The 272,029-nt window shown below is 54.6% G+C and overlaps 17 protein-coding genes, 1 long non-coding RNA gene and 1 other non-coding gene across 38 annotated transcripts in view; 13 read left to right on the top strand and 6 right to left on the bottom strand.

Annotated features, from left to right (window-relative positions):
• Positions 1-17,614, top strand: part of LOC102449036 (ficolin-2-like) — a 17,851-nt gene extending 237 nt beyond the window's left edge. The window contains exons 2-10 of one of the 2 annotated variants that reach the window (XM_075905803.1): positions 597-710; positions 1,376-1,429; positions 1,660-1,695; positions 3,670-3,714; positions 4,575-4,610; positions 6,479-6,606; positions 7,956-8,085; positions 8,634-8,768; positions 16,945-17,614. In XM_075905803.1, the coding sequence (XP_075761918.1) occupies positions 597-710; positions 1,376-1,429; positions 1,660-1,695; positions 3,670-3,714; positions 4,575-4,610; positions 6,479-6,606; positions 7,956-8,085; positions 8,634-8,768; positions 16,945-17,189 (923 nt within the window). In that variant the 3' untranslated portion in view covers positions 17,190-17,614. The remainder of the gene's footprint in view (positions 1-596; positions 711-1,375; positions 1,430-1,659; positions 1,696-3,669; positions 3,715-4,574; positions 4,611-6,478; positions 6,607-7,955; positions 8,086-8,633; positions 8,769-16,944) is intronic. The other variant, XM_075905804.1, reaches the window with a different exon arrangement.
• Positions 17,615-28,886: 11,272 nt separating this feature from the next.
• LOC142819318 (uncharacterized) lies at positions 28,887-30,746 on the top strand. The gene is made up of 4 exons (XR_012897171.1): positions 28,887-29,003; positions 29,407-29,460; positions 29,724-29,759; positions 30,701-30,746. It is a non-coding gene; the product is annotated as an uncharacterized LOC142819318 (long non-coding RNA).
• A 3,133-nt stretch (positions 30,747-33,879) lies between these two features.
• On the top strand, positions 33,880-39,685 carry LOC102448793 (ficolin-1-like). The gene is made up of 4 exons (XM_075905355.1): positions 33,880-34,003; positions 36,041-36,170; positions 36,461-36,595; positions 39,116-39,685. Exons 1-4 carry the CDS (start codon positions 33,917-33,919, stop codon positions 39,361-39,363), a joined length of 600 nt encoding a protein of 199 aa, XP_075761470.1. The 5' UTR covers positions 33,880-33,916; the 3' UTR covers positions 39,364-39,685.
• Positions 39,686-42,113: 2,428 nt separating this feature from the next.
• On the top strand, positions 42,114-53,269 carry ALAD (aminolevulinate dehydratase). Of its 4 annotated transcripts, none has more exons than XM_075905128.1 (12): positions 42,115-42,360; positions 44,397-44,533; positions 45,682-45,732; positions 46,610-46,706; positions 47,256-47,391; positions 47,974-48,057; positions 48,342-48,430; positions 48,753-48,808; positions 49,600-49,687; positions 49,782-49,868; positions 50,350-50,479; positions 51,487-53,269. In XM_075905128.1, the coding sequence occupies exons 2-12, from the start codon at positions 44,421-44,423 to the stop codon at positions 51,552-51,554; spliced, it is 999 nt and encodes a 332-aa protein (XP_075761243.1). In that variant the 5' UTR covers positions 42,115-42,360; positions 44,397-44,420; the 3' UTR covers positions 51,555-53,269. The 4 variants fall into 4 exon arrangements, with proteins under 4 accessions (XP_075761246.1, XP_075761243.1, XP_075761244.1 ...); XM_075905129.1 differs by having other exon boundaries at positions 42,115-42,364; XM_075905131.1 differs by lacking the exon at positions 50,350-50,479 and having other exon boundaries at positions 42,114-42,360.
• Positions 53,270-54,349: 1,080 nt separating this feature from the next.
• Positions 54,350-58,225, top strand: HDHD3 (haloacid dehalogenase like hydrolase domain containing 3). 5 transcript variants are annotated; one of them, XM_075905135.1, is made up of 2 exons: positions 54,350-54,487; positions 57,231-58,225. In XM_075905135.1, the coding sequence occupies exon 2, from the start codon at positions 57,259-57,261 to the stop codon at positions 57,979-57,981; it is 723 nt and encodes a 240-aa protein (XP_075761250.1). In that variant the 5' UTR covers positions 54,350-54,487; positions 57,231-57,258; the 3' UTR covers positions 57,982-58,225. The 5 variants fall into 5 exon arrangements, with proteins under 5 accessions (XP_075761250.1, XP_075761249.1, XP_075761247.1 ...); XM_075905134.1 differs by lacking the exon at positions 54,350-54,487 and adding an exon at positions 54,612-54,787 and having other exon boundaries at positions 56,541-58,225; XM_075905132.1 differs by lacking the exon at positions 54,350-54,487 and adding an exon at positions 54,612-54,787 and having other exon boundaries at positions 56,406-58,225.
• A 4,335-nt stretch (positions 58,226-62,560) lies between these two features.
• BSPRY (B-box and SPRY domain containing) lies at positions 62,561-69,767 on the bottom strand. 2 transcript variants are annotated; one of them, XM_075905223.1, is made up of 7 exons: positions 69,432-69,767; positions 68,994-69,399; positions 67,872-67,970; positions 66,905-67,135; positions 65,726-65,751; positions 64,665-64,789; positions 62,561-63,339 (listed from the first exon to the last, which is right to left on the bottom strand). In XM_075905223.1, the coding sequence occupies exons 2-7, from the start codon at positions 69,225-69,227 to the stop codon at positions 62,813-62,815; spliced, it is 1,242 nt and encodes a 413-aa protein (XP_075761338.1). In that variant the 5' UTR covers positions 69,228-69,399; positions 69,432-69,767; the 3' UTR covers positions 62,561-62,812. The 2 variants fall into 2 exon arrangements, with proteins under 2 accessions (XP_075761338.1, XP_075761339.1); XM_075905224.1 differs by having other exon boundaries at positions 68,994-69,367.
• Positions 69,768-71,259: 1,492 nt separating this feature from the next.
• WDR31 (WD repeat domain 31) lies at positions 71,260-89,723 on the top strand. The gene is made up of 10 exons (XM_075905225.1): positions 71,260-71,340; positions 77,234-77,359; positions 79,026-79,152; positions 80,988-81,062; positions 82,551-82,695; positions 82,770-82,870; positions 83,640-83,707; positions 84,345-84,486; positions 85,396-85,558; positions 86,421-89,723. The coding sequence occupies exons 2-10, from the start codon at positions 77,313-77,315 to the stop codon at positions 86,579-86,581; spliced, it is 1,029 nt and encodes a 342-aa protein (XP_075761340.1). The 5' UTR covers positions 71,260-71,340; positions 77,234-77,312; the 3' UTR covers positions 86,582-89,723.
• A 1,487-nt stretch (positions 89,724-91,210) lies between these two features.
• On the bottom strand, positions 91,211-92,472 carry LOC102447814 (uncharacterized). The gene has a single exon (XM_006117378.3). The coding sequence runs from the start codon at positions 92,356-92,358 to the stop codon at positions 91,693-91,695; it is 666 nt and encodes a 221-aa protein (XP_006117440.2). The 5' UTR covers positions 92,359-92,472; the 3' UTR covers positions 91,211-91,692.
• Positions 91,781-98,290, top strand: RNF183 (ring finger protein 183). 2 transcript variants are annotated; one of them, XM_075905229.1, is made up of 2 exons: positions 91,781-91,917; positions 97,401-98,290. In XM_075905229.1, the coding sequence occupies exon 2, from the start codon at positions 97,493-97,495 to the stop codon at positions 98,054-98,056; it is 564 nt and encodes a 187-aa protein (XP_075761344.1). In that variant the 5' UTR covers positions 91,781-91,917; positions 97,401-97,492; the 3' UTR covers positions 98,057-98,290. The 2 variants fall into 2 exon arrangements, with proteins under 2 accessions (XP_075761344.1, XP_075761343.1); XM_075905228.1 differs by lacking the exon at positions 91,781-91,917 and adding an exon at positions 96,258-96,586.
• Positions 98,291-102,039: 3,749 nt separating this feature from the next.
• PRPF4 (pre-mRNA splicing tri-snRNP complex factor PRPF4) lies at positions 102,040-117,894 on the bottom strand. 2 transcript variants are annotated; one of them, XM_075905222.1, is made up of 14 exons: positions 117,763-117,894; positions 114,845-115,022; positions 113,794-113,980; positions 113,498-113,585; positions 110,158-110,237; positions 109,781-109,874; positions 108,087-108,181; positions 106,737-106,795; positions 105,920-106,043; positions 104,673-104,762; positions 102,977-103,099; positions 102,753-102,860; positions 102,545-102,663; positions 102,040-102,318 (listed from the first exon to the last, which is right to left on the bottom strand). In XM_075905222.1, the coding sequence occupies exons 1-14, from the start codon at positions 117,847-117,849 to the stop codon at positions 102,125-102,127; spliced, it is 1,626 nt and encodes a 541-aa protein (XP_075761337.1). In that variant the 5' UTR covers positions 117,850-117,894; the 3' UTR covers positions 102,040-102,124. The 2 variants fall into 2 exon arrangements, with proteins under 2 accessions (XP_075761337.1, XP_006117421.2); XM_006117359.4 differs by lacking the exon at positions 117,763-117,894 and adding an exon at positions 117,297-117,565.
• A 104-nt stretch (positions 117,895-117,998) lies between these two features.
• CDC26 (cell division cycle 26) lies at positions 117,999-120,580 on the top strand. The gene is made up of 2 exons (XM_075905230.1): positions 117,999-118,143; positions 120,128-120,580. The coding sequence occupies exons 1-2, from the start codon at positions 118,063-118,065 to the stop codon at positions 120,302-120,304; spliced, it is 258 nt and encodes an 85-aa protein (XP_075761345.1). The 5' UTR covers positions 117,999-118,062; the 3' UTR covers positions 120,305-120,580.
• A 5,134-nt stretch (positions 120,581-125,714) lies between these two features.
• Positions 125,715-149,486, bottom strand: SLC31A1 (solute carrier family 31 member 1). 4 transcript variants are annotated; one of them, XM_075905227.1, is made up of 5 exons: positions 149,351-149,486; positions 131,803-131,982; positions 127,600-127,672; positions 127,060-127,228; positions 125,715-126,326 (listed from the first exon to the last, which is right to left on the bottom strand). In XM_075905227.1, the coding sequence occupies exons 2-5, from the start codon at positions 131,935-131,937 to the stop codon at positions 126,125-126,127; spliced, it is 579 nt and encodes a 192-aa protein (XP_075761342.1). In that variant the 5' UTR covers positions 131,938-131,982; positions 149,351-149,486; the 3' UTR covers positions 125,715-126,124. The 4 variants fall into 4 exon arrangements, with proteins under 4 accessions (XP_075761342.1, XP_006117420.1, XP_014426101.1 ...); XM_006117358.4 differs by lacking the exon at positions 149,351-149,486 and adding an exon at positions 144,965-145,118; XM_014570615.3 differs by lacking the exon at positions 149,351-149,486 and adding an exon at positions 142,850-142,906.
• An 86-nt stretch (positions 149,487-149,572) lies between these two features.
• Positions 149,573-198,010, top strand: FKBP15 (FKBP prolyl isomerase family member 15). Of its 4 annotated transcripts, none has more exons than XM_075905219.1 (30): positions 149,573-149,731; positions 155,723-155,832; positions 158,342-158,429; positions 159,057-159,126; positions 161,741-161,815; positions 163,190-163,288; positions 164,540-164,689; positions 166,268-166,336; positions 167,903-168,046; positions 168,470-168,612; positions 169,933-169,981; positions 174,256-174,375; positions 174,896-174,998; positions 175,762-175,865; positions 178,497-178,587; positions 180,197-180,306; positions 180,827-180,937; positions 181,128-181,222; positions 183,061-183,163; positions 184,446-184,478; positions 184,952-185,123; positions 186,502-186,638; positions 186,869-187,024; positions 188,077-188,229; positions 190,356-190,448; positions 190,841-190,948; positions 191,380-191,487; positions 192,934-193,607; positions 194,616-194,697; positions 195,969-198,010. In XM_075905219.1, the coding sequence occupies exons 1-30, from the start codon at positions 149,682-149,684 to the stop codon at positions 196,041-196,043; spliced, it is 3,675 nt and encodes a 1,224-aa protein (XP_075761334.1). In that variant the 5' UTR covers positions 149,573-149,681; the 3' UTR covers positions 196,044-198,010. The 4 variants fall into 4 exon arrangements, with proteins under 4 accessions (XP_075761334.1, XP_075761336.1, XP_075761333.1 ...); XM_075905221.1 differs by having other exon boundaries at positions 158,339-158,429; positions 188,077-188,175; XM_075905218.1 differs by having other exon boundaries at positions 158,339-158,429.
• Positions 198,011-198,738: 728 nt separating this feature from the next.
• Positions 198,739-200,685, top strand: LOC142819307 (uncharacterized). The gene has a single exon (XM_075905226.1). The coding sequence runs from the start codon at positions 199,423-199,425 to the stop codon at positions 200,092-200,094; it is 672 nt and encodes a 223-aa protein (XP_075761341.1). The 5' UTR covers positions 198,739-199,422; the 3' UTR covers positions 200,095-200,685.
• Positions 200,686-207,169: 6,484 nt separating this feature from the next.
• On the bottom strand, positions 207,170-241,236 carry LRSAM1 (leucine rich repeat and sterile alpha motif containing 1). The gene is made up of 25 exons (XM_075906009.1): positions 240,858-241,236; positions 237,081-237,265; positions 236,730-236,786; positions 235,479-235,523; positions 233,684-233,761; positions 232,964-233,032; positions 230,101-230,185; positions 227,977-228,098; positions 227,567-227,657; positions 226,940-227,070; positions 225,127-225,156; positions 223,815-223,937; positions 223,322-223,461; positions 222,391-222,435; positions 221,504-221,574; positions 217,142-217,241; positions 216,128-216,215; positions 215,578-215,652; positions 214,051-214,131; positions 211,863-211,958; positions 211,277-211,375; positions 210,471-210,602; positions 210,036-210,117; positions 209,721-209,857; positions 207,170-209,205 (listed from the first exon to the last, which is right to left on the bottom strand). Exons 2-25 carry the CDS (start codon positions 237,150-237,152, stop codon positions 209,080-209,082), a joined length of 2,175 nt encoding a protein of 724 aa, XP_075762124.1. The 5' UTR covers positions 237,153-237,265; positions 240,858-241,236; the 3' UTR covers positions 207,170-209,079.
• A 345-nt stretch (positions 241,237-241,581) lies between these two features.
• On the top strand, positions 241,582-246,179 carry RPL12 (ribosomal protein L12). The gene is made up of 7 exons (XM_075906015.1): positions 241,582-241,735; positions 242,002-242,075; positions 242,954-243,052; positions 243,889-243,970; positions 244,656-244,742; positions 245,891-246,003; positions 246,085-246,179. Exons 1-7 carry the CDS (start codon positions 241,699-241,701, stop codon positions 246,088-246,090), a joined length of 498 nt encoding a protein of 165 aa, XP_075762130.1. The 5' UTR covers positions 241,582-241,698; the 3' UTR covers positions 246,091-246,179.
• LOC112544841 (small nucleolar RNA SNORA65) lies at positions 244,421-244,548 on the top strand. Its single transcript, XR_003088166.1, has one exon. It is a non-coding gene; the product is annotated as a small nucleolar RNA SNORA65 (small nucleolar RNA).
• Positions 246,180-247,321: 1,142 nt separating the features above from the next.
• Positions 247,322-258,047, bottom strand: STPG3 (sperm-tail PG-rich repeat containing 3). Of its 2 annotated transcripts, none has more exons than XM_075906014.1 (7): positions 257,651-258,044; positions 256,622-256,686; positions 253,435-253,578; positions 252,654-252,742; positions 251,882-251,999; positions 251,224-251,346; positions 247,322-247,429 (listed from the first exon to the last, which is right to left on the bottom strand). In XM_075906014.1, exons 1-7 carry the CDS (start codon positions 257,764-257,766, stop codon positions 247,410-247,412), a joined length of 675 nt encoding a protein of 224 aa, XP_075762129.1. In that variant the 5' UTR covers positions 257,767-258,044; the 3' UTR covers positions 247,322-247,409. The 2 variants fall into 2 exon arrangements, with proteins under 2 accessions (XP_075762129.1, XP_025037598.2); XM_025181813.2 differs by lacking the exon at positions 247,322-247,429 and adding an exon at positions 247,581-247,716 and having other exon boundaries at positions 257,651-258,047.
• A 5,541-nt stretch (positions 258,048-263,588) lies between these two features.
• Positions 263,589-272,029, top strand: part of ZMYND19 (zinc finger MYND-type containing 19) — a 10,126-nt gene continuing 1,685 nt past the window's right edge. Inside the window, exons 1-5 of one of the 2 annotated variants that reach the window (XM_075905418.1) lie at positions 263,612-263,806; positions 264,013-264,072; positions 265,210-265,316; positions 269,472-269,612; positions 271,750-271,930. In XM_075905418.1, the coding sequence (XP_075761533.1) occupies positions 263,756-263,806; positions 264,013-264,072; positions 265,210-265,316; positions 269,472-269,612; positions 271,750-271,930 (540 nt within the window). In that variant the 5' untranslated portion in view covers positions 263,612-263,755. Of the gene's footprint in view, positions 263,807-264,012; positions 264,073-265,209; positions 265,317-269,471; positions 269,613-271,749; positions 271,931-272,029 lie in introns of both variants that reach the window. The other variant, XM_075905417.1, reaches the window with a different exon arrangement.

Here is a 272,029-nt window from a genome sequence, read left to right as displayed (position 1 = left end):
ACAATCCCTGTTCACAGCTGCATTTCAGCCTCTGCTCCCTGCCCAGCTGGGCCCTGCAGAACTGGGAACTGGGCAGCAGTTCTGTGGTGCTTTGCCTGCTCGCGGTGCCATGTAACAGCTTCTTTGTACAAAACTACTTGGTACAGTCTTTTTTAACTTTGTACATTTTCTTCCCTGAACAGCAGCTCTTTGTTTTTCTCTTTGTCTCATTCTGCTTTTGTGACTCTGCAGTTAATTTCTCATGAACTAGTCCAATGCCGCATCGGCTGGGTTGCAAACACTGCCCAGGCTTGTGGACATCAAAATTAACTCTGAAGTGATTTCTTTCAAACACAAGTTCTGAATAACTGCTTTTGAACTTTGGCTTTTACTGTAACGTAAAACCAAGATTAGCAGGAATGAGCCAACATGCGGTATCAGAGCATTGTCACAAATGCGTAACTGGCGGGAATGGTGGGTTTATTGCTCATGGAGGAAAGAAAAGGCAGCAACTATCCAGGCTTTTGTTTGCTGGGTTTCTCCCGTGGGTTTCTGCAGAACGTTTCTGATCCGGAGAACCGAACGACCACTGATTACGGGTTCGTTTCTTTCCCCAGAGGTGAGCTTAGTGGGCCTCAATGGTAGCGATCAAGTCTCCTTTCTCCAAGGCTGCCCTGGAACTCCGGGTGCGGTGGGGCCCAGAGGAGACCCAGGAGCTCCAGGAGTAAAAGGTGTGTTCCCGGCACTGAAGGGAGTAAGTCATGGATGGTGCTGATGTAAATGGGAATTATTGTTGCGTTGTGTACAGACATGGCAAGGCGCCCACATGCTGTGGTGGGCGATCGGCGTTTCAGAATAACCAGGTTCTGAAAGATTCTCCATTCCCTTCAGAGGGTCTGACTGGCAACCAAGCCCTCTGGTTCTTTCCTCATCTCTGTCACTGCTTTGCTGTATGACCTTAGTCCAGTCATTTCCTTTGAGCCTCATTTTTCTCATCTGTACAATGGGAATAATGATCCTTTACTTCCCAGTGGTTTTGAGAGGCTCGTTTCAATGCTCTGAGAACTTTGCATGAAGGACTAGAGAAGAGTACAACGTGATTAGTATCACGAGCCATGGCACGTTGAATGGGTGCATGTAAGCATGATTGTTTACCAGCTTTGATTCTCACACTACAGCAAGATGTGCTTGTCCCACTGACTTCAATGGCCTTCCATGCAAACATCCCTGCTAGGGGATCCTGACGTGAGAGCAGGTGCCAGGGGGCCGGATGCAGATACGTTGTTTGAATTTCGACATGGATGGGTCATTGCAATTTGAGCCCAGGGGGAGGGGGATTCACATACTCAGTAATCAGGATAACTTGAAAAAGATTCAGTCAGTTTTCTGTTTGCAGGAAAACAGGGAGATGAAGGGAACCCCGGAATGGAGGGACCAGATGGCCCAAAAGGTAAAGTAGCTAAAGACAAGAGAGCTTTGTTTTCCCATTAGGTGACCTCCTATTACAGCTCTTTATCAAACACCAGTTCCTACAGTATCTGAGATCCACAGTCAGCCTGGCTTCCCTTCACTCCATATGTGGCAAGAAAGGGTCTATTCCAACACGACTGCAGTTGTGCTCCACAGGAAGGTCTGGGTATTTCTGACCAGTCTTTACTATTTTGTGTTTTGTTCAATCAGGACAAAGCGGTGCTGCTGGCCCCCCTGGACTGAAAGGTGAGAGATGATCACAGTTGAAGAGGTCTGGATTAGATCAATGGACAGTCAGGTGGATAGAGAGCTGGCTGGACCGTCAGGCTCAATGGGCAGTGATCAATGGCTCAATGTCTGGTTGGCAGTTGGTATCAAGCAGAGGGCCCCAAGGTTCGGTTCCAGGCCGGTTTTGTTCAACATCTTTATTAATGAGCTGGCTGAGGGGATGGATTGCTCCCTCAGCAAGTTTGCGGATGACACTAAGCTGGGGGAGGGGTAGATACGCTGGAGGGCAAGGACAGGGTCCAGAATAACCTGGACACATTGGAGGATTGGGCCAAAAAAATCTGATGAGCTTCAATAAGGACTAGTGTGGAGTCCTGCACTTGGGACAGAAGAATCCCAGGCATTGGTACAGGCTGGGAACCAACTGGCTAAGCAGCAATTCGGCAGAAAAGGCCCTGGGGGTTCCAGCGGATGAGAAGCTGGAGATGAGTCAACAGGGCGCCCTTGTAGCCAAGGAGGCTAATGGCATATTAGGCTGCATTTGGAGGAACATTGCCAGCAGATCTAGAGAAGTGATTATTCCCCTTTATTCAGCACTGGAGTATTGCATCCAGGTCTGGGCCCCCTATTATAGTAAGGATGAGTACACATTGGAAAAAGACCAATGGAGGTTAACAAAAAATAATTAGGGGGCTAAACCACATGACCTACAAAGAGAGGCTCAGGGATTTGGGCTTGTTTAGTCTGCAGAAGAGAAGAGTGAGGGGGGATTTGATAGCAGCCTTCGATTACCTCACGGGGAGTACCAAAGAGGATGGAGAGAGGCTGTTCTCAGCAGTAACAGATGGCAGAACAAGGAGCAATGGTCTCAAGTTTCAGTGGGGGAGGTCTAGGCTGGATATTAAGAAAAACTCTTTCCCTGGTGATGCGCTAGGATGGGTTCCCTAGGGAAGGGGTGGAATCTCCATCCCTAAAGGTTTGTATGTCCCAGCTCAACGAAGTCCTGGCTGGAATGATTTAGTTGGGACTGGTCCTGTTTGTAGCAGGGGGCTGGACTTGATGACCTCCTGAGGTCTCATTCAGCCTTTTGATTCTATGATTCCATTTCTTCTGACTTTATGCTTCTGTTCACAGTGATAGAGGAATTGGAATCAGCAATTCTTTATTATTGCATTATTTATTGTACAATTTTTCCTTGCAGCTTCTTGTCAAACAAAAGTGCTGAAATGAAATTGGTGCAAATTGAACAAGAAGTGTCCCTGTATTTTTGTTTAATAGCCAAATGACCAAAAAAATGGAAGTGAACAGTTGGAACATTTCAAAATTGTGTAGAAATTATTAGCTGGAAAATGTTCACCCAGCTCCAATTATACTGTCTGATACTCTATGTCACAAGGTCCTATGCCACCACAGGAAATAGGTCCCAACTGCAGTGTAGACAAAGCCTAAGCCTATTTTAGTTCAGCCACTGCAGAAGACGAGATAAACACAGTACTGCCAATCCCAGCTGGCTGAATATCTTGTGTCAGGTTCACAAAAAAGCAGGAGACGGGTTTTAGAATCAGGACATTATGGACAAATAATAGATTTGGTTTTATTGGTTTTCTCCTTTTTCAGTGTTTAGTATGTATTGGGGTCACATTTTTAAACTTTCTCCACAGCCTCAAAGGCTAGAAACTCCTTTTTCTTTAGGAATGAAGAGTGAAATTATCTCATATCCATTTGACCCCAGAATCTTGGGCTTTAAGGAAAACAGTAGTTACCATGAAACTCATAACAAAACTGTGAGAGTCGGCAACACAGTAAATGCATCACCGGAGTCCCACAAAATGCCAACATTAACAGATTTGCTCAGAGTATAAGGGGTGCATAGCTTTCTTCTAGCCCCGCCCCTGTGCACAATTACACCCACGTGATTGCTGTGGTGAGAGGTTGAATTATGCAGGTGGCATCTAGGCAAAACACGGATTTTACACTGAGTTCTATTTTTAGGAAGTCAAGGAGCCCCGGGGGACCCTGGACCCGCTGGAATACCCGGTGAGACCCTCTGCACTCTCCCTTGTACTGTGCGCATCATTGCAGTTTCATTTCTTCAGCACTAACGTCAAGTGGCTTGAGGAGCTCTCGTTTTGGCTAGTTACCACGTCCACAGCATCAAGCTCACTGATTGTTCTGTAAGATTTGGGCTTTATAAAAGGAGAAATAGCCCTGCCTGCAGAAACAGGTGGCCACCTGTGACATCCAAACAATGTTTTGTAACATCCGAAACAACGCTAGGCAGAGCATCCTCAGTGTTAAAGAGAACAGCTGAAATGTAGGTGAAATCTTTAGATCTGGATGTGTATCCTGGAGAAGGTTACTGTCTCCTACCTCCCTTCTATCCCCAATGTACTAAGAGTAGAAATCACAAGAAATGGATTTGATCTAAATGCCCAGTTAAAGGAACGACCCTTTTTCTACCAGTACTTTATTTAGCTTATATTCTCCTACAATCACTTGGATTTTTCTAAATATATTGAATCAAATTCACAGCTAGTGTAAACATATGCTACTCCTCTGTCTTTGTGGGCATTGCTTCTATGAACTGCATATCATTTAGTTTATTAAGGACCAAATTCTTAACCATGCAACAATGAGCCTCATGAGAAGGTTACAAAATAGTGTTGGCTACATAATGAGACCTGTCTTGATAGTTCAAGCTAGAAAGCTCAGATCCCAGATTTGTATGATTCCATTAGCACTTAGTTTTCACAAATAAAAAGTTCCTTAGGGCCTTTTCCACATAACTACTGCTTTGCTATCCCAGCTGTCGCTGCTGGCCACGTACATAGTTTAAGAGGCAATTGAATATTTTCTGGATATATTTAACATTCTATTGTGTTTATTTTCATGAGCAGCAGAGGAAGACCTGTATGAAAGGCAATGTCAGAAAGGTGAGAATTTCTTATGATTTCATTCCATTCAGAAAAACAAGCATGAAACTCCATTGGCACCAGACAAACTGAAAACCCCCCATCTCTGCTTCACCCATTTTTTGTTCTCAAACTGTCAGCAAACAGACTTTGGTCTGTTCAAATGTGTGTGGTCGCACTTAACAACTGGTGCATGAATTTTCTGTGCAAATACTTTTCAGATGATGGGTGCGCTGGCAAACTGTTCCTTGAGTATTCCTGGGAGTATCTGACATTCTTTTGGGAAAAACGGTTTCCCGAGTAACATGATAACTAGAAGCCCTTCTGGCTCAAACATCAATTTCAAATTGATACCTGGACTTTAGTAAGGCATTTGATATGGTCTCGCATGATATTCTTATTGATAAACTAGGCAAATATAACTTAGATAGGGCCACGATAAGGTGGGTGCATAATTGGCTGGATAACTGTAGTCAGAGAGTTGTTGTTAACAGTTCTAAATCCTGCTGGAAAGGGATAACAAGTGGAGTTCCGCAAGGGTCTGTTTTGGGACCCGTACTGTTCAATATCTTCATCAATGATGTAGATATTGGGATAGAGAGTACGCTTATTAAGTTTGCAGATGATACCAAACTGGGTGGGGTTGCATCTTCTTTGGAGGATAGGGACATAATTCAAAATGACCTTAGCAAGTTAGAGAAATGGTCAGAGGTAAACAGGATGAGGTTTAATAAAGAGAAATGCAAAGTGCTCCACTTAGGAAGGAACAATCAGTTCCATACATACAAGATGGGAAGCGACTGTCTAGGAAGGAGCATGGCGGAAAGGGATCTAGGGGCTATAGTGGACCACAAGTTGAATACGAGTCAACAGTGTGATGCTGTTGCAAAAAAAGCAAATATGATTCTAGGTTGTATCAACAGGTGTGTTGTAAGCAAAACTCGTGAAGTCATTCTGCCGCTCTATTCTGCACTAGTTAGGCCTCAGCTGGAGTACTGTGTCCAGTTCTGGGCGCCACATTTCAAGAAAGATGTGGAGAAATTGGAAAGGGTACAGAGAAGAGCGACAAGAATGATTAAAGGTCTAGAGAACATGACCTATGAAGCCAGGCTTCATGAACTGGGCTTGTTTACTTTGGAAAAAAGAAGATTAAGGGGGGACATGATAGCGGTTTTCAAATATCTAAAAGGGTGTCACAAGGAGGAAGGAGAAAATTTGTTCCTCTTGGTTTCTGAGGACAGGACAAGGAGTAATGGGCTTAAAGTGCAGCAGGGGAGGTTTAGATTGGACATTAGGAAAAAATTCCTAACTGTCAGGGTGGTCAAATATTGGAATAAATTGCCAAGGGAGGTGGTGGAATCTCCCTCTCTGGAGATATTTAAGAACAGGTTGGATAGACATCTGTCAGGGATGGTGTAGATGGAGCTTGGTCCTGCCTTGAGCGCGGGGGGCTGGACTCGATGACCTCTCGAGGTCCCTTCCAGTCCTATTATTCTATGATTCTATGAAATGGTGGTACGGGAACTTGCAGTTCAACTCTTTGTGCACATTTCAATTCCCATGAACTTTCAAGGTGTTGTCACAGGGAACAGATCGGGTTGGGCACATGGTGTGTCTACAGAGAGCAAGAACAATTTAGCTATGTACATACGCTGCTGCTCTTCTGGTTCTCCAAAGCTGGAACACAGAGAGACCACAATCTACTTAACAAGACATTACCCCGTTCCCATACACTGCTCTGTGAGAAGAGAAGGTGCCTCAAAGATTCTTTTCCAGTTACATGATTCTCTAGTTGATTCAGCCGTCAGTGCACCACAAAGCAGCCTATGAATCCTGCTCCGAGCAGAGTCACACAACCAGTTTACAAATTGCAATTCCTTTTCACCCAGGAGCAAAGAGCTGCCAGGAGCTGTTAGCCAGAGGGAACCACATGAGCGGCTGGTACACCATCTACCCCCGCGACTGTCACGCCATGACCGTGCTGTGTGACATGCACACGGATGGTGGAGGATGGATTGTAAGAGCACCGCATAATGAAACTCACTGGATATTTTTTCTTGAACAATTAATTTCCTGGCCCGGGAATGGGAGGTGCCCTTAGCCAGTGGGCTCTGGCTCAGAGACAAGCATGAGGACACAACCTCTGAAGGTGTGGTGACATGAGAAGAGATGGAGGGGGAGCACCAGCCATGCCTCTCCCGCCTCCTTGATCCACTCCCACTCTGCCCCTGCCCAGCCCCCTTCACTCAGCACTCTCCACAGCGGCACATTTGCGGAGCAGCGCTGCACTGGCTGGAACCACTCAGCCCGCACCTTCCCTGCCACTGCTGCCAGTTAGTGAAGCAAGGAGGCAGCCAGGCTAGGATATAGGGCATGGACCGCCAGCACTGGCCAGCCCCTGCCACCTGGCGGGGTGGCAGGCGCCCCACACGCACCCTCCCGCGTCGTCTGTTAAACACAGAGGCTGTGTCTAGACTGGCCAGTTTTTCCAGAAAATCAGCCGCTTTTCCAGAAAAACTTGCCAGCTGTCTACACTGGCCACTTGAATTTCCGCAAAAGCGCTGACTTCCTACTGTAAGAAATCAGTGCTTCTTGCGGAAATACTATGCTGCTCCCGTTCAGGCAAAAGTCCTTTTGCACAAAAGGGCCAGTGTAGACAGCCCAGATTTGTTTTCTGCAAAAAAGCCCCTATGGCGAAAATGGCGATTGGGGCTTTTTTGCGCAAAAGCGCGTCTAGATTGGCATGGACGCTTTTCCGCAAAAAGTGCTTTTGCGCAAAAGTGTCCGTGCCAATCTAGACGCTCTGTTCTGAAAATGCTTTTAACGGAAAAGTTTTCCGTTAAAAGCATTTCCGGAAAATCCTGCCAGTCTAGACGTAGCCAGACACTTTCCAGCCCTGCTAACCCTCCTGACCCTCACCGAAGGCTTCTTGACACCTGGGCAGTGGGCACGAGGGGTTTCATGGAGGGAGCCTGGAGCCTTAGAACCAAAAGACCCCGTCTGAGGGGACATTTGTCACTGGTACGACACAGGTCCCCGGATTCCCCCTTCTGGCTGTTCTCTGCCCGGCTCCCGGACCCTCCTCAATAGGGGCTGGAACCAGAATTCCTGCTTCCTTCCACTTGGATCACAGAGCTGATTGCCAGGCCAGGGCTGTACACTTTGGAGCACGTGACCCTTTTTTGCTGCCAAGCTACACTGTGATCCTCCGGACAAGCCCTCTGCGCTAGTCCCCTCAGGCTGAACTGGAGCTGACACTGTCCGTCTCCCCAGCGCTTTGCTGCCTCGGGATTTCCAGTCTCACGCTCTGTGTGGGAGGGTGACAAAGTGGGGTTTCCCAGCTACGAGTCTCCCGTTCCCCTGCAGGTGTTCCAGAGACGGGCGGACGGCTCCGTGGAATTTTACCGGGATTGGAAGTCGTACAAAAGAGGTTTCGGGAGCCTGCTCTCAGAATTCTGGCTGGGGAACGACAACATCCACCTGCTGACGTCCCAAGGTAAAGACATCCCTGGTGCTTCCCTTTCCTCACAGCCACCCACGCAGTCGTACTGTCGGTAGAGGCAGCCTGGCTGCCCCAGACCCTGCTTCCTATTCATCACTGCACAGCCCTGCCACGCAAAGCTATCGAGCCCAATAATTCCACGATTACTGGGCTGACTCCAGTCATGATTCATGGGGCAGAATTTTGTCTTTGGGGGGTTCACCCATGGCTGCAGATGGCAATGAGGGGGCCATGGACTGGACGAGGTCATGGATTCTGAACTCCCTTAGCAAGGCCCAACCTGGAGCAGGTTATTAATAGGGATCTCAGGACAGGGCATGGAAATTGAATTGATGAAGGTTGATATGAATATATTGGCTTAATGCAAGAATACATGGGTGAAATTATGTGACGTGTGTGATGCAGGCAATCAAACTAGATGATCATAATAATCCCGACATAATGAGGCCTGATTTGTGTTTAGAGCTTCTGCAATTAAAAAAAAGCAACAATAGTAATGAGCACTAATGTTGAAAATGTTACTGTCAAATTATTTTCTAAAGGAGCCACTGAGCTTCGCATCGATCTCAGAGATTTTGACAACAGCTATCAATTTGCCACATATGCGTCATTCCAAATTGCAGGAGAGACTGACCAGTACAGGTTGACTCTTGGTCCCTTTGTAGAAGGTACAGCAGGTAGGTACCAAGCTCCTAAATTAGATCTTAATGCCCCATAGAAATATCTGAATTAAAGTGAGTAGTCGCGCCAGGATTGGTACAAGTCACTGAGTGTGTGCATAGGTCCCATTTCATGCAAACTGCATCCGGATTCCTTCATACCCAAGCCAGAGAGAGTCAGTAGCATACAGAGCCTGCTGCGCATCGCTGCGGGATTGCTTGAGCCCAGCCACTCGCCAACTAGGAAGAAGGGCTTTTAATTAGGAAGATAACAAAAGCCAACAGTAAGCAAAAGGGCCAAGTTAACACAGGACTAAATAGTGGGGGCAGGAGTATGGAGCATCAGAGAAGGACCAAGTGGGAAATCAGTAGAGAAATCTGCTCAAATCTCAGATACCCCTACATCAGTGGTCCCCGGGCATCCGGGGGCGGGGCCACTCATGTGCCGCGAGCCCAGGGCAGGGGCTACCCATGCGCCATGTGCCCAGGACTGGCACCACGCATGTGCTGCGCACCTGGGGTAGGGGCCATCCATGTGCTATGAGCCCGGGGCCAGCACCGCGCATGTACCACGTGCCTGGGGCAGGGGCTGCCCATGCGCTGTGCACCCAGGGCTGGCGCTGTGCATGTGCCACGCACCCGGGGGCGGGGGCGGGGGCGGGGGCGGGGCCGGCCCAGATCATTCCGCGGGTGCACATAAATGCCCCAGCGAGCGCCATGGTGCCTGCAGGCACTGCGTTGGGGACCACTGCTCTACATAAATGCAAGGTGGGTGGGGAATAAACAGGAAGAGCTGGCAGGATTAGTGTAGAATAACTACTTAAGTGACATAGAAATGGAGTGGGATAAGTCACGTTACTGGAACAGTTTGTTTAGGTGGGACAGGCAGGGTAGAAAGGGAGAAGGCGTAGAATATACTTGTTCTCTGCTCCAGGAGGAGGTGAGAGGCTGACCAATTGACAAGCTCTAGGTACAGGGGGGAAAAAGGTAAAAAGTAGAAGTGACTTCTTGGTGCGGGTGTACGATAGTCCCAAAGGACTATAAGTACTCGCACTTTCGTTGGAAAAAAACACATTTCTAACAAGTCCTTGGATTGTGCTGAGGACACCATTTTGTAGAGGAAACAACCAGGGAACCAGCTATTTAAGACTTACTTGTGACCAGCAGGGGGATTAGCAGTGAGTCGGAAAGGGGAAGACACTTTGGGTGAAACTGATAATGAAATCCCAGGTTTCTTTCTGCTAAGGAAAGGAAAGAGTAAAACCAGTCAGAGAAGGACATTGGTCTTCAAACCAGCAGATTTAACAAACGCGGAGGGCTGATTGGGCCTATGGGTAAAACTCTAGGGGGAAATGGAGCTTGGGAGAGCTGGTCGTTTCTCAAGGGGTATGTCCAAACTACAGGGTTTTTTCGAAAAAAGTGGGCTGCGTCTAGACTGCTGGGCTGTGTCTACACTGGCACCCTTTTCCGGAAAAGGGATGCTAATGAGACACTTCGGAATTGCAAATGCTGCAGGGATTTAAATTTTCCCTGCGACATTTGCATGAACATGGCTGCCGCTTTTTTCCGGCTTGGGGCTTTGCCAGAAAAAAGCGCCAGTCTAGACGGGATCTTTCGGAAAATAAAGCCTTTTCCGGAAGATCCCTTATTCCTCTTAAAATCAGGCCGTTTTTTTGACCACAGAAAACCTCGTTTTACAAGGAAGAACGCCTTGTTTCAAAGTGCTCTTTCGGAAAAGGGCGCTATGGAATGCAAACTGTGCTTTTAGAAAGAGAGCGTCCAGACTGCCTGGGTGCTCTCTCTTGAAAAAGCGGCCTGCTGTTTTGAAAGTACTGGTTGTAGTCTAGACGCTCTTTTTCAAATGAGGCTTTTTCGAAAGCAAGGGAAACAAGGGGGAAGGAGAGTAAGCCCAAACATGTGTGGTGTGGGGAGGAGTTAAAGAATGATCCCCAAAATTAGATCTAATTAATTCAGCAGGAACTGGAGAAACTCATGGTAACGCGTGTAAAGAGCTAGCTGAACCAATCTTAGAATGTCATATCTTTTGATTTTAGTGGGACTTTTGACATGACTTTTGACATGACATGACATTCTGAATAAGCAAACTGGGAAAATGCAATCTGTATAAAATTCCTATAAGGTGAGTGCAGAACTGGTTAAAGACTGCACTGAAAGTTTAGTTGTCAAGATTTGTTGTCACACTAGGAAGGTCTATCTAATGAGACTCTGCAAGGGTCATTCCTGGGTCTTATAGCAGATAATATATTCCTTCCTGAATTGGATAATTGAGTGAAGATTATGGGATATAGAGCACATGCTTATGAAGTTTGCAAGCTGGGAGGGGTTGCGCATGCTTTGGAGGACAGAATTATAACTCAAAATGATCTAGACAACCTGAAGATATAGCCTGAGGTAAACAGAATGAACTTCAATAGGGACAAATGCACTCGAGGCCAGGTAGGAAGGAACAATTGGTTGCACATATACACATGGGAAATGTCTCCCTAGGAAGGATACTGCAGAAAGGGATCCGGGGCTCAGGGTGGACCACAAGCTAGCCAGGAACGAACAGTGTGACATTGCTGCAAAAAGAGCAAACCTCATTCTGGGAGATCCTAACAGCAGTGTTGTGAGCAGGACAGTCATTCTGCGCTACACCCCTATGATTGGGCCTCGGGAATGTTGTGTCCAGCTCTGGGCGCCACATCCAGGAAACGTGAACAAATGGGAAAAAAGCCAGAGACGAGCCAGAAGAATGACTGAAGATCTGGAAGACAGGCGCTAGCACACAGTTGTCCCATCCACAGAATGGTTCGGGGCGGCCCAGAGACAGCCATCTCAACCATCCTATGGACACGTCCCAGGGTGGCCCAAGGAGAAGTGGGGTGCAGCAGGCGGGGAGAGGGCAGCGCAGTGGGGCAGGTTACTGAGCCACTCCAGCTCCTGCCACCAAAGTAAGTGTGGGGGCGGGGCGATCGCTGCTGCCCGGCTGGTCATTCCCAGCCCACATTTGGCACAGGGATGGGAAGAGTGAAATGGGAGTGGGGAGGTGGAGCAGAGGCAGGATGAGGGTGGGCTCTGGGGCCAATGCCTGGGACAAAGGGGGGTGGTTACGCCACGTCCCTCACCCACAGAGACAGCCTTGCCTATGAGGGAACAATGAAAGAATTAGGGTTCTTCTGGAAAAGAGAAGAGAGAGGGGAAACAGCAGCTTTCAAGTATCTAAAAGGTTGTTACAAGGAGGAGGGAGAAAGATTGTTCTCCTTGGCCTCTGATGCTAGCACAAGCAGCAATGGGCTTAAACTGCAGCAAGGGAGGTTCAGGTTGGGCACTAGGAAAAAGTTCCCAACTGTCAGGGCGGTCAAACACTGGAATAAATTGCCCAGGGAGGTTGTGGAATCTCCGTCTCTGGTGATTTTTAAAAGCAGGTTGGATAAAACCCTCCGGATGGTGCTTGGTCCTGCCATGAGGGCCGGGGACTGGACTCAGTGGCCTCTCGAGGTCCCTTCCAGCCCTAGGGTTCTAGGAGTCCATGCAGATGGTTTTCAATCACTGAACAGGCCAATCTGAGATTTGCCGGGTCTTTGGCTGTTGTTGCAAATGCCTGTATCCTGGTGGGAAGCTGCTTGCTGCCTATGGGCTCTTCTCCCTTCGGGCTGCAGGAGCCAGCTCATCATGGGACCACACGTCACAACCGCTTCCCAAGATTTCCTGTTGGGCAGGGTCAATTCCAGATTCCTTCCCAGCTCGCTTGCCCGCGTCTCTGCAGTGACGCGTGGGATGCCCTGTTGTTTTGGCTCCCTGTGATAGCTGCCCATGTCTTCGTTTGGGCCGCTGTCACTGGGCGCTCGGGTCATTTCCCCTTCATTAGGGCTGAGGAAAGTGCCCTCTGAAGAGCTTCTGTGTGGGTGACTTTACCCTGACATTGGTGGAGTCAGTGTAGGTGGGAAATGTTTAACCCTTTCTCCTGAGGAGCACAAATTCTCCATGGCTCCCCCCAGCCCTTGCGAGTACTAGGAACGCAGTCTTGGCACACCAGCATTTTGGCCTTGATGGCAGCTTTGAGCTGTTCCATGCTCTTTTAATTAGTCTGCTAATATAGCCACAATTCGCAACATTTAATTGTTCATCCAGGCTATGACTGCAGGCTTCTTTTGGAAGAAGCTTTTCCGGAAGAGATCTTCTGAAAAAACTTCTTCCGAAAGAGAGTGTCTACACAGCAAAAGCACATTGAAAAACGATCTGCTTTTTCAAAAAATAGTGTCCACACTGAATGGACGCTCTCTCGCATTCAAGTTGTGATTACCAGGGCTTGACAAACGACAGTGAAAACTGCTCGCCAGCCCCGTACTGCGCATGCGCAAGAGCCGCATTGCGCATACACTCACCGCGAATGAACGGGGCGTGCAGCTGAAATCTACTCGCCACAGGCGGGTAGATTGTATAGTTTGTCGAGCCCTGGTGATTACTATGGACCGAGTGGCCACCAGGGCACCTGTGTTTTTTCCTCTTTCCTCTTCTTTCGAAAGAACTCCCTCTTCCCCGTCCACATACTCCATTTTCTGAATGAGCTCTTTCAGAAAAAGGCCTCTTCCTCATAGAAAGAGGGTTACGGAAAACCCCTCTGTTCTTTCGATTTTTTTTTTTTCAAAAGAATGCAATTGCAGTATTGATGTAAGTGAAGTTTTTCCGGAAAAATAGCCGTTTTTCAAAAAAAACCTTTGCAGTGTAGCCATACCCCCAGTGAGGAATTGGTGATCACTGGGTAACCTAAATAGCTGAACTTTTAAAGTGCTTCTAGCTGGTTTGCATTTAAGATAATTGAAGGATCTTTTGGAAACCCCTCATAGAATCATACAGTTGGAAGAGTCCTCAGAAGTCATCAAGTCCAACAACCTGCCCACACCAGGAGCAACCCAATTAAATCATCCCAGCCAGGGCTTTGTCAAGCCAGGATTCCACCCCTTCCCTAGGAAACCCATCCCAGTGTTTCCCCACTCTCCTAGGGAATTCGTTTTTTCTAATATCCACCATAGACCGCCCCCACTGCAACTTGAGACCATTGCTCTTTGTTCTTCCATCTGTCCCCATTGAGAACAACCTCTCTCCAGCCTCTTTGGACCCTCCTTCAGGAAGCTGAAGGCTGCTCTCAAATCCCCCCTCACTCTTCTCTTCTGCAGACTAAACAAGCCCAAATCCCTCAGCCTCTCCTCCAAAGTCATGTGCTCCAGCCCCCAAATATTTTTGTTGCCCCCCCCCCAACTGGACTTTCTCCAATGTGTCCACATCCTTTCTGTGGTGGGGGGGGTCCAACATTGGAAGCAATACTCCAAATGTGGCCCCACCAGTGTCAAATAAAAGGGAATAATCAGTTCTCTAGATCTGCTCGCAATGCTCCTCCTAATGGGCCCCAATAAGCCGTTAGCCTTTGTGGCTACAAGGGCACACTGTTGACTCATATCCAGTTTTTCATTCACTGTAAACCCCAGGTCCTTTTCTACAGAACTGCTACTTAGCCAGCTGGTCCCCAGCCTGTAAGAGTGCTTGGGATTCTTCTGTCCCAGGTGCTGGATTCTGCACTTAACTTGTCGAATCTCATCAGATTTCTTTTGGTCCAGTCCTCCAATTTGTCTCGGTCATTCTGGACCCTATCCCTCCTCTCCAACGTATCTACCTCTCCCCCTAGCTTAGTGTCATCTGCAAAGTTGCTGAAGGTGCAATCCATCCCCTCATCCATGTCATTAATACATCTGGGCTACGTCTACACTGGCATGATTTTGCACAAATACTTTTAACGGAAGAGTTTTTCCGTTAAAAGTAGTTGCGCAAGAGAGCGTCTACACTGGCATGTGCTTTTGCGCAAAAGCATCCGTGCCAGTGTAGACACTCTCTTGCGCAAGAAAGCTCTGATGGCCATTTTAGTCATCGGGCTTTCTTGCGCAAGAAATTAACGTTGCCTGTCTACATTGGCCTCTTGTGCAAGAATAATTGCGCAAGAGGGCTTATCCCTGAGCAGGAGCGTCAGAATATTTGAGCAAGAAGCACTGATTTCATACATTAGAACGTCAGTGTTCTTGAGAAAATACTCGCAGCCAGTGCGCAAAATCTTGCCAATGTAGACACAGCCCTGTTGAACAAAACCAGCCCTAGAAGTGACCTTTGGGGCACTCCACTTGATATCGACTGCCAGCCAGACATCGAGCCATTGATCACTGCCCTTTGAACCAGACAATCCAGCCAGCTTTCTATCCACCTTACAGTCCATGTGTGTAATCCATACTTCATTAACTTCTTGGCAAGAATTCTGTGGGAGACCGTCTTAAAAGCTCTGCTAAAGTCAAGCTCCCAATACAACTGTTTTCTCAATACTGATGCTGAGAGCAAACGCCTGACAAACACATGCAAGGTGGCCCAGGAGTACTTGTCATAGACTCGTAGAATACTAGAACTGGAAGGGATCTCGAGAGGACATCAAGTCCAGTCCCCTGCCCTTATGGCAGGACCCAGTACCATCTAAACCATCCCTGATAGATGTCTATCTAACCTGCTCTTAAATATCTCCAGAGAGGGAGATTCCACAACCTCCTAGGCAATTTATTCCAGTGTTTAACCACCCTGACAGTTAGGAACTTTTTCCTAATGTCCAACCTAAACCTCCCTTGCTACAGTTTAAGCCCATTGCTTCTTGTCCTGTTCTCAGACGCCAAGGAGAACAATTTTTCTCCCTTCTCTTTGTGACACCAATTTGGACACCTAAAAACTGCTATCATGTCCCCTCTCAGAGTACGTCTAAACTACATGCCTCCGTCGACGGAGGCATGTAGATTAGTTTATTCGAAAAAGGGAAATGAAGCCACGATTTAAATAATCGTGGCTTCATTTAAATTTAAATGGCTACCCCGCTCTGCCGATCAGCTGTTTGTCAGCAGATCGGGGCAGTCTGGACATGCCGCGGTCGACAATGAAGCCTTTGTTGATCGGCGCAGGTAAACCTAGTTTCACGAGGCATACCTGCGCTGACCGACAAAGGCTTCCTTGTCGACCACGGCGCGTCCAGACTGCCCCGATCTGCCGACAAACAGCTGATCGGCAGAGCGGGGCAGCCATTTAAATTTAAATGAAGGCTTCATTAAATCTCCGAACAAACATTAATTGCTTTAAATCGCGGCTTCATTTCCTTCTGCCGCTCTGTCTAATCTACATGCCTCCGTCGACGGAGGCATGTAGTCTAGACACACCCTCAGTCTTCTCCTTTCCAAACTAAATAAGCCCAATTCTTTCAGTCTTCCCTCATAGCTCATGTTTTCTAGACTGGTAATCATTCTTGTTGCTCTACTCTGGACCTTCTCCAATTTCTCCACGTTTCTTGAAATGTGGTGCCCAGAACTGGACACAATAGTCCAATTGAGGCCTAATCAGTGCAGAGTAGAGCGGAAGAATGACTTCTTGTGTCTTGCTCACAATACTCCTGTTAATACATCCCAGAATCATGTTTGCTTTTTTTGCAACAGCATCACACCTGTTGACTCATATTTAGCTTGCGGTCCACTCTGATCCCTAGATCTCTTTCTGCAGGACTCCTTCCTAGACAGTCACTTCCCTGTATGTGTGATTGTTCCTTCCTAAGTAGAGCACTTTGCATTTGTCCTTAATAAACTTCATCCTGTTTACCTCAGACCATTTCTCCAGTTTGTCCAGATCATTTTGAATTATGACCCTAATCCTCCAAAGCACTTGAAACCCCTCCAAGCTTGGTATCATCTGCAAACGTAATAAGCTCACCCTCTATGCCAATATCTAAATCGTTGATGAAGATATTGAACAGAGTCTACTGTCATCGATCTTCACTGCGGGCTACGAGCGGCAGCATCAGCAGGGAATGCAGGTTCCACAATTAGCACCTCTTTGGCTTTGGTCTATGACATAAGTTGTGACAAGTTGAAGAGTTTCCCGTCCGATCCTGTGTGGAGATGCTCTCAGGACGTGGCCTGGTGAAAAATATTCCCCACGGGAAGTAGAACTGCAGTCTCACTCCTGACCCCAGAGAGATTTCTGCTGCCTGGTACCATGGGAAATTTAGCAACCACCTGCAAGATTGCCAGACTGGCTGTGGCAACTCAACTGTAAATGTGATTCTCTGGCCTAGCTTGTCTCTGTACAAACCTATAATAGAGAAATCCAATTGTTTTCACAGGGGATTCCTTCTCCGAACAAAATGGCATGATGTTTTCAACCTATGACCATGACAATGACATTACCGAGAAACAATGCGCTATATCCTTTCAGGGGGCCTGGTGGTACAGGGATTGTCATCGCTCTACCCTGAATGGGTTATACCTGAAAGAAGACCGAGGTTACGCTGATGGGGTGAACTGGCCTTCTGGCAAAGGGCGCAATTACTCCTACAAGATGTCTGAGATGAAAATTAGACCTGTGTAGTCAATTGGGGAGTTAGTTACCATGATTATACTTAGCTCTTATATAGCAGTTATAGTTTTGTCATAATGACCATTTATCTGGGGATGACACTAAAGACCTTTTCTTCATGCAGATGCACTAGGCGCATCCATCACACACACTAATCCAGTGGAGTTCAAAAGGGCTAGAGCTGATACAAAACTATGAAAATATTGAATTTCTAAGTTGTTTTCATTTGAAAGGCTTCTATATTAAGTCTTTTTCGCTTTTGTAGATTTTTTTAATGTTTGGAGATTATTTTAACAATTCCTCTCCTTGCTACACAGTAACAGAAAATGCAAATTCATTTTCTCATTTCCCAAAAATGTAGCTTTCTATAAAGAAAAAGAATTGTCATTATCACGTCAATATTTTCAGCGATTGCTCAATAAAATATTTTATGATTTATTCCCTGCCAAGCAATACATGGCGATGTCAGTGATATTTCACGGAAATGTCCCGGTGCTTTTAAAACTCTGTTTACCACAGAAAATCTCTCAGTTTGCAAACTGCCGGCCAGGGCTGTTTCGGCCCTGTCTCCTTTCCCAGCCGGCTCTCTGCTGTCTGGTGATTCCATTCCTGGCAGCTCCTAGCACTGCCACGCCCTTCTTCCCGGGCTGCGCCACTCGGTACCCGCAGATGCTGCATCTGCCCCTGGGAACCTTCCCCTGGGTGGATAAAGCAAAGGCGGCTGGAGGGTTGCCCCATTTCACATTGGTTTGTGCCCACAAGACTGGTCTGCAGCGCTCACGCCCGAGGGCCCGGCCCTGCATTGTTACATGGGGGGCAGAGGCCCCCGGGTTGGAGGGGACGTTCGTTGTCTGGCTCCCGGGGGCGCACGAGGGGGCGCGACCTCGGCCAGCAGTGTCCTGGCTGGGGAAGGAGCCAGTCTGACCATGTGGTGCCAAGGAGCGCGCAGAGCAATCTCAGGCCAGGCCGAGACTAGAAAGTCCCAGGGCCGAGCCAGAGCCCGTGGGGCCTTATGGGGCAGGACTGGCCGCTCCTCCCTCGCCCGGGGGTCTGGTGCCCGGGGAAGGTCGAACGGTCACAAGGCCCACGCCCAAATCCCTCCCACTCCACGTGCCCGTAGCCGGGGAACAAGCCCAGGGGCCCGAAGAAGCTTTTAATTCGTCCTTGCTGCTGCGCCGCCTGCTCAGCTCCCGTCTCTCCCCACGGCCCCGGCCGAGCCCAGGCCCTGCCCTCTGCTCCCGCCGGCCCAGGCCCCGCACCAGCCACAGTCTGCACCCGCTGTGGCAGCAGAGCCGGCGTCCGCGCCGCGGGCAGGCACCGGGGGGGGGGCCCTCTGGCCGAATGGAGGCCCTGCCATTGGTGGCCCCTCACTGGAGCCCCCTCTTGGGAGCCCCCCTCTCTGGGCCAGTTCAAATGTGGGCAGTGGGGCTCGGAGCACGGCTCTCCCTGGGGAGACAGCAGGACCCGAGCCAGGGCCTGAGCCTGCCCCAGCTACAGCCCTGCCACGGCCATCTCCCCCTCCGGCTCGGCACCTGGGCACCTTCGCTACGGCCCCTCGGTCCCTGGCAAGGGGCCGTCTCAGGGCGGAAGCGCTTGCCTGGGTCTAACACCATCCTGGGCTGACAGCCTCATATTTATCGGGCTCTCAGGCCGGGAGCCTCCGCAGCACTTCTTCTTCAAAATCGTTTTCCTGAAGGTGGAGGCAGCAGGTTTGCAGACATGTTGGTGATGCCCAGAGCCCGCACCCCTCCCCCACTCAAACTCCCACCTCTGTGCCAGCCAGAGTCTCTGGGAGGGAGTTTGGGTGCTGGGTGCAGCCTGTCACATCCTGTCCCTGGCAGGTCCCAGGCCTCCCCCTCCAACCCTGGCTGCTGCAGCTCAGATGCTGGCTCCAGGTGGCAGGACCCTACTCCCCAGCGTCAGCCCCTCCGCTGCCTGCCCTGCCAAGCCTCTTGTCCGGAGAGTCGCCCCGGGCTGGGCCTCTGCCCTGGTTCCCCCTGCTCTCCTCTGCTGCTCCCTGCACCCGCCTCCAGTCCCAGCTCCGCTGCCTCCTGCTCCCGGGCTGCTTCCCTGGCCCCTCCAGCTGCAGCCCCACCCCTGGGCCATGTCTCTGGCTGCAGCCCCGCTCCTAGCCAGGCCCCACTGCTGGGCCGTGTCTCCAGCTGAATTGGCCCCTCCAAGCTCAACCCCCTCAGACTGACCCAACTCACACAAAAGGAAAAACTATGCAGCTCTTTAAAGACTAACAAGATGGTTTATTAGAGGATGAGCTTTCGTGGGCCAGACCCACTTCCTCAGATCATATTCTAGAAGAGAATTGGCATGGCCATATACACCAAGGCTACGTCTACACTGGCATGATTTTCCGAAAATGCTTTTAACGGAAAAGTTTTCCGTTAAAAGCATTTTCGGAAAAGCGCATCTAGATTGGCAGGATGCTTTTCCGCAAAAGCACTTTTTGCGGAAAAGTGTCTGTGGCTAATCTAGACGCGCTTTTCCGCAAAAAAGCCCTGATCGCCATTTTCGCGATAGGGGCTTTTTTGCGGAAAACAGTACTATGCTGTCTACACTATCCCTTTTGCACAAAAGTCTTTCGGAAAAAGACTTTTGCCCGAACGGGAGCAGCATAGTATTTCCGGAAAAGCACTGATGATTTTACATGAGATCGTCAGTGCTTTTCCGGAAATTCAAGCGGCCAGTGTAGACAGCTGGCAAGTTTTTCCGCAAAAGCAGATGATTTTGCGGAAAAACTTGCCAGTCTAGACACAGCCCAAAGGACTACAAGGAAAAAAGTGAACATATTATTAAACTGACAAATCAGATTTAGAACAGAAGGTGGGGCGAGGGAGAGGGAGGGAAGGAATAGCTGTTTATAAGTTGATGAATGGCTAATCAGGGGTGAAAAGTAGGGAAGCTGTCTTTATAATGTGTAAGGTAATTAGCATCTTTGTTAAGGCCCATTGGTAAAGTGTCTAATTTAAGCATGAATGACAGTTCTGAATCTTCCCTCTGTAAACTGGTGTTAAAGTCTCTTTGAAGTAAAATGCATGTAGTAAGGTCGTTAAGACTATGTCCAGGTAGGTTGAAATGCAAACTGATAGGTTTTTCCTTGTGAAGATGTCTGATTTGTGGGCGTTAATTCTTTGGCAAAGTGTCTTGGAAGTCTGTCCAATATACATAGCAGAAGGACACTGTTGGCACATGATAGCATAAATTATATTTCTGGACGAACAGGAATCTGTGTTCTTGATCGTATAACTGACATGGTTAGGCCCAGTGATGGTGTCACCGGAATAAATATATGGACAAAGTTGGCAACGGGGTTTCTTGCAAGGGAAAGTTCCAGGGTTGGTGGTAATGTAGTATGTCCTGTGGTTGTTGGTAAGAATCTTCCTGAGGTTAGGTGGTTGTCTATAGGGGTATGTCTACACTAAAGCACTAATTCGAACTAACTTAGTTCGAATTAGTTAATTCGAACTAAGCTAATTCGATCTAGTGCATCTAGACTTAAAAATTAGTTCGAATTAGCGTTTTGCTAATTCGAACTAGCATGTCCACATTGAGTGGACCCTGAACCGAGGTTAAGGCTGGCCGGAAGCAGTGCCGGCAGGGCATCAGAGGAGGACTTAGAGCGTGGAGCTGCTGTCTCAGGCTAGCCGAGGGCTGTGCTTAAAGGGACCCGACCCCCACCCTGGACAGACAGTTCTCAGGGGTTCCCCGCTTGCAAAGCAGTCCTGGCTTGGAGTGCCCTGAGTGCCCACGCTCAGCACATCACAGCACTCGGCCATCAGCCTGGCTGCACTCGCCGCAGGCTGCCATCCGGGGGGGGCCAATTGGGGGGCTGCAGGAGAGCTTCCACCCCGAGGAGCCCGCAGAGCCACCCCAGTCCTCCCCATCGGGGGCTCGTACCCCATTCCTCCCTCACCTCCTTCCACTTACCCCTCCCTACCCCCCCTTCCTGATGTACAAAATAAAGGACACGTGTGTTCAAAAATAGAAACTCTCTTTATTGAACAAAACTTGGGGAGATTGGGAAAAGGAGGTGGGAGAGGGGAAGAGAGAGGGTGGGAGGGGGAGGGCAACTAAAATGATCAGGGGTTTGGAACAGGTCTCATATGAAGAGAGGCTAAAGAGACTGGGACTTTTCAGCTTAGAAAAGAGGAGACTGAGGGGGGATATGATAGAGGTCTATAAAATCATGAGTGGTGTGGAGAGGGTACAAAAAGAAAAGTTCTTCATTAGTTCCCATAATAGAAGGACTAGAGGACACCAAATGAAATGAATGGGTAGCAGGCTTCAAACTAATAACAGAAAGTTCTTCTTCACAAAGCAAATAGTCAGCCTGTGGAACTCCTTGCTGCAGGAGGCTGTGAAGGCTAGAACTAGAACAGAGTTTAAAGAGAAGTGAGATAAAGTCATGCAGGTTGGGTCCATGGAGTGGTATTAGCCAGGGGGTAGAAATGGTGTCCCTGGCCTCTGTTTGTGGAAGGCTGGAGATGGATGGCATGAGACAAATGGCTTGGTCATTGTTTCGGTCCATCCCCTCCAGGGTCCCTAGTGTTGGCCACTGTCGGCAGACAGGCTATTGGGCTAGATGGACCTTTGGTCTGACCCAGTACGGCCATTCTAAGCTCAGGGTCGGGGGTCTCACTGGACCACCCTGATTTTCATGCACACCTGCTCCTGGGTGGCCAGGCTGGCAGCTCTCCTGCCCTAGACGGCCACTTTCCTGTGCCTACTGCAGAGGTTGTGGATGAGGTCCACGATGTCCGCTCTAGACCAGGTGGGCTCCCGCCTCTTGTGGACCTGGGCAGGCTCCCGGGAGCCGCCAGCCTGGTCCCGGGAAGAGGCGGAGGGCTGGGTGGCAGCGGGTGGCTGGCTCGAGCCGTGCCAGGTGCAGGGTCTGCTGGCTGGGTGCTGGCAGGCTTGCACCTGGCACGGGCACTGTAGCCAGACCGTGCCCCTTTAAGGGCTCCGGGGCCGGGAGGGGGGGCAGAAGAGTTTCCCTGGTGGTGCCCAGAGTGGCCACCAGGGAAAGCTGGGGAGGGCTAGCCTCCCACTAGTTCGAATTAAGTGGCCACACAGCCCTTAATTCAAACTAGTTAATTCGAACTAGGCGTTAGTCCTCGTAGAATGAGGTTTACCTAGTTCGAATTAAGCGCACCGCTCGTTCGAATTAAGTTCGAACTAGCCGTTTGCCTGTGTAGCACCTATCAAAGTTAATTCAAACTAACGTCTGTTAGTTCGAATTAACTTTGTAGTGTAGACATACCCTAGGAGAGTATGGGTCTGTCCCCCAGAGCCTCTTGGAGTGTAGTATCCTGTTCTAGTATAGGTTGTAGGTTATTGATAATGCATTGGAGGGGTTTAAGTTGGGGGCTATAAGTGATGACAAGTGATGGTTTTCTTGGGCCTATCTTGAAGTAGATGGTTTCTGGGTATTCGTCTGGCTCTTTAAATTTGTTTTTCTTATTTTTCCTGGTGGGTAATTGAGATTTACAAATGTTTGGTAGAGATCTTGAAGTTTCTGGTCTCTGTCAGTGGGATTAGAGCAGATGCGGTTGTACCTAGGGGCCTGACTATAGATGATGGATCGTATGGTGTGTCCTGAATGGAAGCTGGAGGCATGTAGGTAAGTGTAGCTGTCAGTGGGTTTTCTGTAGAGAGTGGTATTTAATTTTCCATTAGTGATTTGTACTGTGGTGTCCAGGAAATGGATCTCTCGTGTAGAATGGTCCAGGCTGAGATTGTAGGTTGGTAAAGTCTCTGTGGAATGCATTCAGTGTTTCTTGGCCATGGGTCCAGATCATGATGTCATCGATGTAGTGTAAGTTGAGGAGGGATAAAAGGGGTTGAGAACTGAGGAAACGTTGTTCTAAGTCAGCCATAAAGATGTTAGCGTACTGTGGGGCCATGCGGGTACCCATGGCTGTGCCGCTGAACTGGAGGTATGTTGTCCCCAAATTGGAAATAATTGTGGGTGAGAACAAAGTTACACAGATCTGCTACCAGATGGGCTGTGGTATCATCTGGGATAGTGCTTCTAATCACTTGTAATCCATCTTTGTGTGAAATATTGGTGTAGCGAGCTTCTACATTCATGGTGGCAAGGATGGTGTTATCAGGGAGGTTATCGATGTTTTGTAGTTTTCTCAGGAAGTCAGTGGTATCTCGGAGATAGCTGGGAGTGTTGGTACATAGGGTTTGAGGAGAGAGTCCAACAGTGAGTGTGCCAATACCTGAAATGACGGGATGTCCGGGGTATCCAGGTTTATGGATTTTGGGAAGCAAATAGAACAATCCTGGTTGGGGTTCAGAAAGTGTTTCTGTGTGTTTTTGGGCCCGAGTAGAGGTAGAGAGTTCCTTACGGAGACAGTGTAGTTTCTTTTGGTATTGTGAAGTGGGATCAGATGAGAGGTCTGTAAAATGTGGTGTTGGAGAGTTGTCTAGCCGTCTCCTGTTCATAGTCTGACTTATTCTTAATGACCACAGCGCCCCCTTTGTCAGCTGGTTTGATTATAGTGTTGGGGTTGTTTTTGAGACTCTGGATAGCATAGCGTTCAGTGCGGCTGAGATTGTATGTGTGATGTAGTGGGGGTACCTGGCTGGTTTCTATGCTGCTGGCTCTGGGGTAACCCCCACTGCTGCCGTGGGTACCAGGACCCAGCAAAACAGGATGAGTCACTATGCAAACCAGTGGCCAGACACCCCCCATGGAGAGGAACAAAGGAAGGTGGATGCTGCCCTGGCTGGGGGGCAGGGCTGGAAGAGAGTTAGTGAGTTGCGGTCTGGGAGCATGGAGGAGACAGCCTAGGGAAAGGGGCTGGAGTTTAGGGGCCCAGTCTCCCCCATCTCAAGGGGGCCTGAGGCATCCTAGCCCAGCTCTGGGACCAGATTCCATCTGTTCTGTGCTGTATCCTGGAGAGGCAATAAACTTCCTCTATTCCACCAGCTGGTGCAGTCTGTTTGTGCCATTTCGGGGTGCAGGAGACGGGGGACCCCCAACGTGCCGTAACAGTATGTCCCTTGTTGTTGTTTGTGTATAATGTCAGTCTGTGCATTGTTGTGGAAATCCAGATTGTAATTGCGACTGCCAGGGGGAGTCCACAGGACAAATCACTAATGGAAAATTAAATACCACTCTCTACAGAAAACCCTCTGACAGCTACACTAACCTACACGCCTCCAGCGTCCATCCAGGACACCCCACACGATCCATCGTCTATCATCAGGCCCTAGGTACAACCGCATCTGCTCTAATCCCACTGACAGAGACCAGAAACTTCAAGATCTCTACCAAACATTTGTAAATCTCAGTGCCCCAGATTTGTGTCCAATATGGTCGCTCTGGCACTGTAGTTCTATTTCTCCAGAAACAAACACCTTCATTTAGTCTTGTGGGCCTGTCAGCTTCTTACATCTATTTCTCCAAACAGCAGCCACCAAAGCCAGATGGTTCTGCTTCCAACGGTAAATAGGGACACGGTGCGTAATGTCCTGACCGCTCTGTGCTAACAGCCTTCATTACTCTCGGTAAAGTCTCCTCGTTAGCTCTGACCTCTGCAAATTCTTTCCCCTCCCTGAGGCTGGACGATACTTTTTTTTAAATCAGTGGGGCATGCACTACGCCCGAATCCGCCCCTGCTCCTACTGCAGTTGTATCAAACGTCCTGGACAATGTGCCCTTTCCCCCGCCCACCTGCACTCTCTGTACCACCCTGGGGCTTGGCATCTTTTAAATCCAAGATCGGTGCTTCATTCCCTGACAGATCAACAGTTCTCTTTGATCTTTTACCGTCACACCAGTACACATGTTCCAACAGTGGCAGCAAATTCCCCCCTTTAGAAACATTTAGTTTGACCTTCTTATTCTCCATGGTCCCTCCGGTTTTTTTCCATCTTGTTAACACTAATACAGAAACAACATTGGCCCGAGCACCAGTCTGCAGCTTGTCGGTTGTGACAGTCCCACTAATGTCTAAGGAATCGTCATTCACCTGCCCCTTCCTCCTCAGGGACAGCTGCCAGAGAGCGTCCGGCTCCCTTCTTGCATTACTGCACAAGCAAAGGGTTTGCTTCCGCTTGCGGAGTCGCTGACCCTGGGTGTGGACGGGGGCGCAACGATTGTCTTTCCCACTGACACTGCAGTGCTCTCCGAACGCTGGGCACCCTCCAGGCCACGTTCCCACCACATCTTGAGCAGTCCCCAACGTTTTCCCGACAAACTCTTGAGCTTTGCTTCTCCGTGCATCTTTCCTCCTTTGTCTGCTGTTCCCCTGACTGGCTGCTTGCCAGGTTTGTGCCACCGCCCAGTGTGGCAGGATCCCCTTTGCTTCCACCGTTTCCACGGGGTTGTGTGATTTCTGCTGCCAGGCCCAGTCTCACGGCGGTAGCCAGACTGAGAGCCATGTCTTCCCATAGCCCCTGGGCGGCTTTGGAGCGCTGGTGCCACGTACAAACCACAACAGCCCAGTGGGAAGTGTCCTCGCGCTTCCCCAGCACAAAGAGAGGGACCATCAGACCAGCAGCTGCCTCCCGCTGCGCAGACTGGAATCCCGCAGACACGCCTGCACCGAAGCAAAGGCACCACGGCAGTGATCTGCCGTCTGGAGCCTCCGCCAGGCTGCAGTCCCTGAATGCCCCACGTGCATATGGAAAAAGCAGCTGTGCTATATCGGCAGATACAGCCTGGGCATGCGCCATTGGCCTTGACTGTTTCTCTGACACGGGCACACGTAGCACTGCCGGCACTGGGACACCAGCTCCTTCCTCCCCTCCCCTCTCCATTTCTCGTGGCCGGCCAGGCTGTAAGGGCTGGGGGCAGCGAGGGCTGGAGGCTGGAGCCAGACCCATGCGGATGGGAAATCAGGCGCACGTTGTGAACGGTGAGCGGGGTCAGCCCCGGAGCCATTGGCCAAGGGAGGGGCCGACTCCCCGCCACCGACTGTGGTACCGCGACGACTGGCTGCTCCTCGGCAAGATCTGCTCTGGGGTCATTCTGGGGCGCGCTGGGGCCTGAGAGGCACAGGGGGGCAAACCAGAGGTGCACAGTGGTCCCTTGGTCTTGGAGCCCATCCACCCGCTGCTGTCGGCGCCTGGGGGCGAGCACCGCACGGAGCACAGCGGGGCCCGTGTGACACGAGGCCTCCCGTGGCTACTGCCCCACCACTAAGAATCGAGCAGGTGGCTAGTCAATGCGCCCAACCCTGCTCCCCGGGAGGTCAGCGGGGGGCTTGGGCGGGGCGCAGTGGGTCAGACCGGGCTCCTTCCTGGGCGCCCTCTTTCAGTCTGTCAGCAGACACAGTCCCCTGCACCAACACTGGGAGCAACGATTCCGCCCGGCTCCGTCCTTTAACGTCCCTGGGGCAGCAGTGGCTGCTGCTCCCGTCCCGGCCACGTCCTGCCAGGCCACGGCGTCAGCTGCCGCTGTGACCGCTGGAGCTGCAAGCGCTCAGTGGGACCGGCTGGAATGTGGGGCGTGGGAAGGAGGCGCTGGGATGGGCCAGGCAGCTCTTCCCTGGCCCCAGGCTCCCTCCTCCCTGCACATAAAAGGCTCCTGGCTAGCAGGGAGAGGAGAAGGTGGGAAGAAGGCGAGTGCAGCGGCCACTGCAGAGACCAGCCCCAGCCATGGGGAGAGCTGCCCGGAAATGGCTCGTCCCGCTGCTCTGTCTAGCAGTAACGGTCTGTCAGGCTCAGGACACCTGCCCAGGTGAGGGACAGACAATCCCTGTTCACAGCTGCATTTCAGCCTCTGCTCCCTGCCCAGCTGGGCCCTGCAGAACTGGGAACTGGGCAGCAGTTCTGTGGTGCTTTGCCTGCTCGCGGTGCCATGTAACAGCTTCTTTGTAGAAAATTACCCACACAGCTAATGACTCAACTTATGCCTTATAAAATCTTACTCTTCAAAGCTCATTGGGATCCTATGATTTCAGATTTCTCTGCTTTTTAAAGTTAATGTTTAATAATTTAAGATGATTAGAGCCCTGCAAATCTATGGCTATCTGCTTTATATCTGCAGGTATCCACAGCCACAGTTCATTTTTGTGAATTTTGATACAAATTTTGTATCTAGAACCCTGCAAATGTGTGGATATCTGTTTCATATCTGTGGGTATCTGCATTCATGGATTCATATCTGCAGTTCATTTGTGCAGCTACAGTTACTAGAGCGGATATAAAAATTTGTATTTGTGCAAAGCTCTAAAGATGATTATTTTTAAAATCACATCTTGTTCTGTATCTATCATTACAAGTCCACAATATAACTCATTCAATGTCAAGACATTTGTTTCTACACTTTGGGTTGAGAATTCAGCAGCATTGGCAGGTTTATTTTAGTTCACCCTGAAATCCTGTGATTGTTAGGCAAAAGTTAGTCACGTTTGTGCAGAGCTCATTCAGGCGAACTCCCTTTAGAGGAAATGGGATGCTTCCTAAATAAGGATTGAATAGAGGCATTGCTATCTTAGAAAGAAATCAATGTATTACTTCAAGGATAGTGATAGAAATGTAGCTGTGTTAGTCTGGTGTAGCTGAAACAAAATACAGGACTATGTAGCACTTTAAAGACTAACAAGATGGTTTATTAGGTGATGAGCTTTCGTGGGCCAGACCCACTTCCTCAGATCAAATAGTGGAAGAAAATAGTCACAACCATATATACCAAAGAGATACAATTAAAAAGATGAACACATGTGAAACACTTTTCATATGTGTTCTTTTTTTTAATTGTACCCTTTGGTATATATGGTTGCGACAATTTTCTTCCACTATTTGATCCGAGGAAGTGGGTCTGGCCCACGAAAGCTCATCACCTAATAAACCATCTTGTTAGTCTTTAAAGTGCTACATAGTCCTGTGTTGTACTTCAAGGAGGTAATGCTTTCGCACTTCATTTCCTTCAGTTCGTGATCATTCTGAAAACTATTTTCTATGTACAATCTATGCCAGAGAGCTCCAAGTTGCAGGGGGGAGGTATTCCTGTATCATGGGATATATCAACCATGTCCATATTTTGTTTGCCTAAAAAATGTCCACAATAATAGAGCTCAACGGACTTGGCAGGTGTAACCCTAATTTGTCTCCACTGACGTCCCTATACATCATTGTATGTGTATAATAGAGGTTAAAACATAGTTAATTCTTACAAATGGATTGCCTGGGCTTGTCAGGGCAACTGGTTTTTAAAGTAATTTACTTTTGGACACTTTTCTGTACTGAACAGCAGCTCTTGGTTTTTCCTCTGCATTTTGTTGAACCTCTCTAGTCTAGCACTCTCTGGTCCAGCGTGATTTTACTTAGGCAGATGTCCACTTACCATGGGTGAGGCCAAGATTCCCGCAGTCTCGTAAAGTTTGTTACAACCCCCAGTCCTGGCGCTCTGTGTTCTGTGCATTTATTTAGCTCTAACTTACCCTAAACGTCTTCTAAGAGCCCAGTGAGCAAGGGGAGTGGTGACTGGTCAGGTCCTGAGGGTGCCAGACTAGAAAGGTTCAACATGTAGCACTAACCTCCGACCATTAACATTAGGGCATTGTCTCTCAAATGCAAAAAGCTGAAGGAGATGTTGGATATTAATCAGCTAATAGAGAAAAGAAAAGGCAAGAACTTTCTAGACTCTTCTTTGCTGAGTTTATCCTTCTGGGTTTCTGAACAGTGTTTCTGATCTGGAGAACCTAACAGTCATTGATTTGGGTTCATTTCTTTCCCCAGAGGTGACGGTAGTAGGTCTCAACAATACCAAGAAACTGACCATTGTCCAAGGCTGCCCAGGAATTCCAGGTGCTATAGGATCCAGAGGAAACCCAGGAATTGCAGGAAATATAGGTACAGAATGAGAATCAGCCATGGTGATTCCTATTTATGGTGCTCACATAAATAGGAATCAATTTTGTAATATGCTCAAGCTTTGGAGATTCCACTCAACCTTGATATGGAGGAAATTCTGCCCAGCTTACATGGCATATCTCCCATGTCCTCTGGTGAGAGGTTAGACCTTCTAGCTCCTAAATATCGTCCGTTCCCTTTGGGGCACAAGACTGACAAACAAGTCGTCTGGTTCTCTCTCCATCTGGATCACTGGGTGACCCTAAATATCAGGGACTCGGGAAGCCAGATGCAGATATTTGAATTCTGACAGAGATTAATTATTCCAATACTGGGTTGGGTGGGTGTCAAATACTCAGTAATTACAATACCTTGAAAAATATTGAGTTTTCTCTGTTTGCAGGAGAACGGGGAAGTCAGGGGATCCCTGGAAAGGCAGGACCAGTTGGCCCAAAAGGTAAAGTAACAAAGGGCAAAAGAGCTTTGTTTTCCTATTGGGTGACTTAAAAAGAGGAAATTTGTTTTGAATCAAATGTTTAATTAGCGCTCTTTATCTAACACCAGTTCCTATCATATCTGGGCTCCAAAGCCACCCTGGCTTCCCTTCACTCTATTTGACATCAAAGGGTTTATTATTCCAACACAACTTCTGTTCTGCTCCACAGCCGAGATCGGGGAATCTCTGACCAGCCTTTCCTGTTTTATCTTTTGTTCAACCAGGAGTAAAAGGTGCTGCTGGCCCCCCTGGACTGACAGGTGAGAGTCCTGCGATGGTTCTTCTCACTGCAGAGCCGGGCACCTTGTGGTGCTGTTCACGGTGACAGAGGACTTGGGAGCTACAACTCTCCCACCACGTTTCATTGTTCGGTTTTCCTTCCAGCATCTTGCTGGAATGAGAAGTGTCCCCTCTGTGTCTCCTTTGAACAGCCCAATGACAATGAAAATGATGTTCTGAAATGGACAGTTGGAAACATTCTTCTGCTTTGCTGAAAGTATTTGACAAATATGATCCCAACTGTTTGAAAGCCAAAACTGCATTTTTTTTGGTGAATAAAATATTAGAGCTGGAAAATTTACACCCAGCTCTAATTATAATGTCTGATGCTCTATGTCACAAGGTCCTATGCAGTAACGGGAAACAGACCCCAACTGCAGTGTAGACATAGCCTAAGCCTATTTCAGTTCAGCCAGTGCAGAGACAAGACAAGATAAATGCGGTGCTGCCAACCCCAGATGACTGAATATCTTGAGTCAGGTTCACCAAAAATCAGGAGGCTGATTTTAGAATCATGAGACTATGGACAAATAATAGTCTTGGTGTTCTTTTTATTTGCTTTCTCCTTTTTGTGTGTTTAGGGTGCACTAGGGTCACATTTTAAGCTTTCTCCAGAGCTTTTCCTTTAAGAACGAAGGCTGTAATGATCTCAGACCCATATGGTCCCAGCATGTCGGGCTTTCAGGAAAACAATAATTATCATGAAACTCGTGACAAAACCGTATGAGTCGGCAACACTGTAAATGTGTCACCTGAGCCCCACAAAACACCAACATTAACAGATTGCTCAGAGTGTAAGGGGTGCATGGCTTTCTCCTAGCCCCGTGCACAATTACACCCACGTGATTGCTGTGGTGAGAGGTTGAATTATGCAGGTGGCATCTAGGCAAAACACGGATTTTACACTGAGTTCTATTTTTAGGAAGTCAAGGAGCCCCGGGGGACCCTGGACCTGCTGGAATACCCGGTGAGACCCTCTGCACTCTCCCTTGTACTGTGCGCATCATTGCAGTTTCATTTCTTCAGCACTAACATCAAGTGGCCTGAGGAGCTCGCTTCTTGGCTAGTTACCACGTCCACAGTATCAAGCTCACTGATTGTTCTGTAAGATTTGGGCTTTATAAAGGGAGAAATAGCCCTGCCTGCAGAAACAGGTGCCATCCATGTTTTGTAACATCCAAACCAACGCTAGGCAGAGCACCCTCAGTGTTAAAGAGAACAGCTGAAATGTAGGTGAAATCCACAAATCTGGATGTGTATCTAGAGAACGTTGCTTTCTCCTACATCCCTCCTGTCTCCAATGTACTGAGAGTATGAATCACAAGAAATGGATTTTATTTAGATGTCCAGTTAAAGGAATGGCCCTTCGTCTACCAGTATTTTATTTAACTGATATTCTCCCATTGTCACTTTTTTTTTTAATATATTGAGTCAAATTCACAGCTAATGTAAGCATATGCAGTTCCCCTGGGTTTGTGGGCATTGATCCTATGAACTGACCAGACATTAATTTAGCTTGTTAAGGACCAATTCTTACCCATGCAAGTAGGAGCCTCATAAGAGGGTTACAAAATAGTGTTGGCTACATATTGAGACCCGTCTTGATAGTTTAGTGTAGAAGGCTCACATTCGAGACGAGTGTGATTCCATTCGCACTTGGTTTTTCATAGTTAAAAAGCTGCCTAGGGCCTTTTCAGCATAACTACAGGCAGTCCCCGAGTTACGCGGATCTGACTTACGTCGGATCCGCAGTTACGAACGGGGCCGTCTCCCTGGTCTCCAGCAGACCAGGGAGAGGAAGCAAAGCGGCGGAGCACGCGGGCAGCGGACAGCCCAGACGCGTCTGGGCAGTCCGCTGCCCGCATGCTCTGCGGCTTTGCTCTGCTTTGCTCCCCGTCTCCCTGGTCTGCAGACCAGGGGGACGGGGAGCAAAGTGGCGGAACACGCGGGCAGCAGACAGCCCAGACGCATCTGGGCTGTCCGCTGCCCGTGTGTTCCGTGGCTTTGCTCTGCTTTGCTCTCCGTCTCCCTGGTCTGCAGACCAGGGAGACGGGGAGCAAAGCCACGGAACACGCAGGCAGCGGACAGCCCAGATGCGTCTGGGCTGTCCGCTGCCTGCGTGTTCCGCAGCTTTGCTCCCCGTCCCCCTGGTCTGCAGACCAGGGAGACGGGGAGCAAAGCAGAGCAAAGCCGCGGAGCCCGAGGGCAGCAGGACAGCCACGGTGCGTCTGGGCTGTCCCGCTGCCCCTGTGCTCCGCGGCTTTGCTCCGGACGCCTGTGGTACAGCAGGTGGGGTGCTGCCGGTTGGTCCTGTAGCGCTGCTCTGGGCGCTACTGGACCAACCCAGCAGCACCCCAGCTGCTCTGCCCCAGGCGTCCCCAAGTCAGCCGCTGCTGAAACTGACCAGTGGCTGACTACAGGAAGCCCCTGCCCCAGGCTTCCTGGAATCAGCCGCTGATCAGTTTCAGCAGCAGCTGACTTGGGGATGCCTGGGGTTCTTAAGTTGAATCTGTATGTAAGTCAGAACTGGCGTCCAGATTCAGCCGCTGTTGAAACTGATCAGTTTCAGCAGCGGCTGAATCTGGACGCCAGTTCCGACTTACATACAGATTCAACTTAAGAACAAACCTACAGTCCCTATCTTGTACGTAACCCGGGGACTGCCTGTACTGCTTTATGATCCCAGCTGCCACTGTTAGCCAATTACATAGTGTAAAAGATTGTGGAACATTTTCTGGTTTCATTTCAATTTCTATTGTTTTTCTTTTAATGACTAGGACTGACACAGCTGATTAAAATGAAGTATCAGAAAGGTGAGAGTTTCTTATAACCACTGAATGTCATGTGGTTGTGGCCAAGGAACCCAAATATAAAAACCTATTGGAGGTAGAAAAATGGAAAAAAAAATCTGTGTTTTGCCTCATTTCCTATTCTCAAACTATCCACAGAGACTTTCATCTTTTAAAATGAATGTGGTTATATTAGCAATTGGCCAGTATCTTTTGTGGAAATACTTTTCAGCCACTGGGTACATTTGCAAACTGTGTGATGTGAGTATTCCTGTGAGCAGCTGATATCCTTTTAAGGAGAAGGGTCACTCTAGTCACACAATAACTGAAAGCCCTTCAGGCTCACAGAGGGATTTCAAAATGGTTGCATGGTCACTTCCAGGAGAGGTTGTTGTGCATATTTTAATTTTGATGAGTTTTCAAGATGCTTTGGGCCTTTCCTTTGCTCAGACTGAGCTGTAATCACAGGGTATGTCTACACAGCAAAGTTATTTCAGGATACCAGACGTCTTTTGAACGCATCCACTACAGCCTCTCCCCGAGTGACAAATGAGTTACGGACCAAACACTTGGCCGTAATTCGATCCGTTCGAAACTCGGACCCCATGGAGTTACACAGTGACCGCGCTGTTCGTAAGCATGGGTCGCGTTCATAACTCGGGGACCGCCTTTATGGCCGCTCCATGGGAGCTTTGGTCATAAGTGCGAATGGTCGTAACTCGACCGATCGCAACTCGGGGAGAGGCTGTATTTCAAAATATAGCGGACACGTTATTTTGCCATCCCTGTAAGCCTCATTGGACAAGGAGTAATGGATGGCTCAAAATAGCACTGTTTTCAAAATTTGGGGCTGTGTAATAAGCTATTTCAGAATAGACTCGTATCTTATTTCGAGTTTTGAGTACTGTGTAGATGCAGCTACACAGAACACATGGGTTTGGACTGGAGTTGCATCTTTTCCTCTTTCAGACAGACTTAATATGAACCACACTGGCACACTAGTCTAAATAATTAGGATTGCTAATTATAGAGACAATGAAAAGTCTCCATCTGCTTCTGCTCCAGTAGGTTTCCAAAGACAGAACACATAGGGAATCCATACACAGACCACAGTCTATTGAGAGGGACACTACTCAATTCACATATGCTACAGTGTGGAGAAAAGGAGAAGGTGACTCAAAGATTATTTTCCAATTATCTGAGTACGTAATTGATTTGGCCTCCAGTGCAACATAAAAGAGCCTATGAATCCTGCAGCAAGCAAAGTTACACCACCAATTTACAAATGTCAATTCCTCTTTCAACCAGGACCAAAAAACTGCAAGGAGCTGTTAGCCAGAGGGAACCACATGAGCGGCTGGTACACCATCTACCCCCAAAATTGTCACGCCATGAAAGTGCTGTGTGACATGGACACGGATGGTGGAGGATGGATTGTAAGAACACCGCATAATGAAGCTCACTGGATATTTTTTCTTGAACAACCACCAATTTCCGGGCCCGGGATGGGAGGTGCCCTTAGCCAGGGGGCTGTAGCTCGGAGAAAAGCACAAGGACACAGGCTCTGATGCTGTGAGCTCACCCCGCTTAGCTGAACAAAACCACGGACACTCTGCGGGCCCTGCTAACCCCCCAACCCTCCCCAGAGTCTCCAGACACCTGGGCAGTGGGCACAAGGGGTTTCATGGAGGGAGCCTGGACCTTAGAATCAAAAGACCCCATCTGAGGGGACATTTGTCACTGGTACGACACAGGTCCCCGGATTCCCCCTTCTGGCTGTTCTCTGCCCGGCTCCCGGAGCCTCCTCAATAGGGGCTGGAACCAGGATTCCTGCTTCCTTCCACAGGCCTGCTGCATCAGCTGCTGTATTGAGAACACAGAGAATGTTCTAGGGAGCTGAGGCGACAAAGGGTTTGAACCCAATATATACATCCCATTGCAACTCTATTTACTATGCCCATATCCCATGAGAGCCTCAAGAACCCGATGAAGATCAGGGCCCCATGGTGCTGGGGGCTGGGCAAAGACGGACCGAGAGACAGTCCCTGTCCTCAAGAGCTCACAGGGTATGTCTACACTACCCTCCTAGTTCGAACTAGGAGGGTAATGTATGCATACCGCACTTGCTAATGAAGCCCGGGATTTGAATTTCCCGGGCTTCATTAGCATAAGCGGGGAGCCGCCATTTTTAAATCCCCGCTGCTTCGAACCCCGTGTAGCGCGGCTACACGGGGCTCGAACTAGGTAGTTCGGACTAGGGTGCCTATTCCGAACTACCGGTACACCTCGTTTCACGAGGAGTACCGGTAGTTCGGAATAGGACCCTAGTCCGAACTACCTAGTTCGAGCCCCGTGTAGCCGCGCTACACGGGGTTCGAAGCAGCGGGGATTTAAAAATGGCGGCTCCCCGCTTATGCTAATGAAGCCCGGGAAATTCAAATCCCGGGCTTCATTAGCAAGTGCGGTATGCATACATTACCCCGCTAGTTCGAACTAGGAGGGTAGTGTAGACATACCCCCCGTCTCTGCAGACAGGGCAGGCAGAGGGGCGACAGAGGGCCGAGGCCGTGGGAGTTATCCAAATAAGAACATAAGAACGGTCGTACTGGGTCAGACCAAAGGTCCATCTAGCCCAGTATCCTGTCTGCCGACAGTGGCCAGCACCAGGTGCCCCAGAGAGGGTGGACTGAAGACAATGATCAAGCGATTTGTCTCCTGCCATCCCTCTCCAGCCTCTGACAAACAGAGGCCAAGGACACCATTTTATCCCCTGGCTAATAGCCTTTTATGGACCTAACCTCCATGAAATTATCTAGTTTCTCTTTAAACTCTATTATAGTCCTAGCCTTCACAGCCTCCTCTGGCAAGGAGTTCCACAGGTTGACTACACACTGTGTGAAGAAGAACTTTCTTTTATTAGTTTTAAACCTGCTCCCCATTAATTTCATTTGGTGTCCTCTAGTTCTTCTATTTAGGGAACTAATAAATAACTTTTATTTATCGGCCCTCTCCACACCACTCATGATTTTATAGACCTCTATCATATCCCTCCTCAATCTCCTCTTTTCTAAACTGAAAAGTCTCAGTTGCTTTAACCTCTCCTCATATGGGACCCGTTCCAAACCCCTAATCATTTTAGTTGCCCTTTTCTGAACCCGTTCTAAGGCCACAATATCTTTTTTGAGGTGAGGAGACCACATCTGTACACAGTATTCAAGATGTGGGCATACCATAGTTTTATACAGGGGCAGTAAATGGCAGAACTGGGTGCAGAACCGAGTGGCCCTTTGTTGCTGCCAAGCTACACTGTGATCGTCCGGACAAGCCCTCTGCGCTAGTCCCCTCAGGCTGAACTAGAGCTGACACTGTCCGTCTCCCCAGCGCTTTGCTGCCTCGGGGTTTCCAGTCTCACGCTCTGTGTGGGAGGGTGACAAAGTGGGGTTTCCAGCTAAGAGTCTCCCGTTCCCCTGCAGGTGTTCCAGAAACGGGCGGACGGCTCCGTGGATTTTTTCTGTGACTGGAAGTCGTACAAAAATGGTTTTGGCAGCCTGCTTTCAGATTTCTGGCTGGGGAATGACAACATCCACCTGTTGACGTCCCTTGGTAAAGACATCAGTGATTCATTCTTTTCCTAGCTGCGATCTAACCCCCCGAGTTTTGTAACCACACTTTAGCCATGGCCAGAGGGTAGAGAGTGGTACCATCAGTAGAGAAAACTCTGCTGCTGCAGACACCCCTTCCTCTGCCTGTTCCTTACAGCCCAGCGCTGCCACACAAAGCTACTGCAACCAATAGTGCTCTAGTAGCTGTGCTGTCCCACAGTACAGCAAGGAGGGATGCTACAGGCTGGATGCGAGGTGCTGAACATTTTGCTTTCAAATTGTTTTCTAAAGGAACCAATGAGCTTCGCATTGATCTATGTGATTTTGACGGCCACTATGAATATGCCAAATACTCGTCATTCAAAATTGCAGGAGAGGCTGACAACTATCAGCTGAACCTTGGAGCCTTTGTTAATGGCACGGCAGGTAGGTTCTGAGCTCATCCTTTACTCTTTGTGGCACATGGAAAAATGGAAAGCCAAAGAGATGCAGAATATTCTATGGCACAAGCAGAAGGAGACATAAACCGTGGGAAAGCTCTCTATCAGAAAACACCAGTTATTCTGCAACTGAGCTATTATGGGAAGAATACAATCCCTAGTGACAACAAAGCATATAGCATAGCATGGATACCCTGCCTAGTGCTGATTGCTTTCCTATATTAGACCATTATGCCCATAGAAATATCTGAATTATACTAAGTAGTGGCACTAGAGGTGGTACAAATCGTTGAGTGGGCGGAGAGGTTCCATTTTATGCCCACTGCATCCAGAGAGAGTCCATAGCATACAGGGATTGCTGAGGCCCACCCACTCCCCAGCTAGGGAGGAGGGTGGTTTAGGTTTAAAAGAGGCAGGTGACAAAGGCCCTCGGGAAGCGAAAAGGGCCACTTAACAGAGGCTAGATGTTGGGGGCAGAGATGTAGCATCAGAGGAGGAAAAAGGGGGAAACTAGTAGAGGAATCTGCTCAGATCTCAGATACCTCAACAGAGATGCAAGGTGGCTGGGAAATAAACAGGAAGAACTGGCAGGATTCGGGTAACAGTAGAATTGCTATTTCACTGGCATCACGGAAATGGGATGGGATAAGTCTCATTACTGGAATATTGCAAGAGTGAGGTACAGTTTGTTTAGGAGGTACCAGCAGGGTGGAAAGGGAGGAGGTGTTGAGTCCTACAGCAAGAGTACATACATTTGTTCTCTGCTCCAGGAGATGAGCAGACCTAGTGCCAGGCTCTCGGTAAAGAAAAAAAGGGTGAAAATAGGAAGTGACCTCTTGGTGTGGGCGTACAATAGGCCTGGGGGACTTTAAGTACTCAAGCATTTTTTGGAAAAGTACTACATTTCTGTAAGTCCCTTGAATGTGTTGTGGACACCATTTTGTAGAGGAAGTAACCAGGGAGACCAGCCATTTTAAGTCTTAATTGTGACCAACAGAGAGGAATTGGTAGCAAATCTGAAGCTGGAAGACAATTTGGGTGAATGTGATAATGAAATCACAGATTTCTCTATGCAGGAGTAAAAGCTGTAGATGAAGGACAATGATTATAGGTAATTTTCCTGCTCTGATCAACACTCATGAGGCCTCAACCAGAGAACTGTGTCAAATTCTGGGCACAATGCTTTAGGAAAGATATGGACAAACTGAAGAGAGTTCAAACGATGATTCCTAGTCTTGAGAAAGGAGGACGAGGGGGAGCGACCTGGTAACAGTTTCAAATATGTTAATGCCTGTGAACTGTGGTCAACAGTTCTCCATGTCCACTAACAGAAGGAGAAGTGATGAGCTTAATCTGCTGATAAAAAGATCAAGGTTAGAATTAGAAATACATTTCTAAGTAGAAGGGTGGGTAAACTCTGGAATTGGCTTCCCACAGAGGTTCTGAAATGTACACCACTGGAAGTTATTAAGAACAGTTGGGCAAACACCTGTCAGGGATAGTAATAGAAACAAAATACAGGACTATGCAGCACTTTAAAGACTAATAAGATGGTTTATTAGGTGATGAGCTTTCGTGGGCCAGACCCACTTCCTCAGATCAAATAGTGGAAGAAAATTGTCACAACCACATATACCAAAGGATTCAATTAAAAAGATGAAAACATATGAAAAGGACAAATCAAATTTCAGAACAGAAGGGGGATGAGGGGGAGAGGTAAGTGTCTGTGAGCTAATGTCAGGAATGGTTTAGATTTACTTGGTGCTGCCTCAGTTTAGGGGACTGGACTTAGTGACTTCTCAAAGACCCTTTGCGCCCAACATTTCTATGATCCTGAATCCTTGGCAGGCTCCCTGCAAAGCTGTTAGTGCTAGGAGTGCCCTGGGCTCACATGACACCATCACAATGGTGCAAAGTGACTTCAGGACACCCAAGAGCTCAGCCCACTGATTGTACTGAGTGACTGTGGGTGTCAAGGGGTGTAACTGAGGCTATGTCCACACTGCTGGGGGGTTTTCGGAAAAAGGTACGCAATTTGCGAACTTCAATTTGTGTACCTTTTTCCAATTCTTTTTTCCGAAGAGGCCCATCTATGTAGGAAAAACCTCCTCTTTCGGAAGAGCCCTTATGCCTCATAAAATGAGGAATACAGGGCTTCCGAAAGAGCGCAACTGCTCTTTGGAAACATTTTTGGAAGAGCAGACGCATTCCCTGGACCCTTTTCCAGTATTCCAGAAAAAAAAACTCCATAGTGTAGACAGAGCCTGAGATCAGAACATGGGCTGGTGAAAAACATTCCTTACTGGAAGTAAAACTGCAGCCTCTCTCCTGGGCCCAAGGGAAATTTCTGCTGCCTAATGGAAATAAAACTGTAGTAACTGAACAGCAGGAAAGCCAGGCTCAGCTGTAGGAACTGAACTGTAAAAATGTAAAAAAAATAAAATATTACTTCACACATCTTGTCTCAGCAAAAACATGTAATAAATAAACCCAATTGTTTCCACAGGGGATTCCTTAACCGAACACAACGGCATGATGTTTACAACCAAAGACCATGACAACGACTTGTCCATCACTAACTGTGCTACATTGTCTAAAGGGGCCTGGTGGTACAAGGATTGTCATAAATCCAATCTGAATGGATTATACCTGAAAGGAGTCCATGAAAGTTATGTTGATGGGGTGAACTGGTCTTCAGGGAAAGGGCATAAGTACTCCTACAGGCTGTCCGAGATGAAAATTAGGCCTGTGTAGCCAGTTGAGGGGGGCAGTTACTATAATTATACTAAACTCTTATACAGCAGTTGTAGGCTTGTCACAATGAATGTTTATCTGGAGAGGAGATTAAAGATCTTTTTTCTCCATCAGCCACTAGGGGGCAGACATTATCACACACACTTATCCAGCACTGTGCCATAGGAATAGAGCTGATTTTAAAAAGATAAAAATAGTTTTGTGAGGAGAAAAAATGGATTTTCTAAGCTGTTTTCATTTCAAAGGTTCTAAATTAACCCGTTTTTGCTTTTGTGTTTTTAAATTTCTGCAGATTTTTTTAGAACCCTCTCCCTAATATGTAGCCTCACAACATGTTGTTTTATTTGCTCATTTTTTTAAAAAACTGTGGTCGTTATCACAAGAATATCTTCAACGATTATTGCGAAAAAATAAAAAATACATGATTTATTCCCTGCCAAGCAAAACATGGCGATGTCAGTGATATTTCATGGAAATGCCCCTGTGCTTTTAAAACTGTTTGCCCACAGAAAATCTCTCAGTTTGCAAACTGCCGGCCAGGGCTGTCTTGGTCCTGTCTCCTTTCCCGGCCAGCTCTCTGCTGTCTGGTGAGTCCATTCCTGGCTGCTCCTAGAATATAAGAACGGCCACACTGGGTCAGACCAAAGGTCCATCCAGCCCAGTATCCTGTCTGCCCACAGTGGCCAATGCCAGGTGTCCCAGAGGGAGTGAACTGAACAGGTACTGATCAAGCGATCTCTCTCCTGCCATCCATCTCCACCCGCTGACAAACAGAGGCTGGGGACATCATTCCTTACCCATCCTAGCTAATAGCCATTAATGGACTTAACCTCCATGAATTTATCTAGTTCTCTTTCAAACCCTGTTCTAGTCCTAGCCTTCACAACCTCTTTAGGCAAGGAGTTCCACAGATTGACTATGCGCTGTGTGAAAAATAATTTCCTTTTCTCTGTTTTAAACCTGCTGCCCATTCGTTTCATTTGGTGGCCCCTAGTTCTCATATTATGGGAACAAGTCAATAGCTTTTCCTTATTCACTTTCTCCGTACCAGCCCTTCTTCCCCGGCTGCCAGCCACTCGGTACCTGCAGATGCTGCCTCCGCCTCTGGGATCCTTCCCCTGGGCAGATCAAGCAAAGGTGGCTGGAGGATCCCCCGGCTCACGCCTGAGGGCTGGGCCCTGCATTGTTACATGGAGGGCGGGGGCAGAGGCCCCGGGCTGGGGGGGCGGTCCTTGTCTGGTTCCCTGGGGCGCACAAGGGGCACGACCTCGGCCAGCAGTGCCATAAGAACATAAGAACGGCCGTACTGGGTCAGACCAAAGGTCCATCTAGCCCAGTATCCTGTCTGCCGACAGTGGCCAGCACCAGGTGCCCCAGAGAAGATGGACCGAAGGCAATGATCAAGCGATTTGTCTCCTGCCAGCCTCTGACAAACAGAGGCCAGGGACACCATTTTATCCCCTGGCTAATAGCCTTTTATGGACCTAACCTCCATGAAATTATCTAGCTTCTCTTTAAACTCTGTTATAGTCCTAGCCTTCACAGCCTCCTCTGGCAAGGAGTTCCACAGGTTGACTACACGCTGTGTGAAGAAGAACTTTCTTTAATTAGTTTTAAACCTGCTACCCATTAATTTCATTTGGTGTCCTCTAGTTCTTCTATTATGGGATCTAATAAATAACTTTTCTTTATTCGCCCTCTCCACACCACTCATGATTTTATAGACCTCTATCATATCCCCCCTCAGTCTCCTCTTTTTTAAACTGAAAAGTCCCAGTCGCTTTACCCACTTTTCATAGGGGACGCGTTCCAACCCCCTAATCATTTTAGTTGCTCTTTTCTGAACCCTTTTCAAGGCCACAATATCTTTTTTGAGGTGAGGAGACCACATCTGTACACAGTATTCAAGATGTGGGCGTACCATAGTTTTATACAAGGGCAGTAAGATATTCTGTGTCTTATTTTCTATCCCTTTCTTAATAATTCCTAGCATCCTATTTGCCTTTTTGACCGCCGCTGCACACTGCGTGGAAGTTTTCAGAGAACTGTCCACGATAACTCCAAGATCTCTTTCCTGATTTGTCGTAGCCAAATTAGCCCCCATCATACTGTACGTATAGTTGGGGTTATTTTTCCTGATGTGCATTACTTTACACTTATCCACATGAAATTTCATTTGCCATTTTGTTGCCCAATCACTCAGTTTGGTGAGATCTTCTTGGAGTCCCTCACAGTCTGCTTCTGTCTTGACTATCCTAAACAGTTTTGTATCATCTGCAAACTTTCCCACCTCCCTGCTTGCCCCTTTCTCCAGATCATTTATGAGCAAGTTGAACAGGACTGGCCCCAGGACTGGCCCTCGGGGGACCCCACTAGTGACCCCTCTGCATTCTGACAATTCTCCATTTATTCCCACCCTTTGTGTCCGGTCTCTTAACCAGTTCTCAGTCCCAGGACCCCTCCCCCCCTTATCCCGTGCCCGGCTGGGGAAGGGGCCAGTCTGGCCACGTGGTGCCCACAGGCCGCCCACTGCCCGGGGAAGGTGGCGCAGGCGCGGGGCTGCAGGAGCCGGCTACGGGCGCGCGGGCCGGCCCTGCGGGAGTGGGGCGCGGGGGTGTCCCGCGCAGGGCGCTGCGATCCCGCCGGCGGCCGCATGGGGGCGCCTGGCTCGGGCGGGGCGGGGCCAGGCCCAGCTGGTGGCCGGGGGCGGGGCCAGGCCCAGGCGGCGCGGAGGCAGGAGAGCGCGCGGTTCTGCGCTGCCCAGGTGGGTGGGTGGGGGGGGGGGTGTTCGCCGCCTTCCCCGGAGCGAGCCCCTGCGGGACCGAGCAGCGTGAGGCTGGGCCCCCCCAGCGAGCAGCCGCCGGCAGCAGAGCGAGCTGCGGAGTCAGGGCCCGGGGCGGGAGCCGCGTCTCCCCTGCGGCCCTTGGAGGCGGGCGCAGCCCCGGTCCGTAGCCCCGGTATCAGGAGCCTTCCTGGGCCACCCCCGCTTCCTCGCAGGTAGGTGCGTAAGAACGGGGAGCCGGGGCGGCCTGGGGCGATCGGGGGGAGGCCCCGCTTGCTCGGGTGCATGCGACCAGCAGTGACTGTTCGCCGGAGCGTGGGTGAGCAGCAGAAGTTGTTCAGCAAAGGGGCTGCCGGGCAAGGGAGGCAGGGGGCTGGGAGCGAGTTGCATGAGCCGGGTGGGGTGCTGGGCTGGAAAAGCAGCACGTCTTCCTTGCAAGTACGGGTACCCTCCAGCGCTGCAAGGCCTGCGCCTGGGCTGGGCTGGGCTGCCCTCCCGCCTGGCCTGGCTGTCCCTTTACCCTGGGGGGTTAGCACGCTGCGGAGGAGCTGCTGGTTCTGCACTTGTAGGGCCTTGCCCGAGTATCTGGGAACAGACTGTTCTCCCTGCAGGGACATGGCGCCCTGCGCTGTGCTGGGAGCTTAGTGGGCACAGGGGCTAACTCGCGTGTCCGCCCAGCAGTAAGGCGCTTGCTACATTCCAGCAGTTAACCCTATTCTTCCAGGGCACCGGCAGCTGCCTCGTGGCCCTGGGGAATTGGTTGCTGCTTGACTAAGGGGCTGTCTGGGCAGCTGGTATCTCTCCTGCAGATAAAGACATCTGTTCTTGTCATGACTGCCTGGGGCCCTCCTGTCTTCTCGCCCCAGTGTGCAGGGTGGGGGGTGGTGACGTGTTTGCACTGTCACCAGACCCCTTCGCACAGCTGGCCCTAGGGCCAGATCTGGCGGGTCCCTCTGGAACAGATGTCTCATGCTGTTTTAGCTGGCCCACCCAGGCTAACTCTCCAATAGGAGCCCAAAGGTCATAACCTTGGGGTGACTTGAAAGAACAGGCCCATTCCTAGTCCTTATAGCGGGTTCAGTAGCAACAGCTCCCCCATGATGGTCTGAAAGGCGCTTCCAGGTGCCTTCAAACTGCTGTAGACAGCAAACGTTTAAGCAGAATACGCCGCCCGTTGGGGTACGTCCTCCGGCCTTGGCTGAAGCCAGCAGCACGGATGGGGGCTGTTGTAATGGCCACACTGGGGCAGATCTGAGGTCCCCTTGGCCGCCCTCACATGGTGGAACTACTGGCCTGCCTTCAGGAGGCTCAGTGCACAGCAAATGTCTGGGGCTTGGATTCTCGGGTCCTTAGCTGGAGCCGTTCGCTGCTGGGACGCTCCAGCAAAGGAGAGAAACCTGCTCCTGTATTTGAATCCTAGAACTGGAAGGGACCAGCTCTTCGAATCCAGCCTCCTGCGCCCCTTCCACACACTGACCCCCTCGTTTGAGCCTCGGGGGCCCACAAAATCTACCAGCCTGGCCCTGCAGGGATCGCGAAGCTGGCATAGACTGCAGCTCTAGAACGCAGGTCTTAGCAGAGAGGGGCGAGTCGGGTCCTGCCAGGGCTGACGCCGAGCCTGGGGAGAGATCTGCAGGTCCCATCTCGAAGAAGGGCTCAGGGCTGCTCTGCTGGAATGGAGGCAACGCGGGATGCAGGGCCTGGTCTATGGCTGTGCTGGCTGGGCCAGACTTTTCTAACTCTTATTTCAGAAGCCAGATCTCTCCCCAGCAGAGTTTCAGCCCAGGCAATGAAAGCCTGGCGGGCCAGAGCGACCGCAGAGTCGCTGGTCATCTTATCGGGAAGCTCTCGGAGACTCATGAGAGGTGGCGGGGGAAGAGATTTCAACGTCCGTGCCAGGCTTTCTGGTTCCACACCTGCCTCTCTCTGTTACTGGCTGGGCTCCTGCTCCTCCAACGGGCTCCGTGGCTCTGTCCTAGCGCTTGGCCCAGGGTTTGTTCTGTCCTGGGTGCTGGAGGCAGCGTGAGCTCTACAGCCAACAGGTCCCTGGGGCTGGCAGCAGGAGGCCCTTGTGCGCAGCTGCCCTGGGACTGTGCAGCTGGAGGGGCTCCACGTAGCAAATCCCAGGGAAGGGCCGGTTGTGTGAGTTGCAGGTGACTGACGCAGCACAAGCCCCAGGGAGCACAGCCTGCTGGGGGCTGCCTGGAGCACATGCAGCCTCCCCACTGCTGTTTCTGCGTGTGTGTTTCAGGCTCTCCTTTCCAGAGTTGCCAGGATGCAGGCCCAGGCTGTGCTCCACAGCGGCTACTTCCACCCTGTGCTGCGCGCCTGGCAGACTTCGGCCACGGTCTTCGATGCCTCGAACCTCATCTACCCCATCTTTGTCACGTGAGTGGGGGCTGGAGCGCTGGGCTGGGTCTGTGCTGCCGGCAGGCAAGGGGACTGTGGATCTTGCAGGCAGTGTGCAGACAGGTGCACGGAGCAGCTCCTACGCCTGGGGCAGCGGCTCCCAGCTGCTGTGCAGCCCAGGGGCATGGGGGCTGGCGACCTGTCAGACAGGTGCTTTTCAGGAGTGGGCAGTGCTCTCCTAGCTGGGTGGGGAGGGAATGCCCTTTCCTGCCTCCCTGCCCTGAATTCCCTTTGCTGCAGGAATGGCCACAGGCGTGTCACGCTGTGGTCACCTCTGCACCTCAACCAGCTGGCCACCTGGCGCCCCCCACCCCCACCCTCCGGGTCATATCACCCTCCCACATCTGCCGGGCTGCTGAGCTGAGGTGCTATCCTGAGTGGCGGGGCCGGGCTGTGTGCGCTTCCCAGCTGGGGCTGCCTCTGATGTGGCCTGCGGGAGGCTGGCAGGCTTGGAGCTGTACTCCTCCCCTGCCCCCGAGCATGTTTGAACGAGGCCATGAGCCCCGTGGAGTCTGGTCTCGTGGACGGTTCTTTGGGCTCTGGACTGCTTCGTTCGGAGCCACCCTGCGTGGCTCATGGGGTAGCCCTGGCCTCATTGCTCTGGGCGGCAGTGTTCTGTGCCTGGGGTGGCAGGAGCCCCTGCAGATGGTCCTGTGTAGCTAGCATGGCAGGCAGGGCCCAGACGGGCCACCCTGGTCTCTGCCCACTGCGCTGAGGCTCAGGGTGGCACGTGGAGGAAGCTTGGTCTCCCCCCTAGAGCAGCAGGACACCTGAGGAGCTCCCCAGGTAACCTGCCTGGGCCCCGCCACTGCATGTGGCTTGTTCCGCTCTCTGCTGGGCTCTGCAGCGCCCAGGTCTCCGAGGCTTTGGCTCACTGCAGAGCCCTGGCCTTGGGCTCCTGAGCGGCAGGGAGGTGGATGCCTGCTCCTGCTGCTCTGTGTCTCCCGGGACCATGGGAGGAGGAGGCTGCCTGGCAGTGGGCCCCCCACGCTGTGTCACGGGGCACTGAGCAGAGGGACAGGGAACGGCCGTGCCCGATGTCTGGCGGGGCTAGCGGGCTGCAAGCGCAGCCGTGTGGCCAGGCCAGGGGCTCTGTGTGGAGCAGACTTTCCCTGTTTGACTCGCAGGGACATGCCCGATGCAGTGGAGCCGATTGCCAGCCTCCCTGGACAGGCCAGGTAGGAGCGAGCGGAGGCGGCCGTGCTCTCTGCCGTGTGCCTCATCTCGAGGGGCAGGCGCTCCCCCTCCAGGCACCTGGCCATTGTGTCCTTCGTCTTGTTCTAGCCCAGGACGCGCGGCCCCTCTGCCTGCGTGGGGGGAACGGCCCGGCGCCCGGCAGCAGGAGGGATGCTGGGAGCTGCACTGGGACATGGGGGGGGCGAACGGAGACTGCGCCTCCAACGGCGCGCTCCCGCTGAGGCATTGGGGGCAGCTGCCAGCAATTCCCAGAATGCACCAGTGAATTCCAGGAGCAGCAAGTGTCCCGTTCTAGGGCTGCTCTTCCAGATCCCCGGGCTGTCGGCTGCCGCTATTGTTGGCAGCGCTCTGGTCTGGCTCCCTGGCCCCTGGGGAGGGCGATGTGCCTGAGACGCGGGAAGAGGAGGCAGGGTTCTGGAATAAAATCCATGGGCCGAGGGGCCCGGCCAGGAGCTGGGTCTGAATAAGGGCAGGGCCTTGCCAGCAGTGAGGCTGCTCTGCCTGCCGTGGGGCTCAGGGAATTGTCAGGGCAGAGGGTGAGCCTCTGTGTCCCCCCTCCATGGAGCGGTGGCTCCCGCAGGCCCCTCCGTTTGTTTCCTGGCCCCGCCCAGCCGTGCGGAGCTGAGCCGCAAGCTGCAGCAGGGCCTTGTGACGCGCTGGGATAACGGTGTCCCAGGGCAGAGCCTGCCGAGGGCCCGGGCTGGTCCCCGGCAGATAGAACCCCACCCAGCCTTGCCCATGGCCCCTGGAGACCCCAGATAAGGCTCTAGGAGGCTCCTCCCCCGCTGCTCCCAGGAGCTCAGCTCCCTGCAAAGCTCTTCACTGAGGGACTGAAACCTGCCCTGCCTGCTCTTCTAGGTACGGAGTCAGCAAGCTGGAGGGGATGCTCCGCCCCCTGGTGGCCGAGGGGCTGAAGTGCGTGCTCATCTTCGGGGTCCCCACTGCACTCCCCAAGGTTGGTGGGGCAAAGGGCCATGGGGCGTCTGATGCAGAGGCACAGCTAGAGCTGAGGGGCTGGGGGCCGACCAGCTGGGAGGTTGCTGGTCACTGGCCGTGTCCTTCAGCTGCATTTTCACTTGCTCTGAGCCCTTGGGCCTGGCTGGTCAGGCCAGGCAGAGGGCAGCCCGTGGCCAGGGGACAGCGCTGGGGCTGTGGCGCGCTCCGTCCTTCGCCAGTGCTGCCCCGGTTGCTGGCCGCGCTGCAGGTGACTTGCTGCTTGCCTCGGTCACGCTGACCCGGCGTGGCACCAGGAGGTGCCCCGTCCCGTGGGAGGGCGGGGGACGGCTCCGTTGGGAGCCTGCTCCCTGTCAGTCACTGCTGGCCCTGACGGGGCTGGGGATGTGCTGTCCTTGGCGTGGGCTAGCCCTTCCCAGGCTCTGGGATGTGGGGCCCCCCGGCTACGCCTGGGCTGTGCCAAGTGGCCTCGTGACTGTCCGTTGGTGCTGAGCTAGGGGCCTCTCCAGCCACGCTGTGGCTTTACAAGGGAGCGGCTCTCCCCCTGCAGGATGAAAGGGGCTCGGCTGCCGACTCCGAGGACACCCCGGCCATCCAGGCCATAAAGAAGATCCGCTCCTCCTTCCCAGAGCTGCTGATTGCCTGTGACGTCTGCCTGTGTCCCTACACCTCTCACGGGCACTGCGGTGAGCACCACGCGGCAGCCGCGCACCACGCGGCAGCCGCGCACCCGCTCCTCTGTGTCCGGCGATGGCCACGCGGGCTGCTGGTCGGGGAGGCTTCGCTGGCGTGCGCTCAGCTAGCGGGCTCGTGGCTGGGGATGCGCCCGGCCGGCCCTCCGCCCGTGACTCATGCAACGTGCCGGGGCAGTGAGCATGGAGACCAGCCTGCATGTGGCCCGGGGGGGGCGGGGGGCGGGGGTAGAGTTAAGCAAAGGCAGCAGTGACAGAGCAGTGCACAGCCGGCTGCTCCCTGCGCCTCACGTGCCTGCTCTGGGTGAGAGTTCTGCCAGGACCCGTCCTCCCCTGCCCAGCCGGTGCAGCTCCCCCTCCTTTCTCCTGGCTCTGCTCCCGCAGTGGCTGGCACACGCTGCGCCGCCAACCAGCCAGGCCTTGGGCTTGTAGCTGGCTTCCCTGCCCCTCACCCGCCCGCCCGCCGGATTTCAGGCGTCCCCGGGAACCTGCTCCCCGGCAGAGCTCGGGGTGCCGTGCTGGCTGCCTGCGGAGAGGGGCTCTGTGCTGCCCGTCTAACCTGGACTTGCCTCGCAGGGATCCTGCGGAAGGACGGCACCATCCAGAACGAGGCCAGCTGCCAGCGGCTGGCAGAAGTGTCGCTAGCCTATGCCAAAGCAGGTGAGGGGGGCGTCTCGCTGGCTGCCCGGCTTTGCCCTGCGTGGAGGCGCCACGGGGAATGCATCTTTGCAGTGCTGCGGGGGGCTGGCAGCCCGTCCCATCTCCCTGGCTCTGCCTGCAGCTCGGGGGGCAGTAGCTCTCCTCCAGCAGGGTCTGGCCTGCTGTCCCCAGCCTGGCTGAGCAGCGGCTCAGTGGCTCTCCCGGCTGCTGGGCTGCCGGTATTGAGGGTCTCCAGGCAGGGTCTGCTCCGTGCAGTCCCTCAGCACCTGTGCACTCTCCTGCAGGATGCCACATTGTGGCCCCCTCGGACATGATGGACGGCCGCGTGGCAGCCATGAAAGAGGCTCTGATCTCCCATGGCATGGGCAACAAGGTGGGTCGGGATGGGCTGTGTCCGGAGTGTGTGGTGGAGGGGAGCCGGCGTGGAACAGGGCCAGCGGGGAAGCCTGTTCCCCACTTTCCACAGTGGCAGGCCGGGGGGGGGGGGTTCGTGGTAGCTTCCGTGGGACCATGGTGCGGTGAGAGGGTTCCAGGCCCAGCAGGGGTGGGCGGGCAGGGCATGCCCGTGGCTGGGGTGGAGTGGTGATGCCAAGGTGCCTGACCTGTGTAATACAAGCCGACTGCAGCAGAGAATTTCTCCCCCACTTCCACGCTGGGCCAGGGTGCGACTGTGACCTCCTGCCATCTCCCTGCAGGTCTCCGTGATGAGCTACAGTGCCAAGTTTGCTTCCTGTTTCTATGGCCCTTTCAGGTGAGTGTCTTCCGGGGGCAGGGGAGTTGTGTGTTGTCCAGGCTCCGTGTCTGACAAAGGGTTCATACTTGGCCTGCAGAGCTGAGCAATTCAAAAGTGGGCTCTAGGCCTCAGTTTCCCCATCTGTGAAGTGGGGACAGTATCTCCTCCTGGGGAGGGCTGGGAGGGGCAGGCTCCCACACAAGGAGTTTCATCTCTGTTCTCCTGTGGCTCTGTGGGTGGGATTTTCACCCGCGGTGTCGCCCAGTCCTCAAACAGCACCGCCGCAGCAGGCGGTTTAGCAGTCAGCGGGAGCACAGCACAGGCACCCCTAGGTGGGCAGAGGGAAGGGAGGTTAAAGCACAGACCAGCTGGGGAGCCCAGAGCCCTGCTGCGTTGACCCCCACTGCTCGAGCTCTGTCTGTCGTCAGCAGCCTCCTTGCTCCGTTCCCAGGCGAGAGCCCTGAGCCCTTCCAGCAGCCAGCTCCAAGCCCCCCACCTCTCCCCTCCCAGTCCTTGGCCTCCAGCAGCGGAGAGCTGCTCAGCTCCCTGCTGAGAGGTGGGGAAATCCACACACAAGCACCATACAAATACTACAAAATTCCCGGGCTGCCAGGCCTCTGGAGGCTGCTGTGGCGCCCCGGGGTGGCTAAGCGAGCGGCCGCTCCTGGCGTAAGCGAAGGATGGGATATCTCCTTCCTGCAGCCCTTTGCAGGGTGCCTGGGCTCTGCTGGGAGGGGGCACGGGGTCCTGGGACTTCTCTGAAGCCAGACGGCTGTTTGACTGCCCTGCGTCTCCCTTGTGCTTCCCAGAGATGCTGCGCTGTCCAAACCTGCGTTCGGAGACCGACGATGTTACCAGCTTCCCCCGGGCGCCCGGGGCCTGGCCCTGCGAGCTGTGGTGAGTCGGCAGCCGTGGGGCTGACTCGCCGGTTGCCCCTGCCCCTAGTCCCTGGGCTGTTCTCACAGGCGCCTGCCCTGTTCTCTCCTTGCAGGACCGGGACGTGCAGGAGGGAGCAGACATGCTGATGGTGAAGCCGGGGATGCCCTACCTTGACCTCGTGAGAGACGTCAAGGCCAAAGTGAGCCCTGGTCGGCGGGGACGGTCTGTGGGGAGTGGGCAGAGAACAGGCAAGGCCCTGAGCCAGGAGCGCGACAGTGTGGAAAAGATGCGTCAGTCCCAGCCCCCAGAGCGCCGTCCGGCTGACTCAGGCTGCACCCATCAGCGCGGTGCCTTGGGGGAGGTGGAGCGTCTCGCTGTGGCCGGGACAATGGGGCCTGATGAGACCCCTGTGAGTGTTACCATGCAGGAGCCTTGCTGCTTGGAACCTGGGCCCTGACTCCCCCAGCCCCTGGGGCTGACGAGAAGCCAACGCTGACGTGTGGCCCCTGCCGTCCCCCCGCAGGTCCTGGCCTTGTGGGTGGGCATGCTGCAGACACGGCGCGCTCGACCCCCCGCGGCCAGAGCAAGCTGCGGAGAGCCCTGCTTTGCGCCCGCACGGCCGGGGCCAGGCAGCTCCAGGGTCAGGGGTGTCTTGCTGACCTTCCTGCTGCTCTCTTCAGCATCCCACCCACCCGCTGGCGGTTTACCACGTCTCGGGGGAGTTTGCCATGCTGTGGCACGGAGCACAGGCAGGGGCCTTCAACCTAAAGGCTGCCGTCATGGAGGTGATGACGGGGTTCAGGCGAGCAGGTGAGTGAGGTGGGGCAGGGGCAGCAGAATGACTAGCAAGTCCCAAGCTCTTCCCCTTGGCCCCCCTGCAGTGTGGTGGCAGCCACCCAGGACTCCCGGACCCGCGGCCATTCCTGTGCTGCCGGCTGTGCCCGTAACCAGCCCAGGCCCGGTGGCACTGCAGACACCGGGAGCCTTGACACAAGCCTGTTTCTAAAGCACAGTAACGCTGTCCCTCAGGGCCTGTGCTTTTCCAGCCAGCTCAGCAGCAGAGTCTCTGGCTCTTCGGAAGCTTGAAGTGCAGTTCCAGGACCTGAGAGCCTGGGCTCTGGGTTCCCAGCACTTCCTGGCTGACCTGGCGAGCTGCTGCTCTTCCTGGCTTCTCCCTGAGCTGAGGGGTCTCCCTTCCCAGGCTGCAGTGAGGGATGAAGCGCACAGTAAAAGGGCTTGTACAAGAATCTATTCACTGGGGCTTATTTCTGAATGTGTCTTCCCGGGAAAACAGCCCGGGCTGGCTCCTGTTTTACAGCCCAGGCTCCAGCTCCAGTGCCGCCGGGCCTGTGCGATCCCCGGTCCTCCCAGCTGCATTCCTGTGGCCTGGTCACAAGACCAGGCTCTCCCCTTGGAGCCGGCTCCCCCGGCTGCTGGTGCTTGTTAGGGAATATGCTGGAGCAGTTTCTAACTCGCTCAGAGTGGGGCAAGTTCTCAGCCGGAATGATGGTCCCTGGGTGTACACCGAGAACTGTAGGCTGCCCGCAGTGCCGTGGGAGTCCTGCCGCACGGGAGTCGCTGTTCCAGGCTGCCTGCAGGGGCCGGCAGATATCCCTGCTCTGGTCACTCCCAGGGCATGTGCGCAAGGATCTCTCAGCAGCCGAGAGGGAGAGGGAGAGAGCGCACGCTGCTGAGCTTCTGGAAGTCCCGTGGGCCACACCAACCGTACTGTGGTCCGACCTGGCCTGCAGGCTGGGAACACTGACGGGCTCCTGTGTCTAGCAGCTCCTCACGCTTCCCTTGCTGCTGCATTTCAGGAGCTGACATCATCATCACCTACTACGTGCCCCAGCTCCTGAAGTGGCTGAAGGAGGAACAGGCATGAAGGAAACCTGTGGGAACGCGCAAGGACTCAAATGCAAAATGAGGATTTTTATGGGGCCTTAGAGGAACAGGGCTGAATCCAGCCCCAGTGTAGGCAGGTCCAGCACCGCTGCCTGCAGAGGTGCTGCACCTGCCCCCTAGAGCCGGCTTGAGCCCGAAGAAGACACAGAAAAGCTGCTTTTAGAAAGTGTTTTTAGAATTGGACTTAATGCTGAGAGCCTCCCCTAGCAGCAAAACACTGTAGGACCAACCCTGATCTCTCCAGCAACCTGCCTTGGAGAGGCGCCTTCTCACTGCCATGGTTTATTTTAATGTCGCTGTGTAATAGCGGTGGGTGGGTTTTGAGATCATTTGTAAAGGGAGCCCCCCTTCCCAGCCACTCCGGCACCCCGATGTCTGTCTGTCTAGCCTGGTGTTGGTGACGCCTGCCCATGGGTCACAGGAGGGCCGGCTCATGGGGGTGTCCCAAGCGGTCACCGCGCTGGTCTCCTTGCCAGCACTAATGAAAAGCTACAGCCCACAGCAGAGCTTTGCTCTCTCCTCTGGCTTTCCGCACGCAAATGTAGCAGCAGCAGCGGGTGGCCGGAGGCAGGCAGGACGTCCCTCGCTGCGCGGACAAATACTTCCCCTTGTCGACACCTGGCTGGCTCACACTGTAATGTGGGGGCGCTGCCCTCCACGAGCTTTTGTGCCTTAAATCTTGTTAGTGTCATTGGTTCTGAATGTGGCCCCACTGTCTCCAGATCAGTGATTCTCAACCCCTTCATCAACGTGGGCCGCCTGTCTGCCCAACTGTGTTAACTGGGCTACGGGGGGAGAACCACACCACCCGCCAACCCCCTCCCACCCTTCTGTCCAGTAGCCATAACCCAGAGCCCCCTCCGCTGAGCCACAGGGATCCCCGCCCCTGTTGTGTGGGGCTAGGCACCTGCCCCCTGCCATGGAGGGCCTTCTGGCAACCCTGACCCCAGATTGGGCCTGCTGCCCCAGGGCCCAGTGACTCAAATGGGCCCTTTAAATCCCACCAGAGTCCCTTGCTGTGTGCTTCTGGCAGTACTTAGGGCTGCCTGGGGTCGGCTAGCCCTCCCTGCCCCTTTCCAGGGCACAGCTGGCCCTCCCCTGCCTGGCACAGCTGGCCCTCCCCTGCCTGGCACAGCTGGCCCAGCAACTCTGTTTGCCCCAATGCCGGTGCACAGAGCCTGGACCCCGCTGCTGTTTAGCACACAGCTGTGCCCCACCTGGGTCCTGACTGGGCCACGACCCACTGCTCTAGGGCGACAGGACATGGGCTAGGCAGTGACCTGGAGTGCTTCCATAGGATCGCGTCCTGCTTGCTAATGGGCCAGTGCACGTTCTAACACGCCTGGGGCGAGCACCCAGCAACCCAGCTGCGTGCACTCGCACTGGCTCTGTCAGCTCGCGGTTCCTTTCCCGTTCTCTAAAAACCACGAGCACTGAAACGTTTCCCGTGTTCAGAGTTCCAAAGAAACAAATGTTTTAACCCCACTGCTTGTTCCTGGGCCGTGTTTCAAACAGCATCACAGTCAGCAGAACCAGGCAGCGAAAGCTGCCGTACTAGCTCTGGTATCCAGCGAACACTTTAAAACGACTTCACCCTAACAGGCTAACGTGGTGTTAGTAACGGAGCGGGGTCCTGTCATGTGAAATGTGGTTCTTAAAGTTGGTGGTACTATTAAATGATGTCCAGATGCTTGAGATCACTTGCTGGAGCTACTTTTCCTTGCTAGTATTAGCTGCAGTATCTGATACTCTGTTGAGATCTGGAGCGTGAGGAACGGATTTAGTTTTACTCTGCATTGCCCTAATTTTGAGGGTGAGGAAGAGCTGAACTTTACCTTGAATCATTGGTAGAAGGAGCTGTGCTGTGACCTTCCCTGGAGGTACAACCACACCAACTGCATTTCCGGTCCTTTCACTCTTGACACACACCTGTCAGCCCTCATCCTCCTAGCTTGGCAGTTCTCCAACGAAAAGGCAGGCCTGATCTCTGCTAAGCTTACAGACTTCAAAGACACCAGGGCTGTGTCTACACTCGGAGGCTTCTTGTGCAAGAATCCGCAGAGCGTCTACACTGCCCACCCGCTCTTGCGCAAGGAAATTTACAGTACGGCATGGAAAGAGAGGACTTTTTACACAAGAGCTCTGCTCTTTTCTAACAGGTGTAAGCCCTCTTGCACAAGAGGGCAGTGTGGACACTTGGCAGGGATTTCTTGTGCAAGAAAGCCCTATGGCTAAAATGGCCGTCGGAGCTTTCTTGCACAAGAGAGCGCCCACACTGCCGTGGGAGCTCTTGTGCAAAAGCACAGTGTGCACATGGCAGTGTGGACGTTCTTGCGCAAGAAGCCACGAGTGTAGACATAGCCCAGGCGTGGGTGGCGGATTTGGAGTAGTTTGTCTTAGGAACCCTGCTTCCCCGGGATGGTTGCAGCACTGAGCTACTAGCGGACAGGGCGGATGCTATCCATAGTGCTAGGAAGGAGGCCAAAGGCCGATAGCAGAGCAGTGATGCATATTCAAGGCAGGCTTAAAGTTCAAAGAAAGGGAGGCGCCACCCCTGTTCCAGAGGTTGCCCCAGTGTTGGTCTAGGGGGGAGCCTACAATACATCAGTGGTCATACAGCTTGGGGGGAGGGGGAGGGCTCTACCTCATGGGGGGAGGCGCGTACCCCATGGTTTGCAGCTGTTGGAAATGGTCACAGGCCTGAATTGGAGGGGTCTGTTCTGTTGAACAGACAGGGGCAGGAGCGTGCGCAGTGTAAGCCTGGGGGGCACCACTGCTACCCTGCAGTGCGGGGGGGCGCTGGCCCGGCCCGGGGGGGGGGGGACAGAAAGTGACGGTGCATTCGTGACGGAGGCTGCGGCTGCGCTATTGCCTCTGCGGGAGGGGCCGCTTGCAGGCAGCAGATCGCGGGGGGTGAGCCCGGGGCTGGGGCGGTGCCTGTCGGGGGGGGCTGCACCCCACAGCTCGTGCGGGGTCTCCCCACGGCAGGAGGGTGGGGGGGGTCGGAGGGGTTTGGGTTGTGCCCGGCTGAGGGGGCGGGGCGAGGGGCGGGGCCCCACGAGCTCTGCGCCGGGCGGGGCTGTGGCCTCGGTTGCGCGTTACACGCAGGCGGCTCCGTGCGCGCTCCCGCGGCCGCTGTCGGTTCCCTGCGCGCTCCCGCGGCCGCCCCGCGCCTCGCCAGGGGCCCCGCCTGCCCGAGGGCCGGCGCAGGAGGTGCGTGGGGGGAGGGGAGAGGCGCGGGAGGGGCTGGAGGAGCGGGAGCAGGGGGAAGAGGCGCGGGAGGGGCTGGAGGGGGGGGGAGGGGCTGTTCACTCCTCACCCAGAGCTAAGACCCCAAATGCAGTTAAGGGGCAGCAGGTTTAAAGCCACACAAGGAAATATTTTTGTGTCTCCGTCAACCTGTGGAACTCCTTGCTTGAGGATGTTGTAAAGGGGCAGGAAACTGGGCTAGATGGACTTTTGTTCTGAGCCGGTTTGGCTGCTGTTAGGACACAGCCATAGGGTCAGGAACTGGGGGTACCGGGACGCTGTTGCACCTTCAGATCTGAAGTTGTTTCCATTCTATACAGGATTTACAGTTTGGTTCTATAGCTCTGAATCCCCACAGTACAAACCATCCCAGAACCTGTGGGCACTGCCCTTGGGCACTAGCGGGGACAATGGCCCCCTCTGCCTCCCCCCTCTCTGCACGACTGCTTACTTCTTACAGCAGAAGGAGATGGACTCTTCTGCCAGGTGTGTGTCACTCTGCCCTTAAATTGTAGGCAGATGTCAGTGCAGAGCCTGACTGCAAATCTCTCTCTGCAGCTGCTGTGTGGCTGTGCATTTGGTCTGAGGCTGAGAGAATTCCTAGCTACAAACTTTGAGTTCAGTTTCCTGCTAAACTGGTCTGGCTATTTCTCCCAGAGTATATTTAGCTGTTGAATAATCCTGCCACCTCACTACAGACTAATTGCACCAAAGTTCATGTTGCTATGGAGAAACCCATTGTTTCCTTACACTGCTCTATTATACTGCAGATTTACAGACTTTGCTCTCAGGGTAAATCTGTGCCGTGGTGTACGTGCAGAATTCACATCCCCCGCAGATTTCTGGGCTTCCCACAGAAAAATATCATGCCTCCCTCTTTGCCAGCATGAGCACCTGGATTTAGGTGGGTGGAGACGTAAATTGCTAGGGGGCTGGACATGCAGGAGGGAGGGTTGCTGTCCCTCTTGCTTGCTATTGCAGCCCACCCGTTGTGGAGGGGCAGGCCTTCAAGGTGTGTCTGAGGAGGTAGGCATGGGGCTCTGTCCCCTCAGCAGAGGAGAACGAAGCAGCCTCCTGTGTAATGAATTGTTCCTATTGTCGTGAATGAATTCCCCCAGGAATATACGACAGATGTAACCGTTTCAAGGACAGTAGGTCTTACAAGTGCTTATGGTGCTTACGTGATTAAAACTAGTCTACATTTTTGGACTGATAGATCACTATGTGCTTAGGAACTTGGTAGTTCTGCCCTTCCTGGGGATGGTCAGTAGCCAGTAGGAATTGTGAGTTTGAATTCCCAGCCCTCTGCAGTTGCTTGTGATGTAACACTGGGCATGTGGCTGCATAGACTTGTTCACTAAAAGCTAGAAGTAAAGGGTCGATACTTTACTATGTGACCTGGGTTTGGGGATTTTCCCCAATGCTTCTCAATCCCATTCTCTACCCACTGTATTGCAGCTTAAATAAATTACAAAAATAATTGAAACTAGCATGATTACATGCAGATTGTTGCAGAATTTTAAAATATCTTGCACAGGATTGTTAATTTTTTGGTGAAGGAGTTTTTTTTTTTTTTACACAGAATTCCCCCAGGAGTAAAACTGAATTGTAACCTATTTAAGAGGAGGAGAATTCTAATTCATTACAGAAGGCTGGCAGTCTTAAATAGGTTCTCTTGCTCCCCATTTATTTCTTTTTCATTAACTTCCCTACCCAGGGTCTGTCAATATGGAGCTGCCTTGTCATTTTATGTTAAGAAATACTAGTTGAAGTCCAATGCAAATGGTACAAGATCAGCTGCCTGAGTCTCTCCTGCAAACAGCGGTGCAAAGTCCTGCTTTCTCGCTTCCACGGGGGCTTCTCTGACCCCTGCGATCTAACCTGGCAACGTAATGAAGTCAGTCGTTTTAGAAGTGAGGCCCAGGGCTTGACAGGTTTTGAGTGACTAGAGTACGGATGCCGGCGGCAAGAGCCTCTCCATATCTGCAGCAATGAGGACACGCTCTCGTGCTCTGCCATCGTGCTGCTACTGACACCTGAGGGAGGCACCTCAGTGGCTTAGAGGGGAGTTCAGTCTCTATGGGGCCAGGCCTCTGAGCAGAGGGCCAGTCAGTGCTAATGGCGGGTTTGCGCCAGGGGTACACATCTGACAGGAGGTGGCCTGAGACCAGCAGTTCATTTCAAACAAGCTACGGAACTGCCATCCGATAGAAACCATTTTCCTTCACTGCAGGCCAGGAGGAATTTGAACCCATGAGCCATGGCTGCTGTGAGGCAAAGCTCCAGTGCCACTAACAATCGCTGGGGCCACTCTCTGCCACACCCTAAGTGTCTGTCGGCACTGGGCACCTACGAGAGGGCAGGTCTACCGCGTGGCTGATCCTTATCCTTGTATTTGGCATCGTAGGTCCTTGCTCCTCAGCCTCTACGAAACAATGCTCCGGCTCCGGCTCCTGACGTGGGACGTGAAGGACACGCTGCTCCGGCTCCGGCACCCAATAGGGGAGAATTACTCTGCTCTGGCCCAGGTTCACGGAGTCCAGGTGCGGCCGGAGGCTCTCACTAAGTCTTTCCATCAGGCTTACAAAGCCCAGAGCAAGCACTTCCCCAACTATGGCCTGAGCAAGGGGCTCAGCTCCAAGCAGTGGTGGGCAGACGTGGTCAAACAGACCTTCAGACTCGCTGGCGTCCATGAGGACAGGCTCCTCACCTCCATTGCGGAAAGTCTCTATCGGGAGTACTGCAGTGCCCAGACCTGGGAGCTGCTACCAGGTGCCAGGGAGACTCTGGGGCAGTGCCGCCAGCTGGGCATCCGCATGGCCGTAATCTCCAACTTCGACATGCGGCTGGAGAAGATTCTGTCTCACTGCAACCTCAGGCATCATTTTGACTTTGTCTTGACCTCGGAGGAGGCTGGCTTCGCCAAGCCAGACCTGCGGATTTTTCAGAGGGCTCTACACATTTCTGGGGTCGCCCCCCAGCAGGCGGCTCATGTGGGGGACAGTTATGTGAAGGACTATAGGGCAGCCCGAGATGCGGGCATGCACAGCTTCCTGCTCACAGCGGCGGGGTGTGCAAACAGGTGGGAGCGAGAGGTACCAAAGGAGCATGTGCTGCCTTCGCTTACCCACCTGCTGTCTGTTATCGGGAAGGGTTAATGGCGAATTCCCTCGCCTCCCCACAGGGACGACGTGGATTCCAGGCATTACAAAGAGGGATGGGTTGTGCTGCAGGGGGAGGAGAGGGGATTTGGTTCTCCACCTGGTGAATCAGGTTCTAAAGAATCTGCTATAGAGAGGGGGCAAAGGAAAGCCCTCTGACCCCAGGGAGACGTACGTGCTGGCATCACCCACAACAGAACATTTGTGATCCAATGCAATAAACCACTACAGCTCCTTGGCACTTCTCTGCCCCTTTCCTCCAGAGCTCTCAGCACCGACCGGAGGGGGCTCAGTGCTGTTGTCATTTCGGGGGGGGGGGCTACAGGAATGACGGCAAAGGTCACCCAGCACGTCGGCACAAGGACCAGAGTGTCAAGCGAGTGTCCTGTCCCTGGCAGCTCTGAGCCCAGCCGTGAACCCTCCGCGAGGAAGGGAAGAGCCTTTCTTCCATGCTTCAATGAGCAAAGCCGCCCTCTAAACACCCTATACGCTGACCCACCACAGCCGCCCTCTAAACACCCTATACGCTGACCCACCACAGCCGCCCTCTAAACACCCTATACGCTGACCCACCACAGCCGCCCTCTAAACACCCTATACGCTGACCCACCACAGCCGCCCTCTAAACACCCTATACGCTGACCCACCACAGCCGCCCTCTAAACACCCTATACGCTGACCCACCACAGCCGCCCTCTAAACACCCTATACGCTGACCCACCACAGCCGCCCTCTAAACACCCTATACGCTGACCCACCACAGCCGCCCTCTAAACACCCTATACGCTGACCCACCACAGCCGCCCTCTAAACACCCTATACGCTGACCCACCACAGCCGCCCTCTAAACACCCTATACGCTGACCCACCATGCGGGCTGGTGGTGAGGATCCCATGGGATTCCCCCTGGCCATGGGGCAAAGACTGGGTCTGGGGGTGCTGACAACTGCTCCAAGTCAGAAACTGGCCAGCAGCCCAGGCTGAGCAGGTACTTGCTGCCATGCCCCAGCCAAGTGCCATGAAAGCCGCCTAAGGACAAGCAGCTAGTGAGCAGTAAGCTGTGCTGCAGGCCCCTGCACTGCCTGGCCACGCAGACCTGGCTGCTGAGCCACTTTGAAACAGAAGCAGCTGGAAGGGCACGTCCGTATCTGGCAGACTAAAGGTGCAGCCCAGCGTGCTGCAGACAGTGGGGCTGTGTGTAGACTGACCAGTTTTTCCGGAAAATCAGCCGCTTTTCCGGAAAAACTTGCCAGCTGTCTACACTGCCGCTTGAATTTCCGCAAAAGCACTGACGATCTCATGTAAGATTGTTAGTGCTTTTTGCGGAAATACTGTGCTGCTCCCATTCGGGCAAAAGTCCTTTTGCGCCAAAGGGCCAGTGTAGACAGCTCAGATTTGTTTTCCACAAAAAAGCCCCGATCGCAAAAATGACGATCGGGGCTTTTTTGCACAAAAGCACGTCTAGATTGGCCACGGACGCTTTTCCACAAAAAGTGCTTTTGTGGAAAAGTGTCCATGCCAATCTAGATGCTCTGTTCCGAAAATGCTTTTAACAGAAAACTTTTCCGTTAAAAGCATTTCCGGAAAATCATGCCAGTCTAGACAAGCCCATGTCAAGGAGTTAAAAACCAAGATACTTGTATTTAAAAAGGGGAGAAGCTGGCCCAAGCCAGGGTCCCTAAGTCTAACCACACGAGGCTGTGCCTCGTTTCTAAGCCACTTGTCCCTGAACCCACCCAACATGGATCAGATTTTAGGAGCCCTGCACAGACACAGAGCTGCAGCTCTGTCTGCAGAAATGAGCAGTGGAGAGCGGCGCTGACATCTGCGGCTGTGGGTACCCGCGGGTAGAAAGGGATAGCCACGGATTAGCAGGGATCTATCGGTTTTATGCCATATTTATCAACAGGCTTTTCTGTGGCACTCAGCTTGGTAGGATCTCAGTGCTTCTCGCACAGCCATGAATTTAGTCTCCGCTGCCCCTCTGAAGTCTGGTGGGGCGAGCCCCTGTTCTGTGGGGGGGGACTCAGGCATAAAGCTGTTCCAGGACAGGTGGATAGGATAGGCTGACAGATTAAAATGTATTGTTCGAACCACAGCTACAAGGTATAGGGTGGTAGTGACCAGATCAGAGGGGCAATATGTAACTTGTCTGTAGCACGGAATTAGAGGGGTTGCAGGAAGTGTGTTTTATCTGGCCTGCAGGGAGCAGAAGTGTCCCACTTTTTGCGGAAAAGCGTCTGTGCCAATCTAGACGTGGTTTTGCACAAGAAAGCCCCGATCGCCATCGGGGCTTTTTTGCACAAAAGTTTTCAGCTGTCTACACTGGCCCTTTTGCGCAAAAGCATTTCCGGAAAAGGGCTTTTGCCCGAACGGGAGCAGCATAGCATTTCGGCAAGAACACTGACAATCTTACAGGAGATCGTCAGTGTTCTTGCGGAAATTCAAGCGGCCAGTGTAGACAGCTGGCAAGTTTTTCCTTGGGCCAGTCTAGATGCAGCCCAAGATGGGCCAATGAGCCAACCCTGCAGGGCAAGTCCAGTGTAACTAGACTGCCTGGAAAGAGTTCTAGGGGGCTGCTGCTGTTACAAAAGAAGCTCCCAGCAGGCACTTGGGCGGTAGCCAGAGCCTATTTCGGTCCAAGACACTGATCTAGAAAGGGTTAAGCACTAGCAGGCTCACTAATCCAGATTCCACCTTTTGCGACATTTTAAGAGAGAATGCTTGTGGGTTTACATTTGGGGTTAGAGGCTGAAAAATGTAGCCAAACAGTCCAGCTACGTCTAGACTGGCAGGATTTTCCACAAATGCTTTTAACGGAAAACTTTTCCGTTAAAAGCATTTGCGGAAAAGAGCGTTTCTAGATTGGCACGGATGCTTTTCTGCAAAAGCACTTTTTGTGGAAAAGCGTCCGTGGCCAATCTAGACGAGCTTTTGTGCAAAAAAGCCCCGATCGCCATTTTCGTGATCGAGGTTTTTTTGGGCAAAACAAATCTGAGCTGTCTACACTGGCCCTTTTGTGCAAAAGCTTTGCGCAAAAGGAACTTTTGCCTGAACAGGAGCAGCATAGTATTTCCGCAAGAAGCACTGATTTCAGACAGTAGGAAGTCAGTGTCTTGCGGAAATTCAAGCAGCCAGTGTAGACAGCTGGCAAGTTTTTCCGCAAAAGCAGCTGCTTTTGTGGAAAAACTTGCCAGTCTAGACACAGCCTCCTTGTCTATCTCTGCAGTCAGTTAATTCAGAGACCAAACAGAGATGTTAACATCGAGATGAACTATGAAGCTTTGTCTACACTGCAGAGTTTTATGCAAGAAGCTTTTTGTGGAAGAGATCTTCCGCAAAAACTTCTTGCGCAAAAGCGCGTCCACACCTCAAAAGAGCATCACAAAAGCCATGCGCTTTTGCGCAAGAGAGCATCCATGCTGCATGGACACTCTTGCACAAGAAAGCTCTGAGTGCCATTAACAGAATGGCCATCAGAGCACCTGTGTTTTTTCTGATAGGCTCTTTTTGCACAAGAAACCCCTGCAGAGTGTCCATACTTGCCTTTTTGCACAAGAGCTGTAGCAAAAAAAGGAGTTATTCCTCATGGGGAGAGGAATAACTCTACCCATAAAAGCCCTCTATCCTGTTGATTTACTGTATTTTTTTTTTTTTGTTGCTGTTGTTGTTTTTTTTTGTGCAAAAATGATCTTGAGGTGTGGAAGCTCTGCCGGTTTTTGCGCAAAAACAGTCACATTTGTGCAAACACCTTGTAGTGTAGACATAGCCTGAGTGTAGTAATAGGCTGTGTCTACATTGGCACACTTTTCTGTAAAAGGGATGCTAATGAGACACTTCGGAATTGCAAATGCCACGGAGGATTTAAATATCCCACGCGGTATTTGCATGAACATGGCTGCTGCTTTTTTCCAGCTCGGGGTTTTGCCAGAGAAAAGCGCCAGTCTAGACGGGATCTTGCGGAAAATAAACCCTTTTCCGGAAGAGCCCTTATTCCTACTTGAAAGTAGGACTGGCGCTTTTCTCCGGCAAAACCCCGAGCCGGAAAAAAGCGGCAGCCATGTTCATGCAAATGCCGTGGGGGAAATTTAAATCCCCCGCGGCATTTGCAATTCCGAAGTGTCTCATTAGCATCCCTTTTACAGAAAAGGGTGCCAATGTAGACACAGCCATAGTGTCTCCAGCTCATCGGGCTCACCCTGCATTGGACATTGTACTAGAACCTATGGAACTAATGCGGAACGAACTCAGGTGGCTCTAGAGCTCACTAGCTGTCCTATGAACCTGACACAAGCCTTTTGTTCGTGATTGTCTGTGTGATCTTCCAACTGCTGCTCTTCTTTTTTAACAAAGCTTAGTTTTGGTAACAAGAATTGGCTGTATGTGGGTGTTTGGGTAAGGTCTGAGGTACTCCTTGGCCAGGTAATGGGTCTGAGCCTTTGGGACTGGTGGAATTGTGTGTAGGGTGAATAGGGTTTTCCATCACCCCCTCGTACTTGACTTGCCTCTCGGGGGAAGCCCAAGGTTGGATTATGTTAAGGCAATTGTGTTTCTGACTTCTGGGTAACAAGTAAGGTATCGCCAAAGCTGTTTTATTGCTGGATTAGTGACTCTAGAAACGATCTCCAGTTTGTGGATTGTCTGCCCCATTCTTTGTGATTTGCCTGTATTGGGCACGTCCCGTGTGGCCCCTGGCAGCCTCGTCACGCGGTGCCAGGAGTGACAGAAGAGGCAGCGGGTGATGTGCCCAGTTGGGGGTCTCTGCTGAAGGCTCCCGCTTCTCCCCACAGAGCTGGCAGGTGAGCTGCTGCCCCGTGCCAGGAGTCACTCACTGAACAAGTGAGATGCTCTGGTGGGCCACAGCAAAGGCGGGGTAGATGGGCTCAGTGAAGACCTCCCGGTGCGAGTGGAGGATGACGCAGGCAGTGGGGTCGTAGAACAGCACTTCTCCCCCGTCCAAGTCGACCACCACCCCCACCTGCGTGGGGCACTTGACTAGCTCCACCACCTGATGGTGGCTGTTGTGTGAGAAGCGGAACTCCTTATCGTAGCGGGAGAACACCCAGGAGAAGGGATTATAGCCCAGCCGGGCCGCGTTGCCAGGCCCTTTGCGCTGCAGGGAGCTGGAAGAAATGCCCAGCTTGTATGCACAGCTCTTGTCCACGCTGACCCTCCAGGCGTGGGTCCCTCTGTGGAAGGCCTTCGCGCCCACGGCGTTGGGCCAGTGGTCGAAGCGCTCTGGGCAGTCTGGACAGGGCTTCGCCCTCTTGGGGCTGAAGGCCAAGGTTCGCTTGTCTTCGGACAGGGCCAGCAGGGGGCTGACGGTTCTTTCATCTATGTGAACCTCTTCCAAACCTGCGAGGGAAGCCAAACAAGCAGTCAGGCTGAGCCACGGGCCCTGGGCCAGGATCTAGCTTGTGGCCATACTTCCCCGAGGAAGCGGCTCTGGGCCGAGGCCACCATGGCTTCCTCTGGCGCTTGTCAGCACCTACCTGGGCCTGCAGGCCAGGGGCCAGGCAGGGCTGCTGCTGAGGGGATGAAACCTCCAGGAACGGCCATCAGCCGGCTTGTGGGCCACAGGATCCTGGGTCCCGTCTGCCTCACCACGGCTGAGGATGGGGGTGCAGGAACCGGAGGGGAGGGCCTTTCCCAAAGTGGACAGGCCTGGCTAGGCCACATTTGCCAGCACAAAGCCCCCCCCCCCTTTCTTCCCTGAAGCCCCACTCCCCACAAGCTGGGGAGCCCAGGCGAGCTGCGCAAGCCTCACTTGCCCCAGGCGGGCAGCCCGGGGGGACGGGATACAAGCTGGGGGCTGCCCTGGGCAAGTGGAGGGTCCACTGCGGCTCCCACAGCCAGGCTGCAGCTGCAAGGCCCTGCCCAGAGCTGGGGGGGGGTAAGAGCTGCACGGGCAGCTGTGGTGCATGTGTTCAGGGCAGCCGGGGGGCAGGGACACAGGCAGGGGCCGGCTTTCAACCCCACCCCACTCAGGGCAGGAGGGAGAGAAGGCTCCCTGGCCCCTCTCTGGGGGAAGAGAGGTAGAGTGAGCCGGTGGGAAACACTCCAGAATCAGCCTCCCAATCAGATTAGCTTCACAAAACTAACGTGGTCCCTCCAGATACTCTAATGCAGGCGCTTTGTGTTGACTTCCGAGCGTGTCAGGACGTTCAGGTCCCATTTTAAGCTTCTCTCTGCGACCATTAGGGCTAGAAACGTCTCCACGCGCTGGGTTTTTTCAGTAAAACTGCTGCTCTCCACAGGCCTTGCAATGAAGCGGTGAGGTCTGGCAACACTGCTCTGAACATGCAGCCTTTCTAACGCCACGGCCAGTGCTGCGCCGCGGTGCTGGCTCCCCTTTGTACTCTGGGCCACGTCTCTGCAGCATGGCACTGCTGAAGCAAAGAAGCATCAGCCCTGTTCTCGTTAGCGCCGGCTGCTGCTGAGCGAATTGTGAGCGGCGGAGGAGGAATTCCCACTAACAAGCCGCTCTCTGCGGACGCGCCCTGGTGCATGCGGAGACTCTGACGCGCGCTTTGAAGTTGCTCTCAGCTCCCACTTGCTTTCGCACACACAGGCCTGGGGAGCGGGCGCACCAGGCAACCCGGGTGTTTGCTTAGGCACAGGAGGACTCCGCTTGCAGGGGGGTCCCTGGAGGAATGTGCAGCTGGGAGCAAGACACTGACCTGTGGCACAGCTGAGAACAGCAGAGGCCCACAGCTGGTGCAGTAATGGACTCTGAACACATTTCTGATTAAAGTTTAACTTCTCCGACTCCTGAGGCTCCAGGATTCCATCAGCTGCCTCTGTCCTAGGAAGGGAAACAGAGGAACCATTTCAACACCACTGAGCCAGGCTGCTCCCCGAGGGACGATGGAATGCAGCAAAACTACACCCAGGACGAGGCGTCTTCCTCTAGGCTCCCCCAGGCTGGTTTCAGGAGCGTTTGACTCCAGGCAGTTAGACAGACACTCATGATTTACAGTGAAACCCCAACACCCAGGAGTTGTTCCGCTTCCCACAGCGCCTGTTGAGATAGCGCAAACCGGTGGGAGGCAGCTCTGCTGTGTGAGCGTGCTAGGGTGGACCAATCTGATTTCCTGTAAAGCCCTCTACAGACTTAGCCTCATGCTGCGGGTAGGGACAGCCCAGCTGCCTGGCGGGTCTGACATGGCCTGGAAAGGAGACTGATCCCTGCAGGACCTGGCTCACTCATGGAGTTTCCTGGGCTGGTAAGGAAGGGCTGAGGCCCTGAGGTTTGCTCCTAATCAGAGCTAGGCACGAGGCAGAAATGTGCCACCATCAGGAATGCAGGCAGTGCTAAGGAGGGTGATAATTACAGCTTCCTGCAGGGGGCGCTCACAGCACCAGAGGAAAGGCAGCCTCCTTCCAGCCCAAATTGAAAAGTCATCCCGTTAGGCCACCAGGCAATTCCCGCCAGGTTCCCCTTCTCAGGGGCTGTGAAAGGCCCAGGGTGCTGGGGGCCAGTGGCAGCACTGCCGGGCTCTCTGCACCTCACGGGTCTGGTTAATAAGGAGGCTGCGCGAATGCAGAGCCCGCCCTCCAGGAGGAAGTGCAAAGACAACATGAACTTGCTCCCGCTCTGTGCAGTTCTGCGCTGGGCCTGCCCGCAGGCTTGGAGCCCTGCAGGCCCTGGCACACACAGTCCCACAAGGGACTCGATAAAGTAAGTCTGCCCGAGAACGGGGAGGGAGCCAGGAAGGGCCCTGAACATTCGGTTACTCACCTCTCGAAGATCTCCTGCTCTGCGAGCTGGGGACAAGGGGAGAGACAATCACAAAGGGTGAAATTCTCATCTTCCTATCTATTTTAGAAATGTCTGTCTGTCCGTCCGTGAGACCATTTGTTCAAGAACTGCTAAGTGGTAAGAGCTAAGACCACCAAGTGTGGCATGCAGCAACCATTCGTTTGCTTGCCTTCTGGTTTCTGGGCTTGTAAGGAGCGTTCTGGTCCCATCTTCTCAGCAGCCAGTAGGGCTAGGCACAAACTTTGTTTCAATGAAAACCAAGATTGTGACATAATCAATAGGCCTCTTACAATTTTTGCTGCTCTTCTCTGAAACTGATCCGATTGCAATATACTTGTTTGAGATGGGGCGAACAGGACAGCATGCTGGAGATTTCTGTGTACCATGGATTTACACAGAGGCATGTGATACGTTTTGTCTTATTATCTATCCCTTTCCTAATGGTTTTAACACAGTTTGCATTTTTGACTGCCACTGCACATCGAGCAGATGTTTTCAGAGAACTATCCACAGTGACGCCAAGGTCTCTTTGGAGCGGTAACAGCTCATTTCAATCACATTGCTTTGTACGTATAGTTGGGATTATGTTTTCAAATGTGCATTACATTTGCACTGATCAACACTGAATTTCCAACACTGGTGCAAGAGGCCTGACGTCAGGCTCTCCCTGGTGTTTCAAAGCGGCAGCACCGCATGGAGCCCAGGGTCAGCAGCAGTCCCCAGCTGACTCTGGGCTCCATGCAGCACTATTACCTTTGAAGTGCAGCAACAGCCGTAGGGCTCTTGCTACACTTCAAAAGTGGAGGTGCCCTAACGACTAATCGAATAGTCAATGCACAATTCATCGACTATTCAATTAGTCCATTACTCGATATTTAACATCCTTAGTAAGGGGAGACCAGCGGGAACATTTCAGAAGTTCCCGCACCTGTTCCTAGCTCTTAGGGGGCAGCCACATTTCTCTGCCCATTCCAGCCAGGTGACTCCCTGGGTAGCCACAGCAGCTTCCCATGACCAGTGAAGGGACATGGCTGATCTGGGATGCAAACGTGAGTCGGTCCTGAACTGCCAAATGCCGCCCTCCAGAGCCAACAGCAACAGCAGGAGAAGCATGGCTGCAGGCTAGACCGGTCCTCAGCACAGGACTGTGGTACTTACCACCAGGCCATGGTCATTGAGGTTGGTGATCATGTCTACTAGGTAGGTCCGGAGAGCAGTGAGTTTCTGCAGGGACTCGGTCCAGTGAGCTCGCTGGGTCAGGATGCTCTGGTGAGCCCTCTCCTCCTCCACGTGCACCTTCTCCAGCAGTCGCTGCTCTTCATTCTCACACATGCTTCTCACAAGGATCAGTCTCTGGACCACCACTTCCCGGGCCCCGCTGGCCGCACTCTGCCGCAGCAAAGACAAGGGAGGGAGAGAGGTCGGGTGACCCTGCCTGGGTGCAGCAGCCGTCCCACTGGCACGCTGGAAAGCTACCACCAGAGCTGGCTTTCAGGGCACCCCAACGCTGAATTAACCTCCCTGAAGTCACTGGGCTCACAGTGGTGTAAGCCAGTGTGAGGTGGGAACCGGGCATCTCCAGCTCCCATTGCCATGTTTCTAAGGTACCAGCTGGTGTTGCCATGGATACTAAGTGCCAGCTTGACACTCAGCAAGGACCAAAATTTCAGCTTTGTATAAAAACCAAGTTTTAGCCCATGTCATATTGAGGAAAGGAGCCCTTGCTGATGAAGCAGCAGCGCGGGGAGGGGAAGGTGGGCAGGCAGGAACAGATACATGCAGGGAGCTGGCTTAAAAAACAGCTCCACATGTGTACCATCTCTGGGGAGCCGACTGCTGCCCTGCATGTAACCGTGCAAGCACCGAAATGTTCAGCAATTGCACGATTACTTCATGAAAGGCATTTTAACATCCCTAGTTAATACCGTGGGAGACCCAGGAAAACTGCCTGTTCGTTCCGGGGGATGGTCAGCGAGGGTGCCTACACATAGCCGGGCCCAAAGAGTAAAGCCGCACGGGGCAGCCGCGGTGCTTGTGCTGAGTGGGGGTTTGTCCCCTGTGAGATGCAGGCTGTACGTGTCAGCTCTGCCCGCGCTACCCTAGCTCGGACAGGGCGGAGAGTTACCAGAGCACTTTGGTTCTTCCCGGGCAGCACCTCGGCCATGTATTTGGTGATGGCAGCACTCTGCAGCTGGAGCTTCTCACACCGATCCACGAGCTGATTCTAAAACAGAGAACCAGAGCTCTGTACTTGGCCCCTCTGCCCAGCCAGCACCGCGGCGCTCAGCTTTCAGGGACGTTGTCATTCAACCTCCCTTTGCACCAGCTCCCTGGGCGCTGCCGGCTCTCAGCCCCACTGCAATCAGCTGCAAACACACCCCAGCTTTGCACCAAGAAATAAACCCCTGGCTTGTGATAAAGTCTGGTGCTTGGTGGAAGAAGTACCGCATGGGACTACAATCTCCCTGAAAGCCCGTGTGTTTCCTGATCCCCACTGGTAGAATCTGCATGTGGGCGCCTGATTCTCTGACACGTCCGGGCTCCTTTACGCCGCTCTGGCATCGGGAGGAGACAGAATCTCAGTGGAAATAGCTTCTAGGACTATCCCCAGCATAAGGGCTTTTATACCTCCCTCCCTAGCCACTGGCATGGAGCATGCAAAGGGGGGAGGGGAGGGTGCCGCCATGGCTAGATCAAAATAGCTCCTGCTAGTCTCACCTGGAATGGCTGGGGGGGCTGTTGCAGCCAAACATAGCTTGGGGCAGGCCTGAGGCTGCTCTGGGGATGCCACGAATGGGCAGCCCAAGCCACGGAGCCCAAGCAGCCTTTGATCTCGCATTACTGAACTGACCAGGGTGCCCAGGCCTCCCTCCGAATCATGGCCCACAGGGCAACCCCCATCCCTGCCCATCTGTAACATGGGACAGGATCGGCTCCGCCAGGGGGCGCTCACAGCCTGCCCTCATGTCTGTAGTCACTCGTGCCGATGTATGATTGGCCACCTAAGTCACAGCGCATCGCTGCTGCTCGCTGATTGGATGGCTGGGACTTTTTAAGCGGGGGACTGTGGCCGAAGGCGCTTTCCAGGCTCAGTCCCTGGAGGGGGCGGGTTGCGCCTGGAAGGCTGCGCAGTCCCCGGCGCTCGCCCCGCAAGGGCTCCCGGCGCGCTTGGGTGGGCTCCCCGCGGGGGGAGGGACACGCAGCAATAGCCCGGCCCGCGGCAGCCCCCTCCCCCGGCCCCGCTCACCCGCAGCTCCGCAGCCTTCTCCTCCAGCGCCGTGAGCCGGTGGCCGCGGCAGCCGCCCAGCTGGGCGCACTGGGCGCAGACGGGCTGGCGGTGGGCGGCGCAGAACCAGCCCCGCTCCAGCCCGTGCTCCGGGCAGCGCCCCCCGGGCTCCGCCCGCCCGCCGCCAGCTGCCCCCGCCGGGCTCCGGCCCACCGGCTCCGCGCCCAGGGGCGGCCCCGTCCCCTCCTGCGCCATGGGCCGCGCTGCCGGCGGGACGGACTCGGGCGCTGCTGGGAGCGGGCGGCACCTGCTCAGGTGCGAGCGACCGGCGGGCGGGGCCGGGGGAAAGTGAAGTTCGAGCGCGCGCGCCCCGCCCGAGCGCTGCGCGCACACAGCTACAGCCTGCCCTGCGCGCACACACACACACCTACAGCCTGCCCTGCGCGCACACACACACACCTACAGCCTGCCCTGCACACACACTGTCCTGCGTGCACACACCTACAGCCTGACCTGTACACACACACCTACACACTGCCCTGCACACACACAGCTACACCCTGCCCTGCACGCACATACCTACAGCCTGACCTGTACACACACTGCCCTGCACACACACACACCTACACCCTGCCCTGTGCACGCACACACCTACACCCTGCCCTGCACACACACACACCTACAGCCTGCCCTGCACACACACTGTCCTGCGTGCACACACCTACAGCCTGACCTGTACACACACACCTACAGCCTGCCTGACCTGTACACACACACCTACAGCCTGCCTTGTACACACACACTGCCCTGCGTGCACACACACCTACACCCTGCCCTGCACGCACACACCTACAGCCTGACCTGTACACACACACCTACACCCTGCCCGACCTGTACACACACACCTACACCCTGCCCTGTACACACACACCTACACCCTGCCCTGTACACACACACTGCCCTGCGTGCACACACACCTACACACTGCCCTGCACGCACACACACTACCCTGCATGCACGCACACACCTACACACTGCCCTGCACACACACACACACCTACACACTGCCCTGCACAAACACACCTATACCCTGTCCTGTACACACACGCTGCCCTGCGCACACACACACCTACAGCCTGCCCTGCACACACACTGTCCTGCATGCGCACACCTACAGCCTGACCTGTACACACACACACACACACCTACAGCCTGCCCTGCACACACACTGTCCTGCGTGCGCACACCTACAGCCTGACCTGTACACACACACGTACACACTGCCCTGCGCGCACACAGCTACACCCTGCGCTGCACACACACATACACACACCCCTACAGCCTGCCCTGCACACACACTGTCCTGCGTGCGCACACCTACAGCCTGACCTGTACACACACACACACACCTACAGCCTGCCCTGCACACACACTGTCCTGCGTGCGCACACCTACAGCCTGACCTGTACACACACACCTACACACTGCCCTGCGCGCACACAGCTACACCCTGCGCTGCACACACACGTACACACACCCCTACAGCCTGCCCTGCACACACACTGTCCTGCGTGCACACACCTACAGCCTGACCTGTACACACACACATACACACTGCCCTGCGCGCACACAGCTACACCCTGCCCTGCACACACACACCTACAGCCTGACCTGTACACACACTGCCCTGCACACACACACACCTACACCCTGCCCTGTGCACGCACACACCTACACCCTGCCCTGTACACACACACTGCCCTGCGCATGCACACACCTACACCCTGCTCTACCCACACACACACCTACACCCTGCCCTGTACACACACACTGCCCTGCGCATGCACACACCTACACCCTGCTCTACCCACACACACACCTACACCCTGCCCTGCACGTACACACTGCCCTGCGCACGCACACACCTACACCCTGCCCTGTACACATACACTGCCGTGCACGCACACACACCTACGCCCTGCCCACACACACACCTAAACCCTGCCCTGCACACACATACTGCCCTGCGCGCGCACACACCTACACCCTGCCCTGCACACACACACATTGCCTTGTGCACACACACACCTACCACCTGCCTTGCGCGCACACACCTACACCCTGCCCTGCACGCACACACTGCCCTGCACACACAGTCTTGCTCTACAGACACACACACACACGCTGCTGTTGCAACTATTCCGTGGTTGCTGGCGAGTGTGAAACCACGTGGGGGCCGGGACAGGCCCGGGGGGCGATACCGGGGCGGGGCCGCGAGAAAGGGGCGGGGCCGGGGCGGCGCTGCCCAATGGGGGCGGGGCTGCGGCGGGCGCTGAGGATCGATCGGGACGCGCCCGGCTCGGGCAGGTGAGTGGGGGCTGGGCCGGGCTCGGCGCTTATCGCCCGACCCCCCCCCCCCCCCCCCGCGGAGCGCTCCGACCCCCCCCCCCCCCCCCGGCGGCAGCTCTGCGCGGGGAGAAACCGGCCGCCTCCTCCCCCCTCCCCCCCGCGCTGGGAATAGCGACCAGCGCCTGCTCCCGCAGCCCCCCGCCGGGCCGGGCCGGGAATAGCGCCCAGCTTTGCCCCCTCCCCCGCTGGGAATAGTGCCCGGCTGCCTCCTCCCCTCCACCCCCAGCAGGGCCATGCCAGGAATAGCACCCGGCTTCGCCCCTCTCCATCCGGAATAGCACCTGGCTGTCTCCTCTCCCCCCCCCCCCATAGTGCCCAGATGCCTTTACCCCCCCACACACCCCCGGGCTGTGCTGGGAATTGCACCTGGCTTTGCCCCCTCTCCATCCAGAATAGCATCCAGCTTCGCCCCTCTCCATCCGGAATAGCACCTGGCTGTCTCCCCCCCCCCCCCCATAGTGCCCAGATGCCTTTACCCCCCCACACCCCCCGGGCTGTGCTGGGAATAGCGCCTGGCTCTCCTGCCCCACAGGATGATGCTGGGAAAGGGGTGATGCCTGGCTCCCTGCCCCTCTTCCCACAGGCTGAAGGTGGGAGTAGGGCCTGGCTCTCCCCCTTGGATGGACAGGCCCTGCGGGGCAATCCGAGGGCTCAGCAGTTGTGGCCCTGCAGACTCGTGAGCCCAGGCTGAGGGGAAGCAGGTGCCTTGTGTCAATGTCCATCGCTGGACTCCGGTCCAGAGCGAGCCGCGGCCCCTGGCCTCCATGTCCTGCCACGTCCTCCCGGACAGGTATTGGCCAGTGCTCCGAGAGGTGCTGCCCTTGCCTAGCGGTGTCACTGTGGATGCTGGGTCTGCACTGCAGGTGTGGCTGTAACTGGGGCGAAACATGACACGGACCCATCTCCGGGTGTAGACCACAAGGCATCTCCCGTGGACGCAGCTACCGCCTCGTGGCACTGTGGATTTCCCACACGGAGCCCTGCCTGCTGCCTTGTATGTCGTGGGGTCATTGGCACTGGTGCAAAGAGGTGCCATTCTGCCAGGCACCTCACATGGGCTCTGAGTCAATCCCAGGAAGTACTTGGGAACGGTGAAATGTGGCCCTGTATTTAGTAGTGTTGCTAGCAGGTAAAGGTTATTGAGATGGAGCATTTGGCGTGGAGGCTAGCGGGGCCTATTATCCACGTCCCCAGGAAACAGCATGTATTTGAGCAGATGTAACGTTCCCTTTAACAAAAAGGCCTATTCACTAAGAAATCTACTATACACTTGAGAATGTCTGTCTGTTAAAAATGCCTCCTCAGTGGTAAGAGCTAGGACCACGAAATTCAGGATCTGGCTTCCTCTTATCAGAACTGAAAGCAAGGGCAGGGTGTGGTTGTGCCAGGGCAGTGGACATGCCTGGAATGGGGTTGCTTCTCATACAGCCGTACAGAAAAGAGATGGAATCAGCAGGCAGGGAGGAGGGGCTGAAGCTCTCCCCCCCCCCCCCCCCCCCTGTGCCTGCTGGAGCTGAGTGGCCATGCAGAGGTGGGTCTCTCCCCAGGGCAGCTTGCACACTGAACCAGCCCCTCCCCAGAGCACTGACTCAAATGAACAACCAGAGCGAGACCAGGTGAACCTTCTAGCGGCTAACTTGTAGGTAGCACCATTCTCCATCAGTCCCCTCCGTGCTCTCCCAGGGGCTCGTGGGAAGATCATTACCATACAGCACTGAAAAGGACAGAAAAGCTGGAATCAAATTTCTAGGCTTTGTCCTCCCCTCCCAACCCCTGTGTGTTTTAGCCTGGGATAAGGAATGTGTGGCAGGATCTCCTGACTGTTTGTTGTGAGGTAGCTAGGGGAGATCCAACCGGCCCTCTCCTGGGGCTGAGCTCACCGATGTATCCGCAGTGAAAGCGACACTGCCTTGTGTCTACAAGGATCTTGCTGTGCAATAGCTTAAACGCCACTTGTGTTGCAGTGGAGACTTGGCCCAAGCTGCACAGAGGAAATGCCAACCCGGTGTGGCCTTGACCTAACCCTTTTATTTTTGCAGGAATTTTCCAAGCACTTAGAGAAAGTTCAGAGCCTGATTTCAGTGGCCTTTGGAACCCCCGCTCGAGTGTGTGAATAATGAATGATGCCACTTGTAATGTCTCTGGAGTGAATGGCTAGTTGTCCTAAAATACTGCGCTATGTGCATGAGGCTTTAATACGGCTGGGACATAGAGAAATCCAGGATTCTGCTGACCAGCAACACTAAAATGAATGAAAGGAGCCCTAGGAGAGCCCCAAAGAACTGAGTTGGGGTTTCACCAAATCTTCAGATGATGTTGTTGGTTTGTAGATGGTGTTATGCCTCTGCTGAGAGCAGTGGTGGCCTGTCAATACAGGCGAACTAGGCGGTCACCTAGGGCGCCAAGATAAATGGCCATTGAGGGCTTTGGAGGTGGGGGCGCTGATTGCGCGCCAATCGCGCGTTTCGCCTAGGGCACCAGTTGCCGGCAGCTCGTCTAGGGCTGCTCTTGGCCGAGAGGGAGGGACACAAAGCAGTACGGATTAGCTTTCGCTTAATCGGCGTGGGTTTCTTTCAACCCACACACAGTAGTCTCTTCCTTTCTGGGCGAATTCTCCCCTTCATAATCATGTGCAAGTCCCATTAATGGTGTTTGGAAATAAACCTGAAAGAAATGTGGCTGGCCAAGCACCTTCTCTCTCATGGCCCATTCCAATCAGTGTGCACGTGTATTTAATGCACGCACACACACACACACAAAACCCATCAAAACGCTTGCTGTGCGTAGTGCTCTCCTTGGGGAGAAGGTGAGAGAAAGGACAAGCCACCAGTCAGCCGTTAGCCAGGGGCCTGACTGGAGGGCGTGGGGACGCTGCCCCAGGCCAGCAGGATAAGACCCCGGATAATCAAATTTTGGGATTTGATCTCGTTTTAGTTTCACACTAGTGTTTTAGGCAATGACCATTCGCTGCCTATTGGGGTGTTGCTGTTGCTTCCCAAAGCCAGCATGTGGCTCGCACTGCGGCATCGCTATTGGCTGAGGAGCTTAAAACTCGGTTAAATGCAAATTCTTTCTGCAGGTAGGTGAAAAGCAGCGCACGTTTCCCTACAGGGAATTGCACTTGCCCTAAAGCATAACGAGGTGTCATTCAATTGGCATGGGTGATAAGCCGGGTCCCAGGGGAGCCAGCTGAGGTCACACAATTAGGGTGCACTACAAAAAATGGGGCAGCCAGTCCCCAACCTTGTTCATATTCACCAAGCCAGCAGAGACCAGCTTCTGTATTGTGTACTCACAAGTCCAGCTAGTGCAGTTCCCTCCGGCTTCCCCCCAGACACCCACGTCAAATGAAGTTCCACCAGTCCCAACAGGATCAGACGCATTATCTCCCAGGTCAAGACATATTTCAGACCTTATCCTAAAACAGGCTGATAGCCAACTAGCAGATTTACCCAGAGATGCTCAGGTCCTTCAGGGCCAGGGGCTGGCAGCGTGGGGGTGCAGGAGTCAGGGCAGGGCCTTCGGGAGGTGGGGGGCTCAAGGCAGGAGGCTGGCAGTGTGGGGGTGCAGGAGTCAGGGCAGGGCCTTCGGGAGGTGGGGGGCTCAAGGCAGGAGGCTGGGAGTGGGGGGTGCAGGAGTCAGGGTGGCAGGTTGAGGAAGGGCTCAGGGCAGGGGGCTAGGGATGTGGGGGTGCGAGTGAGGGTTGGCATGTGAGGAGGGGCTCAGAGCAGGAGGTGGGGGTTACAGGAGTTGGAGAAGGGGGGCTCAGGGCAGCGGGTGGGGGTGGCCACTTGTGGGCAGACCAGGGTACCAGCTGGCTTGTCCCCAGGACCGAGGGGGCTTTCTCCCTCTCCTTTCCCCTGGCCTGGGAGGAGTGGCGGACGGGGCTCCCTCCCTTCTTCCCACCTGGCCCCTCCTGGGCTGGTGGCAGACAGGTGCTTCCTTCGACCCTTGTCTCATCCCAGGGCGAGGGGCGGTGGGAGCTTTCTCCCTCCGCATTGCCCCCTCCAAGGCCAGCAGAGGCTATCTCCTGGGCACTTTCCTGGGCTGGTGGCAGGCATGACGGGGGAGCCTCAGCCCTGCTGGCCACGGGCCACTCTGCAGGATAGCTCTCCCCCGCCTTCTCGCTGCCCCCAGTGGCCACTGTGGTTCCTCCAAACAGTCCCTCCCTTCCCATGTTATGGAAAACAGTCCCATTCCCAGAACTTCCATTGTCCTGGCGCAGCCAAACCCTGACCTTGCTTTAAGTTAGGAGAGGTCGCTGCCTCCCGAATTTAGGAGCCCTCACTCTTACTGTTTAGGAGAAGTTGTTGAGTAGGCAGAAAGAGGGGCAGATGCACATTTCTACAAGGTATCGATTGGTTGTTACTAAATAGAGTAAAATTAATTAAAAAAGAGAATGAGGGTTAAAAGCTCAATCTACATCCAGACACGAGTTCGATTCCCGAGCTGGAGATGATGCTCTTCTAGCTGCAAAGAGTCCTTTTGGGAATAGTCCAGAGGTTATGGGTCAGTGTCCATCTTCAGGTGATTTCAGCCAGAGCCTGGGATCTCAACCCTGCAGGACACTTCCAGCTTCTTCCTGTTGCCAAAAAAAACCCCACTCTGTTCCTAGGGCACTGAAATAGTCTGCAGCCGTGTTGTGACTGAAAGAAAGTCCGTTATCCAATTAATACACTCCCTGACCCAGGAGATTGGTTACCTTTTCACCCTTTTAGCTGGTATAAACATCTGGATTGAACAAGCAGAGTTTAACTAGATCCCACTAGCTGCTACTTGCAAAGGGCAGCAGGGTAAAATTGGAATGGAAGGGTCTGCCAGAAAACCAGTCCACGCTCTGAGCTCGCAATTCCGGCATCTGTGCTCAGGCTGCGGGGATCAGCCGTGAGGTTATCTGATTTGTTTGCTCGGGCACACGGGTCAGTGCTGCTGGGGACTTTGCAGCAGGCGCCTGCTGGCCCAGAAGGCAGGAGCTTTAGAGAACAGCTAAGTCAGACCGAAATCAATCCAGTTAGAGCCTTTCCAGCTAAGAGGAATGCGATTACTGCCCTGGTAATTCGCTGCCATCGAAACCATCCCGTGGCGTGGGCAGCTGCCGCTCCTTTGTGTGTCGATTGACTGCCGTTGGGGCAGTGGAGTGATGGGGGCCTTTACCCCGAAGGGTGGGAACATGCTCAATGCTGCTCGCTTCCCCTTCATGGCTTTGCCACCACCACGGAGGTGACTGGCCCCGCCAGTTTGCTGTTTGCTGCTAGAATGGTGCCTTCCCGGTGGGCCCCGCGTTACCCACGCCGCTCGGACAGCAGCCTGCTGGGATCTTCTGGGCACGTTCCTTGGCCTCTTCCGCAGGTTCGCGGGACGGGTCACAGAAACGTGCAGTTCTAGGTCTCTGGCTCATGACCAAGGTCACCCTCAATGCAGGCAGCAGCTGGAGAGCCTCAGAGCAGGGAGCTGGTAGATGCCCACGTCCAGGACCTGCCAGAAACGTGCACGGTGGAGGTGATGCTGCCTGGGAGTGCTGAGGTCGTTCAGTAGGGGCTGAGCCGCACACGTGGCCAGCGGGAATGGATCCGCCAGCACAACATTCAGTTCTTTACCACAGTCACCCCCCACCAAATGCAGCCGCAGGGGCGCAGACACCCCCTCCCCTCGTACAGCGGCAGGCTTGCTAATGCGGTGCATCCGCTGGCTACCCCTCCCACCGGCCCCATGCAGAGAGGGAGAGGAGTAAGGCAACACAGGGCAGCCAATGGCTGGAGAAAGTGCTGCGTTACCAGCCCTGGATCCAATGGGTGGAATGAGCAGAAGTGGTTCATCAATTCCCCATAACGTGGCCTCTTCTACCCCCAGGCCCCCGCCGGGAGAGCCTGAGGTGCGGAGGGTTCCCGGCTGTGTGGACGCAGCGGCTCACCTTGGCTCGTGTGCAGTAGCATGGGAAAACTGCAGAGCAAAATCAACTTCAGCACCTCCAAATACAGGTGAGCACGTTCCTGGGAAGCGGCTCGCCCCAGTGGCAGAGGGAGGTTAGTGGCCACGTGTGATCACCCGGGTTGTGAGCTGTGACGGGTCCTTTGCCGGCTGCTGAGAGGCCTGGCTCTGCCTGCCCACGTGTTGGAGCGGGGTCTGGAGCCCGGCACGCCCTGGCTCTGCGGCTAAAATGGCTGCCACCCCCCGCTGGGATTTCCTTGGGGCACTGAGCATGGGGAGTTGCCTTAGCGGGGGTCTCCAGCCTTTCTAAGCACAAGGTCCCTGTTTGAATTTCAGTGCAAGCCGCTTTCACCGCCTGGGGCAGGCTCTGGTCTTGGGCCCAGGGCTTCTGCGGGCCGAACCTGGGGCAGGAGGTTGAGTGCAGGAGGGGGGCTCTGGCAGTGGTGCGGGGGGGCTGCGGCAGCTCTCTCCTGCCCTGGTCCTGCGCCTTTCCCGAAAGCGGCATGGCCAGCAGCGGCTCCTGGGGGGGGGCACTTGGCAGCCTCCCCGCGAAACCGGTCGGGATCCCCCGCCAGAGGCTCCGGGAGCTCCCGATGCGCTGGCTGGAGGTGCTGGCAGGACACAGCTGGATCTCCCCTCTCCCCGGCCACTCGCTGGCGCTCTGACGCCCGGCCGGGCAGTTCCTAGCGAGGGGCAGAGGACCTGGCTGCACTGGCTCTCGGTGGAAAGTGGCTCCACTTGCCGGGGGACGCAGACAGCCCTTAGCCCTGCAGGACAGTGGCTCCCAGGACAGCCGGGTGCCGTAGCTGCCGTCACACCCGTGATTTTCCTTCCATGGGTATGGGGAGCAGAGGGGAGCCCCAGGGAGCCCCAGGGAGCCCCTCACCACCTGGCTTAAGGCAGGGCGACCGCACGTCCTGATCTATAGGGACAGGTCCCACGTTTGGGGTTTGTCTTTGTAAAGGCACCTCCCCCCCCCCCCAACTTTTCACACCTGCTTTCTAGCCATGCCACTGCCACCTCCCCCTCCCCCCACAGCGGGCAGCCTGGGCCAGGCCCGGTTAAAGGGTGCCCTTCCCCCTTTGGCTGACGGCAAGGGGGTCTCTGGGTTGGGAGACCTGCAGTGATGCATTCAGCTTTGTCTGGTGCTCGCAGTGAGCCAGCCTGCCTCCGAGTGGTGCCTGGGCAGGGCTGGCACCTGTTGAGTGGGGGGGCAGGAGGGGTTGCCCAGCGCTTGGGAGAAGCCGTGAGCCGCCCAGCCCCCGAGAGTGGGAGCCAGGCAGTGGCCTGAGCGAGTTAAACTCTCCCTTTCTCGGGGAGTGGGGAGATGGGATACGGCCCATGAGCGCACCCGCCAAGGGCACAGGGCCGCAGGAGGGAGGTCAGGGCTATCACGAGGCAAAACCCGTGGGAACTGTTGGTCCAGTGGCCGAGTCGAACGTCATCGCCAACTGCAGCTGGGACACTGGTGAAGTGGCGAGAAGCTGCTCGCGGGTTAGGAATTAGGGTTGGAAAAGACCAATTCTGCCCCGTCTAGGAGCCTTGTTTCCATTGCCCAGAGCCTGCGGGTTGGCTTGCTTTTCTCCAGCATCTCGGCGTGCAGCATTCCTTCCCCAGGCGGGCGCTGCTCCCCTCCCGTGCGCTTTGAGAAGTGGGGCGAGGATGGCTCGGTCGCGCACCCTGACCTCCCTGCTGCTGTCTCTCTCCCTTCGGCAGGCCTGAGCAGGTGGAAGAGGCCAGCCCTGCGCCCGCCGTGCGGCGGTACAGCCCCGCTCACACGGACGCCGTCACCTCTGTGGCCGCGCTCACGCCGGAGCTCTGTGTGTCGGGAGGGAAGGACAAGGTAAGGTTAAATGCACGGGACTGGAAGGAAAATGGTTCCACGGAAATCGAGGGTCTCTAGAGCTCCCTGCCAGGGAGAGCAGGGCAGATGAGTTGGCGAGATTCAAACAAGGCACCAGACTGCCAGCTGGCTGAAATAAAAATGCACAAGCCACCAGTTCTCCAGGGCATGGCCTGTCCAGCGGCTGGGGGGGCTACATGCTCCGCCCCTTCCCGGGTGCTTGTGATGGGGAGGCGCATGGCAGCATGGGCCGTTGTTGGTGCCACCCTAGGCAGATAGCTCTTGTGGGGCAAGTCCTTTCTCCGAAGCATTGTGCACCAGGAACCGCGCCCTAGGCGGAGGGAGGAACTCGGATGTAACCGTCATGGCTCCCTGGAAGCCCAGTAAAACTCCTTCCCGCCATGAGCACTTTGTCTCACGTGGGCTGCCGGGGCCTGGGCTGCTGGCCTGGCGCATGCAGGGGGACCCCAGCAGGCTGTGACGTCAGGCGGAGGTTAAGATGTGGCAGTCGTCTCCAGACAGCGCGATTAGTGTTAAATCTCTGCACCCTCCCCACGCAGCACAGCGGCCAGTCCTCCGGCTCGGAGAACCGCAGGATTAGAAGGGTCACGTCATCGACCCCCTGCCAAGCCGCGGGATTTGTTGTGTCTGAACCACCCGAGGCTCCAGGCGCCTCCTGAAATCCTCCGGGAAGGAGCTCCCCTCCCCCCCCCGGTGTCTGTTCCATTATCCAGCCATCAGTCTAAATCTGCCCTGCTGCTTGAAGCCCTTTTCCCTTCATCTCTTTCCCAGCAGGACTGTCACCTCCCGCCACTCGGCTGTGCCGGGGGCTCGACCTTTCGGCTTTCCATTGCTTTTTCTGCGGCAGCCTCCCATTGCTGGCGCAAGCTGCTCTTTAGCTCATGCCCATCACTGCGGTAGCTGCCTGCTCCTATGGTAGGGGAGCCGCGCTCACTTTCAAAAGCCGCAGGCCCTGGTGCGGAGACAGACACGAAGCTGGTCCTTTGACTCGGTCGTAACTGGCTGTTTGTTAAGTATTTCTGTGTTGCCGGGAGATATTTTATTTCTTTAAAAAATCATTTTCAAATCTGCCTGCATCAGGCCAGACTCATTTAGGCTCCACAGCTGAAATCTTGGCCACTGCAAATCACCCACTGACTCCCATGGGGCTAGGCTGTCAGCCCTGGATCCTTACGCTAAGGTGCCTGGGCTTGAACAATTTGGTCCAGGTACGTAAAAGCAAGGCCCCGTCCTGTGTTTCAAACTGCTCTAGGCTGCTTGGACTGGAGCATGCGAGGGGAGCTGGGCTCGGCACAGGCGTAACTGGGCGCAGATCTCGGAACTGGGACGTACAAGGGGTGAGAGTAGCTGATCCAGTTGCCTCCACGAGAGCCAGCCTGTGATGCGATGCTCCAGGTGGAGAGCTGCAAATGCACCAAGGCGCCCAGGACTAGAAGAGCTGCCGACGTGGCGGACGTGTGGTGGCGCCCGCGTGGCACACGCTTGGATGGCCAGGGTGCACGTTTCACTGAGCAATGGTTTTATTCCCCGGTGCTGACTCCAGCCTGCGCTCACTTCATTGAGGAGGCGTTGTCCAGCCTGGCAGGAGTGTAGGGCAGGTGGCTTTTTGCTCCAGAAAATGTTTCTTCTATTTCGGTGACGTAGGTTCACATAACGCAGGTTTTCACCCAGGGCACACTCGGACTCTTGCTGTGAGCGTGTTCTCGGAGCTCTTTGGGAAGAAGTAGACTGTGCTCCCCCAGACAGGTCTGTGCAAGGGCAGTGGAGACGCCGGGTCGCGCAGGCTGGATTCCCACACTCGTTTCTCTCTCTAGACTGTTGCCGTGTATAACTGGAGGTCGGGCGTGATGCTGGAGAAGTTCATGGGACACCAGCGGGAAGTGACTAAGGTAAATATCAGACTGGACAAAGGGCAGGGTGAGTCTAGTGTGGATCCCCGACTTCTGTCAAAGACAAGGGTGGGTGACCGGTCACCCTCACCAACGTCAGCTGCGTGACTCTCAGTCGGCAAGGAAGGCAGGGAACCGGCCGGGTACCCTGGAAGCTGCCTTAGGCCAGGTCTACACTAAAGGGGAAGGTTGAATGAAGATGCACAACTCCAGCCATGTTAATTACGTAGCTGGAGTCGACGTACCTTCATTCCAGGTTCTGTGCGGTCTCCACAGCCATAGGTCGACGGGAGGAAATGCTCCCATTGGCTTCCCTTACTCCTTGCAAGGAGCAGGAGTATTGGGACCAACAGGGTCACCCTGCGTTTGATTTAGCGGGTCTTTACTAGACCTGCTAAATCACACTCCAGAAGATCAATCACAGCCTTGTCTTCACTACTGGGAGGAGCGAGAGTGTACTGAGAGCTGGAGGAGAGGTCAGACGGGGAGAATGGGGAACAGGGGACTGGGAGCCAATTGGTAGGAGAGGAGGGGAACACAGATTACAGGGAGCTAGTTCAGGGCTACTCAACTGTGGAAGCCCCGGGGGCCACAATGATACTCACAGCACATGCTGAGGGCTGCACCTTAAGTACGGTTGCATATACATGCAAATATATGCAAATAGCTTCTTTCACAATGACGGGCATGAATACAAAGATTAAGGCCAGACGACACAACACGCAGGCCCCACTGAAGTCAGTTCTGCTGATATCTCTAAAATGCAGCATTCACCCTATTCCCGCCCATGTGACAGCGCTAGTAACGAGCAACGACAGTCCAGGAACTGATCTGCTAAAACACAGCTCAGCCCAAACCGCACTGCGGGCCGCGTGCTGGGTCGTCCCGAGCTTAGATTTCACATGGGACCTGGAGGGGTTTCCTCATTCTCTGGTCCCTTGGGATCAGGTTTGCAGAATGGGGGCAATCCCAGCGGGACCGGCGTGCCTGGGGCTGTGCTGCGGACGCAGGCGGTGCTATTGACTGCCGTGGCCGCTGCAACCCAGGTCCGCAGTGTCTCCGATTGGGCACCTGGAACGGGAATGTTTTGTCCTCAGTATTTCTCGGGCCTGGTGCCCATCTGTCCATTGGGGATAGTCTCGGGCCCTCTCCTTCCGGGGGCGCTGTGGGGATTAGTGCTGGTGGCGAGCGCCGGGGAAAGCCCGGGAAAGCCAGGAATGATTCTCGTGCCAGGGTGGGGGGTGGCCACCCTGGAACGCAGAAGGCAAACCCTTCGTCAGTGGCTCATTCCGTGAGCACGTGACTCGGCTCCCTTGCCTCCCAGGGCACTGTGGCACGCGAGCACACGCTGGCCCCCTCTCGGAGGCGAGTGGTCCTCGGCCCGGCAGGGGCCCGTGGCGCAGCCGGGAGCAGAGCTCTGAGGAGACCACAGACCTGCTGCGCTTCTGGGGCTGAGGACTGGCTCTCGCGTCTCTCTGTGCTGGGCAGGTGGCCTGTGCCTTGCAGTCGAGCCGGATTTTCAGTGCCTCCCGGGACAAGACCGTCATGATGTGGGAGCGGCACAGGAGTCCGGGGCCGAGCCAGCGCTTCCCAGGACACGACTTGGTTGTCACTGGCCTGGCAGCGAGCCCAGGTGAGGCCCGGCTGACGCCGGCTGCAGTCGAGCTGGCTTCTCGGCCCGCTCTGACCGAGCCCTTGTGTCTGCAGACGCCTCTCAGCTGTGCACGGGCTCCCGGGACAACTCCCTGTGCATGTGGGACGTAGAGACGGGGGCGTGCGTGCGCAGAGCGGCCATCTCCAGGAATCTGGTAAGCGCACGTCTCCGGGGGCCGGGCTGTGGCCGAGCAGGGTGCGCGGGGTCACTCGGTGCTCAGTAGCACCGCCCGCATGCGGTGCGCAGCACGGGGAGGCGCCGGCGGGAGGGTGTGAAGTAAAGCAGGGCTCAGCAGCGTCCCGCCAGCGCCACGCTGGTGCCAGCGGCCTGCAGCACACGCACGCCCCCCGGCCGTAGGAGACCCCGCGCTGTCCGAGAGGTGCACTAGTGCGACACCTGTTGTACGTGGAGCCCGGCACATGAGCGGAGCCGCACGGCTCCTCGTGCGAGGGGGGCACCTCCTCTGCCCCCTGGAACAGCCAGAAGGGTGGGGCCTTCCCTTAGCCCAAAGGCAGAGGGCGCTTTCAGTGCTGAAGTCCCCAGACTGGGCGGGTCCAGCCGGCCCGTCTCCTGGCTCTGAAGGGGCAGCGTGGAGTCACCTGACCCCTTCACAGTCTGCTCAGGCCCTGAGCCGGGGGGTTCTCCCCTGCTGGGTAGCCCAGTGGCACCAGGCACCGGTCGGTTACCCATAGAAAGGTCCTGTTGGCTCTTTACTTTGGGCGGTTTCACCCTACAAAGCTGTGGCCTCCGAGGTACCCCACTGACCAAGTCCCCCTCCATGGCCCCTCGGGTCACACCCCAGCCTGGTGGGCTCCAGAGGCGGCTCCACCCCTCTGCTGGCTCCGGCGATGGCGGCTGGGCCCGCGGGCGGCGTGTGGGTTGTGTGCGTGGGCAGGTTTCTGGTGTTTCTTTCCCTCCGACAGGTCACACACCTGTGCTGGGTGCCTGCCGAGCCGTACGTCCTCCAGAGCTCGGAGGACAAAACGCTCAGGTACTCGCCGGGGACTCAGCGCGTCGGTTGTGGGCGAAGGCTCCCGGCGCTTTGTGAAACCATCCCTTGGGCCGCGCCGGGGGCCGGGGGCCGCTGCGCCTGTGGGTTCTCCAGACCCGCGCGCTCGGGCTGTCTGGCGCCTTTCTCCTCCACTGGGTGGGCAGCAGCAGCACCTGCCCCGGGGTGCCCCGTCAAGTGCCCGGTTATTCTGGCTTGGCCACGTGTTCTGGGCCCACAGGGGGGCTGACTGTCCGGAGCCTGCCTCGCCCGCCAAGGGCCGCAGCCGGGAGCGGCTTGCTGTGCCGCGAGCTCGTCCCCCTGCTGCTGCTAGAAGCGAACCTGGAGCCAGCCGGGTCTCGCAGGCATGAGGCTGCGTCTCTAGGGGGCCGACTCTGCCTGGGGCGGACGGAAGGAGACCCGCAGCTCCCATGTGTGGAGCCCCAGCAGGGCCGGGGGGCGGCAGGCCTGGGCTGAGTCCCGGAGCTCACTCAGCGGGGAGGTGGAGGAGCAGGGGCCTGGCTGGGGTGTGCGAATTGCCATGGGCCGGCTCCAGGCCCTCTGCTGTCGGTTCTGCGCCGGCCCGAGGGCCCGGGGGCAAGGCCTGGCTCACTCTGCTTTGCTTTCTCCTCCGTGCCAGGCTGTGGGACAGCCGGGAGCTGCGGGTGGCCCACACGTTCCCGGGGAAGCAGCATGTCCAGACCTACTGTGACGTGAGCCAGGACGGGCGCTACGGCCTCAGCAGCAGCAGCGGCTTTGGCGGGGAGGGCTGTGAAGCCACAGTGAGTTTCCCGGCTGGGCAGCAAATGGCTGCTTGTTCCAGTCCCTGCCGACGTTCCCCACGGGCCTGGCTCGTGCTCCGAGAGTCCCCTGCAGCCTGCGCGCTGGGCTGGCGTTAGCCCGCTGGGGCTCGCTCCCTGCACCTCTGAGGGACGTCTACACTGCAGGCCCGTTTCGGGTACCACGGGTACCCCGCGTCCCAGGGGCGCGCCCCTTACTTTGAATATTTCTCGAAATAACGGACGCGCTATTTCGCCATCCCGTAAACCTTGCAGCAGGGGGACTGAGGGAGGGCTCGGAGCTGCACTATATCGAAAGCAGAGACGCGAGTAGCGCAGACTTGGGAGTGCCGCGTAGACGTACCCCGAGAGGCAGCGAGGGCTCTGGCACGGGCGCCCAGGCGCGCTCTCCGCCCCGGGGCGTGTGCGATGTAACTTCCGGCCACGGTGACTGCGCGCGTCGCCCAGGGCCGTACGGGGCTCGCAGGGCTGAGGCCAGCCGGGGGCACTGCTCGAACGCCCTGCCTGCTCCGGGGAGCTCTAGGCCCAAGCGCCGAGCCCTGCCTCAGCCAGCAGCCACGTGCCTGTGGCGTTCAGTCTGCTCGGCTTTGACTCTGCATTTAAATACAACCCGCCCCCCCGGGCATTGCTTGGCGATACCCCTGCGGCTCTGGAGGGTGGGATGTGCCCGCCCCCGCTAGGGGAGCAAAGCCAGGGCAGTGGGAGGGAAGCCAGGCGGAGGCGACGGGCGTCCTGGAGCAGAGCAGCGGGAGACGAGCCCCCGTCTGGCTCTGGCCCAGGGCCGTGGCTGCAGGGCGGCGGCGGCGGGAGGCTCCAGGGGTCTCTTTGGGAGCAGCCGGACGGGGGGCGGCAGGAAAGCAATTGGCAGAGCGCTGTGTCCGCCCCTCGCAGCTGTGGGACCTCCGGCAGACGAGGAGCCGCATGCGGGAGTACAAGGGGCATTTCCAAACCGCTGCCTCCTGCATCTTCCTTCCCAAGGGCCTGGGCCTGGCCCCAGCCATCGCCACGTCCTCGCACGACTGCATGGTGAAGCTCTGGAGCCAGGACAGCGGAGGTAGGGCCAGGAACACAGCGCAGGGAGGGTGAAACGCCCCTCTGCTCCCCTCTCCGATGGCTGCGCGTGGCGCCTGAGCAGACAGTCCTGAGCCCCGCTCCTGCGGGGTGGGGCGCCCCATTTAGCGATGGAAAGGGGGTGCTGCCCGAGTCGCCTGTGGGGGTACAGACCCTCGCAACCCTCGTGAGCCGGGCCGCCAATGTGCCTCAAGCTCCGCCCGCCCCGCCCCGGCCAGGGCGCCGTGGCGCGTATCCCGCCCGGGCGTGCAGGGCAGGCGTCTCTGGGCCGGCCTGGGCTTTGGCTCCGCACTTGGCGGGAGCCGGGTGCAGGCCCTGCAGGAGCCCGTCCCGAGAGCAGCCCTCGCGGGACAAGGAGTCCCAGCTCGCAGTTGGGCGACCTGCTGTCTCTGGACTCGGGGCGCCGAGGCTGCAGCCGCTTGTCATGTCACCTCTCCCTCCTCCCTCCCCTGCCCCCACTGCGGAGGGAGCGCAGGGCAAAGGGATGGCGTCACCTCTGGGGGCCAGCGGTCCCTGTAAGTCGAGCACCCCACGAGAGTCACATGCCACCCACAGCCAGCAGCACGTGTGTCTATTGGTGGTGCACATCCACACGTGCCTCGGCGCACACAACAAAATGTATTCCGCACATGGATGGAGACATTTGCGGGAACACTGCTGGGCTGGGGACATGTCTGTCATGGGGCCACGGAGCCACAGAAACTCTTCTTGGGGTTGAGAGAGGGGCAAGGCAGACCCTTAACCACGTCCCCTTGTAATTCTACAAGGGCCCATTGCTGACGCCTGGCTTCCAGAGGGGCCATGGCAGGCTCCCCTGGCTGAGCCTTTCTCTGGTCTCTCCACAGCCTGTCTGGCCACCTTGTGCCTTGACGGAGCCGGGCCCCTGGCTGCCCTGGCTGCGTGTGACAGCGCCACGCTGCTCTGCGCCAGCTTCAGCACCGGGATTCACGTGCTCCGCGTGAGCCGCGGGAAGGGGCTGGAGCTGCAGGAGGTGGCGATGTTCTGATTTGCCATGTCCCTCGGCCCAGGCCACGGTGGGAAGTGCCTCTGGGCCAGGCGGCTCCCGGTGCCACGTGGCGAGGGTTCGTGGCCCGCACCTGTAACGCCCCTCGCCCGATGCAGCAGGGTCGCCAGGCTCCGGCTTGGAAGGGCTAGACCCGTCTGTGAAGCCAAGCCCTGGGTGCCTGGGAGCCAGGAGGAGCCGGGCACGTTTGGCGCACGGAGCCCCGAGCCAGCGACGCCTGGCGTGCGGTGCGTGAGAGCGAGGCCAGCCAGGACGTGTGTGGGAGCCGCCTGTCGCGCCCCGGTGTCTCCGCCCGGCTCCGCCGCAGGCTTGTCCCTTCACAGAGCGCCGGACGGCCTGGGCGCTTGTCAGCAGAAACCCAGGCGGCCCTGTCCCTCTCCAGAGAGCCAAGTCCACAGCTGCGTTTGGCTCTGGGGAGGGGAGCCGTGGTGCTCTCAGTGCCGGCACCGGGGCTGCCAACGGCTCCTGCTGGCTGAGGCGCCGTGAGGGAGCAGACGCGAGCAGCAGCTGGTTCCTCCCCTCGGAGAGCTGGAGGCCGAGGAGGATGCTTGGTCCAGGTGCTGCTTCCCAGGGAGAGCTCGCCAGAGCTCCAGGCTGCCCTGGGCGGTGGCAGGGGCTAGCCCCCCGGTGACTGGCAGCCTGGCAGGAGCCGGCCATTGGGGCGACAGGCCGGATCACATGGCACGGATGCCTTGTGCCATGTCGGGGTGCTGGTCCTCGGGGGTCCCCCAGTGCCAAGGGGGACGCTGTGCTGGCACAGAGCCGAGAGCAGCTGCTCCCTCCCCCCACACTGGGCTGTCCAGTGTCACCCCTGGGCTTTGCCCTCTGCCTTGCACCGTCTGGCAGCTTCCAGCAGGGCCCTTCCTGCATGGACCTCGGGGCCGCGGTGGTGCCAGACGAGGCAGGAGTCCCTCCCTGCTGCCCTAGCAGGGGAAGACAGGCAGCCCTCTGCCCCACTGGCTCTCCAGCAGGGCTGTGGCTGGGCGGAGGTGGGGAGAGGGATGGAGAGTCCCACCCCCACCACTCTCCGGCCTGCCTAAGGCCCAGTGGCCTCTGCCGCGCCTGTATTCTGCTGTGACACGCACCCGGTACCCCAGCCCCCCCCCCCGTTCCTCCCGCTGCTCAGCAGGGCAGACCAGCGACTGGGGAGAAATGTCCCAGGTGGAGGGGCACACACTTGGCAACCGGGCCCCTCCGTGGGTGTGGGGGTGAGGTGGGGGGCTCCCTGGGTGTGGGGGTGAGGCGGGGGGCTCCCTGGGTGTGGGGGTGAGGTGGGGGGCTCCCTGGGTGTGGCTGTCCTTGTTAGTGGCATTGGAAGGGAACACCCCCCCCCCCCGACCGCTAGTCCCTGTTGTGTCCTCGGAGGACAGTTTGCTCCTCTCTGCCCCCTCCCCAAGGGGTCCCTTTCCCCCTGCTCCATGTCCCCTGGCCCCCGTGTGCGTCCTGCCCAGAGGCCCAGCTCTGGGGGTGCTGCAGTGAAGTGCTGGGGAGGGTGCATGGAGGGCCTTGAGGATCTGCAGGGCCCGCTGCCCAGGGGCTGTGCTCTGAAAACACGGCTGGGAAATGGCGCCTGCCCACAGCCTTCTCCCCGGGCCGGAGCTGAGCGCGTGGCCCGCAGCCGGCACGAGACGTCTCCGCGCTCCCAGCCTCGCCTCGCACCGGGCCGAGGCGCGAGCTGCTCAGAGGAAGGTCACAGGAACCTCCTGCTGGGCCCGGAAACCCAGGGCTGCTGGCAGCTCCCCTCTGGGAACCCAGCGGTGGCCCCAGACGTGCGCTCGTGGGCGATGCCCCCGGTGGAGCGCGGCGCCTGCACCCCGCCGTCTAGGCAGCTGAACCCGTGGGGGGGGGGCAGGTCCTGCTTGAATTCTGGGCACTTTTCTTGCACGACTGCTCCATGCCCCCTGGCCCCGTGTGCGACCTGAGCCAACCAACCGTTTTCATTATCTACATTTCCAGCAGTTAAAATGGCAGCTCCTGGGTGTTACCTGTTCTCGTTTGGTGTTGCGTGTCTGAGCTCAGTAGCCTGCCCCTGGCCCTGCCCCTGGTCTCCTGCAGGGAGCTGGTAGATACCAGCCTCTGGCTCTCTCTGCAGGACTTCGGCACCTTCTCACGTCCAGCACATCAAACGATCTTCTAAATCCCATCTCCGATTCATGCCGGCCTGGCCCCCTCCCCCAGGCCACATCGGGACTGGCATGATCTTGCTGCCTGTCTACACTGGCTGCGAGTATTTGCGCAAGAACACTGACTTTGTGCTGTACAAAATCAGTGGTTCTTGCGCAAATAATCCGACGCTCCCACTCAGGGATAAGCCCTCTTGGGCAAGAGGCCAGTGTAGACAGACAGGTTAATTTCTTGCGCAAGAGAGCGTCTACACTGGCACGGATGCTTTTGCGCAAAGGCACATGCCAGTGTAGACGCAGCCCCACTGTGGCCAGACCGTGCGTGGAGCTCACGGCCCGTTTCAGGCTGCACCATGGCTGCCGAGGCTGGGAACTGACCATCCAGGACATCAGAATCAGGCCCCTGCCCCGGTAATGAGTTACTGTTCCTCCTGGTCTCGGACCATCTGCAAACTTCACCAGTGATGGGTTCATGGCTCCTTCTAGGCCATTGCTAAAGCGTTGATAGCGCAGGGCCAGGAAGTGACCCCGCAAGTCCCTGCTGGACCTGGCCCTGCGCCCCACACACACTTGCGTTTGGCCAGGTTTTAATCTACGTAGCGTGAGCAAGGCTAATTGTCCGTCGTTCTCGGGTTTTTAATCAAGATGTCCAGTACTGAGTCACTGCCTTGGAGACAGCTCGGTATTTCAGCAGGTCTATTCCCATCAACCCACGTTCTGTGTTAATGGAGTCCTGGATCAGCTGCGCCTGGGATCAGTGTCATGGAGCGGCCTATAATGACCATTTACCCTTAACACTTGTTTCCTAAAACCAGCTTTTCAAGACTTAAAGGGCTTTCCCCAAACTGTAGGATGCTGGATCTGCTGAAAATGTTTCACTTTAGTAGCTGCTGTGCACTAGCCTCTAGAAATACCAGTGGAATGGAGCAATGTCAGCAGCACAGGCCATGGCTGTACCGTCCATCCGTCCCCCCCCCCCCCCAATACAGAACAGAAATATCGATTGCCTACTTCTGCCTCCTCATTGATAATTCTGCCATTTCCAGCTAATGGCAGACTGAGACCATTGCGCCATTAACAAGCCCTCGCATCCTGCAGGTGTAATTAGCTCTTCTTACAGATGGAGAAACTGAGGCAGGCAGCCTGAGCGACTGCCCCAGTTCACACAGTCCACCTGTGGCAGAGCTAGAACAGGAGCCTGACTCCCAGTTCTCTGCCTTAGCCATGCACGTGCCGTTTGCCGTCTGCTTTCTACTCAGCCCTTTCCCATCAGCTCCCACCTCCTGCCCCTCAGTCTAGCTCAGGGTTGGGTAAAATACGGGCTCGGAGTCAGAGCCGGCCCACGGACCACCCTGCCGGGACCCTCAGGCACCATGTGGCTCTGCTCTGCAGTCAGGGGGAGGCTTTGTGTGATCCCCCCCAGTCTAATTCTCAGCTCCTATTGGCTGGAAACAACCAACCAATAGGAGCTGAGAGATTGGCTGGGGGGGGTGGGGGCAATGCAAGCCTCGTCCCCCTCCCGGAGCTGAGAGCCACGTGGAGGGAGCTGCCTGCAGTTTCCAGTGATCCGGGGCTGCAGCAGGCAGGGAGCCCGGCCTGCCTTGGGGTGCTGCAGGGCTGCTGGCCGGGAGACACTTAGGTAAGTGCCTTCCAGCCAGATCCTGCCTCTGACACCCCTGCCCCTCCTGCCCCCCAACTCCCTCCCCCAGGTCACCATCCAAACCCTCTGCACTCCCCTGCCCAAGGTCACAACACCCTCCCAGATCCTGTACCCCCGCCTACACCCCTCCCCTAGGCCAGAATCCTCTCCTGCACCCAAACACCATCCCAGACCCTGCACCCCAATCCCCTGATCCACAACCCCCTCTCTCCTTCACCCAACTGCCCTCTCAGACCTCACACCATCTCCGGCACCCTAGTCCTTTACCCTGTGCGCCCTTCTGCCCCCAACCTCCGCCCTAGACCCTGCATCCCCTCCACAGAACAGTGCAGCCGCTGACCGATTACCAAAACCCTGGGCTATGTCTACACTGGTGGCTTCTTGCGCAAGAAAACGTCCACACTGCCAGGTGCGCGCTGTGTTTTTGCGCAAGAGCTCCCACGGCAGTGTGGACGCTCTCTTGCGCAAGAAAGCTCCGACGGCCATTTTAGCCAGAGGGGTTTCTTGCGCAAGCAACCCCTGCCGAGCGTCCACACTGCCCTCCTGCGCAAGAGGGCTCACACCTGTTAGAAAAGAGCAGAGCTCTTGCGCAAGACGCCCTCTCGTACCACGTCGCAGTGTGGACGCTCCGCGGAGTCTTGCGCAAGAACCCGCCAGTGTAGACACAGCCTGGGAGTGGCCCCCACCAAAATGATTCCCCTCCCCCAGTCTAGCGTGGGCTGGCTGTCCCTGTCAAATAGGAGCCGTCCGGCTCAGTTTGGAGGGAGGAGACGTTGGCCTTGTTCCCCCCCAGGCTGCACTCTCCCCCCTTGGCGGGCAGGTGGTTGCAGCTTCTGGCCATGCCGCCCTGGCGGGCTCCGGGAGTGGTGGGTGACATCACGCTCTGTGCCGCGGGTGAGCATGAGACCTTGCTGTGCGCCCGGCTGCATCCCTGCCCGGCCCAGCCCGATCGCCAAGCCCACTCTGAGCCCGGGGGCTGGACTCGGCCCCTGCTGTCAGCCCGGGCTGGTGCAGCAGGCCAAGCGGCTGCAGTCGGCCCCGCACAGGAATGTTTGGAACCGAACTCGGCCTGCGTGTACGTGCCGCTCCCCAGCTTCATCAGCCTCCCCCGGATCAACGTGGGGCCTGAATTCGCTCCTCAGAAACCTTCCCACGCTGGGCACGAGCAGAGCCCTTCGGCACAAGCCAGCAGCTGGGCCAGGCCCTTGGCAGAGCCCCTCACCAAGCCCGCCCTCCGGCCGGCTGCACGCCTCACCGGGCAGGAGGGAAGCAGCAGGCGTCCGGTGTCCCTGTGAGAGGCCAGCAGGCGGCTAGAAGCGCTGGGCACTGCTCAGATTGCTGCTCGGGGCAGCAGCTGTCGGCAGGGCCCCCGCCGGGCGCTGTCCCTTTGGAGCCCGGGCCATGTGGGAGCCTGGGATGAAGACGATGGGAAGAACGATCAACGCCAGCAGCAGGACAGCGCCCCAGAGCACGGCCAGGCGCCGCTCCCACACCAGCCGGCACAGCCCCCTGCACAGGGCCAGGCAGGGCGGCTGGTAGGTACCGATCAGGCCCCCTCCGCTGGCGTCCCGGGCCGCCGGGTTGTGTAACAGCTCCACTGTAACCAGCGTCTCGGGGGCGTCTTCTCCGACGCTCGCTGGCCTGGGCGAGGGCGGCCGCCTGGCCCAGCACAGCCTGTGTCCGTCTAGCCAGACCTCCTGCAGGGGCTGCTGCCACGGGGGGAGCTGGGCCACGATGTCCATGTTGGGCGGGAGCTTGGGGACCCCCCCGTCGGGGACGGGCACCGGGGCTGTGCAGAGCGGGCAGGGGAAGGCCTGGGCTGGTCTCACGAAGAGGCAGATCCGCGCCAGGCACTCCAGGCAGACGGTGTGAGCACACGGGAGGAGCAGGGGCCTCTGGAAGACGCTGTTGTAGGGGCTGTAGCAGACAGGACACTCCGGGGGCTGCGGCTCAGGCTGGTTGGGATGTCGGGCCATAGCCGGGGTCCAGCCCCAGCAGCCCGGCGCTGGTTAACCCGACGGGGCAGAGCGTTCCCTGCCCCTCGTCCTCGCTGGAGGCTTGTCCTTGCTGGGCCCCGGCTCGCGCGCCCTCCTCAGCCCAGCAGAAGGGCAGCGCCGGCCTGTTGTGAGTCCCTTCGCCTAGTAACCGGCATTGAGCTCTGAGCCTGGGTCAGGCCAGTCCCTCCCTCCTCACATAGCAACTGGGGCTGGGCGGGCAAAGGGGAGAGGCAGCCCTGGAGCCTCTGCACCCCGGGGCACGGCCGGCGCTCGCAGCACCCCCGCTGCGAAGGGCCAGCCGCCCAGTGGGGCCTGCCAGCCCCGGGGCCCCGCTGGGCAGGAGGCTACCGGGGAAAAGCCGAGCCCTGGCGAGCACTGACACAGCCGACTCCTCGCCAGCTCCGTCCTACGCCTCACGGAGCCCCCCAGCAGCGCCAGACGTCTCCAGCGCCGAGGGGCGCCCCCGGGACCCGTGCTGCCAGCAGGAGCAGGGCGCGCAAAGACCCGATCGATGCGTTAGTTGGCAAAGCGAAATCCCTTTCCCCGGCTCGCTCCCCACGCCCCGCGCCAGCCTGCCTCTTCCCGCCGCACTCCCCAGCTTCCTTCTCACCCGCCAGCCGCCCCCTCCCTCTCCCTGGACTGCAGCCTTTGCCTGCTGCTGGCCCCGCGCCTGCAGCACCTCCTGCCCTGGGGGCGGGTCCCAGGCTCCTGCAGTGGGGTGTTCCCGGCGTCGTTAGCGGGCGCCTTTGCCCGGCGCGGCCCCGCCGGTTCCTGCTCCATGGGCCGTGCGCCGGAGGGTGCCGCTTGGACTGACTCCCCAGTCTCCTGTCCGGGCGCCGCGGCTCAGCCCCCACGACTCTAGGGCGCCGCAGAGCACAGGAGCCCATCGCAGGCCAGCCGCCCCCGTCAGGTGGTACACACGGCTGGCTGTGCAGCCCGCTGCTGGGGGGCCTCCGCTCAGCCTCCGGCACACCAGACGGGCAGCGCTGGGACGCTTGTGGTGCCGGGGCTGGTGCCAAGCAACGCCAGGCTGCACTCAACCAAGCCCCGTGGCCGGGCTGCAGCTCGCTGGCGAGGGGCTGCTCTGCCAGGCCGGTGGCTCGGTGCTGCATAAGCTCCCAAGTCACCGTGCCCCTGCTAGGTGGGTGAAAAGGGGCTACCGGGCCGCTCTCCCCGGGGGAATCTGGTTCCAGAGGGGGCGTTTTGGGCAATTCAGGGCCCTGCACTGTCCCAGGTTTTCATCGATGCCCCCAACAAAACCGTAAAACCCTCCCTGGACACGTCTGCAGACACCAGCCCTGTAAATGGGGCCGAGGACGGGGCTACAGAGCCCTGGTGAGCCAGCACAACGTGCCTGTGGCCACGGCGCATGTACAGGCCCAGCTCTGGGCCCTAGCCCAGCCCAGAGTGTTTGTGTGTGGGGGGGGGGTCTGTCTTGGGAGCTTGGGGTGGAATAGTCGGTGGACAGGCTCCCAGTGGGCTGCCGTGGCCAGAAGGGCTGGTGGGCGCCTGGGCTGCAGACGGGACGCTCCAGAGAGCTGGTTCCCTGTCTGTGGCGCTGGTGCGGCTGCTGCTGGGCCCGCGTCCCACGCTCCAGAGACTGCTGGTGATTTGGGGGGGCTCAGAGACGAGCAGGAGAAGGAGGAACGGGCGAGACACCTGCCCTGGCGAGACGGGCGCCTGCAGCTCCCGGCACGCGGCCGACCAAGGGGCCGCTGGAGCCCAGGCTGCCAGGCCCTACCGGGGGGAGGGGGGGAGGTTTGCTGTGGACTCCTCCGTGGGCCAGGGGAAGGGCACGCCTGAGCCAGTGGCATGGGACACAGACCCACTGGGGCGCAGGGCCCATTTCTCATGCCTGGGGGGCGGCGCCTTGGACCAGGTTTCCAGGGTCGGGGCAGAGGCGCCGCCATCAGTGGCCACGTTTACACCAAGGGGCTGCTCTTGCTCCACAGGGCTCAGCCCGGGGGGCTCTCGGGGCCGTGCGCTCTGGGGCGCCCGGCTGCGTTCAGAGGCCCTGGCAGCGAGGACTCTGGGCGGGGCTGGCCCAACAGCAGGGCCAGAGCGGGGGCTGGGCTCACCCCTGCAGACTGACCCCACCCTGTGGGGAGGACGCCCACAGAACCCTTGGTTAAAGGCAGCTGGGGGGGGGCGGACGGGACAGTTTTCCTTGAGCCTGAGAGTCAAAGGGGCCCAGGGCGCCTGGCTGGTGCCACCGCTACAGGGGCAGCAGGAGCCGCTGGCCCCCCGGGACTAAACTGTCGCTGGAGCAGCGCTCCATGCAGCTCTGCAGGCTGGGGGGGGGGGGGGGGGCGGGGCTAAGGGCTGACTGCCCCCTCCCCCTTCCGGGGTGCAGAGCCCCACCCCCACACCTTGCCCTAGGCCCCATGGGGGTTGGCAGCCCTTCTGGTTAAAGGGCTGCTCCTTACATGGGGTGGCCCTGGCCACAGGAGCTGAGGGGGGTACCAGCCTTTCCAGCCCCCCAAGCACCAGCCATGGCACTCGCCTGAGAACGCTGGCGGGAGCCAAAGGGACCCGGCGGCTTCCCTGGCACCCAACGGGGCTCCCAGGGGTCCCTGGAAACCAGGCCCCTGCCCCGGCGACGTGTCCTGTGGCAGTGCGTCGCTGCCGGGCAGGGCTTTGTCCTCTGGCCGGGGGGACAGACGGCACTGGGCAGCGCTGCCCCAGCACATGCTCCAGGCCTTAGCCCCGCGCTGGAGCTGCGAGCGTGTGCAAGGCTGGGGCAGATGCTGCTGCCGTAGGCGGCGTCCCCGCAGGTCCCTGCTCGCACGGGAGGAGTGAGGGGGGGGCGAGCTGGGCTACAGGCTGCGCCCATCGTGGGCACGGTGCTAGCCGGGGCGTCGGGCGCACGGTGCTTGGCCCAGCCGGGGCCAGGAATTACTGGGCAGGCGGCGCGTGGGGCCGTGGAGACGTTCTCAGGCCGGCGCTGTCGTGAGTTCAGGCCCCGGCCCAAATGCATTTGCCAGCAGGCGCAGCTCAGGGCCCCCTGCCCCGGCACATGCGGCCCCCCCTTCTCCCCCCGACAGGGGCACGCCCATGGTCCTGCCTTTGGGCGGATCGCCATGGTAACCATTGCTTTGTCACAGTCCCCTGGAAGCGCTGCAGTGATGCAGCAAACTGGCCCCGCGCCAGCCGGGGCCTGCTGAGCCCACGGGCAGGCGGGGGCTGCGGGTTCAGTGGCCAGCAGCTGGAAGTGGGGTGGGGCGCGGGGCGACGGGCACCTCAAAGCCAGCGCAGGCCTGTGGCCAGTTGCCCTCCGTCGCCCTGGCCCCGCAGTGCTGCCGCGGGCACGTCCAAACTGGCAGGCCCTGGGGACGGCCCCGGCTAGCGGAGGGCCCCAAACGCAGTGGCCACATGTAGGCGTAAGGGCGTCAGGCCCAGGCTGGGGGCGGGCTGGCTGCCACGGGCCAGGCGTAGGCTGGGTTAGCCCAGGACACGGTGACACTGCGCTGCACTAAGCTGCTGTCATCCGAAAACAGCCCCCCCGGTGCCGCCAGTGCACTGAACCAGCCCTCAGGCAGAGCAGGGCTGGCACTGGGGGGGGGGGGACCCAGGCCGCTAGCCACAGCTGCCCCTCGGAGGGCCCTGCTGGAGGCCATTGGCGGGGCCAGCCCAGGGGCCCAGCGGGCGGAGCAGCAAAGAGCCAGGAGGCTGCATCGCGGGGAGCCGGGGCTGGGGCCAAGCGCAGTGTCGGGGTGTCATGGTCACAGGGAGCCCGGCCCCAGCGGAGACCCCCCCACGCAGCGAGGGGAGCAGGCCCCGCACAGCCACAAGGAGCCGGCAGGTGCTGCCTGTGGGCTGGGCTGGTTCCGCGGCAGGTGAACCTTGGCCCCTGGGTGCAAGCTGGTGCCCGGGGCCTAATTCCTCCAGTCGGTTTTATTCCCTCCCCCGCCCGCCTCTCCCGGGTGCCTGGTGCGCTCTGTAAACAACAGGCAGCCCCAGCCCTTTGGCGCTCACAGCTGAGCAGCGCTGCATGGCACTCGGCCGCACCTGCCTGGGGAGCGGGCACCGTGCACCCGGACCCGCCTCCTCTCCAGCAGACACCGGCGTGCGCAGGGCCCTGCTAGGGCACCGGGGGAGGAGGGGAGGCTCCGTGCATGGGGCAGTTTGCTCCCCTTTCTGGGGGGCTCCTGCTTAGCGATGCTGCTGGCGCTCGGCTCTGAGACCAGGCCCCCTCCGGAAGTAAGAAGTAAGTGTCCCCCGCGGCGCCCGCGGGCTGCCGGGAGGAGGAGTCTGTGACCCTTGCTGCCCCGGGGCAGGGATGGGGCCTCAGCGTGGCCGCCGGGGCCCCTCCTCGCCGGGCGTTCATGCTGCTCTCAGGGCTCCCCTCGGCATCAGAGCTCGGTGCCGCGTGCATTGACCAGCCGCCACTAGCTGGAGCCAAAGGCCTGAAGCTGCCGCCTGTCCCCTCTGCCCTAGCCCCTCGCCCCTCCCCGTGGGCAGGGCCCAGGGCACTGTGCTGGGGGGTTGGTAACCAGAGGCTGAGACGGTTGTCAAAGAGACTTGGCGCTCTGGCGGGAGGACACCGGCTCTGGGGGTACCAGACGCGCCGCGGGGTACGTTTGCACAGGGCCTGGTCCTGACTGGGCTGCTGCTGTTACTGGGGTACCCAGCTCGGGCGGGCCCCCGCTGGCCTGTGCCCACAGCAGCAGCCTGTGTTCCCCAGTCGCCGGCTGACTGAACGCACAGTCCTGCATTCGGGCAGGTCAGACCTCAGCGTCCCCTCCTTGCTGGGCGAAGGGCCTGGCATAACAGCTGCATGGCTGGCGAACCCCCTGCTCCCTGATCCCCCCGCGGCCGGCACTCCACCACTCTCCTGTTCCTGTGCCAGGGTTCCTCCCGGGTCCTGCCCGGGGCCAGGGTTCCTCCCTCCCAAGGGCTTTGCTGTTGCTGGCATGGATTGGTCCCTTGCTGTGTGCGGCTGGGTCTGCCCTGCCCGGCCCTAGCAGGGTCCGCGCAGGGGGTGCACAGGGATGCATCGTTAGAGCCTTGTGTTGTTCCAGGCAGCTGGTGAGATCAGCACCCCTGCAGCGTCCCCAGCCAATGTGCATCCTGGCCGCAGCAGCGGGAGAGGGCGCGCTGCCCTGCTGAGCCCATGGCAGAAGGGCCGCGTGGGGAGCCAGAGGCAGACTGCCCGGTCTGCTGGAACCCCTACGACAACACCTTCCGCACCCCAAAGCTCCTGGAGTGCCGCCACTCCTTCTGCATCGAGTGCCTGGCCCATCTGAGCCTGGTGTCCTCCGCCCGCAACCGGCTGCACTGCCCACTCTGCCGCCACCTCACCGTGCTGCCCTCCGATCAGCCCGTCACCGAGCTGCCCACCAACGCGGCTGTCCTGCGGCTGCTCAAGCTGGAGCCCAACCACGTCATCCTGGAGGGCCGGCAGCTGTGCCTCCAGACAGAGCGGAAGTCCCGGTACTTCCTGCGCCAGCCCAGGGTCTACACCCTCAGCCTGGGAACAGATTCTGAGTCCACGCCGGACAGCTCCCAGGATCCCCTGAGGCCGACCTCCGTCCCCAGCCGCTCTTCCCTCCAGCAGTGTCTCCGCAACCCCCAGCTTCGCACCTTCGCCTACCTCATGGCCGTCATCCTTGGCGTGACACTGCTGCTCATTGTCTTCATCTTCGGCCCCAAGCAGTTCCCATGGGGCATAGGCTGAGGGCCCGGCTGGCACCCACTGGAGCCTGGAGCTCAGCATCTTCTCACAGCAGGTCCCAGGCCACTTGGCGTCTGCTCTGGGCAGCGGAGACCTCTCTGCACCCCCAGGCCATGCCTGCGGGCTGTGGCTCGTGACCCTGGTCCCTGATCTCTTCCCTGGGACACACCCAGCCATGCTAGTGGCATGTGGCATGGCTGCCTTCCAGGCGCTGGGGCCAGACTGAGGCTCGTGCACTGCAGCAGCAGCAGCACATGATCAGCTGTGCTGCCTGGCAGAGGTTCTGGGCCCTGACGCAAGCTCCGGGGTGCACGGGTAAGGTATGAATCGCGGGCAACTAGCCTTTCTACTGGCCAGCCACGACCCAGGAGGAGGGGCTGCCGCAAACCCCAGCCCAGGAGGAAGGAGCTAGAAGCTTATGGCAAGAGATTTCTAGAGCTCACCTCTGACTCGGCTTGGCTCTCCTGGGTAATACTATGGCTCGGGGGGCCACTGAGGAAAACAAGGGGGCCGAGACATTCATGGCCACACGCTCACCCCATCCGGGGTGCCAAAGGGTGGGGGGGGGCGGTGTTGTTTCCATCTGCTCTACAAACAGCCCCTGGCCCACTGCCAGGACCTGGAAGCAATTTCATCTTTGTCCTTTGCAGCGAATTCTTGCTCTTTTGTGTCCGTGTTTACAATCAAATACACTGAGGTGCTAGCAGGGCCCTGGCTCCTCCGCTGCTCTCGGCCTCCTGCTTCACTTGCTTTTCTAGAGGCAAATAAATAAGCGTGGACAGTTTCTGTTGCAGGGGCAGACGTGGGGCGCCGGCTTCTAACAGAAAAGCACCAGTGTCTGTCCCGCCTCTGGCCAGGCCTGCGGCTCAGTGGGCAGCAGCTGTCTGCAGGGGCTGTTCTAACGCCCCAGGTTCACACTGACCGGCCGGGGCGGCTCAGCCCCACAATGGGCCCAGGAGCAGTGACTGTGATCCCAGCTGGCAGGACCTGCATGGGGTTCTCCCCGACAGCTCACTGCTTTAGGTCCAGCCCAGGATCTATGCAGCCCCGCTAAGACGGGAAACTGGGCACTGAGCAGCACTGGGCCTCGCTACCACGCAGGGGAGACCTTTCAGGAAGCAAGTCCTGAGCCAGGTGGGGTCTCTTCTCTTTGCACAGCACCCAGGCAGGGCTCCGACGGTGCTGCCTGTACAGGGGGCAATCAGCAAAGGGCGGGTAGGGCACCTCTGGCCCCCTGCCAGGTGGGATTAGTCTGCTGCCTGCAGTCACGGAAGCTTGGCCAGACTGGGCGGGAGGGGTACCGTATGCGGTCATGCAGCAGGGGCATTCCACCCCAGAGGTGGCTGCATTTCAGTGGCAGGAGCTGCGATCTAAGAGGTAGGGACATGCAGCAATGCTGGGAGAGGAGAGGGAAAGGGAGCGGGGGTACTGCTGTTCTAACTGAACAGTTTGTTTAGCCAGGGGGAATGGCCTTGGGCCACAGACTAGGGCTGAGAATGGTTAACAGGTAAGTACCAGCTGGGGCACCCTGTGCACTGCGGGCCCAGCCAACCCCGGTTAGCCAGTTAGCCAAGACACAGGGGCTCCGTCACACTGGCAGCTCCTTGTGCAAGAACTGTTTGGCGGAAGAGTTCTTGAGCAAAGTCTTCCACAAGAGAGCGTCTACACTGGCATGTGCTTTTGTGCAAGCGCGTCTGTGGCAGCGTGGATGCTCTTGCGCAAGAAAGCTCTGATGGCCCTGTTAGCCATAGGGGCTCCTTGCACTGGCCTCTTGCGCAAGAAATACGTAACCTGTCCACACTGGCCTCTTGCGCAAGAAATACGTAACCTGTCCACACTGGCCTCTTGCGCAAGAGGGCTTATTCCTCGAGGGGACAGGAGTAACTCTTCCGGAAGAAGCTGTTTTCCGACGCTGTGCTGTGAATTTACTTGCACAAGAACACGTGTGCAGTGCAGACACCTGGCAAGTATCGACGGAGCCAGTCAGGTAACCAGTTAAGGGGTTAAATGGGATTTTATGGCCCTACCACAGAGTGTCATGGGGCAGACAATGCAGCTTCCTTTTGGCTGAGCCCATTGGTGGCTCAAGCCCCCCTCACAGCAGGCCCTTGCTGTGGGTGAGAGAAAGGGGCACGTACAGCGACGACCTGACTTGTGGCTTCTCTTAGGCTGTCTACACATGCAGCTTCCTGCGCGAGAAATATGCAAATGAGGCTAAACGGAATATCGCCAAGCCTCATTTGCATACCTAATGAGCCAAGAGGCTCTTGTGCCAGAAGGAGCTGTCTACACCGCCCTTTGTGTAAGAAAACCCCTTTTGCGCAATGCCGTTACTCCTGAAAATAATCGGTGTGGTGGCATGGCGCAAGAGGGTTTTTCTTACGCAAAGGGCAGTGTAGACAGCTCCTTCTGGCGCAAGAGCGTCTTTTGCAAAAATGGTGGCTCATTAGGTATGCAAATGAGGCTCAGCAATATTCCATACCACCTCATTTGCATATTTCTCACGCAAGAAGCTGCAAGCGTAGACATAGCCTTAGGCTGTGTCTACACTGGGCCACTTATTCCGGAAAAGCAGCCGCTTTTCCGGAATAACTTGCCAGCTGTCTACACTGGCCACTTGCTTTTCCAGAAAAGCAGTGACAATCTACTGTAAAATTGTCCGTGTTTTTCCAGAAAAACTATGCTGCTTCCATTCAGGCAAAAGTCCTTTTCCGGAAAAACTGTTCCGGAACAGGGCCGGTGTAGACAGCACAGTAGTCTTTTCCGCAAAAAAGCCCCGATTGCGAAAATGACGATCCAGAAAAGCGCGTCTACATTGGCCAAGGGGCTGCTGTCGGCCTGTCGACCACAGGGACCAGGCTCCCCGACTGCAGGCCAAATGGCGGCTGCTTAGCAGAGCTCGAGCTGGCTGGAGGTGGCGTCCCCAGGGCAGGTCTCGCTGTACAGGGCTGGGACCATGGCAGGGTCTGTTCGCGGTTCACATACCAAGTCCATGCAGCTACATGCAGTGATTGGCCAGAGGAACGGGGGATGGTGCTGCTTCCACCTTTCAAGAGAGCTGCAAAAGGGGGCCAGCTGCTTTGCACTGCATGGCTGGAGCCCTCCCAGCTCCCGCACAGGGAAGGGTGCAACTGAACAAACAACTCTGCATCACCTGCAAGCACAATCGCTGCTGCTCTGGGAGGGGGGGCTGGCCGGCGGCGCACACCGACGTGGGTGGTCACGTGTGTTGCAGGCCCCTCCCTGGTACAGCTCCAGCACCACACAAGTGAGCTGAGCCAGGTCACAGCAGAGCCAGCACTGCTTTCTTGGAAACAGGCACCAGCAGAACCTGCTGGGGAGATCTGAGAGAGTGAATGGCCCCTACCAGTGTGTGGCTGGAGCCTTAACCTTACAGTGAAACCAACTAGCCTCAGAGCTGTGTCCTCTCTACGCACTGGCCCACCCGAGACCAGTCCACGTGATCTGAAAGCGTGTTTGAAAGCGTGATCTGAAGTAGCAGAGAGGGCAGGGCACCTAGGGCAGTTCAACCCTGACTTTGCATGAGGAACAGACCCCCCCACCCCCAGCAGCAGCTGCCCAAGGGGGCCTGGACTTCCCCACTCTGCAGCGCTAAGAGAACCAACGTGCCACATTTCAGTGAGTGCAGCAGCTGGCTCTATGCCAAAAGCACGACGGGGAAGGCTCCTAGACACTGATCTGGAAGTGATGCCCAGCGATGGGCTTTCCAGCGCCGTGCACCACGGGGCGGCGGGGGTGTTCACAAGGCCTGTAAGCAAGTGCGCGGCCCGTGGGAGAGGAGGGGCGCAGAGGGCTCACCCCAGGATCCTGCCCAGGGCAGAGGCATACGAAGCAAATCGCACACGGTAAAGTCGCAGCATCACTCCTGGAGCTCAGCTCAGCTCAGCGCCCAGCCCAGGGGTGCACTAGCGCTGCCTGCACCTCGACGCCAGCCAGCATCTCCCGCCACCACTTCCAGCTGGTGCAACAGTGGATTTTCATGTTTAATATAAAAATGCAGAAACAGCCCAGTCTGTGATACTCCCCGTCCCAGGCACTGGCAGCTCGGAGCTACTCCGCCATCCACAGCTTGAAGGTCCTGTCATATGAGCATGTCGCTATTAGCTGCCCATCGCAGGAGATGTCCAGTCCCATTACTTTTCCCTCGTGCCCAGCCAGCGTCTTCAGAGGGGACCAGCCTGGGTGAGTCCAGATCTTGGCTGTGTTGTCATAAGCGCCGGTGAGCAGGAAGTTGCCGTGTGAGGCTGCAGAGGAGGGGAGAGGTGAGGTTCAAGAGCAGGAACAGCAGCAGATGGTTGATTCCGGACAGGAGGCAGCGGAGTTTGGGGATTTCTGGCTGTTAACAGCACAGACTGTTCCGCCAGCCCAGGGAACGGGGCGGAGGGGTGGGGGAGGGGGGAGAGAAGAAATGTGTGTGTGTGTGGGGAGGGGGGCACTAAGCAAACCACAGTGCGGGGGGGAGACACTTACGTTCAAACTTCACTCCAGTCACCAGGTTCTGGTGGGCAGGGATGGTGTAGACACACCTCCTCTGGCGGAGGTCCCACACCTTGCACGTGTTGTCCCCGCTGCCCGTGGCTATGTGGTATCTGCCGTGGGGAGAGGGAAGGGCACACGGGTCTCAGCTGCAGCTCATGCTCCCTGAGCCCCAGTGGCCCCACGCCAGCTCCTGCCTTACCCATTGGGGGAGAAGTTGATCCCGTAGATCTCCTTCAGGTGGCCCTCCAGGAACATGATGCAGCGCCCGGTGCGCAGATCCCACACCCTGCCAAAGGCATCCATGCCCCTGGGGAAAGAAAGCTCAGCAGCCACACCTTAACCACCCCAGAGCAGTCACCAGCCCAGACGCAAGGGGCCCTCACGCTGAGTGAGGAACTCAGTAACGCTCAGTGTCGGCCTTACCCAGTCCCAGCAAGAGAGCCATCACTGTGGAAGGCGATGTCGTAGACCCCCTTGCTGTGCCCCTCCTGATGGAGAATCTCCTCTTGAGCTTGCAGGTCCCACAAGCGCCAGGAGTGATCGTAGCTGCAGATACAAAGCATGTGCCTAGCTCAAGGGATTTTTCAGACTTCTAGCCTTGGCCCAGACTGCAATGCCAGTGGGTGCGCAGACACTGCTAGAAACACACGGATAATAACTGCTTCATCCGCACATCACTGCTGGTCAGCCCAGAACTTCATCTGCTGCACAGCGTGGGACAACTAGGAACGCAGCTCGTGTCCGGGACGACACTGACCAGTCCTGTGTCATTTGCACTGTCCCTGCCCTGTGATGGGAAGAGGAGGCTTCCTCATGCCACACAACAAGGGCATCCAGCCAGCAACCAAAGGGAGCATAGATGCTGCCAAGAAAAGAAGCATTTCACCCTCTGAGTGGCAGACCAAGCAGTGCCCTGTGCTGTATAAATGCAATAGCACATACGTGCCCGTGTTAGTGCCACTGGGCCACGTCAGCCTCAGAGCAGCGCAAAGCCAAATATTCACTGGCATTTGCCCACGCTATCAGACGCTCTCCTGCAGTGCACCGTGCGCGCATCTCACACTGCTGGCACCGTTTCTGGCAGGGGGCTGTAAGAGGCAAGCGATGGCACCAGACTGAAAATCTGTTTCTCCAGGTAAGTCTCAGTGGCAGGCTGCCAATTTGCACCAATTTGCTTCCAAGGGGAATGGACTGGCAGACTTCTGAAGAGCACGTGAGCTGTGGCCCCCAGGCAGAAATTGCCTCACAGGGTGCTGGAAGAGGCAGTACATTCAAACACCCGTGCACAGTTGGAGGGGAGGGTGTATATTATAACCAGGGCTTGACAAACGGTGGCAAACTCTGCTCGCCAGCCCTGCACTGCGCATGACCCACATTGCGCATGCACGTGCTGCCGCTGAACAGGGCGACCGGCTGAAATCTACTCGCCACAGGTGAGTAGATTCAGTGATTTGTCGAGCCCTGATTATAACCTGCCAGTTACAGACACAAGACTACAGCAGGGATCAGACTGTGGAGAGCCCCTGAAACTGCTATTTCACAGAGATTCCACCAAGCAGCAGGGTCTGGAGCCAGCATTTCAGACACATTCTGATAGTAGGTTCAGTGCTGGAGTCTAGGGTAGATCAGGCCTTCTGCCCCGAAGGATAGCTGGGTCTTAATGGCTCAATGGGATCTGCTCCAGAATCACCCCCCCCCCCCAGCCCGTTAGCAGCAGAACATCCATTCCTACACTTATCTGTTCAGCTTACCAATGACCAAACTCAGTGTTCTCCATGGGCACTGGCAAGCAACGAGCTAATGGCAGGGCCTGACAACAGGGTCTGGGAGCCCGCACATCCCCAAGGGCAGGCAATGGTCAGTGTTTCCACAGAGAGAACCGTTACTCTGACAGCTTGTACTTTACACTCACCAGGAGCCCACCAGGGTCTCACTGGAAGGAAAGAGAAAGGTCTGTCAGGGACCTGCTTGGCTGGTCGATCTGAGGTGAGATGTGCCCCCTTCCCTTGGCAATCAGCTTGCCAACTGCACTCAGCAGACAGCCAGCACCTCCCATTTGTCCATCTAACGTAAGAGCTCAAGCGTAGCACCCTGCGCACAGTGAATCAATGCCACATACCAGGTGGTCCCAAGGAACCTCCCCGAGGGATGCCACATCACTCGTGACACTCTCATGGTGTGGCCTTCGATATCTGCCACCGGCTCGTCGCTGTAAGAAAGAAACCAAGCCTGTCACTCGTGCTCGCCTCGCCTGCACTACGGTAGCCACCAGGGTCACGGCAACATGGCTGCCCGTAATACACAGCCCTGACAGGAAAGCTGGGGCTGCCAGCTCCTGCCTCTCGCTCACACGGATAAAACTCTTCCCTAGCGAACAACTTGTAAGAACAGGGACGTGTGCCCAGGGTTAGGCGCGCCCAAGGGAAGGGTCACCCATGAGAGAATTAATTAGAACGTGAGATGCTCCTAATGTTTTCAGATGCTCTGTAATTAAAATAGCAGCAGCAACATAAACAACACTGCTAAGTGACTGAGCTCTCTGGGGCAGAGACTAGCTCCTGCCTGTAACTGTACAGCACCCGGCACACTGTGCTGGGTCAAGCTAGCTACTAGGGGCCACAGTCGTTGGTCAGGAATGGACTGCGTGCAGTTCTGCCACAATCACACTCATCAGCCCAGCAGCTGCTAAGACTCGAAAGAGTGTCAGAAAGAAAAGCACCCATCCAACCAGGCCAATTAACGAGATAACCGTCTCCATGCCCAACCCTCCCCTGGCGCCAGTGCATTGCTACTATGCCAGAGGCAATTAAAAATCATCCCTTAGAGCTAAGAGGAAGGAGCTGAGGCCTCAAAGCCACCTGCCCCTTGCAGAGACATTGCCAGGCTCTGCTTTTAACACAAGCCAGGGGACTGCTAACGCCATGCAAGAATTTCAGCTACTGCTCTGGCCTCAGCAAATGACTCTCTGGTAGCAAGGTGCTACACTCGGTCCATCCCTCTCTGGGTACTGGTGCTACCTGAGCGCTCAGGGAATGTGAAAAGTTAACTCCTTAGCACCTGGGGGGAGGAACATTCTCCTAGGAGGCAGCTACAGTGAAATACTTAACTCCCACTGCAGGGGTTTAGGCCCTCAGCAGCACTTAGAGTAAGGTCTAATCATCCAGGACTGGGCCCCACTGTCAAGCAGCAAGTTATCTCACAGAGCTGATCCACGACATGTAAACGAGACCAACGGGGTGGAGAGACAGCAGCACAGGAATCACTCAGACCCAGCTGTCAGGCAGGACAGGACATGTTTGCAGAAAGGCACTACGTGCCCAGTAAAGCAAAATCAACAAGACTGCCACTGTCCAGTGTCATTCTGACCTTTCTAGGCTCCACAGTTTGACAGAGCCATCAGCTGCACAAGAGGCCAGGTTGACGTCCTTCTTGTCCAGGGAGATGGTAGCTTGGGGATGGAAGACTATTGCTCCTACGTTGGTGTTGTGCCCTGGGTGGGAGTGGGGAGGAGAGAGAAGGTGAAAAGACGCATGTTCTGGCTGAGCATAGAATCACAGAACTAGAAGGGACCTTGAGAGGTCATCAAGTCCAGCCCCCAGCACCATCTAGACGATCATCCCTGACAGGTGTTTGCTAATCTGCTCTAAAAAAATCTCCAATGCTGGAGATTCCACAACCTCCCTAGGCAATTTATTCCAGTGCATCACCACCCTGACAGGACCTAAACCTCCCTTGCTGCAATATAAGCCCCTTGCTTCTTGTGCTATCCTCAGAGGTTAAGGAGAACAATTTTTCTCCCTCCTCCTTGTAACACCCTTTTAGGTACTTGAAAGCTGTTATGCCCCCTCTCAATCTTCTCTTTTCCAGATAAAACAAAGCCAGTTCTTTCAATCTTTTTTCATAGGTCATTTTTGTTGCTCTTCTCTGGACCCTCCAATTTGTCCACATCTTTGCTGAAACATGGAGCCCAGAACTGGCAGCAAGTGGGGGGGGGGGGGGGGGGGGAGGAGGGGGGGGGGAGGGAATGCAAGTAGTCAACTAGATTAACTGAAAAGCCTAGTCTTAGCGGTTAGCCGACTAGTTGTCTACTCGCTTACATCCCTAGGTAACGGTGCTATTCTTAGAACACTGCTCAGAGGACCATGGGCACTTAAAGAGCTCACTTCAGCAAAAGTGCTTCTACCTCGCAAAGTATGAGCAAGATTGCAGTCAGGCACAGACCACAGCTTGCACAGGCCACTCCTGTTGGACACAAGAAACACGGTTAGAGTCACACAGTCACAGCATAGGAGAGTCGAAACTCCAAGAGCACAGCTCAAAAATCAACTGAGAGAGCAGCGTGTGGAGTTACTGCAGTGACTAAAATACGGGTAAATGCTGATGCTAGGCTGTCCGCTGACCAGGAGACGTCTCCTCCCTTCAGCAGGGATTGTAGGTGAAAGGCTCCACCACTAGGAGAGGTGTAAGTTGTGGCTGCTCTGCAGTGCCTCTCAGTCAATGCCGGAGAGACACCTCCAACACAGAATTGGAATATGCCAATTCAGAGAGGCAGAGACACAGAGAGACAGAGACAGAGAGAGTGTGAGTGTGAGTGTGAGCGCATGCGTGTAAACAGCAGGCTCAGGTCCTCCTTGTGGTGCAGTCACTAGAGCATATGATCCCACAAACCACATACTGAAGGTCTGGACAGAGGAGTGAGGGAATGAAATGAAGTTGCTGGGAATGCTTTGTGACCTGGCTATAAGGCAAACAGATGCTTCAAACCCTTGCTAAGAACTAGTATGGGGTGAAGGCAGGCTCCAGAAAAGCAGGCATAAACCTTACTGAGCTCTCCAATCCCTACTCCTGAGGAAATGTTGCACCACTGTGCAAGCACAGAATTAAAGTCCTCTGCAGACTTTTTCTCCCCAGCAGAATAACTGATTCTGAAGCGGTGTCGAAGGAAGCTGAGAGAGGGGTCACGCACCCACTGGGGCTGATATGGGGCCAGAAGAGAAGGCAACGAACTCACCGGCTGGATCAGCCACCCACAGGGAGGGAGGGAGCAGAGGCTACCTTCCACACAGTGCCTTGCCTGCAGGTCCAGGTGAGAAGGCACAAGCTATGTGGGAGATGGACAGAGGAGGGCATGTGGGGTTGCTGGGGGCAGTCACACACAATGGGGAGCTGGCGGAGAAGGCAGACTGGGCCAGGGCACAGGTGTTAGTGGGGTGACATTGAGCCAGGGGCTAAGTGGGAATGGGAGTACAGGGTCACAGGGGACAGAAGGAGAGGTGCAGACACTCCTTGGGACGGGGGAGCTATGCCTAGATGAACTGGGCATGGTGGTGCAAGGACACATGGAGACAGTGTGATTATATTGTGTTATTTTGACAAATAAAATAAGCAGAACATGGCAGAATTTTAAAACGTTGTGTGCAGAATTTTTAACTTTTTTGATACAGAATTCCCCTGGGAGTAAGTCCTCCAAGACTCTGCCACATCCTTTTCACTCCCACCCTCATCCCCTAAAGTATCGTAAAAGGAAACTGACCAGCAGGCTGTAGCCAGGAGTTTGGAATTGGGACTGAAATGGCAGTAAGATATTGGGCGGTCGTCTCCAATCTGACTGCAGAAATTATTCAAGGACTGCAAAGACACAAAGACAACTCCGACTTACAACAGCATGAACCAGCGCCAGCCTCCCTTTCCTGAGGAGGCCATTCAAGTGACACTCCCAAGCTTCACCAAGTCACTCTGCACAGAGGGGAACTGCCCCAGCTCCATGCTACGGAGCTATTCTGCCATAAGGGCAGGTCCACGTTACAAAACTAAGTCAACAAGTTAAATAGCTGTACAGTCACTGAAATAATTCGAAGGGCAGTTCACATCCACCAGGGCCGTACGTCCTCCGAAGCACTTCCACCAAGGCACTGTGCGGCACTGACACCTACGAGCCCTGCGCTGGGTGGGACTGACAGCCAACAGGGGATGTAAGCAAGGCAGGGTCCACATGGACACTGCATCGCCCTAACTACAGTGACCTAAGCGCTGTGCCTCTCATGGAGGTGGAGTCATTAAAAGTAGTTGGCAGTGGGAGCTACATTTTAGTACAAACGCTGAGATCATTGTAAGCCGCCTTATGTTGGCCTAACACTGAAGTGTAGACGAGGCCCATCTACTGAGAGCTAGTCCTGTGTAATGGCACTCCTTGGCTCCCAGCTTGCTTGGCCCTGCACTATGGGATACGTTTGCAGGTGCACTTCAAAGCGTTGGTTCTGACCCAGAGTCTCCTATGTGGTCTGGGCCCTTCTTTTCCTACATACCAGGTGCAACAACAGTTAATCTTGCAGGGCTGGTGGCAGCGTGTGCTCGGGAGAGGGTTCATCTATTTAGAGCTGCCCTCCTCTAGAGCTATTAGGTGCAGTATTACGGGCTTTAGGGCGCAGTGTGAGAGTCCTCTGTTCTGTCAAGCTCTGAATTGGCCGCTAGCTCCATTGTAACAGCAGGAAAGGGGGGTGGGGTTCACTGACTCAAACAATCGTTACTGTCTTGGTTTTTTCAATTGGTTTAAGGCTCCCAGGTACCAAGGAACAAGTGGGAGAACAAACATGATCCCTCTTCTCTGCTGAATGAGCCAGGGACAAGCCCAGAGAGGTTCTTTATCACAATCGTGTCTCCATCTCTTTACCCTGCAGGCAGAGGACTAATCTCAAGCCCTGCCCTGACTCACTGATGGGACAGGTTTAAGGCCCAGCCTGGGCCCACAGTAAGACAAGGGGCAGAGCGTGCCAGGCAAGACTTGGGCTACGTCTAGACTGCAAGCCTCTTTCGAAACAGAGCGTCTAGACTACAACCAGCGCTTTTGAAAAAGCAAGCCGCTTTTTCAAAAGAGAGCACCCAGGCAGTCTGGATGCTCTTTTTCGAAAAAGCAGAGTTTGCATTACATAGCGCCTTTTTCAAAAGAGCACTTTTGAAAAAAGGCGTTCTTCCTCGTAAAACGAGGTTTTCCACGGTCGAAAAAACTGCCACGTTCTTTCGATTTACTTTCGAAAGAATGCAGCAGCAGTCTAGATGCAGGGGAAGTTTTTCGAAAAAAGGCCACTTTTCTCAAAAAAACCCTGTAGTCTAGACACACCCTTGGAGAATAACAAGCAGCAGGGAAGTCACTCTAGGACCTGGGAGCTTTGCTCTCATAAGTGATCAGCAAGAGATGGCTCTATGATCAGAGATAATACCACCCCTTACCCTGAGGGATTTGTGCAGTTCTTGCTTCTGGGATGTCCTGGTCGCCTCTGGAATCTCTTTGTACAGACGGGCTTCTTCCAGCCTCTTCGTTGCCCTGTGGCATGAGCAAAAGTAAAGCAATTACACCCCATTGTCTGGCAAAGGCCCTGTGCTTTCCTTCCTAACCCCCAAGCTGGGTGATTGCCAGTGCTAGGCATTAAGAGTACAACCCGAGTCCCTTATGGTTGGCTCCAACCAGAGCTACAAGCCCCTGTTCTCTAGCTCCCAGCTTTGCCCACCACAGAACAATCCCCATTAGCTTTGTTTAACAAGTCTGCAGCTCCTTGTAACGGCTCACGTCTGCTCCCTCTGTTTCAATTTGTAACCTGGTTCCTTACCTGGGGAGTGAATAGTTGGCGATCCACAATCTAGCCGTTTTCAGGCTGTTGGGCCCTTCATGGTACCACGTTTGCTGATACTAAAACACAAACCCAGAAGAAGTTTGAGTGATATCATTAGTCTACTGACTGCCCTACAATGCATCCATCCCCATAGTACCCGAATGCTGCTGTAGCATCTGCTGGTAACTCTGGGCTAAGAGTGGGATGCAGCTATTTTCAGGGGTTTACAGTGTGGCTATACTATCCATAGAAAAAGGTTTAAGGCAAATGTGTCAGGTGTGTCTCATGGACCAGATTTGGCTTGTCTGATATGATTACCCAGCACACAGCCCATGTTCAGTTTGTACAGTCTTAGCTTTAAATTTAACCACTGCATTGCTGATTAGTTTAGCAGAAGACAGGGGAAGAAGGAAGTTCAGGGTGTGGAAAGTGAGAGTTACTACATGGAAGGAAAGCTAGAGAGAAGAACAAAGGGAAAAAATGAAGAGGGAGAGAAAGGAGGGTAGAGAAGGGCAACAACAGTGGTGCAGTGGCTCCCAGACAGTGGGACAAGGAGATACTGGCCCCCTAAAAGACTCCCCTGAAAATAGCTGCATCCCACTCTCAGCCCAGAGTTACTAGCAGATGCTGCAGCGGCATTCTGGTACCATTGGGATCTATTATCCTAGTGAGGTAAATAGAAAGGAGCATAAACGCTGCCAAATTAAGTGCACAAATGTAATAAGAAAAGCCCAAAAGGAGTTTGAAGAACAACTAGCCAAAAACTCAAAAGGTAACAAAATGTTTTTTAAGGAAGCCTGCTAAATAACCAGTGGGGCCCCTGGACGATCGAGCATTTAAAGACGATAACGTCATTGCAGAGAAACTAAATGAATTCTTTGCTTCAGTCTTCACGGCTGAGGATGTTAGAGATTCCCAAACCTGACTCATCCTTTGTAGGTGACAAATCTGAGGACTTGTCACAGACTGAAGTGTCATTAGAGAAGATTTTGGAATGAATTGATAAACTTAACAGTAACAAGTCACTGGGACTGGATGGCATTTACCCAAGAGTTCTGAAAAAACTCAAATGTGAAATTGCGGAACTATTAACTATGGTGTGTAACCTATCCTTTTCATCAGCTTCTGTACCCAGTGACTGGAAGATACCTAATGTAACACCAATACTTAAAAAGGGCTCTAGAAGCGATCCCAGCAATTACAGACCAGTAAGTCTAACTTCAATACCGGGCAAATTAGTTGAAACAATAGTAAAGAATAAAATTGTCAGACACATAGAAGAACATAATTTGTTGGGCAAAGTCAACATGGTTTCTGTAAAGGGAAATCATGTCTTATTAATCTATTAGAGTTCTCTGAAGGGGTCAACAAACATGTGGACAAGGGGGAGCCAAGTAGATATAGTGTACTTAGATTTTCAGAAAGCCTTTGACAAGGTCCCTCACCAAAGGCTCTTATGTAAATTAAGTTGTCATGGGATAAGAGGGAAGATCCTTTCATGGACTGAGAACTGGTTAAAAGACAGGAAACAAAGGGTAGGAATAAATGGTAAATTTTCAGAATGGAGAGGGGGTAACTAGTGGTGTTCCCCAAGGGTCAGTCTTAGGACCCATCCTATTCAACTTATTCATAAATGATCTGGAGAAAGGGGTAAACAGTGAGGTGGCAAAGTTTGCAGATGATACTAAACTGCTCAAGATAGTTAAGACCAAAGCAGACTGTGAAGAACTTCAAAAAGATCTCACCAAACTAAGTGACTGGGCAACAAAATGGCAAATGAAATTTAATGTGGATAAATGTAAAGTAATGCACACTGGAAAATATAACCCCATCTATAAATATAATATGATGGGGGCTAATTTAGCTATAACTAATCAGGAAAGAGATCTTGGAGTCATCGTGGATAGTTCTCTGAAGACATCCATGCAGTGGGCAGCGGCAGTCAAAAAAGCAAACAGGATGTTAGGAATCATTAAAAAAGGGATAGAGAATAAGACGGAGACTATCTTATTTCCCTTATATAAATCCATGGTACACCCATATCAGGAATACTGTGTACAGATGTGGTCTCCTCATCTCAAAAAAGATACACTGACATTAGAAAAGGTTCAGAGAAGGGCAACTAAAATGATGAGGGGTTTGGAACCGGTCCCATGTGAAGAGAGATTAAAGAGACTGGGACTTTTCAGTTTAGAAAAGAGGCGACTAAGGGGGGATATGATAGAGGTCTCTAAAATCATGAGTGGTGTGGAGAAAGTGAATAAGGAAAAGTTATTTACTTTTTCCCATAATATAAGAACTAGGGGCCACCAAATGAAACTAATGGGCAACAGGTTAAAAACAAAGAAAAGGAAGTTCTTCTTCACACAGCGCATAGTCAATCTGTGGAACTCCTTGCCTGAGGAAGTTGTGAAGGCTAGGCCTATTACAGGGTTTAAAAGAGAACTAGATACATTCATGGAGGTTAAGTCCATAAATGGCTATTAGCCAGGCTGGGTGAGGAATGGTGTCCCCAGCCTCTGTTTGTCAGAGGGTGAAGATGGATGGCAGGAGAGAGATGGCTGGATCGTTATGTGTTTGATTCATTCCCTCTGGGACACCTGGCATTGGCCACTGTCAGCAGACAGGTACTGGGCTGGATGGACCTTTGGTCTGACCCAGTGTGGCCGTTCTTATGTACTTAATGTAGATATAACCAAAAGGGTTTCGCGTGCGTGCGTGTTTTAGAGTGCCTCTGTCTGTGAGTCCATTTGTTCAAGAACTCATCCTAAACAGCAAGAGGTAGGACCCCCACATTTGGTAGGCAGCTTCTGCTTATCCTAACTTAAAGCAAGATCATGGTTTGGCTGTGCCAGGAAAACGGGATATCCCAGGGAGCAGCTGCTGGCTGCCCCCACCTCCTGTCCTTACTCTTGCGCCCCCCACACCTCTCAAAATCCCCTGCCTTGAGCCCCTCCTCACACCCAACCCTGACTCCTGCACTTTCCCAACCCCTAATCCTGACTTCTGCACCTTCCAGCCCCTTGTCCTGAGCCTCCCACATCCTCAAGCCCCTGCTCTGACTCCAGCACCCTCCCCTCCCCTAGCCCCCTACCCTGAAGGACCCAAGCAATGCCACGTACATCTTCTAGTAGGTCATGAAAGTGGAAGCAGCAGGCTTTTTCAATTGGGGAGCAAAGGCAGGAAGGGATGATGTGTGCAGTGAATTCACAGCATCAGGCCCTCCATTGAAACAAGAGGCTTGGTAATAACCCAGGCTGCCAAATGAGGATTCTGTCAAGCAAGCTCTTCTTCTCTGCATTAAAAGACAGCAGACACCAAGACTGGGAGATTTTACCTCGTCTTTAGATTTCTTTGATTTGTCATCATCTTTCCTGGTCTTTTTTAATGCATCTGTGCCAACCACTGAGAGAATATTTCTCAACCTGTAATGAGATACATCAAAAGTTAACAATCACATAATCCTGACCAGGAGAGATTGTCAGTTTTTTCTATTGTCTTCTCTCCTCAACTCCTCCCCCAGCCCCATGAAGACTCACTGGACAATACTTGCTGCACTCAGCACCTCAAGGAATTTGACAGAAGATTTGAGTGGGATGGGGAATCAGCCACTCAAAGAGCTAGGCACAGCACCTTTCTCTGCGTTCTGCAGGCCCCTCTCCAAAGAGCGTGATGGGCTCTCCAAGAGCTCGTAGGCACGCCTTGACTTCAGAGTCATCGGTGGAAACATTGATCTGCCTGGCACGCTTCCTGCGCTCAAATTCAGCCAAAACTTCTGCCTGACGCTCACTTATGTGGTCTTCAAGATCAAAGACCTCACCTGCGCCAGAAACAGAGCCATGAGAATAGAGCAACAACAAATGTAATTAGAGCAGCAAGAGTTTAGCCAACTCTAGCCACTAACAGCTATCTGCAATTTAAAAACTATCCTCTCAACTGTTTCAGGCCAGGACATTCGAGCCACCAATGGCCATCTTCCCCCAGACACCCTGCTCAAAACGTAGGCTGTCAGGACTTGTAGACTCTGCAGCCCCAGCCTCTGTATTATAGTACAGCAGCTGGTTCAGCGCAGCACTCAGGCTTCTGGCAACTTGCCAGCAAGCCACAGGGCCTACAAATTCTGTTTGATTTCTGTGGATTTTTAAAAAGTTCATTCATTCTTCTCCAGCAATGGGGCCATGATCAGGACCAAAGACGGAATCGTGGAATTCCCTCTCCTCTATGTACTTGTTGGCACGGATTTCACAGCCCCTACATGCCTTTCAGCTGGGCAGAGTTTGTGCATCTACTGCTTTGGCCATTATTCAAACTTAATCAAAGATTCATCTTCTTTCTAAACAGCTCTAAGTCTCACACTTTTTCAGACAGCTGAGTCAGAGGATGGTACACAGATGATTACCCCTCTCACCCTACATCAGTTGGACTTGGTATACAGCAGGGTGAGGGGGAAAACCTGGCAACTGCCCCCCAACACAGACACAGACAAAATCAGGAGGCTTCCAATTAGGAGCAGCTTGATTCTCCTAAATGCCACTGCAGTTAGCTCTGCTCTGCAGCCCTAGAGCCAGGGAGAGCAGTCTTCCACATTAATGCTTTGATTCCATGAGTCTGTTTGTGTTCTTGTTAATGTGGATGTCACAGGGCCCTAAACAAGAAGAGAGTGTAACGCAGAGCGCACACTTACCACTGGTTATGTTAATATTGCCTGCCTCAATTGCAGCTCTCACTCTCTCTCTCCCCAGCAGTCCTGACTCTCCTTTGGCAAGACGCTCCCTCTCCTTCTCCTCCAAACTGCCATAGAAGATATGGGATCTCTTGGGTAGTGGAGCATCGCTGTCCTCCAACAGTTTGTTTTTTGTTCCCTGGAGAATGAAGGCAGGATTTCAAAAGACTCATTTGATATTTATTCAGATACAAAGCAGCAATTCAGCAATCTCCTCAGTTGCAGGAGACAGCATCCCCCAGTGAGAAATAGTTAACAAGGTCAGCCAGGCAAGAAGCCCTTACATTTTATATACAAGATTCATCTGGACAGCAAGACTATTCCTCACTGAAAATGTGTTAAAGTAGAATTAGAGGGCAGCAAGCCAAGGATGTTTTTAAAAATTGGACTTGTGATCTTTTCTGCTTCTTTATGATGTTACCAAATATGCTCTCAGGCTTTCTTTAGCCTTTTGCTCCCCTGCTAGGTTCTTCCTTTGGGGCTACACTTCAAAGTTAATTGAGATTAAGGTAGGATGCTGATTAAATCTGTGTGAATGCTCTTATTCTGGAATACCAATGACGCCTTGCTCCTCCGGATTCAGTTAAAGCATTACACCACATGTAATGCTCCAGAATTTGAGCATGCGCACAGAGATGTTCCTAAATAAGTCCATGTGGAAACAAACCCTGAGAATGTAGTCTGCCCTTCCCTGGCTTTGCTGGGGGACTTCTGGGTAGTATAAGGTATTTTGAACCAAGGAATTTCATTATTCAAAACATTAGTTAGCCTTCAAATCTAAATAGCTTTTATCAAAAGTAAACAGAAGAAAAATTTTAAAAAGTAATCCTTTCTCAATTTAAAAGCTCAAGCATCTCTGATCTTATGTCATAATTATGACAGTACAATTGCATAATTTCACAAGTTCTCCATCAGGGAGCCTTCTAACTTAGATACATCCTTAATTTCTCATGTAAAAAAACAAGCAGAAAAAACAAACTTTAAAAATCCATCCTTTTTAATCATTCTTTATCCATTGGACTACAGGCAGTCCCCGAGTTACGCGGATCCGACTTATGTCGGATCCGCAGTTACGAACGGGGCTTTTCTCGCCCCGGAGGACAGGACACCCAGATGCGCCGCGGTCCGCCGCCCCCGTCCTTTGGGGCGAGAAAAGCTGCTCCCTGTCTCCCTGGTCTGCAGGGAGACGGGGAGCAAAGCCTTAGAGCACACCCGCAGCGGGACACTTGAGCTGTCCCCCTGCGGGCGTGCTCCGCGGCTTTGCTCCCCGTCTCCTGACCAGCAGACCAGGGAGATGGGGAGCAAAGCCTCGGAGCACGCCCGCAGTGGGACAGCCGCGGCGCGCCTGGACTGTCCCGCTGCTCGCGTGCTCTGCAGCTTTGCTCCGCGTCTCCCAAGTCAGCAGGCCAGGGAGATGGAGCAAAGCCGTGGAGGACTTGGGTGGTCCAGCCACCCCCGTCTTACTGGTCTGCTGGAGGGGTGGGGGAGGTGCAGCTAGTGCCCCCCCCCCAGCAGACCAGGCTTTTCTTGCCTACCCCTGGGGTAGAGCAGCTGGGGGCTGCCGGGTTGGTCCCGCAGCGCCGCTCCGGACCAACCCGGCAGCAGCCCAGCTGCTCTGCCCCAGGCGTCCTGATTCAGCTGCTGCTGGTCAGTTTCAGCAGCGGCTGAATCAGGATGCCTGGGGCAGAGCAGCTGGGGTGCTGCTGGGTTGCTCCAGTAGCGCTGAGGAGCCGCGCTACTGGAGCAACCCAGCAGCACCCCAGCTGCTCTGCCTCAGGCATCCCCAAGTCAGCCGCTGCTGAAACTGACCAGAGGCTGACTACAGGAAGCCCGAGGCAGAGTTGCTCTGCCCCAGGCTTCCTGGAATCAGCCGCTGATCAGTTTCAGCAGCAGCTGACTTGGGGACGCCTGGGTTTCTTAAGATGAATCTGTATGTAAGTCAGAACTGGCGTCCAGATTCAGCCGCGGTTTAAACTGATCAGTTTCAGCAGCGGCTGACGCCAGTTCCGACTTACATACAGATTCAACTTAAGAACAAACCTACAGTCCCTATCTTGTACGTAACCCGGGGACTGCCTGTAGTGCATAAAGAACACAAACCAATTTGCAGATCACGATTAAGGCAGACAATGTTTTCAATAGAGTCCAGCTACTATGTGTAACAAAATTACACTCCTTACAAATAATTAAGACCTTCAAAAACAAAGATCTCAGACTACTGGGAAATGTAACTATGAACATGAAGGATTCAGCAAATTCCTTCCCCTCTATTATCCACCTCACTGACACCCTGACTGCCTCACTTTACTCCCCAATTTTTCCAAAATACACACAAAAGTCAAATCAACTAGTTACCACATTATAACATTCTATTCCCTAAATAAAGAATCCATTTCCAATGATCTCATAATACCTCTGGCATAACTGCACATATACATGCTTTTTTGTTTCTGCAATGAGAGTGCCCTCAATGGTCCCAATTATTTGACATTTCCCCCAGTTGGCGTGTGGCTCTCAATCCTTTGGTGGAACAAAACTCAAGACGGTATTTGAAAAAGTTAGTCCTACAGATGGGTCTGAATGGACTGTGCCGGGCATGTGCCCAGGAGGGCTGCCAAGCAGCGCGTACCCAGAGGCCTGAAAGGGTCCCGAGTAGCCCTTGCGCTCAAGGCTCAAGTAACCCCCAGGCACTGGACATTCGGAGCGAGCCCTGGCAGGAAGCGGGCCGGGCGAGGTAAGCGCGGGGCTCGCAGAGCAGGCGGCGGCGGCTCCTTTTCTTAAGAGAGAAGCCGCCACAAAGGCCAGGGCCGCCCGGTGCGGAGGGGGCGGGGGGGGCTGCTGCGCGGCGGAAGCGGCAGAGGAGGCCGAGCGGGCCCTACCCGCGGGGAGGGAGCCGGGCCCGGCTGGGGAGAAGGCGCCGCCCGCCCCGGGGCGCCGCGCAGGGCGGGAGGCCGCGAGGAAGCCATGTCAGTCCGGAGGGGCGAGAGCCCCGGGCCAGGCGTCACTTCCGCTTCCGGGTCCCGGGGAGGAGCGGGACGCTTGTGCTTCCGGGGGCAGGCCGGCGTTCCGGAAGGTGCGCGGGGCCTGACGGGAGGGGCCGGCGCGGGGCGCGGGAGCTGATCGGCGCGCTCCCCCCCTCCGCCCTGGTCGCGCCTCGCTGACCCCTCCGCCCCCCCGCGATGCTGCGCCGGAAGCCCACGCGCCTGGAGCTGAAGCTGGACGACATCGAGGAGTTCGAGAGCACCCGGAAGGAGCTGGAGGTGAGCGCCCCCCCCGGCCCGGCTCGGCCCCCCCAGCTCCCCCGGCCCGGCCCCCCCCCCCCGCTCGGCTCGGCCCCCCCCGGCGCCCCCCCGGCTCCCTCCGCCCGGCCCCCCCCCCCCGGCTCCCCCGGCCCCCCGCCCCCCCCCCCGGCCCGGCCCCCTTGGCGAGGCCCCGCTCTCCCGCACGCGCAGGCGGCCCCGAGGGGCGGGGGGGAGCGGCCGTGATGTCCCTGCGGGGCGATCGCTGCGCGAGCTCCAGGCCGCTCTGCACCGGCGGGCGCTTTCGCACAAGCGCATCCCTGGCAGCTGGGCGCTCTTGCGCAGGGAGCTCCCATGGCCGTTTTAGCCACAGGGCTTCTGCCGTTGCCTGTGGACACCGGCCTCTTGCGCAAGAGGGCTCGTCCCTCGAGGGGACAGGAGTAACTCGTCCGGAAGAAGCTGTTTTCCGACGCTGTGCTGTGAATTTACCTGCACAAGAACACGTGCGCAGTGCAGACAGCAGACAAGGTTTTGCGCACGAACAGTTGTTCTTGCACAAGAAACTGCCCGTGTAGACAGAGCCCATCTGTATACATGCACCAACCGCAGGGGTGGGCAAAAGAGCCTCCGCGGGAAGACTCCTCCCAGTGCCAGGGGCATGGGTGCCTCCGGGCTCCCCCACCCCCAGGCCAATCATGGTCTGAGGGTGGGGAAGCCCAGAAACATCCTGGCCCTGCCCCTTCAGTTGGAAGCCCCGCCCCTTCTGGAGTAGCCTGAGGCCACTTACAAAATGTTTTAAGTAGCCCCTAGCAAAAAATAGTTGCTCATCCCTGACCTACAGCTATTGGGGTCAAACACAGTATTTACATTGGCAGATGTAATGGCATATACAAAAGCTATGAGGCAGGAGAATGACATTGTAGTTCTCTGCCTCCCAGACACATCTGGAAACAAGGACTGAACTGAGGTGCAACAAGTTGAGCCCAGGCTAGAAGGGTGACTTTCTTTGAGTAGTAATACTTGAAGTTTTAAGCTGCAGGCTACTGTAACTGACTTTCAAGAATCTTTGCAATCTGCCCAAGATAACATTTAGGGTGAGACAGTACTATTTGTAGCCTGTGTCTTTAGTGCATCGAGTCTGTATATTTTACTTGCTCAGTAATCTTTGTTCTGTGTGCTGTCCTTTACATTCACTCTAAAATCTACCCTTTCTAGTCAGTAAACTTGATTTTATTTCTTGTGAAACGCAGTTTGTGAAATTGGTAAGAGGCTCTGCATGCCACATTGAGAGAGGGTAGATCCTCTTGGGTTTGCATTCCAAGGAAGGTGGGTACCTGAGTGATGAGGCAAATTCCTTGAGTCTTCCCACTGCTGAGCTCAGTGTCTGTGTTTTTCTGCAACTGGATGTGGCCCTGTGTGTGGGCGCAGGCTGGAGGAGGTTTAAGAGTCTGACTCAGCAAGACAGGATTAAAGGGTGCCCAGGCTGGCAGAATAGGTTGGGGCTTATTAGTATCCTACTACATCAGGGGGCAACCTATCACACACCCAACCTTCCTTCCGTCCCCCCATTTTGAGTTAGTTTCTCTAAACATCCTGAGCAGTTGAATTTCCGTCACAGTGGAGTATAAGACTTGGCTTGACTAAGTCCTTTAACTTGTTGTGCCCCTGTGTGACGGTAGCATCAGCTCTGTGAATTGGTAGCCGTTTGTGTCTATGTAGGTAGGGAGGTGTCTGAATGCCGTGACTTGTGTATTAACTCTTACAGAACAATGTATTTCCCTCCTTATGGCTATGCAAAATGCCCAGGGAATTTATTCAGTCTGTAAGCAGGTTTCCTGGAATGAAATCAGCTTATCTACCATTTTTCCTGCCTTCACAGTTTTGAGGTCAGTGGTCAGAACTGAAATGGATGTCTCGACACTGCTAAGATCCCTTTGATGGAAGAGCTCTAGTTTTCCATTGTCCTTATTTTTAGTTGATTGCTTTTTTTTTTTTTTTTTGGCAGAGTCGTAAGAAGCAGCGTGAAGAGGTGGATGGAGTGGGAGCCAACGAGGAAGAAGGAGCTATTGGTCTGAGCAATGACCATAAGAGCCGAGAACAAATGATAAATGACCGGATCGGTTACAAACCTCAACCCAAACCCAGCAACCGTTCCTCCCAGTTCGGAAGCTTTGAATTCTAGAGTTTAGGGGGCCTGCTACTTTGTGGGCAGCTGAGCATTGGACTCTGAGGTTGCGTTCCAGACTGTTCTGGCAAAGATGTTCAAAGGCTGTTTGCATAGCTCTAGAGCTGGCTGGGACTGGCCCGGATTTGCCAACGAGTCTCGGGCTTCAATAAGGGAAAGTGTTTGCCTCTTTCAAAGACTAGTGGGTGTGTTTTAACTTGACTGATTACTGCATTTCCAGAGATCTCTCTGCCCAGCCACTTTGTTTTAAATAAATATTTTTTTTAAATGAGATACTCAACATATCAGAAAATGCACATGGGGCTCCTAAAGGCAAACAGAAAATTTTTAACAGCAGATTGGCCTCCTGCATGGGACAAAAACAGGAGTCAACCATGGCCACTGCCTCATGGGGATTGGCACAGAGGCAAAGCTCTGCCTCCCTAGAGCAGTCCTTTCAGTGTTCTTGAAAGCCCAGCTCCAAATGGTGCAGTGTAATGGACTGGGCATTGGTATGTGAAAGACTTGGTTTCTCCCCACACTAGGGAGAGGCAGGGCAAGCTTCCCTAGACTCTGCAAGTTGTCAAGTGCTTGGCTCCTGCGGGTGTGCTGCAAGGAGCCAGTGGCAATGGCTGGTGCATGCATTGCTAATTTACTAAGAAATGAGCTAGACTTCAACTCATTTCAGTCATCACACCATAGCTGCTTTCGTACTGCCGTGCTGAGGTGGAAGGCTCAGAACCCCTTCCCAATCCAATCTCGTTCTCCACGTACTGCAAACAGTGCAATAGCCTGGCTGGGAAGCATGACTTGCTGTGGGGGGTTTCTGATCGGGAAGTTTGACTTGGCCAATGGAAGCAGTAAATAATTAAATGGCAGAGGGACTAGCCTGTAGCTGATAGGAATTTTAAGAATGCTGCGGGGTGTTTGCGGTAGAGAGTGAAGGCCACCAATCATGGTGACTTAACTCAAGGTCACAAACAATATACCCCTACGTGGATTGGTTTCTGGCGGAGGCGGACCAGCAAAATACACAGTTTGAGATAAAATGAGCAACGCTAGGGTTAACTAGCTGCATGGCCAGCAGTTCTCTGAGGCCAGGTCTATGCTGGGGAGAAATGTAACGTAAGATCCACCACTCCGGCTACGTGAGAAGGTACATCAGCTCTAGCTGTGCTAAAGTCATATTTTCACAATGTCCCCACTGTAGGAGGTCAGCAGGAGAAACTTCTTCCCTGGCCTTTCCTTACTCCTCACACCCCCGTGGATTACCTGGGCCAACAGCGCACCCTCAGCATTTGATTGAGGGTCTCTGCAGCATCAGTCACTGGGTAAGTTAGGGTAAGTAAGGCCTGAGTGAGGTCATGGTCAGCTGAAGGGCTGGAATTCCGTCACTTATTTGGGGCCTAAAGGGAGAGAGCTGGGTTACACAAACTGAGTCTCGGCAGTGTACAAGACAGACTCCCCATGCCACTGGCAGAGCCTGGGGACAGGAAGGCAGGACATGGGTCCTCCTAACATCTGGTTTTCCAGCTCTAGCTTCCATATTCGTTGTCTTCCTCTGTTCAAAGTTGTTTTCCACCATTTTCTTCACCCACGGGCCACTTTTGTTCCAAGTAGCCCAAGTGAGAGAGCAACCCCCTGGGTCCTATACTGTGGCAGACCTTCCTGTTCTTAGTTCTGTCCTCCTGTTCCTAATGAGAAGTTACTGATCATGCAAAATTCCTCTCGGGCATCGTAGTTCACCTACTTAAACCAGCAGTAATTTATGGCTCTCCTGCCCAGGCTGGCTACAGAAAACATGGCGGTTGTGCTGACCGTTGTTCATTCACTTGAATTCTCACCCCGTGTAACAAACAAAGGGAGAACTACCCAGGCTGGTCCTGCAGCAGTGAGCTCCAGCACTACTGTCCCAAGAGCGCTGGAGGCTTTTTCCGTGTGCAGGTGCATGGGTACTGAAGTGCATTTCCTGCATTCTTGAAAGCCAGCAAGTCCAAGTGTGCTCGTCCTGGGGATGTGGGGTAGATGGACAGGGCTGGGGATAGGCCACATTAAGCAGTCTAGGTGCTGGTGCTCTAGCCACTTGGAGCCAGACAGTTACTCCTTGTGGAGACGGGTGGTGCTTGCTCAGTGCCAAGCTTCACCACATCCATGTTGGAGGTAAGTTCCAAGACACTTCCACCCCAGTAAAATGCAGTCTGCTTTATTTACTCATTACACACACACTGGAGGAGCGCTCTGCATTTCAAACAACTTGTTTCCAGAACAATGGACTTAAAAAAAACATTATGGACCCTGTGATTCAGCTGGCACTAACTAGAACTCAACAAAAAGGCACTACTCCATTGATGTCCTAAAGGCACTTAGATAAAAAAGCAACAAAAGGCAGTTTATTTGCACAGAATTCAGAGCCTAGAAGAAGAGAACCCTTGCAACTGATCCAAGGTCACAGTCAGAAAGCGCTGCCTGAAAACACCAGACTGGCAGAAAGACTATCACACTATCTTTAAACGTGTTCAATACATGTATCAGAACAATTAGCAGTCGGGGGGGGGGGGCTTTCTTCCACCAGGTCTGCCTCAGACACTCCTGCAATAGATTCCAGTCAGGAAAAGGGGGTGTTACCCAGAACTGATGCAGCATGTGGAGCTTGTAACCCAATGAGGGATGTGGCGCTGTTTATTTTAGAACCACTCCTTGGCTTGTCAGTTTCTATTAACCAGAGTCAAGCCTGGCTCTCTTGCCTGAAGGCTCATCCCAAGCTCACTTGAGATCATACTGGGCTGGCCGGGTCTCAAGGCTAAGGTATGGCCCTGGCCACTCTGAGCAAACCAGTGAAATACAATGACTGTAGGGAAGTTTCTGAAGCTTGCGAGAGATCAGGGTCTCATCCAGCCAAGAGAGGATGCTGCAGCCAGGGAAGGGTAGACAGGCACAGCTCGGGTTTTGAAGTGTACTCGTTACCAGTGCTCCCCTCTTTTCCCCCTAGCCTTGGTCTGACTAGCCCCAGAACTCGAGGCAGTGCCACCCCCCTCCCGTTTCCAAGCATGCTGGAGAAGAGGGAGAGTCACATCATGTTGAGGGAGCAACCTGAGGAGCTGGGCCCAGGGAGAGAGAGAATAAGGAGCAAGACCCCAGGAGCTGTAACCTCAGTGTCCTGGAACTCTTACAGTCTTAGGAAGCTCTGCACTCGCCTATCACAAGAGCCATCTTCTATGGCTGTTACTAGCAAGCCAGGCTGCCAATCTCTCTCCGAACAGCCAGCTGCCAGCATGTGGGAATGTAGAAACTCTTCTCAGAAGGACTCCTGGTTTATATGCTGCAGCCTACTTCTCACATCTCACCCTACTCTCTTCCACCAGCTCCACTCTTCCCCTTTCTCTGCTCCACTGATTTACAGGTCCACTAGACCCGGAAGCTGGGCTTAAGGTACCCAATTCCAGCTACTTAGAATCCATAGCTGCTGGAGTTAGCTTCCTTGAAGCCGAGCTTGGCGGTGTCCCCATAACAGGAGGCCGACGGGAGCAAGTGCTCCCGTCGGCTTCCTTTACTCCTTGCAAAAGCAGCAGTACCGTCGCCGACGGGGGTGCCCTCCGAGTTCAATTTTGGGAGTCTTGACTCACTAAATCAAACCCCAGAAGATGGACTGTGGCAATGGCGCTCTTCCACAGGGTGACAACAAGGCCTATGAGCCCCTCCAGAGAGTGAATGAGAAAGCTAATGTCACTTCATCATAGCTGAGCCCCCAGGTTTCTGACAGACTGAAGTCAGCAGCAACCCGCCATGGGCTGAGGGGTCAGTAATGATTTGGACAGGACCAGGACGAGCTAGAGTTCACCCTGTGCTACTGACAACACAGGCCATGCTGGGGCTCTTCCTGCACGGCTGGTCCACGGCTGTCACCTCCATGTCTGACGGGGGATTTTCATCTCCACCTGGCAGGAGTTAAGTGAGAACGTTGTGCAGGGAGCAGCAGCAGAGTCCCCAAGCTACGCTGCTCTAGATCAGAGAGCACAGGGCCAGGGCCTGGGCCTGCACTGACTATGTATCTCCTGGGCCAGCCTTGCTCTTTTCTCCCTTGCCGCTGCCATTTCTCCCCCTCTGGTGAGTTATTTCATGTCACAGCACCTGAGGAGAGGCGACCAGAGACCATGCAGCCCTGTCCCTCGCCTCACGGTCAGGGACTAGAACAACTGGCATTTGTGCAGCACCTTTCAGATGAGCTGAATAGCAGCAATTCTGCAGCTGTCCCAGTCTATGAGACCCCTTAGAAGACACCCACGGCCCCTGTCCCACAGCCAGGTCAGCCAGGGCTCCAAGGGCCCGTGATTGTCCTTGGGCTGCAGTATGAGAGCCCAAAACGTACAGACATGGCCTCAAGAACCCAAGGACACCACGCACAATACCTCCCATCCGAATGAGCCAGCCCACTCAACCACCAGCCCACCTGTCACCTGGAGCGCCAAGGGATCCTTAACAAACGGTCAGGACTCCACTTTCCATCTTTCCTGTTTGGGGCACCTCTAGCGCACAGTGTCCCTTAGAGCCACCGCTGAGCTGTGACTGATGGATCCACACTGCTGCCCACAGCACCTAGATATTGCTGGGGTCTTGCAGCAGAACTTGAATCCTGCCTTGCTCCTGAAATCTACTGGGCTCCTAGCACAGGGAAGCAGGCTGCCACCCAGCCCTGACACGGGCACTGGCTCTGAGGAAGTTCCAGGTGTGGTGATTATAGGGCTGGCACTCCTGTAACTGACCCTACATCCCTCTCCTTGTCTAAGAGGAGCCAGTTTTAAGGCTGCCGCACCCTCTCTGCCAGCCAACCCAGCCAAGCAAGCCGCTCTCCAGACATACCAGGCTTGAATAGCTGTCTTGGAGTCACTTGGTTTACCAGCAAAGAAAAGAGAAAAAACGATCTTATCAACAGTCAGAACAACAGAGCCAATTATGACAATTTTCACTAAGTGACAAATCAGGGTCTGAGAGAACATGGCTGCACATGGAGGTGAAACCATTGAAGCCCCATTGATTTATTTCAAGTCTCTTTCTACGTTTCCATGATCAGTGAGCTGCAGTGGCCAGTTTGAAATATTCCAAGCAGAGCAAGGATCCAGCAGAAAACCAGCAACGTTAAACACAATCGTGGGCTTGGAAGGGCCCCAGTCTGGCCCAGACACATATCAGCACAACATGCCCACTGGAGCTAATGAGAACAGTGCCCACTTCTCAGAGCAGCCCCGAGCCACTAGTGACCTACCAGCAGCAAGCCACATTTTGTGGAGAGAGGTTCCTACAAACAGGGTAATGCTGCCTCAGAGGCCGGTCACATTCCCTTCTCCCAGCCGGTGAGGCAAGCACAGATTTTTTAGAAAATGAAAGTAGCCATTGGCACCTATTGGTGCCTTTAACAACCATTCCTAAAATCTCCAGCTCTGATCATTTATTCTTTACAAATAAAATGTTTTAAAAGGACATTTCAATAATTGTGTCAAATTCTACTTGCTACATCATTGTCAGGGTACAATCTCAAATACAGTATGCATCATGGTCAAGGGTGGCTCCAGTCAACGTGACCTCAGGAGCTGGTCCATCTAGTGTTGGCACCAGGCTGCTTGGTGGGAAACCCCCAACACCAGGAATCCCTGTGAGCTGCCTGTGCATTGTCTTGACTAGGACACTGGCGGTGACACCCCCCCCCCCCCACACACACACACACACACCGGTTTTCCTGGTGTACGTTGGTTCTCAGTCAGCCTGGGACTTATCCCCATCCACTCATGACTGCAGTTGGAGCGAATGGAGGGGCAGAGAGAGGGTCTCGCCCTGTGTCCAGCATCAATGGCAATGCTCCGTGATATCCACAACAACTGCCTTTTTCCAGCTGAAGAGGAAGTAGCCAGTGCCTGCGCCTGCTGCCACAGCTATGCAGAGGAAGGCATTGTAGGTCATGAAGATCAGCATGAGGAAGTAACTGACCACCACCTGTATGACGTGCAGCACTGTCTGCAGGAGATGAGGGAAACTCAGCATCTGTTGTCTGAGAAATCAGAAAAGAAGGATCAATCAGTGAACGAAGGCACAGGATGGGGAATGCAGCGTCCCTGCAGTGAAAACAATCTGTGGGCTGGGAATGCCAAGGTGGCCACAAAACACCACAAGAGATGGGAGAGAACATATCTCCTGTTACGTGTGTTTGTCAGGGGACTGCAGCTTCCCCCATGAAGCTGGCTGCCTTGTAATCAAAACCAGTTCTAGGAACAGAATCACGTTCACTGGGTGATCCAACTGCTAAGGTTGGAGGGTCAAATCCCTTCCAGCACCTTTCACAACCTGGCCCTCACGGTCAGCCACACAGGGCAGCTCCTCTGTCTGCAAACAGTGGCCTCAACCACTTGTGTGGGCAGAATGACCCTTCGGTGCCTTCGGCAAGAACAGAGCCGAGTGCGCTGTCCAAATTCAAATTGGAAACAGCATCCCACCTACCTACAGGCTTCCCCTGCTTTTGTTCTTCGTTTCCCCATCTCAGGAAGGGCCTCATGGGCCTGGTGCAGACTGGCTGCTGGACTCCCTGTTCTCCAAAAAGGGTGCCAAGATTCCTTGGAGTTATAGTTTGTTCTTTAAGCTCTTCCAGGATGAAGCATGTACAATCATGAGGTTAGTTTTACAGCAGAGAACTATTTGATCTGCCTACAATTTGCTATGTTCCAGTCTTCCCTTTGTTTTCTGCTGAGCTGAGCAGTGTTTGTGTTAGAGGGAAAGTGGATTCTTACCCAACTGTTTTGTGTGTCTCCATCAAAGTGGTGCCATTTGGTCCTGGGACAGGCATGGAGTTGTAGCGAATGCTGACTTGTGATTTACGGAGCAGACTCTCCCGGGCTATTTTGAGGCCTTCATAAAACATGGCTAGGAAGAAAACTGCCACGAAAGCACCAGCCATTTCTGGCAAACAGGAAAGGACAGCACAAGGTTACGGACTCTGCACAGAATGAGACATCTGCTTCACGCACATAGAGAAAGCACCTAACAATCCAACAAGCAGCTCCCACCACACAGGCCACAGGGAGTGTGACATCCAACCCCGTGAAGTGAAACTGACTACTCTTGAAACACCTGAATAGTGACAAGAACGTTGTCTTGTCCCCTTCGGTCTCTGGGCCCCAATTTCAAACCTGTTAATCTCATTTAGACACTCTCGAAACGCCTGACCTTATGGTGTGGGATCATTCAGACAACGCTGCTCAGTAGCAAGCCTTTGGTTTGGGCTCGGGTGAGAGCAGCAAGCCAGCAGCTTTGCTAACAGCTTTACTAACCTCCAGGCGTATTGATCACCAGTCCAGAAAACAGCAGCGGCACATTCTTGTAGCTGAAGTGGAAAGTCATGTCCTGGCCAAGAGAGAAGATGATTTAAAACTTCAGCAAGATCCCTAAGCTACAAAGGAGGGAGCCAGAGCTTCACAGAACATACAGACAAGCTTTAAGGAAGTTAAATGGAAGGACTTTGTTCTGCCACAACTAGAGTTAACCTCGGAGAAAGTCCATTCTGGTCCATGACTATGCACGTAACTGACATAAAAGGACACAGCAAACCTAGTGTAGCACAGGCCTAGGTATTCCTGTGAACATTCTGGTTAGAGCTGAAACTATCCGTGAGTCCATTTGTAACAATTTTAAATAAAATGTCACTGGACTTTTTTCAAGTAGCATTTTTCTTATTTAGTCTGTATGTAAATTTCAATCCTCATCAATGGATTTTTAGTCAGTTTGTGTGTGCACAGTAATTAACATTTATCAGTAAAAATCTAATCTTTCAAACCCTGTCTGTAACTTACATAAAAGGCTTTTACTGTTTGTTCGTTTATTTTTAAAAGAGATTCCATGTAGGTCATTGACCAGTGTCCAATTAGTTGTCTGAAGATGCACAATTCTGGGGGAATGCACCATTGGTTTATGTTTCGGGGTTAAAAAGCTCTAGTGGATTTTCTTCCCTCTGTGAATCTTATGGGCAGAGATCTTCAGGTTAGTAAACCACGACAGTGTAAATGAAGCACAGAATGGAGAAACAGGATCATGTTTCTGCTCTAACACAGCTACGTCCGTCCAGGAGGTTTTCTGGTAAACGCCCAATTAAGCTTAAGGCTTTGTCAACACTTAGAATGCAGCAGGACCCTGCTGCAGCGCTTCAGTAACGACAGCACCTGCCGGAGGAACTCTCCCGTTCCCACCTCCCAGGTCAATAGGAGAATTCCGCCCTCACCTAGCACTGTCTACACAGGGGCTAGGGTGGTTTAACCACCTAATGGCCTGCTGCAGACAAGGCCTCATTCAAGCCAGTCACATGCTCTGAGGGAAGTAAAAGACGGACTGGATGTGAAGCGAGTCCTATCACACTATGCACACAGAGCAGGAGGTACAAGCAATGGCCTGATCCTACTGCGGATCTGCCTGCGCTGTGCCCCACTAGCCTCAGTGCTGTGTGGGCCTAGAGTTCTACTCGCATCAGTCAGTGGCCAACTACAACTGCCAGGTGCTGAGGGTACCTCTCCAATCCAACCAAATTAAACAAAATCCAACCCTGCAGCAGCAAATCTTGGAGCCTGAATCAAACCAGTGCAGGCAGCTGATTCAGGCTTTTGCTCTGAGGCTAAACACAGCAGTGGAGATGTTCCTACTCCAGCTGCGGGCCAGGCTCCACAAAGGAGATGGGTCTCAAAGTTCAGGCTCCAGCCTGAGTAGGAACATCTGCATGGACATTTTTAGTGCTGTGCACCGAGCCTGCTGAGACTCACAGCTGCATGGTTTTTTGGTAGTGGAGACATGCTGTAATGGGGCGACCTTCACCTCCCCCAAGCACCCCTTCTGGCCAAGTGCACATGCCTGCACTATCTCTGTTTGAAGCCTCTTCAGCAACTCAGCCTCCTGGCCAAGTCACGCACCCTTTGTGCAACTCATCAAATCCCTCGGACTCAGTTCTCCAGTCAGCAGAGAGTGGTGCCCCCACGGCTTCTCCCCCGAGGCAGCTTACCTCAGTCCTTTAGCTCAGAGCCCCAGCACAGACCAGCAGTCCCCCATAAGCTCTGCACATAGAGGGATCTGCGGGGCTGCCGCTCTCAGCCAGCCAGCCAGTCACCAGGTCTGCACACCCTGAGGTCTCCAGAGGCACTGACTACTGCTCCTTTTATAGGGCCTTCCTGGACCCTGACTGGCTGCTTGCTCCACTTATACTCAAGCCTGCTTAGAGGACTTCTTTATTATCTCTCTGGGGCAGTGTGTGGCAGGACCACAAAGCCTGATTTACCCCATCAGACCTGCCCACAACGTCACTCCGCTGTCAACGCAAAGCCATTCAAAGGTGACGAAAGAATCTCTCAGCACCTTTTCTAGAGCTTCTCCCTCTCCCAATTTGCTACAAGTCAGCAGGACACAAATCTCAGTCAGATGCCAAAGGGTTATTCATTTCAACCCAAAAAGCGGCTAAACCTTTTAACAGTTCAAACAGGTTCAAATGGCTGTAGTATCTGAGGCCATGTTAATACACACAGCGGAGCAGCTGAACTGGCACTGCTGCAGTGTGTCTATGCTGATGGGTGAGCTCTCCCGATAGCTCTCGCTGCACGTCAGAAGCTAGAGAAGCTCTCCTGCTGCCGTAGTACTGGGCACAGGAACACTTCTGTCCCTCGGGAGATGGAATATTCACACTCCTCAGCAATATACATTTTGCTGACATAGGTGCTAGTGCAGACACAGCCTTAGAGAAATTCCTCAGCTTTAACAGGACTGGCAAAATATGGAGAAAATTTTGCTTAAAAAATTAAAGTGTATACAAAAAAAATAAATCTTCTACTATACTAAAGCAAAATGCAGGACAATGTAGCACTTTAAAGACTAACAAGATGGTTTAGTCTTTAAAGTGCTACATTGTCCTGCATTTTGCTTCAGCTACCCCAGACTAACACGGCTACATCTCTACCACTATTCTACTATACTAAGACGCTGGTTCTTTGCTCTGAGCTGCTACAAAGACAGCCCAGAACTACCTAGCAGCTCCATTATCACCTGATTTAACTAGGGGAGGGAGAAAGCTTTGTAAAGTCTGAAACAAACTTGGCTGTTAATGACCTGGAAAGCTAACTGCACGGTGACCTGTACACTTCAGGCTTCTGCTTTTGTTTTGCTATTTTTCCTACTGGCACACTGCCTCTCTTTTCAATAGGAAAATATTCTAACTAAAAGGCTTCCTACTGAGCCATTCCAAAAAATCCTAACGCTTCTGATTCTCTAATTCTGAAGAGCTAAGCTACTGTCCTGCTCTTTACAAGTGATCCAGACAAGTTCTGAATTCATCTCACACACACTGAAGTCTGAAAAGTATGGAGATGTTTGCTATTCTGGAATTCATGGAACCTGCAATGAACATGGGCCTGGTCCACACTAGAAAATGAAGTTGCGTAACTATATTGCTAGAGGAGGAAGCAAGGGGTGAAAAATCCACAGCCCAATCAGTGTAGGGAAACTGACCTAATTCTCAGTGTAGAAAGACAGTGTTAGGTCGACAAAAGAGTTCCTAGTAACCGCCTCTCGGGGAGGTGGCTCACCTGCACCAATGGGAGAATTCCTGCCATCAGCATATTCAGCACTGAGACCTGCAGCAGTGCGGCAGGGCTGATGTAGAGTTTGAAGAATTGATGAGCCATAATTTAATTTTTCCTCACATTTCTAAATGCGTATAACTTCTCCTAATGAGCAAATGGAGACGGACACTATAAAAAGCGCTGGCCAGCTGCTTGCATTCAGCTGTTACCATGAATCAAAGATTTAGCGAGAACTCTACACATATAAATGCAAAAGCTTTACGGAAGAGATTCCTTGACCCCACCAGCACAAGAGAAATAGAATGAAAGGTCGAGGTCTTGGCTGGGACCAGCAGGATTCGGGAAGCTGCGTTTGCCTGGAGGGAAGCCGCCCATCTCATTTCACAAGGCAAACAGACAGCAACAAATGCCAAGAGAGCAGAGCAGCTCCTCTCTCCAAGGGGCCACAGGATGCAGAATCTGCTTATGGGAGCATCATCTGCAGTGGCATGCCACTCAGGACTGAGTGTCTGCATCCATTGTCACACTAAGGGGAGGAATGGGCTGGACAGGCTAAAAGAGCCGTACAAATACCAGAAAGCTAGCGGAGCAGGTCAGAGAGGTCTTTTCACCTGTGTTGAGAGGAACAGAACGGGAACAGGCAGTCAAGGTGGATTAGAGGGAAAGTGTCTGTCTCCCTCTGGTGGCAAGAGGGCTCCTATGCCCTCCTCCATCAGTAGAGAAAGCAACATGGCAACTGACACACAAACCGACACCCACCACGAGGCTGCACATGCTCAGCATGGTGCTGTCCTGTTCTCAGGGCATGGGGTAAGTTAAGGAATGGGGTTCGGTTTGGTTGCTTCTAGCTGGTCAGGGAAGCAAAAGTCTCTGGACTTTGGGAACCAAGTCCAGATTAAGTGTGCTTGTCTGGACTTCACTTACCATCATCATCCCGGCTGCGTGATTGTGTCCTGGTGCTGCTGTAGGGTGATGATGTTCCAAGGTCGGATGATGGTGCTCAGAGGTGGGTACCATGGAGCTGTTCATCATGTGGCCTGCCTGGTGGTCGTGAGACATCTTTACTGCAGAGTTGGCAGTGGTGGCACTCAGGACAGTGGGAGCCTTGAAGCAAGATGGAATAACGGGTGTTAGGGCACGAGTCATAAAACACCGACAGATGGCTCTTTCCATTATCTACAAAGAAAAAGTCAGGCCTCCAATTTGCCAGGCCTGAGAAGTACTGTCCTAGAGATGTGGCTCCTAGCCTGGAGCCACCATAATCTCTCAAGTCCCCTACACAGAGCTCACTGTATCTCTGTTTCCATTAGGTTAATGTCTTCAGTATGTTTGCAACTCTCCAGCGGGTGACAGACACACCCGGTCGTTCCCCTGAAGAGCCTACAATCCAATTGAGATGACATGCAGCAGCAAAGAAAGGATAATTTTTAATTTGTTAAGTGAAAAAGTCTCTAAATGCCAGACACTGAACAGGCAAAGGCTGACTTGTGTTGTTTCAAATCTAACTGCCCCCAGGACCCACTTTAATGGCATCTATCGAAGGCTCAGACTCATGCTAATTCTCTTAATCAGCAGCCATGCATTTAATTGGGTCCAAAAATCACATTAGTTTGGGACAAGAGCTACTGCGGATGGAAAGGTCTGGAGCAGCCCCAGGCAAGCCAGTCTCATTTCCACAACTACAGTAGCTACTTTAGACAGATGAAACAGAATGAAGGCAGCAAGTCCAAACCCATATAATCTGCTTACTGCAAAGCACATGGGCCTGGCCAATCTCTTTAGAACGAAGCGGAGCAAGTAAGTGGCTAATGGTGGTCAGGGTTTACCCTCCAGGTGTGAGGGGCTGCTTTCAAAATCCCCCGAAGAGTAGAAGAGCAAAGGCAGAAAGGGAGGAAGGGTCCAGAGGATCTGGAGAGGCAAAGGACACAGGGGAGCTGGGGTGTAATTTGTTTGCACTCCTGCAAAGGCCCCTATCCAACACTGAGGTGAATGGTACAGCTGCTAATGTAATCTACTGGGCAGGGGCGGGGGGGCTCTGCCTCAGTCCCCTCGGCGGTTTACTGCTCAAACTCAGGCTCTGGCATGAGGAGAGCAGAGGCCACCAGGCACAATTAGAATGTGAGGCAATTAAGAGACTACTAAGCAAATAGCAAAAGAAAGTCACTACTGGGCCCTCGAGGTCTTGGAGCATCACAGGTGGGCTGGGTGTGTGTTGCTCACCAGCGGAAGGAGCATCAGAAGGAGGTAACTGGATGGAGCGGGGTGTAGTTCTGTGGTGCCTTCTGGGGGAAGGGAGTGGGGTCTGTTTGAAGTATGCGTGGGTCAACACTGCCCTTGGTGGTGGTCACACAAAGGCTCCCCACCTAGTGCCTAAGGAACAAGGACCGTTCTCTGTCTCACCCGTGCCCCTAAGATCTCAACACTGTTTGTCAAGTATAAGACGCCATTCTAAAGCCAGGTACTGATGTAAGGGGATAAGACAGTTCAAGCCGTTGTGGAAAGTGAATTAATAGTTGGAAAAATCATTTAAAACTAAAAGTCACCCCCCAGGAGAACAGGACGTTCACTCCCCCCACTCCGCCTGGGAACAGATGGCTTGGGGCAGTAGTGGGTTTGTGGGTCTACAGCAAGGGCAATCCAGAGCAACAAGCTGGCTGGCAGGCGAGGAGCTGGGTTCCCCGCAAGGGGCGCAGAGGTTACCAGGTCAGAGTCTAAGTGGGGCGAGACACTAGCTCTTATTAAGGCCAAAGCTTGAAATGGGTTCAGTCGGGAGCGCTCAGCCGGCAGTAAGCAGCAGGTATTTTTATGCCTACACTGCTGCTTGCTCTAGTGCTCATCACTGCGTTCAGGGAAGGGGTAAAATTCCACAGTGACTCCTGAGACCTGGACAGGTTCACAGGTCTGCACAGTGCTTCTAGCACACGGGCACATAGCAGGTTCGACTGCATCCTCAACGGTGCCTGGCTGGCTGAGGAATAAAAAGAGGAAGGGCAGAATATGTGATAAGGGGTAAATTTCATCAGCATCTCGTTTCCTGCCCCCTTCACATCAGAGGGTAGTTCCGGGTCAATGCCCTGCGTTGGGAGGCCCATCAAGACATTAAGAGAAACAGAGCAAACTGGGACTTACGCACAGGACTAGGAGCAAGATCCCAAGTTCTAATCCCAACTCTGGACATCAACTCCCTCGATCCCTTTGGGCCAGACTCCCCGCCTCTGTCCCCACCCATCCATGAGCAGAACTGATCCATGGGCCAATCAAACACTGCAGATGCAGGTGGAGTTGCTGGCACTCAAACAGCTAGAACGTAGCAAAGTCTCACTGGGAATCCTGGAGAGGCCACCTCTCACCTTGCTCACAGAAGGCACAAGACAAGCGTAGTTGTACCAGCTTCCAGGAGGATCTAGAAAGACCAGGTAAGAACGAGGTGCCTTGAGGAGGCAACGTGCTGTGTAAATGCTTTTCCCTGAACAGCCAGGCCCTGCTCAGATCTCTCTGGGCTAAGCTCTCGGGTGGCAGCCCATCCTTCACACACGCCAGAGACTCTACTGCGCACACAAAGTTTAGACTGCGGGAAGGATTCGGACAAAGGCTGACGAGGAAGCGAGTATTCAGCCTGGTCTAAGGGCCTGTCTACACGTGCGTGCTAGATGGGGGACTGCAGCCCATGGAGACGCACTAGCTGGGCTGAAGCGAGCTGAAAGGACCAAGAGCAGACAGCCCAGGCCAGCCCCCTAGGATCTTACATCCCACTGCTACTGGTCCCACAGCTACACTGGGTATGTCTACCTCCAGCTGCAGCAGACAAACCCTAAGCCTCCGAGTGTGCAATGAGCTCCTCTTGCCAAGGCAGACATCTCAGTGGAATCCGCTACACTGAGCCCCCTTTGAAATTAATCCCCACAGAGGTAGCCATGAGGGAGAACCAGACAAATCCTCTCCCATCGCACTTGAACATGCCCCCCACAACAGAGCTGTACAGCTTTTCACACTAGCTAGTCAAAGGAATAAAAGCCATCCATCTCCATGGCTACTGCACAGAAGAACGGGCCCTCGCACAACACCTATCAGGTTTCTATTGTACAAAGATTATTTACTCTACTAGTGTTGGTCAGAGATCAATACACAATTAGCCATGTTGGAAGGCGGCGTAGTTATCAATCAGTCCCAGATTTGGATGACTACTGCCTGGTGAATGGGTCTCCTGATGGAGTTGATTTAGTAGCCAAGGCAGAGTTTAGAGTTTCACAAACAAAAGCCAGCTAATCCCCACATTCCCCAGAGCAGGCAGGCAAAGTTTCAGGATTCAAAGCTTATGCCAAACTAAGATGAAAGCCCTGAAAGCAAACCTAGAGAAACTAAATTGTCCACAAGAGCAAAAGACACCAATTCTGTGCCATTCCCGAGCCATGAACCTGCCAGTCCTGCCTGCTGCTAGAAATTGATACATACAAGAAATATATGGCAATCAGCAACAGTCTACTTACAGCAGTCCAGCTGGCAGCCAGCAATTCCCAACCTTCCCGACCGGCTATGAGCAGCTACCCTGGAGCACAGAGCTTTCAAAGGAAAACACTCCAGCCAGAGGAGGGCGGGGAGCAGAGTCCACAGACACTGCTGTACTGTTCACACTCAACCTGTGGTCTGCAGGGAGTGATCAGAGCTAGTCATCATAAGACCAGAGCGCTGCTGCTGGTTTATTCCATTTCCTGACACCCGTGCCGGCTTCAACTGCTTCCTCTCCAAAATAAAAGCCTACCTCCTGGGTGTCACTTCACCCCAGGGACAGCTGAAGGGTACACTCCAAAGCAGACGGCACAGTCCACCTGTTTGCATTTCAAGAGCTGGATTTCTTGGCTTTCCAGCAGAGCAACGGCGGCTCATTCTGGGCCTACACTCTGTGCAGCACGTTTCAAGCCAGGATCACAGTGGCTGTACAAAGTGCAGGATGGAGAATGTAAAAGGCCCCCCCGATCCCTGTCGGGAGGCATGGGGCACGCTGCGTCTTTGGGTTTCAAAGGAGGAGAGGGCAGCTCTGGTGACAGTTTAGCAGGGAGATGCCAGAGACAGAGCGAAAGAGGGGCAGGGTTAGGGTTAGGGTTAGAGGAGCAGAGGAGAGCAGGGGTGCAGCCATGACACTGCTGTGCTGAGCTGTGAAAGAGGCTGCATGCTTGGATGTGATCTAAAAAGGAGGGTGGAAGCCAGCAAAGGGACTGGAGAAGGAGAGGCCAGGTCAGATTAGCGTGGGAGGATGAGGAGCAAACGGGCAAGCTGCACATACCAGCACCAGAACTGGGGACTTCGGGTTTTAAAGAAAAACCCAAAGAATTCAAAGCCCTGTGATTAGTTCAGACAGATTTCCAGAGGCCTCTGAAAACTCAGCCTAGGAGCATTATCACCCAGAGCCAGCATACTTGCTACAGGCCCAAAGGCCCTGCCTCCTCTCGTTGCACAGGGCCACGGGGCCTACGACAGCCCAGTCTGAGGCATTTTTCATTAGCCCCCTCTGAAACACTCCAAACAGAGGCTGTAGGCACTGGTCTCCTGAGAAAGAGGGAGCAGATTCCCATTTGTGCACTGGAGAAGAGGGGGAAGGATTAGGGATTTGGAGGAAATATTAGACCAGATTCCAATACACAGGTGCACGAGTTAAGTCTGAAGCTGACTGCAAAGAGTTACAAAGGGATCTCACAAAACTGGGGGATTGGGCAACACAAGGGCAGATGGAACTGAGCGCCATTAGGGATGTTAGTGAGTTGTCTACCCAATAAACATAAGTTTATCGGGTAGTCGACTGGAACATTAACTACTCACTCCCCTCAGACCTCCAGCTGCCTCTATGAGAGGCAGGGGTGGGGTGGGGTAACAACGGGAGCTGGTTCTGGGGGAAGCCAGCTTAAAAGCTGCCCCCCCCGGATGCGAAGGACTAGTCGACTATCCGATAAGCAAAAGCTTATCGGATAGTCCAGTCGATTAGTTGATTACTCCCCCTTGTTGCCTCTCAGACTCCCCAGCTGACCCTGGGCTATGTGTGGCATTTCGAAGCAGCAGCGCCGCATGGAGCCGGGGTCAGCAGGGATTCTGAGTCCCCTGCTGGCCCCAGGCTCCATAAGGGTGCTTCCGCTTTGAAATGCACAAGAGCCCCCAGTCAGCAGGACTTCCCACTGGCCCTGGGCTGCACAGAGAGTTCCACATTCCTCCTCTGAAATGTACAAGAGCCCCAGCGAGTGGCTCCCGGAGCTGGGACTCCTCAGTCCCGGCTCGAGCTGGCTCCTGGAGCTACCCCTGCTGCGGCTCTGCAAAGCGGTGCTCATCGACCAGTCGTGCAGTCGATACAAATTGTATCAACTACAGGATGAGCCAGATAACTGCAATTGAACATGCTTAGTGCCCACACAAGGCGACAGGGATGGATCGTTTGTTGATTGTAAGAATATATATTCGAATTTTAAACCTAACTAGTGTTCCTTTAGTGACTTGTTACAAGATGTCAGACTATGGCAGTATTAGAACAGAATGGGTCTCTATTTAAATTTGCTCTCTTCTACACAGGCGTTACATACAGAGCTCCTGTGAGCTAATTGCCTTGGCACTGGAAAGCAGTGGTGTGTGTGTAGGGGTGGTGGACAGGTCAAACCACCCCAATTTCCCACTTGGCCCGTACCGAGCATGCTCAGTAACACTGCTAAAGCTGATGTCTTCAGTCCATCCCCCTTTCCCTCACTTTGTCCCCCCACTGCAGCACGCAGAGGTCCCCCACCCAAAATCTGAAATGGTGTCCTGCAGAGCTGTCCAACTCATGGGCCCAGCAGTCAGTGGAGTGGAGTTTAGGGTCACTGGGAAGGCTGTTTGATCTGCCCCCAGGGGTCCTTGGGCAGTCTGCACAGACATCTGGGGAGAGTCTGGCCACCTGCAGTAATAGTGCAGTGCCCGCCTCACACAACTACGTGTAGGATCCATGGCAGGAGGCCACCATCTTTCACATTCTGCTTCTGCACTCATAGAACAACAGCCTGATTAAAGCAGGGAGCCTGGTTCAAATGCTGGCTTGTTTACGCTTCCTGGAGCTTCACAATTGTGTTAGAACACGACAGCACTGGCTGGGCTTTAGTGAGATGCTGATCAAAGGCAAGAGAGCACTAGATGGAACGACAGCCTACATCCAGAGACAGAGCTGCAGGTGGGCTTTTAGGAGATACCGTCTGGAGCTAACTTAGCGCAACACACACGTCCTGCCACCCCACTGGTGGTGCTCTTCCTCTTCATCTCCACGAAGGAACGTGATCCTAATCATGTTATTTTATAACATTAAAAAAAGCTCAATTGATCTACTTCCCCCATAAACGGAGAATCTTAATCTTCCAGCCTACTCACATTTCCCAGGGACAATTCTGAACTTTCAACAAAAGGAGACAAAATAAGGAATTAAGGATATTAGATTCTTACAAGGACAATGCCACAGAACTCCACAAAATGAAGCTTTATTCAAGCAGTTTCCACTGCAAGACTGCAGAGCGCAGACAAGAGCATTTGGCCACAAAACCAACAGTGGGCAGGGGCATTGAGAGGCACAGGAAAGGGCGCAGATATAATTTAACAATGAAGAAATACAGGGAGGCCCAGAGACAGAATCCCAGAACCACAGGGTTAAAACAAGGGTCAGCTAGTCTAACACCCTGCCACCAAGCAAAGTTTGTTGTGGCCTCCTTTGAAACTTCCAGTGAAGGCGTTTCCATGACTGCCCTAAGCAGTCTGTTCTGTTGGCCCGCTGTTCATACAGGTCAGCACTACATTTGCTGTGCTGTAGTTTGAACCCACCGCCTCTTGTCTGCCCTCTGAGGTGACAACCTTATCTCCCTCTCTTTTTTACGGCAGCCTTTCAAGTATTTGAAAATCGCCATCCTATCCCCCTTAATTTCTTCTTTTCCAAACTAACCATAACCAGTTTCTTCAGCCTTTGCTCCTCTGGCTACATTCCACGCCTCTGATCCTCTGTGTTGCTCTCCTCTGGATCCTTTCCAGTTTCTATACATCCTTCCTACACAGTGGTGAGCAAAGCTGGACACATACTCCAGGTGATGCTAGCCAGGGCTGAGAAAAGTGGTCCTATCACCTCCCAGGACTTGCATGCTAAGCCTCTGGATAAGGCAACCAAAAATTGCATTTCCTTTTGTTGCAACAGCATTGCATTGCTGACTTGTGCTTGTGATCCAATCCCAGACTCTTCTCAGCAGTGCTGGTGCCATTCTGTATTGGTGCATTTGATTTTCCTTCTCTAAGTGTAGCACCTTACCTTTGACTTTGTATTGTCAGTAGTCCAGTTCTCCAATTTAATGGCATCCCTCAAAATTTTAGCTCTACCCTCCAAAATGTTGGCAACCTCCCTTATCTTTGGGTCAGCTGCAAATTGATCAGTATGCTCTCTGACCAACATCTGGATCATTAATAAAGATTCCTCACAACCCAGATCACTGTGGAACCCTGTGACAGGTCAGGGCCCACTTGCCGAGACCCCATGGTGCCTGTTTTCCATGCCAGCTAGGGCCCCCCATACTTGCCTTATTGTGTCAGGCATGCTGGCCTGCCTGCTGTAATACAGATACAGTGTCTGGGCCACGTCCTCAAGCCATAGCCCTTAACTAAAACCAGCCCAGTCAGATACCTGCCTGCAGCACTCAGACATCAGCCCCTCTAGGAGCTGATACCTAGGAAAATCCATCTTATACTGGGCAGAGACCTGTCCCGAGTAAGCTCATGAATTTTGCCCTCTTTCTTGATGTAATGAAAGAGATGCACAGACTCCTTCCTCTCCTGGTAACATTTACACTGGGTTTATTATCAATACAAGTGATTTATCGAGTATAAAAGACAGGATGTAAGTGGTCATAAGAGACGCAGACAGAACAATGCAGGTTACTAAGCAATATAAAACAGAACATGCCAGCTAAGCTTAGTACAGGAAGACACTGGCTAATGTAACTGCTCTCCCTCAGAGTTGATCTAATAATCGTCTCAGAGAAGGGAAACCCTTCCCAGCAGGCCCAGTCCTTCCCCCAGTTCAGGCTTGGATGTTTCCAGCAGTCACCCAGGGTGGGGTCACCAGGGAGAACTGGCCGTCCAGATTACCGGTAAGCGGTGCAGCCATGCAGCTGCCTAGTTAGTGCTGCGCAGGTGTTCAAGGCACCTGCCCAAGGTGGGAAGAAGAGCCGCCCTACCCCCAACCTAGCCTGGCCTCCAGCCTGCCATGGCAGGGGAAGGGATGGCCTGCATCTGGCGCCTCTCCTCTGGCCCGAACCCCAAACTGCAACCATGGCCCAGCCCCGGAGTCCCCCAGCCCCGGAGTCCCCCAGCCGTGACGAGCAGTGTCAATTTAAATGCAAATTAGGTGCAGTTCTCAGCTCCTGACAAGCTGCCAAGGCAGCCCTCAACATAAGATGTAGGCATCCCATGAATCAACGTTCTGGTTCCAGCTGAAGTGGGCCCATGGTGGGGACTCCTCTTACCAGAGCAGACAGGTACCTGCCACAGCCCCAAGGGATGGCAAGTGAACTAGGGAAGCCAACTCTCCAGCATTGTCTTGGAGCCTTCAGGAGTTAATCTTCAACTAAAGATTGTGTCTTGTGCTGAACCCTCCAGGAACTCCTCCTCAACAATCAGAATTAGAGCCCTAACGGGAACACTCTGTGAAAGCGGGGGCAGGGCGGGCCGCAGGAACAAGGGGCCAGCCTTTGTTTTGTCCGAGTGAGGGACCAATGGCTGCCCAAGCACAGTTTAACATCCAAATGCAGCCTCTGCCACCTATCCTCTGTGACATACCAGGCACAAGCAGGCCAAGTAGCTGGGTCACTTTGGCCTCTGACCTGGGACACCCTTTACATTGCTTTGTTGCTTGCGCACGAATAGCCTCTAGCATGTGAGCCTATAGCATTGTCTGGACTGCGCACGAATAGCCTCTAGCATGTGAGTCACTCCCAGTAATGCATGTGTGTGCTCCAGCCAGCCAAGCACTGGCTCTCAGCAGCCTTTATTCTACTGCGGGGTGATTCCATCAACCCCCCCCCCCCCAGTCTTAGATTTTCCTGGCAGAAATGTATGTCCTGTATTTTCCAGCCCTCTCCTGGGCAATACAAGTTTTTACAGGGTCTGTTATTTCTGTAATAGAAGGTTGGTAATCGCACATAACTTGCCATCCCAAATGAAGTTTCCTCAACTTACACATCAACTTAGAACATTTCAAGTTAAACATGCTGGATTAGATAAACAAGTGTATTAACTACAAATAGATTTAAGTAAGCACAAGCAACTAGGACAAAAGCTAGAAATGGCTATAAGAAAGATAAAACACAAGTTGGCTACGTCTACACTGGCATGCTTTTCCGGAAATGCTTTTAACGGAAAAGTTTTCTGTTAAAAGCATTTTCGGAAAAGCGCGTCTAGATTGGCAGGACGCTTTTCCGGAAAAGCACTTTTTCCGGAAAAGCGTCCATGGCCAATCTAGACGCACTTTTCCGCAAAAAAGCCCCGATCGTCATTTTCGCGATCGGGGCTTTTTTGCGGAAAACACTACTGTGCTGTCTACACTGGCCCTTTTCCAGAACAGTTTTCCGGAAAAAGACTTTTGCCCGAACGGGAGCAGCATAGTTTTTCCGGAAAAGCACTGATGATTTTACATTAGATCGTCAGTGCTTTTCCGGAAATTCAAGCGGCCAGTATAGACAGCTGGCAAGTTTTTCCAGAAAAGAGGCTGATTTTCCGGAATAACTTGCCAGTGTAGACACAGCCGCGGTGCTTAACTTACCAAACGATTTGTTGTTTTATAAGTTTTTCCAGTTCCAGAATAACTCGGCTCACCCTCTGAAGTTTACCAAACTATGTCAAACCCCAAGCAAAAAAGTTCTCACCCCACAAGCTCTTGCCAGCTTTACTGGCCAGTTTTAAGTCAGGACCTCTCCCTATCCAATGAGTGTTTTCTTGTTGCTTCAGGTGCTGTGAATACCAAGCGGGTTTGTGTTTGTCCCTCCTTTCTATAGTATCCCCTTCTTGAAAAACCATTTTCAGCTGAGATTCAGGAGGCAGAATCAATAGGGAAGGCATTTCCAGGATTCTTTTTCCTTACCTATTACAGCGCTCTTTGTTTCCCATCCTCTTTGCTTATCCTGTTTACTGCTTAAATGCAAATTAAGCAGAGAGCACATTCCTTTTCTTAAGACAGCCCTGTTTGCCAACTTCTGCTTAAGTAGGGCTGTGGTTTGGAACCCGTGTTAACACCACCAGATAATGGAATTTTAGAACGTTGCGTGCAATGTTGTGATTTTAGCAGGATAAAGATAATCAGCAAATTATGAGTTTTTAAACAATACTTCTCAAGGCATACTTTGGACACAGGTTATTACGACAGCATGTAGGGTTACATTTTGTCACACCCTCGTCCCCTTATTCTACTCCCACCCTCATTTCACTATTGCTTCATTCCTTCTCTCTCCTCATTCATTCCATCCCTCTCCACAGCTCCTTCTCATCCCCTGCCTCTCTCTCTCGGTGTGCACAGACATGTGACCCTCTTCCTCTCTTTGCCCCAGGTGCCTCCCATGACAGGACAGATGCTAGGGGACAAGGGTGTGCAGAGTGCCCCATTTCTTCTCAAGTTTATTCTCTCAAGCTATGCAAAAATTAGAAGACAACCCAGATCCTGCTACTGCAGAATCACCAACAGATGACTGGAGTGAAAGGAGATTCTCCATGAACACTGCAGCACCCTAGACACAGATGAGGTCTGCTGCCATCCAGCAGCGGGCAGTGATATATCCATTCCCTCCACACACCTGTAGGGCAACTATTATCAAGTCTCTCCACCAGCCGTTCTTAATCTTTTGGCGCTCACAACCCATTGGTCAACTTTTATGTCCTCTCACAACACAGTAAATAGTCTGGGGTGAAGGCCCTGGGGTGGTTTCACCTGCCTGGCACTCACCCCACAGTGGTGGATCCTGCAGCTCCTGTGCCAACTAGACATCCCGCCTGTTGACCCCGACAATCAGCCAGCTTTCTAGCCATCTCATAGTCCTGTCATCCAAGCCAGACTTCTTTAACTTGCTGGCAAAAATACTGTGGAAAACCATATCAAAAGCTTTGCTAAAGTTAAGGAATATCACAGCCACCACTTTTCCCATGTCTACAGAACCAGGTATCTCATCATAGAAGCAATTAGGTTGGTCAGGCTCCACTTGCTCTGGTGAATCCATGTTTGCAGTTCTTGATCACTTCCCTCTCCTCCAAGTGCTTCAGAACAGATTCTTTGAGGATCCCTGCCAGAATTTTTCCAGGGACTGAGGTGTGGCTGATTGGTCTGTAGTTCCACGGATTCTCCTTTTCCCTTTTTTAAAGTTGGGCGTGGCATTTGCCTTTTTCCAGCAATCTAGGACCTCCCCTGATTGCCATGAGTTTTCAAAGATAATGGCCAGTGGCTCTGCAATCACATCAGCCAACTTCCTCCACACCCTGGACACTCATCAATGTCCAGTGTTTCTAAGTAGTCCTGAAGCTGTTCTTTCTCCACTGACAGATGCTCACTTCTGCCCTACATTGTGCTGCCCAGTGCAGCAGTCTGGTAGCCCCCAACCTTCCACCAGCCTTGTTACTCTGGGGGAGGAGGGAAGAGGACAATGAACATCTCTTCCCAGTCCACCAATCTATTGACCCAGAGTTCTTAATGACCAGACACTGATCATTCCCCTCTAGTTAGTCACCCTGGAAGGAGGCGTGAAACCAGCCTCCCCACCCCCACTGGTTATCAGTTCCCTTTGGCATGCACACTGCACACAGTTTACACAGCAGAGACCCATTTGGGATAAAAACAAACAAGGGAGTCATTTAACAAAAGAACCACTGAGTCAAAGATGCAATAGTGAGGAAAGCAAACACATGCCAGCTACACAGCAATAACCAAAGACCCAACCCAGGCGCCACGTTAGGTAAAATTCCCTCTTCTAATCCAAGTTACCTAGTTGAATAGTTCCCCAGCATCCCCCTCCCCACCTACATTTAGCAGGGAGCAGCATTTCACAGACAGCTGTCTGCCAGAGGCTGTCCCTGTTTCCAGATTCCTTTCACTTCAAACCCATTCCAGGTTTTTTGTTTCAGTCACAGGAATTCAGAGTGGGAAAATCCCCTACCGCCTCCATGTCTTTCCATTATCTCTCATGGTCGGTCCACCCTTGTCTCTCCCTGGGTTATGCACATTCTTTGAGTCTGGTTTTGTGCAAATACTTGGCTTGGGAGGTACCTCTCCCTGTCTGATTGCTCGGTCCTACTGCAAGATGGAACCAAAGTTTTATGAGCATCCTTTTTTATATACACAAGTACTTACACCCACAACCATGGCCAGCATATACATCTCACAGTGATGAAGTTGAGAACATTACAAGCTTTCCTAAAAGTCCCTGCTTGATATGTTTTTGTAGTACAACATTGTCAGCATGTAAAATCCTGTTTAAAATGTTAAAATGCTCACAGACCAAGACGATTCACCCAGCTGTCCCTGTTAAAGGGCAATGGGCAAAGACAGAGGAAAGAAGACAAAGTACAATAAGCAAATAGTTTCCATCGATTCATCCAGAAATGGGCGAGAGCCAGGACACACTGGGAGTGCTTTTCCATTATCCAGTGCATCTGACAGTACCAAAACCATTGAGATATTTTTGCCTTTATGAAGTTTACACCTGCCTCAAAAAAACACCATCTTTCTCAACTCACCAAGACAACAATTTTCTCCTGGGTGGGGATTGGAGGGCAGAGGGGGGAAGAGAAATGACAAAATTATCTGGAAGCGATAATGACTTTTGAAAGGGTGCTGCAGGTAGGCAAGACAGCTTGGTCATTCTTACAAGTCACCTTACGGATGGCAAACAGCACTGGACAGGGAACAATCAGGGACCAACAGAGAGTTTGCTCCATAGTCTAAATGAGGACTATTCAGCACAGAAGCCACCCTATCTCTCCTCTTCCTTCAGTTCCGAGGGCTACACTGTCCCCAGACACCTTCCAAAGGCAGCCAGTCACAACCAGAGACGCTGTGGTGGGTACTTACTTTCCTAGAGCCAGTTTTTCCATTCACGGTCTTCAACAGACCGGTCTCCTCCAGTACAATAATCCTTAGATGGATCAAAGTGTTTAAAAGGGAAATTTCACATAATGCTGACTCGCAAAATTCAGATCTACTATCTCTCCCTTTCACTAATCATTAACTACAGCTCAGATTTAACTCTCTTTTCCTACCCTCAGCACTTTTACTGCTATCTTAGTCCTTTCATAGCCTATCCCAAATCAGGTTCATTTAGCCCCAGTACCTTTAGAGAGAATGGGTCACTATTGGCATATTTTTGGCATTTGAAATCATGGTAAGAATTGGAGGCAGGAGGGATTCAGTCCCATTCCATCTCGAGTCAAATGATCCCTCCTCCCAAACACCAATGTTTTCAATTAACAAAGCCAAAGACTTTGTACTGTGTAAGACACATAGTTATTACTGGCCTGGAAGCAGCTCCAGGAAGGCAGCCTGCTGCAAGCCTAGCCAGCCGCGTGAGGGCAGAATCTCTATGGGCCATGAGGTGGGCTGGTCTGCTAGGGTATCTATCACCCCTCTTGCAGGTGGATGCTATGCTCCAGGAGTAGCACAGCTCCAGGAACTGCCAACATTAGCATGGTCACAGAGTTTCTCCTCAGCTGTAGGAGTAGGATATCATAGCTCGGGCAACAAGGAACTGAAGCAAAGCAGGGGGCTGGCATGTGAGAAGGGTCACAGCAAAGGGATGCTATTTTCCCTCCATTTGTAAACATGGTTGGTGCTGAGGCATGGAGCACAGAAGAGAGGAAGCCGCCCAAGGGCCAGCATTATCTCCTGGCAGGTTCCTGACTGGAAACCCTCTGGCAGTTAATGGTGCTTCCTGCTCTGTGAACTCCCTCCATGTTCTCCCACCAACGTGATGGGAACAGTGCTAGCAACAACAGCAGGAGGAACCGTGCTGATGTGCGGGAGACCCCCAGAAAGCAGAATAAAAGGAAGGCTATTCCAAGCCACAGCTGGGGATCCATGCAGTTGGATTCTGCTTTCTACATCTGTGGAACTCACATTCTGTAGCTTCCTTCTGCTGCCATAACCCCATTTCCCTGGAAGAGAGGCTCCAGATTCCACTTGATGATACAAGCTTTTTGGAGAGGGAAGCGCTGAGGCACAGGCTTCGTTTTTATAGACACACTCATACACGATCCCCTCCTACCCAGACTAAATTCCAAGCCCTAGAATATGATAGATTTCCAACCATTATAAACATTCAATTTATTCTGCTTCTGAAAAATCAACAAGCTCAGCTAGGCCAATAACAAAACTAATTCAAATGTAACTTCTACGCTTCCAAGAGGCAAAAAATGCCCCTAACACAAATACAAAATACACAAACTGCTGAAGGAACCAACAAAGGACCACACACAGCTTGACCTGCTGCTCACAAAACAGGGAGGAACTAGTAGGGACATAGATGTGGGTGGCAACCTGGGCAGCAGTGATCGTGAGATGGCAGATTTCAGGGTCCTGACCAAAGGAAGAAAGGAGAGCAGCAAACTTCAGACAAGCAGACTTTGACTCCCTCAGAGAGCTGATGGGCAGGATCCCCTGGGATGCTAACATGAAGGGGAAGGAGTCCAGGAGAGCTGGCAGGATTTTAAAGAAGACTTATTGAAGGCACAGGAAGAAACCATCCCGATGCACAGTAAGAAAAGCAAATATGGCAGGCGACCAGACTGACTTACCAGGGAAATCCCTGGTGAACTTCAACACAAAAAGGAAGCTTATAAGAAGTGGAAACATGACAGATGACTAGAGAGGAGGATAAATATATTGCTCGAGAATGCAGGGGAGTAATCAGGAAGGCGAAAGCACAACTGGAATTGCAGCTAGCAAGGGATGTAAAGAGTAACAAGAAAGGTTTCTACAGGAATGTTAGTGATAAGAGGGTGATCAGAGATGATGTGGGGCCTTTACTGGATGAGGAAGGTAACCTAGTGACAGATGATGTGGGAAAAGCTGAAGTACTCAATGCTTTCTTTGCCTCTGTCTTCACAGACAAGGTCAGCTCCCAGACCACTGCACTAGGCAACGCAGTACGGGAAGGAGGTGAGCAGCCTTCGGTGGAGAAAAAACAGGTTAAGAACTATTTAGAAAAGCTAGACATACACAAATCCATGGGGCATCCGAGGGTACTGAGGGGGTTGACAAATGTCACTGCAGAGCCTTTGGTCATTATCTTTGAAAACTTGTGGAGATCAGGAGAGGTCCTGGATGATTGGGAAAGGCAAATGTAGTGCCCATCTTTTAAAAAGGGAAGGAGGACAATCCAGGGAATTACAGACCAGTCAGCCTTACCTCAGTGTCCAGAAAAATCATGGAGGGGATCCTCAAGGAATCCACTTAGAAGCACTTAGAAGAGGGGAAAGTGATCAGAAACAGTCAATATGGATTCACCAAGGGCAAGTCATGCCTGACCAATTTGATTAGCTTCTGTGAGGAGGTAACTGGCTTTGTGGATATGGGAAGTCGGTGGATGTGATATAACTTGACTTTAGCAAACCTTTCAATACAGTCTCCTACAATACTCTTGCCAGCAAATTAAGGAAGTATGGATTGGATACACAGACTGTAAGATGGATAGAAAGCTGGCTAGATCATCAGGCCCAACGGGTAGTGATCAACGGCTCAATGGCAGGTTGGCGGTCGGTTTCTAGCAGAGTGCCCCAAGGATCGGTTCTATCGATTAGTCGATAAAGGGGGAAACTGCAGAGACACAGCGCGGTCCGCCACTGCGCCTCTGCCTTTTAAATGCAGTAACAGCCTGGCCACTCTTACGACATTTAAAAGGCAGCGGCACAGAGGGGGAGGGGGCGTGAGCTGGGACTCAGCTGTCCGGTCCCCAGACACTGCGGCTCTTCCTTTTAAATGTCGTAAGAGCTGCCAGGCTGTTACTGCATTTAAAAGGCAGAGGCACAGCTTCTGGGAGTGAGCTGGGACAGCTGGAGCCCAGCCAGATAAGGGCACATCTCCAGTCTGCACCGTTCTGCCACATGTCTCTCACGCACTTTTGCCCCACGCTTCCTAGTCCTTCCCCTCCCTCCTGGCACTATTGGAGTGCTGTGACTCAGCTGTTCAAGTTCTGGGAGGGAGGGAGAGGAGCAGGAACAGGGATGGTGCAGGAATCAGTGGGTTCATGGTGCTCCAGAAGTGCTGAGAGAGAGACGGAGGAGTAGAAAGTGCAGCGCTCCAGTGCCCCAGAGGCACAGGGGAAGAGGGCAGAGTAGTGATGTGTGGGCTGCAGGCTGTGGGTTACAGGCTGCCCACCACTGGCAATCATGTGGCCCACCAGACAAAGGAGGGCCACGATGCTACATCTCGTCTACATCTTTTATTATCCCTCCAACAATGCAGCAAATTGCAGCTTTACATGGACACTGCTCTGATCCATAAGCAAAGCTGCAATGCCCCTTGCTTGGCAAAACCAGCATTGTGCTCCTGCAAACAAGAAACTCTTTTGACACCTTTGTCGCTGCCTGACTCTCCTGCTGCACTTTCACTTCTATCACTGAAACAGTGAGGTCCAGTTAAAAATCATACGCAGAGATTTTCTAAAGGGCAGCTCTAGTTCTCCCCTTACAAATATTATGTTAGTGGAGTAAACAAAAAAGTTTTGCTTAACAGCAATCTCCCCATTCACTCCAGACTAAACCTGTGGGGTTACTCACCATCAGTACCATCCTCCTATCCACTCACCTCACAGGGGGTAGGAGTTAGTCTGTACAGGTAAACTGGGCCAGCACGGGTACATTACTGCTACCTTCCTAGGCACTTGAGCACAGTGTAAGTCACTAGACAACCTGGAGCAGCTCAGATCTCAGAATCATACCCAACCGCTCCCGCCTGGGGTTGTGAGCATCGTTCCACGGGGCTACAGGAGAGCCAGCGCAGCAGGGAGTGGGAGGCAGGGACCGCGCGGCCCAGAAGAGAGGACAGACCCGAGTCAGAACTTTGGTAAATACTTTAATGACCCCCCCCCCCCCAGTCCTGCTCAGGGAGGCGCAAGCGACGTGCCAGCGGCGGGTCCAGGGTAGGCGCCGCGCTCCGGCCCACGGGCGAGGCGCCCCGCAGGCAGCCTGGGATGGCTCTGCCGGGGGGACGCGCCAGGGCAGCCTGCGGAGCGGCCGCAAAGGGGGGCGGGGGGCGGGGCGGGGGGCTCCCCCCCGAGGCCAAAGCGGCCCGGCCCCCGAGCGCTGCGTGGCGATCGCGGCACTTCTCCCGCGGGCGGGGCGCTCCTGGCCGAACTCCTCAGCGCGAGCCCCCCCCCCGCCCGAGCCGGCCCCCGGCAGCCCGATCGCTGCGCTCGCGGGAACGGGGGCGAGGCGGCTCCTCCGAGGACGGGCCCCCACTCACCGCTACGGGATCCGCCAGCCCGGCCACCTCAAGGGCTGCGCGCCCCGCCCCCCATCATGTGTCCTCTCAGCTAGGACGTGTCCCGCAAAGGCGGGACGCCGCTCCATTGGCTCACGCGATCCGCCCCCGGGCCGGGAGGGGCGCTATTGGCCGAGTGTTGCCAAGTCCCGCCCCCAAGGGACGTCACCTGCCTCGCTCCCGCGCCGCGCTGGAAAGTGCTGGCGCGCGACACTTTTGCGACACCTGCCGGGCTGGAGCCGTCCTGCTTGTTGTCCCGCTTCCGGGCGCGGGCGGAACCGGGCCGGCGAGGCACAGAGCGTCCCGAGTCGGCATGTTCGGGGCGGAGGAGGAGGACGCGGACTTCCTGTCCCCCACCGGCGGGTGAGCGCCTCGGCCGGTCTGAGGTGACCGCGCGCCGGGCCGTTGCAGCCACTGCGGCGAGCGGACTCGGCCCCCCCGGCCACGGAGCAGCCCCTCGCTGGTCGCGCCGGGGCAGCCGGCTCCGCGTGGGGCCTGGGCCGGGGCCGCTCCCAGCTGCTGCTGCTGCAAACAGCCCCGTGGCAGCTCGAAACGAACCTCGGGGCTCTCGCCCGCTGCCCGCGCTCAGTTGGCCTAAGCTGGGGGCTGAAAGGGCGCGCGGCTATTTGCGGGCTCTTGACATTCGGGGGATGAAAGGGGCGAATTCGGAGGCCGGTAACTGTGCCCCTGTGTTCGGTAGGGGGCAGAGCCTTTTGGAGAACGAAGTCATGTATCGCAACGCTCTATTCTCGAGTCTAGTCTTGTTACAAATACAGTATTGCAGTCCAGTTGAAACGACTCATGTGTAGGCAGGCTATGAGTGAAAAGCTTGCTATAAATAAAATTGTGAAATGCACACTGCTTCAGTGCATTAAAATGGTAGGACACTTTCACTGGACTTCACTGTAAATGTGTGAGAGAGTAAAAGTCTATAAGCCTGTTCCATTGTGTTTCCAAGAAAAACACATACTCTACATGCTGAAATCAAAGGAGTATTTTGTGCAGTTGTCTTCAACATTCCTGATTCTGGGGGAGGAAATGATAGCTTATGCTTGCCTTTATAATGTCTTTTACAATTGAAATTTCAGCTAACTTAGGAAAAATCTTTCTTAAATGGCTATTAAGTCCATAATGTCTCTTTCCTTAAGTGTACAAGGAATCCATTCCAGCCTCATGTTTAAGGTGACTTGTCTAGAAATTCTTAAAATATACTAAAGGAAGAACATTCTTCTGAATAGCAGAATCCTGTTCTCAAACTGTAAGAATGGCCATACTGTGACAAAGATCCATATAGTCCAACATCTTGTCTTCTGACAGTGGCCAAGGCCAGGTGCCCCAGGGGGAATGGACAGAACAGGCAATCATCAAGTGACCCATCCTCTGTTGCCCATTCCCGGCTTCTGACAGAGGTTAGGGACACCGTTCCTACCCATCCTGGCTAATAGCCATTGATGGACCTGTCCTCCATGAATTTATCTAGCTCTTTTTTTTTTAACCCTGATATAATCTTGGACTTCATAACTACAGGTTGAACCTCTCTAGTACAGCACTCTCTGCTTTAGGGATGTTAGAAAACGTTTGTTTCAATAATCATGTAACCACAGCAATTCCTAGGGGTTACACAGTTACTCAGTGCTTCCCCAAGAGGTGGGGCTCTCTGACAGTGCACTTCCGGCTCCTGGTACTACTCCCAGGGAGCATCCTGCATTGCTGCCTCTGATACAGAGGCCACAGCACAGGGTGACAGAGGGGCGCCAGTTATTTCAAAATAATAACTCTTGCTTGTGAAGAATAGCACATTTCAAAATTATTATTTCAGGAGTCATTATTTTGAAATAACTTATTTCAAAATAATAACTCCCTTTTGTAGACATGCCCTATGAATAGCAGTGTGAATTTATAGGGCATGTCTACAAAAGTACAGATGGTGGCTTTAACAAGCCATCTGAGCTCAATTGATGGACTGGGGTGTGTTTGCTTGAACGTGAGTGGCTAGCCTGAACGATTGCTCATGCCTGAAGGTCCACTGCACTATTTGTAGCTCACTAGTGCAGGAAGAACTATTGGGAGTCTGTCTACCTAGTCTGGCAACATGCTCCCAGCAGCAGCATGGCATATCCTTAGTTTGTGTGTCTCTGTTCCTGGTCCATCCGAAGGAGAGTGCTACTATCCTCATCTCACCACCATGGGTGCACATAAGGCTAATCACCATGGGTGCACATAAGGTTAATATGCTACATGACTGAGGTGCTCAGTTACTACAGTAGTGGAGGCTATGTAAGTACAATAGATACATGAATATGATGGGGACTAATTTAGCTACAACTACTCAAGAAAGAGATCTTGGAGTCATTGTGGATAGTTCTCTACTGTACAGCAGCAGTCAAAAAAGCGTGTTAGGGATCATTACAAAAGGGATAGAGAATAAGACAGAAAATATCTTAATGCCTCTATATAAAACCCTGGTATGCCCACATCTTGAATACTGTGTACAGATGTAGTTGCCTCATCTCAACAAAGATGCATTGGCATTGGAAAAGATTCAGAAAAGTGCAACAGAAATGATGAGGGGTTTGGAATGGGTCCCATATGAAGAGAGATTAAAAATACTTGGACTTTTCATCTTAGAAAAGAGGAGACTAAAGGGGGATAGGATAGAGGTCTATAAAATCATGACAGGTGTGGAAAAAGTGAATAAGGAAAAGTTATTTACTTATTCCCACAATAGAAGAACTAGGGGTCACCAAATGAAATTAATAGGCAGCAGGTTTAAAACAAACAGAAGGAAGTTTTTCTTCTTGCAGTGCACAGTCAACCTGGAAACTCCTTGCCAGAGGCTGTGGTAAAGGCTAGGACTTTAACAGGGTTCAAAAAAGAGCTAGATATGTTCATGGAGGTTAGGCCCATCAATGGCTATTAGCCATTAGCCAGGCTGGGTAGGGATGGTGTCCCCAGCCTCTGTTTCTCTGGAGATGGGTGACAAGGGAGGGGTCACATAAGGATTACCTGTTGTGTTCCTTCCCTCTGGGACATCTGGTATAGGCCACTGTTGGCAGACAGGATATTGAGCTGCATGGACCGTTGGTCTGACCCAGTATGGACGCTCTTATGTTAGACTGAGAGAGGAAATTTCCATTTATCATGACATTTGGTTTTTAGTTTAGCACTTCCCTCAAAAGCAAATCCAGTATGGTTGCTCTTAGTCTCCAAAATGTATGTACTCTCACAAAGCTCTTAACTCAAAAGGTCAGTTGAGTCTGTTTTATAATGCACTTGTATTGGGATATGTATTTGTTCCCTGTGTCCTGTAGCAACCCTTATGTGCTGGAGTGGATCCACAGTGATTGCTGTGGTGTGGTGGGTTTTTTGTTTTGTTTTTTAAATTGGAAGACTTGCTCTTGCTGCTTCCCTATTTTCAAAAGGAAGTGGAGTCATGCGGGTGTGATGGTCTTGTGATGAGAGTTAATTGAGAGCCTGCTAACAAAATTGATTTGTTACTCATCTGAGTTTCTCTTCCATTTTTAGGTTTTGTAGATTTTTTTTAAAAAAAAGCTGAAACTAATTTCTCTTTTCTACAAACTCCTCAAGTACAAATAGCATTCAGATGTCTGTAACAGCCTACTTATTACGGGTTACATGGGCTTTCAGAAAATCATTGCTATAAAATCAGTTTCTGCTGCTGCTGTTCCTGTGGGGAAATGTGCTGAGGTGCTGCATTTCACAGAGAGCTGCAGTAAAGCTTAGGCTTGCTTCAGAATTTGTAATTGTGTAAAAGAACAATGTACAGAAAAGGACCTTTCAGCACATACTGCCAGGATCATGGAGCATGGACTTTTTCTGGCAGGAAATCTGGGAGTTTTATTTCCACATAGGTAGCTTGATTTTTATAGACTTTTGGTGGTAGCTGACACCTCACAGTTTGTACTTTAAAACTGAACTTTAGCCATAATAGCACACTTTCAGTTGCTGGTCAGAAGGAATCTTTTAAGTTTCTGATCTCATAACAAACTAATAGCTATTTCTTTGTATTCTCCATTTAATATGGAAGTTCGCTAAGATGAAGGAAGACTAGTAATGTTTTCTTTCTAAATCAAAGGTCAGTTGCAGTCTGTGTCTATGGGGAACAAATATTTGATAAACTCTTTAATCCAGCAGATAAAGATCCAGTAGCTGGAAGCAGAAGCTAGACAAATTCAAACTGGAAATAAAGTGGTAGTTTTTAAATCAAAATTGGATGTATTTCTAGATACGTTCTATTTCAAATACATTATTTTAGGGAACTTCTCTGGAGTGTGTTATGCAGGTCAGATTAGATGATCACAATGTTCCCTTCTGCCCTTGGACTCCAAGACTATGAATCTGATAAAAAAGAATTATAAATATAAATCTTAGGGCAGGACTAGTGTGGAAGAATTCATTAAAATTGTAACCTTTTTGTTGGATGTTATGTGGAGAGGGAAAATATCTAACTTAACTTTTTACATCAAAGAAATCAAGGCTATACATTTTATAGCTTCTGGACTGTGCTCCTAAACACACTTTTTTACCCATGTTTCTTAGGCTGTGCATCACAATACCAAGGTACATATTAAAAAGATATTAAATCCTGTAGGTTTTTTTTGACTGTTTCCTCCTCCTGGAAAAATATTACTTAATGCTTTAGGGCTTTCATTCAGAAAATGGAGATGTCTGATGTTAAACTTTTAAATGAAAGGTGCCGGGGGAGGGAAGAAGTATTGCAAGCCCAAACTGCAGCAGCATTGTGGAAGAGAATTAGTAGTGAAACTGACTAGAATAGTTCAATTGAGAAACTTCAAAATAAACCTGTAGTACAAAAAATACAAAATAAATTGGTTCCACACTCTGGGAGCCTTTGGGTATGTCTCTACACAGCGTTATTACGGAATAATGTCATAGTACGCATCTACACTACAAGCCTTTATATCGAAATAATGTTGAGCTGGAGGAATTCTTACTCTGACTCATGTAACCTTCATTTCACAAGGAGTAAGGGATGTCAAAGGAAGAGTGTTCTTCCTTCAACTTCTTGGTGTGAGCTTCTTTTGAGAGCCCCAAAAGCTAGTTAAGCTATTTCGACTTCAGCTGCACAAATGACGTAGCTGAAGTTGTAGAGCTTAATTCAACTTTAGCCCTCCTGTGTAGATATGCCGTTAGTTCCTTTTGGGTGGTGGTGATAATTCAGTCCAGAAAAAACACAATTTGTAATGTTAATTAAATCAGAGGTATTTGTTTGGATACAAGTTTACATTAACATATGAAAATCAGGCTATTTGTTTCTGTTACTCTATTGAAAGCTGCCAAGTATCTGTGACAGTGGTCTATGCTAGTGACCAGGGCTTGCCGAACCGCGGCGAGCCCCTCTCGCCAGCCATGCTGTCTAGCGTTCTGCGCATGCGCAGATCACCTGAACCCGGCTTTTACGGGTTACATTCTACTCGCCACGGGCGAGTAGATTGTATTATTTGTCGAGCCCTGCTAGTGACTGGTTTTTTTTTTTTTTTTTTTTTTTTTCCCCCTCCCTCTGAAGATACCAATACTACGGAATTAAACAGGGTAGCTAATAAAACTAAACTATTGGTCTAATTTAATTTCTTCACTTGTGCTATTTTGTTTCACTCCTCTTAAACAATTAAACTGGAATTGTTACTTCCATATCTTTCATTCTGATTATCTTGATCCAGTTGGCTGCTTATGGGATTTATAGCAATTAAAGGGAATGTTCTTAAAGCTTTTTTTTTTGCTTTTCTTTAAAAAACTTGCATTTTAAAAAGGTGAATCTTTATTGTCAATAAACACATGCAGTTGGGGGCCTTGGAGTATACCAGTGTGTCTCATTGTAGGTAAAAACTCAGTTAAGCAGTTAAACATTGTTTAATTGATTAACCATTTAAATGTTAGGGGGCTGCTGCAGCAGGGCTTGGAGTGTTCTCACCCAGCCTGGAGCAGCCCTCTGCCCACACTGGGTCCCTCTGGGCTGGAGTAGTCCCCTGCCCATTGTGGGAAGGGGGCTGTTCCTGCTGGTTAACTGTAACCCGAAAGCATCACCTGGTAAGAGTGATGCTTACCAGTTAACTATTCACACTCCTACTTCCTTGCTAATATGGAGCAATTCAGTTTTAACTCCAGATTTTCTAACTTTATAGTCCTCACTTAGAACTGAGTTTGACTATTTAATTTCAGTCCAACTGTGTGCCTCTAAAACAGCAAGTAACAGTTTATATCATGATACAATTTAAAGTTAGCAATTTTCCTTGGTGGTGTTTTTTTTGGTTTTGGTTTTTAAGGAAAAGTCTGTTCAGTAAACAAAATAAATAATTAGTTTTCTCTTAACAGTGCCAGATTGGCCTCTCTCTTTGGATTGGATCAGACAGTATCAGGCCATGGGAATGAATTCTTCCAATATACAGCACCAAAACAGCCTAAAAAAAGCCAAGCGACAGCAAGTAAGTACAGACAGTCCCTGGGTTACATGGCTCCGACTTACATCAGATCCCTACTTGCAAATGGGGTGAGGCAACCCCACACTAGCTGCTTCCCCCAGCAGACCAGGGAGACGTGAAGCTAGCGCCCCCCCCCCCCCCCCCCCCCCCCCCCCGCAGACCAGGGAGACGCGGAGCGGCTTTTCTCAGCAGACACCTCAGCTTGAGAATAAAGGACGGAGGGAAGTGAGGTGTGGGAGAATAAAACTGAGCTCTGGAGAAATGTTTGGCTAGAGTTTCCCCTACAATATGTACCAGTTCCGACTTGCATACAAATTCAACTTAAGAACAAACCTACAGTCCATATCTTGTACGTAACCCGGAGACTGCCTGTAACTGGTATGGCGAATGTGGGGAATTTTAGCAATTTTTATTAGTCTGATGCATGCTTGATGTTCCCTCTGAGTTTCGCAGTGCTATGCACTGGGTGTGAAGGGATGGGATGAAGTCCTAACAAACTGAATAAAGTCTACATGTGTGACTGGACAATCCGGAGTATACATTGGAATTCCCAGTGTGTGGAACATTCACACCCAGCAGCCAGCACTTCTGAGAAAAGAGATTAGCCATGTCAGAGCAAAGTCTCTGATCGAGAGAAAACAGTCCTGCATTTCAACAGTCAGCTTCATCTGGATGTTTCTGGTGAACTGCCTCTGTCACCAAAAGTAGCAACAGCCAAAACCTCAGTCTCTTCTGACAACTTAGCCTGGTTCTGAATTGTCAATAAATAAGCCTGCTTGCTGAAGACTGAAGCCTAGGCCAGTGAACAGTGTCTTCATGCTGCCTAATATCAATAACTGCTGCTGTCAGCTAAGTTAGAATGCTGCATTCTTCATTATAAATCCTGGAGGGATCTATAATTCTGGTTAGCTTGCTGTTGGGAAATCCAACAGAGTTAAATTGCAAAAAGTAGTTCATAAGATGTCAACAATAACCTGCAAAAAGAAGTATTGAGGGGAGAAGGAGACTGAATTAGTCCAAACAGTTGTGTTAAAATCATGCCAGGTAGGGAGACAAGCAAAGTGTGGAACCAGAAATGAGTGGATAAAATAATGAAAGGACTGGCCATTTCACCCATCACTCCATTTCTGTTGCCCTAAAAGGACTTTGGTGAGAAAAATTGGCTACTGTATCAGGCTTTACCATTATGGCTGCTATCCCCACTGTGTTCTAGTACTCTGGACCTTCTTCATACTGATTCTGGAAGTTGTCCTGACCAGACTGGGCCACAGTTGAGAGAAGGGGCTTAGTGGCATTGTGACCTCCACCAGCTCAAACCTCCAACTGTATCAGACTCTTCTTCCCCAGGCTCACTGCCACCACCTCACCTGTTGTTTCTTTTCTTTCCTATTCCTCTCCTTTTTTCTTCTGTCTACTAAGAGTCTGGTTTAGCTAGGGAAGACTGTAAAGACTTTGTGTGCTGATAAATGGTTTTTCAAATCATACAACATATTGTAATCTGTACTTCACTGTACAATGCAAACATCAGCTAGGGGTGTGTAACAATGCAGAGTGAAGGATTCGGTTGCTGCTGTTGTGAAGAGCTGTCACTGTTTTGTTTGAAGCGGATCTCAGACCTGTACAGATGTCAGTAGGCATGGTTTCCCTTTTTATTGCTACGTATCATTTCTATAGTATTTCACCCAAAGGTCATCACAAAACATTAAAAATTTACCCTCCTTTTACAGCTGAGTAACTGAGTTCAGCATAGAAGAGGGTCCCTTTTCTTAGGGCATGTCTGTATGGAGACTCAGTGCATGGGAAGTTGTGGTGTGTATCTTTGCTGCATGCACAGTGGCCATGTGGACCCTGCTGTTGCACACTAGAATTTCTCTTTTGCACTTTAACCTACTGTGCTTTTAAACAGCAGTGGTTCTTTATGTGCTAGAAATGTCCAGTGTACAGTAGTAGGGTGGCCACTTAATGCACAACAGGATGGTGTGCTATAGGTTTACTACCTGGCTTGCTGCACACTGTCTGCTTACAGACATGCCCTGAGACAAGGAATCCTGTTCTGAACTTTAGGTAAATTAAGGATTGCACATCTGCATTGGTTGTTTCCTTGGCTTGCTTGGGAAATGGAGACCCTTAGTAGTATTACACAGCGATCTTTGTGGTGTTAGCTATTACCTAGCTAAAACCGTGACATTAGCTATTCCGGTGGTCCTGTCAGGTGCTGCCTTTTTGTCCCTCCATTTGAGATTCACTGCAAGGACAGGTTGCACTAGCAGCTGCTGTTGGGCAAAGAGCGGCTCAGGCAGACTCCTATTTCTCTTCTGAATTTGGTTCTGTGGATTGGTAAAGATTCGTTCTACGTACATTTAAAAATGGATGCACCGTCTGTGTCAGTCTAGATTAATCTTACTATTAGTTTGATAAACTGTCTCCAGTACACAAATCAATGCAATCTTAAACATAAGACTACTGTGCTGTTCCATTGCTGTCACTTTCCACTTGACTTACTCTTCAGCAGGTCAGCCAGCTCAGAAGACGTCGACAACCACAGCAGCTTCAGCAGCCCCATCAGTATTTGTTGCCGCAGCAGTTCATGCCTTTCGATAGTAAGTACCATAGTAGGCAGAGCTGTTGTTTCCTGCCCTGGCCTTTCATTGCTAGAGATTTGGACTCCAATTTTAAGATGTTATCACAAGAGAAAAATAATTTTGGGCGAGAAAGGGGGCTTTTACGTTGGTGTCCACATGGCATAAATGTCACACAATTTGGAATGATTCTTGGGACAAAAAAAGCCTATGAATGGAACGTGCTGTGATTTAGGACAACATGGTCCATTGCCATATATGCCTGCGAAGCTCAAGGCTTGAAGAGTGGAGGATGTTGCATGCTGTGATTGAAGAGTAGGAATTCAGGCATGTCACTTGCACTGCCTGTGACCAGTTCTGTCAGATCATCTTTATCAGTGTTAAATTCACTCCCTGGAAAACAGGAGGTAGAAACTAGAACCAAAACTAAGAACAGTGTCTGTGTTCTGCTGTGGAAAGATCACTCAGGTTTAAAAAGCACCAGAATTAAGTTCCCTATTTCTTTGGGGGCAAGCTAAAGAGATCTAGCTCAACTAAATTAGTCTGATTCAGAGGCCTGCAGGAAGTGGCCCTTAGACACCAAGGTGAAAAGGTCCTCATAAACACCAAACATGTGAAGAAAGATGACTCTCTCACTTTGCCTTTTAGTATAAATGGGCAGTATGTGAAGCAAGGCAAGTATGGAGCGGCTGTGGTGGGGAACCATGCTACCAAAGAGGTGAGAGAAGTCGCGTTTTCCCCTTTAACATACTCCTATACTAAAAGCAAATCTTGTGCAAAGTTGAATTGCTTCTCGTTTGTTGAGTCATTTTTAGTCCACTCTTGTCTGATGATTTCCAGCCCTGCTAGGCCTCTTGTAGCTCAGGTGCTAAGCTACGAGCTACTTCTGTAGCTGCACTTGTTCTCTGAGCATTGAGCAGGGCTGTTATAAAGGGACTTTTGCATCTGAGACTGAAATGAATGAGAGAAGGTGGAATGTATGTTCCATTGCAGTCCTTTTTTATGCTAAAGCTCTTTTGGTATTCATTAATTATACAAAAAAATCAGTTCTCGACTGCAGCTCTAGTCTTACAGCTATTTGCAGCTCTGTTACTTCAGAATAATGTCAGTTATTCCAAAATAACACAGTCTGCATCTACACTACAAGCAGTTATTTCTACATAATGTTGAGCTGGAGGACTTTTCCTCCAACTTTCCTTGCTCCTTGTAAAATGTGGGTTACAGGAGTTGGAGTAAGAGTGCTCTTCCTCGGACTTCCTGCTTTGTAGACTGCAGCAAAAGCCAACATAAGTTATTGCAACTTAAGCTACGCAATTGATGTAGCTGAAGTTACATAGCTTATTTCAGCTTTAGCCCTGCTGTAGATGGGCCCTTGGTGTAGAATGAAGGCGTATTTAGCAAGCTGTATTAAAAGAAATAACCTAACTCCCATCTGCCCTTCACTTGCTGCTGCCCCTTACCCTGCACCCTCCCATCCCCAGCCAGCCTCTCTCCTTCAGTTGTCTCCTTAAATTGGTCTTTAAAAAATAAAAAACAGAAAAATTTCACTGGTGTTGAGATTTTTTTCTGAGTTTGTTTTTAACTTCCTCCCCAAAAAAAGTCTGGGGTGAACAGGGAGGTTGAGGCGTGGCCAAGCATGATAGAAGATGTTTATACTACCTATACAGCTCTCTTGTGTTTTTATAAAAGAATTTGTGCTCAGCTATGCATCTGCACTTGTTAGCCTTGGTTGGACTACTGTTCAGTAAACTGGTGATGTGTATACTTAATCTGGCTAGATACCTGCTGGTCTTTGCTAACTGATCTGCCAGGGTATTGAGATCTTTTCATCTTTCAGTGAACCAATCCTGGGAAATTAATGTGTTAATGAAAAACAATGGCACTGTGGTTAAGCTTTCAAAAGTCAAGAAGTTTCAAGTTGTAGTTCTCATAGACTTTAAGGTCAGAAGGGACCATTATGATCATCTAGTCTGACCCCCTGCACAGTGCAGGCCACAGAATCTCACCCACCCCTCCCAGAATAATCCTCTCACCTATATCTCAGATATTGAAGCCTTCAAATACTTTGAAGACCCCAAGATGCAGAGATCCTCCAGCTGTGATCTGCACCCCATGCTACAGAGGAAGGCGAAAAACCTCCAGGGCCTCTGCCAATCTACCCTGGAGGAAAATTCCTTCCCGACCCCAAATATGGCGATCAGCTAAACCCTGAGCATGAACACCTATCCATTACCATATCCCTTGCATAGATACATTATAGTAATCTTACATGATGAAGGGTTCATATCAGACGTGGGCAACCTGCAGAAGTGACACACATGCAGAACAGGGGCTTGTGAGGTGCATGTTGATTACACAGCATTGACTGTGAGCCATGTGTTTTCTCTGCATCCACTCAAAGCACTGCTACCGTTCAGTTGGCACCCCCTGCGAATTCTATGTGAACAAACATAGCAAACTACTCTAGCCCAGAGACCATCTTGGTTATGACAATCTTGCGTCCCACTGAGATGGAGGGACACTCATTCAGCCCGCTCAGTAACCTAGGTTGCCCCATTACTGGGTCATATGTTCTAAGGCCAGATGGGAGTATTGAGATCATCTTGTCTAGGGGTAGTCAATAGGCAGATCACGGGCCAAATCTGGACTGCTACGCACTTTTGAATGGACCCAAAAATCTTATTTTCTTTTCTCTGAAGTCTGAATCTTGACTATACCTTGACCAAGAAATTTGGACCTTGACAAAAGAGAATAGATTACCCCGATCTAGTCTGACTTCTGAAGGTGAAATCACTTGCCAAGGGCCAGGTCAGTGATAGGCTTGGGAACCAGAGCCCAGATCTCCTGAATTCTGGTCTGGTGCTCTGTCTGCTAGGCTGCATGACATCTAGAGGAGACGTACCTGAACGCAGCTCCGCAGAGTGCTCAGCGTTTCCATTAGACTGTACAGTAGGAGGAAGCAGAATACAGAATCAGAATCACAGCTGATTTGGTGTAACCAAAGCAAGGTGTTTAGCACATGAATATTTAAGAGCTGTGAGGTGAGTGTCCAGGCCAAGTATGTGTAGACGGAGGAGTGTTATACGTGTATGCATGTTCTGCACATGTTGTAATACAGAAATGCATAGATTCATGCTGAGACTAGTGCAAACTGTTATTTACAGTTCAGCAGTTAAGGTTAATTGTTTTGATTGCTCTTACTGCTGGTACACTTGGCAAACAGTTGCCCTACTGCTACTGTATCTCTGTAGTACACACCAGAATTTCAGACTGGGAGTTAATTGTTTTCCCCCTTGTTTTCCCCTCCTTTCCTCCCTCCATGTGGAATCAAGTACAAGATCATCCTTTATATCAGTCAGCAGCAGCAGATCACGGTTGCCAGGATCCATCCAGGGTCTATGCTCACGGTAAGATTGCATTAGAAAATCTTTATTTTTCAGTAGTTGTGTAGGGACGGGAATGGTTAACTGGCATCTTAGCCCAGCTGGAGCAGCCCCCTGCCAGCCGGGACTGCAGCATGGTGCCCATTTAAGTGGTTAACTGATTAAATGTGATTTTACATCCCTAATCATATGTAGGGAATGTTAGATAATAAGTAATTGAATGATAATGAAACTGCATCAAAACTTAGTAGTTACACGTTTATTCGATAGTCCTCGGAGGCAGAGCAGGCAGCCAGTAGTGCTCTCCTGACCCCACTTCTGGTGAGCCTTCTGCCACCCCGCACTGTTGCCTCTGCATCAGAGGCAGCAGCATGAAGTAGCAGCAGCCTCAGTCCACAGGGCAGAGCTCCCAGCAGACAGAGGCTGTGCAAGCATCCCATGGAGGCTGAGGGGGGCAGACGGCTGCATGGAATCCGGTGCTCATGGGCAGTTGGCTTTTAAGCTGACTCCCCACAAGCACCACCTCCCGCCTCTTGCTGCCTCTGATACAGAGGCACACCTCTGAGCAACACAGTTACTGACCTAACCCCTGGTATATGCAGTAGGGATGTGAAGGTTAACCTGTTAATTGTTGAGCCTCAACCTTAACCCTGACACCTCTTCCCCTTTGTTCTCCAGTTCAGTTCCCATGTTCTAACTGCTGGTGTTTCCTGCGGTCAAGTGTTGGTGGTTCAGTGGCTGTTGGGGAGGATGGGTTTTGTGTCTTTGTCATCCTGGGACCCTGTGGTTCTGGTCAATTTCAGCACGAATTTTAATGATCCATTCAGTTCATTCAGCCAGCTTGCCTGTGTACACGTGCACCCTCCCCACCCCTGTGGCTTAGTCTATTCTCAGAGCAAACGTAACCCTTTACTTCCTACTGGGTAGCAATGCAAAGTAAGGCGGAGAAACTGAAGAACACACAGATTTTTTTTTTTTTTTTTTTTTTTAAATGAATAACTGTTACACCTGGGTTCCTAAAATTAGACTCCTAAATTTGTGGCTATGGACCCAAAATGACAGAGGCTAATTTTTCAGAAGTGCTAATTACCTACCAGCTCCTGGTGATTGGGACCTGCATATGTTTTGCATCTCTGAAGATCAAGGCACTTAACTGTCAAAATAGAGATTTCCTGGCCTAATTTGGGTCATCTGTTTTAGGGAAATTGTGCCCTATATGGAAATTTGTAAATCATATATTTAACAAACTCTAAACACTTTTCTTAAGGGTACTGATCAGAGTAATAAAGGCTAACTTCTGGCATCTAAGCCTGCTTAGTTTTTAAGCAATAAAACTCCTCTGTCATATAAGTAGATTCTTTCTAATTTTGATATGGGACTGATTTTCCTTTTCCATAGGTTCAGCCCAACAACTACTGTACATTTTATGATGATCAGCAACAAAACTGGTCTATCATGTTTGAGTCAGAAAAGGCAGCCATGGATTTCAGCAAACAGGTAATCTTCTGAAGGCACAGGCTGCATTCTTGTGCTAACTCTGCCTATGTTGTTGGCAGTGGAGTTAGATTCAGACCATCAAACAAAAATCATGGTTACTCACAACTTGCTAAGCTGCATTCTTAATCAAAGTCCAGTTTAGTTTCCTCTCCCCACCATAGTAGGACCAAAATGCATCTTGCAGGTTTGTAAATGTGCTACATTCTGGTTGAGTTTTGATTAGCTGGCATCCTGTTTGGCTCACTTGAATACCAGGCAGCATGTTTCCAATTGTCATGCTTCTGTAGCGCTTTCATCCAAAGATGTGTTTTTAAAAGTTAGTTAAATCCATCAGCACCCTGTTTGAGGGAAGTGGTATTTTCATTTTACATATCAGGGAAATGCTGCATGAGGAGAGGAAACATCAGTAATGTCCACATGGCTTCTTTCTGGTACAGTAGGGAATAAGAGAGAGAAATGTCTTCAGTCTAAGTCAGCGGTTCTCAAACTGGATAGGACCCCAAAGTGGGTTGTGGCCAGTGTTCCCTCTGATAGAGGCAGTGGAGAGTGGGGGGAGGTGGCACTGCAGAGACGGTGCTAGGAGGAACTGGCTTTTAAGCCAGCTCCCCCCCCAGCACTGACTCCTGTCTCTCCCCGCTCTCCCCCTTGCTGCCTCTCATACAGAAGCAGTGGGGGGAGGGAGAAAGCAAGTCGTCAAGCACTCAACTCGAGTACTGGCTCACATCCGTACTACTAATGCAGAGTCCCTCAGCCCTTTTTACCTCTCTGCTCTGGATCTGTCTCCCACCAATCAAACTAAATTTTAGCCCAGGGTTTCTAACCTCTCCAGGCAGATGGCCATCTGTTTACAAAGTCAGCATGGCCAAACACACGGCTCTTTATTTTTCCCTGCTGATACTAGGTGAAAAACATTTTGGTCTGGAACTTCAGAGTTTCCACTGATTACGTCTAACAGTGGAAAGTAGCAGGGTGCTGCATTCTTCTCTCCCCCTGCCCCCCCGGGCCCACAACCCAGGGCTCAGGTTTTGATTTCAATCCTGGGTGGCTGGGCTCAGGTTACATGTCCCCTTTGGCTTTGGCCCCCCACCTGGAGCAGGCTGTGGTTCCCTTACCCCCATCCCCTTGCTTCATGGTTCATGTGGTAATTTTGGTTGTCAGTGAAGTTTGAGAACGCCTGGTCCATGTGGAATTTGTTGTGCTATTGCAGCTGGCCATAGACAAAAGGTGCTAATGTTTGGACTTCCTTTATAGTTCTGCATTGCCAAATCAAACAGCAGCCCTTCACTGGACTCAGTACTGTACCAGGATCTCATTGCTGGAGAGGGGCAGGGATTGGAAGTAGGAGACTCTCTGGAGGTTGCTTATACCGGTTGGCTGTTCCAGAACAATGGGCTTGGGCAGGTAAAAGAGCTTTTGCTGCTAGGAATGGGTTAATACTACATATTCTCAAATGTACATCCTTGGAAGAGACTTGTAATCTGAAAATTATTAGACAGGCAAAGTATTTTCTCATCAAAACTTACCCTGTGATAGGGTATCACAGATCCAGAGGATCAACAACTGAGGGTTTGTCTTCAATACCAGGAGATCAGTATTGCAGTGATTGATAGACTATAGCTTGATTTAGCGTGTCTAATGAAGACCCACTAAATCAACCCCCAATCTCACTCCCGTTAGCTTTAGTATTCCACCCAAACAAAATCATAAGGTATATACCACAGTAAGTTGACCTACATTGTTGTTGATGTAGCTGGAGTTGCATAACATAGGTTGTCTTAACCCCATAGTGTAGAACTGACCAAAGAGGCCCTTCTGTCTTTTAGTCTGCATGGAGAGCAAGCTTATATCTCTATTTTCCCTCGTTGGGCAGCGATACTAAATATAGGGGAAACTGACGCACACATAGGATTTGTGTGCAAAAAACCAGAAAATTATCTTAATAAATTCATTTTAGTATTGAACAGTGGAGATAGTAATAAATTTAATAAGTATTCAGGAAAAGATGATCAAAATACTTATTTTTAATACCCAGCACGGATATTAAACAGAAGAGCCATGAAAACAGAGCTAATTATTCTAGCTTTGAAAATGGCTTTACCAGGCCTCAGGTGTTACTTTACATCTGCCATCAGAGCCTCTCTAGAAACTTACAAATGTTTGAAAATGTTACTTTTACACCACAGGTTGTGCTTGGTTTAGTAACTAATTGGTTATGAAATCTTTGAGGGAGGTTGAGAGCATCATATTCCTACAAACAACCTATTTTGAAGTTCTCTAAGCTTAAAAAAAATGCACAGGGAGGCCTCTTCTATACATCCTATCCTCAGTCAGCTCCGTGTGCTATAAGGGAAGAACATTTTTCCAGCCAGATACATATTTAATAAGGTGATCATTCCTTCTTTGGGAAGCAAGTCACTAGGATGTAAGCATAATGCAACACTCCCATGGCCCTGTGGCTTGTGATCTCTGCTACAATATAGAAGATCCAGGTCTAATTTCCTTTCGTTGATGTAGACACTGTCTGTCCATTTAAACTGGTAGTCCATAAAGCAGAGCATTAAGGTTATACAGATGTATAATGCTTTACAGAAGTTAAAATCTAGTTGTCTCCAGTAATCTCCCAGACAGGTTCATTGTACTATTACTACTGCAATCTGGCTATGTAGTATTTAATTTGATTCACTCTTGCCCAAGCTGTAGAACTTAAAGTTGCTTTTCAAGCCTGCGTCTCTAGTTACTGCATGCCTATGAACTGTTACCGGGCAGTTGGTTAGAAACTCTGGGTATGCTGCGTCACTCTTCTGCCTCCCCTGCTTAGCGGTCAGTTTTGAGTAACCACGCTGAATGACAGAAGAGGTGCTAAGTATGAAATAAAGGACATTATTTGTTTTTTTTGAATACCGCCTTACAGTTACAAACTTCATCAGCCCCATGGTAGGAAATCCTAGTGATTGTACCGTTTAACTTTCAATTCCATAGGTGTTTGATTCAAACATCAACAAGGACAAGCTGTTGCGTCTGAAGCTGGGTTCTGGAAAAGTCATTAAGGTAGAACTTTACCTTCCATCTTCTGTGTGAAAAAGTCTCCTAGATCTTGGAAAACTTCTGACAGTTCTGTCTGGATTCTCACAAAGCAACATAGCTTTTGTTGTATCCATGACAGTGTGATAAGAAGCAAGAATAGTGCTTGTATCAGTGACATGAAAGAAATTGCTGGCTTTTTAAAAAATCTCTCCTTGGTTTGCACAGCATCTCACATCTACATTTACTGCATTGTCCTTGTTCTCTCTCAGTAATAAAGGGAGGGACGTCTGTAGAACTTTCCTGTGCAGTAGAAAGGAAGCTGCCTATTTGGAAACAAATCTTCCTATCAGGAGATGCCGTGATACTTTTCTGGAGGCAGCACATTTAGGCTGCACAGCTCCCAGAAAAGTAGCTTCCTTGTGAGGAAACTCGGTTTGGGGAGAATGTATTCTGTTGCTCTTTTTCCCCCCCCACACTTTCAGATCACTTGAAGCTGCGTGTGGGATTTTTTTTAACTCCTCTACAGACAACCTGTGCATCTCTGTCCCCACTTGGGTCCATCAAACTGGTGCAGATCTGAGATTCTTTCAGGTTGGATGGAGGAGGGGGAGAGCTGCTTGTCTGCCACAGGCTTGTTTGTGCAAATCCAGGCATAAATCTGCCCCACGCTAGCCTGCTATGACCTTAGTGTAAGTGTCTGCTTGGACCATGCTGCTGTGGACCACAGAGCTGTGCTCAGCGGCAGCATGCATCTGAATACCGTATACAGGAAGCTACTGTGGGCTAGATTTATACCCCCATGTACCCAAGAACTAAGTCTCAGGGCTGTAGCTGTACTCATCTTTCTGCAAAAACAATGAGTTTTCTTAAATGCTACATCTAGACTTAAGCATGGCACTTAATTGGCCAGTTTATTAATTTACAGGAGAACAAACTACCAGTGGTTACTTTCTAAAGCAGGGGTGGGGGGGGACCTTTTTTGGGTCAGGGGCTACTGAACCACAGAAAAATCAGTCTCAGAAGTTGGGGGCCACACACAAGTGAGAAGGAAAGGGGGGGGCACCCTCTTCAGGAAGCAGGAGAAATACACTCCCCTCAAGATCCAGCCCCAAGACCGGTTTAACTCTTCCAGGGGCTTGAGGCTAGTAGATTTTTGCCCCTCTAGGCTTTGGTGAGGGGCCAAAAATGAGGGGTTTAGTTTTGGGGGTGGGGATGCTTTTGTGGATGAGGGTAGGGTGCAGGCAGGGGTTAAAGGTTGGCAATCTGGGTGGGAAGTAGACTGCAGGATCAGGGCGAGGGTGCAGGGTCTTGGTGGGAGGTAAGGTGCAGTGGTTGGGGAGCCAGGGTCTAGGTAGGAGGGAGGGTGCAGGAGCAGGCTGGCGGGTGCAGAGATGAGCTCTTAATTGGCTATTATAGGTCCTTTGTTTTATCCTAAATGGAGCAACACTCCAGATCTTTAAGAAACTCTTCAATATGCATCCTGGATCCTTTAACCTGGCCTAGAACAGCTGTAACAGAATGATTGCAGATATTTTCATGCTGCTGAGCTTTACAAATCAACTCTCGCTTTTGTATTTCTGAAATGTAAAGAGTTGGGAAGAAGGGATGATCGGGATGAAGAAAGGAGGAAAACGACTTCTCATTATTCCTCCAGCATGGGCTTATGGGTCCCAAGGAGTAGCCAGTCGCATTCCTCCTGATTCCACCCTGATTTTCGAGGTGGAAGTGAAGCGGGTGAGTGTCGTTTTCCAGATGTACAAAAATATATCTGGGTTGGGCTGCTGGTTCTATCATTTCTACCTGTGAAATAGTAACCCCCCTTCTGCATGAATCAGAAGCTTCCATGTACCCAGTAAAATATCAGGATACGTACAAAAAATACCTGCATTACTAAACCACATCTGATTTGAGAGCGCTCTTTACTACTTCTTCGTAAGATGTCCAGGAAAAAAATAAATTGAGCCTTCATCAAATTATGAAGAAATGGTAAGGGAAACTTCAAACCTATAATTCCTAAATAGATGTAAATTTTTGCTCTAATGCAAATGATAGTGTGATGAATAAAACATTGGCCAGAATGAAGCAGAATACTAAAGAGTTGTTTCGGGACCCAGAAAAACAGATCTGCATGAAATATCTTCATTGTGATTTTCTTAGGTGAAGCTGGTAAAGGAGTCTGGCTCTGATGGACAGAGTATTGGTTCTAGGGATTCATCTGTATCTTCCCCAGTACCCAATTCAGACAGCTTCTCTGCAGACCCTGTCGGATTACCTCCTTCCTCAATACCTCCGAAGCCTGGGTAGGAAAATAAACACTTCCTATAGTGGTATAAATGTATGCAATGTTTGGCAAACATAGGCCCTGATCTGTGTGCAGACCTCATTGCAGGATCAGAATCACAGATAACATTTGCTGTTCAAAAACGTTAACATTTTCTGCTGTTTGGATAAGGTTTGCTTTGGGATTTGACACAATCTGAGTGGAAGGCAATGGAATGATTCATTGCTGTGCAGCATGCCACTGATCTGACATGACCAGTGTTGTAATTCTTGATTGTTTTATTGCTACACCAAATGGAAGCCACTTATGTGACTGGTGATACAAAGTTTGGAAAAACAGCACAGTTCTAGTTGTACCGTATCTTCCGGCGTATAAGACGACTTTTGATGCTAAAAAACATCCCCCAAAAATCGGGGGTCGTCTTATACGCCGGGTATACAGGCGGCGGGGCAGCCCAGGCGCGCCGGGGCTGTCCCGCTGCCGGGGCGTCCTCAGAGGCTTTGCTCCCGGTGTCCCTGGTCTGCTGGAGACGGTCCCCAGCAGACCAGAGGCACTGGGAGCAAAGCCGAAGTGGCGGCAGGGTGCCGCGCTTCTGAGGCTTTGCTCTGGCAAAGCCTCAGAGGCGCGGGACCCTGCCGCTGCTGCGGCTTTGCTCCCGGTGCCTCTGGTCTGCTGGGGACTGTCTCCAGCAGACCAGGGACACCGGGAGCAAAGCCGGGGAGGCGGAGGGGTGCTGGGGTATAAGACGAAAACCTATCGTTTAACTAAAAAATTAGGGGGTCGTCTTATACGCCCAGTAGCCTTATACGCCGGAAAATACGGTAACTTTCTTTGAGGAAAGGCTGTTTCAGATTGTGATCAGGTCATCAGTTAGCATCAGATTGTGGGGACGCAGTGTTCAATTAGCATGACAAAAATAGCTGTCTAGTTCACATAATAAATACTAATAACATACCACTTCTAACAAATTCCATTTTCTCATTATTGGAGAAATGGCTCAAGCATTGGAAATACTCATGGTATAATATAATAATGGGTGGCTAAGTATAAGGTTGGAGAGGGGTGGGGGGGTGTACAGTAGGTATTTGTTTTAATAATACTTATCAACAACCTGTGTATTCTGTAATTCCACAGTCATTGAATTTGTTACAGAACAGTGGTCCAGAGGCAAAATTGGTTACAAATAGCTTTCCATACATGAAGTATTGAAATATCTTCTGATAGGAAAAGAGAAGTTTTGCTTGTGGGGATTGCAGTTAGTGGGTAACTTAGAAATTTAGTGCATTCTTCAGATATTTTTCCTAACTTTAATTCCAACCTGTACTTGTTTCCTCTGCAGCGAGCCAGCTGTTCGGGCCAAGTCTAACTCTATAAGTGAACAACTAGCAGTAAGTATTGCTTTAGCTAATGTGAAATGTGTACAGGAATGTCAAAATCCCTAAGGCTTGCCCAAATTATTCAAATAATGCTAAGGGCCTATCTGAAATGCCTGCAAGGAGGGCATTATCTCCAACACTTTTATTATGTTATTATCCAGAAGCCTCACTTGGAATCAAAGCCTAGTTCTGCTGGGTGCTGTACACACCTGGGAAGCCTTATTCCTGGTTCATTCAGAATTCACATTGGGACTTTGAACTCCCAGCAAGAGTTTTATACTTAAAACTAAGCTCCCTGGAGAGCTGCTGGAATGCTTGAGTGTAATTCAACCTGAAACAGTGGTTTTACAAATAATTGGGCAACATTATCTGTCTGTAATATACAAGCCCCCTGCAGCTCATGGTTTCTTTACAACAGCCAATCACCTCAGAGGAGCCTGAAACAACTATGTTCCTTGTGTTCAGGGGCTTTGTCATCCCTGACGTTTGGAAAGAGAAACAGTCTTATTCCTTCACTTGCCTTTGGCCTCTCATTTGGTAAATCGTTTTAAAAGGTTGCATCTGTCATCCTGTTAATGGTGAGGGGCCTCTTCAGTAGCTCCAGTCTTAAAAAAAGCTTTTCATTTCACCTTGCCCAGTAGCCTGAAGGTTATCCCCCAAGGGTCAGGTTTTCCCCACTTCCCTGGGTAAGGGTTTGTCTGCAAGGATGGTGGAGTTCAAATAGCGGTTTCTGCTTTGAATCCCTCTTGCTTGATCGTATAGAGGCATTGTAGTCGAGCTTGAGGATTTCCCTGTCATTTTTAGTTGTGGGTGGGGAACTCAAGGACATACGAGTCCATGTACTCTTTTTAAACAGGTTTTTGTACAATGACCATTAAAGGGTAACTTTGTATTAATTTTGCATTTAAAGACTTGATTTCTTTGGCTCCCTGGATGTTAATAGAGTTAACTCTCTTCTTATATGTACGACTAAGATACCATGGTGATAGTCAACTTACTATCTATTAGGGATGTAAATATCCATTTAAAAAGTTAACTGGTTAACCACAGAGAGCTGGGATCCCACGGTGGGGGCTCCTTCTTGCAAGGACCTCTGCGGCTGGGGTCCTGCAGCCAGCCCACGGTGGGCAAGCAGATCCTCCAGCACAGCCCTCCATGAGTGGGGCTGCTCTGGCCAGGCCAGGCTGCCAGTTCACTGGGTAAGCATTCCAGTAAGGCTTTTGCATCCCTACTATCCATTTAATTTTTGAGGACCTCAAAAGTAAAGCTTGTAACCTGCAGTGAAGTAAGAGTCTCCAGTGTGCTGTAGGACAGAATGGACGACTGAGGCGAGCTGGACTCCTTTGTATCCCTTATACAGAGGGAGCACAGCCATGGAATGAAGGAGTTGGTTAACTTGGAGAATCAGTTATGGGCGTTCAGGGATGAAACTCTCCATCTTTGGCAGTGTCGTAGCCACGTTGGTCCTGAAATGCGCGCGAGAGACAGTGGATGAGGTAATACAGTACTTCTTATTGGACCAACTTCTGTAGGGGAAAAAGACAAGCTTTTATGCATCACAGAGTTCTTCCCCCATATGGAGAAGGAAACCAGAGTCCAAACTAAATGGTAGGTGGGGCAGATTGTTCAGCATAAGGGATTCGCACCTGTTCTAGAAAGCCACTTAAAGGAATTCCTCTGCAGTTGTGGGATAGCAGAGGGTTAGGTTAGTAGGCACTAGCGGGTTACAAGTTGTAATGGACCATAAGACAAATGTCTCTGTCAAGTCCTTGTTCTTGAGTGTTCAGCAGAATTATGGATTTAAGGTCCTAAGCTCGTGTTTTGTAGGTGTCATGGTGATTTTCTTGAAGGACAAGACCTGAAGTCTGATGCAGAATGATTGCTTTGTTCACCAGAGGATGAGGGGGGGGGTTGTGTCTGCTCTGAGTGATCCTGTCGATTCCAACCAGGTGTGTGCACACCGTGTGCATGAATGTCAAGAACTTTTTCCCTCAGCTGCCCACATCAAATCAGCTGGGGAGCAGCTCCTTAGAGTGGCGCCTTCATGGGGCTCAGTATATGGCCCTGCCAATCTGCCCTTCCTCCTCCCCCTTCAGTTCCTTCTCCCCATCCATGGCGGTGTTGGAACAGTGGTCGTTTGCTTGCAAGTGCTCCCTCAGCTTCATAGTTCTCGGTTGTTGTTGTTTTAGGCTTATAGTTGGTAGTTTAGTTGGTGAGTGGGATTGTTCTGTCCTCTCACCTGCCTGGGGCTGTGGGACATGTTGCAAGCCCAAGACTTTAAGGCTTTTGCGCTGCTTGCCGTAAGCCCATGCCAAACAGCGACTCCCACGACTCGTGCCTTCGGTGCCGGGGGAAGTTCATCATTCAGAGTGCTGCAGAATTTGTGAGGCTTTCAAGCCTCACACAAAGAAGGAAAGAGACCTCTGCCTAAAGTAGCTCCTGATGGAAGCTGCATTTGGACATGCGGGCACCCCAGCATTTGGAGTGGGAAATAGTACAGAAGAAGGAGTCTGCTTAAGAGTCCTGGCATCATAAACCTCTCTGGAGCCACCAAAATGCCACAGAAGGGCAGAGAGTGGCCAGGCTGCATAGTGGTCAGAGCCCACCAGCAGGAAGCAGCTGCAAAACAGCCGAAAATACTACCATTGATTCCAGGGAGCCAGGCACAGTCCTGCATGTGGTCCCTGTCATGGGGTGTAATTGTTTGGCACTCTGGATAGGTTATGGTGTGGGCTGGAAGCTGGTAAGTAGGGGTGTACGTTGGTACGGTTTTTCTGTATTGAAGCAGGTTCTCTTGCTGTATGTAGGTGTACTGTTTCATGGTGCAAGCTACTTCTCTGGTTATGTGTCCTTTTTTTGGGAAGGCAGGTTGACGTGTATTGCAGCGTCTATCCCAGCCTCCCTTCTAAGAGCAAATTCTGTGGTATCTGAGTGTCTGTAGATAACGTTTTTGGGTGGGTTTTGTGTAGTTACTGGATTTGTGAAGGTAGGTGGAATGATCAGGGGACTTCCTGTGTATTGTCGTTCCTAGGGTTTTGTTGCTAAGTTTATCATGGTGTCCAGGAAGCTGATGTGGGCGTGTTTTAGAAGAGAGTTTGATGAAGGGGTGGGGTGGTCAAGGTAACTGAAGCTGTAAGGGAAACTTACAAAGGTGTTAAGTTGTCTGTTCGGAGGATGAAAATATCGTTGATATCTCTCAGAGATATAATTGGCTTTGTGGTGCATGTTTCTAGAAGTTTTGTCTCCGTATTCCATGCAGAGATTGGGATGTTGGGGACCCATCCCAGTACACATGGCAGTTCCAATGGTATAGACAGACTTTGTTGTTTAAATTTAAAATTATTCTCTGTGAGGCTAAACTGGATGAGCTTAGCAATGTTTGGGTTGGATTTCTGTGTGTGGTACATTACCTTACAGATATTTGAGAGAGGCAGCAATTCCATCATGGCCAGGGTGGTAGTGTATAGAGAGGTTGACATCCGTGGTGGCAAGGATGGTGTTCTAAAGGAGGTGGTGGAGTTTCTGGAGGAAGTTGATTGTGTCCAGAAGGAAACTACCCCATGTGTGGGGAATGGCTTGAGGTGGTTTCTGTGCATCTTGTTGTTCCTTCAGCTAGATGTGATGGATTTGCCTGGGCTCCCTTGTTAGTGTACTTTTGTGTATATAGGAGGTCCCTGGCATAAGTTCCTGGAGGATGAGGTTATAGTGTGTCCCTTGGAGTTGTTTCAGGAAGGATTTAATTCCCTTACATTTCTGTGTGCATTGTCACAAAGTAAACACTCCGTATCTGACCTCTGTCCTTGTTCTCAACGAAAACCTGCACACTTTTAAAAGCCATGCGGCAGCAGGAACTCACCAGTGTGTCCCACCTTAGATTTAGCTTGGATGCTCTGATTTCTTTAATTAGACCTGAGGGTGAGCTTCGTGAAGCTGGTCCCAAAAAGAGTTGGTCCAATAAAAGATATTGCCTCCCCCAGCTTATTTTTCTATCTTGTTAATGTGTTTGTGCCATAGATAGCCAGATAGTACTCAGGAGACTAAAATCAAATGTAAAAACAGAATATTAACGCTATTCTCTCTTTAGCTAAAGTATTATCTAAAGGGCCAACAGATCCTAGGAATTTTCTAAATATACAGAGCCTTTCTTCATTGGCTAGCTGAAAGACTGAACAAAGCTTGTACTGCCAAGTCCATGCAGAGCCTTAGTACTCAGGATTAGTGTCAAGAGGACACTGAAAAACAGGTTAAAAGATAGAGGCAAAGTAATTGTCAATTGTTTCTTCCAGAATCCTGATGTAGCAAAAGCAAAGCTTATTTCCCGGATGGCTAAAATGGGACAGCCTATGCTACCTTTCCTTGCAGGGACAGCAGGCACCCAGCTTGACTCCAGTGACTCAGAAATAGAGGTGCGTCATGAAGCACTACTACCCTTAAAATGTAGGTTTGATACACATTCCAGGCTGTGAGAGCGCTATTGCTGAGTGCAGTGGATGCTCTGCCTGCCTACAGGGTGACTACCTGCCAGTGTCTTCTGCTTTTTAGCAGCTCTGCTGGGACACCTTGAATGCAGAGCCCTGCGCAGATACAAAATTGGTATCTGTGTCTGAAAAATGAGTCGCAGATATAGATGCAGATACCTGTGGATATAAAGCAGATATCCACATCCGTACCTGCAGATACCTGTTGCTATAAAACAGATATCCACACCCACATCCGCAGATGCAGATACCTGTGGATATCTGCAGGTTTGCAGGGCTCTACTTGAATGACTAGAACTGTTGATATTCAGTTCCATGTGAGGCTAGCTTTCCTGTCAAACTTAATTTCCACGTCTAATCATATTTGGTCTTAGGAGTGGCTGTGCATGAAAACTTTTGGCTGAGTTGTTAGCTTACTAATACTGACTGAGATCTGTGACTGTTTTAGGACCCAAATACACTGAGAGGAACAGCACAGCCTGTCTCTTCATCCCCCAAGAGACCTTTCTCACAGCCTGCTCACGCCGTACTGCCTCAGTTGACAACACAAGGTAATGAACTGGCCTGCTTGCATTTGATAAGTAGGAACTGCACTGATGAACTAGCATGTTCAGTCACTTCCTGCTGCTCAAATGGTGTGTGCCTTTAAGGAACAGAAAGAAGGAAGTGACTAGTGAGTGACACTCACATCACTCAGCTCCCCAGATGGGCTATTTCTTGTGCCCATGAGGCTGGGAGTCGATTACTTCTCTTGAGTTAGCCTAGCTTATATAGAAGTGGCCACAAAGCAAAGTAACATTTGAGCTGCTTATGTCCACTTGTCACTAAGACTTCTGGGGACATACCCATGGCTCAGTGAGCTGCTGTAGGAATTCTCCCCCAATCCACTGGGGGAGAATATTTCTGAACTTTCCATGTGCATGAGGGGAAGAAGGGGAATTGTGGGAAGGTTTGGCGGACTCCTAGCATTCAAGAGGAGCTAGCTGGCTTCTGTGCTACACAGTGGTCTTGTTAGCAGCTGGGTTGTATTCACTGAAGCTTTAACCTTTACCCCAGCACACCAGACAGCGTGAGTTAAAAGCACTACACGCAGCGTTTGTGTGTGACGGGGACTCGGGTTGGGGCCAAACACTTGCTTTCTTTGCAGTGTAGACAGCCCTTAATCTTCCTTCGGCAGGCTTGTGGAACGTGTCCCGTAGTTGTGAACCATGCCGAGGGCCCATACACTTGTGTCAAATAATGCAGGCAACTGGGAATGACTGTGAGCAACAAAGGAGACTTACTGTGCCAGGTGTCTTCTCTCGTTCCTTTCAGTGCCTCCTCCGTCTGTTCCTGGTCTCCAAGCACCCTCTGCTGCCCTCATGCCTGCAACCCTGCAGCCCCCGTCAGCTCTCCCTGGAAGTGCACAGAGCTTTCAGGTATTGAAATCAGACTAGTAGAACCTATCGTGCATCTGGCAGCAGCGCTCCCTTAGACACGTGCTCTCGCCTTTGGGAAGAGGGGATCCACCCAAAGAAGAATGTTGGAACATCAGAGGGTTCAGACAAGAGCCACAAGAATAATTAAAGAACATAAGAACGGCCACTCTGGGTCCTCCCAGTGGTCCATCTAGCCCAGTACGCTCTGCTGTCAATGGCCGGTACCAGGTGCTTGTGAGGAAAGGAGCAGAACAGGCAATCCGCGAACGATCCGTCCCGTCATGCAGTCCCAGCTTTTGGCAGTGAGAGGTTTAAGGGGACACAGCACGGGGTTGCATCCCTGACCCTGTTAGCTAATAGCCATGGAGTCACAGAACTGGGAGGGACCTTGGGAGTCATCTAGTCCAGTCCCCTGCCCTCATGGCAGGACTGTTCTACCTGGACCATTCCTAACGGGTTTGTTTAACCTGCTTTTAAAAATTTCTGGATTTTTCACAATCTCCTTAGGCCATCAATGGACCTGTCCTTCGTGAACTTACCTAACTTACTATTGGCCTTCACAGCCACCCCAGCAATGAGTTCCACAGGTTGATAGTTGCTAATCCATTAATGTGTCAGCCTGTTAATTTCAGTGGGTCACCCTGGCTCTTGAATTATGTGAAGAGGGTAAACAGCACTTCACAAGTGGTGTCGTGAAAGTGAATAGCAAGAGTTATGGTAAGAAATGTTGTCACGATAGGCTTGGGGGGTTTCAATGACCTGTTCTAGGAATCCTTTTATGGCAGTTCTATGGCCTGTGTTGTGTGGCAAGTCCGACTAGATCAGCAATGGACAACCAAGAATAGTGAGTGGGCTGCACGAGTGGCCCTCCTTCATCCCAGTGGGCTGCAGCTGCCACAGCTTCCCGGGGCTCCATCTGTGGCCCATGGACCACCCGTCTTCCCCACACCCATCTTGTGCACTGGAGTCCCTCAGCCTCTCCTCCTTCCCCTCCCTCCCATAGCTGAAACAGCTGCCAACAGCCGATTCAGGGAGTTCCAGCTCTGGTGGGGTTGGGAAGGAGCAGGAAAGCAACATGAACTAGTGTATTTGTGGCACTCCGAAAGTGCTGGGAGTGAGGGGCAAGAGTAGGAAGTGTGGGGTTCCGGTGTCCCAGTGCATGAGAGGCACGTGGGGGGGCAGAGAGGATCCATGGGCCCACCACTGGACTAGACAATCATAATGAGCCCGTCTGACTTTGGAATGTATGGAAGTGAAATTGACTAGTCTGCTTACTTTGTCCAAGATGAATGCAGTGAAATTAAGCAACCGGCAGGAAGTCTAGTGGATTAATAGCACCGAAAGAACTGTTTAAATCTCTAGTACTAGAATCCATTTAAAGAAATGAATTGAATCAAGAAATGAACAATCACGAAAGGCCAGGATTTTCAAGAGCACATCCAACATGCTGAGCTCTTTTGAAACCTTGGTTCATATTGTATCCTCGTTTGAAAATCTAGTCCTAAATGACCAGAAGAGAATGTGATTTTCCTGACATTGGTGTTTAAATTTTTTAACTTAACATAACAATGAATCAGGGAAATAATATTCAAGAGCTACTTGAAGAAAATAAATTAGCGCAACTGCATTCTCTGTAACTGGAGTTGAGAGGCCAGTCAAAAGGGTCCACTTGTAAAATTCCACAGTGAAACCCTAGCACACAAACAAAGCTATTGAGCACACCTACCTGTCAAAACAAATCTGTGTAACTTTCACAGGCAGCTCCTTTGCCAGAAGATTGTCCCACAATTAGACCTAACCACGTGGAATGTTTTAACGCCTAAATTCCAACTGCCTTTCACTCCTTCATGTAAAGAAAATGTGTCAGCTTTGGTTAAAGCAGGAAAAGTGTTTCTCCTCCACTTCAAACACTACTGAACAGGCCCGGGGTTTCTAAAAATAATTTATTTTTGAGCCAATTCCAAGCACTGTCATTTTGTATTAAATGGAAACTCTTGGAATAGCCTTTTTGACACCCCCCTCTCCCTGCAAATGCTTCAGTTCTTTTTCCTGAGTGAGAGAAACTTGTCGGGAGAGAAATGATTTGCATTTTGTGGTAGTCATCTCTAAGTCAGACTGAAGTGAATGGGTTCGTTCTTGTTCTTCCTTAAAAATGGCTACAGTGGACACTTCATAGAATCACAGGGTAGGAAGAGACCTCAAGGGGTCCTCTATTCCAAAGCCCTGCTCACAGCAGGACCAGCCCCAACTCAATCATCCCAGTCAGGGCTTTGTCAAGCAAAGCCTTAAAAACCTCTGGGGATGGAGATTCCACCCCCCTCCCTAGGGAACCCAGCCCAGGGCTTCCCCACCCGCCTGGGGAAAGAGTTTTTCCTCTCATCTAACCTAGACCTCCCCCACTGCAACTTGAGCCCATTGCTCCTTGTTCTGCCATCGCCCACCATTGAGAACAGCCTCTCTCCATCCTCTCTGGAACCCCCTTCAGAGAAGTCGCAGGCTGCTCTCACATCCCCCCCTCACCCTTCTCTTCTGCAGATTAAATAAGATCTTCATCCGTAACAGAAATTACAGTGACTAGCATGTAACCGAAACTGTTAGAACAAAACAAAATGACGTGTCTTCTTCCCTTAGCCCTATGCAGGAATGGCATATTCCTATTCACAGACTGCTGCTGCTTCCCAGCTCCAGCCTGTAGGACAGATGTATCCAGCGCCTTTCCAAGGTATGCGCCCCATACGGCCTCTCTCAGCTGCACTGGTGCATTGTAAATTACGTTTTGTACTGAATATCCACACAGGACTGGAGGCAGATGCACGTCCACCCTGTTCAGGGCCCTTACGTCTACCAGCTTGGTTTTATATTGCGTCACCTTATCTTTTTAATGCCTGATAAGAATGAAATGATCCTTTATCGTTCAGATTCTGCCCCACTCTGAAACGCACGATTGGGGAGGGACTAAAATGGGTAAGAAATACCTGCGGCCTGTTCTCAAGTGTGCACATGGCTAACAACTCTAACAGAGCCACCTGTTAAATGTCATTGTAAATTCGTCGTTAATCGCTCCACGGCATGAGTTATCCCATCACTGTGGCTGCCAAATCTTTAAATTCCTGCACGGGGAACAAATGCCTCTAACAGAGCTCTTCAGTCCGGTGTGAGGGTCCGGGGGCTGGCCCGTAATGCTGCATACGTCCGACTGTAAATACCCCATGGGAGGAAGTTACCCAGGCTCTATTGTTAGCAATCTCTAGAGCGAGTGGATGTTTCCTGAGGGTGCCGGGTTCGCAGCCAGGCTTCCGGGGCCGCATTAGACTTGCTGAGTCCCAAGGCAGAGAGCGGACGTCCCACCAAATGCGGCCAAAGCCTGGGCTCTGAGTCCTGGCCCCTGAGTTAAAGATGAAGCCCGAGCAGCAGCTTTGCGGGGCACCCTGTGATGTGGGCCCCAGGCAGTTGCTCCCCCGCATCCCCTGGCGTTGGCTTTTCTGTACCGGAACACAGTGGTGGCACCAGTGGGCTGTGCCGTGTTCATAGCGGGGGGGGGGATGCTGCTCTAGGAATAGTTTGGGGCATTTCTCTGGCCTGAGGCCCACACCTGGGTATGGAAATTCTGGGCAGGGGCATGATGTGGGTGGTACCGAGGCGGGGGAGGAGACTGGCTGTCGTGTGGAGGCTCTGGCCTGAGGGTGGAGCCATAGGAGAGCAGGTGGGTCCTGCTCTGGTGACTGTGCTTACGGGTCTGGAGTTTGTCCCGTTGCTGCCCAGGAGCTGGGCTCACTGCCACGGGCACCTGGTAGGGAGGGTTGGGGGAGGCTGCGTCCCAGACAGCGAGGCGCGTGGCCTGGCCCCTGACCACACTGCCCAGGGCTCTGGCACTGCAGCTGCACCACGCAGCATACTGGAGCTGGCACCGCTCTGGCTCTGGCGGGAGAGAGGGGTGAGGCAGCAGATCAACAGCCACCCCCGTTCACTGCACTGCCTGGAAATTGGGCTGGCTCTTCCTGGCCCCCTGCCCAGTGGGCGCTCAAGGACTGGACTGAAGAGTCCGACAGGCCAGATGTGGCTTGCAGACGTAGCCCCGCCCCCGTGCTGCACTAGATGATCCTTCTGGCCTGGAAATGTGTGAATTGCACAGACACCTTCATTGATATCCTGCAGCCTTCGCCCTGGGTCCTTCTCGTTAAAGCACTAGCATGCCTCATCTTCTAGATTGCCTGAACCAGACGGTAGCCCCCGGAGCAGCCAGGCTTTGAACATGGGCCGGTGCTAATACTTCTGCTTCTGCAGTGGCATTTTGCCACGGTAACCAGTCCTCCCTCTCCTTCCCATTCTAGCCCCTAGTGACGTCACCTCGTTCTTGATGACAGAAGCTCGGCAGCATAACACTGAAATCCGAATGGCTGTTGGCAAAGTAGCCGATAAAATGGATCATCTGGCTGCCAAGGTAAGGCGCTAGACCTGGCGGTAGAGGAGAGAGCCCTGCTGACCTCATTAGGGGGGTGGCATGTTTGGAAGGGATAAAGCCACTTGCCTATTGAGGAGTTCAAGCTGCTGTGTTAGGCGATCATTTAGGCTTGTAATGGTGGAGCTTTCATTAATGAAATTTCACATGCGATTTGACTACTTTAAAAACGCCTCGTGACAGCGGGATGATCTGGATGAGGGCACTGTCTGTTCTTGCTTAATGCCTCTTCTCCAAGGGAGCCCACAGCCCTGCACAGGGCCACGTGGCTGCAGTTTCCATGCATAATCTGCAGGTGATCAAGTGGAGCTAGGAAGCTTGAATTGTTCACCAGCAAAAGTCGGTTCGATAAAAGATGCGATTTCACCGATTTTGTGTGTCTAGGTGAAGTTGTGACAGCTTGAATTGATTGCTTGTGGAGTCATGTGACTTCTAGTCTGGGCTAAAGGCTCCGATTCACACCCTCCTGGGACATGGCTTCCATGTGGTTTGTTCCTTTCAGGTGGAGGAGTTACAGAAACAAAGCACTAGCAACAATTTACTGCTGCCTGGCATCTCTTCAGTTACCATGGAAACTGCCATGATCATGAGCAACATCCAGCGCATCATTCAGGTGAGGGGGCTGAGCGCTAGAGTAGCCCTGTCAGCTCCTCGGCAAGGAAACACGTACCGTCTTCTGCAGCTGCCTCAGCGGTAGCGACATTGCTTTGATGTTTTTTGGCAAATGAAGTTGGCAGGAGGGGGCATGCCTCCGGCCACCCTAACGACGATGACTGGGCTCCTATGCTGTGCTTACGCCTTAGGAGAATGAGCGGTTGAAGCAGGAGATATTTGAGAAGAGCAGTCGGATTGAAGAACAGAACGAGAAGATCAGTGAACTGATTGAGCGGAATCAGCGGTGAGCGATGGGAGGGTGCAGCCCCCTCGTGGCTACAGACATGGCTACTTAGCTGTGCTTTTGCTTTTGCTTTTGCCTGTAGCGGAGGTCTTTGTTTCAGTGCAGAGTGGAACAGAGATCATTGCGGGTCGGGGGCGGGGGAGGGACACCTAGATTCTTTTGGGTTCTAGCACAAGGAGAAGTAGGTACTTGAGGTGTGTGTATCTCTGAAACTGGGAGTGGCCGTAAACTTGAGCCCTGACCCCATCACAACAACAATCCTTTTGTGTCCGCACTCTGGTTATTCTTACTGCTGCTCCTTCGGGTCAAGTGGGGAAGCCACTGGTGAGTGTTCCCTGTAAGTCCAGTGCTTGAGCAACCACCCAGGATGTGATTCCACCCAGCTGGTTAGCAGAGCACTCACAGTCAGCAGCATATGTTTCTACTGTTGGTGCACATCTGCACATGCCTCGGTGTATAGAACAAAATTTATTCCACACCTTGATGGAAAAACTTAGGTGGAACATGAATGCTGATGCATGGGATGTATTCCCCATTGATCGCTGTTCTTGGGGATGTGCCATACAATGTCTCTAGACTGGCCTAGTCTCCCAAAGGCAGTAGTGAAAGCCCCAGCACTCGGATGTGAAACACTTGATTGTACTGCAGCAGCACTGTTCTCCTGGCAGGAGGCTGGAACCGAGATATTAACCAATTTCCTCCTATCTCGGGATTCCCTTATGCTGGAATAGTGTGTACACTTCCGGTTGCTCATGCTCCAGTTTTTAAATTCATCAGTCTTGAGCCAGTGCAACCAAGAGCTGCTAGGATGATGAAGGGTCTAACCGGAGAGGAGCTTAGCTGGTTTAGTCTTGCAGCCCCGAGAGCAGGGATGCGATTGCTCTCCACGTGCATTAGGAAAGTATGTACCAGGGAGGGTGAAGAGCCGCTTAAGCCGAAGGACAGGCTTGGCATGAACAACGGGGCATGAGCAGATTCAGACTGGAAACAAGGAGGTTTCTAGCCATTGGAGGGGGGAGGTTCTTGGACAGCTTCCCTGTTAAAGCTGTGGGAGCAAACAACTTAATTATCTCTGAGAAGCAGGAGGAATTTGGGTACAACTGTGTGATGGTGCTGGGCAGAGCTCGGCAGCCATGGAGTCCTCTCCAGTTGACCTCTTACCGTCCTAAAGCTTCTGCTTCAGCCAGCCAGGAAGGGAAGCCCCCTCCCCTCCACTCCTGTGTAGGCTGAGAGGGGGTTTCCCTGCTTCAGAAGCACCAGGAATGTCTATGGCTGGAGATGAGGCCACGGATAGGGTGGGCCCGGGCTCTGAGTGGCCCTGAATATTCTCGCTCCGTGCTTGGCTGGCTGGTTCTAACTCATTGCGTATGTTGCCTCAGGAAGGTGTTTCCCCCAGCTCGGATTGGCAGCGATGATTCGGGGGGTGGGGGAGTTTTCACCTTCCTCTGTGGCACAGGGTGCAGGTTACTTGCCGAGATGACCTGGGCATGTCTCATTTAATCATTTCCCGCTCAAGGCAGGTGGTGTCAATCACTGGAGCACCTCGGCCCCTCCTCGTCTCTTTGTAGAATAATCAATTCCTGTGGGCTGTCAGCTTCGATTTCATTTTTGGTGGCTGTCGGGAGCGAGGGAGGGTGGCCTGAGCTGTATAGGAGGTCAGACTAGGTGGCCTAATGGTCCCTAGATCTTAACTAGCCGCATATCCCGAGTTGTTTTGGAACGTACTCTTAGTGAGGCTCTGTCACAAGCACTATTGTCCTTCCTCCATAATAGGTGCTCCCGAGTCCCCTTTTGTGTTTGTGCTCAGTCGCTTTCTGTGGTTTCCCCTCCTTTCCCAGGTATGTTGAACAGAGCAACCTGCTGATGGAGCAGAGAAACAACTCCTTGCAAACAACAAATGAACACACTCAGGCAAGGGTGTTGCATGCAGAGCAGGAGAAGGTAAAACTGGCCTAGCAGTGAGTACAAGCACAAAGCTCTGACTTGGAGGCTAGAGAGGGGGTTGCAGTTTGGATCTGACAGACACTGGGGATTCTGACTTAAAATGAGGGCTCTGTGTCTGTCATAGCTTCCAAAGCCATTACCTTGGTGTTCATTGTGCTCTGGTGTTTGCATGGCCCCAGCCCTGCAGTATCTGCACTTCTATTTCATAAGGCTTTAAGATGGCTTAGCTTGGTCAGTCTTTCAACTGCTAAATTGGTACGTAAGGTACAAAAGTCACTCTGAACTTTGTTTCCATAGCACATGGTGGCTAAGCCCCCTGTGTATTAGCAGGGCCTCAGAACTGTTTCCAAATGCATAGTGCCTATTTTACTGCATGAGCAGATTCCCAGAAAAGCTCCTCTCCGCTGCAAAATGCCAGGTAGAACTTGGCCACTGCCAGACAGCCACATACCAATCCTCTGACCTGCTAGGGTGGTTCTCTAAAATGCCTTGATTTAAAAAATCATGAGACCTGAGCTTCGACACAGTAATATCTTTCATTGGACTTCGCCACCTTGTCTCTCAAGTAGCCATATCGCTTTCACGTGGAACAGGCTGTTAGGAACCCGATGTTTCTTTCCGTCCTGCTGCCTCCCGTTATTTACTGTAGCAGCCTCATTAAATACAGCCATAGGTTGCTTGTTTGGCCTGTGCAGATGCATATGCCAATGGAGGGGGCTTTGAATGTGCCACTAGCAATTGCTGGCCCCTTTTGTGCTTTGCCAGAATAACACAGGAGCCTGCACTGTCCTCCCCGCACGAGTGTGGTGTGCGTTGCACGTGTATTACTGCTTCCTGTTTGGCACCGCTCACAAGCGTTTCCTCTGCTTCCTTGTGAGAATAGTGAACAGGCGGACTTCATGAGATGGAGACGGTTGTTCCTGTCTTTCCCCCCTGGTTAGGCGACACAGAGGATCCAGAGCAGAGCAGGGGGCTGGGCCACGGAGCGCTTTGCTGGGGAATGTTCTCCAGCAAACCCCAGAAACAGTAACTGCTGTAGGTGGGCTCATGGCCTGAGGCTGCCACAGCGACTCCCCCTTCAGAGGCTTCTCCTGGTGAGACACCTGCTCTCCCTGCCATTGGGCTGTTGCAGTTGTCCCGCGAGGGGGGCTGGATGCTGTTCTTGTCACACGCCAGCCCCCGGTGGCGCTGCACTTCGCGGATGTACATGATGGAAGCCTTTACCTTTCTGCTTGGTGTTCTTAACTCTTCCTGTTTCCTGTCACTGCTCTTTTCCCAGCACATGCTGCCAGTGGACCGGGGCTGGGACCAGGTGAGGCAGAGTGCCCCAGACTGTCTAGAGCCTCGGGGTTTCCTCCTCTTCCGTAGCTGACAGCTGACACTTGCTCTAGCTTTGCTAAAGTCTCCTCCTGAGCTGAAGAGTCTCGTGCATCTGTCTTAGAGATGAGCTTGTTGCCAGCCACTAAAATGAATCCAGATGGAGGATGTGGTCAAACAGGGCCCGCGGTGCTTTCCAGTGTGTCCCGAAGCCACCCTTCGTTTGAGTAGGGAGATGAGGCCTGTCCCAGCATGCTGTGCTGCCACAGGCCCCTCCGCTCAACAGGCAGTGCTTCATCTTGGGCCTGCAGCTTCCAGCAAGCTGGGTCTAGTGTCTGCCACCTAGTTACGCAAGGCGAGCCTGGACTCGGCTCCTAGCATTGCCCTGTGAGCAACTTTTGGAGGTGCGCCCCCCCCCCCCCCAATCAGTACTCAGGTGTCCGTCCCCCCCCCCATTCTGTGCTGCAGGTCAAAGTGGCAGAGGAGCTGGCAGCTGCTACAGCACAAGTCTCCCGTCTGCAGCTGGAGCTGACTGCCCACCAGAAGAAGGAGATGGACCTGCGCACACAGCTGACCACAGCCCTGCAGGAGGCAGAGATGCAGGGGGCACAGCTCAGCAAACTGCAAGCACAGCTAGCTGGTGAGGGGTCGGTCAGGGGCTGGGCTCTGTTGCCTCGGTCATGCTCTAGTTCTCTGTTAACTTGAGGCCAGCTGGCTTGGTGACCTTGACTTTGTACTTCAGTGGCAGCCATTTTAATTGCCAGAAAGGGCCAATTAGTATAATGTGCCTTAGCTTTCAGCTGGGGGGACCAACAAGGGGAGAGGAGGGAGCTCCACTTCGGGGAGAAAATCCATTTGTAGCCTCCTGCTGAGCCTGCCAAAGGGCCTGTTAGGGTGGCTCTGATGTGGACGCCAGCCTGTTAGCTGCAGCAGCTGACTGCTTCTGGCCTCTGCTGAGCTTCACTGGATTTAAACTGGTACATTGGTGGCTCTGCCAGAAAATAGGGATGTCCGTAGCGGGTCATGTGACTAGTCCATCTTCCTATTGCTCCACTCAGCTTCATTCCCACTTGAATGGCTCCTTCCCAGCTTCAGTGTTTCTGGCAGGCGCTGTCACTTGGAGTGAGCTACCTTCTCGCCGGAGGAAGCAGGGCCACAGCACGGGGTGGGAAGAGGCAGGTGGGTGGATATTAAGACCCAGCGGTGCCTCAATCAGCTGCGTGCTCTGGATCTGGGCAAGGACAGCCCTGCGCGTGGCGGCCTCGTCGTGCTTGCTGAAGGGCGTTCTGCTTGCTGGGATGCAGCTCTAGCCCCTGCAGCACCGGGCTGGGCATCCTCTGGCGTTCTTGGCCTTGAAGGCTCCATCTGGGCCTCGGGACTGAACTATGCCCCGGCCATGGAAATGACGAGGACACACGGGACTCAGTGGAGAATGACCCGCCCACCCTCCTCCCTCGGGCAGGGAGCAGTAGATATGCAGGAGGGTGCAAGTGGCTCAGCCCCTGAGCTCGTCTTGTGTGCTGTTTGCCTGAGCCCTCCTGCAGGCTGCTCGCCTGCTGCCTGCCTGCGTGGAGCGCTTGGTGCTTTCCTTAGGGCCAGCGTCCGGGGTCTTGCTGCTCTCACCCCGCCCCCCAGTCTCAGCCTGTCATTAACTGTATTGCCAGGGTTAGAGAGTGGCCCCGTCACAAGCCAGGCAGGGACACCTTTGTCAAAGCCAGCTCAAGGGGAGAACATCCGACTGGTGCTTTCTCGGCTTTGCATCTTTTGAGGCTTGTAGAAGAGGGACGGAGCTTTTACTATCGTCACTGCTGCTGAGGCCTTTATGCGAAGGGGAGGGGGAGAGCAGACGACCCTGTTTAACTGTTTGGCTGTAAGAGCTGTGAGCGACAGCACGTCACACGTTCCCGTTCCCACTCAAGTCATGGGCCCTGCTGTGTAATCCTGCTCTGGGCTGTAAATTTTCTCCTGTTCGGCTTAGTCTGAAGTGCGGAAACCCACAGCGAGCTGTTTTCTTGCAGAGCTCCAAGAATCCTCCGAAGACACTCAAGCTAAATTCAGGGCTGAGAAGCAGAGCCGCAGGCAACTGGAGCTGAAGGTCACGGAGCTGGAAGAAGAGATAGCAGACCTGAGAGTGGAGAAAGAGAATCTGGAAAAGGTAAGCCCAGGCATCTGCACTTCAGGGGAGCTGCTCAGTTCCAGCTGGCTGTTAAACTTAAGCCAAATTTTGGATAAGCAGCTCTCCCTACCAGCCCCGCAGTCTGGAGCATGGGTTCAAGAGTGCACTGAGGTGGCTTTTCACATGCCGTGTCCGTTAGCGGCAGTGTGTAATAGTGATACTAGCGAGATTGCCCACTGTGCTCAGACGTGCTGCTCTTTGTGCTCCAGCACCTTGCTGAGAGGAAAAAGAAGTCCCTCTTGGAGAGAAGCCAGGCTGAGGAAGAGATGGATGAGATTCGCAGGTCCTACCAGGAAGAGCTGGACAAACTCCGACAGCTCCTGAAAAAGGCCCGGACTTCAACTGATCAGGCAGCAGCGGAGCAGGTATGGGGAGCTCCTCCGGTTGGATGGGGCGTGTGGGTCCCGGCTGGGTCCCAGACAGCAAGGACACGTCGCTACAGCTTCCTCAGTGCTTGGGTGAGAGAATGAAGAAGCAGCCTCCTGCTTTACGAATGGGATCAGTTTTCAATGTCTCTCTCTCCTGCTTCGCTTGCCTCTGGCGTTGCTGTTCTCTCCTGCTCCAGGATTCCTCCCGGCAACTCTGAAGTGACCCGGGCAGCCAGGAGACTGGATGGGGGGGGGGGGGGGTTCCCAGTAAGACGTGCGGCCGCGAGGCGCTCAAGGCATCCGCCCAAGCTGGGGAGGAGAGCTGCCCCACCCCCAACCCACCCTGGTCTCCAGCTGCTGTGGCTGAGGAAAGGGTGGCCTGAACTGGCACCTCTCCCCCGGCCCAAACACAGCCCTGGCCCAGCCCTGGAGTCCCTCTGCTGCAGGCCCCGCCCCCCCAGCCCTCAGATCCCGCCCTGAGCCCCTGCCACACTCGGCGCTCCTGGGCCCCACCCCCACTGATATGTGACACGTCACCTTTATATTGGTGCACAGAACAGTCACATAACAAAACGAATTCCACTCTGGGGGGTGGGGGGGGGGAGTGGGGAAGGCTCTTCAAAGCATCGGGCTGGGATTCTGACTTCTCAGCCGCTCTCGTGGCTTTATGGCGACAGGAGCAGCCTCAGTCCTGGTGGGCTTGGTCTTGCAGAGCACGGGGTGCCATGACTGGCAGGAGCCAAGGGGAGACTGCTCTCCTGCTGGCAGGGCAGAGCTCCCTGCAGTCAGCAGGGCTGTCGGTAGAGGGAAGGGGAACGGGCCCTTCGGCAGCGGGAGACGCCAGGGCTGGCCTGGCAGTGACCCTGCCGCGGAGGAGAGATTGTGCTGGGGCGGGAGAGGGGAGGATGCTGTGCCAATCCCAAGATGGCAGCACTAGATAGGAGAGTTTGCCTGGCCCCACCCCTACCCCTGCGTTCTCCGCTCAGAGCGCCTGTCACGGTCAGGCGAGGGCAGGTCCCTGCTAGTCACGTCTGTTTCTTCCCGGGCAGCTGTCGCTCATCCAGGCAGAACTGGAATCCCAGTGGGAAGCAAAATGTGAGCGGATGCTGGCCTCCGCCAAGGAGCAGCACTTACGGCAGTACCACGAGGTGTGTGAGCAGCGAGACTCCCAGCAGCAGCGTGTCACCCAGCTGGAGGAGAAGGTGGGGCCCCCTGCTAACGGCCGGTGTGTGCACGCCCTTCCCCACCCCCCCACACGCGGCAGGGGTGGGGCCCCCACTAACCGCCAGTGTCTGCACGCCCTTCCCCACCCCCCCACACGCATGGCAGGGGTGGGGCCCCCACTAACCGCCGGTGTCTGCACGCCCTTCCCCACCCCCCCACACGCATGGCAGGGGTGGGGCCCCCACTAACCGCCAGTGTCTGCACGTCCTTCCCCACCCCCCCACACGCATGGCAGGGGTGGGGCCCCCTGCTAACGGCCGGTGTCTACACGTCCTTCCCCACCCCCCACACGCATGGCAGGGGTGGGGCCCCCTGCTAACGGCCGGTGTCTACACGTCCTTCCCCACCCCCCCACACGCATGGCAGGGGTGGGGCCCCCTGCTAACGGCCGGTGTCTACACGTCCTTCCCCACCCCCCCACACGCATGGCAGGGGTGGGGCCCCCACTAACCGCCGGTGTCTGCACGCCCTTCCCCACCCCCCCACACGCATGGCAGGGGTGGGGCCCCCACTAACCGCCGGTGTCTGCACGCCCTTCCCCACCCCCCCACACGCATTGCAGGGGTGGGGCCCCCTGCTAACGGCCGGTGTCTGCACGCCCTTCCCCACCCCCCCACACGCGGCAGGGGTGGGGCCCCCACTAACCGCCAGTGTCTACACGCCCTTCCCCACCCCGAGCACGCGGCAGGGGTGGGGCCCCCTGCTAACCGCCGGTGTCTGCACGCCCTTCCCCACCCCCCCACACGCGGCAGGGGTGGGACCCCCACTAACCGCCGGTGTCTGCACGCCCTTCCCCACCCCCCCACACGCGGCAGGGGTGGGACCCCCACTAACCGCCAGTGTCTGCACGCCCTTCCCCACCCCGAGCACGCGGCAGGGGTGTAGTGGGCCCAGTAGCGCTCTGCCGCCTTAGCATGGCTTGTGTCTCCATCCCTGGCTTCTCCGAGGAGACAGTGGTGCCCCTCTTGACTGCAGGGTGTATCTGGGTGCTCCCATGAACTCGTGGCTGGTTTGGATTCAGGGGGAGGCTCGCCGGGGTATTTGCAGGGGATCTGTGTGGGGTGCACTGACCTATGAGCTGAATCAGCTGGGAGATAGGCAGACGACAAAGCGCTACAAAAGGGTCTCTCAAAACCGGGTGACTAGGCAACCAAGCGCAGATGAAATTCAAGGTTGATAAATGCGAGTAATGCACATTAGAAAGCAATCCCAAGTCTGCGTACACAGTGCTGGGGTCTATTGCGGACACTTCTCTGAAAACATCCGCGCCCTATGCAGTCAGACCAGCCAACCATGCTGGGAATCATTCAAAAAGGGACAGCGAATAGGACGGAGACTATCCTATTGCCTCTGTATACACCCCTGGGACGCCCGCGTCTTGATCCGTGCAGGCAGATGTCCCATCTCAAAGATATATTAGAATCAGACCAGGTTCCGAAAAGGGCAACCAAAATGAATAGTGAACCGAGTCGTTAATGAGCCTGGGACTTTTCAGCGTGGAACAGAGACGATGGGAGGGAGTGGGGGAAGTATGTTAGAGGGCTATAAAATCGTGAGTGGTGTGGAGAAAGTGAATAAGGAAAAGTTATTTACTTGTTCCCATAACACAAGAACTAGGGGTCATCAAAGGAAACAAATAGGTAGTAGGTTTAAAACAAACCCAAGGAAGCATTTCTTCACAGCATGCATAATCAATCTGTGGAACTCCTTGCCAAAGGACATGCATCTGACGAAGTGGGTCTTTGCCCACGAAAGCTTATGCTCCTACCCTTCAGTTAGTCTATAAGGTGCCACAGGACTCCTCGCCGCTTTTGCCAAAGGATGTTGTTGTGCAGGCCAAGAATATAACTATTCAAAAAAGAACTGGGGAAATTCCTGGAGGATAGATCCATTAGTGGCTATTAGCCAGGCTGGGTAAGGCTGCTATCCCTAGCCTCTGTTTGTCAAAGGGGCTGGAGCACTTGATGGGTCCCTGTTCTGTTCGTTCGCTCTGAAGCACCTGGCATTGGCCACTGTCGGAAACGGGATTCTGGGCCAGGTGGAGCGTTAGTCTGACCCAGGATGGCCGTCCTTACCTAGGTGCTTGTGGCTGTTTCTCTTCCAGCTCTCCGCTTTGAAACACTCTAGAAATGCTGAGGAGCAAAAGAGCTCTGTGTTGCTGGAGCAGCTGGAGCAGCTGGGGCAGATGAGTGAGAAGGTAAAGGGTGAACAGAGGCCAACCCTCCCTGATCTAGTGTCCTGTCCAGGCCACAGCTGATGTCCCCCTGGGAGAGAGCCATGCCCTCTGCTGCCAGGGAGTGCTGCTGCGTAGCATCCTAGTGCAGTCCGGCCCCCTCCTGACGCCCCAGGACTGGGGGACTCCCCCGGCTGTTGCCTTTGCGGGGTAGGGGCGCTGGGCCAACGCCTCCTGCGGGAGCGGGAGCAAGACGCTCTTCGTGCGCTCTGCGTGTTAGGAGCCTCGGCAAATTGCAGCCTCTTGGCTTTCTGTCAAACGCACCCCCTGCTGACTGCGCCGTGACCGGCCAACGGGCACAGCAGCGGCAAGTGGGGACCGACTGAGCAGCCTGACGTCCCGCTCTCCCTTGGCAGCATTCAGCCCTTCAGTCCCATGCTGCTGCCCTGAAGGCTCGCTATGAAAAGCGCATCCAGGAGCTGGAAGGGCAGGCGAGCTCTCCGCCCGCAGACTCTACAGAGGAGGTGAGAGCCCCGCTAGTGTGGTCCCCCCGCCCCCGGCTCTCTGCTCCCTGGGGAGATGGCAGGTTATTTATTAAACACCCCGAGGGGGCCTCCCCTTTGCGGGGAGCTTGCCCCTGTGCAGTGCACTGCTCCCGTCTGGCACTGCGGCTCCCGGTGCGCAGTCTGAGCCCCTCCAGCCACATGAAAACCCTGGTAGCCCCGTGGCAGGCCCCTGCCTCGGCCAGCGCGTGGCTTGTATTCCGCGCAGGGCGGGCCGTCTGCAGCCCTGGGATGCCGGATAGGAAAGGTGCATTCCCAGACCAGAACTGCGCCCCTTCTTGGGGCGACTGTACTGAGTGGAGAAGCCTATGGTATTGCCTGGGAGTGCTGCCGATTCCGGTCTCCCCTACGATGACTCATCGTGTGTACGTGCCTCTCTTCCTCGTTCTCAGGTAAAGAAGATCATGAATGGGGTGTTTCAGTCCCTGCGGGGTGAATTCGAGCTGGAGGAATCGTACAGCGGTAGAACAGTCCTCGGGGTTGTCATGAACACCATCAAGGTACAGTATCGATGGGCTGCAAAGGCGAGTTACCACGGACCGTGCGCTTGATGTGCCTGGCGTTCTTGTGGACTTTCACAAGGCAGTCGAGCGGGGGCAGGGAAGGGGCCACCGACCCGCAGACAAATCAGTTGGGGGCCCCACACAAGTGAGAAGCACCAAAAAAACCCTCACTGACATGGCCCCCAAATGAGGGGGGGAAAGACACCTCACTCCCCTGGGCTCCAGCAAGGCTCAGGGCTCACCCCAGGCCAGATGAACTTCTGGGAGCCTGGGGCTAGTAGATTTTGTGGCCCCCTTCGGCTCTGGGGTAGAGCCGAACTGAGGGGCTCAGCGTGTGGGGAGGGGCTGCCAGGGAGCAGGCTGAGGTGGTGGGAGTGCAGGGGCTGGCTGGGGATGGGGGGTCGGGGCACTACCCTGGCGCAGCTCCCGGGGGTGGGGGGATTGGCCGCGATTGGGAGCAGTGAGGGTGACTTGGAGCTGAGAAGTCTGCTCTTGCCTGGCAGGGACACTAGGGAGTGCACACGGCCCTTCCCAGCCCAGCTCCCTGCTGTACCCGCTCTGCCCTCTCGGGCCAGCTGGGCGGGGTGGCTAAGGTGGCTTCAGGTTCCTTCCCCCAGAGTCTGAGCAGGGTGCAGTTCACACCATTGGTCTCATTTCCACAGCGAAGGCAGAAACAGTTTCCCTTCTAGATTAGACTTTGCCTCTGCTCAGACGCGCACGAGCCCGAGGACTGTCGGCTTAGCACGGACCCCGCGGCGGGACGGGACGAGCACGCCCGCCCTGTCAGGAGGGGAGCTGAGAGCATGCGGGGCCAGACGTGACCTCTGACCTCCAGGGCACCGAATGCGTCCGAGCGGGATGCTGAGAAGAGGCTTGAATAGCAGGAGTGGGGGAGGGAAGTGGGACACGTGTCCTCTCAGTGGCTGCCCAGTCAGTAGAGGCGGAAATCTCCTGTTGGCCGTGGGCAGGAGGAGCTGGTGTGCGACTGGGCACAGTGTTGCTGGGGGCTCCAGACGTGGGACTGGGGCTGAGGAAACGAGGGTTAATTTCCTCTCCCCTCACCTGCAAGAACAGCCCTTTGCTGGGTCCCAACTGCCCAGCCTGGTTTCCCCTTTGGCTGCCCCGTGTGTGCCGCCATCTCCTCAGAGTCCACATGGAGTAGCATTCCGGCCTTAGCTGGCTGCCTTCGGCAAGAGGGCGGGATCTGCTCTGAACATGCCATGGCCAGCTAATGCACGGAGCACAGGTGCGCCTGGCTTGCATGGCCAGGGCTCAGCAACCTCTGCAATGTACTCCCCCGGGGCAAGTAGATGACATCCCGGAGAGCCGGGTTCGGGCGATCTGCCCGTGCCCTGTGCATGACCCTCCTCCGGATTGACCTGGCAAGGACCTTTTCTCTGGTGACTAACCCTCCCCTGCCTTCTCTTCTCATTGCTCTTCCAGACTGTAACTCTGCAGCTGCTCAGCAGGCAGCGGGAGAGGCAAGAGAGCAACAGTGACGAGGAGGAAGCGAGAACGGGGGAGGAGAACCGGGAAAGCTCGCCAAGCGCACAGGCGGACTGTGACGATGCTGTGCAGAACGGGCCAACACCGAGCACTGTGGGCCCCGCTCAGCCAGCGGCGGCGTGGGCTGGCGGCGCTGCACCGCCCAGCTCTCCGGAGGCAGGGCGGGAGGCCTGGAATCCAGCAGCCTCAGGAGTGAGGACGGTCCAGGAGAGGCGTGACGAGCGTTCCTTCTCTCAGCCGGCCCAGCCGGGAAAGGCCGCCCCAGGGCTGGCGGGTGCTGAGGAGCATGTCGGCTCCATGCTGGCTGAGCAGGGGCAGGCAGGAGCTCCCAGCGGGATGGCTCACCCGGAAGGCAGCTCCCAAGAAACAGCCTCTGTTGAGGGAACTCTGCAGCCCTCCATTGCAGACCCAGAGCCGGGAGCAACGCCCACCGCAGAGGAGCCTGCCGCAGGGCTGGAGCCCCAGCAGAGTTCAGAGGGCAGGGGGGGGTTGGGAATTCCAGCTGGACCTAGCTCAGGGGCAGGCTCCAGCATTTCTGACGTAACATCTGAGATGGCAGAGAAGGGTCCGGCCACCGACCAGGAATCTGCCGACCCCGCCCAGGGTTCCAGGTGAGTGGGACTGGAGCGTGCTCTGGCCCACCGCTGTGCAGTGCCAGTGGGGCTGGGACCTATGGCCCTCAGGCCGGATCTGGCCTCCAGCCCCCTCGATCTAGCCCAGGAGGCTCCGGGCCGTGTGCGCACATGGTGGAAGCGGGGGAGCCAGCACTAGAGCCCGTCGGGCTGGCTCTGCCGTCGGGGAGGAAGTAGCTCTGCACTGGGCCAGTGACAGTGCGGGGAAGCTCTCACTCGCCTCCCGCCTCCCCTGCTGCTCCCACTGGCTGGCAGTTGTGGCCAGTGAAAGTGGCAGGTGGAGGTTCCCGCGACCACAGGGCCATGAGGCACCACCTCTGGCCCCCAGGAGCTGTGCAGCCTAAGCACCCTAATCTGCCGCCTCCCACCCAGGCCCCGCACCCCCAGCCTTCACCCCCAACCTGCACCCCCAGCCCGCTCCCACTCCCCCCCCTTGTCCCTGCCCAGGCCCAGCCCGCACACCCACATCGGCATTCCCCCACCATGCGCCGAACCCTTCATTTTTAGTCCTACCCAGAGCCTAGGGGACCCCACAATCTCCCAGCCCTAGGCCCCAGAGGAGTTAATCCAGCCCTGGGCATCAGCCCCTCCCTCACATGGAGCACCCCAAATAAGTGGGGGGTTGGGTTATTTCTGGACTTCTCACTTGTGGGCCATGTCCAGCGGGGGGCTTGCAGCCACAGTGATTTTTTCGGGGGCCAGTGGCCCCCGACCCAGAGAAGTTCCCCACCCCGGGCTAGGGCACTGGACAGTCGGTCTGGTCACTGTCCCGTCGTCCTAGCTGATGTGGTAGATTCCATTGGGAAGGTGTCATCAACAGTCAGCCGCTGTCAGTCCCAGTCCCGGGTGTGACCTGCGGGGCGGCGCGGGGGGGCTTCCCTGCAAAGCCCCAGCTGGCTTCACCCCTCAGAGAGCAGGTGGATTAGAGCCGGCCGCCCTCCCACGCGGAGAATGAGCTTTGTTCCGTTCCCTTCCCTCCCTCCGCAGTGTCCCTGGGGACGGCAGTGGCTTGTTCAGAGCTGCAGCACTGAAGCCTGGCGCGCCGCCCGAGGAGGAGGAGGAGGAAGTGGTAAGAGCTCGGCAGTGATCCCCAAACTCCGGGTTTGGCGCCTGAGTGTCTGCGCGGCCCTGGGGGACGTGCTTGCAAGTGCCAGGCTTGGGCTGCTGTAAAACCACCTGGGCCCTGGCTCTCAGCTCTCCCGTTGCCACGGGCTGGGTGAGGGCCGCCCCCTGCTCCCGCGTCCTTCCCCTCCTCGTGCTGCCGGCCCTGCGCCGTGGCGCCTGCTGACGAGTGACTGCTCGCGCCTCAGCCACGTGGGAACGGGCAGGATCCAGGCCGGCAGCTGCCGCCATGGGGCCAGGGCCCTGCAGCGGGAGCAGGAGCATGGTCCAAGCGCAAGTCGAGAGCAGCTTGAGGGGGTTCAGGTGGGGCCTGGAAGCGCCTGGCATGGCGGGTGCCCCCTTCCCACGAGGAACGTTCCCACGTTAGCCTGGACCCTGGCGAGCCACCTGGCTCCTGCTAGGGTTAAAGGCCGGCGAGCCGTGTGGCCGAGGGAGTGTCGGTTCCACGTCAGGGTTTACGTGCGCTGTTCTCCCTGCTGGGCCTCCAGGTGCCCGTCTCCTCCCTAGTGCTCAAAGCCCTGGGGCGGCTGGGGTTTGTCCATCTAAGTGGCACGTGAGGCCCGTTCCCGGCCCATGTTCAGGCTGCCTGCTGGCTTAGGCGCCCCACAGCCCCCGGGAGGCAGCGGTGTGCTCCCCCGAACGGACATCTAACCGCTGGCTGTGGACAGGGTGATGTGGGGCTCCGCTTCCCACTGTGGGTAGCTGCCGGGATGCTAGAGCCAGGGAACCGGAGCTCTGACATCGCTGCACCTGGTGTCTCCTAGGGCACGTTGGAGCCTGTTTGGGCTTTCTGGCTTGGTGGTCCTGGGCCTTTCCCAAGTGCCCAGAGGTGGGTGCAGGGCCGCCCACGTCCCTTGCAGATGCCTCCCCGGTCTCTGTCCCCGCTGGAATGACCGAGACGTTCAGCCAGTTTGCTCTGGAGTAACTTTGGGACGGGGGAGCCTCCTGGCTGCCACCCCGCAGCTCCCCCTGCGTACGCGCCCTCAGTTACTTTAGCCCTCACTGGTGAGGCTTTGGCAGCCCCAGATTCGTCTGGACTGGAGACCCACGAGGGAATTGAGCCCCGAGACACCTGGGGGATGGGCCATGTCGGGGGCTGCAGAGCCGCCGTGCGAGGTAGAGGAACCGTCAGCCGGGTGGCTTCCTGGTGCTGCCTCATGCCAGACTCTGCAGAGCCTGAACTCGGGTAACCTCCCCGCTTTCCATTTGGGCTTTCAGAGCATGAAGGGGCACCCGCCCCCTGCCCCGCTCTTTGGGGACGACGACGACGACGACCTGGACTGGCTGGGATGAACCTGGAAGAGGATCTGGATGCGGCAAGCCGGTGAGCTTCCCCTGGGGCACATGGCTTCTTCAGGCCTATTTTGCACTTCCCAGCGGCGTTTCCTTGGGCTGGGAATGGAACAGACTTGGGACCCGCCGGCCCGGGGGGCTGCGAGCAAGAGACTGCGCTGCTGGGCGGCCGGGACAGTTGCGCAGGCCGGATCGGCTAGCCTGGCTCACGCTCGTCCCCACGTGCCATTGATTTGCTAATCTGACGCTCGCACCGAAGGGAGGAAGGGAGAGCTGTGTGATCAGCAAGCCTGGCCGGATGCTGCAGCAGATGCAGTAACGAAAACGGGACAAGAAAATTGCCCCCCCCTCCCGGAATCGATACCAGCACCACGGCGAGGGGATCCCAAAGCTCAGGGGCTGTCGGACTAAACCTGCCGCTGCCGAGCTTCTGGCTCCCCCGTAGGGCTTCCCAGCCGCCCGCCGCAAACGTGCTCCCGGCGGGGAGCTGCAAGCGCATGAAGCTCTGTGCTGTGGAGACTCTACTCCCTGTTCTCGGCCCAGCCCCAGGCCTCGCCGCAGCCACGGCGCCTTTGCATGTAGAAAACGACCGGAGCTTCCTGAGCCAAGGGCTGCTGGGCTGCCCCACGGCCATGGGGCTGGGACGGGCTGAGACCAGGGGAACGAGCCCTCTGCCAGCTAGAGGCAGGCGGCTTCAAGTAAGTGCAAAGGCTCCCCCGGCTGGGTAGTGCTCAGGGCCACAGTGTGGTCGTGGCCCCGCTCTGCCAGCTGCTCCCTGTCTGCTGTGACCTTCATCCCCTTACGGCCGAGCTATCCCGCCAGCCTGTCCAAATCACAAGCTGCAAAGCCCGCAGAACGGGCAGCCTGCTCCTTACCCAGAGTACAGGTCCAGTGAACCAGCAAGGCAAATAGTCAACGGCAGCTGCCCAGTTAACTGGCATGGGGCACTGGGCAGCAGAGCAGTTCTGGGAAGGTTCGTGTCCGCACAACGGCCCTTTCTGTCGCCTCCTGCTCACTGCAAAGTCTGACACAAGGACACGACCGTGTCTCCCAACCCCGCTCCCCACGGCCGCTGCAGCGGCTGCTTAGCCCCACGTCCTCACTCCGCTCACGTGTGGCCAGGCCACAGAACAGCACTACAGACGAGAGGGCCCAGCCTGAGGAGCCTGCTGTCTCGTTCTCTGCTGCAGGAGGTGGCCGGATTGCAGTGTTACCAGAGCTCCTTACGCAGGACACTGCTAGCTTGTCACTGAGAGCGAGTCTACCCAGGCTGGCTTGCTCAGCTTATTGGAACAGAATTTTCATGCTTTGGGCCGTTTGCTTTTGCTTTTCACTCGGTTGGGAAGTTTCAATCTTAGGCGTGTTCGTTTTCTTGTCACTTCGCTTCCAGGGTCTCTCCTGTACACAGGCAGCCTGAGGCGCAAATATTGCACGAGGGGAGGAACCACTTGTTTGTAAAATCCCCACTCCCGCTCCCAGGCTAATGGGAACAGCCTGTCTGGTCTGGGTTTTGTGAACACGTTCACAAAAATATCTGAGCAGCATTGGCAAGGGTTGCACTGAGCACAGACTGACTTGCTTTAGCTCCGGCAGTGCAGAGTGCAAACGTGCCTGACCACCGTGACTCTCGAATCCAAGAGCAGCTTTGCTCTAGGGATACAAATGGGATAAGTAACCAAATTTAATTGAAAATACCAGCCTCGCTTGTTTCACGGAACTCCCCTGGCTGGGGGTGGAGCACCTTGCTCTCAAGCAGAAATGCTGTGAAGGCAAAGTATGGAATAAATGTCTGAGCAAAGCCATTAACACGTGGAAAGCAGCTTTTCCAGGGCCCCCTTGTTGTGATGGTCTCTGTCTGTCCTTGTGAGCGCCATCGTTGGGAACATCACTTACTGTACCACATGCCAGCCCTGTGCCCCTGTACCGATTTGATAAGACCCAAACAATAAAAGTGCAATTAAATCCTTCTGGGTCACGCGGGCTTTGATTGGACACGGCTCATTCCGAATCCCAACAGCCCGTTTCTTCATTCTGTGTGTAACGGGCGCGGAATCCAGCGCCCGGGACGGGAAGTGAGGCGCTTGCTGCAGCATCCCCGGAGCTCAGCACAATGGCTGCGCGTCCTCACAGGCCCAGCTCGCTCCTTCCGTGTCTGCCAAGGCCTCCTGTGCTTTCCACCCAGCCAGTCTCAACCTCCCCCTCCACTTTCTCCCCCCAGACCCGGGGTGGGCAATAATTTTTGACCGGGGGCCACTTCTGAAATTTTTGAAGTGGCCCCTGGCCACCTTGGAAGGGGCGGGGCCAGGACATTTCCCTGCCCAGACCCTGATTGGTCTGTGAGTGGGGGAGCGCATGAAGTCTTTGACCTCCCCCCCCCAAAAAAAACCCACCAGCTGTTCTGAACAGCTGACTGCTCCCTGAAGGGAGGAGACTTGGGGAGCTCTCCACCCCCAGGTCAGGCAGGGCCTTTGGGCGGGGGGAGCACAGGAAGCCTGCCCCCTGCCTGCCAGGGAGCCAGGCTTAGCCACCCCCCAGCAGCTGGTGCTTGACTCTAAGGGCAGAGCCCCTTGCAGGGTGGGAGGAGACTTTGGGCGCTTCCTCCCCTGCCCCCAGATCCTGATTGGCCTGGGGGGGGGGAGCGGCAGGACCTCCATGGGTGGGATCCAGCCTGGGGAGGCCCTTTTGCCCACCCCTCCCTCCCTGCAAGCCCTGTACAGGTCAGGCTGCCCCTCGCTCTGCCGCTGCAGGGGCCCCACCTGGGACCAAACGGCCTGAGCGGAACGTGCTAGCGACTCCAGAGCAGCCTTTGTACTCCTGGGAGTCAAGCCCGGGACTAGAGACCGTGCCAGGGGGCCAGGAACCTCCCCCTGCAGTCATGGGGCACTAGGCCCCCTGCTGATCTGACCACACTTGTTTGGAGAGCTGCTGGCCCGGCTGCTCTCTCCCCAGGCTCTGCCTGCAGCCCAGCCCCTCTGAGGAGGGGTGAGAACTCCAAGCAGGTCAGCTCCTGCTCTGCCACCCCCTGGCTTGGTGATGAAAGTCCAGGGCGTGCCCTGGCCAAGGGGAATGGCTGGTCACTGCCTTCCCAGCAAACAGCCACCTGGCCTGTTACTCAGTGACTACGCTGCGGCCGGGTACAAGAGCAGCTCCGCTCGCGGGCTGGGCTCAGAGCGCGCTGGGCACCCAGGCCCGTGGCCAGCAGGGTCGGGTCCCAGCGAAGAACTGAGGCAGCCCCGTGTCCTGCTCCCCTGGGGACGTCGCCAGGACTCTCCCAGCACCCACTCTGCTGTGGGGGGGCCAAAGGCAGCCCAGCCCCTCAGTGACAGCCTGGCCTAGCGAGCGGAGCTGCTTCCCCAGGACAAGCCCCCAGCCCGGCCGCATGGCGCTGGCTCCGGCGGACGTCCTGCTGGACGCGTGCGCCAGGGAGTGTGGGATTTGCTATGAGGCCTACGGAGCAGCTTCCCAGTGGCGGATGCCCAAGCTGCTGCTGTGCCACCACTCGCTGTGCCTCTCCTGCCTCCGGAAGCTGGTCTGCCAGGCGCGGGCCGTCTCCTTCGTGGTCTGCCCCTTCTGCAGGACGGTGACCCCGGTGCCCAAGCAGGGGCTGCAGGCCCTGCAGAATGACGAGGCCGTTCTGCGGGCGTCAGTGGCCCCATGTAGCCTGCGCAGCCCCGGGGGCCCGGCGGGGGCAGACTTGGGCCCCGGGGAGGAGGAGCAGGAGGCGGCGCCCTCTAGTGCCTCAGCCTGTCCCATGAGCGATTCCTCGCTCACCCTCGACGTGGAGTTTAACTACGTGACCCATTCGTCCATCTTCACCATCAGCAGCATGGTGGCCCCGTACGGCTTGGCCGGGCCGGGCAGCCCCCGGGCCTGGAGCGGGGTCCACGTGCAGGAGCTGCAAAACACCTTCCTGGTGGGGCTCCCGGGCCGAGCGGCCCCCCCGGATGCTCAGCCCCCCCTCTCCTCGGTGGAGAATCTGCGCCTCTGCTTCGCCATGGGCATCCTCATCCTCATCATCTCCGTCTTCTTCCTGCTGCTCTTCCTCAAGTAGCAGGAGGGCAGCTGGATCCAGCCCCGGATCGGACTGGACCCCGGGCCCAGCTGCAGTGGGGAGGGGGCAGGGCCAGCGGTGCCCTCTGCAGCCTGAGCACCTGCACCTACCTCGGAGCGTCCCGGGGACGGTGGCTGGAGCAGGAGGGAGGCACTGGCTGTGGGGGAGCAGGTGAACAGCCGCTGGATGCAGCCCATGGGGGGGCTGGGAAGGGGCTGCTGGCCTCGGTGCCACCGGTGTCTTGGGGGTGTGGCCCTCGGCGGTGGCAGCCATGGCATTTTGAGGCCCTGGGCTGCTCAGGCTGCATGTGCCTCAGGCTGGCCCGGAGCCTTTCCACATGGAAACAGCCCAAATGCAACGCTGGAGCCCCACTGAACTGGGGGTGGTGGCCGCAGTTCTGGGGCCGCCGGGCTTCGCCTGCAGGACCAGTGAGGGGCTGGGCCAGCCGTGCCGGGCCACCGTGACACCAGCGCTGCCCTGTGCTCCGGGCAGTCGGGCACCTGGGCCAGGAGATGCAGGCGAGGTGGCTGGGGTAGATGCTGAGAGGGGGAGGGGGAGTCGAAGAGGAAATAAAGGCAGCATCTGCTCATGCCCCCCTGCCTGCTTGGTCTGTCAGCGCCGTGGGGGGGAGCCAAGAGAGCCCAGGGCCCCTGCAGCCCAGCCACTCAACTCCCGGGCCCCACGGGAGCATCTGCCATGGGCTGGTTCTGGGGAAGCCTGGGGGTAGAGGGCGAGTTTCTAACATGAGGGGGTCAGGGAGCCTGAGCCTCAAACCCAGGCACTGAGGGGCAGATTTTTGAAAGACACCAAAGGTTCCTACAGCTGGAGCCAGGCTCCTGTACCAGGGACCTGTGTGCACACAGGTACTTGGGCTCCCGCCAGGAGCTGGTTTCGGTGGGAGTTATTGGTGCTGCCATAACAGCCGTGCCCGTCTGCAGGGCCCTTGTGTGGGCACCGCACGTGCTGTTCACAAAGCTAGCGTGGTATAAAGTGGCCCCGGCTCAGAGCCTGGCTGCCAATCGCCTCGGCATGCCCCCGCAAACGGGGGAGAGTCACTGAGCAGGTTTGTCTCACGGCACCAGTGCTCCAGCATTGGCCTCCCCAGTTTAGCATCTTTAGCCGTGCCCTGGAGTACGACCCAGACCCATCACGGGTACAGGTGGCAGCCGGGGCACGGGGGAGAGGCCTGGTCACTGACCCAGCCAGAGCTGGGCCTGGGCTAAACGAGCCCAGCTTAATCTGCTGGGGTGGGGCTTGTGGCCTGTCTGGGAAGCAGAGACGTGACACCCATCAAATGCTGCCTAGAACTGAGACGACGTTTTTGCCAGGAAGGGGAACTAACCAGCGGAACCATTCGCCGCAGGTCCACGTTTCCAGCCGCGAGCGATGCGCTAACGGTTCTGCGCCTGGCTTTGTCCGGGGCCAGGTCTCTGGGGCTCCAGCCGCTCTCCATGGCCCCACTGGCCTTGGCGTCCGAGTCTCTGGCACCTGAACACGTTTACAAGCTGGCTCAGAGGCCCTTGTACCCCCCCTCGGGCTCCAGGCCAATGGGCCAGGAAGGGCTTAGCCATGCAGAGCTGGTCCCTGTTAATTGCCCATTAATGCGGGTACGGGTGAGCCCATTCTGGACTGCGGCGAACAGCTGGGGAGTCCCCACCAGCTCTGCAAACGGGCCTTGGCTGCAGCTGGTTGCCCCAGCAGTTAACACCAGGCACAAGGCTGCAGCAGGGACGCGCCTCCTCTCCCGTGCCGGGCTGGCTCCCTAAGCTCCTCCCACCCCCTCGCTGAGGGCCCCCCCAGCCTGTGCTCACGCTCACATCTTCTGTCCCCATGACTCTCCGTGCTCCCCTCCCGCCCCAGCCCACAATGGGGCCTGGGCCGGGCACCGCTGCTCTGCCCCGGGTTAGCATAGAACAGAGGCCACCTGGCTGGTGGGGCTCTCACCTGGAGCCCCTTGCTGGGCATGGCCGCTTGGTGCAGCCTGGGCCTTGGGCTCACCACACACCAGGGTGCAGCCGTTCCAGTTCTGTGCCCTCTCCCCTCCCCCATGCAGCTCTGACCCCGGCGAGGCCCCACGCTGGGCAGGGCCGAGCTGGGGGGAGGGGGCCAGTGCAGGTCCCTGCCATGGGGGGTGGGAGGCCATGCCGCAGCCTCCACCGGCAGAGACGCTGAGAAACCTGCATCCGGGTCTGGGCTCCCTGGCCAGGCTCCCCCCACTGCCAGCCCACGCCTCCCCCTTGCGCCTGGGGCAAAGGGCTGGGAGACTGCCCCAGGGCCCCTTCCACCCGCCAGAGCCCACACGGGCGCTGGGGTGCAGCCAGGAAGGGCTCAGCCCTGCAAAAGGGGCTCCTGGGCTGCCTGGGGGCCCCTCCCCCCACAGCTGGAGTCAGAGCACTAAGCCCCATCTCCCCCCCCACTGGCTGACTATCTGCAGAAGGCAAATACAGCGGCTGGCGGCCCTGGCCTGACCCACACTTACTGCACCAGCTACTGCCACTCTCCTCCCAAGGATGCAGGCGCTGCTGGCCGAGGCAAACAGGCCCTTGTGCATTGCAGCTCACGCAGGGCTCGGGCTGGGCCACCTGGCACTCCAGGCCTCCGTTTACCTGAGTTCATGGCTGCTCTGAACTACCCCCCCCCCCCATCAATCATTTCAATGCTCCCCAAGGGTAAAGGGATTAATAATGGGGGAGCCCTAGCAGCAGTGCCCTGAGGGCCTGGGGAGACATGGGGGCACCGATGGCCTCTGGAAGCAAAGCAGCATCTTTCCTAGCCCCAGCTCTGGCTGAAAGAACAGAGCCAGGGAGGCGGCCCAGGCAAATTGGCTCCTTAGGGTAGGAATCCAGGTGGCCTACACATGCTGCACTCACCCCTTCCAAGTGAGGCCATAGCCACCTTAGCATCAGCTGGGTATGGCTAGCAGGTGAGAAATGCAGGCACAACCCAGCATAACTGGAAAGCCCGTACCTCAGGGAAGGAAGCAGGAGTTGGAAAGCCCGTACCTTGCGGAAGGAAGCAGGATCCGGAAAGCCCATACCTCGGGGAAGGAAGCAGGAGCCGGGAAGCCCGTACCTCGGGGAAGGAAGCAGGAGCCGGGAAGCCCGTACCGCGGGGAAGGAAGCAGGGTCCGGAAAGCCCGTACCTCGGGGAAGGAAGCAGGGTCCGGAAAGCCCGTACCTCGGGGAAGGAAGTAGGGTCCGGAAAGCCCGTACCTCCAGGAAGGAAGCAGGAGTTGGAAAGCCCGTACCGTGGGGAAGGAAGCAGGGTCCGGAAAGCCAGTACCTCGGGGAAGGAAGTAGGGTCCGGAAAGCCCGTACCTCGGGGAAGGAAGCTGGAGTTGGAAAGCCCATACCGCGGGGAAGGAAGCAGGAGTTGGAAAGCCCGTACCGCGGGGAAGGAAGCAGGGTCCGGAAAGCCCGTACCTCGGGGAAGGAAGTAGGGTCCGGAAAGCCCATACCTCGGGGAAGGAAGCAGGAGCCGGAAAGCCTGTACCTCGGAGAAGGAAGCAGGAGTTGGAAAGCCCGTACCTCGGGGAAGGAAGCAGGAGTTGGAAAGCCCGTACCTCAGGGAAGGAAGCAGGGTCCGGAAAGCCCGTACCGCGGGGAAGAAAGCAGGGTCCGGAAAGCCCGTACCTCGTGGAAGGAAGCAGGAGCTGGAAAGCCCGTACCGCGGGGAAGGAAGCAGGGTCCGGAAAGCCCGTACCGCGGGGAAGGAAGCAGGGTCCGGAAAGCCCGTACCTCGTGGAAGGAAGCAGGAGCTGGAAAGCCCGTACCGCGGGGAAGGAAGCAGGGTCCGGAAAGCCCGTACCGCGGGGAAGGAAGCAGGGTCCGGAAAGCCCGTACCGCGGGGAAGGAAGCAGAGTCCGGAACGCCCGTACCGCGGGGAAGGAAGCAGGAGCCGGGAAGCCCGTACCACGGGGAAGGAAGCAGGAGCTGGAAAGCCCGTACCTCGGGGAAGGAAGCAGGAGCCGGGAAGCCCGTACCGCGGGGAAGGAAGCAAGGTCCGGGAAGCCCGTACCGCGGGGAAGGAAGCAGGAGCCGGGAAGCCCGTACCGCGGGGAAGGAAGCAGGAGCCGGGAAGCCCGTACCACGGGGAAGGAAGCAAGGTCCGGAAAGCCCGTACTGCGGGGAAGGAAGCAGGCATTGGAAAGCCCGTACCGTGGGGAAGGAAGCAGGCGTTGGAAAGCCCGTACCTCGGGGAAGGAAGCAGGAGCCGGGAAGCCCGTACCGCGGGGGAGGAAGCAGGCGTTGGAAAGCCCGTACCTCGGGGAAGGAAGCAGGGTCCGGAAAGCCCGTACCGCGGGGAAGGAAGCAGGCGTTGGAAAGCCCGTACCGCGGGGAAGGAAGCAGGAGCCGGGAAGCCCGTCCCTCGGGGAAGGAAGCAGGGTCCGGAAAGCCCGTACCTCGGGGAAGGAAGCAGGGTCCGGAAAGCCCGTCCCTCGGGGAAGGAAGCAGGGTCCGGGAAGCCCGTACCACGGGGAAGGAAGCAGGCGTTGGAAAGCCCGTACCGCGGGGAAGGAAGCAGGAGCCGGGAAGCCCGTCCCTCGGGGAAGGAAGCAGGGTCCGGAAAGCCCGTACCTCGGGGAAGGAAGCAGGGTCCGGGAAGCCCGTCCCTCGGGGAAGGAAGCAGGGTCCGGGAAGCCCGTACCACGGGGAAGGAAGCAGGGTCCGGAAAGCCCGTACCTCGGGGAAGGAAGCAGGGTCCGGAAAGCCCGTACCGCGGGGAAGGAAGCAGGCGTTGGAAAGCCCGTACCGTGGGGAAGGAAGCAGGGTCCGGAAAGCCCGTACCTCGGGGAAGGAAGCAGGGTCCGGGAAGCCCGTACCACGGGGAAGGAAGCAGGGTCCGGAAAGCCCGTACCGCGGGGAAGGAAGCAGAGTCCGGAAAGCCCGTACCGCGGGGAAGGAAGCAGAGTCCGGAAAGCCCATACCGCGGGGAAGGAAGCAGGGTCCGGAAAGCCCGTACCGCGGGGAAGGAAGCAGAGTCCGGAAAGCCCATACCGCGGGGAAGGAAGCAGAGTCCGGAAAGCCCGTACCGCGGGGAAGGAAGCAGGCGTTGGAAAGCCCGTACCGCGGGGAAGGAAGCAGAGTCCGGAAAGCCCGTACCGCGGGGAAGGAAGCAGAGTCCGGAAAGCCCATACCGCGGGGAAGGAAGCAGAGTCCGGAAAGCCCGTACCGCGGGGAAGGAAGCAGGCGTTGGAAAGCCCGTACCGCGGGGAAGGACGCAGGAGCCGGGAAGCCCGTCCCTCGGGGGAGGAAGCAGGAGCCGGGAAGCCCGTCCCTCGGGGAAGGCAGCAGGAGCCGGGAAGCCCGTCCCTCGGGGAAGGCAGCAAGGTCTAGGTGGCGAGCTGCCTTATCTCGTACTAGGGATGTAACTAGCAGTTATTTTATAGGCACTTCCGCATTCCTTTGAAATGTACAAGAGCCCACACTGGGCCCCCCCTGGGGCTTGAGTACGTGTGGAAGGAGGAACGTGGCACTCCGCCTCAGCCCTGGGCCAGAGGGAAGTCCCGCTGACTCTGGGCTGCATGTAGGTGCCAGCTTTGAAATGGTCAGGGGTCCCCAGTGGGGGCTCTTGTGCATTTCAAATGGGCAGTCCACCCCACTGATCCCGGGCTCCGTGCCGCACTGCCCATTTGAAATGCCCCACAGTGCTGGGTCAGCTGGGGATTCCCAGGCTCTGTTGACCAGCTCAAGCGAATACTGAGGAGGGAAGCAGCATTCCCGTGCGCGTGGTGCTCAAAGGGGCTGCCATTTGGAAATGCTACAAGAATGGCCCGGGCCTGACCACTGCTGTTCGGGGCGCACGGAAAGGCGCTGGGCCTAGGCCGTCCCCCAGGAGAAGGACAGAGGCCAGTTTGGCCCGGTCGCTCCGTACCGCCCCGGGGCTCCGGCCGACACCTCAGGGCTCCCCCGTCAAGCAGCCCCAGAAGTGCAGGAGAAGCTGCAATGGCCAGAATGTGAAGGCAGCAAAACTCAGCCTGAAAGCCGGGTGCAAAATGGAAAGGCAGCGCAAGGGAAGTCGCCCGCGGGGCACCTGGGGGTTAGTGCGTCGCCTTTTCCTTCGCCCAACACACGGCACCCGCGGGCTGGACAGCCAGCAACCGGCGCCTCCCGCCGCCCACCCCCCACGGGCAGGCATGGCACCCTGGCCCCTGGCTCCGCATTTGCCACGGCCCGTTAGCTGGGGCCCCGCTGGGGCAGCGTTACTAGGCCCCGGATGCTGCAGTCCCGGGAGGACTTGCCCCACACTCCAGGGTCTAGAAGGGCAGAGACTGGGCCACGGGCCTTCCCCAACAGCCACTGCCTCTTCGCGCCCTGCCCCAAATCACCCGCCGGAGCAGAGGGGCTCCCTCCCCTCCCCCGCAGCTCGCGCAGGGCCTGGGGCAGGAAATTCACTCGAGGTCTCGGTGCGGGGCCCGGCCCGACGGGCCTTTATTGCCATGCAGGTCGGTGCACACAGGCCTGCGGCCGCGCTCTCCTGCCTGGCCCACTGCTGGGCGCAGCAGGGACGGCCTGACAGCGGGCGGCTGAGGCTGACGTCGGGTCAGGGGAGGCCCAAGGCCCAGACCCCCGACGGGCCCGGGGGCAGCAGGCCATGGGGGAGGGGCAGTGTGGGCTGACGGAGACGTGGCTGAGGCGCTGGGCTGCTGCTGGGAGCCTAGGTGGCCCTGGTCCTGAGCCACAGGCTGGGCACCCAGAGATGGCTCACCCCAGGGCTCCCATCGCCCCGCCCCCAGGGCTCTCACTGCCCCCCCCGGGCTTCCACTGCCCCCCAGAGCTCCCATCGCCCCCCCCGGGCTCTCACTGCCCCCCAGGGCTCCCATCGCCCCCCCCAGGCTTCCACTGCCCCCCAGAGCTCCCATCGCCCCCCCCCGGGCTCTCACTGCCCCCCCGGGCTCTCACTGCCCCCCAGAGCTCCCATCGCCCCCCCCGGGCTCTCACTGCCCCCCCGGGCTTCCACTGCCCCCCGGGGCTTCCATCGCCCCCCCGGGCTCTCACTGCCCCCCCGGGCTCCCATCGCCCCCCCCCGGGCTCTCACTGCCCCCCCCAGGGCTCTCACCTAACTCTCCCCCCCCCCCCCCCCGCCCAGCTTGGGCACTGCAGGACAGAGGGGATGATGCCACAGGAAGTACCAGCTGGTGCTGCACCCATGGCAGGGAGGAAGGGCCTAATCCGGCCCCCCCCTCCCCGGAGGCTGTGGGCATGAGGGGGACTCAGCCACCCACAGGAGCAGGACCCTGGGTTTGGGGCAAGTGGGGGTGAGACCCCCCGTGTGGCCTCTGCCCCAGTGCGAGCTGAGTTAGTTCAGGCAGCTGCGCCAAGCCCTTGCTGGGCCGGGCCCCCTGCTGTGCTGAGACAAAGCCCCTGGCCCCCCTGCCATGGCCTTTCAGCCCAGCCCCCAGACCAGGGAGCCTGCTGCGCCCCAGGCCACGGCAGCACCTCACCCTGGGCTTCCCCCGGCTCCAGGGCCCAGCCAGAGGAGCACGGCAGCACCCCCCTTCCAGAGCTCAGAGGGACCTGCCTGGTGCTGCTCTGCCTGCCCCGCCCCCCGGGTCCCACGGCCTGCCCCGGACACAGTGCCACTGCCCCGCAGAGCCCTGCCCCCTACGTCCCACGGCCTGCCCCGGACACAGTGCCACTGGCCCGCAGAGCCCTGCCCCCTACGTCCCACGGCCTGCCCTGGCCGCAAGGCGCGGGGAGGGAGGTGAGCCTCCCCCACCCCACACCTGGGGAGCTGGGCTGCGCTGCTGCCCCATTGCTGGCTTGAACCTCAGCCCACAGAGGGAGAAGGGCCCTGACAGGTTGGGAGAAACACGAGGAAACATCGACCAGCACAGAGCAGCTGGGCAAGGCCCAAGGGACGAGAGCGGCTGGTTCCGCTTGTAAGTCAAGGTCTAGAGAGCTGGGACTTATTAATTAACACGGAGAAGTAATTAACCAAATGACTTGCCCCTATGCAAAGCAGCCAGCAGTTCCATTGGCTACAGCCCCGCTCTCCCCGGCCCAGGAAAGCGGAGCTGTCGCTCAGAGAGGCCGGTTTCTGTTCAGCCAGGACCCGGCAGGGCTGGGCCCATGGCCCCACGATTCTAGCCTGGCCACCTGGGCCCCATTCGGCAGCTGCAAAGTCTCCAGCCACCCTGCCAATGGATGCTGCTTGCTTTGTCCCTCCCCAGCCCGGTGACAGGCGGGGCCCTGCCGCTCCATCTCTGCCCTGCTACCCCCCCCCGCCCTGCGGAGCAGCCCCCCTGCCCTGCTACGCCCCCCCCCGCCCTGCGGAGCAGCCCCCCTGCCCTGCTACGCCCCCCCCCCCGCCCTGCGGAGCAGCCCCCCTGCCCTGCTACGCCCCCCCCCGCCCTGCGGAGCAGCCATTCACCTTCAGAACTAGCCCTGGGGTGAGACCACGGATCCTAGCGGACACAGTCCCGTGTGCTGGGCCCTGCACTGGGAGCTGGGTTAGCGTGTGTGTGGAGAGGGGGGGGGGTCAGCTGCTACAGGCCAGGCCCCGCTGGTGCAGGAGTGGGAGGGCTAGGGGCCATGTGTGTGTGTGGGGGGGGGGGGTTGCAGAGAATCACACGGCTGCTGCCAAATGCTTGGCCTCTCCAGCAACAGCTCCCCAGGGCCACGCAGCAGGGAGGCACCCAGGGCCCCATGAAAGCTACTGGGGAGCCAGGGAACACTGCAGGGAGGTCATGTCACTGAAGGCAAATAAATACGCGGGGGGGGGGGGGGTGGCTTGCCGTCCCGGGCGACGTGGCGCGCCCAGAGCGAGGGAGGCAGAAATCCGCAGGGGCCGGGCCCAGCAGCCCCACATGCACAGCGCCCGGCGGCTCCAGGAGTGTCGGACATTCCGCCTCCGCGTCGCCCCGGCCAGGAGGGGACGTGCACACGCCCGTCGTGCCCCACGCAGCCTGGCGGCCCCGGGGCAGGGCCGCGGAGATGAGCGCATCGGATGGGACGTCCAGCAGGCCCCGGCGCCCCGCCCCCGCTAGCTGCTGTGGAAGATGCGGACGCGCTGCACGATGTCTTTGCGGCACAGGGGGCAGATGCGCAGGAGCTCGCAGCACGTCAGGCAGCAGCACACGTGGCCGCAGGTCAGGAAGATCATTTGGGCCTGCAGGAAGGGGGCAGAGTGGCGGTGGGGGTCATACTGCTCCTGCCCCAGCCCTCTGGCAAAGCCTGGGGCACAGTCACCGCCAGGCCTGGCAGCAGCCTCCTGCCGCTCCAAGAGGGGAAACTGAGGCACGGCGCAGGGCTGTGATTTGCCCAAGCTCACCCAGAGAGTCCATGGCAGAGCTGAGCGCTCAGGCTGCCATGCCAGAGAGCTGGGCTTGGCCAGAGCCAGGCTGCGGGGCCAGGGCTGTGGCCACCCCGCCCAAGCTCCCCTCGTCCCGGCTTGCAAGTGTCCCTGGAAGGGAGCCCACAGGAGTCCCTGGTGCACCCCTCCCCCCCCGGTCAGGCTGCTGGGCTGCAGACACGAAGGGGACACGCCGGGCCCAGCCCGGAGGAGGCGTGTGCCCTGCAGGGAGAGGGGGGAGGCCCCTGCCCCAGGCTAGGCAGCTGACCCCCTGGGAGCTCCCTGCTGCCCACATTCCACCCGACAGCCCCTGCGCGGGCTCCAGGCCTCACCTCCCGCTCCATGCAGACCACGCACTCCGACTTCCTCGCCGGCTCCGGCTCCGGCTCCGGCTCCGGCTCGGGCGCAGAAGGGAGGGCTTCTCCCGCAGGCGCAGCAGGGCCCTCGTTCTCCGTGCTCTTCAGCAGCTCTGCAGGCAGCAGGAGAAAGCCTGAGCGCTGGCCCCAGCCCGGGCCAAGCAGCACCGCAGGGCCCTGCCGTCTGGGGGAGGCAGCGGCAGCCCGGTCTCCGAGCAGCGGGCGCTGCAGCGCCTCTTCGCCCACCCCGCCCGCAGCCCCAGGGTCCTTGTGGAGGGACGGCCATGGTACCTGGCATTGTCTGAGCCTCAGCCAGGGTCTCCTGGGCCCGCCGAAGGATGGCGCGCTGCAGGCCCGCCTCTGTGACGCCGACCTGCGGCACAAGGACAAGCCCGTTGGCCGAGGCGAGGGCCAAGGGCCCCATGCAGGAGGCAGCCGGCCTGGCCACGCGAGGCCTCCCAGTGTCACCGCTAGGCCGGGGCCCTGGAGCCCAGACAGCGGAGCCTGCACGGGCCAGCCAGAGCCCAGCGCGAGGGCCCAGGCAGCGGGGCACATTCCCTCCCGGCAGGTGCCGAAGGGGCTGGGTCCTGCGCAGCAGCAGCTGGCTGCTGAGGCTCCCCGGGAAGAGCCCCCAGGTGGCTGCACGAGGAACCCCCTCTGCCCCGCAGGCCCAGCCGTAGGCACAAAGCCCAGCAGGGCAGCGTCCACGGGCGCCTGCTGTCGCACCTTCTCCAGGTCGCTGAGGGTCATGGAGCCGAGCGTTTCCAGAGAGAGCCGGTGATGGGCAAAGAGGGGGATGTACTGCTCCGCCGCCAGCTCCCGCAGCAGGCTGATCAACGGCTTCTCCAAGCCCTCCTCCTGCAAGAGACCAGGCCGGGGGCAGAGGAACAGGCCAAATCTCTGCTTGGTTCGAAGCCCCCCACTGGCGTTTCCTCCCCCGCGAGGCTGGGTCCCTGGCAGCCCGGAAGCAGCGTTTGCGCCCTGCAGTTTTCCATGCTGCCCCCACGTCCCCAGGCGTCCGGCCAGGCTCTGTGTGGCAGAGCCGGGCGGGCGGGTGGCACGCGGCCACTGCTGACCTCGGGGCCAGGCCCGCAGCCCGGGAACCGCGCCCGCCCGCGCAGGACGTGGGGCCGAGACGGCAGGAGATTTGGGAGCTGAATGAAGCTGCCTGAGCTGGCGCTTGGCTCAGACCAAGTCTGTTCTAAAAGCGGCAGCCAGCGTGGTCACAAGGAGCCGAGCTATGGACTCAGGCCCGACCCTCTGGCGCATGGCGCCCCCCCCCCCCCCACTGGCTTGCGGCAGACTCCAGAAAGAGCATTTCCGCCTGGACTGGGGATTTGGGCAGGGCGCCGAGCAGCTGGGACACTGCCGCGGCCAGGACGGCCCGGGGCGAGCAGATCCGCAGGGACACTGCTAACGAACCGCTCTCCAGCCCAGCGCGTGGGCAGGGCGAAGGAAAGGGCTTGTCCCCAGCTAAGACTGGGCAGCACCTAGGCCCATGGGCCCCACCCCAGGGCGATCCCAGCACGGACCTGCAGTTTCAGGGAGAGGGGTTTCTGGTTCAGCAGGCGCTGATACTGGATCAGCCAGTAGTTCTCCTGCTTCGTTTCGCTTTTCGCCTCCATCTCCAGCTGCAAGGCAAAGAAGGCGACTTAGCCGCCGGGGCTCGGGGAGTTGGAAGGACGGAGAACGGGGAAGCACCCCGCCCCTCCCCACTGCCACCGAGTGCTGGGACTGGGCGGTCAGACCCAGCCGGCCTCCTGGGGCCGGCCCTGCTTTGATCCTCCCTCCCTGCCCTGTGCCCTGCGGGGTCTCCGTCTCCGCTGCCCCACCCTGCAGCCCCCTTGTGGCATGGGCCGGGCTCCCGCGGGGAGGGGCTGCCAGCGGCCATGGCTCGACGACAGGCCCTGGACACGGCCCAGCGCCCCCAGGTCCGCTCCTCTCCCGCCTCCCAGCAGCCATGGCGAGGCGCCCTCCTCCGCCAGGCCCAGAGCGCTCCCCAGCGACTAGCAAGGGGCCCACGGACATCGCGGCCCCCTTCTCGGCCCCCTTCCTCCCCACAGCCAGGCTCGCGGCGGCTGCAGGCTGCGTGAGCCAGGAACAAGCCGCCCCACACACCAGGAGTTGCTGCAGCTCCTCTTCCCTTTGCTTCTTCTCCTTGAGCAGCTGCTGCAGCATGTAGCTCAGGGCTCGGCGCTGCTCTGCGATCGCCTCCTGCAAGCAAGCACAGCCGCCCTGTCTCCACAGCACACGGGCGGCTCGGACCCCAGCCGCCCCCGCCACCCGTGGGCAGAGCCTGGCGGCCCCGGCTCGGAGCTGCGTCCACTGACCCTCTCCCGGCCGAGCAGATGCCCGATCTCTGCTGGGGCCGGGGGCCATGGGAGCCAGTGGCGGCAGCGCCCCCTCCTCAGCAAACCGCCCTGCACTGGCCATTACCCCGGCGGCCTCCCCCTGCTCCATCTCCTCGCCTGCACACGGCCAGGGCGAGCGCCGCAGCCTGCGGTCCCAGCTGGGGGGCCTAGGCACAGCGCCTCTGTGGGCCCTGGCAGCGGCCTGTGGCGTTGGGTGGGGCTGTCTGGCCTGGGGCTGGGGGAGGATGCTACAGCCGAGCAGTCACCCTTGGAAACCAGCGGCCTGGAGCGGCACAAGACGCCGCGGCACACGCCAAGCCCAGCGCCTCTTGCTGGCCACGCAGGCCGGTGCCGCTCGCTGGATCTGGACATTTACGTGCTCGCTCCAGTGACGCTTCCGGCCCCGCGGGCCAGGGAGAATGCGGTCGGGGGGCTCGGCTCTTCTGCGCTGGCTGCAATGAGTCGCCTCCGCCGGGGGGAGGGGCCTGCCAAGTGCTCCCGGACTCACTCTGTCTCCACGGGAGTGCTGGGCCTGGGCCCCCTTTCTGGTGCTGCTCTCGCCGGGGGCTCTCCCCCTGGCCCAGAACTGGCTGGCCCTGCCTGGAACTGCTCACGTCTTTGCTCCCTTCAGGAGACAGGTGCAGGCCCCTGTTGGGGGCACAGAACCCGCAGGAGAAACCCAGGTGGAAACATCCCTCTGTGAGCAGCCAGCCCCCCGGGCTGTCCCCCTCCAAGTCACAGGGCGCAGGGCAGTGCCGGGGACAGCTCTGGAGGCCCTGCTCAGCAGCAGCAGCGCAGGGAATCCCGCCCGGGGCTGCTCTCCTTGGCCCTCTCTCGGGTTCCCCCGGCGCAAGCCCCACGCGTGCCCAGCGCTTCCTCTTCACGGCGGACCACGTTCCCAGGCAGCACCGGCTCGGGGTGGCCGCCGGGGCTGGGGTGCGACCGCAGGGCCCTGCATGCCGCTCGCCGGCTACCCTGGGGGCTGTGGCCTGCACAGACTGCAGCTCGCAGCTGTTGGAAGGGTGCTCAGGCCGGGCGCCGGGACCTGGCGGCTCTGCAGGCTGCCCCGCTTCACCCATCAGGAGCCTTGCTTGGACTGAGGTGGGTCTGGCTGCCCCCACTCTGGGCACTGACCCTGCATTAAGGGTTCAAGACAAGGCACGGAACTGCCCACTCCCGGGAACGCAGCTCCCACATCTAGCTCCGAAGCCCTCAGTGTCTCTGGCACCTCCCTGCCATCCCGGGCACCGCCCCGACTGCCTGAGCGCAGTCCCAGGCAGCTCGCAGCGCCGTGATCCGGGTACCCATGGACGCGCCTCGCTCTCAACAGCCTCCCTGCCCCAGGGACAGTTCCTGGGCTGGGGTAGGATCCAGCACTTGCAACCACCCGCCGGGACCACACGCTGCCGGCTGCACGACACTAACTCCGGTCCTTTGCCACAGACCCCCGACTTCCTGGGCCAGGGATGGGGGGTAAGTCGCACCGGGAGACAACTCCTGCGAAGCACGTGACTGAAAAGCAGCCCTCCAGCCGGATGAAAGGGCCTCGGGGCGGGAGGCTGCCGGGCGCAGGGGTTGCTGTCATGGCCTTGGCATGGCGCAGAAAGGAAAAGGAGGGATGGGTGGTCAGCACAGACTTACACACATTACAATGAAGGCGGAACAAAGCGAGGACTCATGAGATGCTTGGCAGATGGGTGGTTCCAGGAGAGCCCTCGCCCCCCGCAGCTCCCGCCCTCCCAGCGAGCCAAGGACCCAGCTTCGCAAAGGGAGAGGACTCGAGCGCTTCGAGAGCAGCGGCGCGTTGGCAGGAAGCAGGACGGGGTCTGGGGAACATCCCCTGCTCACTAAGCATGAAGCCACCTAGAAACTGCAAAGAGCCCAGGAGGAGCAGAGCCTGAGACCCCCGAGCAAAGCTACCAGGCCAAGGGGGGCAGCTTTGGAGCCCTACATACCTGCAGTGCCTCTGTGTCCAGTTCTTGCCTCTTTAACTCCAGCTGTGTCAGCTGCAGTAACTCTCTTTCTATTAACTTAATCTAGACAGAAGATGAAACAGGTTTTTACTGACATTGAACGACTTGCACTCAGCTGCCGTAGCGCTGGCCCGGGCGGCACAGCTGCCTTGGGGAACGGGGCTGGGCGGCCTTTTGAAAGCCTGTCCTCTCCTGTCCGTCAGCCAGCTGCTCACACTGGGGCTCGTGCCTGGCGCTAAGCGGGCGAACTGCCTCCCGCCCGCCTGCACACGAAGGCGCTTGATGTGCCTGTCTCGGGCGGGGCAGCGTCTAGCCAGGGGCCTGGACGTCCTCTGCAGTCAGCCAGGTCAGTGAAGCCTCTCCGCCCGCAGGGACAGGGGCACACGCTCACTGTGGCGGCCCAGCTCCTCGAGGGCAGGGCCACCTTTCTGGTTCACCTCTGAGACCCGCACACCTAGGGGGTCGCTGTTCCACGGAGCGGCACTCAGGCCACTGACAGCGAGAGAGAACAAGGGAGCTCTGCGGCCGAAGCCAGGAGCCAGCCGGCTTTATAGCTGGCACTGTAGCGGCTCCTCCGCTAGGCCCCAGAGGTCCCAGGTTCAAATCCACCCGGTGGCAGTTACACATGCAACGCTCGGCTGCTGCGATACAAACAGATGCTCTTCCTGATGGGGAAACTAAGGCACGGCAGCAAAGTGACTCGTCTGAAGTCCCCCAGCAAGTAAGCAGCAAAGCCACGAAGAGCTTATGTGGCCTGTTGCCCAGCCCTGTGCTCCAGCTACTGCCAGACATCCCACACCCAGCCAGGAAGACACCCCGCTGGGCGTGCAGCATGCCGATGTGGGGAAGGGGAGCGATGCGTTCAGTAGAGGGGCCAGACATGTCCCCAGGTTGGCAAATCAAGGGTAAGCAGACGGATCAACCACACGTTCTTGTTGCTGGCAAGCAAGGTGAGAGAGAGTCCAAGCAAAACGCACACCTGGGCGACCCACTCCCGGCCAGGGCACCTGCAAAGGGGGCAGTCCAGGGGCTTCCCACAAGCTGCAAAGACCGGCCCTGTCCTACCCCAGCAGAGCTCTCAGCCCCTCTCTGGAGCGCGCCACCGAGACTCTGGCCAGGCCCTGTGATCAGAGGGGCATCCCCTCGCCAGCTGCCCAGGGCTCGGACACCCCACGTGCTTCCTCACCAACAACACGGCGCTCACCCAGCAGGCTGGCAACAACGCGGGGCAGCGCGCTCAAGCTGCAGTGTGCAAGGCTGATGGTGGGGATGGAGATGCAATGGATTCGCATGGAGACAGCAGCCCCAGCTCCCTCTGGCTCACCACAGGGCCGGCGCAGCATTGCCCTCTCGGCCATTCTCTCGCCCTGCCGCGTCCTCCGTTTCCCCTGGGCCTCCCTGCCACAGTGCTACGCTGCCCCACAGGAACCAAGGCGCTTGGGTTTCCTCGGGCCCTGCTCTGCAGCGGCGGAACCTCTGGCTGGCTCTGCTCTGCCTCTGCCGACTCACCTGGTTCCTGATCTGCCGGTGCAAGAGATCCTTCTTCACCTGCAGGGCTTCGAAGGCTGCTTTCTGCATTTCTTGCTGCAAAACAGACGGCATCCTGCTGAGCGCAGGCACGGGCCCAGCCACCTCACCGCACTGGAATGGCCTGATCACACACCCTCCCCCGCTCTCCCCACAATCCCAAGAGGCAACTCGCAGTTGCCGCGTTTTACACCTGGTAAACTGAGGCACTGGGCAATTCAGGCCAGATGTGAAACCTGGGGCCTGATTTTCCAAATGCTCATCTCAATCTGCACCTCAGAAAGTGCAGCCCACAGCATCTGGCCTGGGGATGCAGAGTTGGTTGCCTTGGAAACACTGGCCTGCGACGCGCTCTGGGTCCCCAAGTCAGGCCTGCCTGTCTCTGAGCTCCACCGCCTGCCTCCTGTGGGCTCTCTGGGCAGAGAACTAGGCACTAAATAGCTGCAGCCAACTCACCAGAGCTGTGGAGTCTTGCCATGCCTCTGCGCCCCTCCCCCAGCAAGGTGCACTTCCTGGCCCTGACCCAGCCTACCTCCTGCAGGATCTGACTTGTGGCTTTGTACTGATCCAGCTGCTGCCACGCCAGGATCTGTTGGAACTTCTGATCCATCTCTGCCAGGCTGCAAGAGACACATCGCCGGGGTTACTGCCGGCCGCAGGCTACAGTGCAAGGGAGAGACCAGCTGGCCCAGAGCGAATCTGGGAACAGGACAGCTGATTACCGAGCACGGGTGCATGGCCAGCTCGCCAGGGAGCTCTGACTGTCAGTGAAACCAAGGCAGATGCACAACTGACTGGCACAGCTGCAGCGAGTGACTCCCGCCCGCCAGCTCACAGAGCAGTGGAGTGGGGACCACACGCCTGGCTGGAATGTGGGGCTGTACTCCGAGAGGGCGCTGTGCATGCGTAACTGCCACCGGGGGATCTGAACCTGGGACGTCTGGAGCTCAGTGCAGGAGCCTCTACAGCTTGAGCGAGAAGCCAGCTGGCTCCCAGCTTCGGCCGTGGGGCTCCCTTGTTCTCCCGCTGCCAGTGGTCTAAGAGCCGCTCCAGGGGGCAGTGACCCGCCTAGGGGTGTGGGTTCCACACCGACAGCCCAATACAGTCACTTCCCTTTGTCCTGCCCGACTGACCAGGTCTCTCAGTGACCTTCCCTCCCGGCGGTCACAGAACTGACTGCAGAGCAACGAGAGATCTGCTCTGGCTGCTTCGCGGGCCAAGCGCCACGTCGGATTCGTTTCCCCTCCTCACCGTGCCCCGTGCGGCCTGGAAGGCCCCAAAGAGCCTGCGTGACTGCACCAGGCAGAAGCGAAAGAGACCAACCCGACCCTACAGGAAAGGACGGGTGCAACGTAAGATGCGAAATCGACCGAGCCAGGCCTTCGCCGTTCTTTCCCATCTCACGACCCCAGGGCACCGGGCTCACTCATGCTGACACCAAGTGTCCTGTGTCGGTGGCCCCCTCCCGCAGTCAGTGCGGCCGTGTGCGGAGAGACGGGTTGTGCGACTGTGCAGGGAAGGGTTCTAGAGCAGGGCTCGCAGGTACCTGGAGCAGGCCTGGCTGACGAGGTCTTGCCGACGACATTCATAGGTCATTTGGATGAGCTTGTTCTTGTAGCTCTCAGCCAGCATCTGTTGCATGGCAGCTGGGACACACAGAGGAGCCATCAGCACCAGAAGCAGTTAACTCTGTGTCCAGGAGGATTCCTGCTCCCGGCTCAGCCACAAGAGCTGCTAATATTGGGGTCCTCTCTCCAATTTCTAGCCCACCCCTGTCTCCGGGGCAAGCCGTCCAGAGAGGAAAGCCAGCCACCTGCCCACTCCCAATGGGCACCCGCGAATCCGGGCTCCAGCCCACAGAGTCTGCTCTGCACGGACAACAGGCTCTCAGCCTCTGCAGTGCCCCGCCCCAGCTCCAGCCCCCCAGCGCCCGGTGGCAGGAGCAGAGTCGCTGCCTCGTGCACCCTGACAGGCTACAGGTCTGACCCCCGCTGCAGCCAGGGCCTCCACCAGCTGCTGAAAGAGAGAGAAGGGTGAAAACGTCCCCTCACTAAGTCACTGCTGGGGGGATGAAATACCCACAACAGGGGCCAAGGCAGCTTCCGCACAGATACTTGTCCCAGCAGGGCATGTGCTTGGTCCTGCACACAAGTTTTCGCCCAACAGCGAATGCCGGCGTGGGTAAGACAACCATCCCCACGTACTGAGCATGTGCCCTGGCAGTGCAGGTGAGATGTGCGTCCCCGTGGAACGAGCGCACGCCGGCAGTGCAGGTGAGATGTGCGTCCCCGTGGAACGAGCGCACGCTGGCAGTGCAGGTGAGATGTGCGTCCCCGTGGAACGAGTGCACGCCGGCAGCGCAGGTGAGATGTGCGTCCCCGTGGAACGAGCACACACGCCGGCAGCGCAGGTGAAATCATAGAATCATAGAATACTAGAACTGGAAGGGACCTCGAGAGTCATCGAGTCCAGTCCCATGCCCCCATGGCAGGACCCAGTTCTGCCTAGACCATCCCTGATAGACACTTATCTAACCTACTCTTAAATATCTCCACAGATGGAGATTCCACAACCTCCCTGGGCAACTTATTCCAGTGTTTGACCACCCTGACAGTTGGGAACTTTTTCCTAATGTCCAACCTAAACCTCCCTTGCTGCAGTTTAAGCCCATGGCTTCTTGTTCTATCCTCAGAGGCCAAGGGGAACAAGTTTTCTCCCTCCTCCTTGTGACACCCTTTTAGATTCCTGAAAACTGCTATCACGTCCCCTCTCAGTCTGCTCTTTTCCAAACTAAACAAACCCAATTCCTTCAGTCTTCCCTCACAGCTAATGTTCTCTAGGCCTTTAATCATTCTTATGGCTCTTCTCTGGACCTTCCCCAGTTTCTCCACATCTTTCTTGAAATGCGGTGCCCAGAACTGGACACAATCCTCCCACTGAGGCCTAACCAGCGCAGAGTAGAGCGGAAGAATGACTTCTCATGTCTTGCTCACAATACACCTGTTAATGCATCCTAGAATCACGATGGCTTTTTTTGCAACAGTGTCACACCATTGACATATTTAGCTTGTGGTCCACTATAACCTCTAAACTCCTTCCTAGACAGTCGCTTCCCATTCTCTATGTGTGAAACTGATTGTTCCTTCCTAAGTGGAGCACTTTACATTTGTCCTTATTAAACTTAATCCTGTTTACCTCAGACCATTTCTCCAATTTGTCCAGGTCATTTTGAATTATGACCCTGTCCTCCAGAGCAGTTGCAACCTCTCCCCGCTTGGTATCATCTGTAAACTTAATAAGCGTTCTTTCTATGTCAATATCTAAATCGTGGATGAAGATATTGAACAGAGCCGGTCCCAAAACAGACCCCTGTGGAACTCCACTTGTTATGCCTTTCCAGCAGGATTGTGAACCGTAAGTAACTACTCTCTGAGTACGGTTATCCAGCCAGTTATGCACCCACCTAATAGTAGCCCCATCTAAGTTGTATTTGCCTAGTTTATTGATAAGAATATCATGCGAGACCGTATCAAACGCCTTCCTCAAGTCTAGGTATACCACATCCACCGCTTCTCCCTTATCCACAAGACTCATTATCCTATCAAAGAAAGCTATCAGATTGGTTTGACATGATTTGTTCTTTACAAATCCATGTTGGCTGTTCCCTATCACCTTGCCACCTTCCAAGTGTTTGCAGATGATTTCCTTAATTACCTGCTCCATTATCTTTCCTGGCACAGAAGTTTAACTGACTGGTCTGTAGTTTCCTGTGTTGTTTTTATTTCCCTTTTTATAGACAGGCACTAGATTTACCCTTTTCCAATCTTCTGGAATCTCTCCTGTCTCCCATGATTTGCCAAAGATGATAGCTAGAGGCTCAGATACCTCCTCTATCAGCTCCTTGAGTATTCTAGGATGCATTTCATCAGGTCCTGGTGACTTACAGACATCTAACTTTTCTAAGTGATTTTTAACTTGTTCTTTTTTTATTTTATCTTCTAAACCTCCCCCCTTCCCACCAGCATTCGCTATGTCAGGCATTCCTTCATCAGACTTCTCTGTGAAGACCGAAACAAAGAAGTCATTAAGCATCTCTGCCATTTCCAAACTTCACGTTACTGTTTCTCCCTCCTCACTGAGCAGTGGGCCTACCCTGTCCTTAGTCTTCCTCTGGCTTCTAATATGTTTATAGAATGTCTTCTTGTTTCCCTTTATGCCTGTAGCTAGTTTGAGCTTGTTTTGTGCCTTTGCCTTTCTAATCTTGCCCCTGCATTCCCGTGCTGTTTGCCTATATTCATGCTTTGTAATTTGTCCTACTTTCCATTTTTATAGGACTCCTTTTTTATTCTTAGAAGATGCAAGATCTCTTGGTTGATCCAAGGCGGTCTTTTGCCATATTTTCTATCTTTCCTACACAGTGGAATAGCTTACTTTTGGGCCCTTAACAATGTCCCTTTGAAAAACTGCCAACTCTCTTCAGTTGTTTTTCCCCTCAGTCTTGCTTCCCATGGGACCTTACCTACCAGCTCTCTGAGCTTACCAAAATCTGCCTTCCTGAAATCCGTTGCCTCTATTTTGCTGTTCTCCCTTCTACTATACCTTAGAATCGTGAACTCTATGATTTCATGATCACTTTCACCCAAGCTGCCTCCCACTTTCAAATTCTCAACCCGTTCCTCCCTATTTGTTAAAATCAAATCTAGAGCAGCCTCCCCCCAGTAGCTTTTTCAACCTTCTGAAATAAAAAGTTGTCTCCAATGCCGTACAAGAAATTATTGGATAGTCTGTGCCCCGCTGTGTTAGTTTCCCAACATGTATCTGGATAGTTGAAGTCCCCCATCACCACCAAATCCTGCGCTTTGGATGATTTTGTTAGTTGTTTAAAAAAAGCCTCATCTGCTTCTTCCAGCTGGGTAGGTGGCCTGTAGTAGACTCCTAGCATGACATCACCCTTGTTTATTACCCTTTAGCCTAATCCAGAGACTCTCAACACGTCCGTCTCCTACGTCCATCTCCACCTCAGTCCAAGTGTGTACTTTTTTAAGATATAAGGCAACACCTCCTCCCTTTTTCCCCACCTGCCCTTCCTGAGTAAGTTGTACTCTTCTATAGCAACATTCCAATCGTGTATTATCCCACCAAGTCTCTGGGATGCCAACGATGTCATAGTTGTATTTATTTATTAGCACTTCCAGTTCTTCCTGCTTATTCCCCATGCTTCTTGCATTTGTATATAGGCATCTAAGATCCTGATTTGATCTTGCCTCCCAGTTCTGCCTTGTCCCTCCTTTCTCTTTGCTACTATAGCCCACGCTCCCTCCCCTTTCCGACCCAACCAGGGCTCCATGTTCTCCACGTACCCGTGGGCTTTGGTCACCTGTGTCCCCGCCTAACAAGCGCACGCCGGTAGTGCAGGTGAGATATGCCTCCCGGTGAAATAAGCGTGTATGCTGGCAGTGACAGTGAAATGCCCATGTAACGAGTGTGTGCGCCCGACAGTGCAGGTGAGACGTGCATCCCTGTGTAACGAGCGTGCACACCGGGCTGCTTTCCAAACCTCAGATCAGTCTCTTCCCTGGGTCCAGGCAGCACCTCTGAACCCCACAGTGCCAGGGTACAGTACTGGCCCATGGCACCACTTACGCTGTGAGCCCTGCCTTGTTCACTAGGCTGGCTGCCGCCTGTAGTGGCTTGAATGTACAAAGCACTAGGTGTGCGCTGGGGACCGATCCCATGGGAGTGGTCAGAGGGGGATGGATCAGGGACCTGGTGCTGACTACATGCCTGCTCGCAAACTGCAACAGGGAGGGGGGGTGTAGCCTGGAGCCCCTTCCTCCAGTGGAGGACAGGCCCCTCTCAGCCCCCCACGCCCCACATGACCACCTCAGCCCCCTTCCCTTGGACTTACAGGCCACTTCCCTTCTGCGGAGCTGCTCCGTCTCCTCCTGCGTTATTGCCATCAGCTGGTCCATCCTCATTCTAGGAAAAACGCAGGTCCACTCAGCCCCTGCTTCCTCCCAGCCAGCCAGCCAGCCACAGCTGGGCGTGGACGGCTGAGGTTCCAGCCGGGATCCAACCCTGAGTGAGGGGCCAAGAGGAGGCCTGCAGAGAACTCCAGCCACAGCAGGGCTGGCCGGCCCCCCCAGGGAGTAAGAAATAAATGAGACAAGAGAACTTTATGACCCCTCTAGTCCTCTCCCTACCTGGTAGCCCCCCTTCTGCTTCCTGTTCTTGGGTCCCTCCCCCTCCCCTGCCCAGGGCCCTGCCTCACCACGCACATCAATGGCGCTGCATGGACAAGGGCGGGGCTGATCAACGGCCCTGCGGCGCCTTGGGTCCTGAGAGGAGACGCCCTGAACCGCACATTAGGGCTGCAGGAGACTGCGGGCACCACCTCTTTGTGGGGGAGAGGAGAGGTCCGGTGCCCCCCTGGAGTTAGACTGGACCAAACAGAGGCCATCTAGCTGGGTGCCCGGGCTCTGCCAGCACCAGAGCCTCCGAGGGGGGCGCAGACAGGGGATACCCTGCCCCACACTAGGTCTCATCCTGACCCTGCATAGCGAGGCACCATTTCCTCTCCCCTCAGCATCGCCCACGGCCCGCTGGGTCCCTGGCCAGCAGCCACACCATGTATGCGAAGGGCAGAGCTGGTGCTTCGCCAGGAACCAGGCCGAGATCCAGCAAACTCATGGCACACAGGCCCCGCCAGGCACCTCCCTGCTCCCAAAGCTGGGCTCCGAGGCCTGGCCTAGGGGTGAAGGATCCCCCCTGGCTGGCCCTAGGCAAGGCACTCACCTCTCGTTCTCCAGGGATTTCAACATTTCAGAGTTTTGCTTCTGCCTAGAGAGAGAAAACAGAAGGTTTTCACTGCAGCGCAGCCCCCCTTCTCTCCAGGTCACATGCTGCTACCCCCACCCACCGCATGGCCACTCTCCCTGCTAGAGCTGCAGCTGGGGTAGAGAGAGGAGCAGCCTGGGGGGGAAAGGCCAGGGGCTGGGGCCACTGCCTCTAGGCGGCTCTTCCCCCCCGACCTCCGAGGCCCCCCAAGACGAGCACAGAGGAGCAGAGCAGGGTTCCTGCCTGGCGCCCATCTGCCCAGGGCGTGGGTACGGCGCTGGACCGGCGGGACGCTGCTAAAGGGGGATGTGCTGGGAATTCTGGGCTAAACATTTAGGATTTGCAAAATGTTTTGGGCCACCCTGGCTACACAGGGGCGACGTGCTGCCCCCCAGTGGCTGGCCCCAGGGACAACAGCCGCCTGCAGCCGGGTCGCACCTTGCAGATCTGAGTTCAGCTTTGGGCCAGCAGCGCATTGCGCCTCTGAAAACCTCGCTGACGCCAGAGAAGACACAGGACTGGGCAGAGAGCCCCAAGTTCAGCTCCCCCTCTACTGGGCCCAAGGCGGCTCGCTGGGTTCCAGGCCAGTGACACTACGGGCAGATACGGCACAGCGGGGGATCACCAGGAAGCGCGGACAAGGCCTCGGGCACGCTGGCTAGTTTCACCCACGGGCTGAGGGCAGAAGGTGCCTGCCGTTAAGGATTCACAGCACGGAGGGGGGCTCCAGCTTCCGCCCTGCCCCCCACGGCATTCCAGGGGTTCACCTCACTGCGAGGCCATCTCCGTGCTGCTTCGGGAGTCTGACTGTGGGAAGAGCTCAGAGGTCAGGCAAAATGGGACCCAGAGGGGCAGAGCTGATGGCCAGGCACCCGGAGAGGAGGCCCACCTCTGATTCTCCTCCAGCAGCCTCTGGATTCGGCTGGCAATGCCCTGCTCTGTTTGCTTCAGCTGCTCCAGCAGCTTCAGATGCTCGCTCTCCAGGTCCTGCTGGTGCTTTGTCAGACCCTTCTCCAGCCTCACCTGCTCCTGTGGCCGAGGGAAAAGGGAAACAAGAGGGGAGGAATGGCAGTGCCCAGCCGGGCCTTGCCCTCAGCCCAGGAGACCCGCCAAGGGGATTCCACGAGGGCGGACAAGGAGCCGGCCCAGCGCTTTCACCCACTGACACTGCTAGGCCGCGTCTCGCCCAGCGCAGGCTGCGCAGGCCTGTCCCCGAGAGACCCTCCGGAGGAGAAACTGGGAATCCAAATGGCAGAGCTGAGGGGACGCTGTCAGTGCTGCTCTGGGTGGGGCCCACAGGAAATGCCTCTTCTGAAAGGGCGCAGAGGGACAAGGGGCGAAGGGCAGCCCTGGCCAAGTGCAGGCCTCAGGCCCTGACGAACCTTCTTCACCGTCTGCAGAATCTCCTCCTTCTGGCTGCTGCTCTGCTGCACGAGCTGAGCGTGCTCCCTCTGCCCCACGTCCAGGCGGCGCTCAAACTCCAGCTTCTCTAGCATCTTCTCTTCCTGCCAGAGGAACAAGACGCAGAGTGGGGGCCGGGCTCAGCAGCCTGCAGGCTGTCCCGTGCCAACCCGGGCCCAGGCCGAACAGAACAGAACCCCCGCAGTGGGACCCCAATGGGACGCCCAGGCAAAACCAGCCAGGCAGCTGCAGAGCTCACCTAGGAAAACCCAGCGAGTCCCACACAGGAACCCAGACAGCGTCAGGAGGAAACTGGTTCCAGCTGCCATGGAATCAGCGTTTCAGCATGGCCAGGAAGCCATTTCACCTCAGCGAGCGCCCCTCTTCCCAGGCAAGGGAAACCCTGAACGCCAGTGGAGAAACCACCAGCCACAGAGCGAGTGGATCAGAACCCGGTCTGAGCGGAGGGACAGAGGGAGCGGCTGTCAGAGCTCAGCAGTGCTGACAACACTCCTGGAGCCGGCCTAGCAGCGCGCGCAGGCGCAAGAAAGAAAAGCCTCAGAGAAAGCTCATGATCCCATCTGCAGGTGGTGTTAGTCTCTGAGGTCCTGCCAGGCTATTGGCTGCTTTTAAAGTTTTTGCAGGAAATAAAGTGAGATTTCCCAGGGAAAAATGCAGCCGTCGATGCCTCAGGGGAGAGAATCCCAGAGCCGGCGCCTCCAGGAGCAGTCCCAGCCAGAGGAGAGGCAGTGCCAGGCCAACACATCAGCATTCGGCTCGCAGCAAAGACCCTGGACATTTCAGCTGCATGGGCAAAGGAGCAGAGCAGCAGCCTGCTGCAGGACTGGCTTGGAGGCACAGCTGTCTGGGGGTGGGGGGCAGGAACAGCAGCTGCCATGGGGCAGGACTGAGGTACCTCAGCAGAATGGGGCCGAGGGAGGGAGTAGCAGGGGGCTGCAGGTCACAGCTGTGCGTGGGTCTGGCCAAGGACTCCAACTCCCCAGGCTCAGCGAGTAGGCGAGAGCAGAAGAAAGGGCCCAGAGGAGCCAGAGCAGAACACATAACCAGGCCCCACAGCCGAGCCGTGTCCAAATAGCCCCTGGCTGCCCAAACGCCCTGACTCGACAGGACCACAACGGGGCAGGCCGGGCAGTCCCTGCCTCTGGCACGCGGGGCAGGGGCACAGCGCTCCGGGTTCCCAGGCATTCGGGGCTGGTTTGCTCAGCCGGCAGAGAGACGCGAGCACACTCAGAGCGCCCAGAAAAGGCCCCCGTGGGGGGCGGGTGTCCTCACCTTCCTCCTCTCGTAATCGGAGAATTTGTTCTGGAAAGGAAGCGCAGTCGTTAGGAGAGAGGTATTCACTGCGGGGGCTGCGCTCGCTAGGCCGCGCTGTCCCTCGCAGCGGTGGAACTGAGAACCCCCCCGCACGCGACGCCAGTGACACCAAGTATGGGCAGCACCGTGCCGGCAGGAGCTCCCACCTCGCTGGAGCTGGAGTCGTTACAGAGCGGCTGCGCCCCTGCACGCTCTCTAGTGTAGACACGGCCCGGCCTACGCCACAGCCAGATTCCCAGAGCTCCAGTGATCCACACGTGCCGGCCCGAGCCCCGGGCCAGATGCAGCTGGGCTGGAGGCAGAAAGCTCCTGCCGCCTGGGGATGTGGGTATTCGGAGAGAAAGCCCCTTCCAGCACTGGAGGAGGCTTTTGCTCTAGCACAGCACAGCGACCGCACCCTGCTGTGCGCACAGACGTGGCCTGACAGCCTGCTAACGGGACAGCCGGATTAGAGAGGAAACGGCCCGGCCACGGCCACGGCGCCGGTCTGAGAGCTCGCCGCCCAGCACGGCCACACGGGGGGAGCGCCCCCCGCTCAGCCGGGTGCTGCTGAGATTCACAACCTGCTGGAAAGCTGCTCCAGCTGGGGCCACTGAGGTTCAGACCAGGCTGTAACAGGTGCCTCAGCTCCCTCCACCAGACCCTGGTGTAAGTCCAGAGTAACTCCCTGGCTGTGAGTGGAGACTCGTCAGACGCTGCCCCACTCCATGGAGAGGTGGCAGGGGCTGCGAACACGCAGAGCTCCCATCTCTACACCGGAGATAAGGAGGCGCCCCCCTGGCTATGAGCCTGGCAACCCAAGGGGGTAGCACCAAGCTCCCCGTGCCCAGTCTGCAGCCTGCTCGCCGGTCACTTTCAGGTTCTGCCCTGGAGACGTTGGGGTTGCAGGCGGCGTCGGGGAAACCCAAATCCAATCCAATCTCTTCATTCATTGCACAAAACCGGGGGGAGGCGGCTCTGCAGCTGCCTGCTTCCCTGCAGGAGATTCCCCACTAAGCTCGGAGGGCACCTGTAACTGGAAGGGGATCTAGCCCCACCCAAATAGCTGATGCTGGCCCAAGGAGAAAGCTCTTCCGCAGGCAGCCCTGCACCCTGCTTGCCCTATACGGGTAGGGATCTGGGTCCTGCGTTTGCTGCCTTGGGGCCCACCTGGAGCCAGTGCAACTAGGAGCCATGGAAGGGTCTGAGATGTCAGAGACGGACACCGATGGGCCAGGTTCTGCTCGGTGTAGATCTGCTGCCCACGCGCAGTAACCCTGGATTTACACAGCGCTGGCCAAGTGCAATTAGGTGCACTGGCCTCTGAGGACAAGCAAGCAGCAGGGCAGGCTGGTTTGCCCAGAGCACCGGGGAGGATGAGACAGGACAGCGTGCGGGAGACGGGCTCTGCGTTGAGTCTCCCTCATCGGTAGCTCATCGGGATCAACCCAAGACCTCCGCGGGGCTCCCCTCTAAGGCCCAACCTCCGGACGGCCCGGAGCCCCGGTGCATCCCGTTTGCGTCCCGCCTCCTGGCTTGCAAGATGCTGACCTGAGATGAACACGGCGCAGGCAAACGTGGGCCTGATCCGTACCACACGCGCTATGCTTCCTGGGCAGCGGGGCGGGGCTGCGGTCCAGGGCTCGGATAGGTGGGCGGGTACGAGGGTGCTGCACAGACTCACTCTGTTCAGCCAGGGGAGGGGAGGGGAGGCGCACGGCCGTCGGCAGGCGGGAGGTGCTGAGAGGTGCAAAGCGCTGTGCTCTGTGCTGCATGCAGCCGGGAGCCTCACCTGCCACTGGCTCTCCTCCTGCATGTACCTATGCACGCTCCTCTCGGCACCATCCACGGACGTTTCGCCCCCATCCCGCTCCAGCACGGGGAGCAGGTACTGAGAGGGGGGGCAGTACTGGACCCCAGACTCTGCGAGACACCAGACACACGGATGTGGGTGAGAGCCGGCCCAGGGAGGCCCTGCTTGCAGTCGGGGTCTCCCCCTCCCCCGGCAGAGGGCCAGAAGTGGGGCTGGCAGTGGCAGGCTCCGAAGGAAGCGCTAGGCTGGCTTCTCATCTCGGCCTCCAGCAGCGGGCCGGGCGGAGCACTGGTGCCCTTCTCCGGAGGGACAAACAAATCTTCCTTCTGGTGCACTTGGAGTCCCCAGACCCACTTCCACGGGGCAGCCTGGGGGGTTTCTCCCAGCAACGCTGCGGTTCTGGCCCACCCTGAGCGCTCGTCTTGCAGGAGCTTGGAGGGAGGGTTGTGGGGGAAGGGCGCAGCTCAGGGGGGCTGAGTGGGACAGGGAACAAGCTTCCAGCGTCGCTCGGAGAACCGTGCCAGCTGGGGCTGCCTGGGAGAGACCCGCCTGGAGCGCTGGGCCGGACCGGATTGGGGCTTAGCCGGGGCTGCTCCCCTTGCTTACCCTGGCACAGGAACCGCTGGACAGACTCGGTGCCAGCACTGCAAACAGCGCTCGGCGGGTACGTCATGGACGAAGCATCCAGGGTCAGAGCCTCCAAAAGAGAGAGCACAGAGCGCCAGCGTTCATCCCCACCCAGCAAACCAGGCCCGCAGCAGCAGGAGAGGGGAGCATCCTGGAGAGCTCCCTGCCGGACTTTCTCCGCACCCCATTAGATCCGCCCGGCAGCCCGCGCTCACAGGCACCGTGCGTGGAGGGTGCCACTCTGCAGAGAAAACCGGCCCCATCTGCACAGGGAGGGTGTCCCCCAGCTCCACCGGGGACAAGTAACTGAGTCACCACAGCAGGGGGTCCGCACTGCTCCCGGGCCTGGGGCGGGCGCCTGGTGCTGCCGGCGCATAGGGGCTGCATACCTCCAGCGTGCGGATGTGGGCCAGCGCCCGGGGCAATTCCCGCAGCAGGTTCTCACTGATGTCGAGCGTGCGCAAGCTGCGCAGCCCAGCCAGGGTAGCAGGCAGCTCCTTCAGCTTATTACCTGGGGAGAAAGGGGACGCCAATTAGTGCACCCCCGAGCCACGCTCCAGAGAACCCACCCCTCTGAACTGCAAGCCCCAGCCTCAGCTGCCAGCTACCTCGCTACTGGCCAGAGAGCGTACTGTGCACCCCATCGCCTGGCCTGCGGGACGTACCTGTGCTGGGCAGCTTGCAGAAACGGGGCTCAAAGCAGCCCAAGGAGGCTGGCCAAAAGACAGGAGAGGCTGGGGCACAGGGCTGTGGACAGCCACCAAAACTTGCCCAGAGCCACGGGGGAGGCGAGAAGTTAGCCCTTCCGAGCAGCTAACCTGCTGCTCTCGGATCCCGAGGGGTGACCCGCCAGCTGCCAGTTCTTAGTCTCTGAGCTCGCAGGACCTCTTGGTTCCAGCCCGGTTATTGAAGCGCGCGCCGTGCACGCTCTCTGGCCGGGCCAGTGCTCTGTGATGTGCCTTAGCTGGCCGTCGGGGCCTATCCCGCATGCCCGGCCTGAGACTCACCGGCTCAGCTATTCCAAGCACTCCATGGTGGGGGAAGGGGGCAGATCAGTCCCACTGACTCTCCTGCCGCAGCCGCGCTCACTGAGACACAGAGTCTGGGGATGCCTCGGGGGGCACGTCTCAGCACCCTGACCCCCGCCTGAGGGGACAGCTCCACTGCTAGCACGGCAGCCTGAGTCAGTGACCCCCGGGCTGGCGTGCTGCTGTGGGGGTGCAGTGCAGATGTACCCGAAGAGGCTCCACACCGGGCTGGAACGTCTCCGCCCCACTGCAAAGACGTGGGATGGGAGGGTAGGACACGGACTATGCAGCTAAGGGAGAGAGGGCAGAGCTTCAGCTCAACACAGCTAGTCCTGCGCTCCCTCACCCTCCCGTGCCTAGCAGCCTGCCTCACACTGCTCCCCTTACCAGCCTTCTCCCGGCTCTGCTAAGCCCCTGCGGCTCTGGGGGACGGCTGGCCCTCTGGATCCCAAAGACGACAGGCCTGGAGGGCTATCTGGCTGGGCCTATCTTAGAGCCCGGCTAGCGCAGGCTGCTAGCGCACACCTGCCGCTGCCCCCCTCCTTGTGGCGCGCTACACAGCGTCAGAGACAGGTTTTCAGAGAGCTCTATGGCTACACCCCTCACTCGTCTCTCAGCAGCGTCTAGCTCTTCCCACGCCCCCAACACCATCATCACAACCCAACTAAAACGGGGCATTTCAACAGCACAGATCTACTGCTTCCGGGCCCTCTACCAGCCTAGTCGAAAAGCGCACTGACCTATGCCTGGAGCAGCGCAGGGGGTTTCATAGGAGACCAGGGACAAGAGGCACATCCCCCTGCCTAAGAAACAATCCCAGCACTCAGACATTTCAATCCTCTCCTGCTTGCCTGACTCCCCCGGCAGGCTCCTGTTCCCACGGCGCTACACACTACCAAACATGCTACTCAGCAGAGAAGAGTTTGTGCAAAGGAAACTCCCAAGCACAAACTTAGTAAACAAAGCGCTAGGTGCTAATGGGCTCTGTACAAGGGACAAGCCCACCAAATCTAGGAAATGACTAGTCCAGGTGGCAAACAGCACATGTGAAGGACACCGCCCCCGACAGATCAACAGTCCCCCACCCAGCACACCCTCCCCTGCCCTCCAGCAGGCAAAGTCGCCATGCACAGACACAGATGCAGACTGCCCCTCTCCTCCCTCCCCTCTTTGCTTGGGAGAGTCAAGGGCCGTGTAAACTAAAGCAGAGTGCCCAAAGGGCAGCCTTAGGGCGAAATACAGACCCGGGAGGTCGAATACACAGCTGTCCTAGAACGGCTGGCCTGAGCCGGCACAGGACTGTGATCCTGAAATGCTGGACAGCTTGAACAAACAATAGCGTTTGCTCATCTAAGGAGGGAGACACCAGAAGGAATTCTAGGTGTGAACGTGCCATGTGGCTTTTAAACACAGCAGTTACATGCAGACTGGCATGGCTTGCAGGCTGCTGCAGCACTGGTCTCTGGGTGCCCAGCCTTGCCATACCTTTCACATTGAGGGTCTGGAGCTGGGAGAGGTCCCCTACTGACCGCGGCAGAGCTTTTAAGAGATTTCTTTCAACGTTTAGGACCTAGGGTGTTAAGAGAGAGAAGATATTCAGGCGATTTGTTCTGTAACCCTTGGAACCACTGCCTGTCTGTGCTGTGCCAGGGTGCCCAGGAGCGCGAGGGGCTCGGAACTGCTCGAGCCAGTCACTCAGGGACGCTGACCAGAGGGCAGAGCACCCTCTTGGCCTCGCTGGGAAAAGCTCCGACGGATTTGTCGGTGGACGGTCCCTCCAGCATTGGAGCGGTGCAGTTACGTCCGTGTGACTCAAGCTGGTCGGAAGCATGTGGAATATTCACACCCTGGAGCGCCATACGTTTTGCTGACACATGACGCAGGCTGTCGTGTAGACATGGCCTGAGTGTCTGGCTCTGCTCTAGCTTCAGGAGCAAGATCCAGAGCGTAGCCAGTTTCTCAGAACAACGATGATTCCCCTTCACTGGTGAAAACAGAACACGGAGCCGAGTCCGGGGCAGCACGTAGGAAACAGCCGGGCCTGCTGCTGTGGCCCAGTGCCCAGCTTTTCCCTTTGCTTGCACAGAAAAACCAGCCAGCCTGAAGTCACACACAAGGCACGATTAACACGCTGGCAACCTGGGGGGTCAGCCAGCCACGAAGATGATCAGGCGGCTGCTATTTACTGATGCATTGGCCGAGGAGTAACCCATAGCTGTCCAGGGCTACTCTTGGGGGAATTCTCTGCTAGCTGCTCTGGCTTCGGAGCAGCTCCTGGTAAGTGAGAGCTGGAACAGCAGCACTTCTGAGGCAGAAATGTATTTTCTGTGGGAACGGGGGGGACCCTGCAGGGCACGGGACTTCTGTGTGTGCACAGTAGTGTGGAATTCTCTCCGGAGCGGCAGGGTCAAGGGCAGATGCAGTCCATTTTTGTGTCAAGGTCCAAATTTCTTGGCCAAGGTTATGGTCAAGATCCAGACTCGACACCACAAGTGCCCTTGTTCAACCAGCAGATACAGGGCTGTGTAATACACCTGGGCTTACTGCTTATCTTCTTAATTCAATTCTGGTTGGCTTCCCCCTATTCCCAGGGCAGGGAGCCAGGGCCTGGCTCTGAGGCCCTGTGCGGGGGCAGGGCGCCAGGCTGAGAGAGGCCTGGCAGCCCCTCTTACCTGGTGGGCTGAGTGACCCAGCTTCCCCCAAACCTGCCAATAGCCAGCCAGCTCCCTGCCCAGAGGGACTCCCACTGCCCCGCCCCCGCCACTCCTGGATGCCGGGGGGCTGCTCCATATGGCTTCAGCCCTGCTTGGCCTCCACTCATTTGACCTGCACAGTCCCCTGAAATGGGTCTGGACCTGGCCTATGGTCGCCTACTGACTACCTTGGTCTAGGTGCGTTTCCCAATTTGATTTGGCCACAGAACCCTTTTAAACTTGGAAGAATCGTGCGGAACCCCTAATAACAATCTTATCTACAGGGCTGAAAAGGCAGACCACAAACAAGTAAGGCTAATAATAAACAAATGCTAAACGAGGTCATGAGCTCATTCAGTTTAATTGCACATATTTCAAAACACAAATCACATTTAATGTGTACAAAAAATAAAGTTCAAAAACTAACATGCATCAAATGCGACTGGAATGGAATTTTCTCGCGGAACCCAGGGTTCTGCAGAGCACCACTTGGGAAACCCTGCTCTAGGGGCATGATCAGAATTCAGTGGCTTGGTTTATTCATATTTGATCTGGCATCTCTCAATATGGAACTAAGTTCACCTACACATCAGCCAGTAACCTGCAGGAGGGCCAGTCTAAAACCATCAGTCCTGGCGCAGTCTGTCTCGGGAGACACTGCAACCATTATTCCCTGCCTGAGACTTCTGCGGGAGCTCAGTGCTCACTAGGGGAGACCCCCGCCAGAACATGGAGCAAAGTCCCACCTCCTCCGACTGGCAGATGCTGATTTCCCTCTTCTCCAGATGTAACGTCTTTCCTAGCCTCTGTTGCTAGAGCACCGCCTCCCGACAGACGGGCAGAGCAACCGCCCAATCAGTGCACGCTGCTGAGCTCTCCGCTCATTTGGTCCCATCACGGTCCAATCCCGCCCCAGCCGGGGAGCCCATCTCCCTCCTCCACGACACACAGCTCCCCAGTCTACGGAACAGGGCTCCCAAGGTCCCTGCAGAAGGCAGGACTCTCGCAGGACACGTGCCCCTCCATACAACGTACAACGTGCACATACTTTAAGCCTTTTAATGCTCTTCCTCATTTCTCAGGAGACAGGGGCCCTGTGCTGCAGCAGGTCCCAGCACGGAATGTCCGGTAACTTCCTAGAGCAAGAGGGAGTCATGAACTCCAATGCAAGTCTGCTCTTCCTCCAGCGGTGGCAGGATGTGCTTTAGTCTTTAAAGTGCTACATTGTCCTGCATTTTGCTAGAGTTACAACAGGCACACCGGGACCGTCGCTCTCCACACAGTCGGTCCACAGACGCTGCAGGACCTGAGTACTCCAGAAGGCGACAGGGCTGGAAACTCCAGCCTCCCTCTGCCTCTGGCACACGTGTGGTGGCCAGCTGGTTTGCCAGTCCTGCCCTAGCCTGAGGCCAGTGAGAGCAGAGTGCTGTTAAACTCCCCCCAGGAATGCAAAGCACCTGCCACGCCCCGTCCTGCCATGTTTCACTGCCATTAACCTGGCCCCTGGGGACGTCGAGAGAGTGACAAGGACCCGAGCCACTGAGGACTATTAGTTACAATACCGATTAGCTGTTTAACGGCAATAAAGCCCAATCATGCTGTGCTAAAGAGGCTCTTAAAGCAGACACCCAGAACTCAACCTCCAAACCCCGTACCTGGAGATATGTCAGCTGCCCAATATCCTCAGGAAGCCATGCCAGCTGGTTGTCATGGAGATCCAAAACCTAGGACAGGAGGAGATTCCGATATAAAGCAGGCTCGCGGCGAGGTGCCCCAACTGGGCACAGGAGGAGAGGAGTTACCCCGCAGGGAAAGTCACTGCCAGGCTGCAACCTGGTACTTCTAAAAACATCAGGTATCCAACTCCTATTGCCTCCCCGGGGAGTCGGGCACCTGTCTCCTGTCAGTGGTCCAGAGGCCCCATGTCCAGCAAAGGCAGGACACGTCGTAATTGGCTCCAGCTTGGCCAAGGGAGATTGAGGTTTGCACGAGGAAAAGCGTCCTACCTCCACAGAGCGCTCACCCTGCAGCAGGTCGCCCAGGGAGGTCGCGGGGAGCCTTTAAGGACAGGCTGGACAAAGAGCTAGAAGGGAGGGCCTAGGGTTACCTGGCCCCGCCTCAGCGCAAGGGGCTGGACTGGCTGAACTCACTTGACCCCATCCAGTCCTGCATTTCTAGGGTGCCAAGACAATCCCAGCCTCTGCCACCAAATGGATTCCACAGTGCAGTGACGGGAGCCTGGCGAAGGCAGGAGATCAGGGGAGCAGCCTTTGCACCCCCGCGCTGCCAGTCCCAGGGTGAGACACTTGCTTGGTTCCCTCTGCTCTGTAACCCCGAGGGCTGCCGAAGAGAAACGCTGTCCCGGGGCCACTCACCTTCACCGTTACGAGATTCAGCAGGCTGCAGGACTTCGGAACCAGAGCGGTGAGGTTATTGGTGTGAACAATCAGCACCTGCAGAGAGCAGAACGCTGGAGTCACCTGACGGGAGACAGCACAGCCTGCAACCCCCCCCCGGCGTGCATTCTGGTGAGGGGCGCTCAGGAGATTCAACGCAAACCGATATTTATTCGCGTGAGTGGAACAGGCCAGAGACAGACAGTGCAGCTGGACTTCAGGGGATCTAGATCATTTCCGGCTCAGTGGTGCCTGAGGTCATGCAGGCTAAGGCAGCAGGAGATGAGATTCGATCCAGGTTCGTTCTGCAGAGGCTCAGCAAGGATTCTCCTGACACAGAGGCCCGCTGGGGGGCCCTAGTCTGTCAGCAGTGCCCTTCAGGCCTGTCAGAGTATTAGTCTGTAAGGAAGATCACGTGGGCTACTAACCGGAGGCTTAGCACAGCAGCCCCCAAAGCAGCCAGGATGGTTAGGAGGGCGGGATGTGGGGGTTGAGGCTAGGGCTGGAGTGGAGCCACAGCCAGGGGCCAAGGCTGAGGGCGGGAGGAGAGCTGCAGCCAGGCTGTGTGGGGACCAGCAGCCGGGCCCTCAACCAAGTGTGGCTCCACTCCCAGCCAGCAGCCTCGTCCCTGTGCCAGGAATGGAGCCATGGCCAGCAGCCAAGGCTGGGTCTAGCGCAAAGCCAGGAGAGGAGCTGAGGCAGGGGCTAGGGCTACATGCAACACAGAGAGCTGGGGCCGGAAGGGGCTGGGTGGCATTTCCTACCTGCCCCCATGGGGGCTGGTCTGAGTCCCACCATGTCCCCCAAAGGGAGTGCGACCTATTGGTCACTGTAAGTGCTGCGCGCTGTATGGACGGGTGACAGGAAGAAGCTGTATGTAGAGCTACAATGCCCTAGACGCAGGAATGGCGATTTACATCAGAGACCTCAGCAGGAAGGTTCAAGCAATACAAAAGTCACCATGATGGGAGCTCTGTTTGCTTGGAAGTCACCAGGAAAAGGCAGGCTGGGGATGCGGCAGTGTGAAATCAGCCTGGGAAAACACCCAAGACTAAAACTACAGGGGGCTGTCTTGCCTCTGGGGTCAAAACTATGAGTTCTGGGGAAATACAAGGAGAAGCAAAAAGACGTTTTGTTTTCCAGGTCTGACAGAGAGGAGTGATTCGTGACCACGGGGGATCCCGGTTTTGACTGAAATCCAGCAAGCCCTCAGACAGATTTTGAAGGTACAAAACTGCTTTTGCCACAGGACCGTAGCCTGCAAACGTTACGTTTAGTCACTTAGAAGTGAGCCAGACCTTTATTCTGAACCAATTCTGTTCCGTTATCTTTCTGCGGTGTCACTTCGGCCTCTGTTAATAAACGCCTCTTGGTTTTATCGGCCAGCTAGCTCAGTGCTGTAATACTGAGCCACGCTGAATTGAACAGGCGGGCGTGTACGTCTCCCTCTGGAGACTGCGAACCTGGAGTTTCGGTGAGTGCCCAGGGAAAGGGGCCGGACGCTCCAGGGCACTCGCTCAGGTGGAGCTGGAGAGCACCGTGAGAGAACGGGCAAAGCAAAGCGAGGCTGGCACGGGGTCTGAGTGGGAACCAGAGCAGAGTGACACCACGTGTAGTGCCAGCAGGGGAGCTAACAGAATGCCGAGTGCAAACTGGCCCAGCAGTGCCCTAGGACCGAGATTCCACCTTCCTCTGAAACATCATGTAAGCGCCCAAGTACTCGGGACAGGCGCTCACACCGTAAGAACACCGCTAGTACTTACACTTCTCTTACCTTTTTCTGCAAAACTTTACATGTTGCAAAAGCCCCATAAGGAATCTGAAACGAAGCACAAATGGGTCACGACGATGCACAAGCACAGCGATGTCCCAACACTGGCCATGCCCTTGGAAAGTATGCGCCCGCCGGACCGAACAATCAGCTTTCATTGAAATGCAAATGACACCAAGATCACTGGTCCCCGTCATTAGGCAACAGCAGCTCCCACGTCCCAGCACTTCCTGCACTGCTGTGGCCCTCAACCCGGGGATCTGGGCCGTACGCCAGGTCACAGAGAACGGGCTGCTAGGTGCGGGCAGCTGTCCAAGCCTGGGCTGGCTTAGCAGTCAGTGCGCAGGTCCCCCAGAAGCCCATGCACATGGGTCATTATACAAATGGAGATCCTGGCGTGTCTTTAACCCCGGGCACACACCCTGGCCGAATGGGAAAGGGGAGAGGAGAGGCCTTTACGTATGCTGGCAGCTATACGCAGGGGACAGTCAGAAACCTGGGATCAGTGCACATGTCTAGCCAGTTCCACAGCCCTGTGGCACATTTGTGCAGGGTAATGCTGGGGGCTGGAGCTGCTGATGCTTGGGCCTGTCTTGGGTTTGAGTCTCACAAACCGACAGGGGCTGAAATGTGACGCTGTCTCTCTAAAGGGCACTGCAACTCCTCACTCACTACTACTGCCCTCGCTTTTCAAAATCTGGGCGGCTCCAAGTCTGCGTGGCAGCCTAGATTCGGAGACACAGTTAGGAGCACGGCCTTGCTCTGCAGCTGGACTTGTACTCTCTGGTCTACCTGTACTGGAACCATGTACAGGTGGCGAGATTCCTGGGTTTAGCACTAAGGGCATGAGGCTGAGAACTGCAACCTTTAGCATTTCACAAATACATTTCCTGACAATGAGACACATTCGGCCACGGATTGTTCACTCGGGGTCACAATAAAGTGTCAGGGAATCTTGACCACCCTGCCCTTCCTGTCTTGCTAATTCTCCTCGTATGGGAAAGGTGCAGAACTACTGTCTTAGGCCACAGAAAAGGCTTCCCAAAAAGGGGCAGAAGCCTCACACTTCAAGAGAGGAGCCAGACTGAGCCAAGAGGGAACGATTCGGCACGGACTAGGGATAACATGGATAAATTAAGACGTTCATCTCTGTCTCTGGACTCTGAATTATGACAACTCTGGAGTTCAGTACTGGGAAGAAAATGAGGCAGCTGGACAGGTCCCCTCACGCCGAGGCTCACAGAGAGAACATACCTCGGAGAGTTCACATTTAGATATATCTAGAATGTCATCAGCACCAGCTTCTTTTGCCTGGAGAGGGAGGGAGAGAGAGAGAGATTTGTGCTGAAGCTCCAGAATGCTTAGAGACAAATGGCCTCTTGCTGCATGTTGGCTAAACTACCCTGCCAACGTCTCTTTAGCAATGTAACCAGCTCTTTGCTATGGCCACCTCAATCAAGAGCCAGTATGAGATGCCAACTATACCTGCAGCCTGGTCATGCAACCAAGAAACTAAATTCCACCACAGGCTCTGTGGCTGGGAGTTCAATTTAGCATTCAGAAGGAGGGATACAGGAAAGGAAAAAGCATCACTTCAAAGCTTACCAGGCACATTTGGTATTCAAGGCGCTTCCGGGCCTCATCGCTAGGTTTCCTTTTACGGAAGAATAGCGGCATCTTTTGCTTTTAGCTCCAGACCCGTCTCAGAGGCGGAAAGCGATCAAAGGCAGAAGAGTTAGGAAGTGTATATAACAGGTGTTGACAGGGGGCCTGGGTTAAGGAATCGCACTCTAAGTAAAAAGAAGAAAAAATTATCTCTGGGTTTGTCCTGGTTTAGGCCCCGATTCTGCCAGACGATCCCCTGAAGTTCATGGGGCTCCATACAGGCACAAGGATCACAGTGCCCAGCTGGGTACTTATTTTGCATCCAGTTTTCGCGTTTAAGCTCCACCTTTGCCTTGTGCTAGCGCACTACCTTTCTGACATAAGCTTTTTAGCAGGATACTTCTCCAATTGTAAACAACTAATATTTTCACTTCGAACATCTAGCAGTTTAAAACCCCTTTTCAGTTGGCAGACTTTTCAAGATCTAATCATTTATGTTTCCAATGGTTTAAGAGCAGATAATGCAGACATGCTGACCTACATTAATGCAGAGGCGCCTAAACTTTGCCCATGAAAGTAGAGCTGACTGCATCATTTTAATCATAAGCAGTGGAATGGGCAGCATAGATGACAAATTCATAGAATCCTAGAACACTAGAACTGGAAGGGACCTCGAGAGATCATCAAGTCCAGTCCCCTGCCCATAGGGCAGGACCAAGCACCATCTAATCATCCCTGGCAGGTGTCTGTCCAACCTGCTCTTAAACGTCTCCAGGGATGGAGATTCCACAACCTCCCTGGGCAATTTATTCTCGTGTTTAGCCACCCTGACAAGTAGGAAGTTTTTCCTAATGTCCAACCTGCAGGGCCCTGAACACAAGCCTCTCAGCTCAAGCTGGAGCACTGATGCTGACTCCTGTGGTTTTTTGCAGACAGTCTTGCCATATTAAACACTAGGGTGCCTTTCTTATGGATTCTGTGGGACACATCTGGCCATGCCTGAATTAACCAGTAACCCTGCAAACAACATGCAGTAACCGCAGCAGTAAGATGAGCGTTTGGTTCGCACACCCTATCTTCAGAAATGAAGCCTGCATGAACTAACAAGCACTGAGGGTCACCACTGTTGGGCGATCAGGTACCCACCCCCCAAAGAGCTGTGGAATACAGGGTTGCAACGCGTAACTGAATAGTTTTCTCTCAGAAGAGCTGAGCGTGGAACTGGGTGTGACTGACACTGTGCTGTGTGAACACGGCAGACACTGAGGGAGCATCACAGCACCAGACATTAAGATATATAATATGAAAAACACAGTAATGACACGACATTTATGAACAATGTGGCAGCTTTCATTTCCTTGGAATAACCTCAAAATGGAGCAGTCCAGCAATCACAACGAAACAAGGAGCAGACAGCACCAGAAGCAGAACGAGAGAATTAGGAATATAGTGCCAATCCAAATCTGGCCGTCTTAATGGAAGATAAGTCTTTGTGGAGTGTTTTGTTTTTTAATTGGTGCTCTTTTAACATACTCTAGTGCTCCCAAGCTTTGAAGCTGGTGATTTTCAGCCAGGAGATAGCACATTGCTGACCCAAAGGCTTTTTGGTTTCTGCGTGAAAATCCACCCAAACATGGCTGAGTTACAAGCCTTTGAGAAAAATCCCAATTCACACAGGGCTGAGCACGCTCCAACGTCTCACAACTTTCACCTGTCACTGTGAACAGATTGCCCTTAAAGCCTCCTCACAAAGCAACTGACCAATTCAGGGCTAGAGGGGAAAAGCCGGACTTTATCTGCAGCTCCTGCTCCAGATGAGGGTGGAACGTAGCACTGGAATTGAGAGCCAGGAGCCTGTGTCTCCTGTGTTCCTAAAGACCCCCTTGCTCCTCCGGCTGGCACCCAGGCCGTGTGAAGGAGGAAGATGCCTGATCCAAACACAGAAGGGACAAAAGCTGGGCCCCAGTGGTGGGAAAGGAGTCAACTGGGTGAAGGAGTCAGGGAGACTGAGACTGGGTGGGGAATAGATTGTGACAGGAAGTTAGGGTGAGCCTAGAACTGGCTGAGCAAGGAGCTCAATTGAGTCAGGCAAGGAGGGGAGGCTAGGACTGGTTGGGCAGGGAGGCAGGCACTGGGACTGGGAGGGGCGGCTGGAACTGGGTGCACAAGGAGCCTGGCTGGAGGTGCCAGGGGATGGAGAGGAAAATGGAACCAAGAGTCAGTGAAGAAAACAGAGGGTGGGAAATCTGGAAGCCAGTTCATCTGGCGGGTGGAACTGAGATCAAACGAGGACCACTAACTGTGGTAACCTACCATTTAAATCAACTTTTGTACCAGATGACTGGAGGCAGGGATGTTAATGGTTTACTGGTAAACATCTCCCTTGCTGGGTGATGTCCCCAGTTAACCTGTGGCCTGCCTGGACTGCAGCAGAGCCCTGCCCGACAGGGCACACTGCACTGTGGGTAAGGGATGCTCCAGCCCAACCAGGATAGCCCCCACCTACGGCAGGCCCAGCCTGGATGGAGTAGCATGCCACGGATGAGAGCGCTCCAGCCAGGATGGAGCAAACCCGGCCCACATGGGGCCCCAGCCCGGCCAGAGCAGCAGCGCTGCTTCGCAGGTGGGGGACATTCCAGCCAGGCTGAAGCAGCCCCCCCCCCCCCCCCCCCCACATCAGACATCATCTGATTAAACAGGATTTTACATCCTGAACTGGACGATAGCTAATGTGACACCAATTTTTTAAAAAAAGGTTCAGGGGCAATCCCTGCAATTCAGTACCAGCAAACCGGTTGAAACTAAAGTAAGGAACAGAATGATCAGACACCTGTATGAACAGAATCGGTTGGGGGAGTGTATTCAATAACTGGTTAAAGACAGGGAACAAAGAGCAGAATTAGGGATGTAAAAGTGTCGTCGATTAACTGATAAGCAAAAGCGTATAGGTTAATGCTATGGACTCCATGCATTCCCCCACCCCGCCACCTGCCATCAGTACATTTTTTAGCAGGCTGGCCAGCAGTCCAGCTTAGTTCTAGCTCATGCCAGGACTGGGACCCACCCCCGCCGCGGTTCTGCATTTATATTAGGAGCCAGGCAGGCAGGCACGGTCCAGGAGTTCAGCCCTACCCCAGACAGGTGCTGCTGCCACTCTGCTGCCTCTGTATCAGAGACAGCAGCATGGGGCGACAGGCAGCCAGGCAGCGAGGGGCCAGTCCCTCTTGGACCAGCCCCAGCCTGGCACCGGAGCTGCTGCCTGTGATCGAGGCAGCAGCGTGGAGTGGCGGGGGGCTCCCTGGCGGGGGGGCTTCTTGACGGGGGGGGCTCCCTGGCGGGGGGCTCTTTGGCGGGGGGGCTCCCTGGCGGGGGGGGCTCCTCGGCGGGGGGGCTCCCTGGCGGGGGGGCTCTGGCTGCCGCCCCACCCCTGGGGACTCGACTGTCCCGTTCACCGACTGTCGCGAGCCCGGAGCGCTACCGGCCCGTTTCACACGAGGGCCCCGGGGCCGCGCTGGGCGCTGCCGGCACGTTCGGGGCGAGCCGGGACAGGGAGCGACGGGCCCGGGCCGGGGGGGGGCCTGGCCAGGACACTCCCCGCGCGCCGGGGCCACGGCTGCTCCCCCGCGGCTGGCAGCGCCTCCCGGGGCCGGGGGGGGGCGTTCGGGGGGGAGGGGCAGCCTGCCGGCCGGGCCTGCGGAGCCCGAGAAGACCCGGGCCGGACACGGGGGGGGGGGGCGCCCCCCTCCCCTGAGAGCCCCCGCGCGCGCCCCCGCTCACCGCTCCCCGCTGTCACCAGAGCAACTTCCGGGTCCCCCCCCCCGGCGGCGCTGTCACGTGACTACGCCGCCACAGAGACGCGCGGCCAGAGCGTCCCACTCGCCGGGGGGATGGGCCCGAGCTCCGACAGCGACCGCCAGGGGGCTGCGATCGTGTCACCCCCCGTGCGCGCGGGGTTCGGACTCGGAGGCAGGAACGGCACTGAGGGAAGGGAGAGACCCAGCTCCCCGCTTGGCGGCGCCTCCTGGCGGCCTTGCCCACACCTAACATGGCGGCCGGAGTCCCCCTCCCGCTCGGCCCTTGCCCACACCTAACATGGCGGCCGGAGTCCCCCTCCTGCTCGGCCCTTGCCCACACCTAACATGGCGGCCGGAGTCCCCCTCCCCCTCGGGCCCTTGCCCACACCTAACATGGCGGCCGGAGTCCCCCTCCCGCTCGGCCCTTGCCCACACCTAACATGGCGGCCGGAGTCCCCCCCCCCCTCCCACTCGGCCCTTGCCCACACCTAACATGGCGGCCGGAGTCCCCCTCCCGCTCGGCCCTTGCCCACACCTAACATGGCGGCCGGAGTCCCCCCCCCCTCCCTCTCGGGCTCTTGCCCACACCTAACATGGCGGCCGGAGTCCCCCCCCCCCCCTCGCTCGGGCCCTTGCCCACACCGAATATGGTGACAGGAGTCTCTGCCCACAGCTAACATGGCGGCCGGGGTGCGGCTTTCCTATGTCTCGCGAGATCTCGGAGTATAAGTGGCGCGGTCGGAGGGGGGCTGGTCTCTTCTGCGCGCTGCCCTGGGCCGGAGGTTCGTCGCATCCGTCTCCATCCGGCTCGGGCCCGCGCCGCCATGCCGCCCAAGTTCGATCCCAACGAGATCAAAGTCGGTGCGTTGGGGGAGGTGGGAAGAGGGGCGCGGGAGGCGTAGGGGGCCGGGGAGGGGTCGTGGGGGGGGGGGTGGGCGGGCGAAGGGGGCCGGGGAGGGGTCGTGGGGGGGGGGTGGGCGGGCGAAGGGGGCCGGGGAGGGGTCGGGGAGGGGTCGTGGGGGGCGGGGGGGGGGCTCGTGCTCCCTGCCTTGGCGCCCCCTGGGAGGGGCCACTCTGCTGCGGGTTCGGATCCTGCCGTGCGGCCCCTGATGCTGTCTCTCCCGCAGTGTTCCTGCGATGCACCGGTGGGGAGGTCGGGGCCACTTCCGCTCTGGCCCCTAAAATCGGCCCTTTGGGCTTGGTAAGTGCCGCGGGGAAAGGGGTGACTGGGTCTAGCTCTGGGGCTGGCACGTGCTTCCTGCCTGCTGCTGAAAGCTGCTCAAGGGCAATAATGGGGGTTCAGGCTCATGCCCAGCTTCAGCCACTGGCCATTTAACCAGTGAGTGTGGGTTGAACAGCACATCCCGGGAGGTGGCCCTGCTGGGGCAGGGCAGGGATGGGCTTGTGGCCCTGGTACCTGGGAGGCGTCGCTGCCTGCTCTGGGTATAAGCCAGGCTTTTCTGCTGCTCGCCTGCAGCACACGTGCAGCCGCTAAGATGTTTGGTGGTTACCATGTTACATGATTTAACATCCCTTGTCGAGGGTGATTTTTCTCCCACAGTGAGCTGGCGCCCACCTCGCCCAGCTGCATGCCTGCAGATGAGCCATGCGTTGAGGTATCCTAAGCTAGATACCTTTTTAACTACAGGAATCCACGGAGCCCACTTCCCTCTTAGCTGGCGGCTCTGTGCAGCCTTAGTGGTTAGTGTTTGGCTATTGTCAGTGGATGGAAATCGCTCCAAGGTTTGCCTCTTGTACAATGGTGGGGGGTTATCATAGCTGTGAGTTTACCATCACCTCTGACTGGGCAGAGAGCCAACTTGCAAGACACTGAATTTAGCATATTATTTGTATGACGGGCTCATGTGTGTCCAGCAGTCCCTGCTGCTTCTGCTTCTGGGCTTGTGGCTTGCTCTGCTGGGAGCATCTCTCCATGAGATTGCAGGTAAATGAGTACCTGCTCACACCACTGACCCTGGGTATAGATCATGAAATGTGCATCCTAAATCAAAGAAAAGCATGTTAGGAAAGTCACTCTGACGACGGAAAAATCAATTAAATGCTTGTTCTTGTTTTCAGTCTCCCAAAAAGGTTGGTGATGACATCGCCAAGGCAACAGGTGACTGGAAGGGGCTGAGGATTACCGTGAAACTCACGATCCAGAACAGGCAAGCTCAGGTACTCAATGCCAGAAGGGATGGCTTGGTGGTGGAAGCACCAGGTTTGGAGTACCTGGATTTGCTGGAACCACAAGTGTCAATCCCGGCAGGGTCGACTCAGCCCTTCATCCTTCCGAGGTAGATAAAATGAGTTCCATGCAGTTCTCTGTGTGGGGGTCTTCTGGACGAGACCTTAAAAACGAAGTCCCTCCTAATATCTGTAGGCTCCGGCATGCTGGGGTAGAGCCAAGGCAGGAACTGGCTCTAGCTTGCCATCCAGAGGCAAGTGCATTGCAGTGCAGTGTGACTTGGGGCGGTCCAGGCTGGAGGTGCTGTGTGATGAGTGGAGTGCCTGGAGTCAAGACCAGGCATCAGAGCACTAGTCAAGGTTAATAGAATGGAGAGGAATAAATGGGCTTATCATTCTGTGGGAGTGACAGACGCTGTACTGCCAAGGTGTCTACTGGGAACCGATGTCCGGGGTTCTTTGCCTGAGAATGCCAGGGGGCACGTGGCAAGCCGGGGAACACTGTCTCAGTAATCCTTCAGCTGCTCTGCAGTGTGGCTGTAGCCATGTGCCACCATGCCTGTCTTGTATGGCAATGACCGAGGTACTCCCATGGAGAGCTGGGATGGAGCTGTACATCTTTCCATAAAGAACAGACATGTCCCATACACACAGGAATGAGGGCTCAGGTATTTTCCAGTACGTTCGTTAATTGTGACTGTTTGCATGAGGTGCACAATGTGTTTCGTAGGCTCTGTGGGGCGACTGACTGGTTCTTCTCTCAAGGATTCTGGGTTTGCTTTCTGGCCTCAGTATCTCCTAAAGAGAACCTCTTTCCCCTCCTTCAGATTGAGGTTGTCCCTTCTGCCTCTGCCCTGATCATCAAAGCCCTCAAGGAGCCTCCTCGGGACAGGAAGAAGCAGAAGAACAGTAAGCGTCCCTCTTAACTTCACTTGGTGACTTGCTAAGTAGTGAGCCTAGCCCGGGTCTGATTGGCTGCCACTTAACCTACCTGCGTTTAGGGTACTCCTGAAAAAGGGAGTGTTTGCCAGCCTTGTAGGGCATTTGTTAGTGTCGGGAAGCCCTTCACGTTTCTAAATCTATCTCAAGAGAAAATTACTCCTGGGATGCAGGAAACCGAAATTGTCGGGTTCCTTGTACTGACACAGCTGGGTGCTTCTCAGGCGTGTGACAGTGACCCCTTGCGCACAGCAAGCCTGAGGGTGACTCCCTTTATAAATTAAAGACCTTTTTATATTAACGCTTCACCTCCAGCATTTATAGTGGGGCTTATGGTCTCCAGACGGGGTCATGACCCCCAGTTTGAGAACCACTGGATCAGCTAGCGTTTGTCTGGTCTAAAATTCAGTAAAACAGCCACCTGCCACTGTACCTGTCAAGTATGAAATGGCTGGTACAATCCAGTGGTGCGCTGATAGAAAACACCAGCTCAGGAAACAGGGTTATTCTCTCTGTGGGTAACTCTGTGCCGAAGTCTGGGGACAGAGAATAAACCAAGGAAGGAGTGCTGCTTTCTCCGCTCCCAGGGCTGAGCTGTTGAAGGGACTGGGTCAATGCTCCTCTTGAGACCTCACTGGTGTTTGCTTTTGTTCAGTTAAACACAGCGGCAGTGTCAGCTTCGATGAGATCGTGAACATTGCACGCCAGATGAGGCACAGGTCCTTGGCCCGCGAGCTCTCTGGTAAGCCTGAATTCAGACAGGCCGCGCAACCCCCCATGTGCCTGTCTACCCAGGAGCTGGCCTGCAGTGCAGCTTTGGGCTCTGCCAAAAACTTCAGCCTCTGCTGTACGTAGATTTCCTGGTGAGAAGTGGTGGATTCATGAGCAGTCAGGCAACCTGGCAGAGGCAGAACAGGACTTTTCCCCATGCTCCTGACCCTGTCTCAATGCAGCCTGTTCCTAAGGGCACTAGCTGGGCCTCTGCTGACTGATACCTGGGCATTAGCTTCCTAAAGTACAGTATAAACCAGGGTGGGCAAACTGGCCAGGCCACACCTGACCTGTCAGGACCCAGGATTACCAGTCTGCCAGCTGTGGGTCCATGCTGCTCCCAGGAATGGCTCGCCCCCCCTGCAGCCCTGAGGGTAGGGGAGGGCTCCAAATGCTGCCCTCTGGCAGGCACCATCCCTGCAGCTCCCATTGGCTGGGACAGAGGAACCATGGCTGATGGTACCTGCAGGTGTGGGCAGCTCACGTAGCTGCCTGCCTCTACCCCCGGCTATAATTCCTCTTGAGTAGCTTCGATGTCTGTTCTCAAGATACCTTCGCCTTAGAAGTTGGTCAGAGCCCTTTAACAGGCTTGTCTCACTGGGAAGTTTGACCTGGGGGTACTGAATCTGTGACTGTCCTTCTGGAAGGTCCCATGTTACTGCCTGAAACATGAGTGGCCTCTCTAGGTTCTCCTGGGTGTGTGCATGCTTTGCATTGGCACAGGAGGCCTAGCTTCCAGGACATGCTCGTCATGCCCTCAGCTGTGACTCCTGCTGATGGGCCTCGTGTTCCTCTGGGATGGAGGTTAAGGTGTGTAGCGGTAGATGTGCAATCAACAGATCCCTGAGTCCCCAGACTTGCCTAAAGCTTCCAAAGGGGCCTCTTTCATTTGAAAGTTGTGGGGGCCACTGGGCCCCAGGAGAGGAGCCTCCTTGCAGCCATTCCTCAAACACCTCTGTATGTAACAGACTTCCACCAGGGAGGAGGTGTGCTGAATTGACACGCTGGCTGAAGTAGCGAGTAGAGCCACTTACTCTGGTGGAAAAATCTTTGACCCCCTTGGCTTGGTCTGTCACTGCTGTGTTGGGAGGGGCTTAAGATGCAATTTTTCTGTTATAGGAACCATAAAGGAGATTCTAGGAACTGCTCAGTCTGTTGGCTGCAGTATTGATGGCAGACATCCTCATGATGTCATTGATGACATCAACAATGGCACAATAGAGTGTCCGGCTGTAAGTTAAACTTCAGATGAAATTGACTAGCCTTGATTATGAATAAGTATTTCTTTATTAATGGGAGGTTTTTTCCAACAGAGCTAAGAAAGAAGCAAAGAAGACTCAGTAAAAAGCTGGTTTGAGTTTTTTGTAACAATTGTAAAACCTGAATAAAACGTGTAGTTGTCTGAGAACGGTCTGCGGCTTACATAGAGGGTTCAGATTGTTTCCTGAAAGTGCAAAATGGTGGAATTTAAACATGATTGATTCCAGATCTACTCTGCCATGTGCATTTATATCAAGATGACCAGATTTTTTTCTCCACACACTGAACTAAACTCTACTAGCTGCATTAAAACGAGTTGGCCTTGACAGTCAGTCCCTGCATTGTGGAGTGGGGGAGATGCTACAGAAATGGCCTCCAATTCTAAGAGAAACGGTCCCTCGCGGTGTGGAACACAAGGTACCAGTGTTAGTGATGCTACGTGTAGGCCATGGAGAATGGCTTAAGAGGGCTGGGCTACATACAGTTCTTGGGCTGGATCTGGCCCCCCACCTTAGGCAGGCTCCTTGCTTGCCTCTCCCCACCAGAAATGCAGCAGCTGGGCCCTTTTTCATGACAGCCCAGAGGGGAGAGGCTTCAAGAAATGCCTCTGCCCCCAGCACAATCCCATGGGCTGGTTCCTGGCCAATGGGAGCTGCCTGTTTGAAAAATAACCAGGCAGCACCCAGAGAACCACATCTCTCCAGCTCCTGGTTATTTGTGCCTGCCCTCTGCAGTCTGGTCAGGGAGCCTGCCTCAGACGTGCTGGGCTGGTGGCTGGGAGTAACTCAGGTAAGTTCAATAGTGACAGCCACTGGCACCCCAGCCCCTCCCTCCTGCACCCCAATCGTCTGCTCCAGGGAACCTCCTGTCCTAGCTCTCAAACCCCTGCCCCCTCCTGTGCCACAGCCCTGTACCCTTACCCCAGCTCCCTTCTGCACCCAGACCCTGCTCCTTTGTTAATAGAATGAAGCGCTGGCCTTGACCACCTTCCACAATATGGCTCCCTTCAAAACTTATTGTAGGCCGATTGCTTGGCAGCTAGCTCACGTGCCGGTGTGGTTAAGTGATGAACCTCTTCACCTGTGCTAGTGATGAAATGGGATACAGCCCCATTCTGAGATTGCAGGCCTCTGCCCTTGAGTTGAAAGTCACTACTGGATGCCCAGCCAACTTCAAAGTACTTGGACAAATCGAGTTTAGTAACAGGTGTAAAGTGAGCGCTCAGGACTCAGCCTGGGCGGCTGGAGGTTGGACCCAGCCAGCTTAGTATGGAATAAGCACCTTGTCCAATTCAATCGGAGGGGTTTATTGTGACTAAATGTATACAGTGAATGGTCGCACCCTCCAGTTCTAGGAGCAGATGTTGCCCGTTCTCTTCCTAGGTGCACTGGGCTTGTCCTGTCAGAGTAAACAGGTTATTTCACATTAGAATCACCAGCTGGGGGCTGACTGGGTAAAGCTTTGGCTGTAAGTTAGAGCCTCTTGAGATGAAGGTGCTACAGAGGCAGCTGCCACGTAGATGAAGCTGAGCAGGTACTTGGGGGTTGTAGCCCTTGTTCAGAGAGTTGTGAAGGGCCCAGTTTCATGTCTCTTGGGTCTCCTGGTGCCCTGGATGATGATGCTGGGGGAGCTGGGCAGCCGAGCTGAATGCCCCTTCTCAACATCATACGCTGCGGGGCCTGGCCCTGCAAAGAACCCAGCTGCCAGTAAGTTCTGTCTGCTCTGCTCTGGGGACTAAGAGCCTCCCCCTTAGGTCTGCTCAGTGTTGCAGGTGGATGTTAGAGTGCCCCCCCCACCCCCGGGCGGCTTTTAAGTACTAGATAGGAAAACCACTTTCGTGCACTGTCCATGAATTCGTTACCAGCATGGAAAATGCAGCAGGTAAACTTAGTGTTTTGCCTACAGCTATAGAAGCAAAGGGCCACCTCCTATGGCTGCTACGGCCCTTCTTGATGGGGCTGGGCTGGGCTGGTGAGAGGGACAGCCCCAAGTTGGCATTTGGATGTTTCTGCTGGGAAGCTAGCCTGGCTCAGGAGCCGAAGCCCAAGAATAAGTGAGCCACCTAAAAGTGCAGCGCTGAGCCAGGCTGGGGAATAGCAGGGAGCGAGCGCCAGCTACGGGGAACAGCATTAAAACTCGAGGACGTTGTGGGCACCCTGCCGTGCAGCAGTGACCACGGGCAGCAAGTTCCATGGGCTTGTGCTGCCCATGCTCAGCAATATTCAGCCCAGGGCCCTGCTTCACCAATATTTGGAGTTAGGTCTCTCCCCTGGCCCCCCTGTGCGTCCGTTCTCCCCCCAGCCCGGCCCTGCCATGCGCAGCTTTCAGTCTGGCTCCCCTTTGCCAGCGCATGCTGCCAGCTGCTGCTGCCATGCGCAGCATTTATTGGTGAGCTGGGAGACACCCGGGCATGATCATAGAATAATAGGACTGGAAGGGACCTCGAGAGGTCATCGAGTCCAGCCCCCCGCCCTCAAGGCAGGACCAAGCTCCGTCTACACCATCCCTGACAGATGTCTATCTAACCTGTTCTTAAATATCTCCAGAGAGGGAGATTCCACCACCTCCCTTGGCAATTTATTCCAATATTTGACCACCCTGACAGTTAGGAATTTTTTCCTAATGTCCAATCTAAACCTCCCCTGCTGCACTTTAAGCCCATTACTCCTTGTCCTGTCCTCAGAAACCAAGAGGAACAAATTTTCTCCTTCCTCCTTGTGACACCCTTTTAGATATTTGAAAACCGCTATCATGTCCCCCCTTAATCTTCTTTTTTCCAAACTAAACAAGCCCAGTCCATGAAGCCTGGCTTCATAGGTCATGTTCTCTAGACCTTTAATCATTCTTGTCGCTCTTCTCTGTACCCTTTCCAATTTCCCCACATCTTTCTTGAAATGTGGCGCCCAGAACTGGACACAGTACTCCAGCTGAGGCCTAACTAGTGCAGAGTAGAGCGGCAGAATGACTTCACGAGTTTTGCTTACAACACACCTGTTGATACAACCTAGAATCATATTTGCTTTTTTTGCAACAGCATCACACTGTTGACTCATATTCAACTTGTGGTCCACTATGACCCCTAGATCCCTTTCCGCCATGCTCCTTCCTAGACAGTCACTTCCCATCTTGATGTAATGTCGTAGCCCAGGACTTTAAAACTGCTCAGCGTGGCATTGAGCCATGTGGCCTAGCTCTGTCTTTGGAGTCCGGGGACTTCTGGGGCCCGAGCGCAGACTGTCCCCGCAAAGTGGAAGGCGGAAGGTAAGGGTAGGGGGAAAGGGTGGGAGGCACCAGGAGGGTGCAGGGCTAAGGGAAGGTGCACATGCCAGAGGATTCTGGGGGTGAAGCAGAAGGGCAGACACCTGCAGGGGAGGGACCAGCACCAGAGGAGAGAGGGAAGGCAGGTGTGTAGAGGAAGGTTTTTTTAGGCGAGAGGCTGAGGAGGGGTAGCTCACATGATCAGAGTGGGGCTACTGGAGGAGTGGGCACAGGGGGCAGGTCGCAGGAGGGCTGAGGGCAGTGAGAAGGGCAGGAGTCAGGACAGCAGAGGAGGGTGAGGACTTGGGAGGGCAGCAGGCACCAGGGGAGCTGATGGAGCAAGGGAGGGACACATGGCAGCAGAGAGAAAAGGTAAAGGTTTATAAAATATTAACTTGGGTGCCATAGTGGCACATCCAAACAAGCCACATGAACTCAGTACTGGTGCACAACACAAAATTCATTCTGCTCATGGGAGGAAACTCTTAGGCTATTTCTACACTGGCGGCTTCTTGTGAACAAGTCCGCTCTGTCATGTGTGAGCTGTGCTTTTGCGCAAGAGCATCCATGGCGGTGTGGACGCTCTCTTGCCCAAGAAAGCTCCGACGGCCATTTTAGCCATAGGGGTTTCTTGCACAAGAAATCCCTGCCGAGCGTCCACACTGCCCTCTTGTGCAAGGGAGCTCACACCTGTTAGAAAAGAGCGTAGCTCTTGCGCAAGACGCCCTCTCTTACCACGCCGGACTGTAAATGTCCTTGCACAAGAGCAGGCGGGCAGTGTGGCTGCTCTGTAGGTTCTTGCACAAGAAGCCGTGAGTGTAGACACAGCCTTAGGGGGAACCCTTCCCCCAGCCTCTCTGCCCCCGAGTTAATGTCACACACATTGGGGTTAATGCAATCACAGATTAGTTGCATGCGGGGGGGTTTGGTGGGGGCCAAGCTAATCCCAGTTGGTAGGAGGATGGTGGGAAAAGCCCTGTGAGGGGTCACATGACACCTTTTACTTCTGGTCACGTGTCCATCTTGCACCAAGCGTGTTACCTCCAGAGGCCTGGCTAACGGGGGTCGGGGGTGTGGTTAACGGGGCACCACCAAAAATTATACAAACCTGTGGCCCCGGCAGTGACTCTCCCAATGGCCGTTCTCCTGCTGGCCTATGGCAGAGTCCCTGGCACCGGATTTACTCCTCCTCTGAACAGCTGTCCGCTGCCCAGCCTGTGCTGGCTCCCGCCGGCTCCGAGGGAGAAACTGAGCCGAGAGCTCCTGGGTCTGGGGCTCGCAGCCGGGATTAAGGCAGGGCAGCCCCTCCCCTCCACCTTCTCTTTTCATCCCACTTCCACCTTGGCGGGCAGGAGATCCCTGTGTTCCCAGAGCGGGGGCGCGGCGCCCTCGGACGCTGGCTACTCACAGCGAGCGGCACCTGGACAGTGTGGCCCTACCGCCAGCCAAGGCCGGTCTGCACCTTGCTTGTAGCGACTGTGGGTGGGGGAGGGGAAGCTGTTCTACCAGCATGCAGGTGACTCTGCCAGGGTGGCTTAGCGGCTGTTTCTCAGGCGTGTGGTGCTAACCCCATTTGAACCCCCAGGGAGACCTACTGAGCCAAGCTGCGTGTTGGGCTGTGGGTCTGTTCCCACGTAGAAAGGAACTGAACACTTCCCCGTTCGTGAATGTGGCCCCGAGCTGGCCGCTGCCACCTTTCATCTTGTGTCTGTGTCACTGCGAGTGTCCAGTGACCCCCCTGCTTGTGTGTTTCCGCAGATGGCATGGTTCTGCTCCACCTCTTCCCATGGAACAGGGTACCGCCAGGGGAGACCTGCAGTCATGCAGGGAGTGAGGGACGCCAGCGGCTCTCGCTAACTGCTCAGCTTGCATGAAGCGTGGTGCGTGCCGCCAGACAGCAATGATTTAATCGCACAGGGCTTTGCTGACTCTACCTGTGCTTCCCAGATGACTCCCCTGTGGCCGTTTTCGTATGGAGTAAGAAGGTGAGGACTGAAACACCTGGACGTACGCTGGGCTTGTGTTATATTTGTTCGGTGCTGGATCAGCTTGAGCTTCTGGAGGAAGAAAGGGAAAAGTGCAGCAAACATTCCCTTCCCCCAAACTTCCGCCTGCACCCAGCCTCCAACTCAGACCCTGCATCTCCATTAATACCATGGAAGAGCATGGCCCTCCACCACTTCCCAAAATCTTGGAGTGCTCTCCCCTCCCCCCCGTCAAAAATGACGGCCCACCCGCGGGCTAGAGGGTTATAGTAGAATCTCCACTAACTGGGGAGCAGGGTTCTTAAGGCCTCGAGCCGCAGGGACTGCCACTGAGGTCAGTTCAGCCAGACAAGGGACCCCCCTCGCAGTGACGTGGAGGCCGCCAGCTGCCCTGAGAAGGGCCATGGGAGTTGTGCTGGGGAAGCTGGGCAGAGAGCTCCGAGGAGGCCACAGGGAACTCGTGGAGGAGTCAGTGTTACTAGCGGAGCTGTGACAAGGCATGTTGGTGCCATGGGGAGGGAGCGTATTGGGGCACCGCACTATTTGGTGTCATTGTTTTCTGCCTCTCTTGGCTCACCCTGTTTATGGCCTGGATCAGAGCACTTACCTTTGCTGACCAGGCTGAACTTCCCCTTCCTCCCGATGCTGAAGCTCGGGCAGCCTGGCCTGCTGGCCTGCCGGGGGCCCAGGGTTGAGGGCTGCGTGTAGTGGAATGGAGATGGCCACTACCAGAACAGAGTTAGTCTTACCAAAGTATAGAGCCTCCCTGGGCTGCGGGCAGAGGGTTTGGGACACTCCAGGGCTGTGTCTAGACTGGCCAGTTTCTCCATAAAATCAGCCACTTTTCCGGAAAAATTTGCCAGCTGTCTACACTGGCCGCTTGAATTTCTGCAAAAGCACTGACTTCCTACTGTAAGAAATCAGTGCTTCTTGCGGAAATACTATGCTGCTCCCGTTCGGGCAAAAGTCCTTTTGCGCAAAAGGGCCAGTGTAGACAGCTCAGATTTGTTTTGCACAAAAAAGCCCCAATTGCGAAAATGGCGATCGGGGCTTTTTTGCGCAAAAGTGCGTCTAGATTGTGCGGAAAAGTGTCCGTGGCCAAAGTGCTTTTCCGTTAAAAGCATTTCCGGAAAATCATGCCAGTCTAGACGTAGCCCTCGACCCCAGGCAGACACAGCATTCAAGGCCCTGAAGTAGCGTCTTTTCCTCACCTGCAGGCTCTTTGCACCCAGAGGGGTGCGACACACAGAGGCTGGTTCTGGCCCAGCGGGGTGGGGCTGGCCAAGGGTGGCGCAAGGGTGCACCGCCTGCTTTGTTCCAGCCTGAGCTCTGGGACAGGGAGAGGAATTTGTCAAGGGAACCCAACAGGCATCACCTACGTTGCTCTCCGTGTTGAAATCCGCCTTCCTGGTAAAGGGGCTTTTGCTCTGGAACCAGGATTTCTGCCACGCTCTGCGACCTCCCCCCTCTAGCGAGAACAAACAGCAAGTGTGAGTGGCCTTTGCCCAGGACCCTGCGCTCCTGCTGAGCAGGGGCCTGGGACGACCAGCTGAGAGAACCATCCACGAGGAAGAGCCACGGCTGGCCAGGACCCTGCTCCCCCAGGGCACCTCTGCTGTTTGGACTGGGGTTGGCTGGAGCAGAATGCTGTGGTACTAGCTGCTGGGCATGCTCCCAACCAGGCCCAGCTCATGGAGCACTTGGGGAAGGAGGTAAAGGAGAAAGCCCTGGGACAGCACCCTCCCCTCCCGCTGCTGGAGCCCAGCGGCCGAGGCGGCTGTTGTGCTGGGGGCGTTCATGGACCGGCGGTTTCTCAGCTGTGGACTTTCATCGGAGCCGCCGCACTGAGGTCCTGGCGCCGGCTCCAGGACAGTCGGTATCGCTCAGCAGGCGGCCGCCCTAGCGTGGGGCGTGTGCTGCGAGGGAAGAAGGGAGCCGCTCATCCCGTCTGGCTGCGGAAGGAGTGGGGCTGACGTGCTCCACGGAGCCTCAGTGAGCAGGATGGTGGCTGCAAGTGGGCCCCGTGGGCAGAGACCAAGGAGCCTCACAGTCCTGCCACTGCCAAGCCATGTCCCGTGGCAACGGGCCGACCCAGCAACCACCTCCACGGCCCCCCTGGGGACACGGCTGCTCAGTGACAGAGCAGGTCATCGCTGGTACCTCGCGGGGGGGTCTTCCTCCCAAAGGTGTAGGCTGGAGCACTGCTCTCCCTGCAGCTCATGGGCGGGGGCGAGTAGGCAGCTGGGCCGGGGCTATCCACTGTGGAGACCAGGGGCGGCCGGCTGTCCATTGCCTCCCTGTAGCCTAGGAAAAGAGCACAGAGGGTGGGAGCCCAGCTCCCCGGGGGAGCACAGAGGGTGGGAGCCCAGCTCTCTGGGGGAGCACAGAGGGTGGGAGCCCAGCTCCCCGGGGGAGCACAGAGGGTGGGAGCCCAGCTCCCCGGGGGAGCACAGAGGGTGGGCAGCAGGGTCCATGGCCGGCCTGCCAGCTCCACGCTCCGGGGCTGGCTGGGCGCTATGGGGACGTGCAGCCGCCAGCAGCTCCAATTCGTTCAGGACTGTCCCAGGCTGTAGCAGTTGGGCCGCTGGGTTGTTTCAGCCAAGCCAGGGCCCTGGTACGTGTGTGTGTGTGTGTGGGGGGGGGCAGCTCGAGTACAGCTCTGCTGCTGTGCCCCCTGTGCACGCTAGAACCCCCTGGCTGCAGGAGCCCTTCCTCTGCCAGCTGCCTCTCAGCTGGACTCAGCGGCAGCAGGAGGCGCAAGGTGCAGCACCAGCAAGAGCCCAGTGCTCCTGTGGGTGGGGGCACAGGCCAGTCCTGGAGCTGGCTTGGAGAAGCTGACCCAGTGGCTGGTGGAGAACCAGAACTAGAGCCTGCCCCAGTGGTGTGGGGAGGAGAGTGGGAGCAGCAAACTTGGGGGAGACTGCGTGGGGCAGAGGAGAGAGAGCAGCTCTCATAGGCTGGGAGCCATGGCCAATGGGAGCTGCGGGGACGGCACCATTGGGTAGCGGCGAGTCCCCTGCTCCCTTTGCCCTGGAGCCAGACCTGCTGGCCACTTCCAGGAGCCTGCCTTAGCCCTGTGCACCACTGCCCGGGGTCAGGGCCCTCCACTCATCTGAGCTGCAGGATGTAGAGCCAAAGCCCTGGGCCTCCCCCAGCCTGACTTTCTCCCTCTCTGGGTGGGCCCTGGGCTCAAACAACAGGAACTGACCTATGTTGGAGTCTGCTGCTTAGTGACTGTGTGGGGGGGGGCGGCTCCGGGCCAGCGCTGGGCTGCCGGTGCATTGGGACCGTCCCCACACGGGCGCTGGCTAATCTGACAGGGCTTTAGGAGTCTAATGATGCTTCCTCCTGGGACCTAGCCTCAGAAACAAGGAGCCCGGCTGGTCATGACACTGCCAGCCTTTTTCCCTCCCCTGCAGCAGTGAACTGGGAACCCCGGGGGTGACGGGCGGTTTGGCCAAAGGGAGGGTCCCACTTTTCTGCTGTAACCATTTCTCTACTGTATAGTTGAGAGTCCTTCTGTCTAGGTGTCAGTCTGTCTGATCCAGAACTCCTAAACGGTAAGAGCTAGGACCACAAGATTTGGTAGGCTGCTTCCTCCAATCATAACTTAAAGCAAGGTCAGGGTTTGGTTGTGCCAGGAAAATGGGAAGTGCCTGGAATGGGACTGGTTCTCATAAAATCCAGTGCTTTTTTTGGGTAAGAAATAGGCGCCGGTACTCCAGGCTCAAACTTGTCAAGAGAAAAAAAAAGGCCTTTAAGAACCAAAACGCTGCGCTGGGAGCTGGAAAAAAAAATGCCTCGTGGTTCAAGCAGGCTTCCATCAGGAGACAGGTGCTGGTATGCACGAGGGGAAATCTCATTCATTTACAGGCAGTCGCTGACTTACGTCGGATCCGCACTTACGAACGGGCTTTATCGCCCCGGAGCTCGCAGGCAGCGGTCCCGCCACCTCGACCTCCGGCGCGAGAAAAGTTGCTCCCGGTGCCCCTGGTCTGCTGGGGACCGTCCCCAGCAGACCGGGAGCACCGGGAGCAAAGCCGCAGCCGCGGCAGGGTCCCGCGCCTCTGAGGCTTTGCCAGAGCAAAGCCTCAGAGGCGTGGCACCCCGCTGCTGCTGCGGCTTTGCTCCCCATGTCCCTGGTCTGCTGGGGGGGGGGGGGCGCAGCTATTGTGCCCCCCCCCAGCAGACCAGGCTTTTGTTGTGGACCCTGGGGCAGAGCAGCTGGGGCGCTGCCGGTTGGTCCCGCAGCGCCACTCTGAGCACTACTGGACCAACCCGGCAGCACCCCAGCTGCTCTGCCCCAGGCGTCCCCAAGTCAGCCGCCGCTGAAACTGACCAGCGCTGACTACAGGAAGCCCGAGGCAGAGTTGCTCTGCCCCCAGCTTCCTGGAATCAGCCGCTGATCAGTTTCAGCAGCAGCTGACTTGGGGACGCTTGGGGTTCTTAAGTTGAATCTGTATGTAAGTCAGAACTGGTGGTCAGTTTCAGCAGCGGCTGAATCTGGATGCCAGTTCCGACTTACATACAGATTCAACTTAAGAACAAACCTACAGTCCCTATCTTGTACGTAACCCGGGGACTGCCTGTACTGTGTGCTAGGAAAATAGGTGACAGTACGCCATTCCAGGTCATACTGTCACAAAAAAGCACTGAATAAAACTTAAGTAGAGACCCCATAACTGACATAACTGAGTGAATGTTGAAAAAGAGTGAACCAAGATAAACCAGAAAAATAGGGTGCACCTGGAATAAGATTGCTTCTCAATAAACCTCCCAGAAAAGGGAGAAAATGGGAAAATGTGGAGTAGTGCTCTGTTTTGGCACAGCTCAATCCATCCGTGAGGTTTGAAAACCAGACAAAAATGTTACTGGAAACCAAATTGACTATGGCCCTTGTTTGTTAAAACATAGCAAATGACAAGAGTTTATATTGAAGAAGGAAAAAAATACACTTAATGGAATTCCCGTTTGAAAAAAACTGATTAAAAAATGAAACTGAAAAATATTAACAATCCCGTTTTCAAAGAAATCTGAAACAAAAATGAACGAGGGCTGTAAAATCCTGTGTTGAAAGTTAATCTGTTAAACATTAAGTTCAGTGGGGCACCACGGTGGGCCCAGTTGGGTGCTGCTCCAGCCTGGCCAGGCCATGGGTTAACTCCTCACCCGGTGAGCAGCACGTGGGAAGGGGGATGCTTATCCGGTAACAAGGAGCTGTTGCTGTCTCTAGGGTAAAGTTTTTCATTGGGAAATGCCTGGGAAAGCTTGTGCTGAAGTTCCCAGCTGCAGCCCCGTCAAGGCAGGATTCCCCCTCGCCGGGGCTGCCGGAGGCTCTTGTACTTACTGCTGCCCTTCAGCCCGCTGATCTGCGGGAACAGAACCCTGCTGCCTTCTCGGTTCAGGCGACCCCTGCAAACAAGTTGCACGTTAAGCATCAGCCCCTCCCACGGCACAGGGCCACACTGAGCCTCTGGGAGGTGCTGTCCTGTGACACAGAGATGGCAAGCAGGGTAAGATGGCCCAGACCTGGAGCCAGCCACCCACCACCTAAGATACAATAGAATCCTACCAACTGTGTTCACAGAGCGCACTTCAGGGGAAACCTCAAACAGACCATAGTAGGAATCAACAGGGACAGAACAAGAAACAGTCAAGAGCTGGGCCTATGGCCAGCCTGCATCGCCTGGCCTAGGATGTGGCACTGGGGAGTGATGAAGTGGGCAGCAATGTTCCCACTAATTTTTTCCATCCATGTGCGGAATAAATTTTATGTGCACCAAAGCGGATGTGCACCACCAGTGGAAACAAAACCCTAGCTATGGGTGTTCTGCTAATAAGCTGGGCAGCATTTCAATCTCTCCTGAGCAGCTGCCAAAGTGCCTGGCTTACAGGGACTACTGGTGGGCAGGGCTGGTTTCAGGCCATGGTAATCGTCCCCACAGGAGCCCGGAGACAAATCATGGAGCTCAGCCAACAAGGGACCCTGCTGGGATTGCAGACAACGGAGATGGCAGGGCTGGGACTAGAGACCACCGAGCCTCTGAACGGCTGTCAGGCAGCGAGGGTGTTTGGTCACCCAGGACTCGACTGTAGCTGTGTCCCGACTGTGAATGGCACAATGCCCCGTTCTTGTGAACTGGAGGGCGGGGGCTTTGGCACTGCCGCGGGGCATCAGACAGGTTAGCCACGAGCTCAAACCCAGCACCTCCGGGAACGTTTCACACCTGAGCGCAGTGTCTGGATCTCAGGGTTCTGCTGGAGAATGAACCCCCTGCGTGAGACAGCCCAAGGGCAGAACGCCCGAGCCCAAGGGCTGCCCTCGAGGGCGGGCCCTGAGAACATCCCCCTTCTCGGCACGTGCTGCCCCGCATACCAGTGGTACTGCGAGTGCTGCTTGTTGAGCAACGGTCTCACATGTGGCTGCCAGTGCTGGTTGCCGTTCATGTAGTACTGGGCCAAAAACTTGGTGCGTTTTTGCTCATATTCCATTTCTGCGTGGATTGTGCTGGTGTGTGCGGAGGGGGCCCGTCCTTAAGCCATTAGTGGAACAATGCCTGTGCTCTGTGTGACATCAGCGAGCCCCGGCATTCTGGAGATTGGTAGGTTCCATTCTCCCCGGGGAGCTGGAGCCTGCCTCTCTGCCGTGGAGCCCGGCTGGACATGGGGACTCTGCCCCATGAATTACCCAGTGCAAACTTCTCCTGGGGAGACACTGCACTGGTGCAAAGCAGGCTTAGGAGATGGGCACATTGCAACGTAAGTCTAGGCACGAGCCCAAACCCATCTGACTTGGGCCTGGGCCCAGAACTCCATGGGGACTGAGAGTCTCTGGGTCTTGGGCCCAAACGCCATTGTTCTGCAGCACAGACACAGCTCAAGCCCTGAGTCTGCCAGAGCTCGCTGTGGTGCGTAGCCTTCCTATCCTAGCCCGAGAAACTCACGGCCCCTTCGCACAAGTACAGCTGCTCCAGTTCTCACATTTGCATTTATTCCGACTGCTGAGCTGCATACACATTGAATCTTCTCTTGCATGGGCAATGTTCACCAACCATCAAAAGTCCTTTGCCTCCCCGCTGCTTCCGAGTCAGGGCCACACAGCCCGAGTGGTGAATCTCTGGGGGAGATGAGCAAAGTGTGATTTTTAACAAGGAGCCACCATGGAAAGCTGGCACCATTGGGCTTCACCAGGTTGCTGACCAGTCTAGAGAGAAGCCTAAGGCCATGTCTACACTGCGAGAAGGCTGGCTTTATTCAGGTCGACTTTTAGTACCTGATTTTGTAACGTTGATGGGGCGTGTCCCCGCTGAGCAAGAATTCAGCATAGTTCGAAGTAGCATGTCCCTAGTCGGGCGCCTACCATCAGCTTGAGAGAGATGCACTGTGGGGGATTCGTCTTTGCATTCTGGTTAGCTCCCAGTGCACACTGGGACCAAAACTGTGTGGCAGGTGGTTCGGGGTACACGTTGCCAGCAACCCATAATGCACTTGTCTTCTCTCCCCTCTCCCCACTGGAGAGCAACAGCAACAGTTTGTAATCCCCTTACTAAAGGTGCCTATGACTTTCTGGGAAGATCCTGTGTGCTGCAATCTAGCCCTAGGGACTACAACTCCCATGAGCCCTTGAGAAAACCAGGAAGAGATGGCTTGTCTGGGCATGTGGAGAGAGGGTCTCAGCAGTCTGGGGGCTCTCCATTTTGGGATAGAGGAGCCAGGCTGCTATGGAGGAGCCTTATCCAGTCCAAGCGATGAGGAGTCCTGTGGCACCTTATAGACTAACTGAAGTGTAGGAGCATAAGCTTTCGTGGGCAAAGACCCACTTCGTCAGATGCATCTGACGAAGTGGGTCTTTGCCCACGAAAGCTTATGCTCCTACACTTCAGTTAGTCTATAAGGTGCCACAGGACTCCTCATCGCTTCTGCAGATTCAGACTAACACGGCTACCCCTCTGATACTTATCCAGTCCAGGAGCTGTTGTGTTGCAGTTACAGCCTGGGACTGAGAGCCATTGGGACTTGGATCTAGCAGGCTGCTTCTGGGGCAGCTGATTGCCCTAGAGAGGAGGGACTTGGGCTGTGCCTATGGTGCAGAAGGACTACACAACAACCAGCACACAGGAGGAGGCTGTAAGTAAATGGGCTCTCTGGGAAAGTGCTGCCTGGGACAGACCTCAGAGACATAGACTGACTTTGGGTCCAAAGAGAGGCAGAATGTCCAACCCAGGAAACCAAAACTGCTGGCATTTGGAGGAGACTGCTCCAGTGGCAGAGGGAATTTGCAGCTGGCTACACAGCTTGGACTAACACACACACAACCGCCACTCACTCCAGCTGTAGCTCTTCAAGTGCACCCATGCAACTGTCTGGGACTCTGAGTCCAGATGAGTGCACACTCTGGAGTGGGATAAATGGTGGCAGTTCAAATGCCAGATAGATAAGTTCCTATTACTTCTGTGTACTTTGTTAATCGATTGTATTCACTGCTAATCTGTTAAACCCCGTTTCTTTATGTTGTTAAGTAAAGGTGTGTTCATTCTAATGTAATCAATTAGATGTATAGTATTTATCATTTGTAATTGTTCTGGAATTAGATCCAGATTACTGCTGTAATAATGTCATTCCTGGAGACTCCCAAGGCACACCAGTAAGTGTGTACAGGGCCAGCCAGGTGGAGGCACTGCCATTGTATATTCTTTATGAGCCAGGGACTGCAGCAAGGGGCTGGATAGGGAATCCCCCACTAAACAACATCACCACTGGAGTACTCAGGATCTCCTTTTATGTTAAAACCATCAGGAGCCCTGGCACACTTGTGAATGTGACCTGCTCCTGAGTAACGTGGGGAGGAAAAGGGGGTTACAACTCTTTTCATGCTCTTTTTCCCCTTGATTATCCGCACAGACGCCATAGAGTTAAGCATGAACCCCATCATGGATCACATTTAGCATCAAATCTTTCTGATGCTGATAGTAAAGGAGGATGATGCTAGAGTGTGTGCAGAGTGTATCCAGGGTCTGCAGGAATGTGGACGTATCTTGCAAAAGCCACTGGCATTCGATCCTCTGGACACGGGGAAGGCTGGTGGTTCTTCTTCGAGTTGTTCCTGGGGGTGCTCCACGTTAGGTCGGTTGGTGCACTGCCGCCGAGCCCCAGAGTGGAAATTTCATAGCAGTGTCCCTGGGGCCGCGCACTGTTAGGCAGCAGGCATTGTGCATGCGCAAGCCCCCTCCCACCCACTCCTCAGTTCCTTCTCTACCGCCTCCGGCTACATATGGACTCAGCAGTTCTCCCTAGCTTCTTCGCGTCTCCATGATTATACTGCTCGAAAACCAGTTATATTCATAGTAGTTTTCTTCTCTCAGTTAATCTCTTCCTGCAGTCTCTGATTGCTTCCACAGGCAGGCCTGGCTCACCGGGATTTAAGCGCTGCACCTCGTGTAAAGAGCCTATCCCGATATCGGCCAGTCACTCAAATGCATCCGTTGCCTCGGAGACCTGCATCTCTCTCAGAAATGCCCTCAAGCTAAAGTCGCGGGTGCGGACAGACAGAGACCTCCGCCTCAGGTTATTTTTACTGGAAAACTCTCATAGACCAGCCTCTGATTCTGGCTAGCAGCCCAAGGATCTCAAGCAGTGGGGATCCAAAAAGCCCTTTGAGGTGCTGAGGAGGGTCGATTTTTGGTGGGCTACGGCACCAAAGCGGCCGTCTCCTTCACGGCCAGTGCTGAGAGCAGCGGTGGCACCGCGCCTCAGCACGTAGGACGTGGCTGGAGTCTTGGGAGCCCCCAGCGCACATAAACAGCAGGCATGCACTAAATCGTGCTCTGAGGCGTCAGGCTTTAAGTTGCCTGCCTCATTAGCTGCTGCACTATCTGGCACGGATACGATCTTGCCAACGCAGCACGAGAGTGCGTCGCTGACCACGTTAACTGGCACCTCAGCTGCCACCACAGAGATGCCTGATACGGCACAACTGCCCTCCGCACCGAGGCAGGATTCAGTGCCCCAGATAGCCTCCATGCCTCCCACTACAGCACCGACTGCACCTGTTGGGCATTACACCCAACACAGACTTATTAGTCTCGTCGAATTTTAACTCGCCATGTGAGCGCTCTCCTGCTAGGTTAACATCACAGAGATCACTCTCCTAGGGAAGAGGTTCGTCTGCATCCGATGATGACGTCTCTAAGGGTTTTTCGCCAGAGAATTCTCCTTACACAGATCAGAGTATTTACTCTTCCAGATTTGGGAATATGCCTTCATGTCACGGCAATCCCTGGGTACTCCCACCTGAGCCGTATCCCTGCTGCCAATACTGGGACAAATGGCAATATTATTACCAGCATGGCCAGAAACGCAAGAGTGCCATATCCCCCCTCTAAGCAAATACAAGAAGGGGACCCGCTCACACAGGAGGCAGCACCCTGTCCTGACCAAAATGACCCCCCACAGTGGAGGGAGGGGGGTACCTCAAATGATGCTGCTCTTTCCCAAGACCTTTCTAAACAGGTAGCTGCTGAATTAAACGTTCCTCTTCAAGGGATTGTGGAAAATCAGCACAGGGGCATACTGAGGTGTGGCCAGTTGCATCTCGTACAGGATGGGGCGCTCACTTACGACATCATACCTGCCAGGGCCAGCGGTCCAGCAGCAAGAAGAACTTCTACATAAACGTCCTGGAACTGCGGGCTGTCAGGAATGCATGTGTCAAACTCCTCTCGTTCATCGCCAACAGCCATGTCAGGCTGTACGTAGACGATGCCGCAGCAATGTTTTACATAAATCGTCATGGCGAAGCCCTATCTTGAGCACTTTGGAACTGGTGCCTCAAACACAAACAGTTATCACCGTAGTGTACCTTCCAGGTGCCCTGAATACAACGGCAGATGCCCTCCCAACCGAACACAAATGGGAAATGAACCCGCACATATTGTGTAGGGTCACCCAGCCATAGACCTGTTTGCCATGCAGTCCAACAAGCAATGGCCCTGCTCTGTTCTAGGGCGGGCATAGGCAAGGGATCAATGGGAGATGCCTTCCTCATTGCATGGACGTCCTGCCTAGCCTATGCCTTCCCTCCTGTTCCCCTATTGAACAGTCATTCACGAGATAAGGAGGGCCAAGGCCCAGCCTCATACTTACAGCTCCGGCATGGCCACGGCAGCCATAGATCCCCTTCCTAGTGGCGATGTCTCGCGCCCCACCGATTCCCCCTACCTTGCATTGAGAATCTCCTTCACCCGGGCTCCCATGCTGGAACAACCAAACCTCCACTCGCTACACCTGAAGGAGTGGTTTCTGGCTGGTTCTCTGACTTAGAGTTGACTTGCTCACAGCAAGTACAAAGGGTCCTTCTACACAGTAGCACCTGCAAGACTTACCTTCAGAAATGGAAAAGATTCTTGAAGTGGTGTGTATGTCACCAGCTGGTTCCTTCGACATTCTCCTTACCTACCATCCCCAACTATCTCCTGCACTTCGCAATAAATTTCACCTTGCTCCTATCGCTACATTACACTCCAAGATAGACGACTTGTCCATATTTGCTCATCCACTCACCAAGAGGTTCTTAAAAGGCCTGCAGGCACTCTATCCAGATATCAATCCGCCAATGCAACCGTGGGACCTGCATTTGGTACTGAATGCTCTAACTAGACCAATGCCACCACCGCATTATTACACTTGTCCAGGAAAACTGTTTTCCTCGTAGGTCGGCCAGACGGGTAGGAGAGATTGCAGCCCTAATGGCAGATCCCCATACACCACCTTTTTAAAAGGCAAAGTCACGTTACGTACCCATCCTGCCACTTCTATCAGACAATTCCCCCTTCTCCACCAAACCACAGCCAACTCAGGCTCAGAATAGGCATGGAGCGCTGGATGGAGGTAGGGCAGGGGGTGCACCAAAGGATTCCCAGGACAACGGGGGGGGGCACCAAGGGATTCCCAGGACGACGGGGGGGGGGGGGGGGTGGTGCACCAAGGGATTCCCAGGAGGGGAGGGCAGGGGGGTGCACCAAGGGAATCCCAGGAGGGGAGGGCAGGGGGGTGCACCAAGGGAATTCCAGGACGACGGGGGGGGTGCACCAAAGGAATCCCGGGGGGGGGCAGGGAGCGCTGGAGGAAGGGGGCGGGGCGGGCGGGGCCCCCGCGAGGCGGGTGGCTGCGGCCCCTTTAAGCCCCGCCCCCCCGTTGCGTTGCTCCAGTGTTGGCGGCACAAAGCTTCCCGCGAGTGTGACGTCACCGTGCGTGCGCGCTGCCCCGCGTGACCCTTCCCAGCCCCGCCTTGCCATTGGGCGTGAGCGCGGCGTAGGGCGATGACGGAGGGCACGGCGCGTGCCGGGATTGGCTGAACGCTGACGGGTGGGAGGCGGCGTGCGGCCCCGCCCCCCGGGTGTGCGCGAGGCGGCGGCGCGTGGCAGCGGCGGCTCCCGGGCCCCGAGCGGCGAGCGCAGGCGGCGGCGCCGAGCCCGGCCCGGCCATGACGGACTTCAAGCTGGGCATCGTGCGGCTCGGCCGCGTGGCCGGCAAGGTGCGGCGGGCGCGCGGGCCCTGGCGGGCGGGGGCGGCGCCGCAGGAGCGCGGGATCGGGGGGGCCTCGCGCTTTGTCCCGCGGCGCCGCCTGGGCACGTGGCCCGGCGGAGGGGCCCTCGCGGCCCAGGCCCCGCCCCGCGCGGGGGGAGGGGGCGGGGCCCTCGTGCCGGGCGCTGACCTGCCCCCCCCCCCCGTGTGTTGCAGACCAAGTACACGCTGATCGACGAGCAGGACATCCCCTTGGTGGAGAGCTTCTCCTTCGAGGTGAGCCCCCCCCCCGGGCTGCAGGCGGGACCCCCCCCCCCCCGGGATGCAGGCGGGACCCCCCCCCCGCCGGGCCGGGCTGCAGGCGGGACCCCCCCTCTCCCCCCCGCCGGGCCGGGCTGCAGGCGGGACCCCCCCCCCCCCCCGCCGGGCCGGGCTGCAGGCGGGACCCCCCCTCCCCCCCCGCCGGGCCGGGCTGCAGGCGGGACTCCCCCTCCCCCCCCGCCGGGCCGGGCTGCAGGCGGGACCCCCCCCCCCGCCGGGCCGGGCTGCAGGCGGGACCCCCCCCCCGCCGGGCCGGGCTGCAGGCGGGACCCCCCCCCGCCGGGCCGGGCTGCAGGCGGGACCCCCCCCCGCCGGGCCGGGCTGCAGGCGGGACCCCCCCTCCCCCTCCGCCGGGCTCTGCTCGCAGGCGGGAACCCCCCCCCCCCCCCCCACCGGGCCGGGCTCTGCTCGCAGGCGCTGACTTGCACGTGGGTGTTCAGGCGGGTGGAGTTGGTTTAAAAACCTTTTGCCTGCAGGGAACCCCCGTTTCCCCTCCCCCCTCCCCTTCCAGCCCCGCTAGCAGCTGCTGTGGTGTGGCGAGGAAAACACAATAAATTCTGAAAAAACAAGAGTGGGCTCTGCGTGACTCCATGGCGAATGCCGACTCTCCCAGACGAATTTACAAGGCCCTTGTGCTACAGTATCCGAGTCACTCTTGTTTGTAACGTACTTATCTTACCAGCCTCCCTGTCCGCTTGGGAAGTACTCTTATCCCCATTTTACAGATGGTGAAGTGGTGACTTGCCCACTGTCTGGTGCAAAGCGGAGCGCTAGACTGGCACCCTAACCACAGGACCATCCTTCCTCTTTGCGCTCAGCATTTCTGCTGTGTGCAGTCTATTTCTTCCTTCTCCCCAATTTATCACATTTGTGCAGTAGCAGAATCCTTTGGTCTTTGTCTAATACAGAAGATTTAGATAACTAAAATCCCGTTGAGATGAAGTAGTATATAATCAGTTTCCTGCAGTTGTAGGGGGACAGATGATATCAGGTGTTGGTCTTTCCAGTATCCCATTTCCCAAAGGGAATGTTAAGCGCTTCTGCTGGCAGTTGGATGCCCTTGGTCACTGAACACTCTTTCCTTCTCTCCAGGCTCGGATGGAGGTAGATGCTGATGGAAATGGTGCTAAAATATTTGCTTATGCTTTTGACAAAAACCGAGGCAGGGGATCTGGCCGTCTGCTGCATGAGCTACTGTGGTAGGTGTTGTACAAAGAATTAATATATTAAAGGTTTCAGTCAGAGATGTAGCTTTTAACCTTCTGCTTGTTTGTGTGTTAAAAAGAATCTCCTGAAGTGGACTTGCTGCTAAATGCATTATGAACACTAACAGTGGGTGCAATTAGAGATTGTGTTGTGTTAAAAGGCTTAATGAAGAACAGTACCAATGTCTCTAAAAAGGTTGCTTATGGGAAGCTGCCTGAACTATGCCCATCTATACCCATAGTATAAACCTAGGCATTACTGTGATTTCTTTGTAAATATGGGCAAATATTAACTCTTCGGGTTCTGTTCACCCATCCTATGTAAGTGTAACTCCCAGTAGTACCAGTGAGATGTGACTGTCACTTGAGTAATGTAATTTTGTGTGTGTGCTCATTTGTGATTGGGATAGGAGAATGCTAATGGTTCAATATTATGGTGCTTTGTTTGCTATTAACTTTCAGTTTTGCACACTTCTTTGACTACTTGGGTAAGATTCAGTGCTTTAGATCCTCTGTCAGGCAAGGCAAGTCACTTGTGCCTCCTTGCTAAACACTTCACAGGCTGTCATTATCTATTGAATACTTTAAATTGATTATTTAACTTTGTAAAGTCTGTGTTCTCCTGTCTAATTATCTTGTAGAAACTTATTTTGCTCCCTCTCATAACAAGAGTAGAGCCTTTACTGTTATTGAAACAAAAGACAGAACTATGTAGCACTTTAAAGACTAACACCAGACTAACACGGCTGCATCCCTCTCACTATTTTACTGTTATTGGTGATTCAAAACTCAACTGAAAAATTTGTAGAAAAGATAACTGCTCCTGGTGAGAGAATCTTGAAGTAACACTGAAAGATAATTATTTTGAGATAAAAACCTATAGGTATTATTTGCTGGTCACCTCCTGTGAGTTTGTATTCTTGTTCCCCTAAATTGGAGTTGCCCAGAAATTAATCACTAAAACTTATTCCTTAAGGAGTTTTCTGACAAAACATTTATGTAACTGTTGGACCCCTTGAAGCCTTTTCTTCCCTCCCCACCCCTTGTAGTGTTTTCACATACGGTCCCTCACGGGTGTTTAAGGCCTGATCTACACTGAAATATTAGGTCAGCTCAGCTAAAATATTCAGGGGGCTGGCACAGTTAACCCAATCTAACCTGTAGTGCAGACAGTGCTCTGTCAACTGGCGGATTCTGCAGTTGACCTAGCTACCACCTCTCCCGGAGGTGGGTTACCTGTTCTGACAGGAGAAACCTCTTGTCAGTGTAAGCAGTGTCTATGCTGAAGCTGTATCATTGCATTGGAGCTCTGCTGCTGTATCATTGCAAGTGTAGGCAAGTCCTAGTGCCTCTGGCAAATCTGGCTAGTCTTGTTGCAATGGTAGCTGACTAATTGTTTGGTAGATCAGATTGCCCGCTGTAGCGGTCACAAATCTAATGCTGTAATGGCTAAAGTCCGTATGCAGAATTAATAATCCCATAAAAGGATGCAGCTTCCGTTCATCTATCTGATATTTAAAGTTATCCACATTGTGGTGGGTCCAGCTGCTTGCACATTGAGCAGCCCGTTCCCTTCTTCAGTAACACGATTGCTTTGCTGTTGGAATAAATTCTAATGAATTCAGATGAATTGTGAACAAAAGATTCCCTTAATGGCCCCTCAGCATGCATAGTCTTTTATTACATGGAGATGCTGGGTAAGTATTCCTGCCTGCCTAATTGTTCTCACGATGTGGATGCAGACACAACCCAGCTGGAGACCTGGTCAGTGGTCTTGGGCTTCTTCCTGTCCCAGCAATCCAACCATCAGTATCACTCTGACTCACAAGAATTTTGAGTCATTTAAAAATCAGAACAAAACCCAAGCCTGATGTTCTGCTCAAATTTATCCTGTTCATATCCATGAATGCAGGTTTGAAATATTTAGATCCACTGAACAGGTTTCTGCCATTTGAGTTACTGGGGAAACTGATAGCAGTAATAGGTTGTCATTCTGTGTGGACCAGCAAACCAAGGGGATGAGCTGCACTGTTAGTTATCTGTGAAACCCATTCAGGAATGGAGAGATTCAGGAATCTTGATTTTTATTCCAGGCTCTGGATTACCTTAGTAGGCATGTATTTTTCTGCCCATTGGCCCAGTCTTGACCACTTCTGCCCTACCACTGTCTCCTTCTCGCAATATCTACTCCTCAGTCCTCTCATCCCTGTCTGTCTCCCTCAACTCTCCCTGGTTCCATCAGGTGCCACCCATTGGGTCATTGAGAGCATAGAAGAGACATAGTAATAGAAATGTAGCTGTGTTAGTCTGGTGTAGCTGAAACAAGATAGGACTATGTAGCACTTGAAAGACTAACAAGATGGTTTATTAGGTGATGAGCTTTCACCTCATAAACCATCTTGTTAGTCTTTAAACTGTTGCATAGTCCTGTCTTTTGTTACAGAAGAGACAGACTCTGTGCTCTTGGATTTAGCACCTGGTCCGCCCAGGTCCAGGGGAGCAACTATAAAGTAAAATAGAGATTTGCCCCCTGAAGCATGTGTAGTGGCTCTGTGGGGATGATGCATTGTAGTCTGTTCAGCATAGGGAACAATGAGAGGCATGACTGTGCTTAGAATGCATGGAATTTCAGCGGTCTTGTTGCTGAATTCTAAAGTCTGCACTAAGAATGGGCAAACTGCAATTTTGTGAAAGGCTCGTGATTACTTTTAGTGAATTTTCATGGGGATGGCAAAAGGCGCATAGTTGATGTAAAGGCTGTCCCTGGTCTAAAGCATGGAGGTGCTAGAGCAGTGGTCCCCAATGCCGTGCCCGCGGGCACCATGGCGCCCGCTGGGGCATTTATGCGCACCCGCCGAACGATCTGGGCCGGCCCCGGGCGCGTGGCACATGCACGGTGCCGGCCCTGGGCGCGTGGCACATGCATGGCGCCCGGCAGCCCCAAAAGGTTGAGGACCACTGTGCTAGAGCATTTCAAAGGAAATGATTCAAGAATTTTTTAACATTGATAAAATATTTTTCCTGATCTTTTTTTTATCAAAATAGTTGGATTTTTTTGCTGGAATTTTCCAAAAATACCCAGCATGAGGCAGACACCCAGTGTGGAAAATTTCAGCTGCTAATTTTAGCAGTTGGAGTTAAAAAGAGGGACTTATTAAGGTTGCCTCACACGTCCCATTATAAGCTATGCCAGTGTCCCCACATGCAATGCCCTTCATGTTCATTGCACCTACTCTTAAAATTCTCTTGTAGTGCTGTAAATTACTTGTCACTTTACAAAGCACACAGAAGGATCCAGGTCCTCACCATGCAATTTTGCACTCTGAGATGCAAGACCTGGAGGAATGCTTCGGGACACGGATGGCTTTAGTGAGAGTGATTACTACAAGAAATGAGTTGGGAATTAAAAAAAGAGGACGGGCCAGGAATAGAGATACTTGCACATGGACAAGAAATAGATTGATGGAGTGAAAGAAAACAGAAGATTAAACGAACAGAAATGAAGGGGAAGCATGTAGAAAATGAAGTGAATAGGAGGAAAGAAGAAATATACAGGCACCAAAAATGAAGCTTGCTGGTCACTGGTGAAGCTCTGGAGCCTTTTAAGTCCTTGCTTAATAGGGATGTGAACAGCTAATCAGTTAACTGACTGCCCTGTAAGCATCACTTTTAAAGGGTGATGCCAGGAGCAGCCCCTGCCTGCAGCACGGTGGCCATTCCAGCCTGTTTAATTAGTTAACTAGTTAAACTTAATATTTACCCTATTAACTAATTAAATGGCATTTTACATCCCTATTGCTTAGAGACTTTGTAATGGAGCTCTAACTGTAGAGGTGCCTGTCACATATGCACCTAAATATATTTGATCTAGTGCATCTCTTTACTGTCCTAACTTCTTGCAGAAGTGCTTTTGTAATTTTTCTTTGTCCGGTAAAGGAGTAGTATACTGTGGCCTTACAATTCAATTTTTGACCTTGAGCACTTTTATGGCAAAGTAGTAAACTTGTGGAGTAAGTCTATTCTAATAAGAATGCTGTGAAGATTTGTCAGTACTGATACACTGCTTCTTCTGGCAAGGAGCACACCATTCATGATCTATTGAGAACTATTCTTTGCTGTGACCTGCAAATTGTATTTAATCTCTTCCAGGGAGAGGCACCGGGGAGGGATTGCTCCAGGATTTCAAGTGGTGCATCTGAACGCAGTGACAGTGGACAACCGACTGGACAATCTGCGTTTAGTCCCGTGGGGGTGGAGACCCAAAGCTGAAGAAATTTCTAGTAAACAGAGGTATAGCAACACAATATGTATGGGAGAGATGTAATGGAGATCAGGATAGGGATGTTACGTTGCAGTCAATTAGCTAATCAAATAGTTGATAGAATTTCCATCGATTAGTCGATGGGGGGGGCCGCTACCCCGGCTGCAGCTCTGCGGTTTAAATATAGGAGGAGCTGGGCACGCAGCAGCCTGGCTCCTATTACATTTAAATTGCAGAGTCCCAGCAGGGTTAGCTCCTGGGGATGGTGTGACTCAGGACTGAATAGTCCTGGCTCGCACTGGCTCCAGAACACTGCAGCTCTTCCCCTGCTCCTTCTCACAGTGGAGACCGTGCTGGGGGGAACCGGCGTTTAAGCCAGCTCCCCACCTCAGCTCGAGCTCCTGCTTTCCCCATCCCCCATTGTCTCTGACAAAGGCAGCAAGCAGGGAGGGAAGCAAGTGGTCGACTGGACTACCTGATAAGCATATACAGGCAGTCCCCGGGTTACGTACAAGATAGGGACTGTAGGTTTGTTCTTAAGTTGAATTTGTATGTAAGTCGGAACTGGTACATATTGTAGGGGAAACTCTAGCCAAACATTTCTCCAGAGCTCAGTTTTATTCTCCCACACCTCACTTCCCTCAGTCCTTTATTCTCAAGCTGAGGTGTCTGCTGAGAAAAGCTGTTCCGCGTCTCCCTGGTCTGCTGGGGGGAAGCAGCTAGTGTGGGGTTGCCTCACCCCGTTTGTAAGTAGGGATCCGATGTAAGTCAGATCCATGTAACCCGGGGACTGCCTGTACTTATTGGGTAGTCGACTAGTTGATTACTCCCTTACGTCCCTAGATCAGGAATAAGCTGCAGCCAGCCAACAGATTAATTTGAAGCCGTCTTCAAAGTTCACTTGCTTCTTCATGACTATTTTGTAAGAAACAAAGCTTGATCTAACACTGAGCTATTTGATCTTGAACAGCTCACAATTTCTTTTGTTCCATTTCTCCATCCAAAAAGGAGAGAACAATTTATTGTGGCTTCTAGACAAAACAGAGCATATCATCACTGTTACCAAGTGTGTATAAAGAATAGGGATGTTAAGTAGTGATTAATTTGCTAGTTGAGTAGTTGATGAACTTGAAATGCAGGGGCTCTTGTGCATTTCAAAGTTGGAACGCTGCGTGGAGCCCAAGCCCAGCGGGAAGTCCCACTGACTCCAGGTTCCATGCGGGCGCTTCCTCTTTGAAATGGACAAGAACCCCTGCTGTGGCTCTTGTACATTTCAAAGGCAGAACGTGGAAGTGCTTATCAAGTAGTCGATGGAATTTCCATCGACTACTTGACTAACAAATTTATCGCTACTTAACATCCCTACAAGAAGGTGAAGGGAGACAGTAGTTCAACTACAAATGCAAACTATTGGGGGGAGGGGTCTTTTCAGCATAGTTTGCACAGAGATTTAGTACAGAGGAAAATTTTGCCATGTACAGTTAGTCCTGAGAGATTCTGTGCTTGAGGCTCAAATAGTGTGGTGCTGAAGCCATTAAGGTTAAACACAATGTGAGTTACTGGAATCAGATTCCATCCTACTGTTCTAGCGTATTGTGAGGACTCTGAGTCTGTGCTCCACTGCATAGACTGTGGCCCCAAGTATTTGTCAGACCTTGCTCATCTTCTGGGGTGATGTTTTGTGTTACTTGTGTGGTACAGCCTGAATACCATTAGAACAGTGTTTGAATTACTTTGGTGGAGACCTATGTGCTTCAGTCTCATTGTAGCATCTTTAATTTCTTTTGTGGCTACTCAATTGAAATAGCTGCAACACCAATAAGATGATAGTGTTCAGAGTACTGGTCAATTTAAGAAATGTCCTTTGAGAAACTGGTGAATGGTATTAGAGCAGGCCAGGATTACTCAAACTGGGGAACAAGCCCTTGGATCATCGCTTTTTAAAAATAAGGTGATGTAAATGTTTTTTTGGTGGTGGCTTTTGCATCGGTGTGAAACAGGAACCCTGAAAAGAGGACAATTAAGGGAGGAATGCAGATGTTCCTTTAACTCTAATAAGGTTTAAAAATTGCCTGCACTATCTTCTTCACGCAACTTGAATTAGTTTTAATTGCCAGAAATGTCTATTCTAAACTTATGGAATAAACATATGTTTTTCCATTAAAGGGAACAAAGTCTGTATTGGCTGGCGATCCAGCAGCTTCCCACAGATCCAATAGAAGAGCAATTTCCTGTGCTGAATGTAACACGTTATTACAACGCTAATGGGGATGTTGTGGAGGAAGAGGAAAACTCATGCACATACTATGAATGTCACTACCCCCCATGCACAATGATTGAAAAACAGGTGTGTTCAAAGTACATTGAGAGTAGTGATGGAACAGATTCACTAGACCACTTTGTGCTCAGAGACTGCTTGTTCTGTCTAGCTTTCAGTGTCTTAGGC

The sequence above is a fragment of the Pelodiscus sinensis genome, chromosome 22 (assembly GCF_049634645.1).
Source record: "Pelodiscus sinensis isolate JC-2024 chromosome 22, ASM4963464v1, whole genome shotgun sequence".
NCBI lineage: Eukaryota > Metazoa > Chordata > Testudines > Trionychidae > Pelodiscus > Pelodiscus sinensis.
The sequence above is the reverse complement of the archived record's forward strand: the minus strand, read 5'-3'. Positions and strand labels throughout refer to the sequence as shown.

What these genes read in the sequence shown, in the direction of transcription:
- LOC102448793 (XM_075905355.1), top strand. Translation starts at nt 33,917, where the DNA reads ATGAGCGGCTGGTACACCATCTACCCCCAAAATTGTCACGCCATGAAA. An exon ending in CGGATGGTGGAGGATGGATT is followed by an intron (nt 34,004 to 36,040) that starts GTAAGAACACCG and finishes GTTCCCCTGCAG; the next exon opens with GTGTTCCAGAAACGGGCGGA. An exon ending in CCACCTGTTGACGTCCCTTG is followed by an intron (nt 36,171 to 36,460) that starts GTAAAGACATCA and finishes TGTTTTCTAAAG; the next exon opens with GAACCAATGAGCTTCGCATT.
- CDC26 (XM_075905230.1), top strand. Translation starts at nt 118,063, where the DNA reads ATGCTGCGCCGGAAGCCCACGCGCCTGGAGCTGAAGCTGGACGACATC. An exon ending in GCACCCGGAAGGAGCTGGAG is followed by an intron (nt 118,144 to 120,127) that starts GTGAGCGCCCCC and finishes TTTTTTTGGCAG; the next exon opens with AGTCGTAAGAAGCAGCGTGA.
- STPG3 (XM_025181813.2), bottom strand. Translation starts at nt 257,766, where the DNA reads ATGGAATATGAGCAAAAACGCACCAAGTTTTTGGCCCAGTACTACATG. An exon ending in CAGCACTCGCAGTACCACTG is followed by an intron (nt 256,687 to 257,650) that starts GTATGCGGGGCA and finishes ACTTGTTTGCAG; the next exon opens with GGGTCGCCTGAACCGAGAAG. An exon ending in GTTCAGCCTGGTCAGCAAAG is followed by an intron (nt 251,347 to 251,881) that starts GTAAGTGCTCTG and finishes TTCTTCCTCCAG; the next exon opens with AAGCTCAAGCTGATCCAGCA.
- WDR31 (XM_075905225.1), top strand. Translation starts at nt 77,313, where the DNA reads ATGGGAAAACTGCAGAGCAAAATCAACTTCAGCACCTCCAAATACAG. An exon ending in CGGCCATCTCCAGGAATCTG is followed by an intron (nt 82,871 to 83,639) that starts GTAAGCGCACGT and finishes TCCCTCCGACAG; the next exon opens with GTCACACACCTGTGCTGGGT. An exon ending in TCGGAGGACAAAACGCTCAG is followed by an intron (nt 83,708 to 84,344) that starts GTACTCGCCGGG and finishes CCTCCGTGCCAG; the next exon opens with GCTGTGGGACAGCCGGGAGC.
- FKBP15 (XM_075905218.1), top strand. Translation starts at nt 149,682, where the DNA reads ATGTTCGGGGCGGAGGAGGAGGACGCGGACTTCCTGTCCCCCACCGGC. An exon ending in CTATAAGTGAACAACTAGCA is followed by an intron (nt 169,982 to 174,255) that starts GTAAGTATTGCT and finishes TGTTTCTTCCAG; the next exon opens with AATCCTGATGTAGCAAAAGC. An exon ending in TTGTCATGAACACCATCAAG is followed by an intron (nt 191,488 to 192,933) that starts GTACAGTATCGA and finishes TTGCTCTTCCAG; the next exon opens with ACTGTAACTCTGCAGCTGCT.
- PRPF4 (XM_075905222.1), bottom strand. Translation starts at nt 117,849, where the DNA reads ATGGCTTCCTCGCGGCCTCCCGCCCTGCGCGGCGCCCCGGGGCGGGCG. An exon ending in AACTGCACAAATCCCTCAGG is followed by an intron (nt 108,182 to 109,780) that starts GTAAGGGGTGGT and finishes GTGTCTTTGCAG; the next exon opens with TCCTTGAATAATTTCTGCAG. An exon ending in GACTGGAGTGAAGTTTGAAC is followed by an intron (nt 102,319 to 102,544) that starts GTAAGTGTCTCC and finishes CCTCCTCTGCAG; the next exon opens with CCTCACACGGCAACTTCCTG.
- LOC142819307 (XM_075905226.1), top strand. Translation starts at nt 199,423, where the DNA reads ATGGCGCTGGCTCCGGCGGACGTCCTGCTGGACGCGTGCGCCAGGGAG.
- RNF183 (XM_075905229.1), top strand. Translation starts at nt 97,493, where the DNA reads ATGGCAGAAGGGCCGCGTGGGGAGCCAGAGGCAGACTGCCCGGTCTGC.
- RPL12 (XM_075906015.1), top strand. Translation starts at nt 241,699, where the DNA reads ATGCCGCCCAAGTTCGATCCCAACGAGATCAAAGTCG. An exon ending in CAGGAAGAAGCAGAAGAACA is followed by an intron (nt 243,971 to 244,655) that starts GTAAGCGTCCCT and finishes GCTTTTGTTCAG; the next exon opens with TTAAACACAGCGGCAGTGTC. An exon ending in CTTGGCCCGCGAGCTCTCTG is followed by an intron (nt 244,743 to 245,890) that starts GTAAGCCTGAAT and finishes TTTCTGTTATAG; the next exon opens with GAACCATAAAGGAGATTCTA.
- ALAD (XM_075905128.1), top strand. Translation starts at nt 44,421, where the DNA reads ATGCAGGCCCAGGCTGTGCTCCACAGCGGCTACTTCCACCCTGTGCTG. An exon ending in AGCCTCCCTGGACAGGCCAG is followed by an intron (nt 45,733 to 46,609) that starts GTAGGAGCGAGC and finishes CTGCTCTTCTAG; the next exon opens with GTACGGAGTCAGCAAGCTGG. An exon ending in GACGGGGTTCAGGCGAGCAG is followed by an intron (nt 50,480 to 51,486) that starts GTGAGTGAGGTG and finishes GCTGCATTTCAG; the next exon opens with GAGCTGACATCATCATCACC.
- HDHD3 (XM_075905135.1), top strand. Translation starts at nt 57,259, where the DNA reads ATGCTCCGGCTCCGGCTCCTGACGTGGGACGTGAAGGACACGCTGCTC.
- LOC102447814 (XM_006117378.3), bottom strand. Translation starts at nt 92,358, where the DNA reads ATGGCCCGACATCCCAACCAGCCTGAGCCGCAGCCCCCGGAGTGTCCT.
- BSPRY (XM_075905223.1), bottom strand. Translation starts at nt 69,227, where the DNA reads ATGGCGCAGGAGGGGACGGGGCCGCCCCTGGGCGCGGAGCCGGTGGGC. An exon ending in AGAAGGCTGCGGAGCTGCGG is followed by an intron (nt 67,971 to 68,993) that starts GTGAGCGGGGCC and finishes TCTCTGTTTTAG; the next exon opens with AATCAGCTCGTGGATCGGTG. An exon ending in TCAATGACCATGGCCTGGTG is followed by an intron (nt 65,752 to 66,904) that starts GTAAGTACCACA and finishes CCTTGTCCCCAG; the next exon opens with CTCGCAGAGCAGGAGATCTT.
- LRSAM1 (XM_075906009.1), bottom strand. Translation starts at nt 237,152, where the DNA reads ATGCCGCTATTCTTCCGTAAAAGGAAACCTAGCGATGAGGCCCGGAAG. An exon ending in CCCACATCCGCACGCTGGAG is followed by an intron (nt 227,658 to 227,976) that starts GTATGCAGCCCC and finishes TCTCTTTTGGAG; the next exon opens with GCTCTGACCCTGGATGCTTC. An exon ending in ACCGGCAGATCAGGAACCAG is followed by an intron (nt 214,132 to 215,577) that starts GTGAGTCGGCAG and finishes TCTTCTGTCTAG; the next exon opens with ATTAAGTTAATAGAAAGAGA.
- SLC31A1 (XM_014570615.3), bottom strand. Translation starts at nt 142,891, where the DNA reads ATGTCTAGTTGGCACAGGAGCTGCAGGATCCACCACTGTGGG. An exon ending in GCAGGATCCACCACTGTGGG is followed by an intron (nt 131,983 to 142,849) that starts GTGAGTGCCAGG and finishes TCTTGCTTCAAG; the next exon opens with GCTCCCACTGTCCTGAGTGC. An exon ending in ACGCAGCCGGGATGATGATG is followed by an intron (nt 127,673 to 131,802) that starts GTAAGTGAAGTC and finishes TCTCTTGGCCAG; the next exon opens with GACATGACTTTCCACTTCAG.